At 41.5% G+C, this 288,358-nt stretch overlaps 9 protein-coding genes and 1 long non-coding RNA gene across 15 annotated transcripts in view; 6 read left to right on the plus strand and 4 right to left on the minus strand.

Annotated features, from left to right (window-relative positions):
* Window positions 1-21,655: 21,655 nt before the first annotated feature.
* Window positions 21,656-41,205, minus strand: LOC147199499 (uncharacterized). Its single transcript, XM_086122702.1, has 4 exons — window positions 40,625-41,205; window positions 37,585-38,653; window positions 29,099-29,156; window positions 21,656-24,997 (listed from the first exon to the last, which is right to left on the minus strand). Exons 1-4 carry the CDS (start codon window positions 40,856-40,858, stop codon window positions 24,982-24,984), a joined length of 1,377 nt encoding a protein of 458 aa, XP_085978828.1. The 5' UTR covers window positions 40,859-41,205; the 3' UTR covers window positions 21,656-24,981.
* Window positions 41,206-44,966: 3,761 nt separating this feature from the next.
* On the plus strand, window positions 44,967-47,322 carry LOC147199500 (heme-binding protein 2-like). Its single transcript, XM_086122801.1, has 4 exons — window positions 44,967-45,110; window positions 45,226-45,352; window positions 45,624-45,789; window positions 45,877-47,322. Exons 1-4 carry the CDS (start codon window positions 44,967-44,969, stop codon window positions 46,046-46,048), a joined length of 609 nt encoding a protein of 202 aa, XP_085978927.1. The 3' UTR covers window positions 46,049-47,322.
* Window positions 47,323-63,036: 15,714 nt separating this feature from the next.
* slc24a3 (solute carrier family 24 member 3) lies at window positions 63,037-133,673 on the plus strand. Its single transcript, XM_086122296.1, has 17 exons — window positions 63,037-63,349; window positions 85,080-85,205; window positions 112,698-112,774; window positions 113,837-113,911; window positions 114,018-114,102; window positions 114,476-114,579; window positions 118,358-118,432; window positions 119,143-119,168; window positions 119,368-119,421; window positions 119,502-119,629; window positions 122,359-122,519; window positions 123,448-123,688; window positions 124,309-124,475; window positions 125,195-125,309; window positions 125,700-125,812; window positions 128,314-128,379; window positions 129,893-133,673. The coding sequence occupies exons 1-17, from the start codon at window positions 63,169-63,171 to the stop codon at window positions 130,040-130,042; spliced, it is 1,944 nt and encodes a 647-aa protein (XP_085978422.1). The 5' UTR covers window positions 63,037-63,168; the 3' UTR covers window positions 130,043-133,673.
* A 3,862-nt stretch (window positions 133,674-137,535) lies between these two features.
* On the minus strand, window positions 137,536-180,249 carry rin2a (Ras and Rab interactor 2a). 2 transcript variants are annotated; one of them, XM_086122248.1, is made up of 13 exons: window positions 180,006-180,249; window positions 170,393-170,476; window positions 167,804-167,901; window positions 165,416-165,626; window positions 162,468-162,579; window positions 161,977-162,049; window positions 161,200-161,291; window positions 150,912-152,507; window positions 150,251-150,295; window positions 144,180-144,488; window positions 143,275-143,406; window positions 140,807-140,970; window positions 137,536-139,535 (listed from the first exon to the last, which is right to left on the minus strand). In XM_086122248.1, exons 2-13 carry the CDS (start codon window positions 170,471-170,473, stop codon window positions 139,119-139,121), a joined length of 3,330 nt encoding a protein of 1,109 aa, XP_085978374.1. In that variant the 5' UTR covers window positions 170,474-170,476; window positions 180,006-180,249; the 3' UTR covers window positions 137,536-139,118. The 2 variants fall into 2 exon arrangements, with proteins under 2 accessions (XP_085978374.1, XP_085978377.1); XM_086122251.1 differs by lacking the exon at window positions 150,251-150,295.
* A 1,578-nt stretch (window positions 180,250-181,827) lies between these two features.
* On the minus strand, window positions 181,828-198,633 carry tslig3a (tRNA splicing ligase complex subunit 3A). Of its 3 annotated transcripts, none has more exons than XM_086122255.1 (8): window positions 198,383-198,633; window positions 191,020-191,168; window positions 189,392-189,526; window positions 188,656-188,837; window positions 185,782-185,862; window positions 185,587-185,703; window positions 185,294-185,461; window positions 181,828-182,672 (listed from the first exon to the last, which is right to left on the minus strand). In XM_086122255.1, the coding sequence occupies exons 3-8, from the start codon at window positions 189,492-189,494 to the stop codon at window positions 182,055-182,057; spliced, it is 1,269 nt and encodes a 422-aa protein (XP_085978381.1). In that variant the 5' UTR covers window positions 189,495-189,526; window positions 191,020-191,168; window positions 198,383-198,633; the 3' UTR covers window positions 181,828-182,054. The 3 variants fall into 3 exon arrangements, with proteins under 3 accessions (XP_085978381.1, XP_085978380.1, XP_085978379.1); XM_086122254.1 differs by having other exon boundaries at window positions 198,344-198,633; XM_086122253.1 differs by lacking the exon at window positions 198,383-198,633 and adding an exon at window positions 191,689-191,823.
* Window positions 198,634-198,814: 181 nt separating this feature from the next.
* Window positions 198,815-201,186, plus strand: tmem97 (transmembrane protein 97). The gene is made up of 3 exons (XM_086122256.1): window positions 198,815-199,036; window positions 199,128-199,272; window positions 200,524-201,186. The coding sequence occupies exons 1-3, from the start codon at window positions 198,896-198,898 to the stop codon at window positions 200,796-200,798; spliced, it is 561 nt and encodes a 186-aa protein (XP_085978382.1). The 5' UTR covers window positions 198,815-198,895; the 3' UTR covers window positions 200,799-201,186.
* Window positions 201,187-201,634: 448 nt separating this feature from the next.
* Window positions 201,635-217,910, plus strand: LOC147199505 (uncharacterized). Its single transcript, XM_086122252.1, has 8 exons — window positions 201,635-201,983; window positions 206,897-207,030; window positions 208,763-209,378; window positions 212,351-212,921; window positions 214,814-214,881; window positions 215,906-216,002; window positions 216,112-216,230; window positions 217,129-217,910. The coding sequence occupies exons 1-8, from the start codon at window positions 201,780-201,782 to the stop codon at window positions 217,654-217,656; spliced, it is 2,337 nt and encodes a 778-aa protein (XP_085978378.1). The 5' UTR covers window positions 201,635-201,779; the 3' UTR covers window positions 217,657-217,910.
* A 1,647-nt stretch (window positions 217,911-219,557) lies between these two features.
* On the plus strand, window positions 219,558-224,055 carry LOC147199506 (uncharacterized). Of its 2 annotated transcripts, XR_015102075.1 has the most exons (3): window positions 219,558-222,613; window positions 223,051-223,149; window positions 223,496-224,055. It is a non-coding gene; the product is annotated as an uncharacterized LOC147199506 (long non-coding RNA). The 2 variants fall into 2 exon arrangements; XR_015102074.1 differs by having other exon boundaries at window positions 219,558-223,149.
* Window positions 224,056-243,723: 19,668 nt separating this feature from the next.
* LOC147199507 (cadherin-1-like) lies at window positions 243,724-259,660 on the plus strand. Its single transcript, XM_086121555.1, has 18 exons — window positions 243,724-244,089; window positions 245,038-245,152; window positions 248,902-248,990; window positions 249,218-249,358; window positions 252,086-252,226; window positions 252,329-252,484; window positions 252,592-252,736; window positions 253,706-253,878; window positions 254,240-254,368; window positions 254,533-254,718; window positions 254,857-255,101; window positions 255,231-255,373; window positions 255,592-255,683; window positions 256,445-256,577; window positions 256,773-256,991; window positions 257,116-257,246; window positions 258,502-258,645; window positions 258,825-259,660. The coding sequence occupies exons 1-18, from the start codon at window positions 244,039-244,041 to the stop codon at window positions 259,038-259,040; spliced, it is 2,649 nt and encodes an 882-aa protein (XP_085977681.1). The 5' UTR covers window positions 243,724-244,038; the 3' UTR covers window positions 259,041-259,660.
* Window positions 259,661-260,548: 888 nt separating this feature from the next.
* The window catches only part of rasgrp3 (RAS guanyl releasing protein 3 (calcium and DAG-regulated)), a 30,587-nt gene continuing 2,777 nt past the window's right edge, over window positions 260,549-288,358 (minus strand). For both annotated transcript variants that reach the window (XM_086121556.1, XM_086121557.1), the window contains exons 2-17: window positions 273,193-273,315; window positions 270,990-271,089; window positions 269,882-269,944; window positions 269,024-269,155; window positions 267,855-268,002; window positions 267,075-267,248; window positions 265,259-265,375; window positions 264,873-265,151; window positions 264,650-264,730; window positions 263,897-264,010; window positions 263,687-263,802; window positions 263,464-263,611; window positions 263,195-263,231; window positions 262,384-262,533; window positions 261,915-262,300; window positions 260,549-261,153 (exon numbers count right to left, since the gene is read on the minus strand). In XM_086121556.1, the coding sequence (XP_085977682.1) occupies window positions 261,145-261,153; window positions 261,915-262,300; window positions 262,384-262,533; window positions 263,195-263,231; window positions 263,464-263,611; window positions 263,687-263,802; window positions 263,897-264,010; window positions 264,650-264,730; window positions 264,873-265,151; window positions 265,259-265,375; window positions 267,075-267,248; window positions 267,855-268,002; window positions 269,024-269,155; window positions 269,882-269,944; window positions 270,990-271,089; window positions 273,193-273,262 (2,124 nt within the window). In that variant the 5' untranslated portion in view covers window positions 273,263-273,315 and the 3' untranslated portion in view covers window positions 260,549-261,144. The remainder of the gene's footprint in view (window positions 261,154-261,914; window positions 262,301-262,383; window positions 262,534-263,194; window positions 263,232-263,463; window positions 263,612-263,686; window positions 263,803-263,896; window positions 264,011-264,649; window positions 264,731-264,872; window positions 265,152-265,258; window positions 265,376-267,074; window positions 267,249-267,854; window positions 268,003-269,023; window positions 269,156-269,881; window positions 269,945-270,989; window positions 271,090-273,192; window positions 273,316-288,358) is intronic.

The raw sequence follows: 288,358 nt of genomic DNA on the forward strand, positions 1-288,358 counted from the left end.
TGCTATCTTGTGATTCTATTAGGTGTCATGCTGACATGCATTTTTGAGGTTAAAACAAAAATGCTTCTCTGTCCTGTTTGGGAATGTACAATGTTGCAACACAAAGAAGAATCTGATCTTGGAAAAGGAAGGCAACTTTACTCTTCTCATAAGACTTAACCATGTCAAACTTTGTCCACAGTTGTGTGAAGTGTCGTTGATATTACATACAAGTTAATTCAAATTAAAAAAAGCAAAATTATGCAAGCCTCAGCACTGGGATTTCTATCAAATTCTGGTCAATTGTTTTCATATCTGGGCTTCTAATGTATTCCGCCCGGTTGTCCAGTGGTTAGCATGTCAACTTCACAGTGCAGAGGTCGTGGGTTCGATCCCGGCTCCTGACTTCCTGTGAGGAGTTTGCATGTTCTCCCCGGGCCTGCGTGGGTTTTCTCTGGGTACTCCGGTTTCCTCCCACATTCCAAAAACATGCATGGCAGGCTGATTGAACACTCTAAAATTGTCCCTACGTGTGAGTGTGAGCACAGATGGTTGTTTGTCCCTGTGTGACCTGCGATTGGCTGGCAACCAGTTCAGGGTGTCCCCTGCCTACTGCCCGAAGATGGCTGAGATAGGTTCCAGCATCCCCCCGCGACCCTTGTGAGGATAAAGCGGATTGGAAAATGGATGTGTTAGGATGCATTGTTTGTCCACTGTGTCGCCCCTCCCTTTTTGTTGTTCCATTTTTCAGTGTGGACTGGGCGTCTCGCTGATTGGTGCACCTGGCCTCTCTGACACACCTGCGAGTCTTTTGCTCATCGGCCACTTGCAGCATAAAAGCCAGCCTGAACAGTCACCCGTTTGCCAGGTCGTCAGCGTTCTTTCCTGCCGTACTCGCTCCTGCCAGCATTCCTGTACTCCTCGACTTGGTCCTTTTTGACTCCCTTTCAGTTCCTTCCACCTAGACCTGTCCCACTTCTTGGCAATAAACCATTCAGAGTTCATTGTGTCTGCGTGTGGGTCCTGTGCTCTGTTTCCATGAAGCCTGACAGGATGGCTTCTAATGTTTTGTTAGAAATTCAGCTTCAGACACTTACAGTAAATATTCTCTAATGGTGATGGGTCCATGAGGCCTCATGAGGTGTGTCGACACACTGACACACTGTGTTGATACTGTGCTGATACTGTGTCGCTGACCACTGCCACCTGCTGGACCTTCAAGATCCCTGCAGCCAACCCACTTAACAGACTGAACTGACTGATAAATTTGTTTGTTTATTGAACATATAAAATATACAATTCGGTAATAAATTGGCAAAAAGTGAAGGTAAGATATAAAAAAGGAAAAGAAAATAGTCATCATCACAAATATCGAGTCCTACCCCTTCTTATATATGAATTGATCATTTTCAAAATAGAAAAGAAAGTCTACATATCAACAAATGCTTTTACCCTTATGTATGCTGTACTTATCTATTTTTACAACTTTCGGTTTGTATATACAGTACATACTCATTGGAGCACATTTATATGTCGATTTTCTCATATTCATAATGGATGATACATTTCATTAATATATTAAATAATCTCATCAATGTATTTCTGATGTATTGCTATATTTCATGAGTGTATCAAATTTATCAGCTTAATTCTGATTTGTGTAGTTTTCTTGTACTACTCTCGAATTCATTTTTTAACTCAACAAGAGAGTTACTCATTTTCAGGTCCGTTTCAGAATTATTCCACAGATTTACACCTATTACAGATACACTCCTTTGCTTGATGTTTGTTCGTGTTTTGGATGTTTTGTATAGGTTCTCGAATTTCAAAAAGCTTCTGGATGTTTTGGCAAAGGAGGTTATTGTGTGCTTTGTACATTAATTGGGCGATTTTGAAGTCAACCAGGTCATGAGATTTCATTGTTTAATTTGATAAACAGTGGATTCGTGGGTTCCGTCTATTTGGAGCCAGTGATTGTTCTGATTGCTTTGTGTTGTAGTTTTAAAACAGAGTGTGTTTTACTGGCATTTCCCCACATTTCCACACAATAGGTCAAATATGGAAGTAATAAAAGTAGAATGTGTACAAGGATCTCTTATTCAGCACATCCTTAGTGTTTTGGAGGATGCCTATGGTTTGGGATATTTTTCTTTTAACATTATCTATATGTGGCTTCCAGCATGGTTTTGCATCTATTACTGTTCCAAGAAATTTTCAAAAGGCCATTCATCGATTTGATTTGATGATGAAGTGTATACAATATCATTCACATCCATGCATTCATATTGCAACATTCAATGTGTTCCAATAATGTGAAAATCATTTGAATGAGGATGCTTGTGTGCTTTGACTTCACAAATTTTTATTTAGAAAAATAAGATGCTCCAATGTTTTAAATTTCAGCCTGTTGCGTCTTTTACAAGCAATTTCCCCTGCTGTGGAGAACACACGCTCACAAGGGACGGATGAGGCTGGCGTACAAAGGAACTCCTTTGCGAGGTGGGAGAGGTTTGGGAAAGAAGTGTGTTGGTCCTTCCAGTACAACAGCGGGTCCCGGTCACGTGCAATATTCCCCTGTGCCAGGTATCGCTGGACCTCAGATATTGCATTTGCTGTTGCACCACCTCTTCCCAGTCTCCCCACCTCATCATCCAGATGACTCCACAGGCCACCTAAAAAACAAAACCAAACAAATTGGCATTTAGAACAGTTTCCAATAAACTAATAATGATGAGTAACATGCCTGAAGTAGTTGCAGAGGGCAGCGATGATGGTCCAGGCTGGGCCTCGATTGTGCACCCGATGACACGCATGCACTCAGACCGCAGTCTGGATATGGCCTCCGTGCACCTGGAGGAACTGCGGAATCCAAGTGATTTGAATCTGGGGTCTAGAAGTGTTGCTAAGGTTAACACACTCATAGACTCCAAACTGGAAGCAGTGTCTGTGACTCGACGCTTGAGGTGTTCGTGGAGTTGTATGACTGGCTGTGTGTGCAAGGTTGAAGCGTGGCACTCAAGTGCATTATAAAGCATTTTCATCATCGGGATGACCTTTGAACCTGAAACTTGCCTCTCTTCAGACAACTCCACTGTAGCTTGATGGAATGGAGAAAGCACAAGTAGTGCTTCTCCTATGATGGTGAACTCATCAGCTGTCGGTGGAGCCAAATCTGTCTTTAGGGAGGCCAGAGATACCCACACTGGTTCCCTCTCACCATGCAGCCTTGACAGCATTTCATAGGTACTGTTCCAGCGTGTTGGCACCTCATTGATAAGTTTCAGGGTTGGACGTCCCATCTGTTGCTGCACCTGAGCAAGCTTCTCCTTGGCTGTAGTGCTTGAACGGAAATATGTAACAATGTGCTGTGCTTTGTTCCTAATGTCTGTAAGTGCAGGGACCTGATCGCATGATTTTCTAACTAATAAATTAAGACTATGTGCAATGCAAATTGAGTGGCGTATTTGGAGGTGTCTAGTGGATGCGATCATGTTCGGTGCTGCGTCAGTCACAAGACACTTTACTTTGTTGGTTATGGCCCAGTCCTCCATCATGCCCCTTTTGACCTGGGCCAAATTGTCAGCAGTGTGATTTTGTGGAAAATATTGTACTCCCAACACTGATGAACACAACTGCATATTTGCATTAATGTAGTGACAGGTGAGTGCCAAGTAGGCCTCCATGTTCACAGAGGTCCACATGTCAGTCGTTATACTCACTGCCACAGCTTGCTGTACTTCCATTTTCACTTTTTCCCGTTCCTCCTTATATTTGTCGGCCACCATTTTCTTGATGGTCTGAAAATTAAACCAAAAGCAAACATTATATGGGATTCATCTACTACTTTATGAAACTTTCACACAGACCTTTCTCGTCGGCAAAACATATGAGGGTTCAAGGACCTGAATCAGGTCCTTGAACCCTTCACTCTCCACAATGCTGAGGGGCTGGCAGTCCTTTATAATGAAGTTCAGCAGTGCCTGATCGAGCAGCTGCTTCCTCGAAGCTTGATTGTCAAACATGGAGTGGAGAGTCAACCAATAATAATTACTGATTGCCAATTAATCATCAACATAGTAACCGTGAAAAGATGAGTGAACGTTTGTATACCTGGCGTAATACTGGGTGTATCGCGAACTTCATTCTCATGCTTGGCCCGATAATGCCTCAGCATGGTGGAGGTGCTTCTGTTGGTGTATGACAATTCGACCTGGCAAATTCGACATTTCACCTGCAATGAAATGTGAATAAGAAGTAACTAAGAGTTACCTTGAAATGAATTTGAATTAGAATGGTACAACACATGTCAATAATCTGAGAGGCACTCGCCGAGTAGTACTCGGTCCTTGACACATCAGCCGAGTAGTACTCGGCGAGTGCCTCTCGCTGAGAGGCTCTCGGCGACAGAAGGCGATTTGAATAAATAAATAAATAATACCTTATTCTCCAGGGCATCAAAATGGTCCCACACGGTGGATGATTTGCGTCTCTGCTCCATAATTGGCAAGGAAGGCACGAACACGAAGTCTGCAGTGACACGAAGTCTGTACCACGCACTTCGACAAGCGAGCGTGAGTGAGGTCTGGCTTGTTTCGGCAGGTGGCATTGTGTCGGCAGACGCACGTCCTTATAAACACTGTGCGGCGGGCTTTTGCTGCGTCAACGCCCTCTGCACTGTGTCGACGCCCCCTGGACTAAGTGGCGCAGTCGGGACTGTGCCAAGCAGCCAATGCAGTCTAAACTGCACCGGTGCAGTTCACGTGTCAATTAGCAGCCTGGACTGTGTCAACGCAGCCGATGTGTCAATTAGCAGCCTGGACTGTGTCAACGCAGCCGATGTGTCAATTAGCAGCCTGGACTGGGTCAACGCAGCTGATGTGTCAATTAGCAGCCTGGACTGTGTGGACGTGCAGCCGATGCAGTCTAAACTGCGCCGGTGCAGTTCACGTGTCAATCACGTGACGTAATGAAGCAGCACATGTACCGACACGTGGTTTGCTCTGTGAGCCCGGCGCATGCGTCAACGCATCGGTGTCGCTGGACCCATCACTATTCTCTAGTACGGACTCGTGTTTGCGCTGTCCAATTTGTCCTGATAACAGAAATTCCTCATTTGGGAAATGAGCATGGTACATGTCCTTTATGAACCTGCAAGTATGTTGACAAAATGCACATGTAACAACACAATCAATAAAATACAAAAATATACTGTCCAAAAACTGTTTGTATAACAAAAACTGCAATACAGGTGTATCCCAAAAAAATCACAACAGTAAAATACGTACAGTATTTAAATGTTTATTTTTTTTCTGTCTTGGGAAAAAAATGTCTATTTTGGATTGTTTTGTTGGATGCATTCTTTGGTTTTTGACAATGTTTGCCTGCGTGTCATACAGTTTTCTTGCTAGTTGCAAGTAACTGTCCCATTGATCACCGATGTCTGGTAATTCTTGTGCATACTGAAGGATTTTTGTTGCCATTTGCATTGTTTCCTTGCTGGATGGTGGCTTGTCATCAGGAGTTGAATCGATGCCTTGTTTTTTAAAGTTTCGTAGATTTGCGTCTTTCCGACTCCAAGTGTCTGCTGGATCTTTTTAACTTTGTGTCCAGCCTCGCTCAAACGGATGCATTTCACTCGCTCCGCTCCATTCGTTACATTTCTTCTACGTTTCGATGCGATGATCTACACGACGTAAGTGAATAAAGTTAAAATCTTTCGCTATTACAGTAAAACGCACGCCAATAAAAAGTCGCTTACACGTCTTCGTTTCGAATCTGATGAATGAAAACGGCGAAGCGAACACGTTTCTTCGGTCATGTCGAGTGGGTGCTGCTTTTAAGCTAGTGCCGCGTTCTCCAGGACGTAAGTGAATAAAGTTAAAATCATTCACAATTACAGTCAAATGCATGGCAATAAAAACTCATCGTCGTTTAGAATCTGATGATCGAAAAACGCGAAGTGAAAACTTATTTCAGCGTTGTGTCTTTTCCGTCGCATCGGGTGGGCGTTACGTGTATTTAAGCTCCGGCGGCATTACACCTCCATCCGGGTTACGGGTAGTGGAATTTCCGCTTATGCAAGTTCCGGTAACACGTAATATCATAGTCAAAATGTTAATGCATAGGTTTTTATTCCGGGTGAAGGATATTCCTTTACATAGAATTCTGGGGATGGGAATATTTACTGTATACTCATATTAGTACATTAGGGCATCACACACATCTGAAGCAGAAATGATGTGAACAAACTATTGGGAATGCATGACCCAGTTGGTAATTTATCAATATAATATGACCTTGCCAAATATTTCAATATGACTACCATTGTGTCTTGGTTAACATTGATTGACAGCAGGAAAGGCTCCCAAGGTTGAAATCAATTTCCATTGTACAGTGGAGCCAATACTTTTTTTTTCAGTCAATCAAGCATGCTGTGCTCTTTGTGCTAAAAAGAACCACACCCGTGGTATGTGTACCTGACTATCAGAATCACTGGCATATATGGGGTACATATGTGGTCTTAAGTGACAGAGTACCGTGGTTGAGTAAACAAGCAAAGTGAAGTAATGTCAGTGTTACCTTCATTAAATCACTGATGAGAAAAGTACAACTAAATGGTAGGTACGGTAATGTTTAATAACACTGAATTTGTATTGCAGTATTTATTATCTCTTATGGATGTACAGTACTTCTATGGTGTCACAACCTGGTGTTCACGTTGAAGTTATTCACGTACAATGTGGCCCCCTGCACAGCAACAATAAACAGTTAAAAAAAACATCAGACACAGTATATGTCAGTAAAGGATCACATGTACCGACCCGCAGTGTAAATCCAGCCTGACTCGCAGGTGCACAATTGTGAGGAAGTCCTCGCCTCTCATAAGTCATTCTCACCACCAAGTCAATTCATGAACCCGAATTGAAAAATTAGCAACATTTTCATGTTACAACCGACACAGTATTGAGCATCAGTCCCGTTTTTCTATGCTGAAGCTCAACTTCCTGTCAGGTTCAGCCATCCTACAGGCTTATTTCATTTGACATTAATTCGATTCCAAGATGTTTGAGCTGTGACTAAAAAAAGTCCAGAGTTTCTTCAGATACATAGTTCTGTATCTGGAGAATCAACTTGGCCAAGGTGAGTTGAAAAGTTTCCACAAAAAAAAAAAAAAAAAAATCACTGCAATGCATATGCACCATGACTTCTAATGAGAAGAGAAAGTGCTGAGTCATGCACTCACTCTCCTTAATTCAACTCACATTGAAATTTCCTCCTCTAATCTGTCGCATGAAATGACATTTCCACATTTGCAATTGACTTTTTAACCCTGTGTGACACATACATTGTTAGCGCCCTTCTTTTTCCAGCCATTTGCATTCCTTCATATATTTTCGATACTGCTTGTCCTCATTAGGATCACACGCACATGGAGAACATCCAAAGTGCCACATCGTAGGTCCTGAGCTAAGATTCAAACTCAGAATCTCCTAACCCCAAGCTAACCGCAGTAACACTGCGCTGCCCTTTCTCTTTCATTTTATAACATAAATCATTTCCGACTTACCATGTTCTTCAGGTCCAAAACAATACTATCCGACCTGTCGGCAGACCTCAGCCTTAAAGGGGGTACATGAAATGGATGGGGTTTGGGGTGGGGGAGTTTATTTTTATTACCTTATAGACAGTGCTTAACTTTACTGCATATTTTTGCTCAGACTATACCCTGTGTTCATGTAGCACTGCCGCTTGCAGTCGATAGTCTTGAATGGTGCCCTGTGTGACACTAGAAAGTATGTTATTACCATTGACAACATTTAAAGAATGCCTCCATGGGCATTAACGCCAACTTAAATCAAACAGAATCAGTTACCAGTGCTGTCACAGGACTGCAGCATTACACCAATTGAATGGCAATTCCCTTTGCAAGCCAATTACTTGGAGATGGCATTGCAAAAGTGGCAAGTGGAATGCTGGGAATGTGGACCCACATGTCTTAAACAGGCTGTTTAAATAGCTGGGTGCTCGGGCCCATCCATCACCTTGGAATCTCATTTCCACGTATCCAATGCAAAGGAACAGGACTTGACATCAAATGGCTTTTGTTTTGTCAGTAGTGGCAGTGAGACAAGAACGATGTGAGCTCATCTGTCTTGGAGCTGAATAAACAAAGCACCTGTTCTGAGGGGCTTGATTCATTTATACTTATATATACAGTATATATACACACAGTATAGATAGATAGATAGATAGATAGATACACACACACACACGCACACACAAAAGTGTCCTTCAGCTCATGACCCAGTGACGTTGGTCATGACCCGAGGTACACCTTGAGCTGGTCAAACAAAAATACACATTCTTTCTTACACTTACCTACCTGTGGACAATTCAGACTCTTGAATGAACCTAAAAACAGTGTGAAAGGAAGTCAGAGTACTTGCAGAAACCCTGCACAGGTATGGGGAGAACATGCAGTTTTTTTCGCAGGAGGGCCTGAACAGAGAGCCCCACGGCGATGAAGCAGAGGTTGTGTCCACCACAGTGCTGCCAACAAATTACCAAACTTGTTTGTAAATACTTTTATCAATATAAAAGAATTACACCTGTATATTTACTGTGGCCAGCAGAAACACATTACTCCCATTTGTCAAAGAAATGGGGAAAAAACCCATCAGTCTTATTGGGCTGTTCTTGGCCATAAAGTTCAGAATACACAATACGTTAACATTTTTGTCCTGTCCCCAAGTGTTTGTAATGCCGCTGATTGTTTGACACCTTTCCAGGGGACATCTCGTCAGTTCTGAAACGATCACACGCGCAAGGATAAACTAACAAATGGAATAATATTGCAGTCAAAATCATCATTGCAGTCAATCATCAATCACTGACGAAACGGAACTTAACGAAATCGCATTCATACGGGAAGATTACACTGTTTGAATATTTAAGTAATTCGTTTTTATTGTTTCCACACTTAATCCATCATTCGATGATCATTGCGGGCTGAATAAAGTTTCTAAGCTTTGCAACAAAATGATGCTGCGCCACTCTTCAAAATATGCCCTCATGAGATAACTGCAACTTGACTCAAGGAGGAAGCGATACTGTGGTCACTGGGGATGGCATGAACAAAAATAAAGACTTGAGAGTACAAGTCCAACCCTGACAGTAGATTGGATCATATTGTTCGCAAGGCTGTTGTGCTCGCCCATTGAGCAGGATGACTAACATTATGAGAAGAAAAGTCAGAATGATTTGGACATGTGGAGATTTGATGATGGCTTTCAGTACCGTATTTTCCGCACTAAAAGGCGCCCCAAGAAGCCTTCCATTTCAAAGCTCACAGCGCGCCTTAAAATCCGATGTGCCTTGTGTATGGTCATTACGGTAATATTTCGCCCCCAAAATGACTCCTTGCTCGAGACATGCTGACAACACAGAGTTCAAACTTAAGGCGATCGGTTACGCAGTTGAACACGGAAATAGAGCAGCGGCAAGAGAGTTCAACGTCAATGAGTCTATGTTATAACTTGCTGTCGGTTAAGTGAGCTGTGTCGCTGCTTTATTAAATAAGTTTTACTGACATCTGATTGTTCTGTTGGCGTTTCTTTGAGCGTAGCGCCATCTAGTGGATGCATTGTAGACTGCATCTTATAATGCCGTGCCCCCAATGTATGAAAAAAAATTACAAAATAGGCCATTCATTGAAGGTACGCCTCGTAATCCAGCGCGCCTTTTAGTGTGGAAAATATGGTAGTGGTGGTTTGCAACAAAAGAGTAGAGCGGACTGACTGGATAGCAGTTTCTGCAGTGAGCGGGCACCTGCAGGGACATGTCATTTGATGGCACCTTCTGTGTGATGTCATTTGCTGCCATGTATTATTATTTTTTTGGTGTCATTTTGTTTTGGAACAGAATCCAAAAATAAATGGACCTGCAGCGAACTGTCTGTCTCTGTCAGTGAGGGAGACAGACAGTTACACATACTGTACTTTATGGACATCTTTTAAAACAGTACAAATATTTTGACTTTTGTAATCTAAGAATTTGTTTGTTTTTACACAATCTCTCTTCTCTTTTTCCACCACAACACAAAATTTGCTGGTCAGTTTGCGTCGCTCTGCCGTTGGTGTGTCTCCCCCACACGACGACGTTAACGTCTGGTTACTGTTCAGGAACCGATTCCTTACTGTGATTTTTTTTTCGCCCCTCTCTGTTGTTGGTTCTGTTCAAACACTTGAAAAAAAGAATGTAGAATGCTGTTGAAGGTATTTCCTGTTGACTGTGATAACAATCACCTTTAGTGCCCCTTGACCCCCCCCCCCCCCTCCCTGAAGGCTGTCAAGTTCCCCCGGGGAGGGATTCTTAACTCAAGATCTACGCACAGTCTGGACTTTCCCAACATGCCAAGATAGAATTGCATCGACCTTTCTTTGTTTCTGGGATTTGCGTGGAGGCGTAACTCCCCGCCTCTCATTTTCATATTGTCTCTGTATATTCTCACTCTCAGGAGCCCGAATCGATTCGTAAACTGCAGAAAAGAAAAATAAAACCTTCGAAGGTACTGTTCATTGTCTCCAGCCTTTATTTGGATAACCAACATCCTCATCATCCGAAATTAACGAACACGCGGGGGAAGAGAAAGCTCACTTGCCCAAACATTACCTTCTTTGGGGCACTATGATTAATGAATATATTTAGCTTGAGATTGACATGGCCACTCTGTTCAATACTGCCCTCCAATTATCTTTTAGTATTCAGAATAGTGAGCGGCCCGGTAGTCCAGTGGTTAGCACGTCGGCTTCACAGTGCAGAGGTACCGGGTTCGATTCCAGCTCCGGCCTCCCTGTGTGGAGTTTGCATGTTCTCCCCGGGCCTGCGTGGGTTTTCTCCGGGTGCTCCGGTTTCCCCCCACATTCCAAAAACATGCATGGCAGGCTGATTGGATGCTCTAAATTGTCCCTAGGTGTGAGTGTGGGCGTGGATGGTTGTTCGTCTCTGTGTGCCCTGCGATTGGCTGGCAACTGATTCAGGGTGTCCCCCGCCTACTGCCCGGAGACGGCTGGGATAGGCTCCAGCACCCCCCGCGACCCTAGTGAGGATCAAGCGGTTCGGGAAATGGATGGATGATGGTTATTCAGAATAGTTGACATCTTATCATCACATCAAATCATATTTGTTGCCAACTGTTACGGTTTTGGGAGCGGAGACTGCAGCCTGTCAATGCAAGTTCCTGACCCAGACTGACAAGTAGATATGTCTTCACACATTTAGTTACACTCTCTCTCTCTCTCTCTCTCTCTCTCTCTCTCTCTCTCACACACACACACACACATGAGCGTGCATGTGTAAGTATGCAATTTGCACATTCCCTAAAGCTGTGGCTTGTCATTCTTTGGTTCGAAGATATGACGAGGAGCTTGAACAGACACTGTCCTCTGTGGTATATTCAATGTGGGCTATGATCAGTAAGTTTAAAGAGCTTTTGTTTTGTTTTGTTTTTTTGTTTTTTTAAGCCTCTGAGAATGAACAATGCTTGTTGACAGGACTTGCAGACAAGTGCCTCTCTGATTGAGTCTTCATATACACAAAGGGGTGGAAATAAAAAATATTGGAAAAATATAGACAGTTGTAGACTGCATCTGGCTGGCAACCAGTCCAAAGGGTCTTAACCCTAATGATGATAAGCAGTATTAAAAAAATGGATGGATGTTAAGATAGCAGATGTGTTTTATAATATAGAGGAACAGTGGTCACCAACATGAGGCCCGCGGGCAACAGCTAGCCCACACAAAGTGTGTGTAAGTGATTATTTTTAAATATACAGACTCTACAGCTATTTATAGACATACAAATTTGAATATACTGTATATATATTGTCTGTTTCCTACCTTGTCAAAGCCTTGTTTTTTTTTCAGCCTTGCTCGTGCTCTGTGGATGCTGCTGCATACTTTGTCTTCGCACTTTGATCAAACATTTATTCACAACTGCATAAGGTAAGAGAGTTGATCCCCAGGAACTGCTAAATTAATGATGATGGGAAATGACGATAATATAGATGAAGATAACTATGTTGGAATTTCAGATCTCTTTCCAGATCCAGGAGATTATGATAGCTTTAACTCCACATTATAGACACAAACAAGAAAAAGGAGTTTTTAACTTTTTCCTTCAAGTGTAAAACAATCTGCTAATATAAAAATGATCTTGCAAATGGAAATTATTGAAGATATTGTTTGTGACGAGAGATTTAGTGGAGATAAAGAGGAGGGAAATGTAATAATAATTGTATATATATTTTTTGCTCTCTGCTTTTAGAAGTACAGTATCATGAACATACGAGTGTGACACTGCAAGGACTTAATTTACGTACATAGCATGCAATCAAAATAGTTTATCATTCTGAAGGGACCAGTTTGTTCCCGTTCGCAGCCTTGAAGATACCAGCCTCAGGACAGCATGCATGTGATGCATCCACAGCTGCTATCACAAACTAACCGTCAGTATGACTCCTCCAATTACCTAGGAATACATTTTGTGTTTCCTCACCCCTTTAGAAGTTTGTGTGATAGGACACTCCCTGTGACAACAAAAGGGGTAGACGACCAAAGTGTTTCCAAAGCTGTTTGGAGATTGTAATGGATTATACTCGTTCATGCTCTTTGTGCACAAGTTAAAAGACAACTCCGCTTGACTCCTCGCCTTTCTTGTGTTTTAAAGTTTGTCTTAATGTCCTGATTGCCCGATAGACCTGACAATAATTACTTTTTAATAATTGAGACGATCAATGTCGTCTCATTGCTGAATATCATTAATTAATAATAAAAGTACATAATAAAAGCTCTTTTGAGCAAATTTATTATTTCAGTGTTTATCAAACTGGTAGACCTTTGCATTCTAGCTCTCAAACTGTGTTAAATACCATATTTTTTCCCCCCTAACAAGTTTAGTTTTGCTCTCACTGAATATTATGTTCACAAAATCCACAACAAGTCTACTTGATTACAGGCATCCCTAAATATGATTTGTCTTCTACAATAGAGTGCATCACTTTTTTAACAACATCCTACTAAATTTGAGCAAAGAGGCTACATTGTGATGTTGCCAGCAGTTGATCATGGCTCAGTAGTCTATTGTGTAAGAGCAAGTGCAGTCAGTGAGGCGGAAAAGTGTGTGTGTGTGTGTGTGTGTGTGTGCACGCGCACACACACATACTTGTGTTGTTACGGATGTGTGCTTACATGTAGTATCTGCCTCGCTGCCCATTTGCCACTTCTGACTGACCATTCAGAACAAAGAGAGACGAAAAGAAAACAGGACATGTTGACCATAATTTGGGATTTGGCAAGAAAGAATGGTCGTTTGCAGTCGACAAAATTAATCTAATTAGCTCAACTATGTATGTTGGGAATAACTTTTTTTGTCTTTTGAAATGATCACGTATGTTTCACAGTAAACACCGGTGAGTTGACTTTGTCGTGCCGCCCACATGCATGGAAGGAGTGGTACTCCTTTTCAGCGCTGACGTTTCAGGCCTCACACTGGCCCACTTTAGTTTGAAACGTTGGTATAAAATTCTATCCTAATTAGTGTATCACTCGAAAAAATTGTGGTCGATGACATTTACATTGAATGTGATGAAAAATCAAATTCACAAATGTATGTGCTTACAAGATCACGATCAGCGTCTATTTGAACAAGTTTGAGAACATAAATAGTTAATTGGGCAAAAGAGGAAAGGGGACCAAAAGACAAGTATCCGTAACATCCGATAAGACATTTTCCACTTAACAACGTAGATTTATCAAACGCAGTTCAGATTGCAAGATTACTGCATTTTACACTGCACTTCCTGTTAATGGTCTTATTTTGAAACCAATTCACACAACTTCCAGCGTACTACTTCGCGGCAACAATTACGACGTTACAACAGCAACAGTAATCGGAGGAGGCTTTCCCTTCACGCTTTGCCGCCGTTATAATTCTTGATTTTGCTATTCCTCTTCAGTACGTCGTTTCTACAGAGTGGGATATAGTGACAGTGCTATTGTTTCTAGTAATGGATTAAATGATTGTAACTTGATGACACCGTCAGGAGCACAGGTTGGTAGCCAATACAGTACTACAGTATACACACACACACACACACACACACACAGAGTGAATTTTAAGAAACTGAAAGGTTATAGGAATAGCCCCTCAAACAGCATATACTGTAGCCCGGCCCAGTGGGAATAAAATGATTACTCAATCCAGGCCTACCTCCACACCATATTTTATTTCAACTTAATGCTGATGATCTATTGTCTCTTTGGCTATATTTTATTGAAAAGTCATTTTTTACCTCTGACCATACCGGAGGTCAGAACTCAAATCTTGAGGGCAGGGTTGAATGTGGTTCGACATGATGGATTCATCCTTCTTTGAGGGTTGTTGGCTGTCTAGTTCTGCAATGGGTCTTTGCTAAATGCCAGTAATATAGCTGCTGACTTGAACGATAACATCCATCCATCCATCCATCTTCTACCGCTTATCCGGGGCCGGGTCGCGGGGGCAACAGCTTGAGCAGGGAAGCCCAGACTTCCCTCTCCCTAGCTACTTCTTCCAGCTCTCCCCGGGGGATCCCGAGGCGTTCCCAGGCCAGCTGGGTGACATAGTCACTCCAGCGTGTCCTGGGTCTTCCTCTGGGTCTCCTCCCGGTGGGACATTCCCGGAACACCTCACCAGGGAGGCGCTCAGGAGGCATCCGAATCAGATGCCCAAGCCACCTCATCTGGCTCCTCTCGATGTGGAGGAGAAGCGGCTCGACTCTGAGCCCCTCCCGGATGACCGAGCTTCTCACCTTATCTCTAAGGGAGAGCCCGGACACCCTGCGGAGAAAACTCATTTCGGCCGCTTGTATCCGGGATCTCGTTCTTTCGGTCACGACCCATAGCTCGTGACCATAGATGAGGGTTGGAACGTAGATCGACCGGTAAATTGAGAGCTTCGTCCTTTGGCTCAGCTCCTTCTTCATCATGACAGACCGATACAACGTCCGCATCACAGCAGACGCTGCACCGATCCGCCTGTCGATCTCTCGCTCCCTCCTGCCCTCACTCGTGAACAAGACCCCAAGATACTTAAACTCCTCCACTTGGGGCAAGATCTCTCCCCCGACCCGGAGGGGGCACTCCACCCTTTTCCGACTGAGGACCATGGTTTCAGATTTGGAGGTGCTGATTTTCATCCCAACCGCTTCACACTCGGCTGCGAAACGCTCCAGTGAGAGTTGGAGAGCCCTGTTTGAAGGAGCCAACAGCACCACATCATCTGCAAAAAGCAGGGATGCAATACTGAGGCCACCAAAACGGACCCCCTCAACGCTTCGGCTGCGCCTAGAAATTCTGTCCATAAAGATTATGAACAGAATCGGCGACAAAGGGCAGCCTTGGCGGAGTCCTACCCTCACTGGAAACGATTCCGACTTACTGCCGGCAATGCGAACCAAACTCTGACATCGGTGGTAAAGTGACCGAATAGCCCGTATCAGGGGGTTCGGTACCCCATACCCACGAAGCACCCCCCACAGAACTCCCCAAGGGACACGGTCAAACGCCTTCTCCAAGTCCACAAAACACATGTAGACTGGTTGGGCGAATTCCCACATACCCTCGAGGACCCTGCTAAGGGTGTAGAGCTGGTCCACTGTTCCACGGCCGGGACGAAAACCACACTGCTCCTCCTCAATGTGAGGCTCGACTTCCTGACGGACCCTCCTCTCCAGCACCCCTGAATAGACCTTACCAGGGAGGCTGAGGAGTGTGATCCCTCTGTAGTTGGAACACACCCTCCGGTCCCCCTTTTTAAAAAGAGGGACTACCACCCCGGTCTGCCAATCCAGAGGCACTCTCCCCGTTGACCACGCGATGTTGCAGAGGCGTGTCAACCAGGACAGCCCCACAACATCCAGAGCCTTGAGGAACTCCGGGCGGATCTCATCCACCCCTGGTGCCTTGCCACCGAGGAGCTTTTTAACCACATCGGTTACTTCAACCACAGAGATAGGAGAGCCCACCTCAGGGTCCTCAGACTCTGCTTCCTCCAAGGAAGACGTGTTGGTGGAGTTGAGGAGGTCTTCGAAGTACTCTGCCCACCGGTTCACAACGTCCCGAGTCGAAGTCAGCAGCGCCCCATCCCCACTGTACACAGTGTTAGTGGTGCACGATAACATCATTCTCCATTTTGTGAAATCCTTCAGTTTAAGGCTAAACTGTAATAAATGTGGAACTGAGCTACCTTCTTAAGCCATGGATGTTTTTTGACAAACATTTTCTGGAAAATGTTTTCTTAAATACAAACTGTTTGACCTTAGAGGCATTTAATTCAAAATAGGTATTAAATAAGTAGTTTTACTGTATTCAATCAGATTATGATATAATTTATGAATACAGACGATATGCTTGTAAAGTGGATGGAATTGCTCTTGTTGTGACACATTCACCTGACTTTGATGCAGACAGCGTGATTCCAGTTCCCTTTCTATGACGATGTGAATGTCGAGTGTGAATGTTTGTTCTGTATCTAGATGTGACCTGCGACTGACTGGCGACCAGTCCAGGGTGCAGTTTGGTTTTCACGTGGAGTCATCTGAGGCTCCTGCTCACCTTGTGCCCAAACAGGATAAACAGTGTGGAAAAAGGATGGTTCGATGAATGGATCTGCTGAGATATACGGTAATGTATTCGCCAGGGTCATACATCTTGATCTTGACAACTCGGCGCAGAAACAAAAATTCTCAGGAATTTATGCATCACTTGAGAGGAATTGCTATTTCTGGTTATTCGCCAAAATTACATCAGTTGCATTGACCTGTGAAAAGTAACATTTCAAAACAGCAGTTCAGGTATAATGCTGGTGGTGATTGTTTCACTAAAAGCGGTACTACGAGTCACTTCGTAGGTTATGAAGTTAAAGTGAGGCTCATGAATCACGTTATGTGTAGCAACAGTCAGGTGAAACCCTCACAAATACCACAGGACATAGGTAGCCCTACAGTGAGACAAGATATTCTGTTGTCTGTTGTTGCCATGCTAATTGACATGTGTCGTTATAACGGAGAAGGGTGGTGAATGTGTACGTTGTGTTGAGCTAAGCCAGTGGCTCTCAATTATTTTCTGTCATGCCCCCCAAGGAAGAGGAAAACATCTCGCAACCCCCCCCCCCCCGCCGCACGACTATAAATAGTATCATTTGTCTATAAAACTGTTATAAGTACACCTTTGCATAACACTGAATCCTTATTAACGTATGAGAGAATAAAAAAAAGAAAGAAATATGGACCAACTTTATGGACCAACTTACAACAAAGAATAGCTTTAGTAACTGGACCAGAAAAGATTTAAAGTGCATCTGAAATTTAAAAAAAATAAAATTAAATCGTTAATTTAACAATAAATATTTTTTGACTGGGGTGGCCCGGTAGTCCAGTGGTTAGCACGTCGACCTCACAGTGCAGAGGTACTGTGTTCAATTCCAGCTCTGGCCTCCCTGTGTGGAGTTTGCATGTTCTCCCCGGGCCTGCGTGGGTTTTCTCCGGGTACTCCGTTCCTCCCACATTCCAAAAACATGCATGGCAGGCTGATTGAACACTCTAAATTGTACCTAGGTGTGAGTGAGGGCATGCATGGTTGTTCGTCTCTGTGTGCCCTGCAATTGGCTGGCAACCAATTCGGGGTGTCCCCCGCCTACTGCCCGGAGATAGCTGGGATAGGCTCCAGCACCTCCGCGACCCTCGTGAGGATGAAGCGGTACGGAAGATGAATGAGTGAATTAATATTTTTGACTGACCATGTCAAACCATACGATACTGAAAAATAAAATTACATAAAATCAATAACTAATAATGCATTCAAACTAATCACCAACATTATCTCAGGAGCACAATATTTTAAAAAAAACTTTAACCAGCAAAACAAAAATATATAAAATAATTTGTGCTTTTTTTTTTTTTAAATAATTAAAGATGATGTCTGGATTAAAGGCTACAATGAGTATGTTTTGCAATGCGCAGGACACAGCAACTCTCGGCTCCTGTTCAATGTTTAGCGGGGACCTGTATTTTAGTTTCCTGAAGTAGCAGTCACAAAGCGGCATGATTGTTGGCAATATTCGGCACATTTTCGCTGAAAAAAAACCTCAAGCAGCTTATCAGCGTGATTGGGGTGTAATGTCTTTAAGTGGCGCTTTAATTTATTTGGCTTCATGCTGTCCGCTACCAAAATTTTTAGACACAGTAAGCACATCAATCTTTCCTCGTCTGCCACCGCAGTCACATTGAAGCCAAGCGCTATATACGCCTCGTCATATTTCCTCCCTGAGAATGCTCCCTGCACAAACTCTGCCAATGAGAGCGCCACTGCCCCCTAACGTAGTGGAGGTGCAACTGCACGTTATTTTAGGACATTAAAAAAATTAAAAAGCTTGTACCCCTTGACGGCGCCTCGCGCTCCCCCAGGGGGGCGCGCCCCACTATTTGAGAAACACTGAGCTAAGCACTGCACTTGTTGGTCCATAATATGTTAATATAGCTTTGATTCCCTGTTAGGATGAGTGTATCTGAACTAAATAGTTCAATGCCACACGACAGCCGGTAGTCTTAAAACATGATGTAAGTGCTCGTATTAAAAAAACAAACAAAAAAAAAAACAATATAAAGGCATAAAGAGGAGAGAGAATAATACTACCTTGTGTTATGGTCCTGCTTAACCCTTTCATGCACCCTGTAGCCTGAAAACATGATAAGCTGTCCACTGTAGTAACCGCTGTCCCTGAAAGGGTTATAAAGTCGCTGTGCTTTAAACGGTTTTAATACCAGGAATTGTACTGCAGGGTTTTGGTGCCCGGAACAATCATGTGGCGTGCTGCAAAAAGTATAACAATAACACAAAAGCGTGGCATGAGACCTTTAGTCTAAACAGCACACATTAATAGCAATGTAATTTGAAAAAAAACATTTTAATGAAAATTATTCTGGCAAATTAATTGGGATGAATTGATAAAATCCCAAATGCAAAGTCTTTGCAGTCAGGTTAGAGTGGAGATTTTTACTCAGCACCTTGGACAGCGAGGCCGATGTGCGAGTCACTTGCCACACTATCGTCCTAGCAACTTTGTCAGTGTGCAGAAAATCTTGGATTAAGAATATCCATCCATCCATTTTCTGGTCCGCTTATCCTCCTCACAAGGGTCGCAGGGCTTGCGCCCGTCTATTCCAGCTGTCTTCGGGCAGAAGGCAGGAGACACCCTGAACTGGTTGCCAGCCAATCACAGGGCACACACAGACGAACAAGCATCCGCGTTCACATTCACAGTTAGAGACAGTTTAGAGTGTTCCATTAACCTGCCACGCATGTTTTTGGAATGTGGGAGAAAAGCTGAGTACCCGGAGAAAACCCACGCAGGCACGGGGAGAAGATGCAAATTCCACACAGGAAGGCCGGAGCCGGAATCCAACTCCGCACCTCTGCACCGTGAATCTGACACGCTAACCAGTCGACCACCAGGCCGCCCGTTAATAACATGTCAAAACAATAAAATGTGTACTCACCCATATCGAAGGTGAAGGAAGATGCATTCCTCTGAATGCTCCTGTAAAACACGATGTTCTCCTTGGCACAGTTCAGGCTTATCTCAAATCAATGTCACACATGGACACGAACGTTTGAGGTGAAAGGTGGTGGTGGAAATGTTTCCACTTCACAAATCTTTGATCTCCCTCGCCTCGGCTTGACATCATTCACCCGCAGCAATCTGCTTGCAGTTCCTAATAAGCATGCTTTGTCTCATCAGGTTCTCCTTCCGCCATGCCAAAGACCATGCCTCATGCCTGTGATCACAATGACAGCGGCGGTAAGCGCCCATTTTTAAATGCGTCAAGCTGTTAAAAACTTTTTTTCTAAACCGCATCCATGCAAGGTTTGACAGCTTGCTGCACTAAACTTGACCTTAGCACAGTAAATAAATAAATAAATAAATAAATAAATCAGTAAATTCTTTTTATTTATTTATTGTCATTACTCATTACATTATACTCCTCATGAGTTTTTCTCACATATATTCATTGGATGGACCCTTCGCTTCTGTACCGGTCAGTTCAATTTAAAAGTCATGTTTTTGCTTAACGCACAACTCTCAATGAGACATGGGCAGGACATCTCTCTCTTACTGTTACTTAATGAATAAAATGTATTTTTTAATACATGTAACAATGTAATCAAACCCGCCCTTAGTAGTTCTTTGTATTGAAGTCACAATGTTTTCACCTTGGCAGAGGTTTGCGTCTGTTGACCTTTACCATTGGACTTTTCTAATGGTAGTTATGGAGATTGCACCTGTTCATATACAAAGTAAAACAGTGACGTGGCACATAATATCCTCTGGTCATAATGCTGCAGATAGAAAAGCAAGATATTCCACCCACACACCAGCTGCAGGCAGACATGAATCTCATCCAATATTTCCATCTTGTTGCTGTAGCAACGTTGTTTACTCACACGATCATTTTACCCCTACTTTTCTGTGATCTTTTTCAACTGTTCTATTACATTAACAAGAGCAATTGTAATTTATTTTCTTACTTTCTAAATCAATATATGAGCTGCATAGATTATGCTTGAAAGAAAAAATTTAAACTATAGAAAAATACACACAGGACTGTTAAGTTAAGCTGAAGACAAGCACAGGACTCACAGGCAGACACAATGAGGTCGGTACTGTTTTATTATCAGGGTAGAGGGACGGGTCAAGGAGGCAGGAACCAAAGGCAGTCAGAAAACCCAAACCAAGGCGTATTGAAGGGCTGAGCGCGACCGCTGGGCAGCAGCATGTATGACAGGTAAGGTAGCTGGCGAACTGGCAACGGTGGCGCTTCAGACTGGCCTTTATGCTGCAGAGGCGAGTGTGGCTAACGAGGTGAAGACTGGCAAGTGTGTAGGTGAGACAGGTGCAATGATTAGGTAGACGTCCAGCCCACACTGAATTAAGGGACAGTCAACCAAAAACAGAACAGAGGGAGGGGCCACGCAGTGGAACACATAGGACAGACATGATGGAATCTAAAGCAGGGGCGTCAAACTCATTCCACATTGTGGGTCGGACCATTAAAATTACACCATAATCTGCCATAAATAACCAAAATATCATGTCTTTCCTTTGTTTGGGTATGGTGAAGCACAAGAACATGAAGATAATGTTGAAATTTAATGACATATCTTTTACAAAACATTTCATGTTCCCACTGAATGTACAAAGGCACATAACTTAAACAAGTAATTAGTATTGAAAAATATAGTCATGCATTAAAAGAGATTTATAAAGAAAGGATTTTTTAAAAGCATTTACACATGTGCATATAAAATCGAAATTTAATCCATGCCTACACTTTAAAAACAAAAGAGAAAATGGTGTTTCTCCTAGCGTCTAACCCATGAATTGCATCTTATTAAAATATTCATACAGTGTCTTTTATACATTTTTTCATTTTTAAATTATCCAGCGGGCCTGATTGAACCTCCTCGGGAGCCGGTTCCGGCCCGTGGGCTTTATGTTTGACACCACAGTTGACTTGACTTGACTTGACTTGACCACTGTTCTAAAGAAAGCAACACAAATACACTAAACAGAAACAATGTTTTCTGTAAAGTCAGTTTATTGGTTTCTACATACAATTTAGGATATCATAATTACAGCAATATCATATGGTGAGGAATCAAAAATAATTTATGGTACACTATACTGTATATGTATAAAATTACAGATTTACAGGACTACTGTTGACTACTAATACTATTGCTATCATAACATATTTCTCTTCATTTCATTCTTCAGTCAAACAGAGACATGAGAATAAGTGGTTATATAGGATGTACATATAATCCTAATGTATTTGTTTCTTGCTAATTTTTATATATGTTGACAGGTATGAGAAAAAAAAGTCTTCAGAAAAGCTTTTGCTGAACCTGAGCTTCCCTTCACAAACCACACAGGATACAGAAACATTTTTTGTTACAAAGTTCTTTTTCTGTAGTTGAATTGTCAGATTTTGTTCATCGCAGTTCCAAAGGGCAGCGTGACAGTAAAGTGATCTTCTCTGCTGCCTTACAGAAAAAAAATCTTGATTCTAGCTCTCACTGGTCTTAACCAATCAATGTTGGTGCTCTTTTTGTGGGGAATCAGTTCTTCTCATGCACATGTAGATTTTTTTTCGGTGTGTTTTGGTTCCTTGTACAACTTAAATCACATCATTTTGATTTCCAGTCTGTTACTTTAACGAAAAAATCTGGATTCAGTCCTCGGGTGTCCCGCCGGAAGCACTGTACATGGGGCATGTGACGAATAAAGCATCATTACCGTTCTCATTTTCCACCACGATGTTTGGTTGTGTGTATGTATTTGTATTTTAATCAAAGAGGTGTTTCTGAACACTTTTGGATGTGTAATGCCTGTTTTGTCATTAACTAAAATGATGGCTTTGGATATACAGTACATTGTTGCGATACCACTTTGAGGTTGAATATAAGGATGAATTTCTTTTGCATTGCTTTTACATGATCGCATATATTTTATTAAAATCTAGACATTCATCCTCAAATTACAAAGAATACTTAACTGTCTTTCTGCATCCATATACTCAGTATAAATAATTTTGAAGCCCCTATAAAGGCTAAAATTGGCAGCAAATTTAAAGTTGTGGTGCTTCACCCAAAACATAAATAATTTCATGACCAGGAAAATGGGTGCTACTTTGTCTAGCTTCTCGACATACGGCTCAATTTCAAAATGTAATAGTTCGCGTGGACTATGAATATAATAAGCACACAAGCAAACTTACACTTGCTTTTGGGGACATAATGGTACATTTCAATGTGCCTGTTTGGGAATTTGGTTCATCTCTGCGTTGTGGCACACAGAGGTTGTGGCCCTTTTTGTCATGCGTCCAGCACATCTGAAATTTTGGTCGCAGATATTCATCTGAACTTTACACTTGCTGGAACAACGTTAACATTTGGAACAACAATTTGATCGGCAGACAGATCCTCAGTGCCACTGACGTGTGTGGCGGATGTATTTCGTTCATAAATATGGCAACAGCATGCAGCGCCTTGAATGATTGCAGAATTCAGACAGACACCAACGCTTTGGGAGGAAGGCGGTCCCCAAGTGCTCACTTCATAGATCTGGAATCTTGCTTGCAGTGCCTTTAAAACATACTGTACTTGCGGGCCTTGCCCTACCGCAGGACTAGAGCAAAGCAGTTTCTTCAGCTGTGTCATGGACTATCATGTGATACTCACACGCTGCTTTTAAAGGATAAAAGAGGCGCTGCTTTGATTGATGACAGATGAGGTCAAGCCCACAACGGCGCAAATTTCCCTGTTTAAATCCACGATGAGAAAAACAAAACAAGGTCTACCCTGGATCGATGTACATTAAGACTGCAACTCGTGCGAGACTTGTGCTCAGCACGAAAATAGAGCTCAATGGCACAACCCATCATGGCACACAAATGACAGCAGGATACTAGGATGAGGCCCATTAGGCAGACAGTCGGCACTGCCCCATTCACACAATCGAAACACCTATACGTGACGCCATGTTTTCTCCGGTCAAATTTTACAAAACTATCCGTCTTAAAATGCTCACTGCAGAGACGAGTGTTAGTGTTGAAATACTTGGCTCTTTACAATGTCAATCGGTCTCCTTATTTTTCAGGAATTTAAATAAAGACACCAATCTGTTCTGTAAATCAACGCATCCGGGAAAGACAGATTTTGGGATTTTTGGGACGAGATAGAGATGCATGGTATGTGTCAAAAAGGCAAATATCGGCCCCAATATTAAAAAATGACTTCTATTGGACCGATCCTGCAAAATTAGGCAGATATTTAGGCCGATATTGAAGGCCGCATTAAAATACACTAGCGTAGAACCAGCCAAAGTGCTCTCAACTCTAAAAACAATATTTATTGTAAATATTGAAACTTGATGGAAATATTTTCACGAGCGCATGGTCCCATTCACTTCAATGAGAGTCGCAGCCGGGGCTTCCTTTGGCGTAACCCCTGATGCTTTATGATGACGATCATGATCATTATTATTTGCACTACAAGTGCAGCCAATACTGAACAGATTCGCGGTGGTCGACGCAAGCTACAAAATAAGTCTAAAATTAGTGATGAAAATTTGCGAAAGGGGCATTGACCTAGAATTGAGTCTCGGCCAGCAGAGTACAAGTGAGCTACAACGTGAACCATTTGCCTCATGCTATGTGCACACCAAATCTGTTGTGAGTGCAGTTCAATTAAAGTCAATAAAGTTGGTGCGGTGGGGTGCGGATGCATGAGGGGACGTGGTGGATGACGTGTTTGGAGTGGCTGGGGGCGTGCACGGGCACCAAAAATCCACTCATTTAGTCTATTCGCGCTTTGCCTCGCAACAGCCAGTCAGGCTCGCAACGGATTTAGTGTGTACGTACCATAACAATGACATAATCATGATTGTGTAACTCCTTGTGCTTTAATGCCAGCCGTAACAACAATTGTATCATTAGTTGAATGTCCTACTCTGTGACGTTGTGTTCCCCTAGAAAGTACTTCCACAGCTAATGCTCTATTTTTACACAGATGTAGAACTGTTCTATTATGAGCATTGTCATTGTTTGCAGGTTCTTAACTTTGGCAATTCAAAAGTTGGTGTCTCAAAATATACACAAAACAACTAAATAAAATGTTTTCAGTCATTTGTGGTGGTTAACAGAAATACACAGCAGCAGCCAGTAGGGCAACAGTTGCATCAACCTCCATTGATTGATTCAGAACTTTGTGACCATTTACCCCTTCACTTGTGTATTGATCCATGTGTCCTTCCATCCATAAATGTGCTAAGAACCTCTCTCTCCCCCTCTTTCTCTCTGGAGTGTGCGTTGTCAAGCAGCAACTGATCAAGAGGCATGTGCGGTCAGGAGCCACCAAAGCTGGAAGAGACGAGGGAAACGGCAATTACTGCATATGCATGCATGTAATGTGTAGGTTGTGAGGTTTTCATGTGTGGGGTCAGCAAAATGCCAGGATCCTTACTCCTGTGGTAAAGATGACGGCTGATTTATTTATCCATTAGGAAATGCTTCATCATAAAATATTAACCCCCTACCATCACTCGCCGGCGGTCAGTGCATTAAAACCAGAGTCACACCAGGGTGACCTCTCGTAGTGGCGCACACACATGTGCACACGCACACACACACACACACACATGTGCACACACACACACACATGCACACGCACACACACACACACACACACACACACTATTTTTCCCTATGCCTAAGTGGGACATGGTAAAATACAGTGTTATTTTTATATGCAATGTCCATTGCCAATTGTGTATCGAATATTATGGTTACATAATTGAACTATATATGAAACTCAAAGTTTCCACTTGAATGAGAGCCGCAGCTGAGGCTCTCTCTGCATCACGTGGTCCAACAGCCAACATTAAATCAACATTGGATTACAGTACAAATTGACGAATTCTAGTGTCTTCACTGCATTTTCAACATCCCGTACGAGACCTACGTGGATTGTTGTGATGCCTAGAACACTCTAAATCAGGGGTGGCCAACCAGTCAGAGACTAAGTGCCAATGTTTTTTAACTGTGTTACTGCAAAGAGCCACATCACACACATGAGCACACACAAACATCACCCTCTCCCTTCCTCACACACACACACATACACACACAGACACACACACACACAGACCTCTGCTCAGCCACATTTATTGTAAATATCACACACCAACATCATAATGACAGAAACTGACTCCTCCGGGACTAAGACCACAGGCGAGTCATTTTCAACAATGAATATTGTGTGCACTGTCTCACACACACAAACTGTCAGTTCAACCAAGTCCACAAACAGAAATATAAGAAAGTTTTTCTCTTACTATGCATGTTGCTAAGCACCTTAGTGCAGGGACTTCTGGCATTTCTTCTCTTGAACAATGCTCTTTAAATTTGGCTTGTATTCTTTTGTTGCCACTCGAAGCAGACGCTGTCTGCATGCGAGCTGCAGCAGTTACAAACCTTTTTGACCGAAGATCGACTTTTGAAGCGACCAACCTCCCGTGATAGACCCGATCGTGCATGTGGAAGCATATACACAGACTTGCACACATGCACGCAGGCGCCAACCATGTACTCACGTGCGCACGCCACAATGAGCAACAGCTGGAATGGCCCCTCACATGAACGAAACTGAAACACACAGACACACAAATCTCTCCCCCCCACCATTTACTCCTCCCACCCCTCGCGGTCGACTTGGGACCAGTCCGCTGGTTCCGGGTCGATCGTGATCAACAGAGTGGGGACCCCTGCCTTAAAATCAGAGGTAACTTGCTGACTAGCTTAGTGCTTAGCGCCATTGTTTGCGCATGAACGGTGACATCAAGGTCAAAATTCAGTTGTCATCTGACTGGTTGCCCTGTATGTCAAACAAGTAACAGGGTTGATAATAGGCTGACATCAAGTTCTGCTGTACTTCGCGCCGTTGTTTCAATGGCAGCACCACCACCGAGGCGTTTTCGACGCTGGTAATATGAAATCCCGGGAGCAGCAGTAAACCAGCCAAAGAGCCGCATGTGGCTTGCAAGCCGCGGGTTGGCCACCACTGCTCGAAATTGTCTTTAGGTGGGATTTTGAGTGTGAATGGCCCAGCCTACTGCCCCTAGTCAGCTGGTATAGCCTCCAGCACGCCCACGAGCTGGAGGATGACAGATGGAAAGATGGATGGATGGATGGATGGACAGATGTTTATATTTTGTTCCTCGAAAATGTCTTCAAAAGGGCCAGTCACAATTATTTCTATATCGACTGCTATTGTGAAAATTAATCTAATAATTTTTGGGGGATTTGATAAATGGTCATTCACTTGCATGCTTGTTCACACACATGACTTTTATGTGCACTGCTTCTTCCCTCCCTTTTCTGTCAACTACTTATTTATTCATTCATTCATTCATTTTCTGATCCACTTTATCGTCACGAGGGTCGCGGGGGGTGCTGGAGCCAATCCCAGCTCTCTTTGGGCAGTAGGCGGGGGACACCCTGAACCGGTCGCCAACCAATCGCGGGGCACACAGAGACGAACAGCCATCCGCGCTCACACACAGACCGTGGGGCAATTTAGAGTGTTCAATCAGCCTGCCATTCACGTTTTTGGAATGCGGGAGGAAACCGGAGGACCCGGAGAAAACCCACGCAGGCCCGGGGAGAACATGCAAACTCCACACAGGGAGGCTAGAGTTTGGATTGAACAACCCGGTACCCCTGCACTGTGAGGTCAACGCGCTAGCCACTGGACCAGCGGGCCGCCAACTACTTATTTATTTCTTTAAAATATACTTTGAATTCTGGATATGTACTGTGTATATTGGTGCACTTTGCATTACTGCAAGAACCATTTTGCACAATATAATTACTGTACATATTCTGTCCTTACTTTGGTGAATTGCGCTGAATGGAATCAGACAGGAATAGAGTCTGGACAGGAGTCCCTGATAGTGAACCGTGTGCATACTGCTCAATGAAAAACAGTCATGTGCAAACGATACTTGGACTTATTGCTTTTATCAATGGAATGAAAATGCCACTCTGCATTTCCCTCCTTCGGCCGGTCAGCAAGAGCCCAGGGCATAGGTCAACTTGACGTCCCAGTCGCCACCACTACCACACCAACCGCCATCTGCGACACACCATCGGAAGGCAGTCAGCCTCATGCCGGTGTTGGGTAAATGACTCCTCCATCCAGCTCGGGGGAAACCGCGAGCGGGTGCCCATGGCATCGCCTTGGCCGCCCCGCCACGCAGCCAACCATCCAGAAAAAAAAATATCCTCCTCTCACTCTGTATGGAAATACATAACATACTGTACATCTTCCTCTAATCATTTTACTTCTTTATTAGACACTGAGACACATAGGAGTTTTTGAGATTGCTTATCGCCTCACAGTCTGAAGTGACAAGAGTTCAGAAAAGAACAAACATGACATGAACAAACTTTTAAACTGCACAAACAGATTTATTTTATGATAAAAAATAAAACATATTGGTTGTCTGTTTCATGTGGAGAAGCAGGAAGTTATCGTTCATTATTGGTGGGGGGGGGGGGGGGGGAAGGTTGTGTATTCCTAATAATTGTATACTAGTTGCTTTGATGGATGAACTTCTTTTGAGATTCAACAAGGCACATTTCTTGGACGGTCTCCCCCCACTCCAAAAAAAAATGCTGATCCAAGATGTATTAATTACTGAAAATAAGTTCACTAAACACGCGACTGGTGAGCACGTCCGCCTCACATGTAGAGGTGCAGGGTTCGGTTCCAGGCCCCGGCCTTTCTGTGTGGAGTTCGCATGTTCTCCCCGTGCCAGTGCGGGTTTTCTCCAGGTACCGGTACTTCAGTTTCCCCCAACATTCCAAAAAACTGGAATGGAACACTAAATTAGGGGTGTCAAAACTTGGTCCTCGAAGGCTGATGTCCTGCCTGTTTTCCCTCTCTCCCTCCTGCAACACATCTAATTCAAATAATTCGGAGCTGATCATTTGAATCAGGTGGGTTTCAGCAGGGAGAGATGGAAAACAGGCAGGGCATTGACCCTTATGGACAGTTTGGAAACCCATGTTCTAAATTGTGCCTGGTGTGATTGTGAGCATGAATGTTGAATTGTTTGTCTATGTGTGTCCTGCGATTGGCTGACAACCAGTTCAGGCTGTCCCCCGCCTACTACCCGGAGACAGCTGGGATAGGCTCCACCATGCCTGCGACCCTCTTTGAAGATAAGCGGTTCAGAAAATGGATGAATGGATGGATGGATGGGAGAATGTGACTCAAATGAATGTAAATATTGCTCTCCACAGAATGGACCTGAATGGGTCTTTTTTTTTTCAAAACACCATTCTTTAGGTTCAACATATGTAATACTATGTTTAATGTATATAACTCATCTGTCTTGAAAATCATGCCATTTTTACCTTTTTTTAATTTATTTTTTTAAATATGTGTGAGAGTCTCACCTGTCCCAAAGCTTTACACTCCTGCAGGAGTTGGTGCAGCAGCCAGCGGATATCAGAACTGAAAAAAAAAAATGATTATCAATGACAGTATTGATGACACTATTATTTATGAGTCTATGCAGACTGCAGAAATATTTGTTTAAATGTCAATCATTAGAGTTAGGGCACCAAGAATGGTTACAAATCCAGCCTTGTCAGAGACACGTGCTACACACAGAGTGAAATGTGGCGCTCTAGTTTGTCATATGAAACGGTTTCTTTTTCTGTCAATTCCCCTTGATTCCTGTCACAGTTGGACAGCCACTGGCAGCAATTTTCACTCCTAGTCTTCCTTTCCTGTCTTTTCCTTTGGTGACAGTCCCATAGATGTGTCAGTCTGTGCTGGCTGTAAACATCATATTTGGAAACTAACTCAGATGCATTTCATCTCAAACAATTGCAACTGTGCTGCAAGTTAGCAATGGTGAACAGTTTTTCACCTCCCAACAAATCAATGAAGTGCTGTGGTAGGAGAACAGAACACTGACTGCTTCATTACAAACAGAATGTAATACAGTGATCTGATCCGATATTGTATTATTAAATTACTGTATGCCTTTCCAGAGAGGTATAAATGTTCTGTGTGTTTTTTTTAGTCTGCACTGGTGTTGTCCGTCATGCTGAGAGGGCCTCTCCTAATGTTCAATAGTGTAACAAACTGTAAATAATCACTTCTCAGAATGATGCAGAGTAAGTATTTGGAAATCCAACATCTCCTCGCCGCAAATTGTAAGACTTCAAATGGACGACCTGTATTTCTATTGCTGGTTTCAAAATGTGATGAAAAATTGTGCTATTCTTAGACTGTCTGTTCTTCTCGACGCAGTTGTGAACTCGACCACGTGACAAGCTTCATGGGCACCACAAGCCAGCAATACCAGGCACATTTCCTGTCACAAAACAGGGACATTGCCATATGTGTGTCTGTGCGTGCGTGTGTGTGTGTGTGTGTGTGTGTGTGTGTGTGTATGAGAGAAAGAACAGCATCCATCCTCTGCAATGACATACAGAAACTATGCAGCTTCAAATATCCCTCCTGTCCTCCTCCAAAAGTCAATATTCCCTCATTCACACAGTGACCTGCTTGTACCTCTATAGCAGCATCCCAGTGGCCCAGGCAGCTGAGAGGGCTCTGCACACACACACACACACACACACACACACACACACGAGCACGCTCGAAGACAAGCCTGTGGGCTGATTCACAGCTGTGTCCTCTGGTTCACTTCACTCACTGTGCATGTCAGCGAGAATGATGGACAAGGGTGGATGGATGAAGGAAGAGTATGCAAGTGTACAGCTTGTGTGCCTATTTTTGAGCGTGCTGCATTTTCATTTTTTGGAGAAGAGGACAACGAGCATGGACAGAGAGAGAATCTTGAATTCGAGAAGGTCTATTTTCTATCAAAGAGTGGACACACACACACACACACACACACACAGAAATGCACAAAAACACACACATCACTACCACACACCTAGCTTTGAAACACTCACACCAAAGGGACAGAACAGTGGCTTCACTGAATGCTGTACAATATCCACCATACTGCACACATAAAACCACACACTTTTTTTCATTGGTATACATTATGTATAAAGGGACTTAAAGCATTCACCTGGGCCCTTGAGTTTCTGTGTACACATCCCTTCAATAAGATTTAAAATGTGTGCGTTTTGTCAGGCGACAATGGTCATGGTGTATTAACATATTCAAAGGTGTCCCTTTGTTGAAATGGAAGGACAAAAAGGGGGCATCAAAGCTGACTCGGGATAAATGACCAGGGAAGCAGCTGTTGGCCTATTTAGCAGGGCGATACTTAAAACAGGGCATTTGATTATGCACACAAACGGTCACAGACGCACGCGCACGAAATGACATTGCAAACACAAGCCCACTAGAAACATTGCAAACAAAGCTCAATGTAGCAAGTCCACACAAACTGCCAACTCTGACATTTGGAAACCTCATGGGCAATGTAATAACACCGGATGCTGATGTTACCGAGGCTGCCTTTATTTGTGTACCTTATATAACTGTAAGATATCATCTTATTATCCAGCAACCCCCCTGGCCAATGATGTATGACTCCAGTGCTAAATATTCATAAGCTCCACCAACTTACTGGTCCCGTAAGTTGACCACAAAGAAAAGAGGCCTCACTTGCGAGTCACATGAGCACTTGATTTTGTGTACCGGTAAACTGTTTCAATCCAAAAAAAGAAACAAGTTGCATATGGCCTAATTGAAATGCTGCATTTTGATTATAATTGGCCTAATTAAGGCTGGTGTCAAGTCTGGTTACTGCTGGGAAACATGTTCCAACCAAAGGAGGTGACTGGCAAAGGGCGACGAAAACAAAACAGAACATTTCCAGAAGGAAATTCAATCTTCATATCTTAAGGCCGGTCGTGAGACTTCTCTGGTGAATTTATTCCAATTCCTCCGAGGTTCCAAATACATGCATGAAAGTTTAGGTGAAGACTTTCTAATGTCCATTGGTGTGAATTTGAGGGTGAATGATTGTTTGTTTATATCACAGGTGTCAAAGTCAACGCATGGGGGCCAGATCTGGCCTGCCACATCATTTTTGTGGCCCGCGAAAGCAAATCAAGCATTCCATGATGCTTGCTCAAGTCTGAACCAAAATTTCTAATTGTCATATGTATTCCACAATAACATTTATTATTCTTGACTCCTTATTTTAAAATTAATTATTCATCAACTCGTTGTGCGCTGTGTATGTAATATGTGGAGGTGATTAAACATTTTTATGGTTTCCCAAAATTCATAACGGCCCTCCAAGGCAAACCGTAACTACAATTTGGCCCGCGACAAAAATGAGTTTGACACGCCTGGTCATACATCATATGATTGACAGGTGACCAGTTCAAGTTGTCTGGAGTTTTTTCCCCAATCTTAGCTAAGATTGGCTGCAGCTCACTCACGGCCCTAATGAGAACAAGCAGTATAAAAGATGGATGGATGCTTGTTTTATGTACCCACGCAGCTAAAATTATAGTGTTGCATACTAAGGAGCCTATGTACATAAACAACTGCCCCCAAGAGTTGTGCAGGTCAAGCAATATTGTAGTGTTGAGGAAGTGAAGCACTTCTCTCGGAAACATTTTCCATATTGGCACAGAATTGAATGAGCCGCATGCAAGAGTGTGTGTGTGTGTGTGTGTGTGTGTGTGTGTGTGTGTGTGTGTGTGTGTGTGTGCGTGTGTGTGTGTGTTAAGAGAATGTTTTCCCAAAGCTCCTGAAACAATATTTTTAGCTTCTTTATTTGGTTTACAAACACAGATAGCGAGACTTATTATGGAGGTGATGCTGAAACTATTTGCAAGATGACTTCTTCTTCTTCTGCTGCTGCTGCTGCTGACTGCACTGGGCTTTAACTAAGCCTGCCTGCTACTGCAAAATTTGAGACCTCTCGTCTTTTTATCTGGCCTTGACTCTGCATGTGTCTTTTCTGAATATACACTCATGAAAAATGCTGTCATGACCCCGTTTCTCCACCTGCTTGTTTGTTGTTTGGTCTATCTTTCCTGAAACTCCTTGATATTCTTTGGTGGGCAGAGTTTCTTTTAATGCACCAGCTTTTTGTTACAATCAGCATTGTATCCAAAGCCTGGCACCAATTTCTTGTCTATTGCCTCGCAAGTGACCTGTAGTGTATCTGTTTTCGTGTTTGCATCCGTCTTGCATCGTGTGCTTGTTGTTTGGGAATGGTTACTTGATATTTCTTAACTCGTGGAGGAAATATCCCGGTTGCGATTTGTGTTCTAGGCATCATCCTTTTGCTATGGCTCATCCAGCACTTCAGCTTATATATTAGAATTAATACAGAATTAATTTGTTGAATCCATTGTCCAACTTTTGTTATTGATGTTTTTCGTTTCATTATTCATGACTGTATTTCATATGTTACAGGTTCTCATTGTCTTTTAGTGCTGAATATCGATTTGATTCTCTTTGATTTTCAATTCAGTTAATGGAAGACATTCTCAGAAAAACCTGTGCTGCAAATAGTTGCTGCGGCCTTCCTGTGAGGAGTTTGCATGTTCTTCCCATGCCTCTGTGGGTTTTCTCCGGGTACTCCTGTTTCCTCCCACATTTCAAAAACATGCATGACGGGTTAATGGAACACTCTAAATCAGTGGTTCTTAACCTGGCTTTGATCGAAACCCAGGGGTTCAGTGAATCAGTCTCAGTGGTTCGACAGAGCCTCTGCCAAGGAGGTTAAGACACGCCGACTCAACATGTCAATTAGTTATGACACGCCCAATTGGCCATCACTGCTGGTTCATTTTGTGCACAATTAAAAAAAATTTTACTTACCGTACACTAATTCTGTTTACTTTTTTCTGTTTTTAATAAATGTGTTTTTTTATTATATTCTTTGGTGGTCTGGTTTTGGTTGAATTGCATCACACTGACCCATTTACCATTCAAAATCTGCACCCACAAATCAATTGAAATACAATTCAATACAATACATCGTGACTAAGTGTACTACTGATGTTCAAGGTAAGAGGTGACCAATTGATATAACAAATTAAAGACGTGAAATGTGAAATGCGGCCAGATCAGCAAAAGAAAAGATGACGTTACGGACACACCCTTATTGTCCTAGACCAGGGGTCGGCAACCCAAAATGTTGAAAGAGCCATATAGGACAAAAAAACAAACAAAAAACAAATATGTCTGGAGCCGCAAAAAAATAAAAGCCTTCTATAAAACTTACAATGAATGAAACACATGCTGTATATATGTAGGAGACTGGACTGTCTCAGAATTGTTTATGTTATTCATTCCTTTGTTGTGTGTTCACAATTTATTTTGTAATTTCCTCGCTTGATTTTTTTTTGTTTTGGTGCATCATTTTCGCTTTTCTTAGTGTCGGTGAAGTGATCACTAATTTCCATTTTTCTGAGGCTGTCTTTGAACGCCTCTCGAGTCAAGAGAAGAGAGAAGGCATGGAGTCGGACGCAGACGTGTCTGTGTTTGTCGAGACTGTTATAAGCATAAATAAAGTGTACGTTTTAAAAAAACAACACCACAGCTCTCCTTTTTCGGAGCTGCGACATGTACAGGGATCTATATTTATTTGAGCTATATTAGCCTATGATCAAAATCTTTTCCATTGTCAAACGGAGTTTTTTATATAGAGCCACTAGATGTCGCTAAAGAGCCGCATGCGGCTCTGGAGCCGCGTGTTGCCGATCCCCGTCCGAGTCAAAGGCAACTTCAAAACATGCCCAATGCCGCACACACTGCTCTCACACATGCCACACAACCTCACACAGACTTGCACATCTTTACATACTGTCGGGAAAAGCAGTGATTAATTTCTGAATGTAAGCAAGCCTGGCCCCTTTAAGTGGATGAATGACAAAAAAAGAGGTCTTTCTCATTTCCTAAATTGTCCGTGAAACTGATAATGGTAGGTTTTGTTAGAAGCGCTACGAATCCTCTTATTCGATTTCTGGAATTTTAAAACTGAAATTAAGTACAGTAATGAAGTACAGTTAAAAGATATTCAAACAAAATACATACCCTGTTTCATTAAATGGCTGAAGATGGCAGAAAGTGATTGTAGAGCAACCACAAGGAATGGACTGAAACGGTGGGGGGAAGAAATCTATGTCCATAAAAAATCCCCGGACAACATGACCTTTGAGAAAGTCAAAGTCTCATAGGAAACTATAATTAAATTAAGGTAACATTTCATGGAGAGGTACAAGAAAAAGAGAGATGGAATCAATTAAGAAGTGTGGCTGCCAGACCAAAGTGGATCACAAGCTGTGTGAAGCTGGATGCTGGACTCAAAGTCATCTTCAAAAAGAGAGAATGAGCTGTGATCTGACAACCAGAACAGTCTGACAGAAAAGTAAATGAGAAAAAAAAACCTTGAAGTGGACCTCTGGTCCATGAGACAGTCTGTCAACCCTGTGAATTTATTAGACCAAATAAACTTTACACGTGGATCAGGCCAAGAACAACATCACATAAGCAAGTCACTTAAGGGCAACGGAGACAAGGAAAAACTCCCTGTAAGTAAGAAACCTCCCACAGAAAAATGTGAAAGTGTCCTGGAGTTCTTGATCCTTGGAGCATGTTGACAAAGGCATGTCATTAAGAAACCTGGCAAGTGTATTAATTGGGTAAAAACGCAAATTTCACCTTAAACAGATGAAATGCAAAAGTGTACTTGCAATGCAAGTGTTATTATCTCAACATGAAACCTTCGCTCAATCAAATTGTCAACTCTTTATCAATTATCACAGGCAATTGTTTTCTCTGACTTCTTTCTGTGCGCAGAGTCATCCATCCATTTTGAGAACCACTTATCCTCACCAATAACCTATTTTCTCCCAATCTTAATCAGCATTCATCCACACAGGCAGAAACAACAAGCCAAACATCTCATTAATCGCCACAGCGCTACACACCAACACAATTGATCAACAATGACCTTTGTTTTTAATTGGGTTTATTCCTACCTGGGCATAAGAGCATTTTCAGTTTTTAATGTAAGTTATCGACAAGTTATGAACTCAATTGAGGTGTCCCCAAGGCCCAATTCCAGGTTCATCTCTTTATAATCTCTACATGCTGCCCCCTCGGTGACTTCATCAGGAGACACTGTATAAATTTCCTTATTTACGTGTGGTTCACAGCTTTACCAGAGGTGGGTATCATTCAGTCCGGTGAGTAAGTCAGTGAGCTGCCGTCAGTATTTCAGGCCAGCGCAGTCCGTCTGAGTCGTCTGCGAAAGCCAAACCATCCATCGAGAACCGACTTTGGGGTATTATGTCACACGCAGGTGCCGCACATCTGACATGCAGCTAAATATAAGAAAAAAATAAATAAAAGTGTTGTATTTCATATTATTGTTGTTTTTTTATTTCACCAATAAACGTGCTGTATATGTTTTAATTTCAAAATCGTGCTACGTTCATGTCGTCTGATGTCAGCATAGCAAGCCCCGACATGATCGAGAAGTGCCACATGGAAGACTACACCATGAAAGTAGCGAAAGTAAGTTGCGAATTGCTCGCTACCATAACAACCTGTCTTCAGTCACATTTACAGTTTGTCATTATTCTGCTCTCCTAAACATTTGCTGCCAGTACTAATGTGTGAAAAGATCATGCACCATGCATACGCGAGATACAAGATAAAAGATACAAGAACGTGTAACGCCTAACGGGGAGTGGTCACAGGAGTGGAGCGAGGAGGAAACCGAGTATTTTATTAGTGTGGTGAGTGACATGGTTATGTGTTTTATTGACAGTAGAAATTAAGAAGCGGAATTGAAGTCTATTTGTGTCATGATGTTGTCCGTGCATTGCGGGTTGGATGGAGATATTTCAATCTATCACAATTACAATGTATACGGGAGATTGCATTCATTCATTGTGATTGGAAGACCTGTGAGGTCGAGAAAAGTACAGTAATGACCTTTTTAAGGGGCCATAACTGACAAAAGAAGAAGAAAAAATGCCAATCTGCTGTGGGGCAGAGTTTGCCTGTGTATGGTGGAGCCCAAAATGAAATTTTATCACTTGACCCACAATTAATTTGGGCCACCGATAACAGTGATAAAGCCTAATTTTGGTTACACAGTAGAAACTTGTTTTGGGCTCATTGTCCATTAAATTGAAGTATGTTTTTCATGGCTTAAAAACACAGTACTGTCCAAATTATTGTTAATAAATAGAAAAAGAGCTTGGAACTGATTGAAAAGATATGAAATGTATCCAACCTGACATTGCCGGTACGTGGCGGGTGGATAATGGCAGCTGGACGCTGTGCGACATTAGCTTTTTTCACCTCCATTATGGCTGGAGGTTTAAAAAAAACAAACACTTGGATACTGTACCAAAAATAGCATGTTCAAGCGATGTGTACATAATCTCGCTCCGTTAAACAATAACCATATACTGTATATCAATTGGTAGATATGACACGCTCCTTTTGAGCTGCATGCTTATGGTAATGATAAGCTAATGTGGATGCTTTCCGCTGCCTTCTCTGGGATTGGGGCCTCTCTAAATATGGCCACCGCGTAGGCATGTCTGTTAGCCTGCTCAGTTCTACTGTATATTGGTGACAGCAGCGGTGCAACCTGGAAATACGTGTACCAGTGAGTGGCTGTTGATTGTGTCACAGCACCAGTAAATACTGTACTGCACCAATTCTGGAATGACAAGATTCTGACATCTACTGCACAAAGTGGTGATTTCAGTGGACTGAACACTATTTTTCTGTCCATTAAATCTAGAGTCCATTGGTTCCCGGCCTGTTAAATCGAGTTTCCGCTGTACACAGACCTCGACATAGCAATAAGCAGCCTAATATCTTTTTTTTTTAATGATACATGGTTCAAGAAGACAATATGATTTTAAAGACATAATTAATATTACCCTGTGCCTACCGTTGTACAGACTCTGGTGTTGGGGCGACATCTCCTCTCCAGCAGCCCTCCTGTGAACCGCATCCCGGTTCGGGGAGCCTCCACTATTCCCTCCCATACTGTATTCCAGCCCAGGACTGACTTTAAAGTGATGGAGGTGTCGTATAGACTCTGGACTCCCCACTATCACTCTCCCTTTCCTTTGATGCTCAGGTGTTCCGAGTACTGCTTTCCTTGCCTCGGGGCTCCCACAGCTTGCCCCCATAGTGTTGTCTGTACAGTGTCTTTGACTCAACTCTGGATTGGATTTGGCCATGCTCTTCCCACACCCTGGTGATACTTGCCCTAAAATTAATAACTGCTTCTGGACAAGTAGGTCAGAGCTGCAGGCCTTGCGGTGGAAGTTGCACGTTTGCCTTTTGGGAGACTTGTTTTGTTTTTCTGGGCTCTCTCCTCCAAAGTCTTGAGGGTCCAAGTTGGTGAGGGACCCACCTCGTGGGCGGCATGGCTGGGGGAAGGTGTGGTATTCTGGAGTGGAGCTATGCCTCCTGCCTGTGGAATCGCACAGATCTCCCAGTCTGTTAGGTGGTTCCAGGAGAGAACATCTTGATCTAGGGCTCGCACTGGAACCCAAAGGTGAGAGTTTTTGCTGAGCAATATCAGGGCTCTCTGTGCTTCCTGTACTGGAAGTGCTGCTTCCATCACCAACATCACGCAACAGGCCAGGTACAGGTAGCCCTCCCCCCAGCTGCAACAGATTGCTCTGACTGTCAATGGAAGTCCTACAACCGTTCCCCTCTTGCCTACAGGCACTACTCCCTAAAGCAGTAGCAGCAGCTCTCTCCTCCTCCAGCATGAGGCACACCTCCTTCAGCTCCAAATTATCTCGCATCACATCACTCTGCCGCTGCTCCAACTCCTTTAGCTTCTGCAGGTAGATAGCCACCTCCCTCCTCATCAGACCACTGCTGTAGCGACCAAGGCGCTGCCACTCTCGTGTCACCCGTTTCCCTTTCTGACGGTCATCATCCAGGAAGCAGCACAAGTCCCGAAGCTCCTGGTTATCTTCCTGCAATTTCTGGTTCACATCCTGGTTTTGAGAAACAGATACAAAAAAAGGCAAGGTCACGCACATATCAGAACTGGTGAGGGATGACATGAAGATGTTTGGATAAATATTTGGGGGGATAGTTTGTATTTCAAAACAAGTTTATTTAGTTTTAGCCGGCCCGGTGGTCGACTGGTCAGCGCGCTGGCCTCACAGTGCAGAGGAGCCGGATTCAATCCGGCTCCGGCATGCCTGTGTGGAGTTTGCATGTTCTCCCCGTGCCCGCGTGGATTTTCTCTGGGTACTCCAGTTTCCTCCCACATTCCAAAATCATGTGTGGCAGGTGAATGGAACACGCTAAATTGTCCTTAGGTATGAGTGTGAGTGTGGATGGTTGGTCGTTTGTGTGTGTGTATATATATCCAGGGATCTTAGCAACTTGCGTTACGGCAAGTACAAGTGTGCAGCCGACGTGACAGCTGTACTGCAGGGATGACAAAATCTTATTTTTATTTCGACTGCATGTGCATTTTTGTTTTTCATGTTAATATGCGTTTCTCAATGGAAAAACTGCACACCGGTGTACTGCATAATATGTGGTGGGGTAGGCGTCTATAAGCTCCTGCTTCAGCCTAATCCTTTTGGGCTCTCATTACCATGCACCCAATATTGTAGGTAAATGTCTGGTGTACCATGCCCAAATAAACTGAACTAAACTAAGCTGCACATCATGGAGGAGGATAAGAAAGGGAGGATAGAATTTTCATATGAACACATAAATTTATGGAAAAGAATTGAAGACCAGCAGCTGCCACTTATACTGTATGTGTAAAGATAGACGCTATAATTTTGGCCATGGAGACTGAAAACTATGTGAAACTGCCGGAGAGAAATTGGTGCACTCAAATTATGACTATGACGAGGTTGATGCGATTCCAAGTACTTCCTGTACTACAAAGTCTGATATTCCTGACAGTAAGAGGATGCGCAGAACACAAACCAATGCCCCGTTGGAAGGAAGTAACCCAATAGAGTTTCCATGATCCAATATTTGCATTAGAAAATGGGTAACCCAGGGGTCTTATGTGGGCCTTTAAAATCCGAATAAGAGCGTATTCGGGTTTTTGTGTATGTTAACATGGCCTTTAAAAACATGAATAGTGCCAGTATTTTGGTTTTAAAAAAGGTTATTGATTGCATGCAAATGTAGTCACTTTGGCCTTCCGTTAATAATAACAAAATGTCGTTGCATTAGTCAAAGACAGTCAACCCAATTTATAGCTTTGAGGTGATTTAGCTACTTGTCTTTTTATCGTAGTTTGCAGTTTTCCAAGTAATTTGCTCAGTACTGGGTTTACATTATTTACATACGTATTCTTGTACATTTACACACGCGCGCACACACACATACAGTATCTATCTATCTATATATATAGATATATATATATAGATAGATAGATATCTATGTATATATATATATACAGTATATATATATACAGTATATATACATAGATAGATATCTATGTATATATATATATATAGAGAGAGAGAGAGAGAGAGAGAGAGATCTGTGTGTCTGTGTGTGTGTGTTAAATCTGACCAAAAATGTTGACAAAGCAATTTTTCTGTCTTTACTCGATGTTAATTGTGTGCTCATGCGTTAGCTCACATCCTGTGCATCTTATAGGGGGTTTAGCTAATAATACATTTCTGAAAAGATCGGAACTTCATAATTTCATATAAACAATTACTGTATTATGAGGATGGTTTTAGTCCAGGTAAATACACTGTGTGTAAATAAAAAATGAGCACTATATAAGGATTGATTTTAATTAAAAGTAGTCCATTAAATCAGACCATCCATGGGGTTATTTCTTTTTTTTCCCCCTGACAAATGCCATATTCCAACAAAGTCAATCTCTCCAATACACTGTCACCAATTGGCTTAAATTGTATATACTTGGGCCCTTTCAAGCCCTTGTTGGCAGCTCACTCAGCCGCAACCCATCTCACCTTCAAACTCCGGATCTCATTCAGGTGTTGCTGAAGCCTTCTGTTCACTTCCCGCATCAGGTTCCCGTGCTCCACGATGACGCCTCTCTTCTCTGCCTCGGTCCTCCGCAACCGGCTCACCAGCTCGTCTTTGCTCCACAGGAGCAGCTCCTCGTCGGCTACCTTGGCGATGTCGTCCGCGTGACTGTCTGCCCTTTTGGACGGCTGCGGTTTGTGCGCTGCGCCTTTCTCCATCCTTTACAACTTCATTAAGGGCCAGAAAAGTATTGTCCAAATAATTCCAGAGACTACACTACTCCTACGCTACCGTGATCGGGTTCACCGGCCCCGTCTTTTTTTCTTTTCTTTTTTTTTCCGAAATAGCTGTCATTTAGGTTGCTGCGGCTCCGTTAACCACACCGCACTCTTCTGATAACGGAGTATCACCATAGCTCGGTCTCTGCCTGGCACCTGGAATGGCTTGGCCGTAGGTGCAGGACTCTGTCCAGGTGCTCAAGACCGCCATGCATCCACCAGCCGCCTCTCGGTGCCCACCTCCGTCGCACAGAGAAGAAGAGCACCGGAGGGGCGGCTGCAGGTGCAAAGAGAGCGAGGACGAACCGGTGTGTTCGTGTTGCAAAGTCTCTGCTTGCGCTTCTGTGGCTGCCTCTCCTTGTGCGCCGCCTGGGGTAATTTATAGAGCAGTACAACCAATGTCAATTATTCCCAAACATTAAATTTGAACATCTCTATTCGATTTAATGTCCACTTAATTAAGAGTCCGCTCTTTGTCCTCACGTGTAAGAGAATTTAGCACACTTGGTCGCAGTTCAAGAACAACAGTGTCATGTTCCGTATTTGGCAGCAGGTGGCAGGCGTTCCATTTCGGCCGCCTGCCCACCTGCTGCCTATTTGTCGGTGATTGCACCTGCTTATCTAGGCGCTCCGGCGGTTGACTCATTGACGGAGTATTGCATGCCGTGCCACTGCTATTGCCCATGTATTTTAGAAAACGCTACTCGGATACTATTGCTGTTCTTTACATTCTTCGACGTTCCATTATTAAGATTATCGTTATTACCTCATTGATTCCCTTGCCGTTTTTTGCAAGCGTTTTTCGTTGTTTCGTTATATTAATTCCTGGTTTTCGTTAGTAACCAGCGCTTTCTGTTTTTTCAATTAGACGGTGTAATTTTGGTTTGTAATAAATATTATTTTGTGAGAAAGTCCTTTTTCAGTGTCTGCTATTTCGGAGATCCACTCATTCTCATTTGCTCTGTTACGTTCTTTTTCCTGCTTCGTGCGTAACGTCACAAACAGTGTCTGGCAAATAACGTTGTATTCCACTACTGCATTCCATCACTGACATTTCTGCACACTCATAAGATAACTTTGGTCGACGAGGATAACTACATGTTACGAATGAAGCGAAATTGGGCACGTCTGCGTGTTGCAAGCACTACTAGTGTACTGTCATCGCTGCAGCACTTCCAGTTGGCTAATACAGTGCTGCCGGCCAGTGGTGTTAAATCAAAATGCTTCCTAAATTTCGATACAACATGTAATTGACCCGAGCTTGAAATAATTTAAACTCATCTCAACACAGAAAAAAAAATACTATTGGACATGAGGGACCACAAATACTAAAAACACATTTTAAGCATGATCGCATTCCAATGGCACTCAGTATGATGCACGAATATATACAGTGTGTATATATATATATATATATATATATATATATATATATTGTGTGTGTGAGGCAAATTATTGGCAAAAAGCTTTCCTAGTAAATTTTCTAAAATGGTTTGTGGTTCTAATGAATTTCAGAAAAATGGGGAAAGATTTTTGTTGGAAAAAAAATACTTAAACTGTGTTCCGTTTCTTTCTTGACTTATCCCGGCTTTAGCGAAGACCGGCTCAAATGATTACGGCTGTTGCTGGCATAGAAAACCACGTTGCTGGCATTTAAATTATGCAGATTAGGAAAAATGTTTGGCAACGATTGGCTGACTACCCGTCCAGGGTGTACCCTGCGTCTCGTCCAAAATTAATTGGGATTGGCTCCAGCTCACGCACAAGCCTAATGAAGAATAGCATTAAAGAAAATGGATTGATGAGAAAAATTATGCCTCGACTATCGCACTTTGTGATCTTTGCATTTGCACCTAAAATCGATAAACCGTGAATGTGAATACTTTTTCAAATTAAAATAATGCCTAAGGAAATGATTTGCTAATACGAACTCTGCAGTTCAGAACATTCCGGAAGCTGACGTTGTCCTTTTTTGCAGCAATCGCCGGTTGCTCGTCAGTCCCTGATAACTGTAGTGGATCATATTAAATATGAATGTTTGTTTTATGTGAAAGATAATCTAAAATAAATAGAAGCCTACTTGCTGTGTGCTGTAAATGAGATCTCTCTTGTCACCTTCATAACTCTGGCACAATCATCATCAATTGGGCAACTGTTTCTTGTCCATGCCTTGTTTCCAAAAACAACTGTTTGAAAACCAAGATCTAATGCTGTGACCATGGCTAACACTGATATGTTTACAACATTCTCTATGCAAAAGGTGCTGGAGTTTCAAAAGTAAACTCTTCAGCTTGTGTTGAACCAAAGTGATAAAAGTTAATAGTTTTGATGCAGATGATCCAAGAACATTCATTATTGCTCTTAGAGATCTGTCGATCACGATCGAGTGCTCGCCCTCGGACTGGTCCAAGTCGTTCACAAAGGGTATTGGGGGAGATGGAAAGAAGAAAATAAGATGTGTTTCTGTGTGCGTGTTATATTATATATGTTTGTGTTAGTGTACACCGCACCCTAGGCATCGGTTTCACAAAAAAAAGTTTTAAAATAAAATTTAATTAAAAAACCTACAGTGGCGTGTGACCTGCATCACCAGAAATTGTTAGCAGTCATCAGTCTGCAATTGCCGCTTGCGATCAGATTTGTTGCGATAGATCCTTTTAAAATATATATATTATTTTTCTTATTATTATTATTATTATTATTATTATTATCATTAAATGTTTGTTTCATCTGCAATTCACTGATGACACTGGCAAAAGAATGGGAATCTGCAGTGCCAGGAGAAGCAAAACGGTGCATGTGATAGTTTCTATAGTTACGATAGTGATGTTCATGCAGTGAACATGCTGCTAAAGTGCATCCCATGTCTCCGCGTCAAGTCTTTGCTGAGGTAGGCAGTAATTTCCTTATCACAAATTCTTGTGCCAACTTTATTTTTCTGTTTCGTTCATGTTAGGGGCCGTTAAGGCTGTTGCTCATCATGGCATGCGTCAGTGCATTTGTGCATTCTGATGCGCGTTTGTGCATGGGTGCGGTTGTGTTCATGCGTACTAGCGTGCGCGTGCAGTAATGGGTTGATCGCGGGAGGTTGGTTGCTTGAAAAGTCGATCTTCGATCAAAAAAGTTTGGGCACCCCTGCTCTACATTCTTCCTAGCTGTGATTGTGAGTGCGGGTGGTTGTTTGTCTCCCAGTGCCCTACGATTGGCTGGCGACCAGTTCAAGGTATAACCCGCCCACTGCCCGATGACAGCTTGCCCGTGACCCTTGTACGGATAAGTGGATCAGATAATGGATGGATGGATGTTCTGAGAACTGACAAAGTTGCTCCGACAGGTTCACGTTGCTTGTATAGTCCATGTAGCATGAAATAGACAGAATTCCAAGGGCCTTTCCGTCGCTTGAATTAGCGTGTGGGTTGGCTTGGTGAAATGTTGAAACACAGCAAGCTTCTGTTTTGCACTGACAACTGTTTTAAAGAATGGAATCCACTAGCTGTTGGGTTTTTTGTTTGTTTGTTTGTTTGTTTTGTCTGCAAGTTCTTTGTTTTCTCAACAACAATGAGCTGAAAGGAAAAATACACAACAGGTGTTTGAATGAATTGGCCAGTAATTGACCGTGCTCTACCTGGCCCGGTCTGCTTCTCCATGACAACAGTCACCAATCAGACCCAGAAAACAGGTGAGCCGTAACGGTCGTTACGAGCGCAGCTATATTGTCTTAGGCTTGCGTCAGAGACGCTGCGACTGTTTTGTAAAATGCCTTTCTAAATTCCAATGTCATATCATATTTACTTAAAATTCAACTGAACTTTATTCATATGCATGAGCAAACACAATGAATACAAAATAAAACAAAAAATAATTTAAATCAGAAATAACTAATTCAATGTTAGACTCTAGGTTTAAAAAAAATGGCATAATATCTCCTTTGACATCAAGCATACAGGAGGTGCAGTTTTACTCCCCTGATTTTTGTCAAAGCAATGGTTCACCACGCCCTCTCACCATGCTATAGCAGTCCTGTACAAATACTTGGCATTCAGTTTTGATGGATTCACAAAAGATGGCACAGTTCCTTTTTGCAGTCTTGGTGTTTGTTCTTGGTTTCCTTTGTCAAGCACTGAGCAATGAAGGAATTTGTCACACAAAAAAACCATGCCCTGAATACTTTTTGATTGATACTGCAAACAAGGTAAGTTGTTGATTTTAATCACAGCACTCGCACGCGATACGTTGTTAAGAAGACATAATTCTAGGTGGCGCGGTTGTAAAATGTTTTCTGAATTTGGAGGGGGTTTTGTCAACAGGATTTTGAAACCCGTCTGTATGTTGAGACACTTTGGATTACCACTCCAATAAAAGGCAAACAAGTCTTTGATGTGATGGCTGCACATAACAGATTGAAACATTTCTGTGACAGACAGAAGGCCCAAGGTATGGCTCTGAGAGATTGAATTTCTCTTCCATGTCATCTTATTGTTATTTCTCTCAAGAGGTTTCGATCTCATGAGAATCATGATGCACCGTAAACAAATGCTCACCTTTGATCAGGCCTGAATTTTAACATCTTGATGATTGCCTCTCAGAATAATTGTGTGCAAGAGTATATTTTAAACATGTCAGTCAAAGGTGTGTTTTGTCTTGGTAAAAAGTTTTATTTTTCCGTTTCATGTTCCCCTAATCATACAGCATTGCATTTCTACAGGTTATCCGATGCCTAATGGCTGGCCTGTCCTTATCACGGTCGTTCAAGTTGCAGATACAATGAATGCAAACATGTCCTGGTTTGTTCCAAATAAAACAGAAATGGCTAAAACCAGTGACACGGATGTGTGGTTACAAACCAGACCTCGGGGTTATGTTTATGTCAGGTAAGAGGCAAAGTCGTGCTTCCTTTATAGACAGTCAAATGAATGGTAACTTGATCTAATATGTCTCCTTTTGTACATCCTGTTAAGAGCATTTGGAGGAATGGCAACCTTTGAAGCAAGCAAAGAAAATGTGGAGAAACTGCAAGACCACTTGACTAAAGCTGGGAAGTCCTTTGTTGCTAACCACTTCTCTGGGGCCACTTACAATTCCTCTTGGGCTCTGAACAAGTACAATGAAATCTGGATTGCTGCGCCATAAACATCCTGCTCCTCAAATGTGCATTCTTAACCTGCTGTTGCTCTTCTGAGAATATCCGAAATCAAGCTCATGTTAGCCTACCTGATCAGAGTTTATGTTTTGTCTAATTCTCTGTATAATATCAGACATGCTAAGAACAGTTTCTAATCATCCTTACATTCCTTATGAAACAGTTTGTTGTGTCTGTGGTTTGGACAGATTTTTTTTTCTTCGCACTTATCAACAGATCAAAATATTCACATGAACCAAAGCAACAAGCAATTCCAGTCCTTCAGGGCCGAAATCCTGGCTGGTTTGTATGTCTCCCTGCCCCGACATACCTCATTCAAATGATCACCTCATCAGCAAACTCTACAGGAGCTGGATAACGATCCTGATGAGCAGGGAAACATAAAATAACCAGCAAGGATACCGGATGTCAAGGACCGGAATTGAGCACACCTGAGGGGATATGAATGTTCCTGTAGAAATTTGTGATTGATCTTGTTCTTCTTGCTTAGCCTGTTTTGTTCTAAAGCAGAGCAACATATCACCCATTAGCAAAATTAGAACGCTGTTTACTTTATTTTCTTTGTTAGTTTATTTTATGTTAATTCTACTACAGGTGTTTCACACTAGGTGGTAGTACAGGCTCAGCTATGATGCGGCTTTACCATTTAAAAAAAATTGAATTATTATTCCTTCTGCTGGAAAGAATCCAATTGGAAGAGACTGACTTGGCTATTTGTTTCCCAGTATTTCAGACTAAGCCCTCTGATCGGTGATCGGATTGCTTGTTGGACTGTAGCACGTATGATGTGGAAGTACTGCGGCAAACCACTTTCATATCTTTTGGGTTTATCCCTCCGTGGCTTAATTCTGGAAATGTGTCCATGGCCTCTCGGCAGCAAGTTTAAAATGTGCTTTAACTTAAAAAAAAATGTTGTACCTCAATGATTTAGAACAACTCAAATGCGGAAATTGAGACCACTGTTAATAGTGTCAAATAAAAAAACAAATTCAAGAGGGTAGTACAAAAAAACTACATAAATCAGAATTAAGATGATACATTTAAAACATTTATAACATATAGCAATACATCAGAATTACATTGATAAACATTAAATGTTTTACTGGTAATGAAATGCAGTATCCATTATGAATATGAGAAAATCGACATATAAATGTGCTAGAATGAGTATGTATATACAAACCGAAAGTTGTAAGACTAGATAAGTTCAGCACACAGACAGACTTTTTCCTTTTCTTTTCTGTATATAAAAATTATCAACTTATATACGTTTTTTACTTCTTTCTACTCCTTTGAACATGTAACTGTGATGATGACTGTTTTCTTTTCCTTTCTTACAATTTTACTTACCTTCACTTTTTGTCAATTTATGACTGTATTGTACATTTTATACGTTCAATAAACAATAAACAAAAAACAAACAATAAGGTTCTGACCAGAAAACAGCTGAAAAGACACTTACCTACAATAAGTATATTCATTATATACTACTTACTCTAAGTATACAGGTGCATACAGTGTACGCCACACAATATTTTGTCAACAATTATACTTACAAGAACTCTCTCTCTCTCTCTCTCTCTCTCTCTCTCTATATATATATATATATATATATGTGTGTGTGTGTGTGTGTAAAATAATCATCTGTCTTTTTTTATCCTTTTGTCTCCATACTTTTTGAGTAATTTTGCCCTCTCTCCCTTTTTCCCTGATGCACATCCTCAAATAGGTCTCCTTGAATTGTGTGTGTGTGTGTGTGTGTGTGTGTGTCCCCTCTTGCACAGGAGATTCTGATAGGAGATGTCAGTGTCAGGCCTGGGGAAAGACTCTTGCTAATAGAGTTTGCTCTGTGGAGGAGAATGCACGAAGAATGTAATTTTAAAGTATTCCGTTGTGTGCCTCTGCCTTGTGTTCATGCGCATACATGCACATTTTCTAGCACAGGTTGACATCGTGCATATTGTTAGTGGCGGGCGTTTCAATGAACTTCCATCAGTCGCAATTGGCGAACCCTGAAGGGCATCATAGTCAGTCGTTATTATTTCAGGCTGGCCTGTCACACCATCCATGTTAATTTTGACATGCTTCCTTTATGACTAAATTACATTTCGTCACCGCTTTAGCACCGTCTGCAAAAAACTGTTTACAAGGGGAACAGGAGAAAATGTTATTAATCTACAAACAGTTTGGAGCATTTTACACCCAAAAAATATATTAATTCTAATTACCGGTACTATTTCTGATCCTCCTCCTGCTGCTCATCCCCAAAATGCCCCTCGTTGTTTATGGGGGTTCATGGCGGTCCGCAGGACAGCCAAAAATAGTTTCTGTCAGTCCGCCACCAAAAATGGGAGTCCATCAGTGATGGACTGATGGACCTTAGATCGGTACTGATGCACCGGTGGAAATGCCTTCCCCTGTATATTGTTTCATTAAACAGTTCATTTTATCAATTCATGTCATGGATTGGGCGGTGAAAGTGGGTGCAACCTGATGCTCCAATGCAACTCTGCCTTTACAATGGAAAAATCACATGGTTCGGATGTTTGCACACTATCTATCCCTTTGCATGTCCTATAAAAATAAATGAATTTAAAAAATAAATGAAATGCCAAATTCTTGGATTTTGAGATTATGACTCACCCCTCCGAACTGTTTGGGAAATTTGTCAGGCAACATAAATCTTTAAATATATCATTGACAAAGGACTTTGTGGACTGGTGCCAGCAGAATCTCCTCCAGATCAACCCTAGGAAAACTAAGGAGTTGGTTGTGGATTTCTGCAGGAAACAGTCCTCAGCACCAGAACCGATGAACATCCAGGGTATGGACATAGAGAGGGTGACCTCCTGCAAGTACCTAGGTGTTCTTCTGAACAACAAACTGGACTGGTCTACGAACACGGACACCCTGATTAGGAAAGGACAGACCCGACTCTTCCTGCTCAGGAAACTGAGGTATTTTGGGGTTCAGGGGTCACTCCTTAAGACTTTCTATAACTCGGTGGTGGCCTCGGCCATCCATTATGGCATTGTCTGCTGGTCAGGCAGCATCTCGGCCCGGGACAGAAAGAAACTGGAGCGACTGGTCAGGAAGGCCAGTTCTGTCCTGGGCTGCTCCCTCGACACTCTGGAGGAGGTGGGCAACAGGAGGATGCTAACTAAGCTAAAAGCTATGATGGACAGTCCCTCCCACCCTCTCCAGCCCGCCCTGACAGCACTAGGTAGCTCCTTCAGCCAGAGACTGTTACACCCGCGCTGCAAGAAGGAGAGATACCGCCGCTCGTTCCTACCGACTGCTGTCAGGCTGCTGAATAAAAAATAATAATAATAATTTAATGATGTGAAAAACAATTGTAAATAGCACCGCGACTTATCCATTTTGTATTTATATTGCACTTCATTGAACGGTGTTTGTTTTTTTTCTTCTTCTTTCTTCTTTCTACCCACAATCTTGCTGCTGCAGACTGTAAATTTCCCCAGTGTGGGACAAATAAAGGATATCTTTATCTTTATCTTTGTTGTTGCAAATTTCTCCATTGTGAGACAATAAAGGTTTTCTTATCTTTAAATGGAAGAAGATATAATTGAAAATGGTGGTGTTGTTGTATATATACTGTAGCTGACTTGCAGCTGGCACAGGGCTGATTCACAGTCTTTGCGCCATTTACAATCACCTTGCAATTGATTTGGCGACCATTTCATGGTGTAGTCTGCATCACTCCGTCAACTGGGCCTGGATCCAGTCATCTCTGAAGCCCTGAGCAGGTTGCATGTTATCCAACATGGATGCAGGGGTGGATTATTGTGATCAAGACATAATATGATTGCTGCATTGCCATTAATGTTGTACCAGATCCACTTTTATGCTTGTGAAAACTAGGATTTATACGATCAGGAATTTAGGGGCTGATCACTATTACTAAATAAACCAATCACTGATCTGATCGCAAAATTGAGCAGTATATCTTTTGAAATACTTATTGAATTTATATACAGTGGAACCTTGGGATAAAAGTTAATTTGGGTTATAAACTTTTTTGTGAACGTGGGACTGGTTGCGCAGGCTGTAGCGTACACGAACACAAAATATATAGGACTACCGGTAATAACAATAACATGCGCACAAAAAAACAACAACAGCCCAGACGACTTGGGCGGAGTCCATGGTCTGGCAGTGATCACAATTGACTAATTGGACACTCCTGCTGTTGATGGTATTTTTCGATGATTATCTAATCAGATTTTTTTTTTTATTACTCCGTCAATCATAAATCTACTGTAATTCTTGATTAAATTTGCGGTTGGACGGTTGAGGATGCGGAGACGGACATGCTTTCTACATGTTCAAATGCTTTCCGTGAACAAAACATATATTGCCAATCCAATGTAGCTGATCAGATTGCTGGAAAGTGTAGTGGTAACCATAGGTGGGCGATTTGTCAATACTGACGGAAGGTCCGTAAAGTAAAACAATTCATTTAATGATCCATCGGCAAAGTTGGACACACAAAAATGTATTACTTATGACTCAGGTGTGTTGAACAGTCCTCACGCCTTGCCCGTGCATCCTCGCGCCACTCCGCTGTTGCGTCTTTTTAAGTTTTTCTAGTTGAAGAACAATAGTTATGGGTAATTTTTGGGACAGTTTTTTTCTTCTGTGTGAGAAGATTCTTATAAACAGGCATGCCACTTTCGATTATATTTGAGACAGCATACATTAGCAAATCAGAACACAGAATTTTTATACACCATACGGTGTTAAAAAAAAAAAATAATAATAATGACTGATACCCTGCAATTGGCTGGCAACAAGTTCAGGCTGTACTCTGCCTACTGCCCAATAATTATCCCTCGTGAGGATAAAGGGATTAGAAAATGGATGGATGGATGGATGGATGGATAATACTGACTGAAGCACAGTTAAATTAACATGACAGACTGACCGACCGATGAAAACAGTTTGGTTCACCTGGAAAAAATGACGGACTGACAATGACGGACAGGTGCCCAGGTTGCTGACGAATGACGAACAATGAAGGATAGACTCGCTAAATTTAATAAATGGCCCACTTCTACTGGTAACACTGGTCTGTCTTTTCAATTTTGTTTCAGTCGCTCCAGGGAGTGACTGGTTGTCTTGACGACACAGTGTATAGCTGCTGGTTTTTTTGTTTTTTGTTTGTTAACGTACAATAAGATACGACTATATCAGCAGTCATTGGAGATTTTGGGCAAAAATCAAGCTACCCATCTCAACTTTAGGATCTTAAAATCAAACATTTCACACAGAATTTTAGTTGTTTTCAAAACTAATAACCCAGCGCATCTGCTCACAGTGCATCAGTGCAGGGTTTGATTCCGGCTCCGACCTTCCTGGATGGTGTTTGCATGTTTTCCCTGTGCCTGCGTGGGTTTTCTTCGGGTACTCCGGCTTCCTCCCACATTCCAAAAACATGCGTGGAAGGCTGGTTGAACACTCTAAATTGTCCCTAGGTGTAAGTGTGATCGCAGATGGTTGTCCGTCGATGTGTGCCCTGCCTGCGATTGGCTGGCAACCGGTTCAGGGTGTCCCATGCCGACTGCCGTAAGGCAGCTGGGATAGGCTCCAGCACCCGCCGCGACCCTCGTGAGGATAAAGCGGATCGGAAAATGGATGGATGGATGGATAATATTGTTGAAATATTACTCCCCCTAAAAAAAATAAATGCAAGCAATGTTTTCCAATCTTTTCTTCCCTGTTACGGGCAGTTGCCTTGTGCATGGACATACTGGCAAATGTGTGAAGTTGCTGACCATAATCAGGAAGGGGTTTTTTTTCTAGAAAGAGCTCATTTACCTGTGGATTTTCACAGAATTAGACAAATGCATTATATAAAATACAAATGGCATGCCTTCCTAGTTGAGATGGGACAGTGAAGTATACCATATGCTCTTTTGATGATGTAATCTTGTCACGTCACACTAATTTGTGACCAACATTAAAAAGAAAACATGATTCATGCATCTGTGCACATGAAGATGGATGGAGCAGTACTGTAATGTAAGTGATCCCAAAGAAGTTTATGCTCCTGCCTTTCCATTGCAGGCATACAGTGTCGATGTGGACTTGCATGGATTATATGGCATTAGTTTGCCCACATCAGGCTTGCTGGAGGATTACTCAACTCGCTTTAGCAGAAAAGCAGATTTGTCAGTCATGCTGTAGTTCTCCCTCATTTTCTCTCTGTTTCCCTCACTAGTAGTCATGCGCATACTGTATGCACATAAAACAAAACATAGAATTGAATGCACTTTCCGCCTTCATTCTGAGGTGAAGAAAAATGTGGTGGTCCAACATTATCGGCAGTATTCCTATTCACGTGCTGCATCGATTCATTCAATTCTATGTCATCTCTGTGGCATACTCATGTTCCGCTATTGATAGCAGTCTAACCTTCATAAATAAAGAACTCAAGCAACATATAATCCTGCTGGAAAGAGGTAAACACTGGAACAAACATGAGAATTGTAAATACCAGTGGGGCACTTTTTCAGCATGTGAGCTACGTTTATTTAATGATACTGATATTAATACTTTAATTCCTTATAAGTTCAACATATATTGGTGTGCCTTGGATAACTGCATGAACATATATAAGAAGAGATTAGAAAACCTTTATTTGTCTCACAACAATGGATATAGATATATATATATATATAAAAATAAAAAATAATTTTCCTCGTCTCACCCCTCGGGTGGTGTCCGTCCCTCATTCAGAGGGACACACTGAGCTATCCAGGCGCTGTATTATATATATATACATATATATATATATATATATATATATATATATATATATATATATATATATATATATATAAAAAATAAAATTCCTCGTCTCACCCCCCCCCTCGGGTGGTGTCCGTCCCTCATTCAGCTCGGGTCCTCTACCAGAGGCCAGGAAGCTTGAGGGTTCTGCGCAGTATCCTTGCTGTTCCCAGCACTGCGCATTTCTGGACTGAGATGTCCGATGTTGTTCCCGGGATCTGTTGCAACCACTCATCTAGTTTGGGGGGTCACTGCCCCGAGTGCTCCGACCACCACAGGCACGACTGTCACCTTTACCTTCCAGGCTCTCTCCAGCTCCTCTCTGAGCCCTTGGTATTTCTTGAGTTTCTCGTGTTCTTTCTTTCCGATGCTTCCATCACTTGGGACCGCTACATCCACTACAAGGGCTTTCCTCTGCCCTTTATCTATGATCACGATATCTGGTTGGTTCGCCATTACCATCTTGTCAGTCTGGATCTGGAAGTTCCACAGGATCATCGCTCTGTCATTCTCCACCACCTTCGGAGGTGTTTCCCATTTTGACCTTGGGGTTTCCAGTCCATACTCCGCACAGATGTTTCGGTAGACTATGCCAGCCACCTGGTTATGGCGTTCCACGTAGGCTTTCCCTGCCAGCATCTTACACCCTGCAGTTATGTGTTGGATCGTCTCAGGTGCCTCTTTGCACAACCTACACCTTGGGTCTGGTCTGGTGTGGTATATCTGGGCCTCGATGGCTCTGGTGCTCAGGGCCTGCTCCTGAGCAGCCAGGATGAGTGCCTCTGTGCTGTCCTTCAGGCCAGCCCTCTCTAGCCACTGATAGGACTTCTTGAGATCGGCCACTTCAGTTATGGTCCGGTGGTACATCCCGTGTAGGGGCTTGTCCTCCCATGATGGTCCCTCTTCCAACGCCTCATCTTCTGTTCCCCATTGTCTGAGGCATTCTCTGAGTACGTCATCAGTTGGAGCCTTCTCCTTGATGTATTCATGGAGCTTGGATGTTTCATCCTGGACAGTGGCTCTCACACTCACTAGTCCCCGGCCTCCTTCCTTTCGGCTTGCGTATATATATATATATATATATATATATATATATATATATATATATATATATATATATATATATATATATATATATATATATATATATATATATATATATATATATATATATATATATATACTGTATATATATATACTGTATAAAAAAAAATCCTCATCTCACCCCTCGGGTGGTGTCCGTCCCTCATTCAGGGGGACACACTGAGCTATCCAGGCGCTGTATTATATATATATATAAATAAAATAAAATTCCTCGTCTCACCCCCCCTCGGGTGGTGTCCGTCCCTCATTCAGCTCGGGTCCTCTACCAGAGGCCAGGAAGCTTGAGGATTCTGCGCAGTGTCCGATGTTGTTCCCGGGATCTGTTGCAACCACTCATCTAGTTTGGGGGTCACTGCCCCGAGTGCTCCGACCACCACAGGCACGACTGTCACCTTTACCTTCCAGGCTTCTTGAGATCGGCCACTTCAGTTATGGTCCGGTGGTACATCCCGTGTAGGGGCTTGTCCTCCCATGATGGTCCCTCTTCCAACGCATCATCTTCTGTTCCCCATTGTCTGAGGCATTCTCTGAGTATGTCATCCGTTGGAGCCTTCTCCTTGATGTATTCATGGAGCTTGGATGTTTCATCCTGGACAGTGGCTGTCACACTCACTAGTCCCCAGCCTCCTTCCTTTCGACTTGCGTACAGTCTCAGGGTGCTGGATTTGAGATGGAACCCTCCGTGCATGGTTAGGAGCTTTCGGGTCTTAACGTCCATGGTCTGAATCTCTTCCTTTGGCCACCTTATTATTCCTGCAGGGTATCTGATCACTGGCAGGGCATAGCTGTTTATTGCCCGGGTCTTATTCTTGCCATTGAGCTGGCTTCTTAGGACTTGCCTCACTCGCTGGAGGTATTTGGCCGTAGCCGCTTTCCTTGTTGCCAGTTCGAGGTTGCCATTGGCTTGTGGTATACTGAGGTACTTGTAGCTGTCCTCAATGTCTGCTATTGTTCTTTCAGGGAGTGAGACCCCTTCAGTGCGGACTACCTTTCCTCTCTTAGTCACCATCCGACTACATTTCTCAAGCCCGAATGACATCCCGATGTCGCTGCTGTAGATCCTGGTTGTGTAGATCAGGAAGTCTATGTCCCTTTCACTCTTTATGTCATCCATGTAGAGGAGGTGACTGATTGTAGCTCCATTTCTGAGGCGGTATCCATAGCCTGTCTTGGTGATTACTTGGCTTAGGGGGTTCAGTCCTATGCAGAACAGCAGTGGGGAGAGTGCATCACCTTGGTATATGCCACATTTGATGGACACTTGGGTAAATAAATGAATATGCTGAGCGAGGCTGCAACTGACCTGAAAGCTAAGATCATGGCGAGAATGAAAGCTGGGCAACTTAGAAACCGATTACAACGGCTATGTGAAGTACCACCTGAAAGTCTCATGGAAAGTGTGAATGCAGCACTGAGGGCGATCCCTACCGTAACGATCACGGAAACCAATGAGCTGATATACGCTTCAGCATCAGTGATCCTTGAGATGCTTGGCTATAAGAGCAACCATGGAAGCCATGAGATACGTTACCCACCATGGAAAAGACGGTTGGAGGCTAAGATCAAGGCGGCTCGGAAAGATGTGAGTCAATTGACGGAGGCCCAGAGAGGAGTGATGAAAAGGCCGATATCCGAGAGGTACATCCAGATGACCATACCTGAAGCACTCGAAACTGCCAAACAAAGGCTCCAAGCCTTGTCCAGCCGCCTAAAGTGGTACACGAATGAGAATGAGGCCAGACGAATAAACAGGCTGTTCGCAACACAACCTGCGAAAGTGTACGCTCAGTGGCAGGGTCCTAACAACAGAGCTGACCCACCAAGACTGGAAACTGAAAGGTACTGGAAAGGCATATGGGAGAAGGAGGTTGCACATAACAGCAGTGCACAATGGCTGGTGACCCTGAGAGAGGAGCACAGCAACCTCCCTGAACAGAACCCAGTTACCATAACAGTGGCAGACATACATGAAAGAGTCTCAGATATGAAGAACTGGTCCACACCTACTGGCTAAGGAAACTCACAGCACTCCATGAGCGCCTAGCAGCACAAATGAACCAGCTGCTGAGGGATGGGGCTCACCCAGGATGGCTAACCGAAGGGCGAACGATCCTGATCATGAAGGATCCCTCAAAGGGCGCAGTCCCATCCAACTATCGGCCAATAACCTGTCTCTCCACAACATGGAAGCTCATGTCAGGCATCATTGCGGCTAAGATAAGTTGACACATGGATCAATACATGAGCGAAGCACAGAAGGGCATTGGTAGTGATACCAGAGGAGCCAAACATCAGCTCCTGGTTGACAGAACAGTCGCACAAGACTGCAGGTCCCGACATACCAACCTGTGCACAGCCTGGATTGATTACAAGAAAGCCTATGACTCGATGCCACATACATGGATCACTGAATGCTTGGAGTTGTATAAGGTGAACAGGACCCTAAGAGCCTTCGTTGCGAACTCGATGAGGATGTGGAAAACCATACTTGAAGCCAATGGCAAGCCACTTACCCAAGTGTCCATCAAATGTGGCATATATCAAGGTGATGCACTCTCCCCACTGCTGTTCTGCATAGGACTGAACCCCCTAAGCCATGTAATCACCAAGACAGGCTATGGATACCGCCTCAGAAATGGAGCTACGATCAGTCACCTCCTCTGAATGGATGACATAAAGCTGTATGCTAAGAGCGAAAGGGACATAGACTCCCTGGTCCACACAACCAGGATCTACAGCAGCGACATCGGGATGTCATTCGGGCTTGAGAAATGTAGTCGGATGGTGACTAAGAGAGGAAAGGTAGTCCGCACTGAAGGGGTCTCACTCCCTGAAGGAACAATAGCAGACATTGAGGACAGCTACAAGTACCTCGGTATACCACAAGCCAATGGCAACCTCGAACTGGCAACAAGGAAAGCGGCTACGGCCAAATACCTCCAGCGAGTGAGGCAAGTCCTAAGAAGCCAGCTCAATGGCAAGAATAAGACCCGGGCAATAAACAGCTATGCCTTGCCAGTGGTCAGATACCCTGCAGGAATAATAAGGTGGCCAAAGGAAGAGATTTAGACCACGGACGTTAAGACCCGAAAGCTCCTAACCATGCATGGAGGGTTCCATCCCAAATCCAGCACCCTGAGACTGTACGCAAGCCGAAAGGAAGGAGGCCGGGGACTAGTGAGTGTAAGAGCCACTGTCCAGGATGAAACATCCAAGCTCCATGAATACATCAAGGAGAAGGCTCCAACGGATGACGTACTCAGAGAATGTCTCAGACAATGGGGAACAGAGGATGAGGCGCTGGAAGAGGGACCATCATGGGAGGACAAGCCCCTTCACGGGATGTACCACCGGACCATAACTGAAGGGGCTGATCTCAAGAAGTCCTATCAGTGGCTACAGAGGGCTGGCCTGAAGGACAGCACAGAGGCACTCATCCTGGCTGCTCAGGAGCAGGCCCTGAGCACCAGAGCCATTGAGGCCCAGATATACCACACCAGACAAGACCCAAGGTGTAGGTTGTGCAAAGAGGCACCTGAGACGATCCAACACATAACTGCAGGGTGTAAGATGCTGGCAGGGAAAGCCTACATGGAACGTCATAACCAGGTGACTGGCATAGTCTACCGAAACATCTGTGCGGAGTATGGACTGGAAACCCCAAGGTCAAAATGGGAAACACCTCCGAAGGTGGTGGAGAATGACAGAGCGAAGATCCTGTGGGACTTCCAGATCCAGACTGACAAGATGGTAATGGCCAACCAACCAGATATTGTGATCATAGATAAAGGGCAAAGGAAAGCCGTTGTAGTGGATGTAGCGGTCCCAAGTGATGGAAACATCAGAAAGAAGGAACATGAGAAACTTGAGAAATACCAAGGGCTCAGAGAGGAGCTGGAGAGAGCCTGGAAGGTAAAGGTGACAGTCGTGCCTGTGGTGGTCGGAGCACTCGGGGCAGTGACCCCCAAACTAGATGAGTGGTTGCAACAGATCCCGGGAACAACATCGGACATCTCAGTCCAGAAATGTGCAGTGCTGGTAACAGCAAGGATACTGCGCAGAACCCTCAAGCTTCCTGGCCTCTGGTAGAGGACCCGAGCTGAATGAGGGACGGACACCACCCGAGGGGTGAGACGAGGATTTATATATATAAAAATCCTCGTATATAAAAATATATATATAAAAATCCTCGTCTCACCCCTCGGGTGGTGTCCGTCCCTCTTTCAGCTTTATATATATATATATATCGCTGCCTCTTTCTTGAGTGAATTGTTTTTTAAAACGTTCAAATTTCGTCACAGTATGTCGGAATTAATGTTTTTTGAACTGCAATGTAACAATAAAACATAGTTTTTCTCTGTAAAGTGATGCAGTGTAGTGTACTGCATACGTGAGAAAAAAAGGCTGAAATTGTGAGTTTCCTCATGGTAATAAAACAGTATGATAGAAAATGAAACAATAAAACAAACTCTTGTCTGAGATGTTCATAAGCAAAATGATGACTGACACTCCATTCGCTACATCCCTTCTCCTCCACAGTTTCATCCTCAGTTGCTTCCTCATACCTCCTATTTGTTCTTGACCTGTCTTTCCAAGCAGGTCTCAGCCAAAAATAGAAACGACTAGTTAGCCATGGCTGCACGAGTACATCATCAACTCTGTTCGGAAATTCCACAGGGAAGGTGTGGCTGGAGTGTAGAACTCAGGAGATGTAGAGCAGTGACCTTTTTTTTTTTTTGCTTTCTACTGTCTTCGTTATTATTTTTTTATTGTTGTATGTACGATATTTGCTTCATGTACAGCACTTTGTATACAGCATTGGTGGTTTTAAAGTGCTATAATGCAAGTGCTATAAATACACTTGAGTTGAGTTGAGTGACTGAAGTATTGATCTGACAGGAGAACCAAATTACACCTTGTGTGGACCTACGACAAACACAACATTTCATTCTATGTCCTACTTTAGTCGATTCTCCATTAAAAAGTATATTAAGGTCTGGAAAACAAGCGAATCAGATTTTGGCATCATTGTGACATGGATTCGACATCTATTATTCAAGTAACGATTCCTGCACACTTTGTGGCTGCTCCACGGCCACTTGAAGGAAAGCTCAGGAAAAATGGGTGAACATCTGCACACCTACGAAAATGTTTACATTACCTGCCAACATCGGAATAGTTGAGGAATGAATGGCTTCGAATTATTTTGGAAGAAATCTCTCAGCATTTTGGAACCGAAATTGTTCTGTATTTTGCAGCCACTTGCACCGTGAAGCGGCGCGGCTTCTCTGGCCGAGCTGTGAATATGAATTTTGGTGACTATTGGTCACCATTTTCAGACACTTGGTGACAACAGAGCATTACAAAGCAAGCCAAGAAACAATATTACAATGCTTGACACCTCCTTTCACTGATGTGGTCAGGCTGAGATGGGGTGAAAAAAAAACAGGCTACACCCATAAAAAATAGCTGTCATTAAGATTACAGTATTTGTTTGTTTCTCTCTCTCTCTCTCTCCCTCTCTAACTCTTTTTCTCACTTATCTAACACACACATAATTTGCACACAGTCTTTAGAACAGGGGTCTTAAATCCTGTTCCTCGAGAGCTGCTATCCTGCCCGTTTTCTTTCTCTCCCTGCTGCAACACACCTGATTAAATGATCAGGATCATTTGAATAACGCATGTTACAGCAGTGAGAGATGGAAGACTTGCAGGAAAGCAGCCCTCGAGGAATTGCATTGAAAGCCTTCGTATCAGAAGTAATGCACTCCGAGAAACGCTTTTGCTCCGACAGTGTATCTCTGTGCGTGCACGTGTGTACACATCTGTGGGAATACAAACAAAACCCTGAACAAAACACTCTGTAATCTTCTTACAGAGGGCGGGATTATTCATCCAGAGCAACCCTGATTTCTTTAATATAAACTTTCCTGTCTACACAAATTGCGACTATTGCATCCACTGCTGTGCTATCTGTCATCACCAAAAATTGCCTCTCAAAGTAGGAAAAAAGCACTATAGGGGTAGTGAAAATCCTTCTTTCATTTGCTTCTAACAATCAGTGACTTTTGAAAACTGTGTTTGGATTGTAATTGAAGAAGATGAAGTGAATAGTGATTTGAAATGAGAAAAATAATGTACTTTTAGTTTGATTGAACATTTAAACAAATGATTCATCCAATTGAATTTAAAACAGTTATATTGCACGTGGGTTATTAACTTGCCCTATGATGCTTACCGTGTGCTTCATTGGACCTGGGCAGTTAGATTTGTGTGTTTGCATTTGTGTGCGTGTGTGTGTGTGTCATATGAAAGACAGACAACACAGTGTGGGAAGGTCCTCTCTCTCTGTCTCAGATGAATTTCAAACCCACCGAATCATACTGTTGTGGGGGGGGGGGGGGGGGGGGGGACCTTTTAGCTGCTCCAGTCAAATCATGACGATCAAAAGCGACACATAGCGGCATCAGTCGTCCATAAAGAAATAAACATGAAGTCCTGGTATGATTTACAGGACAATGACTGGAGTAACAACACATCAAAGAGCTGAGTAGCGACACAGTTCAGAGTGTGCACCTGTAAATCCAACTGTGTGTGTTTGCGTGTGGGTGCGTGTGAGTGAGAGCGCGAGAGTCTTCAGCCTTCCTGCCATGCCGGAATTGCACAACTCGGCAAGAACAGGAGAAAACTGGATTAGTGGGAAGGCTTTACACATGCGATGTCATGTCTCAGTGTTGTCACGCGGTGCGCTCCACTGCAGCCGCAGATCGATTGTGACAGCTCAATTTCAATGACCATGACAAGTCCCAAGTGCTTTAAACATCGACCTCTCTCTTTCTTCTTCTGCTGTTTGCCCAGCTACCTTTTCGATTTAGAAATAAAAGGGTTTTTCCGATGTTTCACCACAGAGAGGTCAAGAAAGTGTGCCCTTTGAACCCAGTGAAAGTGCATGTTTCCAGTGTGAATGATCAATATTATTATGCTTCATGATAATGCTGACAAATGACTGCCCACTTCAAATGCTGTTTCGCCTGAGCTATCATGATTTATTTTTTTCCCCACAAGTGCAATTTGTAGTTTCCCATGAGCCTCATTTATTTGCCATGGAGTTCAAAGAAATCACAGGTTCAAGTTTTATATCAGAAGAATGAAAGCAAACAAATAAATCAATTCTCCACACTGGAGGTAATGCACCCGTGGGCTCGACATCAGATCATTTCCTGACCAAGAATCCAAGCCTCCATGGCATGTCAATTATCCATTCATCCATCCATTTTCCGATCCGCTTATCCTCACGAGAGTCGCGGGGGGTGCTGGAGCCTATCGCAGCTGTCTTCGGGCAGTATGTAGGGGGCACCCTGAACCGGTTGCCAGCCAATCGCAGGGCACACAGAGACGAACAACCATCCACGCTCACACTCACACGTAGGTACAATTTAGAGTTCAATCAGCCTGCCATGCATGTTTTTGGAATGTGGGGTGAAACCGGAGTACCCGGAGAAAACCCACGCAGGCCCGGGGAGAACATGCAAACTCCACACAGGGAGGCCGGAGCTGGAATTGAACCCGGTACCTCTGCACTGTGAAGTCGATGTGGTAACCACTGGACTACCGGGCATATAAATGATCAATGTTGAAAAACAATTTTCATCACAAAGTACTTCCTCACTACGATGAGACTGAGAGCAGCATCTGGTCCCACTGCCAACTACTACAAAACTGTACATCTTCGATTGAAGCAATGTGTTGCCTTTTCTAAAAGACTCAATAGGTAATACAGGTTGAATTTCTTAAACACCTCATTGTGTTTTTATTCACTACATGGGTACTTACGTGATCTCCTGAATTCACAATGCCAGTCACACATCAATCACCCAATCATCAAGGTAAGTTCATCAAAAAATTTTCAAGTGTCTCTGTGAATCATACACGAAATACATCCAGCTTCAATTGAATGTGACGTATTGATTTACCAACAAGTCTATGTACAGCTTGAACAATGAATTCAACTCAAGCACTTTCAACTTGGGGGTATGCGAATGGTGGTTATTGTGCCTCCCTCACACTCAAGGATCATAGTTTAAATCTCTTCTTTGGCCTCTTTGTGTGGAGTCTTGAATGTTCTCCCCATGCGTGGGTTGTCCCTGTAGACTCCTGCTTCCATCCACATACAAAAAACATGCAAGTGAGGTTAATTGAAGACTCTAAATTGTTCACAAGTGTAACTGTGAGTGTAAATATGCAGTTGGCTAGTGATTGCTCCAGGATACATCAGGCCTCTGGTCAAAGTCAACAGGCATAGGCTCTAGCTCACCTGCAGCTCTATGATGACATTCTGTGTTGGAAATGGAAGGATGGATGGTTCAAGGAACACATTTCTAATAATTTGCTCTAAGTTGCATAGTTTTGATATATGTCATGGCAGTGTAAAGAAAAAAAACATGCATGGAAAATTGGATCGGGATATAATATGTATTAGATATTTGAATCCTTGGTTAATATCCTCTCTTTTGCTTTTGAATTGTCAAACACTCAAATGCACATCATGACAGGTTGCATATTTTGTGGAAGAGTTTGATGTGCCCTCTCTGATGTCATTTTTGTGATGGATATTTTTTGGGAATGCAGTCAGAGAGAGCAAGTTTTGAGAGGGGACATACAGAAAGAAAATAGAATACAGATCAAAAACAACAGACATCTTTTTCATTAAAAACACGTGACATTTTTGGGGGAGGAGGTGAGAAGGTAACACCATTGCCATTCGTTTCAATGGGGAAAAATGTTTCGCGGTCAAGTAATGAATTCAATTCGTATCCCTATCCAAGGCAATATTGCATATTGAAAAGTAAGAGAGAAATGTCATTCAGTATATGTAATTTGAAATGGCAAGATCAATACAACAACGTTGTCATATTGCTCAACTACAATGAGTGTAGAACAGTATTTTATTCTACGATAATGTACATTCGTAGCTGTCGCGTCATTTGCCTTTTATTCTGAAGGTCAATACCGGATGTAGCAGGGATGTATTAATTTTGTGTAGCGTCAGTGTGCATCGACAAATCGCTCACATCTGCCCGCGCCGAGTAACTCCATCTCACTCACAGCTCATCTCTCGCTGTCTTCCTCCCCGCAATCTCGTACCTTTGCACCTCCCGGGGACCTGCCGGAACGCTCGCCGAAAGAAGAGCGCCATGGCCCGCGTGGTGGGAGAAGGGATGCCTGAGTCAACCGTAGGAGTAGGTGTGATGCTGAACCGGCGGAGGGGTAAAGGCAGGCGGAGAAAGCGAAAGGAGTTGTTCGCTGTACAGATGTGCTTCATGGGGTGTCTGCTGGGACTGGTTGTTGGGCTCAAGAATGTGGCACAGAAGGAAGGTGAGAAACACGTACAACACGAAGTCATGTGGAGTTTGGGGGAAAAGACACAGGATGTTGAAGGCTGCAAATGTCAAGCGTTTCATGAATCATGATTGTATAATATTTGCCCAAAAATCAGATTTGTATTTTATTTTATAACCTCGTATGTTATTATTATTATTATTATTATTGCACACAGGATATCGTTTGGACGTCTGCCTCACAGTCGAGAGGTTCTGCGTTCAAATCTCAAACCATGCATGCTCCCCCCATGCTGGTTTCTCAACCATCCTCCCACATTCCCAAAACAAACATGAAAGGTTAAATAAAAGATTAAATCGTCTATAGGTGGAAATATGATTGTTTGTGAAAATGTGCCTTATGCTTGGCTGGTGACCAGTCCGGGGCATATGTGTCAACTCATGTCAGATGGAATAGGTTACAAATTACTCATGGCCCTTCTGAGGACTTTTGGCATTGAAGAAGCATGTATATTATTGATAATACTAACAATAATCAAGTATCAAGTACAACTTTATTGTCAAATGATAATCATAATAATAATAATAATGATAATACAAACGATTAGCATAGGACGAATGGTGAGGATTGTTATGAGAAGAGGTCAACAACAAGCGAAGACATTTGGATGCGGCAACTGTCAGGACCCAATTTATCAGTGTTTTCCCCCCACATTATTTAGTCGGAAGATCACCCCAAAAAGTTGTTGATGGAAAAAATTACATCTTTGGTGAAATTGGTCTGGATTTAAAATATTAATCCTAACTATTTAGGCAGAGATTAAACATCTGTTTTGATGGTTGGGATGTGAGACTACTCGCTCTCCGAGTGTGCAACCTAAATATTAACACAGGACAACAATCGATTATGTGACTATGTGCAGAGGATATTGGCTACCTCTCTGAATATTGTTGACTTTTCCCAAACACGAGGGTATTTTGTCTGAACGGCATTTCATTTGGAAGCAGGAATCAAAAAGTCTGTCCATTGCTTTGGAAATGAGCAAAAGAGAGATTAAAGGTTCATATTACAATGGCTAATAATAGTACCTCACTTAACCGTTAGCATGCATGTCAGTTCGTCTTTCGGCAGTTTCCGTTTTTGTGATTTATTTTTTTTCTGGATACTTTGTCCTCCTCCCACTACCTCAACATATGCATATTTGGTAAATATTCCAACTTGGCATCGGTGATTGTGAATTCTTGTTTGTCTTGTGCATCAGGCTTCCGCCAAGACGTGTGAGTGATTTACATGCTGTCTTTCAATCTTTTTTTTTAGTCATAGAAAAACAAATAGAAGTGAGAGTTATTCATTAATCAGGCATATCACAGCGGTTCCTATTCGTACTTATGCACCTTTTTGTCACGGCGCTCCCTTTTATTAATGGATTGCAAATTACTTTGTGGCACCCCAGGCGTCTTGGGACACAACAGTGGTTATAAAGTCACTTTAATTGTAGCAACAAATAACAGTCAGCACTAGCTGACATGCTGTTGCTCTACTTTCAGACATGTTGAGCCTCAGTTGTTTGTTGTTGTGCAAGAAGGCATGTTCAGTACTTGTCACACGCAATAGTATCTACATGTTTGTATTGTTAGTATAGTATTACTGTACTTGCTTCATCCAGACAGTGCCAGTTCAAATCCTGGTCAGTGATGAAAAAATGAATGTTGAGTTTAATCAATTACTTTTCAATTTTCCGCATCCAGATAAGTAGACCATGCATCTAATGTAGCTCAATCCAGTTTGTTCCATTGGGTGCAGACACTTGAAAAAATAAAATAGAGTTAATTCAACACACCGTTTTTTTTTAATGCATGTGAGTGACTCGCTGTGGGGACCCCTAATTGGCTAAGCCAAATTCGCAAACCAAGTTTGTCACTCACTATAAGCCACATTGACTGCTGCACTTGCACATTCCACTCTTACTTTATCTAATTATCGATTATTGACATCTATGATCAAATTAATCCAAGACTTGATTATTTCGGAACAGAAGAAGCGGTAAAGAATTTATGGTGGAATGGATCTTTTTTTTTAGATTGTGTAAATTCCGAACTATCATACCTAGGCCTACTGTTTTATAAAGACAGTATTTTCTGGAGATTGATTTGAGGCACTCAAAGACTAACCCCACAGTGACCCCCACAATATCTCGAACTGAATGTGAAACAGAATTTCATAAGTTATTTCTGCATACATGTTTATTACGTGACTAATTCCGACTAGCCGCTCACACTCTGGGTTTGGAGTTCCTTTTCCACATCATGCTTTTTTGTGTTGTGTATGCATATTGTGATAATTCTTGTATAAGCTGTTGTCTCCAACTTCCTAACATATTACAAAAACATACAGTACATGGTGAGTCAGAAAGTATCCCGTCGATGTCAATTTGAGTATGAACGGCTGCGTGTCTATTTGTACCCTGTGACAGATTGGTTGTACCCCCTCTCTCACCCAAAGTCAGTAACCCTTAATTTGAGATGTGGTACAAAAGGGACTAATAGACTAATTGTGATATGGACCTCTAAATGGTTAGGCTGTGATGCTTGTAATCAGTATCGGTATCTGCGCTGGTACTGTATGTCTCTCCTTGTCGTCAGACTTGAACTACATGTGTGGCAAGACTGTTGGAAGACCATGTTACTAATGACTAGTTGTTACTCTAAAATGTGTTATATTTGAGTGAAACCTATGCCATGTGAAAGAAAATGTTCTGTTGTGAGTGTGTGTGTGTGTGTGTTTACATGGAATGTCATTATTATGTAAGGATGTTTACTTAACTCTGCCTGAAAAAATGTACTACAGTAGTGATGTACATAAATCCATTCCTCTGTCGTATTTCCCCCCGCCTGAAATAAAAAGGGAAATTCTATGCACACAAATGACAAAAGCTCAATATGACTGAGGGATTAGCCACATGAGCGGCTATTATCTCCAGGTTTTAATGCCCTCTGAACTTTGCTACTCACGCTTAAGTCTCTTTTTCATCCATCTGTGACAAACGTGAAAGACAAATAAATGGTCATGGTATAGAAATGCCATTAATGGTTGCTTGGTATGAGTATTAGTGTTGCCATTACCTTATTGCGTAACTCAAACCTTTGGCTGTTGGGTCTCCTTCTTTGTGTTTGCTAGCGGGATGGGTTGGGGGAGGGAGGGTGACACAGATGGAGCACTTTGCACTGACAAAGCCTTGGGACTCAGAGCAGAGGAACAGAATTAGACAAAAAGGAAAACAGACAAGAGTGCAGTGAGCGCTGAAGAGAGGAACGGGATCATGTGGGGACAGCGAAGGCGAGGAAATAAGGAACAGTAGGATGAAGGAGATGTAAAAGGAAGAGACAGAAACAGAGTGAGGCGGAATTTGAGAACAATAAATGGGTTCGACAAGGCAGGTGAAGGAGAGGAAAATATGGAGATGACGTGTGTGTGCTATTAAGGTGAAAGGAGGAATATGGCAAATGCTTTGAATTGATTGAATTACAATTGAGAGGGCTACACTTTAATTCGTGAGAGGGCTACACTTTAATTCGATCACCACTTGTCAGTATCTTTTCATCGATGCATTTTTTTTTTCTGACTGTGGGACCGCTACTACGGTATCTTTCACTTCATTAATAAAAGAATTGCACAGACAGTCCCATGCATCCACGGCTCACATCCACTTAACAAAAAACAAGTACAAGCTCAATAATGGGGCAGGCATCCTGGCCATGTGAGGTGTCACCTTCCTCAGAGCCATCGCCACAGGCAGAGCAAACTCATGGAAATGTTATAATTTTTCAAATGCAACTGGTTTGGGTTTTTGCATAGATGCTGTGGGTTGATGAATTAAATATGTATTCTTTGTGTTAGTAAGAGGAGCTACGAAGAGGATTTGTGTGCACTTTTGACTGCTTGTCACATCAGGAGTAAGTGAATTACGTGACGTGTTTATTATGTTACAGTTTTTATTCACCCAAGTTTAATATCCATCCATCCATTAACTGAAGTGCTTTATTCTCAGGAGGGTCACGGGCGTTCTGAAGCCTTTCCCAGCTGACTTTGGGCAGTAAGTGGGGTAACCCTGACTTGCCAGCCAATCAATCGCAGGGCAAAGACAAACAAACATTCAGACTCTCAATCGCACCTACGGACAATTTAGAGTGATCAGTTAACCTACCGTGCATGTTTTTTTTGGAATGTGGGAGGAAACTGGAGGAAACCTATGCAGTCACGGGTAGAACATGCAAACTCCACGCAGGAAGACCAGGGCCTGTAATCGAACACAACACGTTTGGGTAGGTGGCAAAAAAGACTGAGAAAGTTGAGGAATGCTCTTCAAACACACATCTCAATGTGAACAGATCAATTCAGAAGAGGTGGATGCCATGATGGGATATAAAAGGAGCTTCCCTGAATAGCTTAGTCATTCACAAGCAAAGATGGGATGAGGTTTACCTCTTTGTCAACAACTGCATGAGAAGCTAGTCGAACTGCATGTAAGTGGCAAGACCGAAAACCAACATTGAATACCGGTGATCTTTGACTCCTCAGGCAGCACTGCACTGCATCAAAAACCAATATCAGTGTGAAAAAAATATCACCAAATGGACTCGTGGCCACTTCAGAAAACCATTGTCAGTTACATGCTAACTGCAAGTTAAAACTCTGCTATGCAAAGCAAAAGCCATTTGTCAAGACCCAGAAATGTCGCCGGGTTCTCTGGGCCCGAGTTTATCTGAGAGGGACTGATTTAAAGAGGAAGAGGGTTTTGAGGTGTGACGAGTCCACATTCCAAAGTGTTTTTGGAAATTGTGGACGTTGTGTCCTCCAGACCAAGGAGGAAAAGAACGATCCGGACTGTTTTGGACACAAAGTTCAAAAGCCAGCATCTGTGCGCCGTGTTAGTGCCAATGTCCTGGTGGCATCCAAGTATTGTTAATGCCCATGCTGATTTTAGCAAGACAAAGCCAAACCACATTCAGCACGTTACAACAGCGTGGCTTCGTAGTAAAAGAGTGTGGGTACTAGACTGGCCTGCCTGCAGTCCAAATCTGGCCCCATTGAAAATGTGTGGCCCATAATTAATCGTAAAATTCAACAACGGAGACCCCGGACAGTTGAACAGTTGGAGCCATTCATCAAGTAAGAATGTGACATAATTCCATCAACAAAGCTTCAAAAATTAGTTACCTCATTTCCCAAATGTTTATTGAATGTTGTTAAAAGAAAAGGTGATGTAACACAGTGGTCAACGTGACCTGGTTCCAGCTTTTTTGCAATGTGTTGGATCAGTTTGAACATTAAATATCGTGTCTTTGTAGTATATTCAATTAAATATAGATGATTTACAAATCATTATATTCTGTTTCTGTTGATGATTAACACAATGTCCCAATTTTATTGGAATTGGGTTTGTAAGTGAAAGATATTCACTCAGGTGTCTTATGTTGGCACAAAGGCTTGCATGTGGAGTCATAAACTTTTTGGGGAATGGAATGCTCTGGTATTGATAGCCAGGTATCAATAACACATAAACATTGAAGTTAAGAAAGAGTAAGATATAAGTGTAATAATAAGTTAACCAACAGCAGACATGTCAAATTGCTCCCTTTTTAGCCCTGCAATGTTTTCCTGAGTGAGGACAGAGATATGCGCCCAACCTTCGGATGTGACAATAGGTTCCGTTAACAGATAAAGGGTCATCATCATTGTCGAGTTAATCTTGAGATTTGCTGGCATCTCACAAGACCTGTTCGTTTTACTGCAACACTACACAGTGTTGTGTATGTGTTGACCAATTTACACGCTGAAGTTAAATTTGTTCTGTTTCTCATATTGTGTGTGTGTGTGTGTGTGTGTGTGTGTGTGATATAGAGAGAGAGAGAGAAAGAGGAGCTAGCAAGCAAAACAAGTGTGTAGTGTGTGTGTTTCATGATATTGTGGAGATGCAGTAAATGACGAGACAAGGGGATGTAATTCAAGTCAAATCTTTTACTCTCGACAACAAAATTGACACTTTACAGAAAAAGCTACTCACTTTCAACCATTTCATGTAAGGCTTCCCTTTGAACCCAGAAACATGTCCCTCCCTTCTCTTCAAGCTCCCTGGTGAATGTCGCTCCCTTGTGGGTCACCACACAGGACCCACCAGAAATCACCATAACAGATGTTCATAACCAAGCAAGTAATCATAAATATCGTGAAGAAAAGCAGTCAACATGGTGGAGGGTGCCTTAAGCGGCAAAACCGGCTACACTGAGACACTCTTTGGTGGCAGGGCCAATTGCAGCAGGAACCCAATGCCCACTTGAGGATGCTTGGGGCAACCCATCAAGATTTCTAATTTCAAAATCTAAACAGGCTATTAAAATGTTTGTACACACAATTTTTTTAAATTTAGCATTGATATAATTATTGCCAACAGTAGGGTTGGCAACTGGGGTGGCAATGCATTTGACGGATATGGCAGCCGTTACCCCTTGCCAACCTCTAAAACCGCCTACGCATGCAAAAGAAATCAAAGAAGTCAAACAAGCGACGGCTCGTAACTCAGAAATTGGGGCACTCGCACCACTGTAGTTTATTATTTTTTTCAGCCATTCTCCAATAATGATGTTAAACAACAACTGAGTTGATTCATATTTTACATTTCTAGATGTCATCCTACAAAGTTAAATTATAACCTTAGAAATGTTAAAATTGCATCCTTCTCTTTTTCTATCTTCATTGGGCTATCAGTGAACCCTACAGGACCTCATTGCACACAAAACCGTGTGGCGAATTCTGCTGCAACCCTGCCAGCAGAACAGACACAAACAACCTCTCCCTATTTTACCATTCTTCTGTGTAACTTTGCTTTGCTCTCCTCTTCTCTCTCTCTCTCTCTCTCTCTCTTTCTGCTTCTATGCAACAGGCAGGTAAACAAACTACCTGGGAACCTCCAATTATTACTTTGTATTTTACATTCAATAATAGAAATAAGTTACCCCCACTATAGAATGGAGTATGTGAAATGACTTTTAAGCAACTACTCTCCTATTTACTGTATGTTTCTCTCCACTTTTATAAGAATCAGAATCTGCATCATCTTTATTGGCCAAGTATGGAGAACACGCAAGGAATTTTTCTCCGGTAATATAGGCTGCACCAGTATTGCAATAACAAGCAACTACGATAAACAAAGACATAATACAAGTATTGAAAGACTTTCTGTAATGTAAGGGTACCATTGTGCAGTAGTACTACCCAAAGGTTTGCCATGTTCTATGTTCTTCTGTGTCACTTAAATAAACCCAAATCAAGGATATATCCTCGGTATTGATCGCATGTGTTTTGGCATTGACAAAAGTAGTTAACAAAGAACATTGTAGTTGTTCAGACTCCACACCTTTAAAATTGGCTGACATTTTTTTTCTTCCACACTCTAAGAACATGCATGTGCGTTTCAATGAAGACTTCAAATTCTGAGTGTGAATGGGTGTTTGTCGACACGCGCCCTGAGATTGACTGGCAAACAGTCCAGGGTATACACCGACTTCAACCCGACATCAGCTGGGAAAAGGCACCAGCTCGGCCCGGCGACCCAAGTGAAGATAAGCACGATAGTAAATGGATGTTTCAAAAATCATTCAATGCCAACCATTACCTTGGCCTAAATAGCTGCAGGTGTGAGTTCCTGAAACCTTTTTTTTCCATTGTACCACTGTGTGGGTGAGTAGAGAACACTTGAATATCACACTGCATGAGGCACATTCACTTATAGTCCTTTGATTGACATTAATTGGCCTTGACTGGTCTTACTGAAAAGAAATGCGACAGAGGGACGTAACCATTCTGTAGACTGAACATCAGACTCATGGATAACGTTCATTAAAAAAAAAAAAAAAAAGCATACATCAACCAAGTAAAAACACAATGGTAACAGTGAGTAATGTTCTTGCGTTGCTATTCTCCCTATACTCATAAAAATAGCAGAAAAGATAAAAAAGACCAAATTTGAATAATGAAATACAATGATTTTGAGTACAAATACTGATATCATTGAGTAATTATTCCTCAAAATTAAATAATATGAGTAAAATGGTGAATGGGCTTTTACTCACTATCGAAAGCTGTTGAACCGTCTTCTCATTCGCCTGCTAATGACACAGCATCGTGAGAAACTGGGGGATCGGTGTCTTGCTCAAGGGCACAATGACATGGCCATTGGTCAGTGCTGAGCATTAAACATCCAACCTTTGAGTTGGGAGTTGACCACTCTACCATCCGAGCCACGTGGCGCAGAATGGCTGACGCCTTGTGTGATTATATCACAATAAATTTGCAAATGTAACCAGAAATGTGAGGAAAACTTGACTTTCCGTATTTCATAGGTTTTTAATGAGAAAGTAGTCTTTACCATAAGAATATGATTGACATCCATCCATCCATCCATTTTCTGACCCGCTTAGGGTCACGGTCGTTGGGCGTGCTGCAGCCTATCCCAGCTGTCTTGGGGCAGTAGATAGGAGACACATGCAAACTCCACACAGGAAGGCTGGAGCCGAAATCAAACCCTGCACCTCTGCATTGTGAGGCCCATGCGTGAATCAGTTTTGATGACAAACCTGAGAACCTTCCAGTCCTGTGTTGTCCAGATCCCACACCACTGTGACTGTGATGAGGTTGATCGGATGCTCTTCACTGTGCTTCTGTCGAGGTTGCTGAGCGGTTTGAGAGAATTCCAACTTTTCTCAGCTTCCTCAAAAAGTACAGTCTCTGTTGAGCCTTCCTGCTGATGTGTCATGGGTCCATGTGAGGTCATCGCCGATGTGGCGCTCGAGGAGTTTAACCCTTTCATGCACGAATAATTATAACCTGTAACCTGATAACCTGATAAGCTGTCCACTGTAGTAACCGCTGTCCCTGAAAGGGTTAAAGGTTTTCACCGTCTACACCTGAGTCCACAGTCAGTTCAAACTGCTCTTTCTTCCGCTTCAATAACCACCCCTTTCATCTTGACAGCATTTAAAGTCAAATTATTTTCATGGTACCAGGACACCAGCTGAGAAAATTCATTTCCATAGGCTGTCTTTTCTCCACCCATCATCAGGCCAATGACTGTCATGTATGTCATTAGCAAACTTGATGATATTGGTGTCATCCTGAGAGGAGATTCAGTCACGGGTTAAGAGGCTGTACAGGAGAGGGATGAGCACACAACCTTGGGGGGTCCTTGTGCTAAGTCCTCGTGCCTGATGTCCCGATGCCAACTCTGACTTTCTGGGGTCTGTCTGTGAGTACATTCAGCACCCCATTGGAGAGGGCGATGTTAGTCAGAGGATAAGACAACATGCTTGGGATGACTGTGTTAAAGTCAGATCCATCTATCCATCCATTATCCTCAGGAGAGTCGTGGGCATGCTGGAGCCTTCGGGCAGTAGGCAGGGTACACCCTAAACGAGTTGCCAGCCAGTCACAGGGCACACATACACAAACAACCATTCACATTTAGAATCACACCCAAGGACAATATAGAATGTTCAATCAGGTGCTCTTGAGTGGTTTAGGTCCTATTTAGCTGACAGAACCTTTTGTGTCAGCCTTGGCTGCTCTGAGTCACGCACTGCTCCCCTGTCATGTGGTGTTCCACAGGGCTCAATTCTGGGGCCTCTGCTGTTCTCGCTGTATCTGCTCCCATTGGGTTCCATCTTAAGGAAACATGGTATTCCCTTCCACTGCTATGCAGATGACTGCCAGATCTATGTCCCACTGAGCAAAAAAGACGCCTTCTCATTAAGGCCATTCCTATCCTGCCCGGAAGAAATCAAAACCTGGATGGCACAAAATTTCTTGAAATTCAATGAAAAGAAGACAGAGGTGATATTGTTTGGTCCCAGTGGCCCTTGTACATCCCATCCTGTAGACATGGGCCCCTGTCTCCTTATCTTAAGTCAACAGTCTCAAACTTGGGCCTTAAACTGGACAGTGATTTCAAACTTGATCGGCAAATTGGTGCCGTTGTTAAATCCAGCGTCTTTCACTTTAGACAGCTGGCCAAAATAAAACCTCTCCTCTCTCATGAACACTTTGAGACAGTAATTCATGCCTTTGTCACATCCCGGCTCAATTACTGCAATGCCCTTTACTTTGGAGTCAGCCAGTCCTCCATTTAGCGCCTTCAGCTGGTCCAGAATGCCGCTGCTCGCCTCTTGACTGGTACTCGTAAGAGGGAGCACATAATTCCTACTCTGGCATCCCTTCATTGGCTCCCCATACATTTTAGAGTTATTTTCAAGATCCTGTTATTTGTTTTCAAATCTCTGAATAATCTCGCTCCACGAGCTCATCTGCCCCTGCACACCTGCCTGGCGCCTCAGGTCTGTGGACCAGACATTATTAGAAGTACCAAGAACTAAACTGAGGCTCAGAGGGGATCTTGCTGGTCCCTCTCTCTGGAATGACCTCCCACTGAACATTCGGCAAGCCTCCTCGTTGCCCATCTTCAAAACCCTCCTCAAAACTCACTTGTATTCTTTGGCATTCGACTCAGCATGACTTAGATTTGTTCTTGGTTTTACTGTTTGGTGCTTTCTACCGTATTTATTACCGATTTGTCTTACTGTTTATTGTGCATGTTAAATTGCTCCATGTACAGCACTTTGTATGCAGCGATGGCAGTTTGAAAGGGCTCAATAAATACAGTTGACTTGACTTGACTTGACTTCAATCAATTCATCATTCATGCTTTTGGAATATGTTAGGAAACCGAGTACCCGGAAAAAAAACAAGTAGTGCTTGTATATGACACACCCTTTAAAGGATTTTTTTTTGATGGCTGTAAAATTAATTCTATATGTACAGTATATGTATGTAGACCATTTACCTATTTTTGTTCACGCTATTGCGCGTCGTCAGGAATACTCAATCTGCAGGTTTGCCACATAGACACACACTGACAAATAAATACAATCTGTGCGTTGTGATGGATGTGAAGTTGTATCTGTGGGCCATGTTGTGTATTCATTTTCACTGTGCACATTAGTTCTAATTTTCTCCCTCTTCAGTCACTCCTTCTCCCCAAATATGCCTTGGCTAATCCATCATCTAATCCAAACCCTATTTCTGTACCTGCAATGTGTATTCTGGGATCCACAGTGACATAAAATGAGACAAGAGTGGAAGAAAGGACTCTATAACTGCAGAGGATTTTAGAGATTACAGGCTTCTTTTTTCATTTTCCAAAGCACTCATTTTTACTCAGTGTGTAATTTTGGCCTGTTAAATTGAACATCAAGCTGATTTACTCGCAGAAAGCCGTGAATTATGCTGTTTATGAATGGGTTATTTTACCTTATGCCTTCTAATGGAAGAGAATTTCATTGTTCTGCCTGTCACCATATGTCTCTGACACTGATAGATTATCACATGTACTCTACGTGTAATTGTTATATAAACATTTTCAGACAAATTAAGTGAAGTTGCATTCTTGATGATCTCCCACGGCCAGGGTTCGAAATTAACATTTTTGATCAGCAGCCAATGTGAGTGGTTACTCTCTAAAGTTACCAGCCAATCAGATCTTTCGTCAGCCATTTTTATTAACTTTAGCTCAGCTGTTTTTATCTACTTCCCTCACGCTGTCTCTGCTCATTTCTGCACTGGCTGCCTTCTAGACCAGGCGTCTACAACTTTTGATGTGTCATGGACGAGTTGAGAAAAGGACACGCTGTTCACGGACCGACAACCATTATTTTCATTTCTATTATTTTCATTCTTTTTAAATTGTCAGTTTCAAATCACTGGTACTGATAACAAAGGTAAGAGCCACTCAGCCGTTTATGAACATACATTTTTTTTCAGTCAGTGTCAGTTTTATTCAACAGTGACACAAAGAATAGCACAGTGAACTACTCAGAAAAGGACCAATCAGGCATAATAAATAGCATATTTTCTGCACTATAAGGCGGTTCGGATTATAAATCGCACCTTCAATGAATGGCCTATTTTAAAACAGTTTTCATATGTAAGGCGCATAATAGAAGCGACAATAGTGGCTGCGGTTGCCCGATGCATCCACTCGATAGTGGTACACTAAAGGAAATACAATACAATACAATACATCTTAATTTATTTCGAGCCTTCACAACCGATGCAGCTATAACAATGAGAACTGGTCACAAATATGGACATGAAACATATAAATGCAAATGGATGAGCTGGAGCCTAACCAGGCAAAAAGAAAGGTACACCCTGGCCGTGTAACCAGTTAATCACAGAGCTCATATAGATTGAGAGAGTCATAGTCACTCTGATGGACATTTTTTTGGAATATTCAGTGAACCTAGCTGAAAGTTGTCTCCTTAAAAGGGTTCAAGGTATTTCAACTTTCATTTGCCAGGTGAGATGTTTTCATCAATACCCAGTGAACCTACATCAGGAGTACAAGGAGTGGCCTGAAATCCGTTGCATCGATGACAAATATTCATTAGAGTACAAATAAAGGGCTAAATGAAGTGTATGCTTGGTTCAGTGTTTTCTCTCGGAGTTTGAATTTGTGTCAAGAGCCCTCCAGCTGTCAAAAGCGGACGCCAGCAGCTTTGATCACAAGCCTGCGAATCTCTAGTTTGCTCATATGTTGTTATGCAATTCCTCTTGCTCAAATCGCTTATGCTCACAATTCAGTCCTCCCTCATGCTCTTAATCCAAATTCTGCTCTCACAAATCGCTACTTTGGAGAATTTGTGGAAATTTGGGTTGTACTCCTTGAAAAGCAGGGATGACACAGCTGATGTCATCCATAACAAGTAACCGCTAAATATGCTCGTGAATGTAATTACGATACAAATAAGGCGTAATTCTTCGGCGTCACTCTTTCAATTATTATATTTTTTTTATATGGATTTAAGAGCCGTCTTATTTTTATTTGGATTATTTTGATGATACTGCAGTGTTTGTTGGTCTGCCATACTTCTCGTTACTCCACTTGGCATTGCAGACATTTCAAAATATCCATTCTTGTGTTTCTTTTTTAAGGACAGTTACAAGATGCATAAACCTACTGCAGGCTCCAACATCCATCGTTGTCACGCACTGCGTGTTATCTCCATTCTTGCTGGGTGCTGCATAATATTCGTTTGCAACCGACAAAACAAATATTTTTCAGTTCATATTTTGGAGAAAGGGCAAAGGAATCCTTGAATATACCCTTATTTTACCACGCACCTCTCAGGTGTAGTGTAATATTTCATCATCCCAGATCAGCCATGTTAATATGGATGAAACCATTGAATTGCTTTGTTACATTTTTTATTCATCTCCTTTTTTCAATTCCAAATCAGGGGCAAAAACTGATATTAACCAATGCATTTTATCCCTTAATTCCCTCTTAATAAAAATGTTTTCAGGTGCCAGACACTGACACAGAGCTCTCCTACAGCGATTCGTCTGCAGAGCCCTTTTGTACACCTGAACAATGAAAACACAATTCTATTTGCCTGCATTAAGTGCAGTCAGAGAAACCCATCAAGCTTTTAATTACGCCAATCTGATTAATCATACTCCTCGGTGAGTGGGGGTGAATTGAGCCATCTGGTTGTCTCGAATTTCTAATGTGTGAGTATGTACAGTACGTGTGAGACATTAGCAGAGAGGCATAAGATGTGAGTGATTAGTAAAGCCCTTTTTTAGGTAAAAGGTATGGCTACAAAGTCCTTGTGTGTTTTTAATGTACTTGATGAATAAACAAACCGGTAATTCTGATTCTCTTCCATCAATGTAAACAAAATAAGTTTAGTTTGCATGTCCTTTTGTGCACTTGCGTGGGTTTCCTTTGGTTACTGCAGCTTCCTCCCACATTCCAAAAGCATGCATGTGAATTGACGACTCTAAATGGCACATAGGTGTGAATGTGAGTGTGAATGTTGTTGGGGTTTTTTTCCCTCTATTTGTACCCAGCAATTGCAGCAAGATTACCTCAATATTTTCAGCTCCAACATATCCATCTAGCATGGCAAGCAGCAATGTTTAAACAGAAAACATGAATTATAATCTTTGTGCTGGGAGTTCCTTAACCATTAAGACAGACCCTTGTGGCATTGAGATGTGAGAGACATGAGCGAAGAAGATGACATCAACCTTTTACATGCACAGCATGATTTGCTCTTTGCGATGTCAAGTTTTTTTTCTTTTTTTGACCCCGTTCAATATGCCATTAGATACGATTACATATGATTAAATTAGATTTAATTTTAGTGCCATTACATGTCAAAAGCACAAGGTGACAAAAGGCAGAATCCATCTAACCGGAAGTGAATGATGAGCACCGTATTGGCCCGAATATAAGACAGCCCTGATTATAAGTTTGAAAAAAGACCTTTTGAACACCAAAGTAAATAATTACAGTACATCTGAAACGAATGATTATAACAATGCAGTATATTTGAGAGAAAAAGCATGTTATTTTGCCTCATTCAAATCTTAATATCTGAACATTTAAATGTGTAAACTAAAGTGCAATCACATTCGTAAATGAATGGCTTCTGGTTTTTGAAATGTAAATTACATCATAACTTCTCCTCAGCTGCCAGTTCACCTGGCCGATCTTTGACCCACTTTTCTCCAGATTGTCGCTACGTTTCTCCATTTTCTGTTATCTCTTCTGTTATTTTTTTCTCTTTTCTTTCTGACCGCTATTTTTTATTTTTCTTCTCCGTACTACCGCTATTTTAATTTTTATTCTTTGTGACAGGGGTTCACTTTGACCTGGGGAGTCAAGTTCAGCATTCGCTTCAATGATATCTGGCGCCATCTAGCGTCGTGAATGGGTATAATCTATAGACCCTGAATATAAGACGACCCCCACTTTTTCAGTCTTATTTCAATGCAAAAAACACCATCTTATATTCGGGCCAATATGGTAATTGGACTATACAGTACATACAGCCTGTAAGCCATACAATGACAACAGTAATGAGATTTAATTGCCAACATAAGTGCCTATTTCTACAGATATGAAGAACCTATCACTATGATATTGAATTATGCAGTATGATAACTAAAGAGTTAATAATGACTGTATTGTGATGAAGTGAGAATAGTTCTTTTGTGCAGTGTCACTTAAAGTCCTACATGCTCTTGTGTGTTCATGGCAAATTGCATGGCCAAGGCTTAGGATGTTAAAAGGATACAATTGGCCTGAATACTGTGCTATTTGAATTTCTACTGGAAAGGTCAGGAATTTCAAGTCGCTGATGGTGTATAGGTACACACGCCTGACTTGTGTGCGGACAGCATGGGATCGGTTCCCACTCAGTGGCGGTGTGAATGTGGGTGTGTATGATTGTTGGTCTCTGTATGTGCCCTGTGACTGACTGGCGACCAGTTCAGGGGTTCGTCCACTTTTCGTCCGAAGTCAGCTGGGAAAGGCTCCAGCAACTCCTGCGACACTCTTCAGGTTAAGCGGTATTGAAAATGGAGGGATGGACTGATGAAGGACAGGAATAGATTGTGTGAATGAACCTTTGATATTTTTTTGCATTTTAGAATGATACCATTGGCCCTGTTTTCATTCCCATCTTAGGTCTAGCTGATTCACAAGCACGCTGAACTAGACCATTACCCTGGCCCAAAAATTACGATGCACCACCTTTTATGCCGAGTGCAGATTACTTTGTTACCATTTTGTCAGATGAGTCGGGGGCAAGTCAACTCTATGCACCAGAATGCCCAAAGACGTGTAACGCATCTTCAAACACGCGAGACAAACATGTTAGACCAGGGGTGCCCAATACGTCGATCACGATCGACAAGGTAGCTCGCGGATTGGTCCAAAGTCGATCGCGAGGGGTCTAGAGGGGAAAAATAATAATATGTGTCTGTGTGCGTGTAATTAATATGACATATTTCTGTGTTAGTGCACACTGCACCGTTAGGATTCTATCAGTCTCACTTTCACAAAAAGTATTTATAAGAAAAGAAAATAAAGCAGGTCACCTATAACCTACAGTGGCACGCGACCTCCATCACCGGAAGTTGTTAGCGGTCAGCAGTCTGGAATTGCAGCTTGTGATCAGAACTGCTGCAATGTATCTTATATTGTTATTATTATTATCTTTCAGAGTTTGTTTTATGAAATTCACCGAGGGCAATGGCAAAGAATGGGAATCTTGAGTACCGGGAGAAGCATTTTAAAACAGTACACGTGAGCTATGATGACTAACACGCTGCAAAAGTGTGTCCCATGCCTCCATGTCAGGTCTGTACTTAGGTAGGCAGTGATTTGCTTTTCGCAAACTCACAAACTTTTGTGTCTACTTTATTTTTCAGTTTCGTTCATCTTAAGTGCCGTTATGGCAATTGCTCATCAGGGCATGCGTGTGTAAGTGCGTGTCGATCGAGGGAGGTTGGCTGATCACAAAGTCGATCTTTGGTCATAAAAGGTTGGGCTCCCCTGCACTAGATAAACCTCCGCCGGCATGACGTGAAGCCCATTTTTACGCCAAGCGCACCAGCGCCAGTCTACCAAAATAAGGCCTTAAGTATGTATGCATCCTTATTCGTGGAAATATAATTTATTGTCTGTTCAAAGTTACATTGACATGACTAATATCAAGGCTAGCAGGAAATGCTGGAGCTCAATACCTCATCAACCTCATCAGCACAGGTTTTAATCAATTCCAAGAAAACATTCATGACAGTGTGTATGAATTTTACACCACCATAACTATAACAAAACATTAAAAGTAAAACTAACTATATTGCAAATCCTAATATTGCATTGAGATGGGGAACTGCGACCATTGTGAAGATAATGCGGATCAGAAAATTGATGAATGGAATGGATAATATTTTGAGGATAATCTTATAAAGAAACAGTGAGTGCCAAAAACACAAGACAAACTTATGTACATTGTCAGCTGTATCATCATTACTCAGGGTTCTCATATCAGCCAGAGTAGGGGCACTATATTTGTTTTTCTAATGTTTCACTTATAAAACGGAACCAGAACAAAATGTGAATAGAACCAAATAATTAAGGTCAGTTTTCAGATGCTTTATCACAAGGTCCATCTTTTATAGAGTGACAATATTCTACACACCAACTCGGCCTTATTTTTATCCTCTCTTGGGACAAGGACATAGCTAGCTTGAAAGATACTGTTAACAGTCCCAAGGTGTAAATTGATGAAGAATTATGTTGGACACAACCATTCAATAATACACACATCTGCCACACTTGCCAAAGTGCAAGAAATCAAAAGCACCTCTATAAACACATATACCAACTCATATTCTCTCACGCATGAACATATGTCAAAGAGCACTAATGAAGATGAAGTAGCTAATTAAGGATGACTTTGAGGAGCGATGGGCGGCCATGCTATTTGACATTATGGGGTCGACTTGGACCGATACGCAAGGGACTCCTCCCAATATAGGACACTGTGGTGGGGAAATATAACGCTAGGAGGGTAGCAATGTGTTTGTTGGGTATTGATAGAAATATGAGGACTAAAAATACCCTTGATAGTAATAATTTCCCACGAGTTTTTCTACACACTCTCATCTGACGCACATGAACTACATGATTGGCCTAAAACTTGAGGGTGGGAGAGTCATGCAGGTAAAAAAAAAAAAGAAACAAAACAAATCCCTCTATTATACAGTATATATTTTACATCAAAAGGGAGCTCCATCAAATTACACACACAATCCACAGTGATTTTTAGCTCACATTTTAGTCTTCACATTACAGTAGTCTGTGTTTGTATTATTATTAGTAAACTCCAACAATCAAGTCACATGTACTGTTTATGCATTCTCGATTGAGGTCTTGCTTCAGTGCTAATTTATAACAACCAAAAAGTCACAATTGTGCTAAAAGGGTATATTTACCGGGGGGATTGTGATTTGCAATGTTATTGCTTCTTGTGGCTTGGTTCAGACCTCTTCAAATCAATGATGCAGTGCAATTCTTCATGGCTTCAGTTCAAGTGGAGGACGCCTCTTGCTGTTCTGCAATTTTTTTTCTCCAGTTGTCTTTTATTTGAGACTGCAATATTAAATATATCACAACAAGGTCAATGAAATATGTAAAGAACAATTTTCAACCAATTTCATCCAATGATGTGCAATCCCTGGCATAATTGTGTACAGTAATCCCTCGTTTTTTGCTGGGCTTCCATTCCAAAAAGAACCAGTGATAAATGAAATTGAAGTCACCTTTATTTTTTACATCTCTTATGTATACAATAAAATATGGTATAAACTTTTTCAGGGACAAGCATTTTTAAAAAAACAAAACAAAGATATAACGTTTTCTTACAAATAACTGACAGTTTTTAGAAATACTGTACTGAACGTTTCGTGGATATTTTGGGTTTTGTCATGGAGAAATTTTAGCAAGAAAATTTGGGAGACTATAGATATTAGTTTACAGTCCCTTAGCCAATCAGGATGCAGAACACAATGCACTGTAAAAAAATGCACAGAAAAAAATCAGTGAAACAGCAAAGCTGTGAAAGATGAAACGCGTTACAGCGAGGGATTACTGCACTCAAGAATAAAGAGATATTTAAGAATAGTTGTCCATTTAAATGGACAGTGTCGATGACCTTCGCAATGGCACAGTTAATGTGACAATATATTGTCTTTTGACCTTGATCATGTCATATCGTAGTCTTCTGCTTATGTCATAGGGACACTGGGTCAAAGACAAAGAACATACAGTATAATAAGAGGACGTGACGCCTGGGCAGCCAAGCACTGATACAGCTTGGCAGATTTCACCCTCGGGTTCTCTTTGTATAACTGTACATGCAAGAACCACTGTATGCTTGTGACTTGTGATTTTCCTCAGATAATAACAAACACAATCTGCCAGTCTCATACAACACCTGCAAAAACATATAGCGTAAACAGAAGATATGTAGTGCCCCCATCACATTTTACGTTTCTGCTTGCGAGCCTCACAGAAAAAGGATTTGGATCTTTAAAGAACACTATGCTCACTATACCATAAACCAAAAAACAGAATATAACAAATTGCACAGGGCTGCTGTATCTGTTTAGAAAAAAAAGTTGATTCAAGTTAGCCCTTAATCACAACTGTCTCAGTGAGCTTTACACACCCACAGTTCTGGTCTCTTGGCCCCTAAAACTATTGAATTCTATCTGGATGACCAGGGTGCAAAGGATGTTGAGTGGGCAACATTAATCACATGATTTGATACGATACAATCAAAAATGAGTTCAAACAGCATAAGGGTCCGTTAAGAAAATGAAGTGCTGCAAAACATTTCTGGGGAAAACGTTCTCCTCAGGACCTGTCCCCGTTGGTAGATGCGGAATCCTTCACAGTAACAGGCAGACCCGACACGGTCGGTAGAGGTGCAATCCTTCCCAGTAACAGGCTAATTTTGCTAATCACCACCAAGAGGAGGTGGAGAAGGAGGGAGGAGAAGCGGCAGTGAAATAGGCCAAAATACAGATGTCAGGTTGTGAGGTATGGTGAGAGACTGGTTGGATACGAGCTGTGGTTTAAATATTTCAATAATATAAATATCGCAGGGCAGCCCGGTAGTCGAGTGGTTAGCACGTCGGCTTCACAGTGCAGATGTACCGCGTTCAATTCAAGCTCTGGCCTTCCTGTGTGGAGTTTTCATGTTCTCCCCGTGCTTGCGTGGGTTTTCTCCGGGTCCTCCCACATTCCAAAAACATGCATAGCAGGCTGATGGAACACTCTAAATTGTCCCTAGGTGTGAGTGTGAGCGCGAATGGTTGTTTGTTTCTGTGTGCCCTGCGATTGGCTGGCAACCGGTTCAGGGTGTCCTCCGCCGACTGCCCGAAGACGGTTGGGATAGGCTTCAGCACCCCCCGCGACCCTAGTGAGGATAAAGCGGTTCGGAAATGAATGAAATGAATAAATATCGCAATATTCAACACCCATAACCATCTCGCATATGCATGGTTTTCCACTCTCATGCAACCTTATCTCTTCCCACTGTCATACTGCCATCGCTGCCCTTTAAAGCAGTTTTCACTGAAACATCCTGCTCTTGAATGTATTTGCAAAATCTATCATGTTCGGATAAATATAGTGTGGAGTGGTGCTATCTCGGGAATCTCCATGCCTGTGCTTAGGCCTGTTGCATGGTGAGGGAGAGGAGATGGATTGGAAGAGGGCTGCTTGTGAATACAGTGACCTACATGAATGAACTGGAATGATTGGCCTCACAGAGCTCTGCATGCCTCCATATGAGCGCTCCGGCAGGAGTGTGGTGACACTACGTGCATATGTCGTCTCCTTTTGTTCTGTGGGTCACGGGAGGGTTAGGAGTATTCACGGAATGTCAATTAACACCGTGTCCCATGTTCATTGGGATTTATGTGCCTGAGAAGTAATTAAATGGCCTTTATTTTGAGAATAAGCTGCTTTTCTTCAACTGCAAAATGCATTTTTGTTAGGTTGAGTTCTGACATATTTGATTTGTTAATTTTACATGGATTTTTTCCCTGTTCTGCCTAAATTAGATACTAGCTGGTGTTTTCACGTGAAGTGACTTAGAATCACTTCATATGTTTTGATTTTGAGGTTTTGTTTTTTTCTTTGTGATAAATTTTATTTTTGTGTGATTTTTGATTTGCTGTTCAAGTCTTTCGTGTAATATGTTTTGTTTTGTTTTTTTTTGCTTGCAATTGGTTTTCTTTTGTTTGTTTGTTATTCTGTGCGTGATTTTTGATTTGCTGTTGTATTTTGTGTTTTGTTTTTGCTATTACTTTTCTTGTTTGTTTTAACCATTTTGGGTGATTTTTCATCTCCTATTCTTTCATTTTTCCTATTTTTTTTTATTTTTAAATTTGTGTGTGTGATGACCTTTTTTTAGTTTGTTTAGTTATTTGTTTTTGTTATGTTTGATTTGCTGTTGTGTTAAGTCTTTTGGTTTGTTGCAATTTTGTGTGTCTTTGTTTGTTTGTTTGTTTGATTTGCTGTTTTGTTTTTGCATTTTTGATTTGTGTTTGCAATTACCTTTTTTTTTGTTTGCTTTATTATTTGTTTTTGTGATTTCCACCTCAGGGCCAACATAGAATACAGAACCTGACCTCATATTATAACGATAGCCATTATTTCCATATGTCTAAACTTTAAGTGGAGAATGCTGAAATAAACATGCATAACAAAAAATAAAAAACACTGCACAAGTTGTTTGGAAATGCAAGCTGTTTGGTGTTTTTTCCGGCTGCGTGATCAGCGGACGCACAGACCGCAACGGATTCAATCATAAGCACATGCATGCTCTGGAAAGTGATGAGACCTGTCCTTAACAGTTAGTGTATTTAGGACATTGGTCAACTCATTAGTAAATGGCAGATTTAAGTTGTCATTACAATGAATATTATAGATTGTACAAATGCCTGCAGTGTCAATACGTATAATAATAATAAAAAAATTATATTTGCCGTCTTTTTTTTTCAGGCTGATCCGTCATTATTTGAGTGCATGCATAGTCTGAGGCTCTTTTTACAGAATATGCACAAATTAAACCGGATTAAAACGTGCGTACACATGTTTGGCACACAACTTGGTTCGCATACACGGTTAGTGACTGAAGTCCAGTGTCTTTTATCGTCGTCATTCTTTTCGATGCTGTTGATTGTTGAGGCGGCATATTATTCATCAAACAACAAAAGTCTTTTTGTCTCACTGCAATCATCGACACTCATCTCTTCCTCTTTTTCTATCTCATTCTGACTCTCTCAGCAGACCACATTCCAGCCTCCACGCTACTCGATGACCCGAGGTGGGAGAGTCGTCACCTTTTACAAGACTTCTACGACAACCAGTCTAAGCTCTTCTCAGAGCTTGACAAAAACTGTACCGAACCAGGTAAGACTTGTGGGGATACTTGTGGGTACTAAAATGTTACTTTTGGGGTGTTGACACGGCACACATTTGCTCCGGTGCTGCACCGATGTATTTTGTTTCGACATATCTTACATTTTGTGGAGCGTTCACACATACAAATTTTGGAGCAAATTTTGTGGAGCGTTCACACGTACAAAGCCGCTGAGCGTGTTAGCCTCAGTGCAGCCCCGATGCAGCCCCACTTGCGTTCACACGGCAGTTTCTGCAGCGGTGCAAAACGATAGAAAACAAAGAGCTGTCGTGTTGGTTCTTTTTAAAACATACAATACTCAAGCAACTGCTTTACAGGCACGTCCTTCTCCTTCTTGGTCTCCATGCCTTCTGCTCGAGAGGCGTTCAAGGACCGCCCCCGAAAACGTAAATCAACGATGACTTCAATGACACTCAGAAAAGCAAACATATAATGCGCCAAACAGAAAATCAAGAGCGGCAATCACAAAATAAATTCTATGGGGGTGTTGTGAACACACAACAGAGGAACAAATGACGCAAACAACTCCGAGACAGTCCAGTCTCCTACAAAAGGAAAGATGATGTTTGGGGACTATCCCCCCCCCCCCGTTCTAATTGAGATGGTATAACCCAAGAGGCAAGGTGCCGCTTGCTACTGTTATTGCCAGTTGCCATTCTATAATCTACTAGAGCACCAGTCAAACGCCATCATGTCTTGTGTCATTATTAGACAAACAGATGACGGATGTACAACAGAGCACGAACGCAACGCATTCTAGCCGTACGTAATCAACTCTTCTCATAGCGAGGCTACTCCCTCCCGCAAACTAGCATTTGCTACGGAGCAAATTTTTAACTCTGTAGCGTTCACACGTGCCATTTTACATCGGTGCTGCCCCGCAAACGAGCATTTGCTCCGGAACAAATTTTTAAACCACCTCCCTGAGCAGGGTTAAATTTGGTTTAAGCTGTTTTCAGGGGCTACACCGGTGTAACTTTGCATGTGTGAACGCTTTACTGGGTCAGCACCGGCACAGCACCGGAGCAAATGTTGCCGTGTGAACACCCCTTTTGACTGTGCTTCTCAGCTATTGATTTTCTGCTTCACTTCCAAGGCCAAACATTGAAGTTTGAGGTGGAATTTTTGTTTTTGCTATCCAGGGTGATTTTCACCAAAATATCCTTTAATACAGGGGTGTCAAACTCATTTCACATTGTGGGCCACATACGGCCTCAGTAGATGTCAAGTGGGCTGAACAAAGGTTTCAAGCGACAAACGGGGTCACGCAACCAATTAAGGTCGTAAGTTGAGGTACCATTATAAAGTTGTGAACACTATGTTGTGTTTTCTCTGACTGCGCAGCATTGTGTTGTCCCCCTGGCACGTTGAGTGCGAGTGTTTTCCATGTGGGATCCTGGGGCTGAAAAAGGCTGATCTCCTGCCAAGCATTCTCTTGATCTCATTGTAAACACACCACACATGGATTGCACACTCAAGCACACTCCATTTTTCAGTGTCAAGATACAGATACGTTGGCGGATGTAATCTGACTGGATTCAATGCATTATGTTTAGGACATAGTCTATAGACTGTTGCTGTTTAACTAATTCTGGAAACACTAATTAGCGGTACCTTAATGGGGATTATTCTTGATTTGCTGCACTAAAAACAGCTTTTTCAAAGTGCTCCTTTGCCCTCGTCTCTGCCTCTCTCTTTGTGTCTGTTACTCCTTTTAATCCGTTTGCATTATGTTCCTGCAGCACTTAGTTTTTTTAAATTTCTCTTTCTTTCTCTCTTTTTTCTTTCACTCTCGTCATTGCAGAGTGACTCACCGGTTCAATTTGATGTCACAGACTGTATACTACTGTACTGCAGACTTTTAGCCCATACCTGTGTGCAGGCTTTACACAGGGTCACAAGAAGTCACTAGTCTTTACCATAGCATTATTTTCTGCATGATTTAAAACTATTGTGTTCGTATTCCACCATCTTCTAGAAAAATTGAGCATTTGTCCATATGTTCTGACAGTTTTGACAGTGAATTTCTATTTGCTCGGGGAGCTTTCACCAAAATACATCACAGGAAAACAGCTGCATTTTTGGCACCATTTTTTTTGTACCTCTAAATGTAAAACAGTGATGCTCAGGTGCGTGACAGCAATGGCCCCAAAATAGCTCCCTTTGTCAAAATGTTTCTTTCTGTATACTTTGAGGTCAAAAAGCTTGCAACTCTCTGATCCAGCATTCATCCTCACCACATACTGTGACTGTGTGGCAGTGCAGCGGTGAGGGAGGAAATGCTGGGGACTTTTATGGTCTGTGTGAGTCACAGCTGTGGCTGGAGCTTTAATATTTTGTGAGCTGTCTGTCCATGTATCAATCCCGGTGAACAGAATAGTTGGTTTGCTTGGAGGAAATGTCCACTTTGACTTGCGGATGAACAGAGCTTTTATGAGTCAAAAAAAATTAAAAGACAGCTTTGCCATCCCATGTGTTACTAATGTGGTCTTGTAATATTTAGCCATTGCAAGATTAGTGGCAGTTAGGTTTCAACTTTGTGATAGTGTTGGGATTTGAACAAACTTTCTATTTACTTTTTTGTAAACGGGAACACTTTGAACCAATAATTTTTCTCCATGATGTCTTAATTTGTCACAGATGAGGCATACAGATCGTGAAAATCACTGGTCAGATTTGAATTTCTCCATAACCATACAAACATGCTCATGAAGGAATTAAATATGTGAAAAATAATGAGCATTTTCATGAGCAATAATGTGACACGATTTTGAGGTGCTTCAATTTCAAAAACTAGTAGTTGTAAGAAAGCATCCGTCCATTCATCCATTTTCTGATCCGCGTTATCCTCACAAGTGTCGCAGGACGTGTGGGACCTATCCCAGCCGTCTTCGGGCAGTAGGCCGGGGACACCCTGAATTGGTTGCCAGCCAATCGTAGGGCACGCAGAGACGAACAACCATCCACGCTCACACCCACACCTAGGGACAATTTGGAGTGTTCAATCAGCCTGCCATGCATGTTTTTTGAAGGTGGGAGGAAACCGAAGGACCCGGAGAAAACCCACGCAAGCACGGAGAGAACATGCAAACTCCACACAGGGAGGCTGGAGCTGGAGTTGAACCCGGTACCTCTGCCCTGTGAGGTCGACACGATAACCATTGGACCACCGCGCCGCCCTAACTTTATTCCGAATTTTTAATGCTGACCACATCTAAACGCCGATCTTAAGTACTTCAACCCTACATATTAACTGCATGTGTTAGCAATATGTTTTGTTAATTATTATTATCATTATTATTTTGTCATTATGCTTGGTTGTCCCAAAGCCCAAAATTTGGAGGTCTCATTGCTGGAGCTGGTTAACCTTAATAGGGTCGCCGCTAAAGTGCAACCTGTTCCAGCTGACTTTGGACAAAGGGTTACACCAGCCAAAAGCAGGGCATATCCAGACAAAAAAACATTCACTGCCCATTGTTTAAATAATAATAATTTTGAAACAAGCAAAAATTCTTCCAAAAATATTGCAAAACATTCATGTGTTTTACATGTAAAACAGGGGAAATGGGAGTAAAGAAAGGCCCGAAATAACTAGAAAATTCAAAATATGAACAAATTCTGGGGGGAAAAAAATCTGCTAATATACAATTCCACGGGTGCCGAATAGCAATTAATTTCAAATATCACCAATCACCACTAGATGGCAGATATAACTTCGTTGTGCTTACACTGGGTCTTATACAACTCTATCCTACAATGCCTATCAGCCTAATAATTTTTTGCGGGTTCGGAATGTTAACAAAATATATCAGAATGCTATTTGCATTCATTCATGTGATGGTGAACTTATCCACTGTATCACTTTTAGTACAGTAACGCATCAGTACTTTGAATCCAAGGTCACACATTTGATATACTTTCCCACTTTAATGAAAACAAATAAAAGAACTGCATCAAAATTCTTTCTGAATAAATATTAAAGATAATCATGTTGACTTTTATCTGATGTGTAATAACTGAACAGTATGTTAATGATGATGAATGTGGCTAACAGTGGTGTGGAAGTGAAATCAGCATCAGCCTGAGAGTTGTTACTTTTTAAACAATTTTACAATTTTAGACACACCACTGCAACCTAAAACAAAAATGTGGCAGATGAATGCGTATTTGTTGTCAAAATGTCAGTAATAGTTCACATCTTCGATTGACTGATGCAGCAATGATGAATGTCCCGCAGCATTGTAAAGATTTCAGAAATGCAACTGGGGATTGATTTTTTATTTTTTATTTTTTTGCATGCACCAGCAATGCAGAATGCCCGCACAAACCCCAGTTTTTACTCCTCCTTGGAGGAAAATCAATGTCAATTAATTGAAGTTGTGTTTTAAACAGATATATCACTGCATGAAAAAGATAAATGTCTTAGTGTGGGAACCTTTGAGATTTCCTTTCTTCTTTGCAATTGAATTCCTTCTTTGACATGAAAACACAAAACCTACTGAGCGTGTGATATCTGTCGTCAGTGTCGAACCCTCTGAGGAAATTACTGCGGAGGTGAGTGTCCCCCGTGTCTTTGATTTGTTATTATCAGCCAAACACATTTGGCTCTCTAAAGAATAATCTTGTGACCTTTTGTGACACTGTTCATTAGTGTAATGAGGACAAACGGAGCAAGGATTTTAAAGAAAGAATAAGTATCCCAAGGAATACGATTCTGAAATGATAACTGGCAATGAATTCAATTCTTTGATCATTTCTGTGTTTTCCTGAATTCCTAAACTGAAGTGAAAATAATCATGTGTCACCAATACAGCCATTACAGCCGATTCATCTTACAGTTATCATATCCAGCGGGTATTTGTATTTATTTATTTTACCAGGCTTCCTCAAAACAATCCAGTGTGAAAATGCCCGCATACTGCATGGCCACATGCAGTAGTGTACCTTCATATAGTGCTACGTTTACTTGAATGAACTTTGAATATCTTGGAAAATGAGGGGGGAGCAGTGTGGTGGTCTGTGTGCATCCGTGGATGTGAAATGAGAGGAGACACTTTAGAACCATTGTGCTGATCAGGCAAATGCACATTTTTAGCTTTGAGATTGGACCCTCGTCCCCCTGCTGCCATGGAAACCAGTGAACTGCGTCACCTGTGTATGTACTGTGTGTGTGTGTGCTTACTCGCTGTCATGTAGCAGTGTCTGTTTTCCCAAAAAAGTAAGCAGTATTTTAACAAATTACTTTGCCCAGTGCAACATTACACAACATTGTTTATTCCACTTTCTGTCGCTTAAAAATGTCTGCCTTATAACCTGAAGTGCTTTATAATGTTCATTAGTGTAATGAGGACAAACGGAGCAAGGATTTTAAAAGAAAGAATAAGTATCCCAAGGAATACGATTCTGAAATGATAACTGGCAATGAATTCAATTCTTTGATCATTGCTGTGGTTTCCTGAATTCCTAAACTGAAGTGAAAATAATCATGTGTCACCAATACAGCCATGACAGCCCATTCGTTCCTTTTTTACCTCATATTAGAAGCTGGCTGTGTTGTACAAGTCCCGGTGGCCACAGACCATGATGATTATTTTGTCCATGATTTGTCCACTTTTTATATATCTTATGTGTGCCATGGCGAGCACATTCTCAAAGCCGTTTGACTCCAGTGTGTAAACTGTATTGACTTTATATGTAATCGCGTCACGAGAATAGCTCAACTCACGCTCGGTATGACCACAGTTTATCTTGTGTTCTCGTATAGCAAACGTTTTGTCCTCATGAGGATAAGCAGATAAGATAATGGATAGATGGATGTACTACTGTGGTCTCTTCTGTCTGTCTCTCTCCCTCCCACACTCTCCCTCGCTTCATACTGTAGTTACACCACTCGCTCGAAAAACAGAGGCTTGTTATTGCTTGGCTGCATCTTGTGACATTCAAGACTTTTCAACTTCAGCAGGGGATGTTATCATTTCAAAACTGATAAACTTTATCTGACGGACCTCAAACACGCAGTCAGATAGTTATTTCGGGAAAAGGTCAAGGTCCAAGATAACACAGTTTAATTGAAATAAAATCTCTGTTAGTTCGCCACATAGCTCTTATCATTATACCGAATGTGTGAAGTCAGTCACAGATGTCCTAGTAGTCCAGGGTTGTCCAGACTTTTTCGGTTGATGACCTCATAACGAGGAATGGAAGTTATGAAAGGGCCACTTTAAAATTCTTCAAATTTTTGAAACACACTAAAGTCAGTCAAAAAAGCGATTATCTGTTGTTTGTATTGTCTAGGTGTTTGTATTGTCACATGTGTCAAACCCAAGGCCCGGGGGCCAGATCTGGCCCGCCACATCATTTTATGTGGCCCGTGAAAGCAAATCAGACATGTCAACTTCTACCATGATTGCTAAAATCTGGACTCCTCATATGTAATAAATAAGAGAGATATTGGAAGCATGTTCTTGTCAACAAACCCCTCATTACAGTAACTTAAACAATCGTTGAATCAACCATTATTCTTGACTCCTTTAAATGCTTTCACAGTCATAAGGGCCCTCCAAGGAAAACGGTGACTTCAATGTGCCCGTGACAAAAATGAGTTTGATACCCCTGGTCTAGTTAATTTCATCAGCTTTCTGCTTAAGGTGTTAAGGCAAATAGTTTTTTGTGGGGTGGCCAACAGCCATGTATCTCACAGAGAAGATCCAGCTCTGCACTTAACAGCAGCCGAATCCCATCTCTACATTCAGAAGAAAAAATAAATAAAATAAAATAAAAAATAACTAGTATATTGACAATTCAACAGTTACTCGAGGATCATTAATGTGATGTCTTCATAAATCAGCCATACAGCACAAAGTGGAACTAACCATTTTTTGCTTCTAAAATGTAATGATTTGTATTCACGACAGTGTTTTGAAGATAAATTCTATCTTGGAACACAGCGAAACGTTCGACAGTATATAAACAAATGTATTAGTAGTAATGGTACCGTTTTTTTCTGACACTCTCCCCATGTCAAATGTCATTTTTAGTTTTCTTTGTTTGTTTTGGTTGTGGGCCACTGAAAAATGGATGGTGTGCCACAAATGGCCCCTGGGCCGTAGTGTGGACATGTTCGCAGCGGAACCAACACCTTTATCATTTATTTCCCAAAACTGCATGTGGCATTTTTTTTAACACGTCATGTTTTTGAGGATGTCATTAAAACCTTCTCAATGCACAATACAAGAACTATCAAAAAGCTTTGACAAAATATAACTCCTTGAGTGACTCTTATTAAAGCAATGAAAATGCTGTGACCATGTTAGTAATAAAGAATTCTCAATTTTCAATGTAACACACATTAACCTTAGTAACTAGCAACTGGTGAACTTGATATCATGAAAAATAGGTTGGCCCATGAGTGAGGTTACGTCACTTTGCGCTTGTGTGTTATTTAGACTACTGTGCAAGTTAATACTTAACTGTGGAAGTCATTGAAATTGCCATGGGATTAGGTTTATTCTCAGTTAAAACTTGGTTTGTTTGTGTTGAAAATTTAAACTACTTCTCTGAAGACCATGCTTCACGATTGTGTGTATGCCTAAATGCATGGTGTTGATGTTTTATGAGCCTCCATTTAAAATGCTTAGCCACCGACTTGTAGGCAATTACATACCGTTTTGGAAGATGACAATTATTTATGATTTTTTTTTTCAATTCATGGCTGGGATTTTTGGTTGTTCCCCACAAAGAGTGGTGGTTCACTTAATTACAGTCCCAGTTTGTGCTGGAAGAAAAAAAATAAGGATTTGACATTGGAATATTTGCTTTGAGTTAACCTGAGATTTTTAAAATAAACCTGACTACTGATTCTGCACATTACTATTAAGCACAGTTATTACAAAAAAAAAGTCTTGTTGTATCTGTGTGACCGTAACACATTAAAATGTTAATTTGCATTCAGAGTTTGACATTTAACATGGCTTCAAAAAATCCTATGGAAAATTGGGTTTTGAAATGGAATCAAATTATGGTAACCATTGCAATTAAACCTTTCAGTGCCAGAGAAAATGTACAAGCACCTATCTTGGTGTAGTTCTGTTCATAAAATTAAATACAGTGGCACACACTGACAATATATTGTCAGACAAATTTCTTTTGCGAATTTGTGATGACATAGCCCAAAAACACGTCTGAGTTGCATACATACGTTGATGTGTCGTTTACATCATTGCCACACATGATATAAGTTCTGTTTCATAATGAAATCCTTCAGAGTACAGCCCTCTGCTCAACTGTGATATGTCAAATCAACTTGTTTGGCAGCACTCGCCTACTCTTTGGCAGCCAAAAGCACAAGCAGCGGATAAATGAATGAAGAGCCTGCCAAGATTATGAAATAGCTGAAATGGAAGAACCCCAAATGTTCCTTTGCTGCCCTGCTTGGTTTATTAATGGTGTTTACGCTCAGCTGTTTTTCATGCTCTAAATCATCAAGCCGCAATTGGTGACAGGATGTTGTCGTTTTGTTGCCGTGTACCTATGAAATGTTATATTCCAGAAACTAAGGATTAAACTATATGATGATATAACGTGACTCTCCATGCTTCAAACTCAGTCCAGGACACCGGTACATTCACTCATTCGTAACCCCACTGCTCTGTTTGGCTAGGCTTTTGATTGAAACTGAATTAAATGCACAATACACAGCAAAAATGTAGTGTATGCTCAAGAGAGTGATTTCATGTTTTGCTGTATAGCGCGGATAAAAACCAAGATCATATCAGGCCGCGGATAAAAGCAACATTTATTGTAAGTGAGATGCTGTGTGGTGTGTGTGCCGTGATGGGATTAATACAAAAGCCATCTGTTTAGTTATGTTAAATGTAAGATGAAGGCGATGTGTGTGGTGTGGGCTCAGTGCTTACAATTGAGGACTCAGTGAGTCTTGAGTGCGGAAGGTGCAGTGTTAATGAAGTAGCTGATGGTATGAAATGAAAAATGAATTCCAATTTGAGAGGAGTACAAGAGATTCAAGATGTTGTCATATTGACATTAAAAAACAGGAGTAGCACTGAGCAATGCACATAGGCGCAATTTAAAAAAAAAAACAATCACAACTGAAAAAAACCCACGGCACTGGACCATTCAAGTATGGCAGATTGAAGAGGGATTGCGCAGTGTAAACATTCAGGGGAACAGGATTACAAAAGGAAAATATTGCAGTATCCCGCGGTCTAACAATGTGTAGGTTTATTTCATTTTTTTTCGCGGACGAACACAGTTAGAAATGGGCCTTTGCGCCGTTGTGGGAGTGAACACAAGCAATTGGCTTCCAATGGAAGCGGTTTCTCTTCTTCCCTTTAAATTCAGCACAGATGAGACGCGCACCATCTTTGACATTTCAGAAGCAGAAGGAGACTCACTAGAGTCCATGCGGGAGCTTGATGCAAAGTACAGTACATTTCTTAGAAACTGGAAAAAGATCTCCACTTGCAGATTATATGAAGTTGGCCAGGGTGATTATAGATCCTCACTACAAAGTGGGCCCTTGGAGCCTTCAACTCCGATCGTTCATGGCCGTGTGTGATAAGGCATTACCCCAAGCATAGCTGTATTATGGCACAGCTACGCTTTTAAAAATATAGTCAAGAAATACAATTGTAATTTTGACAATGATTCAGGAGATTTGATGCATGCTGTTGTTATATTAATGAATAGGATGACATCCACTTTACATATCAGCGGAGCGCATAATCTCTATCAAATTCACCAAAATCTCATTGCACCACTGGCACCACAACTTAGACCTGCTTTGAGCTGGTGGAATGCCTAGTCTACTTTTAGTCACCAAATTGTCAGGTGCACCGCGTCATGTCGTCGAAAACACCATCTGCTCAGCTCTAAATTCAAAAACGACTGTCTCTGTACTGCATTGCATTGCATTAGCACTTTGAGCACCTAGGCTTTTCAGTCAGTTATTTGTCATGCAAAATGTTGGTGCACCTAACTTTAGTGCTGGTGCAACCAAGAAAAAAAACGGGTTCACCAGTGCGACCAGTGCATAAAGTTACTCTTTGAGCCCTGGTTGACGTCACTGATAAACCTGACGAAAACATTAGCAATTTTTGTCTTAAGGATCTTTACAACTGAGGGCCAAATGAGGGATAACTTTTTGTCACATTGACATTTAGAAAATCTGAACCAAGAGACAAGAAAATATGTTAGACATATATGTGCAGAACATATGTCGTCATCTCAGATGAGACACTGAAGACCGATTATGTTGATTTTGTGTCTCCTGTATAATATGTCCCAGGCCATTACAGGTCACGATCTGATTTCTTGCTGCCTCCCTGATTAAATGCCACTATTACCATGTAACCTTTCGCTCGGAGCTAGCACAAGCACACACAAACACACAACTGACAAATTTCCAGTGTGTAGTTTTCTCCATCGGCATTACAATGCAGTTCCCCCTGTCACTCATATCCCTCAGATGGACACATACAAGCTCACAAAGTAGATTCTCGCCCTTGTCTCTTGTGTTCACACACTGGATTGCTCACTTGTAATAGGCCCTGCTTTCTGTGCAGCAAGATTTATTTCTCCTCTCTCAAGTTTTCTCTCCTGGTGATCCCTCTTCTGCTACTGAGGTTCTGAGCCAGAAATAGATTTGTTCCTTGAATGTGACTTATCCGTGGTAGGGGAAGCTCCTCTGAGACAACAGCTGGATCTGCACCGGAGAAAAAAAGAGAGAGAGAGATACTTAGGTTAATTATACATCCTGTGGCATCAGTGAGCTTGTTGTTGCGTGTAAGAGTAATTGATCGGGAGACAAATTTAGGTGTGCACAGTGTAGCTATGTCATCTCACTGATGAAGTCACAGAGAAGATGTGAAGGGCAGACGCCTAAATGCCGATGTGATGCAACCGGTGTGATGCACTAGGGCCCAGACAGTGTTTTTTAGGGGCCCATGAAGGAAGGGGAAAAATAACAGCCATCCATCCATTATCTGAACCACTTATCCTCAACGAGGGTCGTGAGCGCGCTATCCAGGATTCCCGCACACTTCTGAAATTGTGAATAGAATAGCTCGGGGCGGGTTGGTCACGTTGAGTGGCTGGTATGGGAAGATGAAAATCATCCTTTGTCCACTCACCTGTCAATCACAATGAGTCTCGAGCCTCTTGATGACGTGACATGAAGAGCAGAAATTTAGCAAATTTAGCAAGATAAAATGACACCTTGTTTGTTTGTTTTTTATCAAAGCCAGGAACAGCTAGCGTGCCACAGGAGTCGAGAAATAGCTTGCCTCCTATCTCCATCAGTGAAGAGGCATTGACCCATGTCCCGAGATGTCGAAGGAGACTTCCCCACTATGGAGCCTTGGCTGTGCCTACCTGTGCACCTGTTGCAGAGACTATTCTGTCCACACATCAAGGACTCTACGATTTTACTCTGCCTTCTAATGACATTGCAAAAGCTATTTAATAGCACCGGCTAGTGTACTGTAGGCCTACTCGACCATTCAAGGTCTGTACAATGAACTTCTAATGTGTGAGAATTGTGCCATGTTTTTGTGATCTGAATTGACCCTATCAGGGACAGCTGTTACGACAGTGGAGTTTATCATGTTATCAGGTTACAGGGTGCATGAAATGGTTAAAATAATGCAGTACAGTGTACTGAGCTACAAAACCGAATACAGGTACCGTATTTTCCGCACTATAAGGCGCACCAAAAAGTCTTCCATTTTCTTAAAAGCTCACAGCGCTCCTTAAAATCCGGTGCGCCTTGTGTATGGTCATTACGGTAATATGTGACCCTAAGATGGCTCCTTCCTGGAGACATGCTTCCAATGTTATAACTTGCTGTTGGTTCAGTGAACTGTGTCACTGCTTTATTAACTCATTGAATACCACCCCTTTTCACTGGAGCAACCCCCTCAATCCCTCACATTTTACTGAATTTCGACTGATTTGCAAGGCCCACAGAATTTTCTGTCCTATGGCTATATATATAGACAACCTGTCAAAAGAAAGGTGAGACTCTCTTCTTTCAGCAGAAAAAAAAGTTTGTTTCTAGCTTTCTCCGTTCGTTGGCAATCAGCATTAGAAAACTGCTAAATTTGATGGAAAATGCAGATTTTCTGCAGAAATCCAGAGAAAATGAGCTTTTTGTAAAAGCATGCATTTCAAGCATCATTTCAAGTTTTACACTATTTTTTGCTTTTGTGGCAGCTCAAATACCTCAATAATGTGTTCCTCCTACAAAAGAACATTACAAATAATGTTTTTGTCGCAAAATAATTTATTTGCACACAACAAAACTATTGAACTATGAACAAAAGTGCAGCTGTGGAGAAGATGGTTTTTGGCTTCCATCCAGTTTGTCACCACATCGATTCATCCCACCACGTCCAGATGCACGACCTATAAATTATAGAAACATAAAAAGTTGCAAATATATCTTGCTGCAGAGTGAGGTACAATCATTTTATTTACCTTTCTTTCCACCACCAAACGAGGAGTCGTCATCTTTTGGCTTCTGGTTGGACAATCTGTAATGTATAGAAGTATGTACAATTACCACACTTTTATTTTTCAATTTTTTTTTATTGTTGCTTTCCACTTACATTTCAACATCTCACACACACACACATACATGCTCGCACACTGCTATTTACACCATTCATTCCACGTTGCTCAGCATCCAATTTGAAATGAAATGGAATATGAATTTAACACTAGTAGTTTTAGCAGAGCTGAGCGGACCAAATGTGTCCTGTTTTTTTTTGTTTGTTTGTTTTTTGAAAACCTATGGCGACATGCAAGTCAGCGCATTTACGGCGCATATTTTCATCCACATCTACGAGACGCATCGTTATAATGCGCGTTATAATCCAGTGCATCCAATATATGAAAAAAATACTAAATAGGCCATTCATTGAAAGTGCTCCTCATAATCCAGTGTGCCTTTTAGTGCGGAAAATACGGTACATTCTTTTTTTTTGTCAGCTACTACATGGTGTTGTGCAAGAAAATTGCAAATTCCCCCTTTAAATTAAACCATGCATATTACCATTAAGAGAAGAGCAGATCATAATTCAGCTTTACCAGCCCACCACACAATGCGCGAGTGCCACATGGCTTCTAAATATGGACATCATGCAGTGTTGATGTGTTGCTGTGCATCATGGGAGGAATGAAAGTGAAGAAGACTTTTCATTTCAAAGGACACGCGTAAACAGCAATTGTTGCATTATTCCGAATTAAAATATCGTTTCATGTGGATTGCCAAACGTAGAGTGGAGAATCATCCAAATGTTCTTTTTATTTAAGATTTTTTCACCAAATCTTTCAAATGGGGCCAAATCTATCAGAGGTTTTGCTGTTCGGTGCTTTCTACCGTCTTTGTTACCAATTTGTTGCTTTACTGTTGTATATGTTAGTTGCTGCATATAGAGCACTTTGTATGCAGCGATGGCTGTCTGAAAGTGCTCTATAAATACAGTTGAGTTGAGTTAAATTGAGTTGCGAGAACTTTACATCCTAATTACCTGTGTCAGCTTTCATCACATGGTAACCATCAACCAGTGTAATAACATTAATTTTTCAATGAAATGACAACAACAAAATGCCCATTTTGATGGAACTGGCAAGGAGCTCAAAGACTTCAACAATGCATACATCAGTGTTTACTCAATTACAGCTCCTCTGGAATTTCAAATTTGACTTTTGGTTGGGATAATGAATGAATGATTCAGACTGGACAAAAATGAGCTGCCTGTGCACGCACTAGGCACTCTGACTGCAGACAAGGTGTGCCAGTGTTGGCTGCATTCGGAAATGAATCGCAGCGGAGCGCAATGTGTCTCTCCGAACATGCATCCTCTCAGGATAGTGTACGGGCATCGGAGTGACATTTCCGAACATTTTTCATTCTTCATCACGTCCTCTATCTGCCACACGCTCGACTCGTGAGACCGCCTCGCGAGGGAACAGCATGTGGCTCATACCACTGCACACTGAGTAATGTCGTAGCGCCATAGGACTAGCACAAAGTGCAAGGAATAAATAGAACAAGAGAGGGTCATGTGAAGTCCCGCTACGGCAGAGGCTAAATTTGGGAAGTGCTGGTACTCCGTACTGGTGCGTACCAACCCACTCAAAGCACTGGCGAAGACAACGGAGGGTCTTCTTGTTTTTGCAGAGCAAGTTTTTGGCCAGATTATTACCAGAGAAAACAGTTTTAGATCTTTAGTTCGCTTTGCAATCAGACTGAGCACTGTAAAATAAGCCATGTTAGTTGTCGGTGTGGAGTATAATGGAGGGAGCAGGAAGAGTGAGAATGAGGGGAGGCCAATGCGAGAAGATACAGAGGCGAAAAAGCAAGAGGGTAAGGGGAGGAGGAGGACAAGATGAAGGTGAAGGAGGAAGAAATAGAATCCTCGCGTGGTGGGATGCCTCCAAGTGGCGCGAGGGGGGAACGCCGGGGCTCTTGGGCCCCAGTTGCGGCTAAATGCCCACCAGCCGGCGGGGGAGGAGGTGGGGCCTCACCGGAAGGTGAGGCGCCCAGGGCTCACCCCGCTGGAACGGAGGGAAGTGGGAGTAGCCGCCCCACAACCCTCCTTAAACAAAAATCAGGCGAGGGCCCTTCCGGGGCCCGCACTGAGTGTGAACCTCGCGGGGCACCAGCGAGAGTCGTACCGGGTGTGGGACCCGGGAGGGGGGGCGAGTCCCTGACGGGGGCCGATTGCCCAGGAAGGAAGGAAGGAAGAAATAGAATTACTGATGACATCAGGGCTACAATAGTGGACCATGTAATCAACCATGGAATGACCCAGAGGGATGACACATTGTAGTCTCTCAGTGAAATGTTTGAGAAGGTTTGGTGTGTGTGTGTTTTGACCTGGAAAAACAAAGTTTTGCATTCACTTTACTGTTTACAGTAAATACAGTAAGCACCTTGAATAAAAATACTTCTCCCCTGTGTGTTTACAGGACAATGACAAAATTATGATCATAAAGTGACATAGCCTACCTTGTGTACAGAGAAAGCAAAAGCCAGATGTGGTTTTCTTTCTTGCCATCAGTGTGTCCTTGGTGCATCATGTGCTTATTAATATGTTGGCTCGTGTGAACTGTTTGATACGGAAAGACCATTTTTACAAAGCTTTAAAGAGTTCAGCAAGACTTATTTGCTTTTGCAAGAGATCTATGATGTTTTGCCACTTTTGTGAAAGGCTTTCTTATGTGTGTGAAGCAAAAATAGCCAATTGTTGCAAAAACTGTACATAAGCTATCAGAAAATAATGGCAGTAGAGTCGTAGTCCACTTACAAACTGTATCTGGCTCCAGATAATCTTATTTCATGCAACCATTTGACGAAATGAAATTGAGTAAATCCAACACACCATTTTTTTTTTCCAACTGTGGGAGCTCAGCAATGTTTTGTATTGCTGCTATTGACATATACAGTACATTTACATATATAAAAAAAAAGCGCACATATACTGTAGAATTTTTTAATTCATTGGAAAATACAGCACCACTTAAGTCATGAAGTGATGTTTGGAATTAATTTGTCTTTTTTGAGTCACTTCTACAGCAGGGACCAAGTGAGCAATAGAGACTTGTATTAACCCTGCACCCATTCACTGGGCAGTGTACAGCTAATTGTGCCCTCGGGCTGCAGACACTTAGCGGGACTGTTAATAGCAGAATAGAGTAGAAGCCAACCTGAACTGTTCAGCTTTTCAGATTTTTTTTCTCCCATGTTCTCCTATTACTGTGAACGTGATGTCTTTCTTCTTGTTAAATTAAATCTTTCAAGGGTCATTACAGACTGTCGACATCTTTAGTCGTGTCTTTCAGCATGGCTGTCAAGTGACCTGATTTACAGGGAATCCTCTTAATTTGACAAATCGAGTCAACTCTTTGGTTCTTCCCACCTGTGTTCTTTAATTTCTGCACTTTTTCTTTCCATTCGCGAATGGTTGACATGTTAGGTAATACCACCCACATACCTTTAAGTACTTGTGGCAGAAAATAAATGCGACCACATGCTGCTGCTTATGAGTGTGTGTGTGTGTGTGTGTGTTTGTGTGCGTGTGCGTGTGCGCGCGTGTGTGTGTGCGCATGCGCATTTGCGTGTATGTGTGCGTGCGTATGTTGCACTTGCATGCAATCACATGCTTTTAAACTGGGAAATGCTCACAAAAGGACAGTGTGTAATGTTTGAAACGCGAATCCCATTGTGTGTCTCCCTTAGACCTTGACTCTGTGTGTACAAGCCATGACTTTTGTGTCCTCAGTGTGTCCATCTTAAGCTTTTCGGCTCAGAGAAAAAAAAATAATAAATGATGTAAAGTCCAGTGGTTATCACGTCGACTTCACAGTGCAGAGGTACCGGGTTCAATTCCAGCTCCGGCCTCCCTGTGTGGAGTTTGCATGTTCTCCCCGGGCCTGCGTGGGTTTTCTCCGGGTACTCCGGTTTCCTCCCACGTTCCAAAAACATGCAAGGCAGGCTGATTGAACACGCTAAATTGCCCCTAGGTGTGAGTGTGAGTGCTATCGTCTCTGTGTGCCCTGCGATTGGCTGGCAACCGGTTCAGGGTGTCCCCGCCTACTGCCCGAAGACAGCTGGGATAGGCTCCAGCACCCCCCGCGACCCTAGTGAGGATTAAGCGGTTCGGAAAATGAATGAATGAAAGTTCACTGTACATTAAAGGCTGAACCTCCATGTTATGTACATGGGACTTTGCCAGAGGTTAGATGGATTTATTTACCTCACAGTACATTAAACTGCCGTCATTAGCATTAGAGTGCGTGTGCGCGTGAGTCTGCGTGAATATTTGGTGAAAGCTTTCTACACATACACTGCATAAGGAGAAAAGATGGTATGTCAGCTGTATTCCTGGATTCACCCAGTTGGTAGAATGCATGGTGAGGTTTTGTCGAGACCGGGCATGCTGCTCAATCAAGGCGGGAGAAATCATTCGAAGAAGCGTTGTGTCCGTGGGAAACCAATTGTGTGAAATAGAATCCAACAAGCGAGCGTGAGAAAGTAATAAAAAAACGTAAGCATATTAGGCCGTTATGAGCTTATTCAAGACCATAAAGTTGCAAGATATGATCAAATCAAACGTCAGTCTCGAGGGAGACGACCACTCGCCAGCAATGGCGGCTGGTGTGGAGTGGAGTCAAAATAGAAATTGTATTTTTATTCACATTCTACACAACATCCCAACTTCATTGGGGTTTCGAAAACTGAGCATTATTATTACCTTTTGAATGGTAGAATTTTTCCTACAACACTTATATTACTACATGACATTGGCATGTGTAAGCACGTTTTTCATTCACTAAGTGACTGCATTCGTTGTCACCAAAACTCCTTTTTTTCCTCTTTCTTTCTAATTGGAAATTCTGATCCAAACGAGGACTATTGCTTGCTTGAAGGGCACTGAGTCATCTCTAATATCATACAAATTGATTAATCAGTTGTTCTTTGTATACATTATCTGCAATTGGAGTCTCTAATTAACCCAAGGTGACTTCAAAAAACTATTTGGGGAATCAACTTTATTTCTCAAGAGAAAAGTTTTGCTTCTAAATAATTTAGACTACCTCAACGTTATTTGCTTTCCCATTCATTTTAATGATACTTATTTAATGTTGTACAGTGGAGCCTTAAGCCAATCCGGGATCCTGGTCAATTTCTACTAATATTTCAAACTATTTTTGCCATAGGAACGAATGGAGATGCCGATCATCGCCTTTCGTGTCATACTGCCCCCATTATAAGACATTATTGACTCATCTCTCATCCCAACTTCACAGAGCACTTGAATTAAAGAACATCCACAGTTGTAAAAAGTGCTGTCAATCAAACATAAAACAAAATATAACAAAAATAATACTTTGATGAATACACAAATGAATATTTATTCCTCATACGCAGGGATAGCTCCCTTCATATTGGCAGATCCAGAGTTGTATTCGCTCGTTACACAGGCGACATGTTTTGCGAATTTGTTTGTCAGGAGTGAAAGGAACAGAAGTGAAGTCTCCACGAAGCAGCATGAGATAGCCGGGATGCTGGAATTCTAATTTCGCGATCACAGCGTGAGTGACATCACTCATTTTGGCTGCAAGCTGAAATTTGAAATGTCAACAAACAACTGTAGATCTCGAGTAGCTCTTCGTTCATCTGTTGACGAGTAACTCACGTATATAAAAGGAATAGTTCAAATCTCCTGTCCCATTTAGACCTCTCTCTTGCTTCACTGTACATCACTTTAGCGCTGGCTCTTGTCCCACTCCACACGTCCACCGGTATGCACCTTACTGAGGGGTTGCCTGATGGCTCCATGTTTGGGCAAAACTCCTCGCGGGTGTAGCATCATGGAAAAAAGATATTTCTTCCCCCAAAAATGTCACGGCTAAATGCTGTAATAGTGCAGGCGGGATAGCACAACACAAAACAAATGTTGAATGCTTAAAAAAAAAAGTGGAAATAGAGGAAGGAGAATATTAGCGGATTTGTTGGCCCGCACTTCATGCGCACACAACAACAGGATCAAATACCAACATTCTCCGCGAAAGAATATCACAGCTTAAATGCTTCAAAAAGTTCAAAATGAACCAGAAATTGTAAAAAAGATGAAAAGTATAAATACCGTATTGGCCCGAATATAAGACAGTGTTATTTGCATTGAAATAAGACTGAAAAAGTGGGGGTCGTCTTATATTCGGGGTCTAGAAATTATACCCATTCACGACGCTAGATGGCGCCAGATATCAATGAAGCGAATGCTGAACTTGACTCCCCAGGCCAAAGTGAACCCCTGCCACGAAGAATAAAAATAAAAATAGCGGTAGCACGAAGAAGAAAAATAAAAAAATAGTGGTAAGAAGGAAAGGAAGAAGAAAATACATACAATAAAAGACATAACAGAAAATGGAGAAACATAGTGACAATCTGGAGAAATGTGGGTCGAAGATTGGCCAGGTTAACCGGCAGCTGAGGAGAAGTTATGATGTAATTTACACTTCAAAAACCAGAAGCCATTCATTTAAGAATGTGATTGCACTTTAGATTTGAATAAGGCAAAATAGCATGCTTTTTCTCTCAAATATATCGTTATAATCATTTGTTTCAGATGTACTGTAATTATTTTCTGTATAAAAAATTATTTGGTGTTCAAAAAGTCTTTTTTCAAACTTGAATCTTGAAAAAGAGGGGGTCGTCTTATAATCAGGGCTGTCTTATATTCGGGCCAATACGGTACATGAGAAAGTGAGCAGAGCTCTTGTAACAGGTGGCCGACTCACAGGCACCTTTTGGAATTATATGGGGGCATCAATATAGACCATTAACACTATAAAATGACAACAATTATGTTACATAGGAGTATTTATCTACTGCATCAGGTTTATTCTGTTGACTAGGAAGGCTGTGCTACACCCTGAAAGAAAGGGATGCAATGGTTAGCAAATCAAACAGGACAGGGAAGAACAGGACATTTGGCTTTATGTTCATATGGCACTTTTCAAAGAGAACACTAGCCTCATCTGGATAGTATTTGGCTGTGGCTATTATTTCTTATTCTGCCCTCCCCCTTCCCGTTCTCCATTTTCTGTCTGACACCTCTTTAATATCTTTTTGTTGGACTACATTTCATATAAATATTTATCACAATAAAAATAGCCACTGATCCCCCCCCCCCCCCACCTCCCTCCGGCAACTAGCATTACCTGTGTGTGTGTGTGTGTGTGTGTGTGTGTGTGTGTGTGTGTGTGTGTGTGTGTGTGTGTGTGTGTGTGTGTGTGTGTGTGTGTGTGTGTGTGAGAGAGAGAGAGACTCCAGAGCCAGGCAGTGCAGCCTCCCCTTTGAGTACCCCTCACAACCAATCAGGATCCTGTCCCGAGTCTTCTTTGCGTCGTTCCGAAGCATCTTACCATGGAATGAGCACACACACTAAGCCTAGTGGATGCCAGCTTGGATGACTGCGTCCAGGTCTGCGCATGCCTTGCCTTGATGTAAGTGCGCAGTGACGTTGTCGTTTATGCGCTTGAAAATGGTAGCAACCAGCCAGAGCTTGTCTGTGATGGGAGTACTTTTGAATGAGTGGAACATTGACCAGAAAATCTTTACTTGGAATAATTTCAATTAAAAAATTGCTCATTTGTCCGGCTTTTGAAATCAGTTAGGATTGTCTGACAGTTGTCTGACAGTTGTCGACAGTTGGCCGGCTATTATATTTAATACAAATGATTTTGAATATTGTTTCTCACCAACTGAAAGGTGTGAATTTCCTGAGCTACATCAACTTAACTGCTTCTTGAGGATTCTTATCTCAGAAGTCACTCATCTAAACACTTTAATGAAATGTATAATTTAAGATATTTAACCATTTTCAACTGTTTCCTCTCGAGGTGTGTTCACTTTAGGGCTTATCACATTTGTACTATTGAATTTTTGTCTTATTCCAAGTTAGCTGTTCTGAGCTCATAAACGCACAAGCATGAACCTGTTGTAGTATTATGTTGCACGTTAAAACGTTAGCCGCTCAATTGAAGTTGCACAAAGGCTTCCAAAGCCTTTTTTGTGTCTGCAAAATAATAAAAACCCTTTATACTATTATTTCATGTTTCTGTTGAGTGGAAACCTTTTAGCAAGGAAACGAACACTGGAATTTTTTGATATGACAATCATGGATGAATTCATGGCTAAATTACATTGTAGGTGGACTCCACTATAGATTTTGATTTCCAATTTGAATTTCCAAAAAAACTCAAAAGTTATTTGTTTGAAATATGACAAATGGAGATGTTTTGGGTAAACTTTTTGTGTGCGTGTGCGTGCGTGTGTGTGTCACAACAGTTGGTCCACCGTGCTTATTGTGGATGGAGGAAACACCATCTGTCATCTGTATGAAGTGTGTTTTTCCCCCGCTGCTCTGAAAACACCGGGGTCTCCCATTACGCCTTTAATGATGTATAGTGTTTGTCGGATTCTTCTTTCTCTCGTTCTGTCTGTGTCAGTGCCACACAACACTTATGTAATGCTTGTGGTATTATGCAAGCGGGGGTTGGGCCGACTGTTGTTTCTGCCCCTGAAGTGACAAGCCGTCTGTCTCTGCTTGGGTCAATCCACGTTGATCTCATGAAGCTCGGGGATTTGGCAGCTGAATTCACCCCCTCCCCCCACCACCCCCCAACACATGCTAGATTTCTTTATCGCTTCACACTCGGGATGCAATTTTGACTGTTTTGATCAATGATTGATTCTTGAAATGGTTTATTGACTGTGGAACTCAATGAATTCCTTGACTCCCCCTCTTTTGGGTATCTGGTTTGCTTTTTATTCATTTATTTTTGTTTACATTTAGTCATAGTCATTTGCTAACCACGACTCAAATTTTGCTGCTCATTAAAAGTTAAAGAAAAACATGCAGCATTTGCTCACGAGCAACAGATGGTGCAGTGATACCATAAAACAGCATTGTTAGCAAAAACTAGTGCTGTCAAGAGATTTTTAAAATGAGATTAATTGATTATGATCTGTAATTAATTGATCTAATTAATCTATATTTTAATCGCATCTAAAAATTGCTGATAAAACCCCTATTTTCGTTTGAAATTTGTTACATTATTGTGCATTGAGGCAGGTCAAAAGATTCACATCACAAAAAGTGGTATTATAAAGTATTTTTTATTGTTTTTAAACAGACTTGAAAAGATGCAGTCCAAGCCATTTACTTTCTGCTGTGTTTGAGACGAATCCCAAATCCTACCCGCAACGTTTAGTTTCGACCATCAGGGGGAATATCACCATTTTGTTTTTGTAAATCTCCAAATAATTACGAAATAAAAATAAAAATAGAATATCAGGGCCATAAAATGTGCTAAGGTTAACATATCAAAAACAGTAAGAACACTTCTCTGAGCAATACAAGTACTGAACACGGTACTTGCATCAGATAATAAATAAAATAGACCTTTAAAGCACAGTGCTGTAAGTTAGCACTTAAGAAATAACACTGTTTATCATGACAAAATAAAGTGCTGAAATAAACATCAACCACTTCTAATAGGCTACAGAGGACACAGCAACTATGGTGACTTCATGCCTTGTACGTGTTCTCCTCGAGTTTAGTTTGGCGAAGAGCTTTGCTTTAGCTCGTTTTTTTACTAAAGCTTTTGGTACTAACGTTAGATGTGGCTGCACTCGCGACTGGGTGCTTTGCATTGATGTAGGAGGCTAAACTAGAGCTGCTCAGGTGGTAAGCAAACTCCTTCTTACAAATTAGGCACACTCTACCTTTATCAATAGTACCGTCAGGGCGTTTTTGGAATGTAAATTTTCCATTCATTGTGCTGAGAACTCTCACATTCTCCTTCCTTTCCACCTCTCCTCTCCTCCCTGCTGCTTACTTCGCCCGCCCAACTCCAATGGGAGCCAATCAGCTTATGATAAACAAGCCCAAACATAATGACAGCCAATTAATGTCCGCTTCAGGCTGTGACTGACAGTTGTTTCCCCACCCTCAACAACTCCAACACAGGAAGCCAACTCATAAAAAGGGATATTAGAAAAAGTCAACCCACCTACAGAAAAAATGAAGTTAGAGATTAAAATGTAGATTAACGCGATTAAAAAACATATGGCTGTAATTAATTATTCACTATTAACATGATAATTTGACACGTCTAGCATAAACATCAACTGATGTTTTTGTTTGTTAATGCTGATCTACTTCTTTTATGGTTTTAGAGTGTTTCTTGTCTATACCGAATTGTTGCAAGAAATGAGAGAGCCCACACAAAGATGCTGAAACAGTAGCTCTTAAACTTTTTCACCAGCACACCAAAAAAAAAAGTTGGTCTCGAAGTGTCTCGCCATTATAATAACCGAAGTCAAAAGCCCATAGCATAGGACTGTAGGCCTGCAGTAGGTCGTGTTTGTCCAAACTGAGGCATAGCATTATTCTTGAAAAGAACATTTAATGTTTTGTGACACAGTAACATTAGGCAGTTTGAATATTAACTTGGCAATTAAATGTCGGAGGAAAAACTGTATTTCAATTATGATTCAATCAAAATGTATTGCACAGTGAAAAGTGAAATAAAAATTGTACCAAAGTAAATGTGAAGTCAAAGAGTTCTAAAAAAATAAAAAACAAAGCTCATATACAACTGAATTTACAGTTTAACCCTTTCAGGGAGAGCGGTTACTACAGTGGACAGCTTATCATGTTATCAGGTTACAGGGTGAATGAAAGGGTTAAATACAACTGAACTGAACCGAATAAATTGACATTTTTTGAACGACTAATTGGTATTTTTTATTGGGTTTTTTTTCTTTTTGCTTACTTTTCCACCCATCTGATTGAAGTCTTTGTTACAATATCAATAAAAAAATAATCCCAATGTGTGTTCTTTAAATTTTGGGCTTTTTTTTCTCCTTTTTTCTAAAAACGTTGAAATATGACTGAGGCAATCATGCTATGTGACCAACAATATGTCAAATATTATCCATCCATTATCTGAGCCGCTTATCCTCACGAGGGTCAGATAATGTACAACCTGGACTGGTTGCCAGCCAATCGCGGGGAAGTCAAATATGACATATATTATCTTGTATTCTATCCAACACCTTACCACTCTTTTCATAATGTAGCATTAATATAAATACATAAGTACAACATGGCACAGTGCAGCATATAATTGAAAAATAATTACATTTGATCGCTTGATTGAAAAATGTTTCATTTAATTTCCACTATCAAAGTACACCGTAACTCGGTGCTAAAATCCAGGAACTTGCACCACTTTTGACAAGTCTGCCGTCTTCGAATTATACTGATTTTAGTTTTGAAATGCAATGTTGTCAGATTTTTCCAAAATGTCAACATGAACATTGAGCTCAAAGTCATACGATGGTTGTCAGTATCATCTTAGATATGCATGTCCATGCAGGAACTCAGGCACTATTGCCTCGGAAAACACAATTAACCCTTTTATGCACCAACACTGATAACCTGTAACCTGATAGCATAATAAGCTGTCCACTGTAGTAACCGCCATCCTTGAAAGGGTTAATAGCGCAGACCTATAAGCCGTCTGTGCAGCCGTCAATCAAACATCACTATGGCATCTTCTCAGGGGTGCTTGATTGTAAACATTCAAGGTATATGGTATGAAATCTTTGAGTGGAAAATACCCTACGTGTTTGGTGTCTTGAATGTTTGATGTTTCCAACAAACCAATATGTGTCCAAATCGGAAAAGAATTCCAACAAGTTGTGATTAATTTATTGAAGTCAAACACAGTTACCTCAATACAAGTGAACGGAAGAGTTGGCTGGGTACTTCTGATTCAAGGTGGTGGCCAGGTCTGCACATCGTCAACCAGACAAGGCTCCCAGCTTGTGCTTATTTATTCATGGTGGACAATGTGTGAATGTTTGATTCATGAGTGTTCATTTGGTCACTTGGAGGCATGCTCTGTATACAAACAGATGTCATTCCTACATGTTCACCTGATTTGGATGTAAATACCCTCAAACGTGATCCAAATGTCTGGAGTTTTAAAAAAAAGCACATTTTGTTTGTTTCATTTCATAAATATTGTGATGGTGAGAGGTGGGTCAATGTCCCATATTTATGGAACTGACTGCATGTCCCCTCAAATATTTTGAGCCCAAACAAGGCGAGGGCGCATAAATACGAAAACAATCGATCTAGCAAATTCAGTTTTGAAATGATAAACATTGTGTGTTGTGCAAAATGCTCTTCAATCCACATCTGTGGTGAATTTAGAGCTCAATATCACTATTGTCTAATGCAGGGGTGCCCAAACTTTTTGGACCGAAGATCGACTTTTCGATCAACCAACCTCCCTGGAACGCCCCTTAACGCGCACGCCCACGCACACACGCACGCACGCCATGATGAGAAACAGCCTGACACGGAGGCATGCGATGCACTTTTGCAGCCTGTTAAGTAGCGTAGCTCACACGTACCGTTTTAAAGTGCCTCCCGGGGCCCTCTAGATTCCTATTCTTTGCCCGTGCCCTCGGTGAATTGTACACGAAGCAAATTCTGAATGAGAATAATGACGATAAAAGATATAGCGCAACAGCTCTGATCACAAGCTGCAATTGCAGACTCCTGAGCGCTAACGTCTTCCGGTGATGTAGGTCACACGCCACCGTAGGTTAAAGATTTACCTGATTTATTTTCTTTTATATTTTTAAAAAAAATGTGAAAATGAGACTGATAGGATGATTAGGGTGCAGTGTACATTAACACAAAAAATAAATTACTAACATGAACAAAGACACCCAAATGGCTGTTTGTTTGTTTTCTCCTATACACCCCTCGGATCTACTTGGGACCTGTCCAAGATCTACCGGTCGATCAGGATCGACGTAATGGGCACTCCTGGTCTAATGTATACATATTGATAATATTTTAGGTAAAAATCCACACAAAAAAAGATACCTAACACATCATACTGTACATAACATGCACAAATCATTTGGATCCCGCTGCTGTGTTTTTATGAACTTTGTGCTTTTAATATATCAAAGCTGCTCCATATGATTCAAAAGGCCTTTTTTTTAATCACTCCATTGCCACCCGCGTATCCTGTGGTCTCATCTTTGCCGCTTGCACTTCCTATGGAGAGACAGGCCTGTGCTGCAGCCACACAAGACAGGCTGCAGGTGCCATCGCCTGACTCACGACCTCTCGGCTGTGCTGAGAGAGAGAATGTCACTGCACATTGGGTTGCTATCATGTTACACAGGCACATAAACACACACACACACACACAGACACTAACATACAGCAAGTTAAGTCGACACACAGTGGAGCTAGCCAAGCAAATCCCAAATACACAGAAACACACACACAGGGTGGGGCATGCTGGGCTGGAGCTATTTTTAACCCAACTGCTCGTACGCACGCTTCCATGCGATGGGAAATGTGCATGATGACGACGTGGCTTATTTTGTCCCAATTGGCTGCTGATATCAGAGAATGATTAATTGATCGATTGTCGGTTAGGTCATGATCAGATTGGAATGACATTTCATGCTGAGCACAAACAACTTACAGTATGACCGCCACGTATTTATTTATATGTGCAAATTTGTAGTCCCATAAATTGATAATCAGAAAGGAAAGCAAATGATACGCAGGAGAGAATAATCAGCATTTGTTGACGTATCGATGAACTAACTTTGATTTTCTTGAGTTGGTTGGAAAATCCGGCAATCAGGGTCATCAAAAAGAAGCAATGCAATTTTTATAATTATCAAGCATGGGGCAAAAGGCAGAGCAGCTCTTTGGTCGACTGGTTAGCGTGTCGGCCTCACAGTGCAGCGGTGCAGGGTTCGATCCCGGTTCAGGGTGTCCCCCGCCTACAGCTGGAATAGGCTCCGGCACCCCGGCGAACCTCGTGAGGATAAGCGGATTAGAAAATGATGAATGGATGGATGGGGCAAAAGGCCCCGTGAAGGTTTACATAAAGCATTTAACTACCGGTACTCCTTGGGGAGGTTCAATAAATAATGATAAAGGTGTGAACAGCTGGGGAAGAAGCCAAGCGTAGATGCATTAGCAGCAGCTACTAAACAACTAGTCAAGATTAGCGTTTCAGTAAACTGAAACTGTAAGTAAATGACAACCACATAAAAATATACACAGTAATGCATGCCAAAAGAAAAAAAAAGTCACACATAAGATCCTGACCTCCTTTTATTTTATAGAACTTTGATCAAGTGGTCCAGAATGCCGCTGCTCGCCTCTTGACTGGTACTCGTAAGAGGGAGCATATAACTCCTACTCTGGCATCCCTTCACTGGCTCCCGATACATTTTAGAGTTCTTTTCAAGATCCTATTATTTGTTTTCAAATCTCTAAATGACCTCGCACCTCTCTGAGCTCATCCGCCCCTACACACCTCAGGTCTGCGGACCAGACATGATTAGAAGTACCAAGAACTAAACAGAGGCTCAGAGGGGATCGAGCCTTTTCCGTAGCTGGTCCCACTCTCTGGAATGACCTCCCACTGAACATTCGGCAAGCCCTCTCGCTGCCCATCTTTAAAACCCACCTCAAAACTCACTTGTATTCTCTGGCATTTGACTTAGCATGACTCAGGTTTGATCTTACGTTTTACTGTTTGGTGCTTTCTGCCATCTTTGTTCCTGATTTATTGCTTTATTGTTGTATATATGTTAGTTGCTCCATGTACAGAACTTTGTGTGCAGCGATGGCTGTTTGAAAGTGCTCGATAAATACAGTTGAGTTGAGAAGTGTTGTGAATTCATTCCCACTTAACGATTTAGTGGTTGCTGCTGTTCTATTGAGATGTTTCTGATGACAGTGTGGATATCGTCTCTGACTCGATAATACGTGAGCCCCCCCCCCCCTCCCACCGCCATGTTTCATTGCGTTCTGTTTTGTCTGCAGCCATTCACGAGTTCCCCAGAGACTACTTCACAAACCAGGAACGCATTGATGGAGCCGTGGGATTGCACGTCCTCTGTGTGAGTGTCTATGCAGCATTACACCCTCTGACACACGTTCAAGTTTGAACCTACAGTCAAGTATTTGCTGTTTTGTTGTCCCTGTATACAGGAGTTGTTTTGTTTTTATGTTTCACTTATTTTTTCCAAAATTCAAGGATGAATAACAAAATAGTCCGTTTTTTTTGGAAATCAGTTCCAGCGTTCCTACTTCCAAAGGCTTCATCTTAATTAACACATGTGAGAATGTATTTTAAATAACAGGGAGCGCTCATGTCTCATGAGTGTTGAGTTGCATAATAATGCTATGAATATGCACATACATGATGTGCCCTATAAAAGGGAATATTTAAAGCATGCAGATGTGTTTTGCTTCTTTCGGAGGGAAGAGAATGTTGATGAAATCAAACACAATGAGCACATCGCGCCCAGTGCCGTGTGGTGATGCTTATGCTAGCCTTACACGTACGTATGATGGGACGATGTACTTACGACTATTGAAGACTAAGACAGTACCACGGGGGGGACAAAACGTTGGGCTTAATAATTACGGTATTTCAATAATCGTTCTATACAAAATCATACATTTTTACATGAAATAAATTAAAGTGAAGAAAATATTTAATTAGGAATGATAATTACCTTATTTTCCAGATCATAAATACATAAATACTTTTTTTTTTCATAATGCAGCACCTTCCCTCAATATAAGCATAAGTGTTGGCACAACATCACTGTGTCAAGCGGGCCCGTCATCCAAATAACACAACATTCACTGATTTTGGAACTCGGCGCATACACACGGTGACCCGTATTATTAGGCGCCCCGTCCATTTTGGAGAAAATGTAAGACTTTTACGTCTTATGGTCGTGAAAATACTGTAAAAATGACACTGGGTTTTATTTGAAGGACTACTGGATTATAAACTGATCCTTGAAAACTGATCCAGTTAAAAAGTATCGTGGCAGTTAAACTGTATATTGGCATTCTTGTCTGATACTGCCTAAAATGTGTTTTTTAGGACAAGCTCACATGTGTGTGTGTGTGTGTGTGTGTGTGTGTGTGTGTGTGTGTGTTTGCAGGCAGTCTATATGTTCTATGCCTTGGCTATTGTGTGTGATGATTACTTCGTCCCCTCACTTGACAAGATATGCGAGGTAATTGGCAATCATTTATCATTGTTTTTTTTTTTAATGCTGCTTTCCCAACATCTACCGTCATGATTTATCTTTAAATGTTCATATTATTTTTCTTTTACAACAGCGCCTTCATCTGAGTGAGGATGTTGCAGGGGCAACCTTCATGGCTGCAGGAAGTTCAGCACCTGAATTGTTCACCTCAGTCATAGGTGACAAACACACGCACACATCCTGACAGCAGCTCCCTTAAAGAGTCTTACTGAACCCATAAAACCCACTAAATCTGCCACAGTAGGTTGTAAAAGTAAATATAAATTCATTTTACATGATGGGGTTCCTGGGTCTCTTTCAAGGTCGGAAAGCACTGCTGATGCAATGCAGGTGAACCATTTTGAATTCAGATTTCTGTAACTATGAACAAGAAATTCAAATTGGCAATACCAATGGATTTTCAAAAGGCAGACCCTTCCAGATAATTTGTCTCTTATACACTTTAGGCTGGCTATACATCGACATTGATCTCATGAAGTAAACCAATAACTTTACTGGCCGAAGAATCATTTTTATATATCTGCTTTGCAGGAGTATTCATTACTAAAGGGGACGTCGGGGTCGGCACCATTGTTGGCTCAGCTGTCTTCAATATCCTCTGCATTATCGGAGTATGTGGGATATTTGCGACGCAGGTAAAGTACATTGTTATGACAAGTAAAGTATTTCATTCTCAAGTATTTTTGCTTTATTCATGAACCTGTACTGCTGTGGGCTGAGCACAACTGAGGTTTACATCCTATATTCACCCCTATTGGACTTCAAAAGTGCCAGTGAGTGGTGCTTTTCAATGATGCCCAAGTATAACGATTGGAACAAATAAAATAATTTAGAGCATATATTTTTTCCCCACCATACCTTTGGATCATTTTCACAAGATAAAGTTGCTCTGGCAATGAGTCGCTCACCTCACAAGAAACCTCAGACCCTCGTTACACCTTTTCTATAAAACAGGGGTGTCAAACTCATTTTTGTCGCAAGCCACATTTTAGTTTCCCTTGGTGGGCCGTTATGACTGAAACAATATAAAGAAGTCAATTACCAGTTTATTCAACTACAGTGGTACGTCTACTTCCGAACGTCTCTTCATACGAAATTTTCAAGTTACGAAATGCCTCAACATGAAAATATTGCCTCTAGTTACGAAAGAAATGTCAAGATACGAAAGGTAAAAATATAGTATGGGCTGCTAGTCTCAGCTCCGAGTTTCCTGAACGCAACATACTTATAGCTGCTCTGCCATTGGCTATTACCAAGCATCATCCTGGCATCCCATTGGCTATGAGGTACCTCTACCGTTTATGTCAGGGGTGCCCAAACAAGCTGCAATTGCAGATTGCTGAGCGCTAACAACTTCCGCTGATGTAGGTCACGCGCCACCGTAGGTTAAAGATTTACCTGTTTTATTTTATTTTATTTTTAAAATATTTTCGGGGGGGAAATGACACTGATAGGATAATTAGGGTGCAGTGTACATTAACACAAAAAATATATTACTAACATGTACAAAGACACACAAATGTTGTTTTTTTTCTCCTCTACACCTTTCGGATCTAATTGGGACGAGTCCTAGATCTACCGGTCGATCAGGATCGACGTAATGGGCACGCACCCCTGGTTTATGTCTATCTGTGTAGATAGATCGATGTGTCTGTGCAGCGTCCTCGTCATTCGGCCCTCGGGCCATGAGGTGTTCCGATAGTTTTACGTAAATGTGAATCACCCAGAAAAAGTGTTCACCAGTCAGGCGATCACTCACTATGCTGATGTTTGCCTTGGGCATTTTTGAAGGATTGTAGTCGACAAAAGCAAACGTCCTTGGATCAATTCTTTACAAAACGCTAGGCAAAAAACACTTCTGAGAGAGAACATGAACTAAAGAGGACAAAAACGAGGAGGACGCAGTTAAAAGTTAGAAGACCATCATTTTTATTCTTCATTCTTTGTTTTTTTACATTATACACAACTCTCATTTATTGTGCAATAATCTAATTGTAACATGTATTTGTTACATATTTTGATGTATTTTTATGTTTTATAAAACATTTATGTCTGAATTTTGGGGGGCTTGCAACAAAGTAAGGCATTTACGTGGAAAACACATCTCAATTTACAAAATTTTTAGTTAATAAATTTCTTCCAGAACCAACTGCTCACTGCTGAATAAACATACGTGAAAACCTATAAATATTTTAAATAGCACAGCCACCTTATGCTGTGTTTTCTATGCTATTGCTAATTTATTATATTTATTCTACAAATATATTGCTAATGCTATATTTTATATTGCACTTTTATTGAACTGTGTACTGTGTACATTTATTTTGTGCAATGAAACACTTTGGGGGGTCCCCCCCCCCGACCCCCCACCACCACCACCAATTTTGATGCTGTAGGCTGCAAATTTCCCCAGTGTGGGACAAATAAAGGTTATCTTATCTTAAATAATTTCGTAAGTAGAGGTACCACTGTATTGTTGAAGTTACTGTAATGAGAGTTTTGGTAATAAGACAATGCTTACAATAGCTAGCTCTTATTTATTACATATGATATTTTTTTCTTTTTTTTGGTAGAAATTTTGGCAACCATCATGGAAGCTGACATGTTTGATTTGCTTCTGCGGGCCACAGAAAATGATGTGGCGGGCCAAATCTGGCCCCCGGGCCTTGAGTTTGACACACGTGCTATAAAACATATTTGAATAGGATATTAACCTGGAGAACACTCCAGAGTCAACATTGTCCTCATTTCTCTTCAAACACGCCAACCAACACAAGCTCTAATTGTTTTGCATCAACAGCGAGACTTCACTGTTTATTCATTACTGGGATTCAAGGACAATAAAAATTGTCCATTTGTAGGCAATAATTGACAATAAAATAGTCACACTGAAGATAAGGCTAAAATCTGGGATCACTGGAGACAAAAATAGTCGAGTTGGTTTCCGCTGGATGTCTTTCATTGTGAAGACTCGTTTGTAAGGCAATCAAACCTGCCTTCAGACGTTACATTTATCTCTCTAACATCTGATCGGGGCAATGAAACTTAAAGAAGAGGACAAATCAGAGAATGGAAAGGTCATTCCATTTCCGAAGGACGCAAGAAAAGTCTTTAACATTCACTAGAATGATAATTGAGCTCAATGATGTCAAGGACAAACTGTGTGGTTCGAGAAAACATCTTAGGCTGGTATCCTTTCTTCAAAGAACATAATTTTTTTTTTCATTAGACAGGCAACTTTGAATAGTTTTATTCTTTAATTGGGCGGCCCGGTAGTCGAGTGGTTAGCACGTCCACTTCACAGTGCAGCTTCGATTCCAGCTCCGGCCTCCCTGTGTGGAGTTTGCATGTTCTCCCCGTGCTTGCGTGGGTTTTCTCCGGGTCCTCCGGTTTCCTCCCACATTCCAAAAACATGCATGGCAGGCTGATTGAACACTCCAAATTGTCCCTAGGTGTGGGTGTGAGCGCGAATGGTTATTCGTTTCTGTGTGCACTGCAATTGGCTGGCAACTGGTTCAGGGTGTCCCCCGCCTACTGCCCCGAAGACGGCTGGGATAGGCTCCAGCACCCACCGCGACCCTAGTGAGGATCAAGCGGTTCGGAAAATGGATGGATGGATAAATTCATTCATCCATTTTCCGAACCGCTTTTATCCTCACTAGGGCTGCGGGGGGTGCTGGAGCCTATCCCAGCCATCTCCGGGCAGTAGGCGGGGGACACCCTGAATCAGTTGCCAGCCAATCGCAGGGCACACAGAGACGAACAACCATCCACGCCCACACTCACACCTAGGGACAATTTAGAGCGTCCAATCAGCCTGACATGCACGTTTTTGGAATGTGGGAGGAAACCGGAGCACCCGGAGAAAACCCACGCAGGCCCGGGGAGAACATGCAAACTCCACACAGGGAGGCCGGAGCTGGAATCGAACCCAGTACCTCTGCACTGTGAAGCCGACGCGCTAACCACTGGACTACCGGGCCGCCCTAGTGCAACGTATTTCAAACCTAAATCTGCCTAAAATGATACATTCAACACAAATGACAAGGATGAATTTATTCTTTAATTAATGCACGTCACACTTCGCGAAGAGAGAACATGTTCTCAGCCCCATTCGGTCTTGCAAGTCAGAAAATCCCGCCTGTCCCTCTCTGCCCCTTTAATCCCGCGAGCAACGTCGAAACATACTTGAAAGAATGTTTTCCTATTTAGATTACATATTACGCAAGAGCAACGCGGAGCCGTGTTTATCTTGTTAAAAGTGTCCTGTCAAGAGCGTGTTACTCAACAGGACTGAGCCCTGATTTTAAAATATGTCTTCATTTTATCAGTATTAATAATATTATATAAATAATAGAGTTGTGTGTAAAAGAAAAATGTGCCTGATTTTTTTTATTTTGTCGTTTTCCCCAGACCATCCATTTGTCCTGCTGGCCTCTGCTCAGAGACTCCACCTACTACACTCTTTCTATCTCTGCCCTTATTGTGGTAATTTGCTACTTTCAGTCATTCAACGCACTTTGGATTGTGTTACATGAGAAATTCAAATAAATTATAAACGATAAATTCTTGAAAACGGGCTTTCCAATGAAATTTTTGACTTTCGCAGGACACAACATGAGGTACAAATGCATTTGATTGGGATTCAAGAACAAGGACTGTCAAAAGATTTTTTTTCCCCCTTTTTACGTTACTCTGTCAAATAAGTATGTATTCAAACATTATCTAAATAGAGGGTTTAACATATCTGTCAAAAAGTCTGGTTTCAGTCCCCTATCAGACAATATATGCCAGCCTCCTGGTACATCCCAAAAACATGCATGTTATTTATGTTACTAGCAGCCTGTAAATTGGTAAAACGATTTGCGTGTGAAGCTCCGCTGCAACCCTAATAAGAACAAGATGTAGCAAAAATGTTAAGATGGAGGGATAGATGGATGGAATACGTTATTATTTATTGTTGGACTCACACAGTGGAATAGAGACATCCTTGCTTAGACATTGGCTCATATGACATTTTATGACATATACCATAAATAAATAACTTCGGAATCAGAATGCTATAATTCCGCAACTTAGTCCTCCTGTTGAAACTCTTTCGACAGTGCAAGTGTACCCAATGTTGTGATTAGGAAGTCATTCTCATTTTTATTCAAATGAAACATTTCATTGACCTAACTCTTGTTCCTTTATTGTAGTTCATATATGATGAAAAAGTGGTCTGGTAAGTGTCATTTATGTTATTAGTCATTACAATTCAGTTGCTCGACTTCCCTTAACTCATTCACTCCCAAAGACGTTTTTAAACGTCTTTTCAGACTTGGTCCAGAATTGGCTGGTACTGAATGAGTTAACGGTACCACATTTTTATTTGTTTGTTTGGGTTTTTTTGCACCATGATTTTGAGTTACTGTGCTTTTCAGGTGGGAAGCACTGACGTTGATCCTGATGTATTTCGTCTATATTTTGATCATGAAGTAAGTCAAAATAGTGAAAGTGAGTAATCTTGAAGATTAGTCATGGTCCAAGTCTGAAGTGTTGGATTTGTTTCCTCCAGACTCAACTCCCATGTGGTTCGCTTTCTGGAGAGGAGGAAGAAAAACTCATCCAATTTACGCAATGGAGCCACTAATCACGGCGAGCTCGATGATGGCTCTGATGCAACCGCTGTGCTGTTGAAAAAAGGTATACTTCATGAAAGATGGAGCCCTTAATTTGGAATGTTAGGCGGCATTCCAGAATTTACAGCACATGACAGCAACTCGTCTTTACTGACTGTCTCGATGCTTTGACTGTGCAACACAGACTCCTTATTACGCGTGTCAACATATCCACCTTCCACAAGTGCAGCACTACAAACAAACGTGTGTGTGTGACTCAACACAACCTCAGGTGTCTAACTTAGTGCTGGCAATCACATGAGCCTGACAGCCATAGACAGTGTTCCCTTGGTATCCATTGGCGACAGGAACAATGCCCTACCCTGAATAGTGAAGTAACTGATGCCCAACCAAATGTCTTTATCATCGCCATAGATGACACAAAGCACTACTTTTGGCTAAATCAAGTCACTTCAGCGTAGTTCTTTGGCACCACTACGCTACAAGATGGTGCCAAAGTCACGCTTGCTACGACCTGAGCACAAAAACAGCACAGGAATGGAGGAAAGGTTCTGAAAAATATTTTGTGAATAAGTAACACTGAACGATGAGCCACCCTGATTGTTCTATGCCTTTCATCAATGCTAACCATTAGAGGCTCAGCAGACGGACGGGTTCAGCCAGTGGTGTCCAAACTGCAGTCGGAGGTCCACTTGTAACATGTATTTTTCAAAAAAGGACTTATTGATACTTACTGCAATCCTACTGGGTGTGTTTGTTGAGGAAGGAAGTGTGTCTGGGGGTGCCACACACACGTCAACTACTACTAATAGTAAATTTGACTTGTAGAGCTTTTCTAGATATGCAAAGAAACTATTTAGAACCACAATGGTAACAATATTTCTCTTTATAATGCCTCACGAATTAAGATATTTCAGTTTCAGGATCAAGGACCACTTTCTGCAGTCTGTGTCACGGTCTGAATTGTGAACATGTCACATTAATCAAGTAATCACGGCTTTAAAAATTGTCACGTTTTTTCTGATCACTCCTGCTTTGGTTCTGAGTGTGGACATCTGCCCAGGGCAGGGGCGAATCTATTTAAGTGGGATATGAAGGTGTGTGTTTGGAGTAAATAATTAGGAGAGGTTGCATTTTGTAATTATTGCAGGTTAAAGGCAGTGCGGAACAGGTGTGACTTTAATTTGTTTTTGAAAATAGAGTGGTCAATAGTAGCACGGATGTCTTTCGGGAGTGAATTCCAAAAGGTGGCAGCAGCAAAAGATAATGTTTTGTACCGCCAGCTTTGGTGTCTGCTCTTAGGATTGGTCAGAAGGTGATTGTCAGAGGAACGCAGGGTACAGGAAGCGGTGTAGGGGTGGGGTAAGTCTTTAAGGTAGGTGGGGGCTTGGTATTGAGGGCTTTAACGGTGAGTAGGAGAATTTTGAATTTGATGCGGTGAGGGCTCAGGAAGCCAAAGAAGGTGCTGGAGGACAGGGGTGACGTTTTCATAGGAGCGAGTATTGGTGAGAAGGCAGGCGGCAGAGCTTGGAATGTCTTGAAGTTTGCTGAGAGGATTAGAGGGTGCGCCTTATAGGCTGCTGTTACAATAGTCAATGTGAGATGTTACAAAGGCACGGATAAGCGTGTCAGCTGCAGAGAAAGAGAAAGACGGGCCAAGGAAGGCAATATTCTTCAGGTGATACAGAGCTCGGGGTTGTTGTTTTTTTCTTCTACTTTAATGTGTTGGGAGAAGGTGATATTGTTGTCCATGATGAACTTCAAGATTCCGGCAGTGGGGTGTGGGTAAGAGGGTGGAGTTGTCGAAGGAGAAATTCAAGTCTGATGGCTAAAATGAGGGATTTGGAATTATTATGATAATGTCAGAATTGGTACAGTTAAGTTTGAGAAAGTTTGTTTGCATCCAGAAAGGCAGTTTGAGAGGGTGCAAGGGGCTGATTCGGCAGATGTGGATGTCATCGGCTTAACAGTGAAAGTGGAGCCCATGGCGATGGATAATCCGACCGAGGGGGAGGAGGAAGAGGATGCGGGGAGACGGCCAAATAACGAGCCCTGAGGTACGCCTTGGAGGATGAACCATTACTGAGACAAATGAACTGTTTCTGGTCTGAAAGATGTGATGTCAGCCAGGTGAGGGTGTTGTCAGTAAAGCAGAATGGATTGGTTTATTGTGTCAAAATCCGAAGCGAGGTCTTGGAGCGTGAGGATGGAGAACAGGCCAGAGTCAGAGGAGAGGAGATCATTTGTGACTTTGAGATGGGCAGTTTGAGTGCTATGGTGAGTACAGAAGCCAAATTGAAATTTCTTTGTTGGTGAGATGGTCTTGATTGAGGAGGCAACAACGCATTCGAAGATCTTAGGAGGGAAGGCGTGTTTAATAAATCCGGGCAATGTCAAAGTGCTCCTTGCATCCTTCGATTTTTCCGCATGCAATCCTCTAAGCAAAAAGTTTAAACATCAATGTGTTCAGCGATGTGTCCACTACATGTACTACATGTACATGTCCGATAGGTCCACATACTCATTGACAAGTGTAATTTAATGGCTTAGGGATGAAGTGTTGTCTCCCGGAGAGAAAAAAGATGCCTTTACTGCATTTACTTCCAATTGTTTCTGTTATATTGAATATATGTCTCAATACATTTCTTAGGTCTATTTAGTGTGTCTTATAAGGGATTTCAGAAGTGGTCTAGTTTAACTGATAACAGGATTAGTTATTGAGAAATTATTATTAAGTCCACACCTTTACACAATGTATTTTTTACTCTGTGCGCGTGTTTGTGTGCCATGAAGCAAACCGTCACAGGAAAACATCCGTGTTGATGGTTGATGAGCTGCTTTCAGCGTACCCCCACCAGCTGTCCTTCTCGGAGGCCGGTATGAGAATCATGATCACCAGCCATTTCTCCCCGAGAACCCGCCTCACCATGGCCTCCCGAATGCTCATCACTGAGGTAAAGGCACACGCACACACACACACACACACACACACGCACGCACACACACACACACACACACACACACACGCACACACACACACACACACTACTACTTTCAGTTGTAGAAAGATTGTGGCTAGTTCCAATGACATACCACGTCACACACTGCTCTTGCTAGCTTTCCGATTAGATTTGCCCTCATTAATTGTTCCATGTCCAACCGGTTGTTTTTACACTTCTTAGTGGCAATTGGAGATGAAAAATAGCATCGTGGGGCTCTATTTTCACTCTCACCCGCACGTATCTTACATCCCACATATCCAATTTACAAAGTGTGTCCACATACAAAAGAGGCCTATGTGTGACATTAAAGAAGAGCATTTCATGCATTTGAGGGGAAAAAAATCCAGATTGATTCAAGCTACCCAGCAAGGAAAAGTGCACCTTGAAAGTAAATGGTCACAACGGATGGACTGGGCCCACGTCGGCCGGCCAGAAATAATGACGGAAGTCTGGCGACAGACTAATGTGCCCATCACTGCTTATGTGCCTTATGAAGTTGATATAAAGTACTACAGTCAAACCTTGGTTTTCGTCCATAATCTGTTCCAGAAGGCTGTTCAAAAACTGAAACCACGCTCTTTTTAAAATAAAAATGTTTACTGAACACTTCTGCTCACAATGGAAAGCAACACGAGGAAGCGTCACTTCCTTGTGTAAGGAAGGCGAGAGGAGTCAAATGGTGCATTCAAGTGCGCTCAGTTTGTTCGAGAACGAAATTTGTTCGTCATCCGAAGCATAAAAAACTCAGAATTTTTGGTTGAAAACCGAATTGGACAAGAACCGAGACTTTCGAAAACCGAGGTTTAACTGTACATGCTTTCTACATGAGCTCATACATGTCGTTGTAATATGGAACATGATATTTCTGATGTGTGCACAGAGACAACGGCTGATCAACACACGAATTTTGACCAACGGCGACTCGGATGGGCCAGTGAAAGGAACGAGCAAGCGGGCCATAGAAAACGGGCTGACTGGAGCAGAACGCGGACTCGACATGCAGCGTGAGGATCACGAGGCAGGCAATGAGATGGAGAATGAAGACAATGAGAATAATGAAAATGATGAGGAAGAAGAAGAAGAGGATGCAGACGGCCCTTTTGTGCCCTTCCAGTGTCCAGGTAGCTGAAAGAATTCTTGTTTGTGTTCCTCCAACAACCATCCATCCATCCATTTTCCGATCCGCTGAGCCTCACAAGGGTGTTGGAGCCTATCCCAGTCGTGTTCGGGCAGTAGGCAGGGGACACCCTGAACCGGTTGCCAGCTAATCGCAGGCTCCAACAACCCAAAATCTTTATTTCTGCTAATAGCATTGATATTTATTTACCCAAAAAAAGCTGAAGAACTTGTGCCCTCGATGAATTTAGTGAAATTGGTTGAATCTAGGAAAATGAGTTTTTTCTTGGTTTGCTGCACAAAATAATGTATTCATAGCATTAGATTATGTACTTTTTTCAAGTATAGTATATAGTTCCATTCAAACAAGACAATACCCATCATTGAATCATTCCCAAAAAATGTTGAGCTGCTTCTGGAAATCCATTTTGTGTGAAATCATGTCATAATTGATCAAATGTGGAAGTTACACAATGATTGCAACCCAATAATTCGGATCTGATCAAATCAAATGTGTAAAAGTAAATCCGTTTTTTGTCCAAGTATAATGTAAGTATACTGTCACGTTCTGTCATCATTTTTTTAAAAATTCAGTGTGTGTGTGTGTGTGTGTGTGTGTGTGCAGCCGGTATGTGCAACAAATTGAAGTGGCTGCTCGCCTGGCCCCTGTGCCTACTGCTGTACTTTACTGTGCCCAACTGTTCCACACCTCGCTGGGAGAACTGGTTCATGCTGTCCTTTGTCGCCTCAACCCTGTGGATCGCAGCCTTCTCCTATATCATGGTTTGGATGGTGAGCGTTTTCACAGTCGTACCCAACCAGAGTTCCAAATACATTTGCACAACAGCGCAGAGAGAATCATTAACGTCACACAAATTTTGAACCAAAGTGAATGAAAATATTCATTTTTAAAGGGGAATTAAACCAAAAAAAAAAAAAGAAATCAAGAATACATTGTAGGTGGCAGCACTAGCAAAACCCTGGAACTCTGAATAATGTTGAGTTTGTGGAAGAAGATTTAAACGGAATAATTCCTCAACGTAAGGGCAACGTCGTGTTGGCTGAAAATCGTTTTCACTCCAGACCATAAGTGACGCTGAAGCGCAAAGTTGTGCCTTGCCTGCTAATAGAGCAGCAATTGCGTTGCCTAAGAGATTGTTGAGAGCGATGGATTTAAGAGATATTTTAAATCCCCCCCCCCTTTTTTTTTCCTCCATGTCTAGATCCGTTCAAATTATTCCAACTTCAAGTGTGACATTTCAACAATCAAACTAACCCCATAGCATTTCAACGTCAGCTCGTATACAAACAAATGCAATTTAACCCTTTCAAGGACAACGGTCACTACAGTGGACATCTTGTCATGTTATCAGATTACAGTACAGCATGAAAGGGTTAAATTGAATTCTTTCGTGATCTTGTATTTTTAGAATTCACCATCAAAGATTCACCTAAGATAAACACAGAGGTCTAGCTGTAACAACAGATAAAAAAACATTTTTGTTTCCCAGGTAACAGTGATTGGCTTCACTCTCGGTATCCCCGACGTCATCATGGGCATCACCTTCCTGGCAGCTGGGACCAGCGTCCCTGATTGCATGGCCAGCCTCATTGTGGCAAGACAAGGTAGTCAACACACACACATGCACGCACACAAACACACATTCTGTGCCATTTTGTTCCCGTTACAGCTTAGTGAAAACTGGGTGGTGGTGAAGGGAGACGGCTCAACAGGGATCTTTCAACAATCATTTGATCTGGGCTTTTTTGGGCTCCTGTCATCAAGTATTTAAACAGGTTTCTGGGCTTGTGGAAACAAGCGCCTTTTCCATCACTCTGCTTCACTTTGTGCTCTTGACATGTCAACCTTTCTTTGGGACATCAGTCAGACAGGTGACGTCGCCAGCCTCACTTTTTGAACCCCTTGCCGGGCTGCCCACGCTGTCTCCCTAACCTCCGTTTCCTACCGTGCGTTTTTCTGTCGCCTTATAAATTTCTCCCTTTGCTTCTGTGCAGGAATGGGAGACATGGCGGTGTCCAACTCCATCGGTAGTAATGTGTTTGACATCTTGGTGGGCCTTGGCCTCCCCTGGGCCCTGAAGACACTTGCTATTAACTACGGCTCTGATGTAAGCAGCAAAGATAAAAATGGGTCCACAATACAATAGGAATAAGTGAAACTACAGTTATTTTTGGTTCAACCGCAGTCACGACATGGTTTGGTGTGTTTCGATGCTGGCTTTTTCCTAAACTCACAGGTCCCTTTTCGTTTTTTGATGATTTACATCCAAAGCAAATTTTAACAAATTCACTCCATTGTTGTACTCCAAAAGACATTTATATGTCTTTTCACACTCCACACATTCAACCCCAGATAGTTTTCTTTTTCAATTTTTCCAAGAGTTAGGGTAAAAAAAAAAAAAAGGGGGGTCTAGAATTGGCTGGTATGAGTTAATAGAGTTCTGTGTAATCATTAGCGCTCTATCAGTGTTTATTTCCAGAGTTAGGAGTGTTGGGCTCCAGCTCACCTTCTTGTTTTTCTATCAAATGGTTTCCATCAATTTGAATGTCAACAAGTCTAGACACCAACTGCCGCCCATTCTGAAACTCTTTGGGACCATCGAAATGTTCCAACTGCTGAGCTGAGCGAGAAGCCAGAGAAGCCAGATGCTAATGCTAATGCTAGCCCTCTGCCGGCGGTGACATTTGGTCCCATCTAAAGCAAAGCTAATGCGTGGGCATAGAATATAAGCCATTTTTTAATGTTTTTTTGGGAAAATTTCACATCCATAAAGGTACATTTCTGAATTCCATTCCGTTTATAAATTATTTTTGATTGAGGTAGATAATTATTTTAAGTCTCTTGATCTAAAAACAAATAAATGTAGCTCAATAATTTCTATACATTCAGAAATGTTTAAAAGCTCGTGACCATAGATGAGGGTTGGAACGTAGATCGACCGGTAAATTGAGAGCTTCGCCCTTTGGCTCAGCTCCTTCTTTACCACGACAGACCGATACAACGTCGTTAAAAGCGTCGTGACCGAAAGAACGAGATCCCGGATACAAGCGGCCGAAATGAGTTTTCTCCGCAGGGTGACCGGGCTCTTCCTTAGAGATAAGGTGAGAAGCTCGGTCATCCGGGAGGGGCGCAGAGTCAAGCCGCTTCTCCTCCACTTCGAGAGGAGCCAGATGAGGTGTCTTGGGCTTCTGATTCGGATGCCTCCTGAACGCCTCCCTGGTGAGGTTTTCCGGGCATGTCCCACCGGGAGGAGACCCAGAGGACGACCCAGGACACGCTGGAGAGACTATGTCACCCAGCTGGCCTGGGAACGCCTCAGGATCCCCCGGGGAGAGCTGGAAGAAGTAGCTCGGGAGAGGGAAGTCTGGGCTTCCCTGCTAAAGCTGCTGCCCCCGTAACCCGGCGGTAGAAGATGGATGGATGGATGGATGGATGTTTAAAAGCAGTGGTTCTTAACCTTGTTAGAGGTATCGAACCCAACCAGTGAATATGCACGTTTCACCCAACCCTTCATTAGTGAAAAATAAAAATATGATTTTTTACAAATTCAAGAAAAAAACACATTTATGAGAAACAGAAAAAAGTAAATAAAATTACAGGGTATAAGTATAGTTTTTTTTAAATTGTATGATGTGCAGTCCTAATCACAACAGTCACACAGTGACTACTAAGCGAACTAAATTTCCCGCAGCACTGATTGGACAAGCAATGTAATGTGATCATCTGCAGCCAGCGATGGACACGCGGGCGTGTCATAACTAATTGACATCTTCAGTCTTAACCTCCATGGCAGAGGCTCCGTCGAACCCCAGAGACCGATTCACCGAACGCCTGGGGTTCGATCGAACCCAGGTTAAGAACCACTGGTTTGAAGAGTAACTCACAGATATCCCTGTTTTGAAAGATTATTAAGACTATTCTCCTGCGATTGGCTGGCAACTGATTCAGGGTGTCTCCGCCTACTGCCCGAAGACGGCTGGGATAGGCTCCAGCACCCCCCGCGACCCTAGTGAGGATCAAGCGGTTCGGAAAATGGATGGATGGATGGATGATTTAAAAACATGATACTTATGACATAAAAACGTATCAATAATGGGCAAGAACATGAAAAAGTGTATTTTTACATTGCCCGTTATTTACAAATCTTTACTTGATTGATAAGTATCACATTTCTACATGATAATTTTCACGTTATTTGGTGCTGGGGGGGGCTTCCTGGTATAGCAGCAATATGCTTATGTAATAGCTTGCTCGATTCTCAAAGCCTTTTCATGCTTTTTTTTTTAAATCAAGGCCAAAATTTGTGCTATCATTACAGAGCATACATTTTTGATTTTTATTCTTTTATTTTTGTAACGCCAGTGAACGGAAAATAGTGACACTACACAGGTGTGTCTTGTGATGATCTAGCCATTTTCTCAAATCGTTCAATATTTGTTGATTCATATTAAATTATTGTTGCCGTCTTTTGGGAATGTTTCATTTTCGTTCGGTAATGCAGTCATAAATTATACATGATAGCGTTAGGCACTGCTGATACTTGCCTTACAATTGTGATATTCATGTTCTTTCTGCGAGTAGTAATACAAGCATATTACTTTTTTGCAGATCAAATTATACAGCAAAGGACTGATTTTTTCTGTCGGGCTCCTGTTGGCATCTGTTTTTCTGACGGTGAGTGTATGTCTAAACCTCTCATCACTTCCTCCACCAAAGGCGGCGGTTTTCCTAAGCAAGCAACAACAACACCCAAACATCTTGTGAGACTTTTTAATGGTATTGGCAAATAATGCATTGGTCCCTTAAATGAATGTGCATGTCACAAATTGAAATTGTCATTGCCACCAAGGAGGTAACTTTTGGGGGTAAAATATTTTAGACCTCGGTCTGTCACCACAAGTTTCAAGTGAACTGACACTCAAGTGTTAAGTACTTTTTTTTCCAGTATTGGACTTGGACACAAACGTACAATAAGAAAAATTGAAAAATACCGTATTTTCCACATTATAAGGTGCACCTAAAAGCATTCAACTTTCTCAAAAGCCGACTGCTCCTTATAATCCAGCGCAGCACCTTATATATATGGATCAATATTCTGATTTCTTGGACGTAGTATTTTAAATGTTCTGTAAAGCACTTTGTTATAGCTGCAGCGGTTGTGAAGGCTCTATATAAATAAAGCTGTATTGTATTGTATCCCCTTTAGTGTAGCTCCATCTAGTGGACGCATAATGCAACCCCAGCCATGATTCTATTCTATGTGCCTTATAATGTGATGTGCCCTATAATAGGCTATTCATTGAATGTGCGGCTTCTAATCCGAAGCACCTTATAGTGCAGAAAATACGGTAAATTTTAAGTATATTTCAGTCTAGCTACAATAATAGCTGTGGTTGCACTATGCATCCACTCGATGCTTCTACGTTAAAGGGAATACAATACAATTCAATACAGCTTTATTTATATTGAGCCTTCGCAACCACTGCAACTGTAAGAAAGCCACTAGAACTGCTCACAAACCCGGACATGAAACAAAAGTACACTTAAATAAATGAAAGACAAAAGTTATAAAGACAATGGATTCAACAAATAGGCACACAAACCTCATGGGTTCGCATCCACAAGGGGCTAAATATCCTTAGAAGTCTAGCTTGTGTCCACCCTTCCTTCGTTTATTCAGTAGTTAACTCTGCTTCTGGTGTTATCTTCGTTTCATAATGGCTGCGCAGAGCTCAGAAAGTAGTTGTCTGTTTGAGTGTGTGTTGGTGAATGCACACGTCAATTAGTGTCAGGCAGAACCCTTTTATGTTACAAATGGCTCCTGCTAATAATCACCACTAGATGGCATAGGAACACTAATGGGGAAACAACTCAATGGGGACTATAAAGTTAGTTAAAGTTTCTTTATAGTCGGCGCATTGGATTATTGGGCGCACTGTCAGCTTTTGAGAAATAAAAATGCTTTCAGGTGCACCTTATAGTGCGGAAAATATGGTAACTTGCTGCTTTCTTGGCCAGCTTGCTATTATCAAAGATGTTCTGTTTCAATGAGTCTTATACCTGTTAAAAAAATAAAAAAGGTTGAATCATAATACTGTACTACAAAAAGTGTTTGTCAGGCCACAGTTTTTGGCCCCTTGAGTATTTTGAATGGTTCATTAACCCATGTGCTTGTCTGTGTGTTCAGGTTATTGGAGTTCACCTCAACAAGTGGACACTGGACAAGCGCCTCGGTCTCATGTGTCTCCTCCTCTACTCCGTCTTCCTGTGTTTCTCTTGCCTCATCGAGTACAACATCGTCACCTTTGTCAACCTGCCCACCTGCAGGGATGACTAAGTTGCACCCACACGCGCGCACACACTTTCAAATGACATGTGGCATTTGAATATGAAATACGTGGCAGTGCAACCGGAATGAGAAGCAAAAGTGCAAATTGAATTAACAAGAAGACTTATTTGCAGATAACCTTCGCGATCCTGCATTCTTGAGTGGGGAATCACACCTTTATTTATTTATTTATTTATTGACAAATTGTATTTATGAACCCTTTCAGGGATCGCGGTTACTACAGTGGACAGCTTATGAGGAAATCAGGTTACAGGGTGCATGAAAGAGTTAATATGAAAAGCGGACAGATAGGAATGAGTGACTGGGACGACATCCAAGACGAAAGCGGCCACAACCGCAAAGTTCTGCTCCGGTCGATTTATTTTTTTTTTTCCTTCCTTCAATGACGATATCTCCAAGTCGACAGTAATCATTCCGTAGGCAACATTTGACACGACTGGAAGGTTGCAGTCGAGCATTGTGGCACTGATGTGATTCCAAGTCGATAACGTGCCATCTGCTCGGAAGCGCCACGTTTGTTCGGCAGCCGAGACGATGTCTCAACTGTCGTTATCTGAGCATATCCTGTATTATGTTACATTATTCCAGATCCAGAATTGATAGCGTTGAGCGATGGGACACATTGTTTATGTTGATTTATTCTCTACATGTCCAAAACACACCAGGGCATTAATTATCCAGTCATATTTTTTAAATGAAAGCGTCACAGCTGATGTACGGAGGTTTGTATTTCAAAATACTTTGTTAGCTTTATGGAGAGCTTTTGGTTCCCCCGTTGTAAATAGTTTTCTGTAAATAGCTTCGGATGGCGCACATATTATTTATTGGTGTCATACGCACATTCCTCTTCTGGAGGTCACGGAACCCTCGACAGGTTTATTTATGGTGCCAGGGGCGCTGCAATCCACTCTTAGGAGGTAAACACTTCTTTACAGATGTGTACCGACAAGCACAATTGCTTTTGATTACCTTTTTTTTTTTATGACTCAATTTTAGATGCACCGCGTGTTGATATTAGGAAATAAATGTTTTAAAAAAAATTACCTTGCACTGTAGAGCCTAAACTAGCTTCAGAGGAAGACCTCTTGGTCTCGGTGATTCTTCTGTTGTGCTCCAAAAATGCTCCATTGCTGATTATAGGGATGCGTTTCCTTGTAAGATGAAGCAGTTGTGTCAAGTGTTCCGGGAGAGTACTGCTCGAGTGTTGATCGGGAGTGACGGCGTCGTCGCATTGAAGCAAAGTACGGAAAATCATTGACTGCTGCTTTTCGCTCCTATATGAGGACTTAATTCAAAACACTGATGGCATTATTTGACTAGCCACTCTTTGGTAGATCGATGTCTTGCTTCAAGATGTAATATATCCTCGTTGGGGTACTTTATTTTTGGGGTCGAGAAACTTTGTATTTTCTATCACCTAATGTTTAGATTTGTCCCAATTTGGTAGGTTTGTTGGAAATGAATATTTTTACTAGATTTTAGGACATGTAACATGTACGTTTGTGAATACTCCTGAGGACTGCAACTCCACTCCAGGAGTCCACAAACAGCACAGAATTCACACTTATTCCTTAAAAGACTTTCACAACTGTTAAAACCTGTTGACTCTTGCACAGTACGCTTTAAAATTAGGGGCTTTTTTTCTGCTTCTAAATTTATAAGACAATGTATTTTTCCCCTCATTTATTCAATTTATTTTGATTAATCATGATAAAAAAAGATTTCAATTGTATCAAAATGTTAATTTTTTTCATTTTGTTTCATTTTTGTTTTGTTTTGGTGGGTGACGCTCATTTATTTATTTCTGGCAGATTCATCTGTGTTGTTACAGGAAAACAGGATTTAAATTTGTTGAAGAATACCGGTATAAATAATGCAATAATTATGGTCATACAAACATGATAGTATCCCACTTGAAAGACTTTATGGGTTGTAAAAAGAAAAGTACATGTCTGTGTCTTGTATGTAAGGTATGGCACTTTACCTGCTGATCTTGCATTTAAAATCTGTTAAGACCAGGATGAATACAAAAAGGACTGTGTATATATATACCGGTATATATATATATATATATATATATATTTATATATGTGTGTGTGTATATACACACACACACACACAGGTAATGCTAGTTGCTGGGGGTGCGGGGGGTATATGGATATATATACACACATACACACACACTGTATGAAAGGTCACCTCCACACTTGAAAATAATTCACTGAGGAAAATGCGGACAGGACTAGCTAGCACCAAGCTTCGATGTTTTGTTTTGTGGCAAAATATTGTTATTGACAGTATATTACAGTCTTGAAATATGTTTCAGTTTTTTCCCGGAGACCAACATGTTATGTTTGCATGCCGAGTCATTGATACAAAATGGAATGCAAGGCATTGACGATTCAGGATAATCCAGGCAATTATCCCAAGAATAGCAGTTGATGGATTATTTCATCCATTTATTTCAGGGGTGTCAAACTAAATTTTGGCGCGGGCCAAATTTGAGTTACCATTTCACTTGGCGGGCCGTTATGACTGAAATCACATTAAGAAGTCAAGAATAACTGTTGATTCAACTATTGTTTAAGTTAATATCATGAGGGGGTTTGGTAACAAGAAAATGCTTAGAATATATATCTTATTTATTGCATATGAGAATAAAAATGTGGGTAGACATTTTAGAAAGGATCATGGAAGTTGACTTTCGCGGGCCACATCAAATGATGTGGCGCTCCAGATTTGGCCCCCGGGCCTTGCGTTTGACACCAGTGATTTATTTGATCAAAGAAATGTAGTCCAGTGCACATCCCTTGTTTGGACCTTTCCGCGTTCCAATATTTGTCCGCAGATGCAGCATTTTCCACGTCTGGGATGTGAACTTTTTTTGGAGTATCGTACGGAACAGAACATATTTATTACCACGCACTTTATCCCACAGTACATTGTTACCCTTTTTTTTTTTTTGATGTTTCTCTGCTGCTATTTCCAACAGATATCTAAAACCAAAACAATATACAACACCGCATGATTTTAAACTCACCAAACCGCCCGCCACAACAATATTTGTATTTGGAAACAAAATGTTGTCTTGGAGATTCTCACATGTGTGATGCCCGTATAGAGGATATATCGCAGATGTATAATATGTCTATAATAGTTGTAAATGTATATATATTTTTTGTCTCCATATGTACAGCATATTTGTCGAAACTATTTTCATAGATCGTAGGACGCCTGTGTACTCCTCTTTGTTTTGTTGTGCGTGAGACCTCTGAAGCTATTTGTTTACTCGCATGGAGATTCATGTTCAATAGAGAAACGATTCATAGGACATCTTAATGTATATTTGGATAGAATTCCCAAGCACTGGATTTTTTTTCTAATAATTACCGAGTAGACGTGCATGCTCTTGCTTGGATGCAGTGGGGTTGAAAGGGGGCGGAGAGGAGGGCTAGTTGCAGAATACATCTCTTTATTAGTGCAAAGTGTTACCACTTCTGAAAACAAGGAAAACTTCAACTGGATGGTTTGCTTTGTGTTTAGATGTTTCAAATGTCATTTTAGAGATCATTTTGCTACCAGAGCATTAATAAATATGTATTTGCTAAAGGCAACTAAACCTGTGTAAGCATGATTATTCCTCGTACCAAATGACTAAATCCTAATCAATGAGATGGCCAATTGTGTAAGTTTTCAATCAGTGTTAAAAGTTTTGATATTTAACAAGCAATGCTGAGCTGAACAAAGCAAATTGGATCTGGAATTTGGCCCGGTTGTCTCTATTTTACACAAAAACTTAAGTCACGGTTTGTTTAATACAACAAATAGTGCAACATCCATTTTCCGAACCGCTTGATCCTCACTAGGGTCGCGGGGGGTGCTGGAGCCTATCCCAGCCGTCTTCGGGCAGTAGGCGGGGGACACCCTGAATCAGTTGCCAGCCAATCGCAGGGCACACAGAGACGAACAACCATCCACGCCCACACTCACACCTAGGGACAATTTAGAGCGTCCAATCAGCCTGCCATGCATGTTTTTGGAATGTGGGAGGAAACCGGAGCACCCGGAGAAAACCCATGCAAGCTCGGGGAGAACATGCAAACTCCACACAGGGAGGCTGGAGCTGGAATCGAACCCGGTACCTCTGCACTGTGAAGCCGACGCGCTAACCACTGGACTACCGGGCCGCCCTAGTGCAACGTATTTCAAACCTAAATCTGCCTAAAATGATACATTCAACACAAATGACAAGGATTAACGTCCTTCTAACTCCAGAAATCAAATGCATCGCAGCACACAATGCAATCTGCGGGACGAAAGATATGCAAAATATCAGTTGCATTCAGGCACCTTTCCTAAACAGTCGTAAAATTCAACTCAGCCTATCCTCCGAGTACTTTCGGTTCATCTCGCTTGGGTATGATCGGATAAATTTCCTTGGCCAAAAAATGAGAATTCGAAGAGGCCCCAGGATTCAAAACCGGGTATGGGAATCTTCCTTTGCCAGATTGTTTTTTGATTTTGGACAAACAATCTGCCAGAGATGTGCCTACAAAGGTGTGCGGAGCTGGCTGTGTCGAGGTGCATGGACATGCTTCCTAGAGGAGGACAACCACAGATGACGCATGCACTGGCCAGTAAAATTCACCTGCCACGGAACTAATTACTCAGCTCAGCGGCATCATTGTTTCTAATGATCATCTATTGGGGTGTTCACACGGCACACATTTGCATCGGTGCTGCACCGATGGTTTTTTTTTTTGCAATATATCTTACAAATTTTGTGGAGCATTCATATGTAAAAAGCCCCACTTGCGTTCACACGGCAGTTTCTGCGGCCGTGCAATACGATAATAATACGGAAATCAAACATGCAAATGCGTTAAGTGTACCGGTACTTCCTTTTCCCCGCCTTGTTTGTGACATATGGAAAAACCATGATTTATTACTTCTCCAGACAAATCAACGCTGTGGTCTGTCAGTCACCATAAAAGGTTGAGAGAAGAGAGAAAGGAAAGATGACGGAAGTACAACAGAGCACGAAAGCAACGCATTCAATCCCAGTATGTAATGAACTCTTCTCACGCGTAGCGAATCTAACCCTGTAGCGTTCACACATCCCATTTTATATCGGTGTTGCCCCACAAACTAGCATTTACTCCAGAGTAAATTTTTAAACCATCTCCTGAGCAGGGTTAAATTTGCTCTGGTTTAAGCTGTTTTCAGGGGCTACACCGGTGTAACTTTGGACGTGTGAACGCTCTACGGGGGGCAGCTACACCGGAGTAAAAGTTGCCGTGTGAACACCCCTTAAGAATGGCTGCTACAGCTTCATTGAAATCCACCTGCAGTAAATTCATTTGATTGGACATGATTTGGAAAGGCACACATCTGTCTATATAAAGGTCTCACAGGTGCATGTCAAAGCATATAGCAAGCATAAATCAAAGGAAATGTTTAGATATCTGAGACAGGATTGTCAAGTCAAGAAGCGGTCCTCCGTGGAGAGAGGAGAACCTTCCCTAAAGATAACCATCACTGCAGCAATCCACCGATCAGGCCTGTCTGGTATTATGGCCAGCCAGAAGCCTTTTTCCAAAAGACACCCTGAAGAACTCTCAGAAAGAAAATTCTCTGGTCTAATGAGCCAAAGATTGAACACTTTGGCGTGAATGGCAGGTATCATATTTGGAGAAAACAAGAAACCTGGCCAATACCATCCTGACTGTGAAGCATTGTGGTGGTAGCATGAAGTGGGAATTTTCAGTGATACGATCTGGGAAAGACATGGAAACACGGTAGTCATGTCGAGTCATTCTGGATGAAAACCAACCCCAGACTAGTCAGGACCGCTGACTGGGACAAAGGTTTACATTCCAACAGGACAACAACCCGAAGCACACAGTCAAAGACAACAGAGGGAGTGGTTTCAGGACAACTCTGTCAATGTCCTTGAGTGGCTCAACCGGAGTCCGGACTTGAATCCATTCGAACACCTCTGGAGAGATCTAGAAATGACGACTGCACTGACGCGCCGTATCCAACCTGATGGAGCTTGTGGTGCTGCATAGAGGAATGGACAAAAAAACTGCCCAAAGACACGTGTTTGAGGCAACATGTCCAAGAATACCTCCAAGCTGTAATTGCTGCCAAAGGTGCACCAATAAAGTATTGAGCAATAGCTGTGAACATGTGAAGTCATTTGTAATAAATCGTCAAAATCTTTTTTTTTTTTTAAACGTCATTATGGGGTGGTGTGTGTGTGTGTACTTAATCTGTTTTGGGGTGAGGCTGTCAAATAAAATATGGAAAAAGTGAAAAGCATGTGAATAATTCAGGACTTTGAGTTGCGCTGTGGCTGCAGCGAGCGGCCCGGTGGTCGACTGGTTAGCACGTTGGCCTCACAGTGCAGAGGTGCACTCCACACTTCCTGTGTGGCGTTTGCATGTTCTCCCCGGGCCTGCGTGGGTTTTCTCCGGGTACTCCGGTTTCCTTCCACATTCCAAAAACATGCATGGCAGGCTGATTGAACGCTCTAAATTGTCCCTAGGTGTGAATGTGAGCGTGGATGGTTGTTCGTCTGTGTGTGCCCTGCGATTGGCTGGCAACCGGTTCAGGGTGTCCGCCCCTACTGCCCGAAGACAGCTGGGATAGGCTGCAGCACCACCCACTACCCTTGTGAGGATAAAGCGGATCGGAAAATGGACAGATGGATGTAAGTGCGGCAATGCTACTACTTCACATCTTATAGCCGGCATTAAAGAGATTGCCAGTCATAGCTAGTTTTAAAAAATACATTAGACTATTAAATGGGTTAGGGTTAAAGGGGGGGGGGGGGATATTTCCTGCTTCTGTGTTTAAGCACGTCTAATTTTACAATAGGTGAGGTGCATAAGTGCGCACACACACACAAAACACCTCGGTCGAACCGCCTTTTGGTTTTTAGTGTCCCTCTCGGAAGAAAAAAAGCATTATTTCAAAAATAGGGATGTGATCACTCTGTGTAGCTGCTAGCACATCCTCCAATGTTATAATACTCTAAACATCCATTCTTCCATTTTCTGACCCGCTCATCCTCACAAGGGTTGCAGGCATGCTGGAGCCAATCTCAGCAGTCTTCGGGCAGTTGGCGAGGTATATCCTGAATACGTTGGCAGGCCACTCGCAGGGCACACGACCATTCGTGCTCACACTCACATCTAGGCACAATTTAGGGTGTTCCATTAACCAGCTATGCATGTTTTTGGATTATGGGAGAAAACTGGAGTACCCGGAAAAAAAACCACGCAGGCACGGGGAGAGCATGCAAACTCCACATAGGAAGGCTGGAATCGAACCCAGGACCGCTGCACTGTGATGTCGACGTGCTAACCACTCGACCACCAGGCCGCCATACTGTAAAAATTAAACTTTAAATTAGCAGAGGTATTTACTCATGTGAAAGCAAGTGTTTATATACTGTAACTATTTCCATTCGAAACTATTTGTGCAAAATGATCTTTATTATAGCATTGAATGGCCACAAATGCTTGTCTAGGGTATTACAAACATTAGTATTACAGGAGACAAACAAACCATGAAAAAAAATCCCTGCACAGTTAAATATATTCACTTTGATGGATTATTAGTCAATTAAAAAATACAATCAGGAAAAACAGCAATGCAATTTAAAAATGTCAACACTGGTTCCCGAAGTTATGCATGGTGCGCTACATAAAGTTACAAATATGAAACACGAGCAGTTAGGTTTCTTTCAGCATTTCTGACATATCACCTGCAATTAGCACTCCAACCTACATTTAGTTTCTTTTTTGGGGGCGGGGGTGTAAATTGATCATTTATAGTACTGGGGAAACAGTTACATTACATTTCAAGTAGACACACATTACCACGCACAATACTGAATGCAGTCACGTCCGTTGTCACGTGCCTCTTTTGCTGTTTTCTCCCTACTTGTTTTTGTCTTTCAAAACGATTCCCTCTTCAACATTATTCACGATGGCCTCTCACCAGCTCAAAGCACACATGATTCATTATAAAAACTGGCCTTAAAAAATATTTTACAAATAAGATTTTTCAGTAGCAGAGACTTTTGTAAATCTGCAAGAATGCCTCCATTACAGACACGTTTGATGAAGATAGCAACATGTTTCTAAAAATCGTCAAGAGTAATTACTTACTGTACAAAAAAAAAATTACTGGCAAAATTTCCTGTATTACCATCATGACAATCTAAATGCTGCTCCAATATTTATTAGATGTCTATCATTGATTTTCATACAAAAGTACAATTTCTTAACATTTACTTGTATTAAGCACTCATATTCATACAAATGAGGATGGAAACGACAAGTTTATGCACAGCATATTCATTTCTATTGGGAGTAAATACAGAAATCAAAGTCTTTATACGGGAAGGTTGCTGGGAAAAAAAAAAACGAGTCTTGTCCGCCCCCCTCGATCCAGCAACTTAGCTGTGCAAATATTCCGGACTTGGTAGTGAACCTCAGCCACCACCAGGTGTCTCTAATTCAAAGACAACATACAGGGTCAAAACAGTTGACCTGCAACTGTAAGACAAAATGCAAACACATCGACTGACAAGGTGCTCTATCGTTTCCAGTGAGTAATATAGTTTTGGTGTTGTATTTTATTTTAGATTTCCCTCTATGATCACCAAACGCAGCCGCAATCACGCCAGCGTTGTGGCCGGGTCGATCATAATGCTGACCTGTCTTCTCTTATTTTAAAATTAGAATGACATCACAAAAATACTGATTACATTTCATGAGCCCAAGCAAAAATGTTGCCTGCCGTAGTTGGTTCACAGGAAGCAAGCTAAAAGAAGCAAGGAACAAACTTTCACTTCCGTCACTGCTCCCCTTCCTCCGTCTTGTCTGTCGGATCAAACTTTCTACACAGAGGATGTTCGGCGTGACAGCCGAAAGGAGAAGTTGGCCTGCCACAAGCGCAGCGTTGTGCTATCGGTCCAACTCTGACGGACACGCCAGGTGTCAGTCAGGGACGCTGTCCAGTCGTCTCCCCTCCTGATTGGCAGTCTTCCTTAACGTGACAGTCTGAGGTCTGAATCGGGGGAGGGTGCGGGTGGCTCGGGACTGAGGTCGTTCAGGTTGGCTTGCTGTTCAGAGGTCAAAGTCAGGTTGCTGGGGCTGGGCGAAGAGTCATGAGGGGTCGCCGGCGAGGTGCCGCGATTGGCCAGGCGGCGGTAAACAAAATGGAAGGGGGGCGCTTGCGGGCGGCTGTGGAGCTCCGCCTTGATCTTCTGAGGATGGGTGTCCGGTGCGAGCTGCTGGCTGCTGCCCTCCGTCAGCAGGAATAAGCCATAGCTGTCGGAGTCCGACACTTTGAACTTGAGGGCGCATAGCTGACACACCTCCTCCACGGTGGCGTAGGGTCGGACAGCGAGGGTCTTGGCGGTGCAGCCGCTACCCAAATCCTGCAGCGCCACCCGCAGGTAATTCTAGCAGATAAGAGTGAATAAACAACTTGACATCAATTTTTAAAAAACTGTTGGCTGTCAGCTACAAATACAAACATCCATCCATCCATTTTCTGATCCGCTTTATCCTCACAAGGGGGGTCCTGGGGCCTATCCCAGCTTTCTTCGGGCAGCAGGCGGGGGACACTCTGAACCGGTTGCCAGCCAATCGCAGGGCACACAGCAACCATCCACACTCACAGCTAGGAACAATTTAAGAGTGTCCAACCAGCCTGTTATGCATGTTTTTGGAATGTGGGAGGTATTACCCGGGAGTACCCGGAGAAAACCCACACAGGCATGGAGGAAACGTGCAAACTCCACACAGGGAGGCCCGGAGCTGGAATTGAACCCGGTACCTCTGCACTGTGAGGTCGACGCGCTACCCACTGGACCACCAGGCTGCCCACAAATACAAACAAGTGACAAAAATAACTACTGTAAAATACAATGATCTACTTTGTCAGCCACTTATAGCAGTATTTAGAGTCTTCTAATCAATTATACCAGGACAACGTTCAGTGTGCCTGAATTACGAAGGGGCATCCATCATTCTGAATTTTCAAGAGGTCATGATGGGTCTTTAGTTTGCTAACAAGCAAGCATCTCATGTTCTTTTTTTTTTCATGACGGAGTTTGATCAACTGTATCAAATTCTGAGACCGTAATTGAGTTATTCCTCAGTGGTTTTAAGTGGTGATTCATTTCATGACTTTCAAGAGTTTTACTGTTCGCAAAATCCTTCATTTTAGTTATTAGTTTGGTGTGGAATGTTTAATTTAGTGTGTGTGTGTGGGGGGGGGGGGGGTATTGTGTAGTGAAAACTCAACAAAAAATATTTTAACAACCACCCAGAAACCAAATACAGGTATAAGAGTCTGCAGACATCGAGGTAGAATAAGCGCAGTGTATAATACAACTAGAACCTTAAATAAAACTATGATGGTCTCACTTTTCCATCCCTTGTTTGCCAAGTAGCCAATCCCTACAGTGCATTTGTAGCGTCATTGGAAAATATTCCACAACACAAAGTACTACAAGCCACTTGCTCACTTCGAAAGATTCAAAGTACCGCTATTCTTAATTTCATTCCTTTTCGTTCACTACAATAACCTAAGTGAGAGGGTCTGTCGCCAGGTGTGGGCTTGTGAGTCCGCGTACTTCGTTTGCGAGTTCACAGCTCGGTCAAGCGTCGTTCAGTGTGCAGCAGGCTGCCTGATATGTAGCCATGGGACCGAGATTATTGGGCTTACTTGGAAGTCATCAAAGGATGGAGAAAAATGCAGAGTGGTGCGGCGCTGGTGCCACTGGCGCAGTGTATTCCTGGTCTCGGAGCTCAGCACCCTGGCTGCCTGCTCCTCCTGGAAGTTCCGGATCAGTGACATCGCTCCATATGCACTCGTCAGATAATAGCCACCTGTGACAACAGGACAAAAAAAAAAACAAAAAAACACTGTACAAACAGCCACTATTTTACAGGCTCCCTGAGATGACGAGGCTCTAGACCAGTGTTTTTCAATCTTTTTCGAGCAAGGCACAGTTTTTTCCATTGAAAAAATTCCACAGCACACCACTACCTGAAAATGTGAAAAAAAAAGCTGATTTTAACAATTAAGTGTTATGTTGTTACTATAAGCGTTTTTTTAAACATTGAAAATTAACGCAGTATTATAATATTGAATAGGAATCAAATCAACATCAATCCAATATTTGGTGCACTCGTTTTAATGGCAAGTAAAATATAGTAGTACAGTCATTCACTTGCAGTGCGTTCACTGCGCTGCATAGGTTTTCTTGTGCGCTTAGAGCAGAGGTGGGCAAACTACGGCCCGCGGGCCGAATCCGGCCGGTTGGTCTTTTTAATCCGGCCCGCCGAAGGTCGGTCCACAATTAAGGTTCGATGTGAATGATTGCATTCATTTCAATTGGACTTGTAATGACAGGCATTTCACCGCCAGGTGGCGCATTGACTTGAAGTTGCAGAACACAGGGAGGGGGGGGCGGGATCTTTTCGACCACCTAGGACCTCTGTATTGCTCTACTTCTACTGGTCTGATCACAACCCATCTGCAGAAATGCACAGGCTAAAATAGGTCATCAACAACACTGTCGTCATTTTAAAAAAGTATATTAATACCGTACTTTCATGCTTTTGTTCTGTTGATGTTTGATATGGACTGTCAACAAATGCAGTTTATTTTTTTTAATGTACCATAGCTCGTGCTGACCTGGCCCTGCTGTCAAATTTTAAAAGTCAATGCGGCCCCCGAGCCAAAACGTTTGCCCACCCCTGGCTTAGAGTATGCGACCAATGCGCAGTTGCGAAGCTTAGAGGGAAAATTGGTGCGGCTGCATCTCCGGTAAACGTAAATCTAAATGAAAGATACCTTTCATTGTATTGCCTCGCGTTGGGAACTTCGCTTGTCTCGAAGCATAAGGCAATTACCTAGCTGCTGCTGCTCCCTACCGGTATGGAAGAGTACTACATGATTATTCTTCCAGGCGATTGACCGCACAGGCATATATATATATTGTATAATTTCCCACGGCACACCTGACAATATCTCGCAGCACACTGGTGTGCCACAGCACAGGGTTTGAAAAACACTGCTCTAGACTGTCCCGAAGTGGTTGCATTTTGTCCCTAAAATATGAGACAATGCTCCAAAAAGTTTTAACTCAAGTTGGTTCAATATTTTTTGTGACTCACAAACCTCAGATCAAAAGACTTATTTGGAACAACGCTGGAGGCCGTGGATCGGGGTTAGTCTCACGTTGCGAGCTTCGGCTTGCCCAATCGCTGCTAGATTCATATCTAGCGGCAGTGGGAACATGGAATGGATCAACAAGGGCAGCGAGGCAAAATGACGCCTGTCGCTAGATGATTGTGTTCAATAATGCACATAAACAACTGCATGCTAAAGATGACTTTTTTTCAACTGAGGTGTTTTAGGACAGTGCATAGCAACACCAAGACATGTTTCCTTCGTTAACACTTCACTTGGAAAACGGCCAGTCAGTGAAGCATCGCTCAAGCTCTTCTTTTTTTCAATGCTGGGGACTTCTAACTACGCCACTCACAAAAGGTTAGGGATATTTGGCTTTCAAACCTTGACAGGTGAACTTAATGTTCGAGGAGCTTTACGGCAAAATTCACAACAGGCGATCCTTGAATCGAATAATAAATGTCCTGCTTCAATTGGAGCTGCTTTTTAAACAGTCGTCCTCAACAGGCTTTTTTGAGAGGAGAAACGAAACTGTAAATACCGACTAGTCGACAACTGAATTTAACTAATGCCGCTTTTAGTCGTCGATGTCATCATGATTCTTTGACTAATCCTGGCATCCTGAGTGCAGAGAGTGCCAAATTTGCTGCTAAGGCTTATATTGCCAATCTAAAGAATAAGTTTCCTTTTTTTTTTTGTATTTTTTTGTGTGACTTGGGGTTTATGTTGTTGATACTTGCACAATAAAATGTGAATTGATGTTTCTGCAAGTGTTCATCAGTAATAAAGTGAAAATGGAGGGAAACGTGCATATTTACTTTGCAAGAACAGCTACCATGTCCAGTCCCAAAATATTTTCAAGCAGTCCCAAAATGTTTGTAGCTTTAGACATTTTAGGAAATTTAATTTTAGAGGCTGCTATGCTCCTATTTTTTTTAAAAAATGCTAAGATTTAATAGATTGCTGAGGAGTTTCTTCATTTCGAAAGGACACACCTTCTCCGTGAAGCAGCGAGGGGTCCAGCAGCTCCATCATGTAAAGTATCTCAATGTCCAGCTGTGGCATGTCACATTGGGCCAACACATAGGTCAGCATCGGCAGGAAGTCATCGGCACCATACAGACGGCCTGAGACACACACACACACGCACACACACACACACACACACACAGGTACATTTCAGGTGCATTTACACATAAAATGTAGCAGAGTCAGATAATGCAGCTTCCACTTTCACAGGATTCACATGTTTCCTTTTTGTCACTGTGTTCTCGGGCTGACCAATTTATCAAATTCAAATTGACATCGTAATTAAGCAAAATGCACTTTTCAAATCTCAAAGGCTGCAATTTGAAAACCTCTTCCTTTCAGGCAGTCTGCGGCTTTTTTTTTCTTTTTAACATTTTTCCGAACTGCTTACCTCACTAGGGTCGTGGTTGTTTATTTGTATGTCTACGGTCAGTGCTTAAGAAGTACAGTCAACATTTTTACAGAGTTTCCATGAACATTTGAGGTGATAAAGCCACAGATTTTTTGCATTATTGTTGTAATCTGATTTATGATTTCTTTGCTTGTGTTCACGCCAGGCTTGCTTTCTAGAATTTTGTCAGGCTGTCATATAGTGAACTCTTGCAGGACTGTAAATCAAACTGACTCGATAAACTGTCTTTCATATTAATTCACGGATCATTTCCCTTAATTTCAGCAACAAAAAAAATGGTAAAACTAGGTTCCTTTGGCTCGTCACATTTTTCATGCTGAGGAAGGACCGTGAACATGCAAACAGGTGTCAGACTCATTTTATATTTCCAGTTGTGAGGGTCATTGGGTCAGGTCAGTCTGAGGACCTTTTGTATAATAGGAGAGTCAATGTGTATGACTCCGGTCCAAGTTGCGCTACCTGAATTGTCCTCCATGATGGTGTAGATGAGTTTGCAAACCCTCAGCAGCATGGTGACCTTCTTTTCCGGAGAGTACAGCTTGCACATGGTGTGAAACTTGTACTTGATCTTCTCAATAGCTATCGGATCGGGTGGCACCGTGTCCTCCACACCCATTTCCTGCGGCTGCCGAGCTTTCGCCAAAGACATGTTGTCCCTCAGCTCCTGCCATTCTCCGCTGCGTACCTGGAACTCCTGCAGTGCGGCACTAATCATTGGTTTGAGAGGCTTCAGAACACACTTGTGCATGGCTTTCTCCAAGACGTGGTCTGAAAAGAGAAAGGAAGAAGTGAGATCGGGATACACTGATTTCACAGAACATTATGATTGTCACCTAAAATTAAACTGTTTGCATTTTTTTCTGGGGGACCTACTGAAAATCTCAGATTTGCAAGTTTGTGCTATTTAAGAAATTCCCACAAAACCAAATGAGTTTGGCCTCTGTTGTTTGCGGAAGAAGTTACTAGAATGTCTTCGCCGTGTGTGCTTGTACACATGATTTGGCTGCATTTTTCTTGATCTTCTATCTTACATCAAACCATATATAAGCTATTTTTAATGTAAATGTAAGATGAGTTTGAAATGATAAAAAGTTTTGGGCTCGTAGTTTAGAGTATATGTATATATATTTTCAAATACCAGTAATTAAATAAAACAAAATACAGGCAATTCTAACATTTTCAGGGTGGCGTAAATTACTTGTGATTTTGCGCTATTCGTAGCGAAAACAGAGGAATTATACTTTGCATGAATGAGAGAGCTTGTCAAGGCAATGTTTGTGGCAAAAATACATAACTTGTCAACTTATTTCTTTAGTCGAAAAATGATTTCAGGACCAGCAATCCTGTGGCCTTGGGAAGTTTATGCTGATTTAGCGACACAAAGAAGCTGAAATCTATTTGGACTTCTTTTTTTTTAATGATAATCCGTAAATGACTGCAAGATGTGCAGTGAAGACATACGGTATTAAATGAAGACAAAAGACTGTTGGAAATCAATGTATACTGTACAGTATTTCACAAATCTATACAAAGTTTTAAATGGTTAAATGGTCAAAGCAAAAAGGAGTTTGAAGTAAACCATAAAAAACGGTCGTATTTGTTTTTTGACTTGCGTTAAATAAACGCACAATTGAAGATCATATACAGTAATGGCTCTTTTCCCGTTTTTCAATTGCAAGGAGGAATGGGAGCTCCCTCGTTCCGGTTCAATGGAGACAGCAACACTGCCTCCCCGCGGACGGAGGCGGGATGGCCTTTCAACACGTGAATATCTGACGTATGTGGATCGCTTTTTTTTGTGTCAAAAATAAACGCGCATTTGACAATTCACACGTAAAATTGAGTATTTACCAATGATAAGTCACGACAAATGCACACACAGCAGTAAAAACCGCGAACATCGCGCATACATTTGTAGATCCTACTCCCTTGAACATAACTGTGTTGAATGATGAGTGATTTCTCTTTCCTGTTTACTATTTTACTTACCTTACTTTCTGTCAAATTATCACTGTATATGTTTTATGTTCAATAAACAAACTAAACGAAACGAAATCTAAAAAACACATGAAAATCGCGAATGGATTTGTGTGAAAATTTTGCCAAAACTCCCCATGCCTACACCGCATATGTCTAATAACTTGGAACACGGTGTACAATGTACACTGTACACAGGTCAGTCTATTGAAGCACTTCAACATTGACATCACTCTCCTTATCAGTCTTGTGCACACAATGAGCCACAATAGCAAAAGTCAAGGACAGGTCGGGTCTCTCCAGGATGTCTTTGCTGCTTATGTCGTCGTGTCAACTTGAAGTTAAGACAACACTGACTGCCTGGTCGCTGGAGTAAGAATTTCTGGCGAAGCGAAGAGTGCACACGAGAAGCGGAAACGTGCCAACATCACTTTTTTGCATCTCATCTCGTGCAGTCTGACGAACACATGCCATGATATCATCCAGACAGGATGCAACACAAACCGCAACACTGCTGAATAAGAAGGAACGAGTGTGCCTGTGTGCATGCATTTTGCTGACTCTACTCACCAGAATAGGGTCAAGTCAGTTGTTTTATTTTCTAACTCGGCATGCGCAAAGGCTAATTCTTACTCAGCAGGATTCATCATCCAAACACATCAATCCAACCTATCCATTCTTGTCACTATGAATGATTCACTTCCACCTTGATCATCTTACATTTTTTATTCCTTCTGTTGCTGGCTCAGCTCAAATGGAACTTCGTAGTTGGAGATAGATGTGCCCTCGTGACAGACTGACACAAAAACTTCACAGCTGGAGATAGATATTCACTTGTGAAAGACTGACACAAACAACACATTCTCACTTTCCCATTTAACTAGAAACTGAATAACAGCTACCAGCAGGATGTTTGTGTATTTAACAGTGTCAGCACACGTTTTTTTTTTTCAAATTACTATCATACTGAACATCATTCTCATCCGCATAAAAAACAAGTATGTTTTCTATTAGAGACAAAGAAACCACACAGTCAGCCGTAAATCCATTTCTCAGTCGAAAACAAGCCCACACTGGCACATAAAATGTTCTCTTCCCACTTGATTTCAACATCTCTATTCTCTCTTAGGCCCTTAAACTAAACAGCTGTAATGGGGCAGTTGAACTTTTATTTAAATACAGGTAGTGGTAATTTTCTGGTTTATTATGAGCAAAATAATGTTGGATTGGATTGGATAAACTTTATTGTCAAATGTACTGTATGTAAAACATACAGCACAGATGAAATTTCTTTCCTCTCAACACAATGTAGTATGTAGTCTAAAGTATGTGTGCTATGAGGAGTTGATATTTGTTTATGATACATATGTAGCATGGATGGGGATCAATTTATTTACGTACTCTATCTCACTCTTTGGCAAACAAGGCATTAAAAGCCCCACCCCCTTTTTTTTATACGAGAGCTGTCAGAATGTTTCATTTGCAAAACCTGGAAGATGATGTGACAAGCCAAACTATTCCGAAGTAAGCGGACTTTCCAGCTGGGAACAAACCTCTCGTTCATTGAAATCACCACCAAAGTGGAATGAAAAAAACAAACAAAAAAAGACTTGTTGTTCATTGTTTTCTTTCAGAGCTTCATTTTAGAGCAATGTAATGCAATGAAGGGGTGCTGGAGCCCATCCCAGCTGTCTTCGGGCAGTAGGTGGGGGGCACCCTGAACCGGTTGCCAGTCAATCACAGGGCACACACAGACGAACAACCATCCGCGCTCACACTCACACCTGGGGACAATTTAGAGCGTTCAATCAGCCTGCCATGCATGTTTTTGGAATGTGGGAGGAAACCAGAGTACCCGGAGAAAACCCACGCAGGCCTGGGGAGAACATGCAAACTCCCGACAGGCAGGCCGGAGCTGGAATTGAACCCAGTACCGCTGCACTGTGAGGTTGACGGGCTAACCACTGGCTCACAAAAAATTATACCGAACAATTAAACCCCCCTAGCATTATAATGATGATGTGTGGGGGATTGTGTTAGCGCCATTGCTACACTAATACAGCGTCAGAGACAGTAACACAAAAACTCCCTTTTCTATCATGTCATCCTCGTCCCTCACGTTGCAGGAGTAACAAATTGATCACTAATTCATGCTTAATCCAACTGTTATATTGGTCACGTCTGGAAAACGGGCTAAATTTTTTTTTGTCAAACGTGGAAAATGTTTTATGGCTGTATAATCACGCGTACTCACAATTCTCTTTTTTTTGTCACATGTAGAACACGCTTTTTGGGGGTTAAAAAAATGGCACGGACGGTCCATATCCCCGCAAGTAGTGAGGGTCCACTGTAATTTGGAGTTCAGTCAAAATATTTGGTCAAATGATGCCTCAAATGTCAAATGAAAAATGTTCAACATTTATTTCTCCACAAGTTCTACCTCATCCTGAAAGCACGGAGGCTGATGACTTGCAATAAAATGACCGGAGAAGCTTGGAAACAAATGCCACATTTTACAAGAACAACGCAGCGCATACATTTATTTAACAGTCCATATCAACGAAGTAACCACAGAGTTCAGGATGTATTAATTTACTGCTTGCCACTCTCTGGTGGTGACAGCCTGAGCCTGGAATCAATTATTTCAATGTATTACAGAAAATACACAGATTGATGTTTAAACACATTGGGAGTCAACACGCATTGCAGAGTGACTCTGAAAGTTGCACTGTTGACAAGCTGTCCGTGTTTTGGACTTAAAAATAGCCTCTTGTAATCAGGAGAGGCGTGACTGGAATCTGTCACAACTCTCCTGATACAGAGATGGCTTACTTCCTGCTGAGGTAACAACCTCCATAGAGTTTTTCTACCTGCCCTTGGGTCGAACAAAACATTTCAGGTTGAAAGGAACAGCCCATCTGTCTTCCTTGAGTAGATTAATAAACAAATATGTATGCAAAGATGTTTCAGTCTCAGCCACATTTTAATGATTAGACTACAGACCAAGACCAAAGACCAACGCAGGCAACTTTTTAGCAAATGCTACACTGACCACTAAAAATAAAAAAATTAAAAAAAAACACTTTTTGAGGCATTTTGTGGGCACACAGAGCCACATGTGGGTAATAAAGATGTTATTTGGAGGGTTAGCATCTGGGCACTGATGACAACAATATTCAGTGTGTCTATTAACTACTATGTAGAATTCTCATGGCTTGCAATGATGCATAGAGTTTGGCAATGTTCCTGTGGCAATGTTCTACTCTCACAGCATCAGAGAGCTAAACTGGAAGAATCCGTAATTCTTCTTTATTGTCTGATAAAGGTACAAACGTATTCATATTTCGACTTTTAACTGCAGACCATTTTTGGTATTTACAGAACCGAGTTTCCACACGGAAAATATTCAGTCATGAGACGGGAAATGGAACAGCCTCATGTTCTAATGACATGCACAGTATATACAAATAAAATAAGGTCCAGCTCTCAGACTGTGTCTAGTTGGATGTCGTAGGTAGCGTTATACTTTTGGAAATAGTTGGAAATAACTGCACATTTGGATTGGCGTTTTTCCCATGGAAGTATAAATTGATCCAACTGTTGTTGTACAATGTGTTCAATTATTTTTTCATTTTTTTAAATTAATTTTAACAAATTATGAGCAGTTTAAAAGCGCACCACAAATGTGGTTTCAGAGTAAACTCATCGGTCTGTGAGCGGAAGAGTATAAAAACAATGAGGTCCTTTCTAACCAGAGCACTTCCACACCCTCCCTCCCTCAGACTTTAGCACACTACTCATCCTCATCCCAAAAAGATCCATGGAATTCAAGCAAACCAGAAACAACCAAACGTCTTCAATGTCTAACAGTGCAACTGTCTTCCACGCCAAAGTGTGAGCTTAAGCTCAGGTTTTATTCCTTTGCATGGATGATGATGCTGCAATAATGTTACACATTTAAGTTCAATTGAAAAATGTAACAAAAAAAGGGGGGAATCGCATTTACTGCATAAATTCTGTGATAAATATGTATGGCAAGTAAATCTAGCACAGCATCTGGAATCCCAGTTAGGAAAAGAAAGAGTCACTAACAAAAAATGCCAAGTGAGAGTCGGAGAACTGCAGACTGCAAAAGAGACAAGGAGGGGCCTGGCATGAAATGCGCTCTCTGATTGGAGCGTGTGTATGAAAGGACAGGAGTTGGAGTACAATTACATGCCTTGGTAGACCGCATCTTGGATTCATCTGGGCCAGCTGGGCTTTGAGTGACGCCTGGTCACAACAAAATATTGGGCAACAATTCCACGAACTAAAACAGCCCTGCTTCCAAGTGTGTCATGCACATGTAAATAAGCAAATAAATCAGAGGGTCACGCATTGCATATAAAAATATGTCTATAGTAGCTTTCATTCAAGATTCAGAGTCGAAGTGAAAAACAAAACATTTGAATCAATTTCATGATGGGTTGTTTTTTTCATCGTGTCAAGCGTATTTTGTTTTTTTAAACTACTCAACAACATGCTTACACATTACTGGATATAACAAGACACACCTGGACTTCTTCCTGCTTCATAATGAGGTGTTTGCATTAGGAACGCTACATTGAGAAGAAAAAAAAAAGGTGTCAGAAATTTACTCAATTTTATTTTGCTAAGTGGCCACACACAAGAGAATCATCATCACTTAAAAAAATTGTATCCGGATCCAGAAATGTTTATTTCATGCAACCACTTGACGAAATAAAATTGACTCAGTTAGGGTTACACGCTATTTTCTTCAGTGTATGACTGCAAGCGTACCTGAAGAAAAATGCAAAGCACAAGGAGAACAATTTTCAGTCAGCAATTGTTAGATCCGTAAGCGTTTGATCATGAAGGCTAGCTAGGGATAGGAATAATAATCGATGAATCAATTTAGTGGATTTTGTTGTTGAATAATCATCTTTTTAACTCTGAGACAAAATAGAGTATTACTTGGCTGCAACCAGTAGGTTCACAATATCCTGTCTGAAGCCAATAACCTGAGGCTTGTTTGATGAAGTTGAGCACATCCATGCACATGCCAATGGCAAAACTTCAACAAAGCATTATTCTGCTGGACCAGGCACTGGATAACATTCAGAGACCTTCTCCCATCCCATACAAATTTTATAATTGGCAATTCCAGGTGAAAAGAATCATTTTGGGAGAATTCAGACCTATTCCCAAACTTACCTATTTGGTCTTCGGGTATGAGGCTCTCAATGGGCAAACCCAGTTCCGAGCTTTGCCGCAGGTAACTCTTCATCTGTGTGATAAACTGACGCAGAGTCTGAAGAAGTTCCAGTCCGGAAGCAAAGCTTTGCCAAGTTGGGGTACCCGCCCCTTCGCCCATGTAGCCCAGGAAGTCCTGTACCAGGGAACCGAAGTAGGAGCCCTTATCTCTGGACAGCTCAACCAGCCTGCGAATGGCTCTCTTTTCAGGTGTCAACAGGGAGTTAAAAACTCCACTCATCTTGCGCAGATGACCTCGCAGTGCTTTCTGGAGGACCAAAGCACTGGCACTTGGCTGGCGTCTTATCCTGTGCCCAGGCGGTATCATTGTTAAGTCCTGGTCTTGGTCCTGGTCGCTCTCCAGGCCGACACCATAGTCAGGCTCCTCTTCATCTTCATCCTCCTCATCGTCATCGTCTTCCTCCATGCTGTAGTAAAGGAGATGGGAAGAGGGCAGTGAAAGAGGGAGGTGGGTGTTAAAATCAGCCACTGTTGGTGGACTTGGGTCATGTAGCGGAGGAAGGAAGAAAGCTGAGGACTGAGAGAAATCTAGGGAGTCTGAAGAATCTGTCGAAAGGCTCATGTCGCTCAGACGTTGGCTTGCCTCTTTGATTTCCTCTCCTGCTTCTCTATCACCTCCTTCTCGGACCACTGCTTGTTTGCTTATAGTCATCGGGGAAGAATCTGGAAGACTGCTGCAGGGCTGGGGACAAGCTTTGCTGCTGTTCTGCTGAGATAGTTTGGCCTTCAGAAGGGCCTTTTCGATCGTCTGGTCTTCTAGTGCCAAGTGACATTGGGCATCCTCCTGGGACGAAGATGGCGAGGATTTGGACCTTCTCGGCGAAACAGATAAAGATGATAAAGAGATGGGGAGAGAGGGCCTGGGGATGGATATAGGGGAGCTAATGCTGAATCTCTTCGGGGGGGATGACGAAGGGCTGATGCTAAGGGAAGAACCAAGACGGGAGAAGAGGCTACTGCTCCGCTCCTTTTCTTCCACTTTCTCCTTGGGGACATTGATCCAGGAAATTTTCTCTGGCATACTGTACTGCCGGACAGGATGGGCCAACTGCTGTGTTGGAAAGCGAGGTGGGGGTGGACGATTGGGTGGAGATCGTGACGTAATGTCCTCACCACTTTGCTTCTTTTGAGCTTGTAGTTCTGTGTTGTTGGCCAGACAATGGGATTTGTTTTCATTTGACTGTCCGCCGGCGGTGAGATTACAGTTGCAATGCGCAGGCCTGTCACAGCTCAAGTGTAGTGTGCTTTTTTCTGGGCTGTGATTTCGACTCGGACGAGAAGAATTTAATTCGGGACTCGGTGTGCTTTCTGGTTGATGAACCTTAATGAAAAGAGGATTGATGAAGCAGAGTGCCCCATTTGACTGGCAACACTCAAGCTCTGACGGGGTGCGGGTTTGAAGCCAAGCGCAGCCTGGGGTGGGTGCAACTGAGAGTGGTCGTTGGCCACGTGGAGGTGGTCTGTCAGAAGCTGTGGTTCCAAATAAAAAGGAGAAGGAACCCTTCCTCTTCTGGCACAATTCAGTGTCCCAGAAACCTGCATAATAACAAATGACATGAATTTAGTCTAGCAGGTGACAGTGACAGAAGTGATGATGATTTGCATCCTGATCAAAATATTTAAATGTTTTCATCATCAAAAACTGAACACTACGTAAGAATTAACACACCATTTGGTGAGGTCAAGATCAACATGTTAAAAAATAATTACATGAACGATTGAACACCATTGAAAAGATATACCGTATGACCTTGTTATCGCATGCATCAAACGGAAACAAATGGTTCCACTCTAAAATATATCGAGAAACGCATCGAATCAGCTTTTATTGGAGATATATCTTCAATAGGAGAGGCCACATTTACAGGACTGACAAGTTCGTTCATATGTACTCTATGTAAAATGACAACAATAAATTCACTGCATCACACCCTCTTGAAGTGAGCAAATCGAACTGTGATTCCATTGAATCGAGCAAATTGTTTCGCAACCCGTGTATCGAGAAAAGTATGAAATAATCTTTTATTGGGGAGATACACAGCCCGCCCTGATAGCACTAGGTAGCTCCTTCTGCCAGAGACTGTTACACCCGCGCTGCAAGAAGAAGAGATACCGCCGCTCGTTCCTACCGACTGCTGTCAGGCTGCTGAATAAAAAATTAAATGATGTGAAAAACAATTGTAAATAGCACGGCCACCTTATCTATATCATATTGCACTTAATTGAACGGTGTACATTGAAACTGTTAACCATTTATTTTGTGAATACAAACACTTTGTTTTTCTTCTCTCTTCTTTCTGCCCACAATCTTGCTGCTGTAGACTGTAAATTTCCCCGGTGTGGGACAAATAAAGGATATCTTATCTTATTTTATCTTATTTATTATGCTTGCTAAGAGTGCTAATTTAAGGGACAAGACTTCAGCTCAGCTTCTGTCTTGCACTTATTCAATTTAGTGGATTTTGTTGTTGATTTTTATATTTTAAAAAGGATGACAATTTTGTGCATGTATCGCTGACTCGTATTCGGCGATCTTAATCAGGAATCCCATTTATATAGTAAAGTGGTAAGTATAAAAGATATAGTATAAATAAGTATAATAGTTATACTATATATATTTATAATATATATAAATATATAATATTTATATATATTATATAATAATTATAATATATATAAATATATATAAGTATAAAGGTTTCTTAATAAGATTATTTTGAGTGATGGACAAATATACATTGATTATTATACACCCAATATGTACAGTATGTAAAACTGTAGATTTTTCATACAGTAATATCAGGCCGAATCTTCTTGGGCCGCTTTACTCCACCGTGCAGGAAATATGACGGTTGCTCACACTGGTGTCATTGTTGCCAGTCTTGTTTTTGGAAAAATAGTTGCCAGAGGGGTCAGAAAAGTTGCTAAATATGGCAAATACGTTTGCAACACTGCAGACACACGTTGTAGCTCTTGCTCGCTAATTTGCTTGGACTGGCGTCCACATGTATGCACATTAAATTCAAGCTACATCTTTCAAAACTAAAGCACTGCATATTTTAGCTTTGACTTCAGGGTCTCTGTGTGGGCTGGTCAGAGACTTTAGGCAGGCCGGATGTGATTAAATTATTTTTCCCCCCTAAATGAATGATCACCCTGATTTACTGGTTTAGTCTTTAAGAGGGAAAACTGGTAATCATTGATCTCCAAAGTAAAAGCAAACGATTGCAAATATCTTATTTTGATTCATCACAAAAGTCTGCTTTCAACTACAGAAATCAAGGTATTTTACTTTTGACAGGTGGAATCAGAAGATTTGCAAAATGAAGAACAACGGCTCTGAATGATGAATCGATTATCAAAATAGTTGTCAATTAGTTTGATGAGTGACAAATTAATTTTGACATGTCTATATTGGACCAAGGACAATTTCATGATGAGACATTAACAGCGGTAGTATACCTTCAGTTTAACAAATCGTAATCAAGGACAAAGGCTCTTTTGTGTCTATAATCCAATTTTATGTGACATCGCTTTAAAGAGGTTTGCTAACAAAGCTTTGTGTGTAAAGTTACGAATACATGAAAGGCAACAAAGATAGTCAATTATTTGTTGATCCACATATTCCTACAGCTTTCAACAGTCGTGCAATTAGCAGAATTCTGAAAACAAGAAAACCTCTGGAGTCAGATGCCATGAAAGTAATGCAATTTGGAATTCAATCATTCATAAAATACTTAACTCTCCCGAAATGTAGGACCTTGAAATCTCCATGATGCATGACTAATACCTCAGTTCAGTGTGCCTAAAAAGGTTTACCTCCTCTGTGTTTTCAAATGAAAGATTCTGGGACAAATTGGGGGGTGGCAAGTCAAAGCGGAGTCACTTCGGCTCTCGGCTTGAAGATTCAGATATAGAAATGAAGAATACAAAGAACATTACACCTGCAGTGAAACAGGGCGGAGGCTCGGTTTTGCGGCAAGGGACGATGAACTCGCAAGATTATTGGGCTATTATTTTGTAAAATCATTCTTTTGGGACAAAAGAAAAAAAGACAATGGCTGACTTTAATTAGAAAATGCTCAGGACATTATTTCTTGTCAGTTTCAGGTATTTCAATGACCATTGTGGGGTCAGTGGCATTCAGAAAAGTTGTGTGAAATGCCCGTGAACAGCATTACACACAAATCAGCAGAACACGACTTAATACTCCCCATAAACTAAAACATGCTCTACTTAATGGTCCCACAAACTTGTATATGAGTTGATAACCTCATCGTAAATAAACTCAAATGATCATTTAGAGCTTCTCCACATGCAGACACAAGTCAGATGAAGCAATTAAAGCGTGCCTCTGGAATGCATATAAAAGCCTCAGGGGCATCAGTTTTCTGCTGACTAATTTAAAATTCAGGTTCAAATGTTGCAATATTGTTCCTATCCATGGAGAAACTAGAAAGCTTTTTTTTTTTTTTAAAGATGAGAAAAACATTTATCTGCATTCAACAACATATTTTCCTCCCTCAAAGTTTGCATCTTTTACGCTTTATAAAACAAAAACCTTTGGTGGCCTAGATGCGCATTTTAGCTCCGCTTTCATCTCACTGTTTCCACCAAACCCAGAATATCATCATGAGGATTGACAATATTCTTTCACTAAGTTTCAGTGAGCCAGCACAAAGCACTTCAGCCAATCTTAACCTCCCCTTTAAACCCAGCCTGAACCACAGCTGCTCCTTTTTAGAAGCATACAGGCATAACCTGAAAAGGAATCACACACTGATAAACCTACAGTCCTGCCTGTGCCAGGGAGTAATATGCGAAACATAAAGACTGATGTAAACAATAAAGTAGAAGTACCATCCACAGAGCAACTCCAAAATGGATGACAGCAATACTCACTGTGATGCCAAAGCTAGATGACAAACAGATGAGAAGTTTATGTGAGACTGTGTCCAAAATCTCAGGGGCTTTTGACTGGTTAGTGTGGTAACGTCACCATTATGCCTCCGCAGGCTGAAACTCCACTGCCTTCAACTACACCGCCACTCAATATTTGTTATGACTCCCTCATGGAAATGTGTGTGTGGGAGGGCTGTTCGCAAGTAGCTCCGCCTCTCTCCCTCCCTTTCAACAGTCATTCCCAGTAGTTCATTCGGCGACAGATGCCCAACCCCCGTTTGCTCTCCCACTCTACACTTGTTTACAATCCAGTCTTCTTTCTTCTTTGTCCTGCTTTGGTTTTACTTGTTTATGTTTCATTTTTCTTTTTTTTCTTCCCAGTCCCCCACCCAAATCAGAGCTAGTTTGAAAAAAATGTCTTAAAGAAGCTTCTCACTGCAGAACATATACAACGTATAAAATGGCCTATAGGCCATCCATTTCCCGCTTGTATAGGTACATCTCTTTAGTTTATTTGTACTGAGAATATTTTTTAGTTTATTTTTCATTTTTGTATTTTGTTCACTCTGTTTTGTTCACTGTCATTTCTTACTATGTAAATGGGAACTTTTCGCAACAGTCTGGGACTCAGACATGTAATTGTCAATTTTCATTAGACATGGTTATGTCTGCGGTTTTTGTGTCTTTTATCAAAATATTTACTGCATGGCTAAAGTGAGCATCTTATTCAGAGTACATATAGTTTGGAATAATACAGTATGTATTTCTATTACGTTTTAAGGGCAGTTTAGTCTTTGCAAGTTAGATCAATATCGACATAACCAATGAAAGAAAATGTTTTAGGTTTTTGCCATGGTCCGCTTCATTCAGGCAAAGAGTGATCCAACAAAAATTTGCTTTTGTACAACCATTTATAAAACTACAAAAGAACAGAAAATGGATGGATGGAGAAACATATGCTCCATCACGTCATAAATAACCTCTTTCAAAAACCTAACAAAATAGCGGAACCAAAGATACAACAGAAGCTCTAGGAATGTGCAGCCTTTCCTTTCAACTCCCAGTATATGAAAGGTTAGGTATTGCTGCCCTTAGATGAAACTTGATTCCACTGTCCCACTGTTCTGGTGTTTACCGTTTACACAGGTGTTGGTACAGCTTTGATCGTTCCTCCAAAAGGTGCACTATTGTTAGAATGATTTGGTCTCATTCAATGGCGGTTAAATTGAACAGGCTATCTAAAAGGGGATATTTTTTCGATCAAAGGAGTCAGATGGGGCTTTGGTAGTCTTGGTGGAAGTGTGCGCTCTACGTTTGGTTATACAATTGCATGAAAGGCGAATTGTACACTTCAAAGCTCCAGAATACCACAGGTACTGTATATGTACTGGTCGCTTGTTAAATACACAGCACAGGTTTCAGAACAGCCTGGCCCTGTTCTGCCCCAGCCTCACTTGGCCTAACCTGGCCTCCGTTGCTTCTCTATTACAACAGGCATCAATCACTTGGGCAGGAATTTAGGCGGGAATCAAATTAACTGTGTGGGCTTCCACTTCACACTTGCAGTGTGCCGGGTTATGCCAACAAGAATTCACGACTGGCCGAATCTTGGCCACTGGTTTTGTGGCAATTCAAAATATGAATTGCAGTTTCATGATGTGGCGATGTCCGATGAAATGCAGAAGCTTGCGGTGAATTTTTCTTGCAAGCGGTGCGCCCGAAGCCGGGTCCATTCAAATGAATGAGAGCGAGTTCTGTATTTCGATACATCCCCATTTTTGTCTTAACTGTAGACCATGTCCTATCTTGAAAGCAACCTGTGTTTTCCTTGACTGCCAACGTGTCGTGTGCGGTGGCCCTAAAGAGGTGTTTATTGAATGGCAATGCTTATTGTCATTCACGTGAACGGAACCGGCAAAGTGTCCCTATTTTTGGCAACTGCTCTATAGAGGTCTCTATCCATTAGCTAAGTGTAAATCAATGTTTTGAATTATATTCAAGAAGACTACGACGAAAGTTTTGCAGCCACTGTTTGTACAGACTGGTCAGCAAAGATGTTTTAGACATGATGTCAACTACAATAGACACAGGCCATATTATCAAAGTGGAACAACAGTGGGGAACTATTCCATTGCACACAAAGATGGTTGTGGGGTTTTTTTTCCGCTGGCTGAAAATACTATCACGTCACATCGAGTGAGCCCATGTTGATGCTCTTGTGTTCTACTGTCCACGTTTGTATGTTCCATAAATTTAGTATGAGATGTGCATTTTTTTATTTAGCTTACTGCACAGAAGTCCATCCTCCTGGTTGTAAATTATAGCATTGTACTAAAGATAAATCTATGAGGTCAATGGAGACTCGTTGACCTAGCCTCGACAGTGTCGATCGACCCAATTTTAGAAATGTTTGTTGTACATATTCGGTTTTGCATAAAAAAAAACTGCAGCACTCTACTTTAACAGGTGACAGGAAATTGCGACAAACAAATTGTTATTTAAAAAACAAATCAGGTGTAGGTATTGGTCTCTGGCAAAATAGCTTGGGAATGTGAGATAAGGGAATAAAGAAGAGTCATGTTTTAACTTCATCAGATTGTTCTGATATCCTTTTTTACTCAGCAGTGGTAACTTAATGATGAGAAATGCGAAAACGTGTACGTCACTGCTTTTAGATTCACTGATACAAAACTCACCATTGTCTCACCTGACCTAAAGACACTGTGTTATTAACAGGGGAGCGATGGGGAGAGAAAAAAAATCCGCCTTTTCTATTCGTAGAAATCACATTGAATAAGGGTGGGATGACGTGTGTCAAACGGGACACCTTAACAAGCTGCCAGCAAGAGGAAGTCTGGCAGATTTAATTCTGAGTTGAGTCATGAGAGCTTGAGAGCTTGAATAGACAGAAAGGTCACTCTTGTGGTGTTACGTTCCATGCAGCACTTTCTGCGTCACAGGGTGGCTTTTGTCAGTGGCAGCGCACAAACTACAATAACATATCTGACCATTTCAGACGTGCACAATGTTTCTTTGTGGTGTCCTAAGAAATACATTTGAAGAAAATAAGCCGGATAATTATTGGCAGAGAACCATTTTATAGATCCATGCATCCATTTTCAACATCGCTTTTCCTGATGAGGGTAATTTTATTGATGTTATGTACAATGTATATGTTATGTATAATGTAAATTAAACGTTCAAAGTATAAAATGACTTTCTGAAGCAGAGATGGAAAGATTCACAACAGCCCAGTTCTGACTTGATAGACGGTTCGACCTTTGTGCTAAAAATAGTAACATATCCCACAATCCCATGTGGTCGACCAGAGTGAGAGGCAACTCTGTGTTTTCATTGCAAACGCCAGTCACGCTGCGATGTGTAAATATTGACAACTAGAAGAATAGTTGACACGAATAGTTGACACGACTAGAAGTTTTTAGTGGACTCTGACAATCTATAACAATGGAAAGGTTACATGGAGACTTCAGATAGGCAGGCGAGTGCCCAATATGACAGGAATCCACCCCCCCCCCCCCCCCGGACCTCTTTCTGATCCGCTTATCCTCACAAGGGATGCTGGAGGCCTATCCCAGCTGTCTTTGGGCAGGAGGCAGGGTACACACTCAAGTGTTTGCCAGCCAATCACAGGGCACACAAAGACAACCAACCATCCACACTCACGCTCACACCGAGGGACAATTTAGGGTCCTCCATTAACCTGCCACGCATGTTTTTGGAATGTGGGAGAAAACCCACGCAGGCACGGGGAGAACGTACAAACTCCACACTGAAAGGCCGGAGCTAACTCATCGACCACTGGGCCGCCCACACACACAAAGAGACGCACACACACACACAAAGAGACACACACACACACACACAGTTTTACAGTGCTGCGCCATAAGAGAAGGAGGCAAATGGACTCATCAATATACTGTACATTCAAGAGTAGTATCTGCTGCAGTAAGAAATTTCACAAACCACATCTATGATTACGAGGCATAATGTTTTGACCTAAAATTGTTTATTTGTTGCTCCAACTTATTGTTCCATGCAAAGCTGGCATGTAAAATAACTGATTACAAAAATATTGCCGACAAACACATCCGGGCCAACCACATCACCAACATGGATGAGGTGCCCTGCACTTTCGGCATGCCGATGAACCACACTGGAGAGAAGAAGGGGACCAGCACGGCAGACGTGTGAAGTCGGCTTTGACTGTTGTGCTTGGTTGCCATGGTAGTGGACAGAAACAGCTAACGAGAAGTTGCAATCGGCGTGAATGTGATGCCGAAACACAGCTTTACTAAGACTGGGAGGCCCAAGGTGCCCCCTCCCCACCCCTGGCATTGCACAGCGCTCTTCAAAGCCCGACTATCTGAGAACGACTGAACTAAGCATTATATTTTTGTGGCCAACAAAAATCTAATGCAAAGTGCATTGGTATTTTCAACACACTGTTAGAAATGGCCGTTTGCGCCACTGTGGCCGTGAACCAACTTGCTTCCCGGCCAATGGAAGTGGCTCATCTCATATCCTTTAAATTCCACAAAGGAGATGCACAAGGTCTACATAGCTGGAGCCCATACAGGAGACAGACGCATGCTAAGTACATTTACAAGAAATTGCAATATCTCCACTGGCAGATGATGTAAAGTTACACCACCCCTCACCCCACACAGACACACACGCACGCACGCACGCACAACATGTGCAGAATCTATCTGTATGCACCTTGATCAAATTCAGCAATCGTGTTACACTGCCTGCGCCACAACTTGGAACTGGAATTCAATTTTGTCTACTTTTAGCCACCAAAATTGTCAGGCATGTGAAAGAAAATGCCCTTAGTCCGCCAGAACACCGATCATGGCACATTGCAGTCTGCGAAATTCCAAACACGCTAAAGCAGGGGTCTCAAACTCAGTTCCTGGAGGTCCACTGTCCTGCATGTTTTCCAAGTCTCCCTGTTGCAACACACCTGATTCAAATGAACAGGTTCAATGTCAGGCTTCCACAGAGTTTGCTGATGATCTGATCATTTGAATCAGCTGTGTTGCAACAGGGAGACTTGGAAAACATGCAGGACAGTGGCCCTCCAGGAACTGAGTTTGAGACCCCTGCACTAAAGGAAATCAAGGTGCGCCCGTTTTTAATGCAGGGAGCAAGTTTGATGTCAATGAAAATAGAGCCCTAAGGGTTAGACAAAAAGAGAATCATGCTGGTTGCTGAACAAAATAAAACTTTATATTTAATATCATCATGGTTTGCACCACTTGCTCTATTCTTGATATATTGTATGAAATAAAAGCAAACAAACCTGCACCAAGTTTAGCAACTTCAGCAAGCTCAGCACAAGTTTTGGCTGTAGCGATGGCTTCTGGAAGCTTCAAGGTGAAGGGAAGCACATCTCTGAGAAAAAGCAACAAAACCAGAAAGAAATGGAGCAAAACTACAAGACAGATAAGAATAATCAAGTTGGAGAAAGAAAATTGGATGAGTCACTCTTCTTCAGATGGCTTGACTTTGGCAGACCAATCTATTCAACCGCATACCCAGGGGGGAAAATGTCCAAGCTCTCGCAAACACTGCAATTTTTGTTTTCTAAACACATTTTCAAACCCACAGGAATGAAAGCTATAAATTGTTTGCACTGAATCCCAGAAAGTATCACAATGTGTTTTGACTTGACTATCTTAATAATAAAGTAATTAATTCATTTTCCAAACCTCTTATCACTAGGATCGCGGGCGTGCTAGAGCCCATCCCAGCTGTCTGAATGAAACAAACTAAATAATAAATAATAGCACAAATAATGGTGTTATCCAAGTAGGGATTCACAATGCTCGAAAATAAAAATTCTAATTCCTCATATTTTCTGTTGACATCAGACATGAATAAGTTACTACAAGCAAAGATAAGGTTTCTGATGTTTTAGGAGGGGAGCATACAATGTTCCAATGCCAGTGTTGCCAATTTTTTTTTACACATTCTTAGTCTGTGTAACAAGAAAAAGTGTTAAATGAAATCAAATGAAATATTTTTTTTTAAAAAGCCCAGCAAGACCAACATGAATGATTGTCAAGAATTGACACACCTGCTGATGCAGCAGAAAGCCACAAGACGAAACAGGTCTGCAAAGCTCAGGCCGGATCCTTCCAATGTGAAAGCTGGAGGACACAAATAGCACAGCTTGATCAAAAAAAAATGAAATTAATTATAAGGCACGGTGAAATGTAATCAAGCTTTCATGTTTTAATACGATCCAAAAAAAGTTTCTCAGCAATTTATGACATGCAAGAAATATGTGCCAGAACAAGTAAGGCATTTCCATAAAATGATGATCATACTGAGGTTTTTGTTTAAATGATTGCATATAGTCAACTAGTCTAAATGCAAAACCTGGACTTGACTGCACTGTGGTTTATTTAAGTTCAATGATGCTTTCAGCACCGTTGCGAGGAAAACGGGAAGGCACTCAAAAATCAGTCAAGACTGTGTAGATGTAGACTGACATACAACATGTATCATTCTGCTGATCTCACATTTAAAAGGAGAAAGTCCTGCTTCAAAAGTGTCTAAACTTACTGTACTGGCTTTCCATGACGACAAAGTCTTTCACAGTAACTGGGGAATCCTTGTCCATACGTAAAGATATGACCTTTTTCTGCAGGCTTGAAGACTTCCGCACGACAAATGTCTACAGGCCAAGGGAAGAAATATCCAATCAGAAGACAATGAAATAAAGGTGTGAGGCTGTGTTTTTATAACGCATTTCAAATTCGGACTTCAGAAAGATGATAATACTCAGTTTTGATTGAAGCTGCCAGGGAAATATTCTTTATTCAATGTTTATTATTGTGCTATATTTGTACTTAAAGTCGAGTCAAAAATAGTTCTTACAAGAATGTGTTCTATGTGCCTGCACTAGTCTAAACATGGTATTCTGATTAATACTGCATCTGTGGATTATTAATTTATCAGAAAAATCCACCCGACTGCCATTTTTCCTTGTACTGGCACTTGCTGTCGATTTAAAACGTCATCACAGTCCCAAAGGGTTCAGGTAAGGATTGTCACAGCTCACCTGTTTTCTGGCTTTGGTCATGTGACATTCGTAAGCTGAGCCCTTATACTACGTTCAGAATGTGAAATCTCACTACACGCCGCTTGTCTCGCGCGCATTCATTCACCGAGGTGACGAAACACTCCGGGTTGCTTCAAGTGGAAAAGAGGAGGGGGCACTCCTCCAGCGGGGAAAAAAAAAGTTTACACATCACAGTAGTTGTGTTGGTTGCTAAATTTTTATCTTGGTTGACAGTTCAAGAGCTCTAAACAATTCAGTCCATTCACAAGTCACAACAACTTCCCAGCACCCAATTCTAATTCCTCTTTATGTTTCGGTCCCTGCCGATAAAGGAAACTGGCTGTGTTGCATGCCTCTCGGTCTCAAAGACTGCTATGGTATCGTTGTCCCACATTGTATTTATTTCACCAGATGCATTGTGTGTGTTTTTAACTGTATATGGCTGTGTGTCATGCACCTTCGCGTGACGTTGGTCTCGAAGCCAATTGGCTGTCGCCGATGCTACGCGGACAAAAGTTCACTTCATCCTACGCGGGTGGAATGGGCAAACTGCATTGACTATACATGGAAACACGTCGCTGGGAGCGCTGAGCACACCTTGGGTCTGCATGTGGCCTATGGCACTGTGATATCATTTTCAGTCAACAGCAAGTGTCAGTACAAGGCAGAATGGCATGGCGTTGGGATGGATTTTTCTGTTTTATAAATATTCCACAAACAGATTATTAATCAAATACTGTGTTTAGGCCAGCGGGGGCATAAAGAACATCCATCCATCCATTTTCCGAACCGCTTGATCCTCACTAGGGTCGCGGTGGGTGCTGGAGCCTATCCCAGCCGTCTTCGGGCAGTAGGCGGGGGACACCCTGAATCAGTTGCCAGCCAATCGCAGGGCACACAGAGACGAACAACCATCCACGCCCACACTCACACCTAGGGACAATTTAGAGCGTCCAATCAACCTGCCATGCATGTTTTTGGAATGTGGGAGGAAACCGGAGCACCCGGAGAAAACCCACGCAGGCCCGGGGAGAACATGCAAACTCCACACAGGGAGGCCAGAGCTGGAATCGAACCCGGTACCTCTGCACTGTGAAGCCGACGTGCTAACCACCGGACTACCGGGCCGCCGCATAAAGAACATATTATTGGAAATATTTTTTTTACTTGACTTACCCTACAAAGAAATTATGCCGTGACTGTGTCACTTGAACCATGTATTGTAAATCCAGCCTTGGACTGGACTAGCCTGGAAATCAAGACTCAACCCTTTACCAGCAACTGAGTCTGGTGGGAAGTCAAATAAAGTGCATTTCTGAGGCGGACCAAACTTGAGCAAAGAGACAGTTTGGAACCAAAAGTATAGGACAGTTTGGAACTCACAAAGGATACATTACAGCAAGTAAACAAATTTGATTGGACGGTTCGTTTTGAACCGAGGACCAGCCGTAGTGAAGGGTGTGGTCAGACCCACTTTCTTGGTGAGTGTGGCTTGCCAGGCTAGGATTGGACTATTATTAGAAATGATCTTGCTAACTCTCAATAAAAGATCAATCTTTTTTTGTAGCAACGTAGCATTAAAGGGGAAGTCAAGTAAAAAAAAAATTCTAGTCTAAACACGGCTATCTGATTAATATTCCGTTTATGAACTATGACTTAACCCTGGAGAACCCACGGGGTCAAATTTGACCCCTATAAATTCTGCTACTCAAATGCTACCCTTAAATCCGAAAGGGTCAAATTTGGCCCTAATCCAAAATTTGGATTAAAGCATTGAATATTTGAAAAAACATATTTTAGTGTTCAGTGAACATACAGTATATCAGTCATTTAATGTAAAATTCATAATTTTCCAAAGAAGAGAAGGGTTCTTGGGTTAAGCCGCAAAATACACCTGTTTTTATCCATCTGGGGGGGGGGGGGGGGGCATTTTGCCACTAACTGTGCTTGCGATGATTGGTCATTAGCTCAGCCCTGAGCAACTGTGTTGTCATTTTCAGTCGAGAGCAGGTGCCAAAATGGCCACCCCCTGAGACGGTCTTTTAAAAAAATTTATTTTACCACTTATTCATATTCCACAAATACAATTTTTATCAGAATGCCGTGTTTAGACAAATGGGGCTGCATAAAGTATATTATTGTAAAGAACATTTTTGACTCAACTCCACCCAAAAGTTGTTATGATCTGATTGTTTGTTCATTTTTGGATTTACATATGAGTAGTTTGCTTAATCTTCTCAAATTATGACAAAATATTTGGGTTTGTGTGCATTTTGGAAGTTTTTGTTCGACACTCTTGTGTTTAATTTAAATTATTTAATTGACTATTGGCGTAATTTCAAAACAAAATTAACATCAGCAACATACAACACAGCGGTGGTTGTTTGAAAGTGCTTTATAAATACTATTGAGTTGAGTTGAGATATATTAGAATCAACTGTTTTCTTACTCCAGGTGCTTGGTTCTGTAGTATTTGTATGGCATTCTGAAGGCTAAACTCAAGCTGGAGCCACACAGAATGTGTATTGATTAATCTGTCCAAAACACTGAGTCTCAGAGAGAGAGAGTCATAGCCGGAATCTCTGACTCCAGCCAGTCCAGTCCCCATGTCAGCACAGGGAGATGCTCGTAGGAAGAGGCCCCCCACTTCTTCACTCAGCCTGAAAAACAGACCCAAAAAATTTTGAGATACATAAGGGTGTAAGTATAACATCCAGGAAGCACATAAGGGGTGTGCAGGTACGCATGCATGGTAAAATAAATGGGGCACAAGATTAAAATGAATAGTGGGACGACAGGGCTGGGCAATAATAAGATAAGATAAGAAAACCTTTATTAGTCTCGCAATGGAGAAATTCCCAATTCACAGCAGCAAAGTCATGAAAGGAAGAAGTAGAACAACAAAATATAGGAGCTGCTGGAAAGGCAGCCACTCTCGCGGCGCCATTTTGAAGTCAAAATAACAAAAATAACACAACACAACACATAGGACACAGACAGTCGTGCAATCTTCACCACTTTTCTGCATACTAATGCTATCATCTAAGGCAGGGGTCCCCTACCGCCGGTCCGCGGACCGCATTTGGTACCGGGCCACACAGAAAGAATTTGCCTTAATTTCGTTTTATTTATTTCGGAATACGAAAGATGTTTTATTTTGAAAAATTACCAGATTCTCCGTTACATCCGTCTGTGTCACGCTTGACTCACGTCAAGCCACGCTTCTCCGTCACGTGACCGATTACGCTAAAAACAAAACGCTGGAGCTCGCAAAATGAGTAAAAAAACTGCTGGAGATCGCAAATGACGGCGGCCTTTAAAGTACGTTCGAGACAACTGGATTAAAGTTATGGCTGAATACTCTGAGATCGCCACAACAGCACTGTTGCTATTTCCGACATCCTACCTATGTGGGGGGTGGGGGGGGGGGGGGGGGTCTGCAGCAACGGCGACTAAAACAAAATTACAAAGTAGACTGGACATAAACCACACACTTGAGGTGTCATTGTCTCCTATTTCATTGTCTCCTATTACCCCGAGATGGGACTGTCTGGTTGCAGAAAATCAAGCTTGGGGCTGTGGTGAGTCGTCATTTTCATGCACTTTGAATTTGCGTTGTATCGTATTTTGAAGGCATTGAACATTACCATAGCGATCAGAGTGTTGCGGCCAGATTAGACGCTCCTTGTGTTTATTATTATATTTCGAAAACACCACAGTTTTCATGCAGCTCATACCATATTATTTTGTTGTATTAATCCACAACACCTTAAATGCCGGTCCCTGAAAATATTGTCTGACATAAACCGGTCCGTGGGGGCAAAAAAGGTTGGGGACCCCTGATCTAAGGGGTGCACTCGACCCACAAGTAAATGAAGTACTTGGGAATAAAAGATGATCTCAACATCTCATATTAATCTTTTGATCTTAATCCCAAATGTCGACAGCAAAAAATAAAGGATTGGGCCTCATTGTGCCAACAGTTTTGGAGTGCAGTATAAATTATTACCGACCAAAAGGGAGGGGCTAATCCCCAAAAAACAAAATATGCTTTGGGAAAATTTAGGGGCCAATTTCCTGGGAATTTTTTTTATTTTAGCCAGAGCTGGAAATACAGGCACGGGGATTTTTGTTATGACAAAGGTGAACGGTTAAACACATCGTTGCCACCTCAAAAATACAAGAACAGGCACAAGCAGGTTTGAAGAGGAATAACTATCTGCTAATCTGATTTATGATTATAATTGCAATACGGGATCACATGTAAGATAAATTCTTCATACCCTTCATACTCTTCATACCCAAGAAAAACCAACAACGGTCACTACAACAACTTGGCAAGGACAAGAGTAATAGGAAATAAACATTTACAAAGAATTAACTATTAAAAAAACAGGCTCGACATTTTGTGGTCCAGCCTGGTAGTTAAAACAAAAAACAAAAAAAAAAATTATTATGTAACTAGCCATGACAAAAACATTCATTATTTGCTAATACAAAAAGTTTCAGTTTAATAATAAAAATAATAAAAATAAATATCTGGTCTTTGTAGTGTATTCAATCAGTTCTTGAAAATGAAAAATGTTCAATGAATCTTTCTTTCGCTTTTGAACCACCCATTTTCAAAAATTTAAAACAATCCAATCAGATTACCTTTGAACTGGCACCACCACCACCTAGTGATCATTTGCTTATTCATTCTCATTAAAACAAAACAAAAAAAAATCTCTCAATTGTGCTCTCTGCTGTCTGTATTGTGCTAGTGCACTGTATCAGATCAACTGGCTTTAATACACAGCAACAGACAGCCTCAGACAGTATACAAAGCAGAGCTCACCCATGCATTGAATCCGTCTTGTGATCTTCTGTTGGCTCAGGCCTTTTCCCCATCTCCTTTTTCAAAGTGCCAATTTCCAATGCAAAGGACTCAATCAACTACCGAGAAACCAAAAGAACACCACATTCAAGGCAGGAAGTGCAAAGACGAGGACAATTGCTAAACAAATGAACAGAGGCATGGAACGCATGGATGTGGAAACAGTTGATCAAATAGAAGATGGAATAGGATGCAATGACGAAAAGCATCAAGGCTAAGCGCATTGGTCTCCCTTACGATTTCTTTGGTGAAGTCAAATTGTAACACGAAATTAAGAAATAATGTTGAACGTATAATGGAAAATATGAAGTCCATAGTTCAATATTTGCTTACGGCACACCATTGCAATGTGGACTGTTCTGAGGGTGGACAATCATGACGGAAGTAGCAAGTGTGAGCAGATTTGCAATTGAGAAATTCGGGCCAACTTCTGAATGACCGGTCAATTCCAGAACAACCTGGTCCAGCAGTGGTTTGTTTATTTTGCTTAAAATTGTTTAAAAAAAAAAAATTCCCATGTAAAGGGTATATTCAAATGGTGTACTGCGCATTGTCACATGACCATTTTTTTCCTCATTTACAGTACTTCACTGTCATCGACTGTATTTACAATAGCTCTGAGACCTTGTTGTGATCACGTGACCATGGTGAGCCAATCATACAGTTTGTTTATGGGAAGATATTTACAGGCTATGACGCAGATGGCTTCCTCTAGTCTAGAGTTTCAAAAGCTGACTCAGGAAAAAAACAATTAAAGGGTGGAAGGACCAGTACATTCTTCCCAAAAGAAGCTGAAAACGGTTGTCGCATGTTACGAAACTATGGTTTTAACATTAGGTAGCACGTCCAAATGACAGCTAAGACCAACGACACATCCGATGAACCAGGTGGCCAGAACCTTGAAAGAAAAGCGAACTACTAGCCCAATTTAGCAGACCTACACAAATCAAGAGCAAATGAATGTTCACTCAGATTGATGGTTTCTCGAGGCGATGTAAACAAACATTCAGTGTCATTTGGGTCATAAAGGAGTGAGTCAATACAGCTGCTGAGGCATGACTTAAAGGAAACGAGATCACATGTTTCCTTAAAAATATGGAAAATTACTTGTTAGTATTTTGAAACTAAAATTGGGCTTAACGTGGCTGTTCAACGTTACTTGAAATTAGGCCTGAGATCCTGGCAACAAAACACAATTTATTCTGAAACGTAGGCCTTACGTGCTTGTGCCCGCTGAGGGTATATTTCAAGTACAGTATTGGTGTTCTTTGTATTTAAATGTGAGGTGTTAAGGTTTTAGATGCATTTAAAAAAAAATCACTTTATATTTATGTGATTTAGGAATACATTTAGTTGTGTTGCTGATAAGGTACACAGCTTATGTATGTTTATTTTATTTATTTATTTATTTTAAGGTTTTGTAACAAAAACATCCCACAGAAGCCTATCACAGGAAAAATGAAAATGTGACAACCAACATCTGGAGCGGATGTGACGCAGAGAACACGGTGCAGATTTAAAATCATCGTGCCAACCTTTTTATCTTTCGTTTCAGGGAAATCCTGCATTTCCTTATGTTTAGACTGACAAAGAACATTTTCTGTGTGATACCTGATGTCATTTGTTTCATTTCCTCGTTATCCTTGCAGCTTTGAAATCATTCTGTTGGGCTACTGATCATCAGCATGAATAACAAAACAATCAAGTCAGCAGTGGGAAATCCGAAATTTAAGTCATCACACTGACGGTCATAACCACAAAAAGTTAACAGTGTAAAATCTGATATGTTTCTGAATTTCTCAGTTGTGCAATGAAAACATTATTCCTGTGTTGACACGACCTTTTTTTTTTGTTTATGATAAGCATTGGATCTCAGATACATTTAAAGCTTCCATAAATACATCACATCATTTCGCAAAATTCACTTTGTTTTTACACAGTCGTGGAACACCAGCCATGACATTACAATCAAGCTGAACTGGAAAGAATCTTAAAGAATGGAGCTGTATCATTCAGACATGGTGGAACACAATCAGGTTACTGACATACAGGCAGTTGGATTCTCCTTTTTCTGTACTTTCTTGTGAAGGCCCAGTTTAAATGCACTAAGTGTGATTTGAGCATATCTCTGATCACTTAAAACATATGCATGTAAGAGGACTGTGGTTGAAATTCTTGGGTTCTCCAGGGTTAAACAAAAGAGAGTGGGGGGCTTTACATGCAATTGAAAAGTGTTGTTTAAATTGATTTAATGTTATAGTTTGTTTAGTTTTCTGGTATATGTAAACAAAGTGAAGGTAATAATTTAGAATGGAGTAACACCTATAAAGTTCAAACGGTTTAATACTACTTGGTTTTAACCTACCGTAACTGAGAGACCATTTCACGATTTGCTGGGGGGAAAAAAAATTATCCGGGAAAACATTTGAGTGGATCAACCCACTTAAGCAAATATGCGGCCCACAGGAAAAACAGGCAAGAAACAGACCACTAATTTAGGCTCCAACTCACTTCCCTTTTGAAAAATATTTGTAATGCCGTGAAGTGTACCTTGAAAAAACTGCTTTTCCTCTCCTGTTTGTGGGATTGGTGGATGTTTTGGGTGGACATCTCGTCGGACCTCCTGGACATCTCCTTGGGAGCAAAAATTAAAATTAAAGCACAGCAACTCCTGGTCGGCACGTCAGTAAATTTTACCGGTTTGTCACTCGCCAGCGGCCATGCCACCCATCCATCATCGTCAGTCCGTCATTATTTCAAGCCGACCAAATCAATCATCGTCAGTCGGTCGCCCCATTGTCATTATTTTAACTTTGCTTCAGTCACTAAATTACAGTTCATCACCACTAAATTGGGACGGTCAGATTTTCTTCTTCTTTAGCAGAGTCAAGAACATATGACTTACTACATCACGCGCATTCACACCACAAGCTAATTATATACAGTACTCCAACCATGCCTTGTATTGATGCCCTGTACACTCGTTTCATGGCTCGTCTATTATGGAACAAAAAAAAAAACTAAAACAAAGACATTCCATGTCATTTATGAATCCGTACAATCAACATTCTAGCTGAAATCAGGAAAAATGGGAGTATGAAAGGTTACATACCAACCACACACGACCTCATTTTCCCAACCTATGGTTTTGTTGGTTTTGAGCCAAATTCTCTGATGTCAAAATTTGGGAAATTTCACAAAATCTGGTCTGTCCATACATTTCTGTGCCATTTTTACAAATGCCTTGCCATCTGTGACAATGCGATGTTAAAGGTTGAATACAAGACAATACATCATGATTTATATTCCGCTTTCACAACAGTTGGAGCTGTAACAAAGCACTTTTAACATAAAGTAAATAATAAACAACACATAACATAAAAACACGGACAGACGTGCAATCTTAACCATTTTCCCCCTCATACGCTTTGTTGTTTGAATTAGTTTTAGATGAAAAAGGAGAGAATAAGTGTCCTTTCACCAGTGGATCAGAGACGTCATGCTCAAAATGTGCACGTCAGCTTTTTTTGTGTGCTTTAATAAATAAACTGGCAGAAAGTGTATTTTTTTATTTCCTTTGGTTGTCTCTGTGTGATATTACAATTTGTTTGATGAACCGAAACTTTTGTGCATGATAAATCTGCAAATGACACAGAAATCAGGAAGGACAAATACTATTTCATGGCTCTGTAGCGTTTAATGCAGTTCAGTGTTTTTAATTCAGTTGTGTGGCATTTCCTGGGGTTCAGAATTTACCCGTGGCTATGTCACCGCCAGGCAGGATGGTAACCTAGTGGTTAGCATGTCTGCCACACAGTTCTGAGTTGCAGTGGTTGAATCTGGGTCATGGCCCTACCATGTGAAGCTGTGGCTTTTGGGTTTTCTATAGATACTCTGTCTTTCTACAGACAGGCATTCCAAAAACACATGAGAGTTTAATTGAAGACTAAAGATTTATCAGGTGTGAATGTGACTCTAAAGATTTGTCTCTATGTGCCCTGCGATTGGCTGGTGGCCAGTTGAATCCATAGAGTACCAAAAGCATTCCACTACTACACTTTCAAAGACTGTGTGGTGCCACTGTCTTGAAGAGCAAAATATTAATTGGCAGAAAACCACCTCAAAGCGGCAAATCACACTCAAGCACAAATCACACTTTACTGACAACAGAGCAAAATTCCCACTCCCACTCTATTTATACACACACTCATCACAAAGTCCTGTGGTAACTATCAAAGCATTCAGACTGCACATTACACCTCCAGCCGCACCCTGTACTCTTTCACAAAAGCCCCAAATTGCTGACGTCCCTGCGGTCCTGGATATCGCCCCTCCATGGAAACGGACTCACAGATAAAACTCAAATACTACCATTGCAGTTACTTGACGTCAGATTCTTCATGACCCTCCCAAGCTCCCTCCCCCACCCGTGCAGTGCGCATATTGGGCTTTTGGTATTGGTTTGTTTATTGAACATAAAACATATACAGTAATAATTTGACAGAAAATAAGGTAGATAAAATAGTAAAAACAAAGAAATCAGTCTTCATTCAACACAGTTATTATGTTCAAGGGAGTAGGAAGAAGTAAAAAACGTATCTAGTCCTACCCAGTTATGTGTTTATATCTAATATATCATTTTTATATCAATCAGAAAAGAAAAAAGTAACAAGAAAGAAGTCTCCATTAAGGCTCATACTTTACCCTTAACCGTGATATTTTTACAACATTTGGTTTGTATCGGGATTTATATACATCCACACCCTGGCACTCTTGTGTCAATTTTCTCTTGTATTCATAATGGATATTTCAATACCTTTCTCTATTTATCAACTTAGTTCTGATTTATCATTATATTGAATGTTTAGAATTTATCATTTTAACTCTGATTGATGTAGGTTGTTTGTACTATTTTTTGGGATTTGTTTTTGAACTCGGCAAGCGATTTACTCATTTTCAGGCCCGTTTCGAAAATATTCCACAGATTAACACCTTTGATAGATACACTTCTTTGCTCGATGTTTGTTCTTGTTTTGAGTTTTTTGAATAAGTTGGTACCTCTTAAATCATAGCTGCTTTCTCGAATTTCGAAAAACTTCAGAATGTTTTGGCAGAGCAGGTTATTGTGTGCTTTGTACATTAATTGGGTGATTTTTAAAGTCAACCAGGTCATAAAATTTCATCGTATTTGATAAATAGTGGATTTGTGGGTTCCGTATATTTTGATCTATTAATAATTCGAATAGCTTTTTTTTGTAGTTTTAGAATAGGGAGTGTTTGTTTTGCAGGCATTTCCCCATATTTCCACACAGTAGGTCATATATGGTAATAATAATGAAGTGTATAATGTGTACAAAGATCTCTTATTTAGCACTTCCTTGGTTTTGTAGAGGATCCCTACGGTTTTGGCTATTTTTCTTTTTACGTTATTGATATGTGGCTTCCAACATAGTTTTGAGTCTATTACTAATCCGAGAAACTTGGTTTCGTACGCTCTTTCTATCTCAATTGAGTTTACCATAATTTTAGCTTGATGTTTCATTGGTCTTGTGCCAAAAACAATTAACTTCGATTTTTTCAGGTTAAGTGACAATTTATTTCTGTCGAACCAGTTTTTTAATTTGTTTAATTCATTTTCTACGGTTGTCAGGAGCTGTTTCAGATTTATTCCAGAAGAGTAGAAAGTTGTATCATCAGCAAATAGGACACATTTAAGTTGTGCTGAGACCTTGCAGATATCATTTATATATAAGATGAATAGTTTTGGACCAAGCACTGACCCCTGAGGAACTCCATGAGTGATTTTCAGTTGATTCGTTTTTTTATTGTTGAGCTGCACGTACTGATATCTGTTTTCTAAATAACTTTTTATCCATTTATAAGCTACACCTCTAATGCCATATCTTTCTAGTTTTTTCAATAATATACTGTGATCTATTGTGTCAAAAGCTTTTTTTAGATCTAGGAAAACCCCAACAGTAAATTCTTTGTCGTCTATATTAGTGGCTATTGCTTCCACAAACTCCATAACTGCCATTGAGGTGGTCCGTTTTTCCCTGAAGCCATATTGATTCTCACTTAACAGCGCATGCTTTTGTATAAAGCTATCAAGTCTGCGATAAAATAGTTTTTCTAATATTTTTGAAAATTGTGGTAGTAGTGATATTGGTCTATAATTTGTAAACAGATGTCTTTCTCCACTTTTATAGATTGGAATAACTTTAGCAATTTTCATTTTTGATGGAAAGATATCAGCTTTGAATGACAGGTTGCATATGTGTGTGAAAGGTCGCACTACATATTCTATAATCTGCTTTATTATTGTCATATCAATATTAAAGCAATCAGTTGACTTTTTATTTTTAAAAGTTTTTATAATATTTGATACTTCTTGTTTTACAGCAGTAAGGAACATCGTGGAGGAGTTTTTTTCTACATATCTATCTATTTCAAACAAGTTTGTTGGATCAGGAATTTGTTTTGCTAGGTTACTGCCGATGTTGACAAAATACTCATTAAATTCAGTTGCTATTTCTGCAGTTTTTTCCAGAATAGTATTTTTGCCTTTGGTAAAATACTCTGGATAATCCATTTTTTAGGACTATTTCTGATTACTTGGTTTAGTATTTTCCATATTTCTTGTGTGTTACTTTTATTCTGCTCTAATAGTGCATGATAATGATCTCTTTTACTGGTTCTTATAATATTTACTAGTTTATTTTTATAGGTTTTATTTTTTTTCTGCTTCTTCAGTTCTCGATTTTAAAAACAATTTATATAAATTGTTTTTCTTTTTACATGTGTTTTCTATGCCTTTCGTTATCCATGGCTTACTTGGGTCTTTATACTTTTTGGAGACTTTAGTTAATGGAAAATGTTTATCATATAAGGAGATTATGGTAGACTGAAATACTTCAAACGCTGTATTTGGGTCTTCGTTTGAGTAGTTTTGTTTTTCTAGGTCTTGCTTAAAAGCATCGATGGAGCGTTGGGTTCTTAGTCTTATTTCTGTTATGTGAGTTGTTGACTTAGCTTTTCTATCAAAATAATTATGAAAAATTGCAAAGACCGGTAGGTGGTCATTTATGTCATTAATGAGAAGTCCACTTTCCATTTTATGATCAATCTTATTTATAAATATGTTATCTATTAATGTGGCCGTGTCAACTGTTATTCTGCTAGATTTCAGGATTACTGGGAAAAGGCTGTTGCTGTACCTAGTATTTATGAAGTCCGTTGTTTTTTTGTGTCCATTTGGGTTTAATAAGTCAATATTAATTTAAAGTCACCACATATTATTCGTGTTTTCTTATCGTTGTAGTCACTGAGCATATCTGTTAGTTTTTTACTGAATGTGTCAATACATACAATCTCTCGATTTTACTGCATTTAAATGCTTTGTCTACATATATTGCAAGCCCCCCTCCTTTTTTGTTTCCCCTATTAGTTGCAAACATTTCATAACCTATTTCCATTTCACTTGTTTTATCTTCATCAAGCCAAGTTTCTGATATGGCAATTATTTTAAATTTATTGAATTTAGTCAGGTATTCTTTGATTTTTGTTTTTATAGAGACTTCTACTGTTTAAGTGTATTACTGAAAGTGCATTTTCCAACTTTATATTAGTGTTGAATTGTTCATCCAGTTAATAGTCAGAGTTTGTTACCCTTTGTTTGTTCTTGAAGAAGTTATTGTCCGAGTCCAAATTGTTCTCGGGATCGAATGGCTTATAGTCAATATCTTCAAAGGGTTGGTCAGATTCTTCATGACCCTCCCAAGCTCCCTCCCCCACCCGTGCAGTGCGCATATTGGGCTTTTGATGACGTATAGGTCAGATAAATGCAATCCAACCATCCAGACAGTTGTATGAAAGGGACTCAGGTCTGACTGATCCCCCCCCCCCCCAAATGGCGCCCGGATAGGCAGCCATCGGCAAGTGCTCTTCAAGAGCCTTGCATTTTTTGTTGTTTTTGTCTTGTTTGTCACATGGTGTTGTTGTTACGTCGTGTGGACCTGATGTGGACTGTTTTCAGCATTTTTGGCCATGGCATTCGTCAAAGAAGAAGAATCTGTGCTTGGTGGTTGCGCCTTCTCGGCAGCACACGCATGCCAGCACTGATTTCTTGATTGGGAGAAATGTCGGCGCCATTTGACTGTCGTTGCTGGACATCCCCGGGGCGCTTGTGTCTTGCACCTAAAGTAGGCAGCATTTTCACAGCCCCGCTTTGTTCAGCGAAAAGGTCGGTGCTGGTGGACAGTCTGCGGCTGGATGGATGCATGGATTGAGGAGCCGACGATGAGAAGAAAGGAGCGTCAGCGCAGAGCGCCGATGCGTATGTGGAACTGGGAGTCGCGGCTTGGAATTGAAGCGGACTTACATGGGACAAGAGAAGAGAGCCAATCTCTCTTTTTCGTTAATGGATGCTACAGCTTCTTGTTGCTTTCAAGCTTAGCTTGTAGCAGACGTGTGCACATTGCAGCATGACGTCTTTGATCCACAGGTGAAAAGGACACTTTGATTTGCTCCTCTTTCATCTATAACTGCTTCAGACAACAACGTGTATGCAGGAAAGTGGTTAAGAGTGTCGAGCACGATTGTCTGTGTCTCATGTGTTGTTTTTTATTATTTTATCATTTTTTTGTTAACTTTTCTTTTGATGGCGGCGCGGACACCCGCAGCGGCTCCTCGTTTTATGTTGAGAGGGAAGAAATTTCATCTGTGCTGTATGTTACACATACAGTACATTTGACAATAAAGTTTATCCAATCCAATCCAATTGGGGGGGTGGGGCCATTCAGACTATGATTTAAAAATATGTATACCTGTATATATGATTCGGGTCACATGTGGGCAAATAAAATGATTCGGGTCACATTTGCCTGTAGTCTGAACATATCCTCGGTGTAATTGCTGATATACTGTATTTTTTTTCTTAATTGTAGTTTCACAAGATGATATTTAAATGTAATTTGCTTGCATCAGTAGTTTGAGCTTCACCGCTGATACATAATAAAAGGATATTATTCTTTTATTTGGTTTTAACAACTGCTGCACAGGATTATATCTATATAAGAAGGTATCATGTTGGGCTAACCTTAAACTGAATAAACAAAAACTACGAATATTGACCAATTATGATACGTACTTGTTTTTCTTTATGTATTGCTCAAGTATTGGACCTGGACACGGTATCTGCCAAACCACAAAATCAAGTGTTTCAGATTTAGTTGCAAAAAACATGAGTGGGACATGCCTAATTTCGACAGTTAAAAATGCTAAAGCACATCTCCCACTTTCAATAAAGCTGAACTACTGGTGAGAGGAGACTTTGATTCTCTCCTCTTTTATCTATAACCGCTTCAAACAACAAGGTGTACATAGGAATAGTTGTTACAATTATATTAGTGTTAATGTTTTATGTTGTGTGTTCTGTTGTATTATTGTTATTTTATAAGTGTTCGGTAAAACACTTTGTTACAGCTAGCTGTTGTGGAAGCACGATCAAAATAAAGATGTATTGTCTTGTATAAGCTGGTACATCCCAAGTACTGTAGTGGCAATCTCCCTGCATCACTCTGTCTTTTTGTTCACATCACGTTCATTCATCCATCCATCCATTTTCCGATCCGCTTATCCTCACAAAGTGCGGGTGCTGGAGCTTATCCCAGCCGTCTTCGGGCAGTAGGCAGGGGACACCCTGAACCGGTTGCCAGCCAATCGCAGGGCACACAGAGACAATACAATACAATACATGCTGATTTATATAGCGCTTTCACAACAGTGGCAGCTGTAACAAAGCGCTTAACAAAACAGTTAACATAAAGTCAAATAAATAAACACAACGCATAACATAAAACACGGACAGTCGTGCAGTCCTAACCACTTTTCCGTGACACGCTTTGTTGTTTGAAGCAGTTTGAGATGAAAGAGGAGAGAATCAAAGTGTCCTTTAACCAGTGGATCAGAGACGTCATGCTCAAAATGTGCACACGTCGGCTACAAGCTAAGTTTCAAAGTCAACAAGAAGCTGTAGCATCCATTGACGAAAAAAGAGATTGGTTCACTTCTCCTGTCCCATGGAAATCCATTTCAATTCAATTCCAAGCGGCGACTCTCAGTTCCAAATACGCATCGACGCTCTGCGCCAACGCTCCTCTCTCCTCATCCTCAACTTCAGCAGCCATCCATCCAGCCGCACCAACGCCGACTGTCCAACAGCGCCGACATCTCCACTGAACAAAACGGGGTTGTGAAAAATGCTGCCCATTACAGGCGCAAAAAACACAAGCGCCCCAGGTCTGTCCAGCACCGACAGTCAATGGCGCCGACATTCCTCCCAATCAAAATCTGTGCTGGTACGGGCGAGCTGCCGAGAAGGCGCAACCACCAAGCACAGATACTTCTCCTTTGACGAATGTCATGGCCAAAAAACGCTGAAAACAGTCCATATCAGGTCCACACGATGGAACAACAAACATGTGACAAAACAAAAGACAAAAACAACAAAAAAAGAACAAAAAAGCAAGGCTCTTGAAGAGCACTTGCCGAAGGCTGCCTACTCAGGCGCCATCTTGGGAAAAAAAAAAAAAACGAACAACCATCCACCCTCACACCTAGGGACAATTTAGAGTGTTCCATCAACCTGCCATGCATGTTTTTGGAATGTGGGAGGAAACGGAGTACGCGGAGAAAACCCACGCAGGCCTGGGGAAAACATGCAAACTCCACACAGGGAGGCTTGGAATTGAACTCTGCGCTGTGAGGTTGAAGTGCACACCACTGGACCACCGGGCCGCCGTTCACATCACGTTAAGACTCGGAAATCTTAAGCCACAAATTTTTCTTCCGTCCACAGCAGCAGATCAGTGAGGTTGGTCGACAACAGTCTGTGCAGTGCTAAGGGCAATGTAAAATTGACTTACCGGTAAGTGTGACCTCTATCTAACCTGTACAACCCATTCAAAAGGAAAAGCAGAAATTGATTGGAAAGCAAAGTAAAAATAAACAGCTGAGCTAATGTCGTTTCAAAAGTGTATGGATACAGATACAAAGGTTTCCTGACTGAATAGTCAGGATGGTTCCTTTTTCAAATGAACCTAGGCAGTAACCAGGAAGCTTGGTACCATCTTTCCAACTACAATTCAGCATTGGCACAACTGCCCCCAAACAAATGTCTGAATAATCGTAAAAGGTTGTTGTACTGTATTGCACTATATTATTTTTAAATACATGACCGAGCTGTGACTTATGTTTGAGTTAGCATAGATCAAGAGGGTGCTCCCCTTGGTCCTCAACAGTTATGAAGCATATTGGCAGATTTGAGTCTTTTTTAGAAGATTAAAAATGTGTTTGAGAAAAACCTGTGCCTGTGGACGGAAGAAAGAAAATTATCTTACGATCACAAATTACACTTAAACAGCAGTGTAATTATCGAATTATCTTGCAAACAATACACTGATTAACACTGCTCTGTGAGTTGGAAACAGTGAAAAGCCAATACTGTACAGCACTTAAAAACAATACCCCGCAGAATGTGTTTGTTTTGTTTTGTTTTGTTTTGTTTTTGCTTAGATGAAATATCACACAGTATTATTCACTTGGGGGAAGCCTGAGTCTCTTGGGGGGTATCTGCAACAGGCTTCAGTTACGTCCACAACGTGAGTGATCATATTAATCAATAACAACGAACGAATTTAAACAATAGAACATAAAAATTAAAATGAATGAAAACATGAACGTCGATTGTTGGTACAATACAAATGACCGAATTTACGATGGAACATCGCTATCGGTGTCACGTACGTTTCATTAAACAGGTCGTGTGTATGGTTGGGATGCCCAACATTGGGAGGTTTCTCCCGTCTTTCTCAGATATTTTAAATCACGGGTTAAGATGTAAAAATGAATACATAAATAAAAGCTTTAATGCGTAAAAGCGTATGAATGACCATTTGTTCCATGTCGTCGTTTATCAATAGTGTTGAAACAGGTGGCTGCAAGTTGAACAGCAAGTCCCACAGGATTCCTTGACTGTAATGCGATAAAGGCGCCACAACAGCTACTACTGCTCCCTCAAAAAACACCGGATGGGCAAAACCACGGAATGACCGGTTACGAATATCCACGCACAAAGAACTTGCAAACTTAAAACGATACTTACCCCGAGATAGGTAAATTTGTCAGAAGCCCCACTGCTACAAGTAGCCGAAAAGATCCTTAAGGGTCCATAACACAGTCGCTTTACTCAACCTGGTTAGCTACTCAATTCTCAAATCGTATTCTCGAGGCGAAGGAAGTAAACAACATCACAGCAGACAACCGGCTACTTCTTTCCATTATACGGTGCCGTGCTCGGTTCCTCTCCCGAGCTTGTCTGCGTTTTCCTCATTGTGGAACTTTTGGGTGCCAGAGACGAGACCCGAAGTTAGACTTCCTCTTCTACCCTTTCGCAATAATATAGAGTCGCCTGTAGGTAGAGTTTAAAATTGGGTAGAGATAAAAATGTGTTAGTTTATCATTACTATTCTTTAAAAGTGATTTATCTGAAGAAATTATTCTAATGAAAATTGTTATTTTCATTCAGCAAAAATTATTTCTTGGGAAGAACATTAATAATAATGATAATAATAATAATACATCTATTTAATAATAATAAAGTAACACTCATAATAATACACAAAGGAATATTCAATTGTTTGTTTGAAACTCATGAACAAGTGTGGCACTTTCTTAATTCTTGACTCAGTTGAATATCAAAAGATGTATAAATTATGTTGACCTGGAGTTTCCTTTTTGGGGGGGGGGGGGGTAATTTGAAACAAATGAAAAGACCTCGGAGAAAAATATCACAGCCATCAGGCAGAAAACGCCTCTGTCACAATTTGGTGAATTTTATGTTTTCACAAACCTCTTCCATTGGTCAATCCACATATCTGGGTGTTAGTTTTAAAAATTGTAGACCAATCTTAAGTGTCAAAATGGTTTGTTCTCTTTGTTGATGCAATATTAATGGTTGAACAAACATAACTGTTTTTGAGGTGTCCTGTAAAACGATGATTTTGGAGGTAAGAGGGTTCCGCCTGACACCAGTGATATATGAAATGACTAACCCTGTGTTGCATGCCATGCATACCAGGTCGGTGATGTGTAAAAGGGCGCCACATTAACACTTTAAAATCTCGGCATTTCACAAACAATAAGTTCAATGAAAACACTCTAAAATCCTTCATCCTGAGAAAAGTAGATTTATTGTGTAAGCTTCCTGAATGCAATGAATGCCACTGCCCACCTATTTTATTTCAATTGCTTCAATTTCTGTGCTGCCTGTCTAGATTAGTGTCACCGGTGAGCTAGAGCCGAACCCACCTGACTTTCTGTGAGGGGTGGAGTACACCCCAGACTGGCAGCCCGTAAAATGCAGGACACCTACAGGCAATTTAAAGTCCCTGATTGATTTTGGAATGGGAGAAGAAAACATACATTGGCACAGGGACATGCAAACGTCACACTGAATAGCAAGTGTCGAGATTCAAACCCACAACTCTCAACGGTGAGGCAGACAGGCTAGCCACTACTACAGTGAGTTACTCATATTTTAATTTATTGGAGTATAATTTGTTCATAAGGCATTCTGACAAACAGGGGGAAAGAAAATGTTTGTTTTGATGATTTTATTGCTCAGTCACTCTCTCATGCAATCCACTGAGTCCAATATCTACATTTGTAGGCTCACAATCTAAGGGCAACAACACATTTTGACCTGTTTTTAATCAATTATATTTGCTGTTATCAAGTAACAAAATACACCCTGGCCATAAAAATAAGAGTCCAAATAAGCATGTGTAACAAAAAAAAAATGCAGAACCCTTTGTGTAATACCACAGACTTGCAGATAACCCTCTTCTTGTTCCTGATGGACAGCAGTGAAGTGTTATAAATGAAAAGAAAAAAAACCCAAACAACTAAATTGATTTCAAGTTAAATAAGTTTAACTGACACCGTTTATTTTAATTGACATGGTGGAGGGAGACAAAAAAAATGTCATCTTCATGTAAACATTTACACGTACATTTATGTACTTGAGTATACACATTGCATTTACTGATGACCAGTCTGATGAAACATGCTGAAAATGTGAGCTTGATAAGGCCTTGTCAACCTGTTATTTCAGCGATTGCGGACTGGGCTCTAATGTCCCACACTGCTACCTTCAACTAGTGTAGTGGCGGCTTTGATTAAAGCCAGCTTGGTTGTAGTTCTGGCCACCATGTTGAAAAAACTGTTCAAACTGTCCTCCTTGATTGAAATTTTGGCCTCCTCTCCCTCCCCAGCCTCCTCGGCCTCCTCTTCCCCTGCCTCCTCTACCGCCACCTCTCTCTTGATGCCAGTTTCCATTTTGGTGGTAATTGTCATTATAGCCTGAATGGTGGCTGGACTCCTGGGGGCCTCCTTGGTTGCTTCCGCCTCCTCGGTAAGCACCTCTCGTTCCGCCTCCCCCCTGATGACCGCCCAAATCTTGATACTGGCCTTTGTTGTAACCACCTCTCCCTCCTCCGCCCCCCTCTCCCCAGCCTCCTTGCACCCTTCCACCTCTGCCGCCGCCGCCTCCTCCCCTGCCTCCTCTTTCTCCTCCACCTCTCTCATAGCCTCCTCGGCTGCCTTGATAGTAATGATCATTACCCCCCCTGCTCCCGCCATGCCCACCTCCGCCATAGTGACCACTACCTTGGGGGGCATCCTGTCGCTTTTGCCATGAAGGCATTTCTGGAGGGGGAGGCTCAATCTCACAGGGACGGCCTCCTCTGTCTGGCACGCGACCCATTAAAACCTGGTAGGAAGAAAAGAAAAATATGAAACAGCACATTCAATACTGACCCCAAAGTTTTTCTCCCATTATGACAGAACAAACAAACACAAATTGGAGACATTTCTTTTCTCTAAGCCTGGTCACATTTCTCCTTCGACCAGCGAGAGGAAAGGGTTTTGGGAATGCCCACATAAGGCTGAACAAGTTTGAAAAATAATCAATTGCTATTTTTCTCCCTCAATACAGTGATTTAATTTGTGATCATTCCTACAAGGTTTTCCCCCCCCCATATAGTTTTTTTTTAAACCAAAAAGCAAGAAATTAATCTTGTTTTACGCAAACATAAAGGCAAATTACCGGTAAGCAAACATTACATCTTTATTTATACAGCGCTTTCACAACAGTTGCAGCCAGGAATCAACATGAAAGACAGCTAATCTATTTCAATTAGAGTTGTTAGCTTACTCAACAATTTAACTTGGAGTATTCAACTTATTATAAGTTATATAAGTATTCACGAAAATCTGCCGAACAAGTGTGGCGTAAACATAAATCAGTAAATCATAAATCTGATTACGGTACAATAGGAACACGAACAAATATGTGGCTTTGTCACTTTAACTTTTCATGTTTCATGAAACAATTATACGTATTTGGGCTCCTTTGTATGCAGTTAACTTCTCCAGACACGAAATAAAAAAATCTATCCATATACCAAAAAAATTGAATGACAAGGGGAAAGTCCATTTATTTCAATAACTTGTTTCAATCAGTGAAACTTGTATGTTCACCATTCTCAAAGTGAAATATTTCAAGCCTTTGTTTCAATTTTGATTATTGTAAAAACACATAATAGAAAATGCAGTGTTTTACTAAATTGGATTATCATGACAAAGCTGAACACTGGACACTCCCTATGTCCAGATCGTGTCAGCTAGTTCATGGAAAAAGCTGCAGAGGTTTTCCTCAGCCTTAAAATTGTGTCAGTCTAGTTTTGTGGGTTTCAGAATCTTGAGAAAGACTGCTGACTTGACGGTTGTGAAAAAAAAAATGAAAGAACATAAAATAATTGAAACACTCCCTCGTCTCAAACGTCTCAAAAAGAAATTGCAAACGAAGGGGGAAAACAATTTGGTGAAATAGCCCAGTGAAAATGTATGGGCTATTGTCAAGAAGAAGATGAGGAAACAGAAAGGTCCACTCGTGACAGGGATGGAGAGGATTTCAAGCTACAGTGATTCAAAAATCTAGTGAAGCTTCATATGGAGTGGGCTACGGTTGGTGTCGGTACATCAAGAACCGCCATGTATAGACGTGTGCATGACATGGGCTGTAGCTGTAGAATTAATTGCATGACTCAAGTCACTCCGAAACCAACAACAATGCTATAAGCACCTTTGCTAGGCTAAGGAGATAAAGTATTGGTCTGTTACCCAGTGGTCCCAATTCCTCTATTCAGATGAAAGGCTGAAAGAAATGTTTGCATTTTATTTGGAAAGTAAGGTCCCAGGGACTGAAGAAGCACAAATGCCAAACTGCTGAAAGTCCACTGCCACGTTTCCATAGCCAGTAATGGTTTGAGGAAACATTTGTTGGTATGGATCGATTGTCTTTTATCAAGTCCACAGTCAACGCAGCAGTCTATCTGTAAATTTTAGAGCACCTAATCCTTCCCGCTGCCTATTGGTTTTTTGGAAACAATTATTTTATTTTCCAGCAGAATGTGACACCTGCCCACAAAGCCAAATTTACCAATCCCTGTTTTAGCAGCTATGGAATAACAGTAACTTGATTGGCCAGAAAACTCACTAAACATGGACCCCAGTGAAAATGTATGGGCTATTGTCAAGAAGATGAGGAAACAGAAACCCTGGAATGCAGGTGACATAAAGCCCAATATCAAAGCATCTTGGGCTACGCAAACACCAAAAGCTGATCGCCTCCATGCCAGGCCATCATGATCCTATCATTAAAGCAAAAGGAGGCCCAGCAAAGTAATCAGAGCTTATTACTGATACACACTTTTCAGAACGCCAATATTTCTGTGTTTAAGATCCTTGTTGGTCACATGAAATATTGTAATTTGTGAAACACTGCATTTTTTACTTTTGTGACTTTCTGCCAATTGGAAAGAACATTGGCTACATGCACTACCGTATTTTCATATCCATGGATGTCAGAGGAGACATGCATCTAAGTCCTTCTGGAGGAGGTTTCATATAGACAATGTCAGTTTGTGAAATGCAGTTTTGCCATCGCCGTAAATTATATTCTATTACATGGTATATACAATAAGAACTTTTCAAAACTGGACAAGACCGAACCGCATTTTATCAGTGCAAGAGATTATATGCAATGAGCTCATTGCACCATCGTATTACCACCACTTAGTCCTCAACAACAATTGAATGTGTCGTCATACAACAGCAGATGGTGCTGTTGCGTCATTGGGTGCCAAAAGAAAAATATGCACTTTGTGTTGACTTATTTAGATTCCGGAAGCTAAATGCGCATGGTGAATTAAAACTATACAGTCTATTATGATGTACCTCGCATGGATTGAATTGCTTCTTTGTCTGGTGTAATTCAACCCTAAATCGAGGTTTTTATATTTTCTTCTTTTTTTAAACTGATTGACTCACCTTATTAATGGCACAAGCAGTCTTCTCTCTCGACCTTCCACTGCTTGTGCGAAGAATTTTTGAGAAATCTTGTCGTGCTGCAAGAAGGTGCGCTACAGAGATTTTGCTTTTGGTACCCAGGGCAGAACGTAGCGGCTGATAAACTTGAGCCAAATTCCCAGCCTGCGTCTATAGTGAAGAAACAAAAAATATATATTATATATATACTGTATATATATATTGCATTCCCAAGAGGGAAAATTAGAGAAAACAGCACATTTTTCATCTTTCTTCTGAAACAAGATGCTGCATACCTTTGCTCTTTCTGACCAACCAAAAGACTGCACTGTCACATCTAGACGTTTTAACAGCATCTTTCTTCTCACTTCATACTCATTTACAAGTGCTTGATTAATGGCTTCAATTTTTTCCTGTCAAAGGATGAAAAGAAGTCAATAGTTGAATTACAGTGTTGTGTTTTCTCCAAACAATATTCCTTCCCAGTTTACCATGTGCACAGGTCCAAAGGCTTTCTTCAACAAAGGGTCTCCAATATGATTTGGTGGTACTCGACTTGTGGCTTCTTTGAGCTACCAAACACGACGACAGACAAAAACAAGCAGCGTCAGAAAATACAACAGACATTTTAAAATATGACACTACTGCAAGACCAGGCATTTCTACATCATTGAGATTAATATGACTAAAAGAGAGATAAGATGCAAAGTTGGTATTTTTGATCAAGGTAAATACAAATAGGCATTTCAAAGTTATCATTATTCAAGGGTATATCAACTTGTGAGTTTACAACAGTTCACTGACTAACTTTTTGAAAAGACAATTGCGTAAAGCAGTGGTTCCTAACCATTTTGTCATAGTATGAGTACCCCCTCACTCATACACTTTGGATTCTCCAAAAATAGGACATAACAAAAGTGATTCTTAAATGGAATCATTTTAACTCATAAACTTAATTTCAACATTTAATTAATGTCTGCTTTAAAAAAAAAAAGTAATATTTTTCCACCATTGATGTGACCTACAGTATATGCCCTGTACAACTCAAGTGAAAATCTTTTAGAGAGGGAGAGCAAAAATAAACAAGTGAGATAACATGGTTTCAAAAGTTTGCATAGGCTCTTATGACTGGGGATGTGACTATGTTCAGAATTTACCAACCAAAATCAAAAGACTTCGCACACAGTTTTGGCTTCACTGTTCGCATACTTTTGGAGGAGTGAGAGTAGTATTTGCACTGTTCTCTCACAAATAATGGGTTCTGGTTCCAATCAGGTCAACAGCAGCCATTACGCACAGTTTTTGAATGTTTTCCTTGTGCTTGCAAAGATTTTCACAGCATGTTGAGTTAATATACCGGAAGACTAACACTGCCCATAGTAGGGCTGTGCGATATGGTAAAAATGTAATTTCCCCAATATTTTTCCTTGCATACCTAGACAAAGATACAACATGTGCATGCAATACTTCGTTTTTCTTTCTACCCCCAACCCCTTCAATTCTGCTGCTGAAGATTGCAAATTTCCCCAGTGTGGGACAAATAAATATTTCTTATCTTAACAGCGATATTACTATGGGCTCAGTGAAAAGTAAACATTTTGTTAGAATAGAAAAAGACAATGTTGTCATGTTTTAAAGTTTCATCGTTACATGCTTGATTGACCTCGAAATGCTTGTGTTCAGAGCATCTTGCACACAATGAAAGCATCAAGAGATCAAGGGACCCAAGCAGATGGTACCTGACTACATCATTAGTAGACACACTGGTGCCTGTTATCTGACCAACTTGGAAAGGAAGATTTAACCTTGGATGGAAGGGAGTACTCGAACACTCCATCATGAAAAAGGGTCACGAGCCAGAATTACAGACATATCAATTCAAGGAGACACTGCTCGTTAAAATGTACACGTGCCTGTTAGTTTTTGGATGTTCGTGCTGGTACCAAGAGAATGCTTTGTCTGAGGGGCAACCCAATGGGGCCGTCCAGAGGTGTGTCATGGGAGTGTTTTTCTGATGTTTCTTGTAATTTGCATGTACAATCAATAAAAAGGCCGGCAGAGGTTGCAGAGGTCGGGTGTCAGTTGGGAAGCTCACACTGAGTGGCTTCGTTGAAAACGGTGCCTCCTGCCGGCAGAGAAAGACAATCTGTTCCTGTGTTCGAGCCTTTGTCGACCGTCCAAGCGAACATCTCTGACAAATTTTTAAAGGAAAAAATATCAGTCCAAAAGGACGTGGAAAATGTTTTTTTTTAACTTACTGACATCCATTAACATTAAAGTCTGCAATAAATTAAAAATAATTCAATTCACATTGTAATGCAACTGTGGTTTAATAATAAATAATTTTATGCTACGGTAAAATTGTTTGTTGTGTTTGCATGCGTGTGCATGTTATCTGCATCCAAGAGCGTGATGTTCTATACCAACTTGTCCATGTACAACCGTAGTACAGATAAGAGTTTCAGAATGTGGATGGATGGGTTGTGTGGCTTGAGGGGGAGAATAGAGAAAAAAAGTGAACCATTCACCCCCACACATGACGATGGTTGTGTACATATTGGTCAATGCAATGTGCGGACTCCAAGCGCTAAGAACTATGCCAGCCTGGATTGCGTTTTGAGGCTCTCCATATAATGTCGCATTTTATGGATCTATAAAAAGATGGTGGCACTCAATGTAAACGTGCGTTGCGACAGAAATAGGACCGAACCCACGCCTCGCCGGTCCATTCGGCCTCCACAAGATTATTGTCATCGGCTGAATTGACCGGCGAGGCACGGGCTGCTGTACAATTTTAAAACATAATGTCTGCTATTTTATCCACGTTATTTTGAAATGATTTATCATCACATAATGTTTGAAAACAACATGTACTCTCCGTATATACTTGAATATGGAAGTGGATTTTGTGCGTGTGGTGTCTAGGCTGCAGCAGTTGCGCGTCACTCATTCGGTCTGTGTTTGTGGGTGGGGGGGGGGTGTCTCCCTCCTCCCTCTTGCCCTCCACAAGATGATGGTCATATGCTGGTTTTCACTGTCGATTAACGCCAAACTTGAAAGGAGAAATATGGTTGGTTGAACTGAGATTTACACGTGTGGCAAGGCCATGTGACTGACATTGTCCTCATTTTGATATTATCTTGAATGTTCATATCTCGATACGATAAAGACAGATCAACCAGCACTCAACCATAAATACGAAAATTAAGCATATTGATATGAAAAATTAGTGTGTTTTTTCCTCAACTTTGCTTTGTTCAGCTGGTCAATAATGCATGTTTCTTATCCATTTGGTTTATCTTAATTAATCCTTAATGTTACTTTAACAGTACAATTGTGTCCATACTCTGCTTTAACAAACTGACCTTCTTTTCAATACCACTAAAGAACTGGAACATGGCAATGTTCGCTGGAGGTTTGGACATGCCCAGTGCCATGCAGATGCCTTTTAGTTCCTGGAAGGCAGGGCTACCAGACTCCTGGGCCTTCTTCTGGGGTGTGTTTACCACGATCATCCTCGAAGCCTCGAGCTCAGATACCAGAAAGGCTGAAATGAAAAATGACACACACTCATTATTTCAGCCATATTCGATTTGGTATACCTTGTTTGCTAAAATAGTGCCCTTGGCTCTATAGAATCAACTTGTCACGTTTTGAATAAAAGCTGGATGCCCAAAGAGAATGCAACGACGATATATGCTTTTTCTGTAGTTTATATCTTCTTAAGACAGCTGATGTTTTTTATTCGTTTGTTTTACTGATTCGATGAGGGTTTGTACACTTCACTGAGCATGTATTTAAATCTCAAAACCAATCTGTCTGTTGAGGCTGCAGTTGCACTGGAAGATATCCAGTAGATCAGATTTCAGTGATTAGAAAAAAACAGATTTTCATTTGATGATACTCAATTGCAGAAGGTTTTGTTTTTGTTTTTAATCTCTTCACTCTGCCATGACGCACATCAGAATTGTGCCACTTAGCAGCAATCAATCTATCAATAAAAAAAACATGTCACTTGAACCATGCAGTTTAAATCCAGTTAAAGAGACTTCTACATGCTGTGTGATACAAAAAGAAAAGTTGACAATACTGAAACCATACAGAGCAGCAGCAAACAGTCATTCTTGTTGAGAAGCCTTTGGGTGACAGCTCCACTTGTGAGGACAGAGTAAGGACAAGCAACTTCTGTCAACAGACCACTCATCTCCAGCTGGAAGCCCTCTGCCTCACTAGGACCTGCAATAGGTAAAAGAACAACTACCTTGTATTCTGGTCCTTGTAAAATTTAAAACATATACGGTATTCGGTATATCATAAACTTCAAACACTAGTCACCAAAATGTACGTGGACATCTCTACTTCTGCCCACATCAACCTGTAAAAATATCACACTGATGGCCCCAAAATTTTATTCATTTTATGGATGAAGAGTTTCCTCATAATGCGTATTTCAACATAAGCTTCTGTGTGAGCTCCTCGTGGCAGAGGAAAACGTTATACCCATGAAATCTGTAATATTATAGCTATCGTTTTAGTATTTTCAGATGTTGATGTGCGCACAAATAAGAGATGGCAACATAAATTTAACATGGTTAATTGCTGTTTTTATACATTACAGATGTTTAAATCTCATACATCGCGCATTTGGATGGTCCCTGGAACAATCACAGTACAGCAAGTGAGGCAGGACATATTAGACTGGGGGACAACAACTAATGAGCCATTTGAACCTATTCAAAAAATGAAATCATGAGAACCAAAAACTTTTTGGGACATCTAAAATGAATATAGATTTTTTTTTTCTGCTGCAGACACCTGTTGCACCCGGTGGCCTTTGCAAAGCAATGTCATTGTATACGCCACATTGGATGGGGCCGTAGTAGCCATAAAACACACTAATGCAATAACTTCTGGCTCGATGAAAGATCCCTCTTCACAAATCACTTCACTTTACCAGAGCCATTACGGAGTCACGCGTCGACTGGGGCTGGGTTTACGTAATAATAATAATAATAATTTTTAAAGGTGATTAATTGAATTGTCCTTTTCATAGCCTGAATACATCTTTTTGCCATAAATTCATATGACATCTCGGAAGCACTGAAATCAGCGTCATACTCAAGATGGTGTCTATGTAAAAGCTGTCTCTGGTAATATCTGCCAATGTTTGTTGCAAAGGGCATGAAGACTGTTGACTGGAAGTGGCAGTGCTGCACAAATAGAGTACGGTAGCATCAAATATATGGAGCAAAGTAAGTGCTGTCTGTCGGGTATTCATAATAATTGACCCCACACCATGCGTATCATGTGCACTTCCTTTAAGTTTGAGATCCGGAAACAGGTCTGGACGCCAGCTAATCGTATGGCACACAGGACAACGAATCACTCTTACATTCACACCGATGGACAATTTTGAATATTAAATTATCCTAACATGCATGTTGTTTGAATGTGGGAGGAAGCTGGAGTATCCAAAGAAAACCCATACAAGCGCAGGGTGAACATGCAAAAAAAAAAAGTCCACAGAGAAAAGCTGCAATGGAAACCCCCCTGAACTTCAGAACTGAGAGACAAATATGTCACTACATCATTTGGCTGCCCTCATACAACACAAAATGACAATGCATTTCAATTTGAAGCAAGTGTCACGGGGTTTTGCGGGAATTGTGATGGACTAAAAAAAAAAGCAGCAGTTATTAAGTGTTGCAATTTAAGATTCAAAAGCTTACAGTTCGTGGCATGGACATTCTCCTCCAGTTTACTGTAAAGTCTGAGCTCTGACACAATCCAAGCACAGAGTTTTGTAAACTCCGGGGACACAGCTCCACCATTCACAGCTGACTCCAGGGCTCCGTCCTCCAACAGTGGGCCTTGATACCTTCAATGACAAACCACACATTAAAATGTCTTGACGCAACTCCCATATTTTTCCTCATCAACTCAAGGTGCCCATTTTATTAATTAGATCATCTGTAGCTAAATTGAGAGCGCCTGAACCAAGACCCATTTGTAAATTTGACCAAAATTTAAGAATGCACGCATACATCGTGACGAAACTGAAACAAATGACGACTTTCCAGCGAGGGTGGACTTTAAAAGGAACTGCACTTGATCGCAGCAACAATTACAATTACAGTACAGCACAGCAGTTTCGTTTCAAGAGCGATAGGTGCTGTTGAGAAGACCCCCCTCCCCCAAAAGCCTCCGTTGTAACAGTTGTTGCGACGTTATAATGACCATCTTTAGCGCTGATTAAAATGACTGTCTGACTAATGTTATCTAAAAAAATGGGTTTAGCTAAAGCAGACCACGTCACATTGTTACACAGACTGAGGCATGGTTAGCCAACTGGACATTGTTTCATACTATAATTGAGATTCCCTACGCCCTTCACTTACCCCAAGTCCTCAAGAGAAACTATAATATCATTCTCCATGTTAATAATTATTGCGTCCGGTCAAAAATCACAAAATGTCAAATATACGAATGGGCCAGTTGGACTCAGTTGGACTCAATTGGACTGACGTCGCCTGCCTTCTTCGCTGAATTTATTTCTACTCAGCAACTTGTGGTACGGGTGCAATATCGCCAACTACTGTGAGGAGCCTGTCAAATCAAAGCAGCAAAAAAAAAAAAAAAAAAATAAGACTGCACATTACTTGTTTGTTGTTGTTGTTGTTTTCAAATGTAAAATTTGAAGTACGGTGTTATTCATCTCGGGCTTCCTTCTTGAGGACAAAGTTAAATGTGTGTTAAGTTTGTTTGTTGTATACTGTATATATTTTTAACAAACATAGTCCAGTGGTTAGCACGTCGACTTCACAGTGCAGAGGTACCGGGTTCAATTCCAGCTCCGGCCTCCCTGTGTGGAGTTTGCATGTTCTCCCCGGGCCTGCGTGGGTTTTCTCCGGGTACTCCGGTTTCCTCCCACATTCCAAAAACATGTGCGGCAGGCTGATTGAACACTCTAAAATTGTCCCTAGGTGTGAATGTGAGTGTGGATGGTTGTTTGTCTCTGTGTGCCCTGCGATTGGCTGGCAACCGATTCAGGGTTGCCAGCCTACTGCCCGAAGACAGCTGGGATAGGCTCCAGCACCCCCCGCGACCCTAGTGAGGATCAAGCGGTTCGGAAAATGGATGGATGGATGGATGGATAATTTACTGGTAAATTTATTACAGTGGCCGACGGAGTCCAATGCACTGCCAACGGCCGAACGCTGCAAACAACCAGATCAACCCAATTTGTTCCAATTGTTCCAAATCCAATAATTATGGGGTGAGAAGTTGCAGTGTGTAGACTAAATTGCTCACTCATTCATTATTACGCATTAATTGCCCCCCTCCGCTCCCGCCGCCCCAAAGAAATCCAGAACAAGCCACTTTGACAAAGCTGTGTTAGTGAACTAGCCGCATAAAGTCCAATTTTTCTTGAAAAATAAAGACAAAAGACTATTGGAAATAAATTATTTCCACTTCATTTAAATTGTAAATTTCGGTCCGTGTTTCTGATACTGTTTAAACCTGCCGAGGCCTTGAAGGCCCTGACGGAAAGCCACTGATATGTGCATTTTACTGCATTCCAGGGAAAGTGTAAAGTGTAAATTATCCTGCCACTTCCAAGCGATAAGCATTTTAGGCAAATGTTGATAACAAAGATGGCTGAAGTGATTCTGATCATTTGTGTTTGTCCTTGTCACGTTCCGTATTTGACAGCAGGGGGCAGGCGTTCTTGTTTGCCGCCTGCACACCTGCCACCCATTAGTTGACGATTGCACCTGCTATATCTAGGCACTCCGACAGTCAACTCACTGCCGGAGTATTCCATGCCGTGCCATTTGCTATCGTCTATTCCTTCTCGGTTAAAACTCTGACTTACTTGACTATATTGCGTGCCTTAATATTCCTCTCGTGTTTGATTGGTATTTCCGTCAAGAGCAACAGATGAGTCAGCAGGGCCAAGCCATTACGGAACTCCGCGGCGCGGTCTCCACGCTGGCTCATAGGTTCGATCATTTCGAACCCCGTATTGTACAATTGGAGGAACGGAGAGCACCTCCCCCGGTGGTTCGTCATCCCACCACTGAGGCACCCGTCTCCTTCCCCACAATGAGTAGGGAACCGTCGCTTCCACACCCCCCACGTTACGGGGGTGAGCACGGTCGGTGTGGGCACTTTCTCCACCAGTGCTCGCTCATCTTCGACCAGCAACCTTCCGTCTATGCTACTGATGACGCGAAGGTTGCATATGTAATGAGCTTATTGACAGGTCAGGCGGCGTCATGGGCTATGGCGATGAGCGACGCAAAGCCGAACCTCCGATCTTCTTTCCCCGGCTTCGTGGCAGCGTTTCGCCGGGTGTTCCACCATCCCATCCGGGGCAGAGAGGCTGAGGGTCGGCTACTCGAACTCCACCAGGGGAGGCGATCCGTTGCGGGCTACTCTATTGAGTTCCGGATTTTGGCCGCCCAGAGTGGCTACGAGGACAGGGCGCTGCGTGGATTGTTTCGTCGCGGATTGAACACCCAGCTCAAGGATGAACTAGCGACCCGCGACAATAGTTCCGACCTAGAGGAGTTAATAGATCTCTCCCTACTGTTGGACAACCGCATGAGAGAGAGAAGCCGGGAGCGTGGAGGTGGTTGGTTCCCGTTCCGGCATGCGACGTACCGCGGGGGATCCCGCGAGACGCCTCGGGCAGCTGGGTCCGGAGACCACCCCCGATCCTGGAATGCTGTCACCAGGGAGGAGCCGATGCAGCTGGGTGGCGGAAGTTCCAGATCGGAGGAGAGACAGCGCCGGTTCAACGATCGGGCTTGGTCTGACAGCGGCCCACAAGGACCTCACGCCGCTCCCGGTCCTCCGGAACCTCAGCCAACTACCTTCACCGAGTACTGTGAGTCACGACCCCGCGCAGAGCCTCCCGAGCCTCGGCGAGCCGACTCCTGGCCGGGGCACCCCAAGAGACTGGAACTCGAAGGGGAGATCTATGGGGCGTCCCGGGCGCGGCGGATCAGGGCTCTGATAGACTCAGGGGCTGATGATTGTTTTATCGACACCGACCTCGCCTCAGAGTTAGGCTGTTTTATCGAAGAGTTGGCCGAGAAGAAGCGCGTTCATGATCTCGATGGGCGCCTCCTGGCGGTTGTAACACAAAGAACCGAACCACTAAAGCTCCAAGTATCCGGAAACCATGTCGAACGCAGACGGTTTTATTTAATGCGGTCTCGAGCCGTTCCGGTTATTCTCGGCTTGCCCTGGCTCAAGACTCACAACCCCGTTATTTCCTGGGAGCGCCCGGCAATAGAGATTTGGAGCCCGTACTGTTATGAGCGTTGTTTACGATCAGCCGTAGGGGGATGCGAACGTGCCGGCGACGACTCCCCTGAAATCATCTGCCTTGACGGAGTGCCAAACTGCTATTATGATTTACGACAGGTATTCAGTAAGGATCGCGCTAGCTCTTTGCCCCCACACCGTCCATACGACTGCGCCATAGACCTGCAAGTGGGCGCTCCGCTGCCGAGTTCACGGCTTTATCAGGTGTCTCAACCGGAACAAGAGGCATTAACTGAGTATATAAACAGCTCGCTCGCTGCAGGTCTAATCAGACCATCGCGATCACCGTTAGGTGCGGGATTCTTCTTTGTAGAAAAGAAGGACAAGTCGTTACGACCGTGTGTGGACTATCGTGGGCTCAATGACATCACTATCAAAAATAAGTATCCGCTGCCTTTGTTAGACTCCGCCTTCGCTCCTTTGCAATCGGCCACCATTTTTACAAAATTAGATTTACGTAGTGCTTACCATTTGGTCGGCATCCGGGAAGGAGATGAGTGGAAGACAGCTTTTAAGACCCCACTGGGTCATTTCGAATATTTAGTCATGCCTTTCGGGCTGACTAATGCTCCCGCGGTTTTCCAAAGCCTGATCAACGACGTGTTAAGGGACGTGCTGAATATTTTCTGTTTCGTCTATCTTGATGATATCTTAATTTTCTCCCGGTCGTTGCAGGAGCATAAACAACACGTCAGACTTGTTCTACAGCGGTTATTGGAAAATAGGCTCTTTGTCAAGGCAGAGAAATGTGAGTTTCATGTACCAGCCATCTCTTTTCTGGGGTTTATTATTGAGCGGGGCAAGCTGAGAGCCGACCCCATCAAAACGAAGGCGGTGGTGGATTGGCCGACACCGGCTAGCCGCAAGGAGCTACAGCGTTTTTTGGGGTTTGCTAACTTTTATCGACGGTTCATTCGCAATTACAGCCAAAAGGCACTCCCGTTGACCCGACTAACGTCCATTAAAGTCCCGTTCCAATGGGACTCGGATGCGGACTCGGCTTTCGCAAATTTGAAAACAGCATTCACTAATCCCCCCGTGCTGCAACATCCTAACCCTGACCACCCTTTCATTGTAGAAGTGGACGCATCGGATTCGGGAGTGGGGGCGGTCTTGTCCCAGCGTTCCCCGGTCGACCAGAAGTCGCACCCCTGCGCCTTTTTCTCTCGTCGTCTCAGTGTCGCCGAGTCAAACTACGACGTGGGCAATCGAGAACTGCTGGCTGTGGTTGCGGCCTTACAAGAATGGCGACACTGGCTCGAGGGGGCTAAGGAGCCATTCACTGTATACACGGACCACAAGAATTTGGAATATATCCGCTCCGCCAAGAGACTGAACTCCCGTCAGGCCCGATGGGCCCTACTATTAACCCGGTTTAATTTCACCCTCACATACTGTCCGGGATCCAAGAACACCAAACCTGATGCCCTCTTCCGTCTCCACGACCCCGCGGAAAGGGACCGAACGCCGGAGGCCATTCTCCCGGCTCATTGCATCCTGGGGGCGTTGAGGTGGGAGATTGAGCGGAAGATACAGGAAGCTCAAGATGGGGTCCAGGTCCCGGCTGACTGTCCCGCGGGGAAGCTGTTTGTGCCCCCACCGCTGCGTTCGGAAGTATTGCAGTGGGGGCACAGGTCCAAGGTGGCTTGCCATCCTGGGGTGAACCGGACTGTGCATCTCATCGCCCAGCGGTTCTGGTGGCCGGAGCTTCGGAAGGATGTGGTGGAATACATCAATGCCTGCTCCTCCTGCGCCTGCGGCAAGGCCTCGCATCGGCCTCCGGCGGGGTTGCTCCAGCCATTACCCATTCCTCCTCGACCTTGGTCCCACATCGCCCTGGACTTTGTCACGGGCCTTCCTCCATCCCGTGGGCGTTCCATCGTTCTCACTATCGTGGACCGATTCTCAAAAGCTGCCCACTTTATTCCCCTGTCCAAGTTGCCGTCGGCGTTGGAGACCGCCGACCTCCTCATCAAGCACGTTTTCCGTCTCCATGGCATCCCTTTGGACATAGTGTCGGACCGGGGGCCCCAGTCCGTGTCCCGAGTGTGGAAGCGGTTCTGCCGGTCCCTCGGGGCCACGGCCAGTCTGACCTCGGGGTATCACCCACAGTCCAATGGACAAGCGGAGCGCGCCAACCAGGATCTGGGTGCAGCCCTCCGCTGTGTGTGTCTCCACCGTCCCTCTTCCTGGGCCGACCACTTACCTTGGGTGGAGTATGCGCACAACACCCTCGTCTCTTCAGCCACTGGAAGGTCCCCCTTCATGACGGCCTACGGGTATCAGCCACCGCTGTTCCCGTCCCAGGAGGGACAAATAGAGGTCCCTTCTGTGCAGTGCCACCTCAAGCGGGCCCATCACGTGTGGAGGGAGGCCAGAGCCGCACTGTCCCGCACGGCGACCCGGAACCGGCAGGTTGCGGACCGTCGTCGGCGCCCAGCACCAACCTACGAAGTGGGGCAGGAGGTGTGGCTGGCGACGAGGGACCTGCGCCTGGCCGGCACGTCCGCGAAATTGGGGCCCCGATTCACCGGGCCGTTCGTGGTGGAGTCCGTCGTCAGCCCCGTCGCGGTCAAGCTCCGGCTGCCGGCCACCATGAAGGTTCACCCCGTGTTCCACGTCTCTCTGCTCAAACCGGTGGCGACCAGTCCCTTGGCTCCTTCTCCCACTCCGCCCCCTCCTCCGCGGGTCGTCGATGGTGACCCGGTGTACACGGTACGGGCCATCCTGGACTCTCGGCGCAGGGGAAAAGGTTTCCAGTATCTGGTCGACTGGGAGGGCTACGGGCCGGAGGATCGGCAATGGGTCCCCCGCTCCTGGATCCTTGATCCGTCCCTTCTTCGTGACTTCCACGCATCTCACCCGTCCAAGCCGGGTGGGCCGCCGGGAGGCGTCCGTTGAGGGGGGGGTACTGTCACGTTCCGTATTTGACAGCAGGGGGCAGGCGTTCTTGCTTGCCGCCTGCACACCTGCCACCCATTAGTTGACGATTGCACCTGCTATATCTAGGCACTCCGACAGTCAACTCACTGCCGGAGTATTCCATGCCGTGCCATTTGCTATCGTCTATTCCTTCTCGGTTAAAACTCTGACTTACTTGACTATATTGCGTGCCTTAATATTCCTCTCGTGTTTGATTGGTATTTTACTTAAGAGCTTTCTCCTTGCTGTTTTTGTTTCGCAAGCGTTTTCTGTTATTTTCCTGGTCCTCTCTTTTGACCAGCGTTTTCTGTTGCTTCGTTATTATTTCCTGGCCCTCTTTTGACCAGCGTTTTCTGTTGTCCGTTTAGACGGGGATTTTGTGTTATATTAAATCTCATTTTTTTGTGACAAAATACTTTTCTGTGTCTGCTATTTCGGGGATCCACTTATCTCTAGTAGTTGCGCACGAAGCGATTATTCTGTCGCTTCGGGCCCAACGTGACAGTCCTGGTTTATCACACCATATTTTGACCTCCAGCAAACCTTCATAATTTCGTTAATTTATATTGTCTTCAAAACATTTCATTCAGTTTGCCAAAAACTTCATTCAAGAAGATAACGACATATCCTCGTGAAGTCAGTATAAATCACATTGTGTTACCTGAAGTTATTTACAATGTAAGCTTTTGTAAAATTGTTAATTATCATTTTATATTTAAGCATTATATTCTTTTATGTTAGTTACCTTAATTATACTCTGTTTAATACGTCCTGAAATATTCTTATGTTGCTTACATGTGATTGGGGAAGAAAAGCAGGAAGGTGGGTCGTTACCGGAAGGGGGAGTGTTCGTTGGAGAGTGAGGAGGCAGCCGTTAAAAAAGGGAAAAATAAAAAAAAAGAGAGCTGTGTTCAAACGAAGTCGTCCTCTCCTTTTTGCCCATTCTAAACATAGAGCAATCCATCTAAAACCTACGAACCCCTCAACTTACAAGAATAACTAAATAAATGTAATATTTTTTAAAGCATAATATTTCTTTAGACTCTCTCAAATTATGTTTTGCCGTTCACGGTCTGTGTCTGATGGGGTCGCCATTGTCGAATGACTTCGTATGAACTCGTTCGCTGAACTCAGGTCCAGAATCGATCCGGAATCTATGGATGTCTATGTTGTGGACACAGTCACCGCGGCATCTATACCGGTCGTGGACACAGTCACCGCGGCATCTATACCGGTCTATGTTTGAACTGAGTTGCACAATTTGAGTTCCCTTTCGCTTGGAGAGGCGCTACATTGATTTGTCTGGAAGGGCTTTCCGTGTCCTCTAATAAATCTGTTTTTTGTTTTATGTTTGTTCATTGCTTAGCGAGGATGAACGGGATTCGTTTATTAGAAAAAATATTTGCTTTATATTTTATATCTCACATTCCTATCACGTTATTTATTGACTTGCAAACTGTTCTACCGGGATATTTTTATCCCGAAGCTGTAAGTGCTGCACAATAGATGAGGTTTAAGTACCCTTTCAGTGGCCTTGACACATTCGTCCGTATATCTGTCCGTAATGTCTTTGCTCTAGCTGAGAGACCTACTCCAGTGGTATTCAAAGGAATACAAAGATCCAATGCTCCTGCACCCCCCAGAGTGGTTCAAATCTTTCATCGTCTGTGAAGGTCTGCTACAATTGCCTTTCTTCCCGATTGCAGCATATGCTTTCCTTAAAGGTAAGCTTACCAAATCGTCCACTTTTACTCGAACGTTCTTGAAACGTATTACCGTAATTACGTAATAATATAACGCTAATCACCAATGCGTTGCAACAAGTAATTTTATTAACTCATCTTTGATACTCTGATAAAATGTTTGTATGTGTGTGAAATGGCAACGACATGCCATATTAATTAATTTTTACAGTCATTTAGTTTTACTGGTGAGTATAAAAATATTGCCAGTTATCATTTACGATAATAATTGGTACTAAGAAAAATGTATCTGAAATTAATATTTTCTCAACTCAACTCAACTGTATTTATAGAGCACTTTCAAACAGCCATCGCTGCACACAAAGTGCTGTACATGGAGCAGCCAACGTACTGTATACAACAGTAAAGCAACAACTCAGTAACAAAGACGGTAGAGAGCACCAAAAAGTATAACTAAGATCATAATTTGGGTCATGCTTAGTCAAATGCCAAAGAATAAAAGTGCGTTTTGAGGCGGATTTTAAAGATGGGCAGCGAGGGGGCTTGCCGAATGAATATTTTCAAACTTTTAATGTCAAAATATCGTTACCGTTATATGTCCTAAATTAAACTTCATGATTTTTGACATGTGTTTATGAAAAGGTTAATTAGATTGTTTGAGGATATACAGTGGACCCATAACCTTGCCTACAAGCTATATGTCAGTTCACAAAACATCATGAATCTGTCTTGTCCCAAGACCCCTGATTTCTGATTTCTACGGAGCCTAACCAGTCACAGAGCGACAATGTGTTTGGAGGCGGGATATACGGCTGTACAAAAACTTTTCTCGGTTGAGAATCAGCTTGATTAAAAAAATCAACTTTGTGTTATTTAAGCACCTTTTAGGATTTTCATTTCATACTTTTTTGATAGTTCGTAAAAACTAATTCAACAGAAATTTTAAAAAATCCAAACCTACTCTTTGAGGCCATTTTCCTCAAGCATACTGTACTGTCACAAATAAAAACTAAAATTCGACTGACAAACAGTTATGTAACTGATTGCTCAGTATCACATATCAATGGCCAATGACCTTGAACAAACATGCAGCTCCTGACCAAGAGATTTTTACTGTTTCATCTGGGGCTGTAGATTTTCAGTCAGTGAAACATGACAAATACATTAATACTGTACAAATACACAAATACTGCAGCTCTGTCCCATAGAAATATGGTTCATGTCAAGATAAAATTGTTAACCTTTTGATCAAAAGTGTTTCCTCTCTTTCAGGGAGCTGTCACTGGATCAGGACTCCGGCCATTATTTATTCCACGCATGTTGCTACCACATTGATCCCGATTCTGTCCCACATCCTTTTTCATAACTCCACTATTGAAAGCCGGTGGTCTCCACAGACATGGCAGGAACGTTGGATGCTTGCTGCCATATATGCTCCATACTTATTTGTCCCCGTACTACTACTCTTCACCATGCTGCTGTCATCCACATACAATCCTGCTAAATTTGGAAATACATTTCTAAACAAAACAAAGAAGAAGTATTAAAATGTTGCCAAAGTTTCATGATTTTTTTTCAAGATCACTTATTCGTCAGGTTTTTATTTTTATTTTTTAACTTTTTTTTTCCCCCGACTTAACTTTATTAATTATGCCATTCCGCAATAAATCTGGATAAAATAAGTGGATCACTTAATTGTGGAATTCAAGTGGAAAGACACTTCCTTCCTTCCTTTTTGTCACTGGGGTTTGTTTCTGTCAACTGTAGTACCATTTAAAGATGTGCCTTGCCTGATCACATCCAGTCAATTGGATGATCAGTTTGCAACCGCTTTCTGTTCATGTCTGGTTTTCCTGGCTTTGTTGTTGCCAATGATTTATGTTTATACTTTGTTGATACTTCATTTTTCTAAAAATAAATGATTTTTTGAACTCAGTTTATCTTAGTCTGCATTTTTGGGATCCACGCACCACCTGGTTCGTGTTTGGACCGTGTTTAAAATAAATAATTTGTTCATTACCTCTTTATGACCCACAAATAATAAAAATAAGTACATACACGGAATTTGGTGTTTTAGATGACCTCTACCCTCGCAAATTTAGGGGTATACGTGTATTTATTGTTATTTTGTTTATGTACAGTATTTTTTTCTTTTTTCCCCATTTTATTTAAGTTTTTATTTTGGTTTTTTTTTTTTGTTCTTTCTGATTTGTTTGTGTGATGTTTGTGGCTTTAAATATTGAGTTCTCATGTTGTATTCAATGTGCCAAATTATGCGTACATTTTGGGAATTAATAAAAACCACAAATGTAATACAGTTACGCTCCTATTCGTTAGGGGGCGGTGATCTTGTTTACGATCATGCTCGAAGAAGAGTCTGTTTTCGTCCGGGGCATTTTCGACCTGCTGTATTTTCGTCCGGGACATCTATCCATTTGCAGCAACGCAATTGACTGGGTCGCAAACTATTCATTTTCTTAATTTGAGCGTATCCTCTTTGTCTTTATTGCTTAATCAAAATACGGATAATGAACCGGCCTGGTCAACGTCAGTGTGGCCCGCCACCTCCATCTTTTGGCGTTCCACCATATCGCGGCCCTCCTTACAATGTCGATGCTTCGTGTGAGCCTTCTGCACGAAATTTACCTCCTGGACGGTCCGGACCATTTTCGTCTTCGGCGCCCCTGGGAAACCCATTTCTACAAAGACCTCCAGGACCTAATTATATGAATGTACGTACGCAACATGCTCATGCACCGAGGGGGGAGTCCGGGGACTGGGGGTTAAAATAATTGATAAGGGACCAAGGAGAAACAGTACCACATACTGTACACTCGAAACAGAATGTCAATGGTTGATACGTGTAAAAATCATGTACAGTGGTGAATCAAGATATCGACCTGTCTGTATTACTGCGGTCAAGCCAGCCTCCACTCGAAGTGGAGTCAAATCGAAAATCGAAGTCAAGTGAGCCGTCACTGCGATTGTCAATACTGTGCATTACGGTAATCTGTCGCCTGCGAGCGGCGTTGGCCACCTTCAAAATAAAAGAGACACCACTCATGCATAAACGTCATTTGTTCGGGTTAAAAGAAATTAATAAACGTATAAAATAAGTAATTTCTTGGGTGTCAGCACAAAAAAAGCATTCTCAAGTGGAGATAGAAAATAAAGTCAATGGTAATTCCACATCAATTCCATCTGATATGTTGACATTTTCGACCGTTTTGAAAACAATCCTAAAAATCAAAAGTTTGTTATCCCGTGAGGGCTGTAGGTCCGGGGATAACTACAGCTCTTCGGCTTTCCAACGTGATACCTCCCGTCCAAATCTGATTATGCATTTTGGAATAAGAGGCCTCTGAAATGTGGCAAGATGATCTGCGTCCCAACAAGTTGATGTGAACATGTTGACATTTTCGACCGTTTTGAAAAAATTCCTAAAACTTGAAAGTTTGTTATCCCGTGAGGGCTGTAGGTCCAGGGATAACTACAGCTCTTCGGCTTTCCAACGTGACACCTCCCGTCCAAATCTGATTATGCATTTTGGAATAAGAGGCCTCTGAAATGTGGCAAGATGATCTGCGTCCCGACAAGTTGATGTGAACATGTTGACATTTTCGACCGTTTTGGAAAAAATTCCTAAAACTTGAAAGTTTGTTATCCCGTGAGGGTTGTAGGTCCAGGGATAACTACAGCTCTTCGGCTTTCCAACGTGACACCTCCCGTCCAAATCTGATTATGCATTTGGTTCTCATTCCCAAATGCATAATCAGATTCGGACGGGACGAATATATTCTAGATTACCACAAGCATTTATTGCACTTTATAACCAATGTGTCATCACCTCCTACCATGTCTAAGACAGTTTTGCAAGAAAGAGAATTAAAAATGTATTTGGTTCTCATTCCCAAATGCATAATCAGATTCGGACGGGAGGTGTCACGTTGGAAAGCCGAAGAGCTGTAGTTATCCCCAGACCTACAGCCCTCACGGGATAACAAACTTTCAAGTTTTAGGATTTTTTTCAAAACGGTCGAAAATGTCAACATATCAGATGAAATTGATGTGGAATTACCATTGACTTTATTTTCTATCTCCACTTGAGAATGCTTTTTTTGTGCTGACAGCCAAGAAATTACTTATTTTATACGTTTATTAATTTCTTTTAACCCGAACAAATGACGTTTATGCATGAGTGGTGGCTCTTTTATTTTGAAGGTGGCCAACGCCGCTCGCTGGCGGCACACTACCGTAATGCAGAGCACTGGCAATCGCAGTGGCGGCTCACTTGACTTCAATTTTGCGAGTGGAGGCTGGCTTGACCGCAGTTCTGTATTTATCCCTGCGTTTACGGCACATTTATCTTGTTTCTTCCAGTTTAACAAGCTGGTTGGGTTTTATACATGCACGTTTAAATTAAGCACTTAAGTAGGAAGTATCTCAAAATATCCTGGTACAACAGTGCAACATTGTGAGAGAAATATACATTTTTAATTCTCTTTCTTGCAAAACTGTCTTAGACATGGTAGGAGGTGATGACGCATTGGTTATAAAGTGCAATAAATGCTTGTGGTAATCTAGAATATATTAAGACTTGAATTTAGAAGGATGTTAAAATATGAGAAGTGGTTGCTACTCGTATTTCTACGACTTCGCTGTCAAAAGAAAGCATACAACTTTAATGGTATTCTCTCAGACTGTTGTGTCAAGAAGTTCAAAAAGCAGTTGGACTTTTTCCACTTCCACTTCTTTTTCCACTTCTTACTTCGTACCAACATGGCCTGGCATTGAGCCTTTTCCAGTGGCAAAACCAGGTACTGCCAGGTTGAGTACTCCGGGACTGTAGTTTTACTACCTCATCAGCAGACGTTCCAAAGATGTGAAAGTATACTGCTGTATATGAGTTTTTAAACCGCAGCCGATCTTTAATAGGTGAAGCAGAATGTTCAGCTAAAAATGAAAATGATAAACACATTAATGACAATGATAAACACGTTTTATTTAACAGTCTCCACTTAGTTGGAGGGGTCAGTTTTCTTTCTGCGCTCACTTTCTTCTCCAGTGAAATTATTTTGATGGATTCATTATTATCAAAATTTTGCAGTTTTTCAGTAAAGGTATTGTCTATGTAAGTCATCATTAGTGTCTGTTAAATACAACTAAATTCTGAGCAGGCACAACTTGAGTGTCAAAAGAAAGTACAGTCCCCTCCAAAAGTACTGGAACAGCAAGGTAAATTCCTTTGTTTTTATTGCACACTGAAGACATTTGGGTTTCAGATCCAAAGATGAATATGAAACATAACACAGGAATACCTTTTATTTCATGGTATTGACATTGATGTGTTAAACAGCTCAGGAGAGGGCACCTTTTGTTTGAATTTATTGGAAGATATGACTTATGCGTGTTTCTAGTTGCTCACATGTTGCCTTTTAGATTTATTGCTTGAACATTAGATATTGAAATATTATCTGTATTTGCTGTGAAGCAAACATGAAGACGAGAGAGCCGTCCGTCCATTGGAGAAAAGCAAACCATTTTGAGAGGGAAAATCGATCAGAGCTGTTATACACGAATATTACGCTTAGCCAGTCCAACAATTTTGAATGTCCTGAAAAAGAAAGAAACAACTGGTGTACTGAGTAACAGACATTGGAAAGGTCGGCCAAAGGTATCAACAACTGTTGCTGACATTATGAGAGCTGTGAAGAAACAGCCAAAGATAACCGCAACACCAATGCAAACCTCCACAGGGTAGGGGCGAAGGCATCAGAAAGACTTTTGAGAAAAGAAATATACAAGATATACTACAAGATCCAAAGCATTCATCAGCAAAAAGAATTGGAAGGCCAGATTGGATGGTTTGTTGGAGGGAGGGAGACATCTAATAAATGGTGACCCCCCTCCTGAAGGGAGAAACCCCCAGAAGCAAACAGGAACTGAAAGAGGCTTTCAAGTCCCGGAAAATCATTTCAAATGAAGAATACAACAGGGACGTCAGTGAGTCGTATCGCAGGCTTAATGCAGTTAAGGCTTATGCCACCAAATTTGAAAAGTTCACTGAATGTTAATTCAATAATGGCTGTTCCAATACATTTGCTCACTTGAAAGGTGGGTGGCTTCAAACAAAAGGTGCTCTGCCCTGAGTTGTTTAACACATCTTTATGTACAACAACAACAAAATAATTGACATTGCCATTGCAATACCTTTGGAGAGTACTGTCAGTGCTGTCTCATCTTAAATGACAAATACATTAATACAAAGTTATACAGTGGATGTAAAATGTTTTATCCTTGTTGAAATGACATGTTTTTTTTTGTGATACAGAAAATGAGAGCAAGATAAATAATTTCTCAACATTTTCTGTGAAAAATAACAACTGAGAATAACGCCTTCCGCTGGGGATGACACTCTGCTGAGAATTATCCAATCTTATACGATAGAAGTCCGTGCACATCTACCACCGTTTTAACTGTCTCTCATTAACCCCCCCCCCCCCCCCCCGAAAAAAAAAGTTCAGGTGTTGTAGTTGGCTTTTCCTGACAGAAGGATGCAAAAGAATTTCCATGGCATTAATATACCATGGAACACAATGAAGATAGTCATCATCAAATGGATTAGGTATGGCACAACAGTGACCTTGACAAGAACCGGCCGCCCCTCCTAAAAAGAAAACTGGCCAGAGAGGCTGCCAAGCAGCAAACAGCAACACTGAAGGAGCTGCAGAGATTTTTGGACAAACACAGCACCTCCTATCACCAAAAGAACAGCATACCTTCAGTGAAGCGTCATGCTTTGGGCTGTTTTCTTCAGTTGAAACTGGGGTCTTGGTGAAGGTGGAGACAATTATCAACAGTTCCATCAAACATCTATGGAGTGATCTGGTGAGGGCTGTGCCCAGAAGATACCCTTGCGAACAGTGATCTGGAGCATATTTGCAAAGAAGAGTGAGCAAATAGTGCCATATCAAAATGTGCCGCACTTACAGACTCTTACCCAAAAAGATTTTCAGGCAAATTTCCAATAAGGTATCAATTTGAGGGTGTGCATATTTATGGGACCAATTTACTGTACTTTGAAGAAAAAAAAAACCCAATAATAATGTTCTTCCCCTTAACAGTTTTTTTTTTAATTTTAATGAGTCAGGTTATAGGTCACATTACTGGCGGAAAAAAAAGTTTTAAAATGTTTTATCTTAGCATAATTTGTTGAAATCATTAACCCTGCATTTGAACAGGGGTGCTTAGACCTTTTTATATCCACTGTATACTTTTCTTGTCAATTAGAAAATGTGAAGTGGTACTTTAACTAACAAGTTGAATTTGTTTCATCACCATGGTCAAAACTGACACCAGATGCAGTTCAACTTTTTCCATTGAAATGAATGGAAATAGCATGAATTTAAATACATATTTTTTTCAGAGGGGCTGCAAATTTCTAACAACACAAGGCAAAAAAAAAAAGAAAGACCATTGATCTCGAAAAAAACAAGGGGGACCCATAGTCAAGGTGCCACTGTATAAAAAAAATTTAAAAGCAAAAATGACATTTTCATTTGCAGCTGAAGTAATATAAACATGCTATCAATGTCATATTTCTGTCATGAAAAGTACTATTAACATAAATTCTGAATACTCTCAGCCCCACTGTAGCTCATTCTCCATAGACCGTAGTACTCTTGGAGGCAGCCAGCAGCTTGCCTCTCGGCCACCACCATCTCATCTTCCAGGCTCCCAATGGAATCCAACACCTGTCAATCACACACCAGACAACAGGTATGTAGTTGTATATGTTAGGCTGGACGATTATGTAAAAAAATTCGAATCACCATTATTTTGATTGTTATTGAAATCACGAGTATTGAACGTCTTTTCATTGATTTCAAAAGTTAGTATTTATTAAGATAAGAAAACTTGTATTTGTCCCACACTGGGTAAATTTGCAATCTACAGCAGCAGAATTGAAGGGGGGGGGGGGGGGGGTAGAAAAGAAAAACAAAGTATTGCATGCACAAAATAAATGTTTCAGAAAAAAGAACTGTACACAGTACAGAATGCAATATAATATACAAATATAAGATAAGATAAGATATCATTTATTTTTCCCACACTGGGGAAATTTACAAAAAGATTAAAGCAAATAAAGGAGATGAGCAGAAATGAAGCTGCCCCTCTCCCCCCGTAGGTTTGGGGTACAAAACCACGCAAAACAAAATGGGAAGAAGAAATAAATAAAGTAAAAGGACGAAAAGAAACTCAAACAGGGTTATGCGCTGCTGGAGAGGCAGCCACTCAGGGGGCGCCATCATAAAAATAAAAAACATATATAAGCATATATGCAACTGCATGTATGTGTAAGGTGGCTGTGCTATTTACAATGTATGGCTGGGGTGAGTCCAGGTTTTCACATGTGTTTATTTAGCAGCCTGATAGCAGTCAGTAGGAATTACACGACTAAAACGCTATGACTCACAATTATCATCACCCCCCTGCTTTTTCTTCCCTTCATTGAACACTTTCTTCTTGAGAATTTTTGTCAAGTGCAAAAATATCAAGTCTCACGTGCAATTCAAGCCTTTTGGATTTTCATTCTGCTGCAGCCACAGCTTTGAATGCACTCATCCAGTGTCTGAATAAGCGTCTGCCCTTGTCTCGTTAACGTATTTATTCCATCTTGTTTTTATTTCACAAGTCAAGACCTCCCAGGCTAAACTGGGGTCTTGGCTTTCATATTTGAATCTTTGAAAACTCAACTTTAAATATAAATCAAAAGAAAAACATGAAAATAAAGTTATATTATACTGTATAATGAGAGCAATTTTTTTAAAAATTGAATAAAACTGAATACTGTAAGTTTCTGCTGTGCACATGGTGGCCTCTAATGGCAGGAGGGCACTACATTGTGATAAGAGAAGAAGAAATAGGTTGCACGTAAGCTTTATTAATAAAATGTGTCTTTCACAGATGAGGCAAAATCAATGCCTTTTAGTATTGCCTTTCTGTATGTTGGTAATTTGAAGCGACATCATTCCTGGGAGACGACACTTACCTTAAAAGTGATTTTTTTTTCACATTTACATTGACTTTTTCCTTAGCAGTAGCGATCGTTCTCAAACAATGCAAATATTTAAATATACAATGTGTGTAATTAGTGTTTATTGTGTGTTTAGTTTAACAGTAATCTCCAACTGAGGTGACATTTCCTTGTGTGTTCTACATACTTGGCCAATAAAGATGATTCTGATTCTGATTTACCATTGTATAAGGCAAACTTGATCAGGGCAGAATCACACCATGTCATACATTCTCTGCAAGAGCAACATGGTGCATTCACAACATAGGAACTTAACGAGCTCTTCAGCACATGAATGTTTTTGTGATTTTTAACAGCCAAAATTGAAATCAGAGTTACACTTCCATGAATTGCCCAGCCGATGAAGATGTAAATGAAAGTTAAAGCTTGAACATTTTCAATTCTTGATCCAAGATTTTGATTACATTTTTTCAGTGACAGTGCTGGAGAAGAGTTCCTGAGATGTATAGCTGCAAATAAACCTTTCCCAGACTATCTCAGAGGCAACATGGCATACAATCTGGCTGATGCATTAAAGTCAACCACAATCCTGAAAGAGGCTGTCGAGTCAGACCTTGTTTTCCAGAAGCGTTTGATCAGGAGCAAAAGTCGGAGCAGGAGTCCGAACCACAGCCGTGGAAGATCTCGAGCTAAAAGCCGTGGGCGAAGCCGTGGCCGTAGCTGTGCACGAAGCAGAAGTAGAAGTAGAAGTAGAAGTAGAAGTAGAGGAAGGAGTAAAAGTCACGTTCGTGGAAAAAGTCGGGCAAGAAGCAAAAGCAGAGCTCGCAGTCGAAGCCAAACCAGGGAAAGTCGTGCACGTAGCAAAAGCAGACCGAGGCTGTCTTCGTCACGAAGTAGCAGCCTGGACAAGAGCCATGATAAAAGCAAAAAGCAGCCAAGGACCCACAGCTACATCAGTGACAACACTGGTCCCAGTTCTAGTACTGGGCTCAGCGGCAGTAGTTTGTTGGAGGGACTTAAGATGGTCATCAACAACAAAGAAATGGCAAACCAGCTGCCCTCTCTCAAAGAGGCAATCCGAACTATTCAGGTAAATCATCTCACTCATAAATTTGCTTGTATGTTCTGTTAAATGTGTGTGTGGGTGTGTGCACCCCGCAAGTTCTCCCACTTGGAAGTTATGTAGGGGTCGGAATTTTCCTCAAAGGTGCATGTCCACTGTGCGATCAGGAAATCACATTCTCAGATTTTCTTTTAATTAATTGATTTGTCTATTAATACTGCAAGTACCATAAGTATTTGAACATGTGAGACAATCAATGTTAATATTTGGTATGAAACGCCTTTTTTTTTGTAATTACAAAGGTCCAGTGTTTCCTTGTAGCTTTTTACTAGGTTTGCACACACTGCAGCTGGGAATTTGGCATCCTCCTCCACACAGATCTTCTCTAGATCTGTCAGGTTTAGGTGCCATTGCTAACCAACTCTGAATTTCAGGTCCCTACAAAGATTTTCTATTGGATTTAGGTCTGGAGTTGACTGACATTGTCACACCAGAACATTGATGGGTTTCTTACGGAGCCATTCCTTGGTTATCCTTGCTCTATACTTCCGGTCATTGTCATCTTGGAAGAGTCAACCATGACCCATCTTCAATGCGCTGACTGAGGGAAGGAGATTGTTGGCAAAATGTTGCTATACATGGCCCCGTTCATTCTATCTTTATTAAAGTACAATCGTCCTGTCCCCTATACATACTTCACAGTCGGGATGATGTTCTTGGGATGGTACTCATCCTCCTTCTTCCACCAAAGACAGCGAGTGGAGTTAAGACCAAAAAATGTTACAGTATTTTATTTTCATCTGCTCATGACTTTCTCCAATAACTCCTCTGGATCGTCTGGATGGCCAAACCTCAGAAAGGCCTGAGCATGTCCTGACTTTAATCGGGAAACCTTCTGTGCAATGCTGATTTTGAACCATCATGTCTTAGTGTTTTACCAATTGTAGCTCTTGAAACAATGGTCACAGCTCTCTTTGGGTCATTGAGCAGCTACTCTTGTCTGCGTCTGGGCTGATTTCTCACCTTTTATTAGCTTCATTGATACCTACCCTACAAAGCACCAGTCCAAGTGAGGTTGATAGTCATTATTTGCCTCTTTTCATATAATTGCTCTTTTTTTTTCACTAAGCAACATGGCAATTATCCCATAGCCTATTCCAGTCTTGTGGAGGTCTACACTTTTGTCCCGGATAGCTCTTTGGTCTTTCCCATTGTAGTACCACAATATCCGGACGACCAGGGGACCTGATTAAAAGCCGCAACAGCAACAAGTTTAGCCATAAAACTAATTTGTTCAGACAGTATGTTGGCCCCTTTTGCTTTATTATTATTTGGACATTATAGCATGGGATATTTGGAAAGAAGAGGTCACTCAGATGAATTTAAAAATTTTTTTAATTACCTTCAACTTCAGTAGATGCTTTTGTTCCCAAACATTGTCGAACACAGCTCGTTACTTGTACGCCATATCCTTCCAGAAACTCTGTCTCTCTTGTTATCACACGAGGCAAGTTGCTTGTCTAAAAGCTTGTGCAGTCTTCTTCATCACACAACATTGCATACTGTGGAAACCATATGTTCCGCTTTGCTGCTCTGGTCTCCTGATTGTGGATGAGCGATGCAGGGGAGTCGTCACTCCACACACACGTCTCACATCGAGCTCTCAATCAAGACCCAAGCAACACTTTCATAATTGTGGATCCGCTGGCAAACCTCTGCAATAGTTGCTCTTGTAATCTTTATTCTATGCTTCATGCTACGCATGTGGCCAACTTTAGTCAAATATTTTATCATCCAAGCATTCCACTGGAATATGGTATTCAATATGACGATAGACTCGGACAATTTCATTGGTCCACTGTGACGTGTTCAGTAAATTCGTTGGTCAGACGTGGGTAAATCTATTTGCGGCTTGAAACGCATTGGATAAAATACACAAGTAAACTGCATCACATTAAAAAGTACTAGGTTAAAAGCGTCTTATAGTCTGGAATTTACGTTAATCGGAGGTTGATTGTGTGCTGCATATGCATTTTCTATGCAGCTGACAACATCACCCAGGTTCTACAAATTTAGACGAATAAATGGATTGAAGGTGGACTTCACAGTCACAGTAATGAGCCTTTGAGGGCCATAATTCTCGCTGATTGGCACCTGTTCAAATACTTAATTTTCCACACAAACATACACATAAATTCTGGGAAAAAAATCATACACTGTGCTTTCCAGATTCTATTTATTTATTTGTAGATTGTGTCTTTCATGGTGGACATGCACCTATGAGGAAAATTATCGTAGAACTTGCAAAATCACAGGGTGGTTAAATACATACTAACCCTACTGTTTAATTTTATATTATGTCATGTTTTTTATATTCAGCGTGTATAATAAATACAGTATGTCTATATCCATCCATGGAACAAAAGAAGCATCAATGTCACTGCAATTGAAAACTTAAACAACTTGCATTTGAACACATGCAGACAGTATATAACAAAAACAAAATACAAGCGTGTACAGTACTGTATTATAGTTTCGCTGTGAAAAATGACCAATATTACTTATAAGTATAGTGAACTTATAGTGCCCCTGGTGGCCAAACATTGGCACAATGTCCATTGAATTGTAGCATGAAATCATGATGCAAAAATTCTTAATATCCTATAAAACAGATACTTATTGTGTGTCTAAAAGGCTCGAAGACATATTTTGCTTTTTAAAAAGTACAATATGGTTGAGTCTTTTTCAGGTCAAAAAAAGCAAAAACAAACCCGTTTTTGGGTGTGTCTATTGGGGGGCTCGAACGGGATGTTGACATAATGACATTGATAATGAATTTCCATTAAATTCAAAGTTAAAATGGGGAAAGTTGATTTGTGATGTGAGGTATTTGAGTTTCGAGCATTGTAACATGTTCTAATAATCAAGTGATTTCTCTGACCAAGTACATGGAACTGAAATGTACATTTTTTTGTTAAGAAACAATACTCTCCCGACAGGCCTCAGATAAAAGCAAAAAACCGCGGCGTGGCTCTCACGAGCAACAACATGGAACACCAGCGGCTTCAACATCACTGGAAAATGAGAGCATGCTCCTGCCTCATGACAGAGTTGGCAGTGACTTCTCTTGGCTTCAGCCCCAAAGTCACACGGCTTCCAAAGCTGAGCCGTTTGAAGATGAAGAGTGGTTCTTATATGGTGATGAAAAAGCCAAAAAAGAACATCTATACTCTCAAACATCTATGGCACGCACGACTGGAGAGTTGGTCAAACCACAGTGGGATGAAATGAAGACTTGGGATCTGGGCAGTAAACAGCATAACCACGATCAGTCATATTCCCGTCTTTTGGATGGCTTCTTATCGTCAAGACAAGTCTTTGCTAATCTGGACAACAATGAGTGTGAGAAGATCAAAATGATATTGAACAATTTGACCAAAACAAACTGTAATGAGATCGGCAAACGGTTACTTCCAGAGCCGCCTCTTAGTTCGACAGCGGCTTCTTTGGGATTGTCTCAAGGCCCTAATATGCGGAGCGCTTTGGAGTCCTTACAGTCACTCATCAAAGGTGAGAGGATATTCCATCAAGTATTAAGATTATTCAAATCATTTAGTGATTTTAGAATTTATGACCAGCCTCATGTGCTTATACATACTGTATACAATACAATATACAAGAACGGCATGACATTAGAAAGTCAAAAGGTCAAGCTTACAAGGATGGTTACTTTTAACCTTTGTGGATGTCAACATAACTCTGTTCAAAATGCCAGGCTTGGGTGAGGACAGAAATGAGACCAAGATAAATCACGTCAAAGTTTTCTTGCGTTTAACGAACAGAATAGAATGTTTTTTATTGTCATTGTACATCAGGTATACAACGAAATTGGGGACACATTTTGGAGGAATAAAAGTGATGGCTAATAACCAAGGAGAGAGAACCGCCAGTGAACTTCTGGGCGGTGTTGATCAGTCTTTGAAGCCCTCTCTTGTTGCCTGCAGCGCACCCAGCAGATCACCCTGTGATGCAGCACACAAGGATGCCCTCAATGGGGGCTTGGTAGAAGGTCACAAGCAGCTTCTCCTCCATGTGTTTTTTTTCCTGAGTACTTCCAGGAACTGGAGGTCTGAACTCAAGTGGGCCTTCCAAAACCTCAATCTTCTGCTCATGCCGTTCTTTTGTTGAATTGGGTGTTTGCTTTGGGTTAATCCATTCCCTCTGGTTGTTTGGAAGCTCTTCGCGGACTGCAGAGGGGATCCGGCCATTTGCCGATCCTTTGCACACAGGTTCTTTTTCTTTCTCTAAAATGTGGAATAAAAAGCCAACCCCACGACATCTTTTCTTCACTTTATCACAACACAATATGAATTGATTCGGGCCTCTGTGTCCTTTTGACGTCGTGAGAGCGCACAGACAAATACAGGTACAAATATATTTAAAGACAATATGTTAATCAGAGGCGGTCAGTCACACCCTCATGCAAAAACAGTAACAAAAAAAGCAAAATGCAATCAGATCCAGTGTGGCTGCAAAAGTTGGGAGTGGTGAGGTGAGACCAGACCAGTACCTCCTACTGTCTTCAACCTGACATTTGATGTGGTGCCAGCAACATACCGATAGATATTCGAGATAACAGTTCCCTTTTGATGTTAACCATGTTCTCTGGGAAGTCCTTATAAAAGTGGGTGTGATGAGAAACAAAGTGAATCACAGTTAAGTAGGTGAATAGCGTCAAACAGTATACTACATTCTTTCTTTCAAGAGTCTTTCAGAGCCAACAACAAAAGAGGTAGTAAGTCATAGTAAAGGAAAAATTTCTCTACAGGACCATTGCTTGTATTGTAAGATGTGACTACAAAGATGTCAGGAAACCCATAATAACAGCTGCCTTCTATTTGGGGTTTATCAGAGGTACTTGAAATGGTGGCAGGTGCGTGCTGACTTTGCTTTAATATGAGTTTGAATGTGAGCGGTTCATTCTGAACATAGCCACATCCTCAATATGAAGAGCGTGCGCATCGTTTTCGGTGGTTCATTTTACTTTGCCTTCTCTAAAAGAGTTTATTTACTCTTAAAATTGAGTTGTGCGGCGTACATTGTTCGTGAAAGTAGTTTTCGACTGAATTATCTTGGTCTCCTTTTTTTGTAACACAGAAAAATTGTATTTGAACAGGAGTGTGTCGACTGGATATTCAGTGTGCATTCTCGACATAGAATTTAATCTGTAATTTACACATTATACTTACTGTATTTATTCAGTTCAAATTTGTTGCAACATTTTTATTGTTGTCTTGGATCTTTTTTTCCTCCCCTGTTATCAAGGATAAGGTTTGGTGTCTTCTGGACATGACAGTGGATCTATTGAAAACTGCTGTCTGAAATACTTACCATCTTCTGTTTTTCTTTATCAATTCTTGATTTATGCAGACTCTTAACATTTTGGTTTGGCTTTTTTTAAGCAACCAAGGATAGTCGTGAAAAAGGTGAGACAGCTGAGACATCTCTGTCATCCTACGAAAAGCACAAGGTAAATAATTACTTTGCTAATTCTGACGGTTATGGATTGCCCGTGTTTTGTAACAGATGTCACTGAATGCCCCCTCGTAATGTTACGGGTATTAAAAAAAAAAATCATGGGTCACATTGCTCAAACAGGTTGAAAACGAGTAAAAATATGTGGTAGATAATTGCGACCTATATTTTGCAACACACTGCTAATGTGGCTTTGTCATCACTCACTCTTGGGGACTACTGTCTTCGTGGGGGAGAAAAAAAAGGTGTTCACTGAGTGTGAATGTGTAGAATGTGCAGTGTTGGAATGTCCCTCCTAAGTCAACGTTTGATTAATCTTGTGATTGATTTATTCTTTGAGGCATTCCTATTAACTTGTGCAATTACAATAGCTTAATTTTAGGATAGTATACAGGATACAGTCATAGCCAGGGGTGCACACAACCAGTGTGGCGGTGCTCTTGAGCACTAGAAATGAAATATTGCGCTCCAGTTTAAATCAGCCACTGCACTTTTGCGCACTGAAAATATCAAGTCAGCACCAATTCAAATTCAAGTCAGCCGCCACAAGGATTGATTCCGAGGTCCAACTTCAAAATAAAATCTAGTTTTTTTTTGTTGTTGTTTTGAAGTTGACCGTCGCGTTGCATAATGGCCTATACACAATGGAGCTAAATATGAATTTAATGTAATTTTATAAAACAGTCAATTGTATTGTCTTAATAAGCCCAAATTGCTGTTATATTGTTGTAATTAAAAAAATAAAAACTGACCAAAAGGGAAAAAACATGAAAGAAAGTTTCTTCAGTTTATATTAAAATGACATATCTACATATTAAGAATAAATCTTGCTCGGTGTGCTGTTTTAATTCATCAGCAAGGTCAGTGGATGGGGGGGGGGGGGGGCAACGACTGATTTCAGTCTACTAACGTTTGACACATGTGAGACCATCCTTGGAAGAATACTGAAATACAATAATCCGAATTAGTTTGATCTTTTTTGTGATTTGATGGTTTGAGTTGTCATTTCTATATTTTAGCCAGGTGATGAAAGTGAAAGGGACCAAGTCAAACGAACAAAAATAACTCAAACTGAAAATTTGATGAAAGAAATGGGGGAAATGCTCAAAGAGGACGGTAAAGTAGCCTTCCTTTGTACACTCTTTATTATATAAATTGCACAATTATTAAATACATTAAGACACTCACTGTTTCGTGTTTTAGTTTGTTTTTTGTTTTTTTACAGGATTACATTTTATTATACCAGTGATTGGATTTTACTGCCAGATATGTGAGGAATTCATTGGAGATTTAAGTAAAGCTGAAACCCATGCAGCCGTCCACGCTCATCGTAAGATTGGCCGTGTGAGTATTCCCTTTTTGATAGTCACATTGCATTCCAAATTATTGTGCACATGATGTTTTTCTCAGATTTTTATAGTCAGTGCAAATGGTACTGAATAATAAGAATAATGTCTTTATGAGGTTATGAGGTTGTACAGGTCAAGTTGCATTTGAACGTAGGACCTCTAATTTCACAGCAGTTTTGCAAACCTTGTATCCATTGAACTTGAGTTTTAACAGTTTCTCTGCTTGAATTTATTTTTCACAGATTAGGCAATTGTGCATTTGGAAGCTGTAACTAAACAGACCTGGTGCACTTTACCTGAAACAACAGACAAACACCCGTTCTATTGAAGCAAACAAATTATTCCCTTGCAGTATGCTTTTATGCTAAGATTTTCAATTGAACCCACAGGGTAGCGCCATTGAAGTGTACATTCCTTTAAAATAGTAAACATTTGATCACACTTGTTTCCTTTTCCTTGTATCATCCAATGTATGCTGTGGACCCAGATAGCTGACTCGGTCTCCTTTTATAAAACACACAAAGATAAAAAAATAATATTAATTGTTTTATTTTAGGCAATCTTTAGTATTTTTGTTATTATTCAATCTTATACTGTATGTCCAGGTAATTGAGAATGGATTCTCATTTGCAATATCAACCTGGCTACAGACAGCAAGATTTAGTTGCTTCCACACACTATTTAGGGTCTGGGTACGAATAATGGCTTGGACCATGACTTGACTTTTGTTTTGCTGTTGTTTTTCATTACCTTGGACTTTCAACCTTTAACCCACCCCCCCAAACCCCCCTGTGAGTGCCTCAATGTTTTGGATCTCTTCACCAAATGTAATATTTTATTGGAGACATATTTAAATGTAACTACACCCTGATTTTTGTTGTCTTGTTTGGCAGAAAACACTTATGAGTAAACATACAGAAGAGACCAAAGGACACTCCAGCTGCAGCAGCAGCAGCAGCACCAAACACCATCCCACATTGTCAGAGCAGAGAAGCAGTTATACAGAGAGAGGAGACAGTGGGAAACCGGGAAATCATTACGATAGGAGCCACGAGAGGGATCACACAAGCAAACAGGAGGATGGTTGTTATCGTAGTCACCAGCCCGGGCAGGAAAGTAATTTGTTCAAGAAGATGAGGGAGGAGAAGATGCTCATAACTGTTTGTGTTGAATCACCAAATGTTAAGGAGGAGCTGAATAAGGATCAGGACATAAAAATCCATGCCCAAGTTAAGGAGGTATCAGCATCCAATGGCAAGTCGAATGACGTTTGCAAAAAAGACGCAAAGGAAGAAGACAAAAGCAATGACAGCACCGATGACCAAGAAAAGGAATCAAAAGTAAAGTCACACAAAAAGAAAAAGAAAAAGGAGAAGAAAAAGAAGAAAAACAAGAAGAAAAAGAAGCGGGATTTGTCTTAGCGATACACTGTGCTTGCTTGTTAAAAGTTCAAACCTCAACAAAAGTCACATCACAACATCTTTGCGAAACAAAGTTTTGATTTGTCAGGTGTCAAATAGAAGTCCATTTTTTATTTTATGTGGCCTGTTAAAATTGGACTGTGGTTTGTGATAAAATCTGTACCGGAATTGAAAATTGTCACGTTTGAAGTTATTGCAAGCATTTTTTTTTGATTCTTTTGGAAATACTGTTCAATAAAAGAAGAAAAAACTAATTTTATTGACTTCTGATTTCAAAAGTAGTTATCCATCAATTTGCTGCGTATCTGTAGTAATAATGTGAGCCGATTATATATTTTTATCCCGTGTCATACCTGAACAAGTTCAATGATTGAAAGTTTATGAAGTTGTTCACATTTTTGTGCAAACATGAGCTAAGCACACAAATTTCCGTATTTATCACAGGCAGGTCATCCCTCACGTGTGTACATCCCAACCACAAGTAGCCGATGAATATTCAGTATGAGGGCGGACACGGACATTTTCGTTGGTCCACTGTTACGTAATCGATAATTTCATCGGTCAGATATGATGAGACTATGGGTAAGTCTGTTGACAGCTTGAAACTTGTCAGTAAATAATACGAAATCAGCCGCATCACATTATAAGGCACAGCATTAAAATCAGGTGGAAAAGTAGTGGTGTATAGTCTGGAAAAATACGGTAACTAAAAACAGAAGACAATGATTTAGTATTTCATTATTTTCACCCTATATTCGATTGAATAGTGACAAGATATCATTTTAGCTGAAGCCTAACCTGACAAATGGCAATCACAGTATTGGGAGGAAGGAGAAGGGGCAATGGTGAAATAAGATGTCATTTTGGGAACATTGATTTAGCAGATATTCAATCAAAATCAAAATGCAGCCCTATTGTGTAAACAAACTAAATTATTATTAAGTATTATAAATATTTAACATGCTATATATTAATATCCTTTTAGTCTGAATCTCTTGGATGACACACGACAATTCATTTTCAGTTTTCGGAATGTATTGTGTGAGGCTGTGTACCTGTATTTCAATTTTTTTAATTTTATTTTTTTCTCAAGGCACTTTTTGATTCGCTGTTCATGGTTGGTTACTCTCTGCCTTAACAAACGTGGTTCTAGAGCGACTTGAGTGAAAACTGTACTAAAACAATCATTTATTCTGTTTTGTGACTACATTTAATAATAGTTTAGAGCTGCTTTAGCATGGTTTATCATTAGCATGTCTTACCCTGTACATTACTATACTAAGAAAATAGTATAGTAATGTCAAATTTTTCACAACAGGGGGGGTTTCACTGTAGCAAATTTGATTTCAGATGTAAGCACACACACACACACAAACAAACGTATGTGTACACACACACACACAAATGTATGTGTAGAGATAGAGAGATATCCCTTTATTTGTCCCGCAATGGGGAAATTACAGTCAGAATTCAGAAAGGAAAACGCTGGGTAGGGAGAGGGAAAAAAAAAACACGCTCGAACTATCCTCTTCTGAGGATAATTTAAGTCCAGGATAAAAAAGACCCTAGCACATAAATAAGCATATGACTTACAACATGTCACAAGACATAACATGTAATAAGGGGGAGGATGAATGGGAACGGGGGGGGGGGGGGGGGCGTCCTGACCAGCTGCATGGACACACGGGCGCTCTGCAGATCGAACCACGTCACGGGGGAAAAAGAATCGGAGCGATGAAGACGGTGATAATAAGGATGTGTATGCGCGTGTGGTTGTCCAGTTGTGTATGTGTATGCGTGTACAGGTCATAGCTGCTTCGTCGAGGTCTGCTCATGAGGACAGTCCCGGCTTATCAGTCCATGGCCGAGAAGGAGGGGGGTGATGGTGGGGGGCCCTGGATTCCATGCGTACTTCCATCCAGGGGAAAGGGCCAGATAGCGTTGTTTGTTTTGGGGGGACGGCCGCCAACAATTTCAGACAGCCTTGAGTCCGTGGCCTGTATCTCTTCAATGGCGCCGATCAGCCAAATCCGCAATCTCTTTCCGCAGCGCGGATTCCAACTTCTCCATGTTGTTGTCGATCGTACGGAGTCGCTCCAAAACCGCATCAAATTGCGGTTGAGCTCAGTCACCGCTTGAGTCTGAGTGTTGGACACTCGCGCCAAACCATCCAGAATGACCGGCAGCTTCTTCCCTTCCAATAAAGCCGCTCCCGTCGGTTGAATTTTGCGATCGAACAGAAAGCTGCCAACACCAAACAGCAGCATACCTGTTATCAAAAGGCCGATAATGTAGATGTCTTCCACATCCTCAACGGACAGTATTGACGGGCACGCCATTCTCCACTTTCTCCATGGATCAAGGGCGTATCCGGCAGCAAATGTCCCCGGGGGGCAAGCAGGCTCCCCACTGCCTGCTCTTTTCGTCGAAAAGATTTTGTCGATTGCATCGAGAGACCAGCCAACTAATTCCATGGTTAGTTCTTCGGATGAAAATACGGTAGGAGGCTAGGAAAAAGTTAGACAAAGACTAAGTGGCGAGCAAGGAGAGGGTGGAGGTGAGGGCAGGAGCTGAGCAAAAAGCATCCGCCTTCGTCGAGAGCCAAGCAGAAAAGATTGGTACTCTATTCCCCAGTGTGGGACTAATAAAGGATATCTTATCTTATTTTTATTCCAATAGTGCATAAGTATGAGCACACACTTATTTGGCACTTCATATTGTCAGTGTAGAAAGAAAAAAAGGGAAAGAGATTGCGAAATTTACGATCAGCATTCACTTTCACTTACATCAATTTCTTGCATAATGTATTTTATTTTGCTTGCTCCGTCTTTCATTTTGATCACTTTTATCCTCTCTTCCAGCATCAGAGCTCTTCTTGTCTTAGCTGCTTAACATCCAAAGGTCCGTTTTAGCAATGCAACGTCCATACTCGTCTGAATCTAACAATAACAAATACTTCCTGGACCCGGTGGCTTTTCTTTCCACCATCTCACTGTCTCTAACTCGACCTCCCCTCGATTGCTACCCAAGACAGTGTTGCTCAGCTGATGTCATGCAATGAACTTTTATGCCAGCCACGGGACGCTTCGTAGTCCTCGATGGTCATAGTTAGCTCTCGAAGGCTAACTGGAGCGTTTCTCTCTCATTAGCGCTCCAGTTAGCGTAAGGTTTTTAGCATGATAACAAGTAAAGCATTTTCGAGGAAAATGCTTGACTTGTAATACGAGGAAATGTTCATTTATTTGAATGTCCGTCGAACCATAAGCAATTTACTCTGAGCAGCTAATCGGATGCATCCACTCTATCTTCTACGGATCTAGGTTCAGTATCTACACACATAGACGGTGAGGTCCCTCTTGGCCAATTGGAGGCCAGGATGATGCTCGGTAAGCCAATGGCAGAGCAGCTGTTAGTATGTTGCGTTCAGGAAACTCGCAGCTGTGACCGAAATAAACATCATTCACGATATAAACCAGTGTGGTGGTTGCTGTTGCAGTTTCCGAACGAAGCAGTAGAGGTCGCTGTTGGATTAGACTTCGTTGTAGTGAATGTCTTCGCGTGGCTGGAGCAGAGAAAATGATTTCGTATAACGCAACAGGGGTTTTTTTTTTCGTCATAATGGGGGGCAGGAGAATGGGAATGGTGTTAATGCATGAAGATTTTTTCGCATTAGGGGGTATTTTCGCCCATGTAGGTTTCGTTCTAGAGGAGTTTCACTGTACAACTTTATTATCAAATGTGCTGTATGTGCGCAGATTGGTTGGTTTGGTTGGTGTGTTGGTTTCTTGAACATAAAACATATACAGTAATAATTTGATGGAAAATAAGGTAGATAAAATAGTAAAAAGAAAGAAATCAGTCTTCATTCAACAAAATTTCTTCCCTCTCACAACATACAACAAGAGGAGCCGCTGCGGATGCCCGCGCCGCCATCAAAAGAAAAGTTAAAATAAAATGACAAAATAATACAAGACAACACATTAGACACAGACAGTCGTGCAATCTTAACCACTTTTCTGCATACACTTTGTTGTCTGAAGCACTTGAGGTATTGATTACATGTAAATACCACTAGGCTCCTCAAATATACATCACAATACATAGACATGATCTTCCACACCTGATGGGTATTTTCTGGAACTGGACCGCTTTGAATTTTAGGTGAATCAGTACGAACGCTATGTTGTTCCTCAGCATTTCCCCCATACTGCCACAGGGGGAGCCCAAGGATCACTCCGAATTCACTCATAAATGTTGTTTTGTTTTGTTTTTGTGAGACGCTGTCAACACCATTGGTTGGCAACAAACAGAAGGTTGCATGCAATTTATATAAATGTCCTTGTCCTAACAAAGCTAGCAAAATTGTTGGCCTATATAAGCTTAACTGAATTTGAGTCATATTGGGGTAGTTAGTGTCAACAGCTGCTGATTTCTCACCACAGACAAAATAGATGCCGTTTACACTCATGGGTCAAATGTGACTATAATTAATTTGAATAATTGTTTTTAAAGCATGTATTCCTTTCCTGACATCAACCGGGCATGAGGCAAGCAGTGAGTCTCATCATTTCGTCAGCAGCTGCCCAAGGTAAGCAAATGTTTTTAAAAAAATGTCCTTATTGGTTCTTTCCGTTAATATGGATGCTTTTCGTTGGCCGCTGTTATAGCTAGTCCTACGAACAGTTGATGGAATCTTTTGTGGGTCCAATTATAGTCCTAATGTGACGAAAGACGAAAATAGCTGGATTGGGTGCTCTTGATTGTTTTTCACTTCGACAGAATGTGGAGAGGTGGGATGTACAAAAGGGGTGTCAAGATTGATTACTTAGGAGACTAACGTTGCAACACTGTTGCAGCTGTCCAATTTGTTCCTGCCCATTGCCAGATTGCTCACCAACAAGGCCGAGGTCACCAGGTCTCCAATCGTCAAGTCAAAGCAAATGATCACGGTTACATAGTAAGTTTTCTCCTCGATATTTTTTTCTTATTTTGCATTTTCATTCCAACTTTCAGAAACATGCATGTTTGGTTCTCTAGCCTCTCTAAATTGTGAATCTGAAAGTAAATGGTTGTCCACACTGTATACACCCTTAATTTGGCTGATTACCAGTCTTGCCTAAAGTAATCTGGCTTAGGGTTGTAGGTAAGCTAAAACCTAACAAGAACAAGACAAGTAATTCAGAAAGTAAATGGATGTACACCATACAGCAAAAAAGTGTAAGTTACTTGAACCCCTTTAGCGCCATTTTCGCAAATCAAATCTCCTCTGCTCCAAATGTAGCCAAAAAATAGTGATGTCGTTTTCCTGTGCTCTGTATTCCTCCACTGCCGGTCAATTTATTACAAACACATACCTCGGAACCATTTGCAAGCATTAGTTTTTCTTGTTTCCAGTTGAAGGGGACTCTACATTCTTTTTTTTGACTGCTAAGTTGGACAGGTGCTGCGCCACCATTTTTGGACTCCAAATTTGGATAATCTGTCCCTCTTGAGGTAAGCTGTGCTAAGAAAAATATATACCTGTCTTGTTGTGTACTTTAATCACTAAAATGAGGAGGTAGAATGCCGATGACAAGTATTTTTAAAAATGTTTGACAAATTCTGTTTGATGCTAATTCGCTACAGTCTGCCACAATGTTTTTTTAGGGGGGTGGGTCCCCCCTGTATATGGCTCGGTGACAATGGCTTTTTTTCCTGCCGCAAACACGATACTGTATTTAGACGGCGTTCAACACTCACTCATTTTCTTTCAAAGTGGCCATTCCAGTTAGTATCTGTTAGCATTACAAAATAGCGTGTTGAGTTATAATTGTAATTTCTGTTGATTCTTTTTCTGTAGAGCTAAAAATGATTGCAGCTTCCATCTATTCAAAGCGAGTAGGAGGACCTCGGACCAGGCTTCCTCCTGTAGACAATGACGGCAGCTGTCTCAGTGACAGTGGGGACAGCGATGAGAAATTCACCCCTAAATCAGTTAAAAGTAAATTTGTAAAGTTTCAGCTTGTTCAGCTTGATACTTGTTTGTGACACTTACCGATATAAGTATGTGTACACATGAAATGGAAAAAAAAGTTAGCTTTTTTTGAAAAGTGATTTCTTCTGTATTAATTGTAAAGGCCAGATTGTGTACAAAAGTGCAAAGTGTAACGTTCATCTGTGCCTCAACAAAAACTACTTTCTGAATTCCTCAAGTGAGCTGAAGGGACAGGCTCACTCTCCATGCTGAAAGGTCGGTCAAACTGAGTGGGAGGTAAGTAAACTTGTTTAACATAAATAAATATGTATTGAATTTTTAAATTTTGTTTTTATAATTTATAATTGTGTTTTATAATAGCATAGCGGTTATAATCGGTGTAACTCCTGAAAATGTTACATCAATAAAAGAATCTCCATACCTGAGATGGGAACACATGCTTTTTTTTTTATACCGGTAGTTGCTTGTTTGCATCACACCGAAATGCGTATTTGTGTGTGTGTGTGTGTGTGTGTGTGTATGTGTGTGTATATATATATATATATATATATATTAGATGATGTTCTATACTCAAATTAACATTTTTAACTTAATTTAACATCTACTTGAAACCAAAAACAAAGCCCAATATTGTTTTTTAAATTATTGGAACTAAATTCAGGCTTCAAGTGGTTAAGTCAAGGCAAGTCAGCTTTATTTACGTATATCGCACAGGATCCATGAATTTATACACAAGGCAACACAAAATGCTTCACATAATTAAAAGTACAACATTTAATTAAAAGCATTTACAAACAAGAGGTAAATGTTGAAAAGTAAAGAAATAAGAAGTAATGTATTTTCATGACCATAAGACGCACACAAAAGTTTTATTTTCTCCAAAATGGAGGGGGCGGCTAATAATTTGGGGTCGCCTTGTGTATGCACCAAGTTCCAAAATCTGTTGCTATCTATGCACATACGCGCACCCACGTGCATGTCAGTTAGCTAGACAATAGAGGCGCTCTAGGCTTTATTATTTTATATTCAATTTGTTTTAATATATATTATATTTTATTTGATATTTAATTTAAAAAAACATACCCTTTGCATTAACTTCCTTCTTTCTTTCTAATCAAACATTACAGCAGCATGTCAACTGTCTGACCACCAGTAATGTTTCCTCGCTTGAAAAAAAAACTTCAGCTAACTCTTACCTAGTAACTTCATTCAAAGGGTAAATGCCCCCACCCCACCTCAAAAAAAAACAAAATGACAAAAATGTGTTTGTACTGAGTAGAAGAAATGTCACATCCAGGTTAAAGCAAGGACGCACTCACATGCACTCTTGACGGGAGGGGTACAGTTTGCTGCACTCGCACTCAAAGGAAGAATAGGAGTGATAGCTACGGCCCTGGAGTGAGCCAGCTAACGTCGGCCTCCTCGCGGCTCTTGCATTGATGACGCCAGGCAGAGCGGAAGCAGCAAGAACACAGTGAATGGACACGGCTTACATACGTCGTGGTAATATGCTTCAATTGTGCAGAAATATTCTCACTAAGCATCTAGGTTAATTTCCCTGGTCGGCTTGGAGGTGATTGGTGAGATGACGAGTGGACACCCTGAAACCTCAACAACGCCGCGTCTCCAATTCACGTGTTGTAAAACACATTGCAACTACTTTTGTTCATTTTCAATGTGTTTGAGCAATTTCACCAGATTTTTGTGTGTTTGTTTTAAATCGTGAGCAATGTTCGAATAGGCTGCACCGCTCATCCTGTTGTTGTTTTAATCCTGAGCAACGTTAGTATATAGTGTACTGTACCTCTCAGCCAAAGTCAGCAGGGGTTGGCCCCAGCTCGCTTGCGACTTCAAAATGAATCAAATTCAAATATCAGTTAGTCAGATTCAGTTTCTGGTGGCACGTATTCAGGTCATGGTCCAATCCAACCCGTGGCGATAGAAAACTCATCCAGCAATTTTGCAACGAAAATAAATTGTTAATTCTGACCACTGGAGGGCGCACTGATGACCAGCTATTCCGAATTCGACACCTTATTGTTGATGCACTTGTGAAAGCTAAAAGATGCCAAGTTTCAAAGCGAGCCGACATCATGTTGTCAGTGCTGTGCCTCCTTTGCACTCTTTGGAGAATACAGTTGTCTTACTGTGAACACTAACTGTTGAGCAAAATGTCAGTCAACTGCTCAAGTTAAAGAGTGGTTGGTTTGGTGGAACCCTTATGTTTTTTTTTCCCATGTACTGTACTTTCATCCCTTTTTTATACGTGTACAAAGTAGGCGGGCAACTGCACGCTCTTTGTGAAGAGTTGCCCCTTCAGTTATTATGGTTTGCTGAGTCAGTTGAAGTTGCCAAGATTTCCAAATGTATTGTGAAAATGTATTTACATTTCTAATGATTTCTAGATCTTAAGTTGTTTTATTAAAGACACATACATAGATTCACTTCAATTTGTAAGTTGCACCTGTAATTGAAAAAAAGTGATTTGTTTGCAATGTTTTTGTTCTGAAATTTTGGATTGCTCACACGATTTGCAACAAGATAGTTAACATTTTCTGAGTGTGCAAATACACTGGACCAGCCCACTTGAGATCAAATTGGGGTGAACGTAGCCATTGAACTAAAATGAGTGTGACACTCCTGGTCTACATCAATTAGTTGCATGAGAAAGTCGCAGGTATTGGGAACCACATAGGCTCGGTTGTACAGTTCTTTTCCACTGCAAACTACAACCACAATAATCAACATTTTCTAGAACTAATCCCTCCAACAGGGTCAGTCACAAAATCTGTGATTTTGCAAAGGGAGAATATTTGTTACATATTGGTTATATTTAAAATGGGCAAGTGATAAGAATGTTGTTGCAGGTTAGTGTATGATCCAAGATCAACTCGATGTTACTCAAGAACGAGTGATCTGTGACTCAAAAAACATTTGACGTCTGTTGCAAATGATTCAGCATGAGAAACCGTCACAATATTTCGATATCGATTTCCACATGGGGCAAAGAACGAATACAAAATACTATTTTCCTGATGTTTGGAAATTATGTCGCCGAGTACAATAATGAACTTTAATACCGACCATGAAGAGTGATTCGTTCCCTGATTCAATGTTTACCAGCAGGTGGAGACACTGTCATATTTTCAGTTTGCACACTGACTGACAACAGTTGATACAGTACTTTTTTCTTCTATTTTTTTTTTTTTTTTAACAATAACTCGCTAAACAGCATGAAAAAAATGATTCAGACAGAATAGAACCTTTTTTGTCTGGGAAAAGGTTGTGTGACGTGAAGCGTGAAATCACTGCAATGCTGTTGGGCAATCATGGACAGTTTCATGAGTCAGGCTCTGTTAACATTCCAGTCAGATCGCTACAAGTCACAACCTGCCCAAGAGTAGGACAGAGTGTTGTTGTAGAGTCGAATCCACGCTCACTTAACAATAGCCCGAAAACAAACGATAGCTCTCTAGTTCTTCTGAGGGAGTTTTTTAAAGAGCAGTAAATAGCAAAGATTAGAACATTTGTAAAACCTTCTCTTGCATTTTGCTAATTTGAATCTTGAAAATATTTATTTATATATTTTAATGTTTTAAAGACTGTTTGTATTTTATTTGCAACAAGCACATGCAATACACTGTGTGTAGATTCCAATACAAAGTACTAAGGGCAGGCACATTTTCATAGGTTAAAAAATGAATCAGCTACTAAATTAAGAACTAAGGTAGGTGCAAACGTGAGAACGAAATACTTAATAATGATAAGTCATAATGGTGCAGGACTGCAAAGTTGGGTGATGATTTTGTGATCTCGGATCAGTAGGACTCTTTCACTACACATGCATCATTTAAGTACTGCCCCGGGGGCGCCGTTCGGCCCACTCATAGTCTCTGATCGGCCCACATAGTGGCCATGAGGTCAAAACAAGGTATTCTATTCTATTTCCGAATGGCTAGTATGTGAGGAGGAAATAATAATTTGTCCAATCATCTGTCAGGCACAATATGTCTTGATGACAAGACGTACACCAAAAAACAAAGGACGAAAATTAGCAAGATGTGGTTCACGCGAAAATTACTCATACTTTTTTTTTTTTTTGCTTTAATTTTTAATCAAAGCCAGGCAAAAGTGAGTCGAGGGGCAGCTGATCATCTCGCTCCATCAGTGAAGCGGCATTGACCATACTGCCCCGTCCTGCTTCACTGGGCAGCCAAAGGTGACTTAGCCCTCCACTGTAGCCTCAGAGTGAATGTGCATGCGCTTGTGTTGAGGCAGGGGTTTGGGCGGGGAAAAAAAATGGCACCAGAGCTTATCACCAGGATGTTACGCCTCTGATTACCGGTACATATAAATATTTTCAAGTATATTCATTAATTAATACCTAAATAATGTAGGTAGACGTTTTGACTCTGTCATTTAAAAGTAGTTCACATGCTGAAAAAGTGTGGGCACCCAGTTTTAGAATGTGGGAGGAAGTCAGAGAGCTGAGACGGATGTGCTAACCACTAAACCACCATGTCTCAAATAACAATTGTTATTTGAGAAAATCTAAAAGCTACATACTGTACATCTCTGTAAAGTAAAGCATGAGTCATGTCAGCGTGTCACTTACGTGTTCATGTCTAAAATACGTGATAAAAAAAAAAATCCTGGCATTGTGGGTGTTTTGTCTTTTTGCTTTGGAAAAGAGGATGTCAGGATGCCCTGAGCTGAACTACAAGTTGTAGCGAATTACCAGAGCCTGAAGAAAAGCCGCAGGGGAAAAATAATGCGTTAGAGTGCTCCCTCACCTTCCGTGGGTGATACCTTCCATGAGCCTCCACGATTAGTGAATTTGTGCTAAATAGCGGTTGACTTTTTCTTTCTTCTTTCTTTTTTTTAATTTCCCAATTGAGTCAGAATGCATCATAACATGTCGTCAGAGAGAAATGTTTGGATGGCACATCTCATCTCCCTATGCCTGCCGTATCTATGTGGGGAGTGCACAGGCATCAAATCTATGTATGCGCTATTTTCAAGCGGATGCCCAGAAGTAGTTAGGGGAATATCTAGTGGGCTAACGCCTCGTCTGTTGGTCGGCTAACGCCGTGCTAGCAGCAAGGGGAGTTTTCCAACTTGGATGGGGGAAATGAGGCAAGTAATGACTGTAGATGGATTTAAAGTGGGACAAAACAGAAAAAAAACATCCTTTGTTCTGCCACGGGTCAGGATACGGCGCAGGATCCTAGAGGTTAAAGGAAGTTATTTTAAACTCAAAAGGTTAACCTTTCCATGTGTTGATATGCTGCATCTAAGTGCCCCAATACATTTGAATGAGAAACAGCACCCTTCATAATTATTGGCAATTTTTATTGCAGGTGCATATTCTCATACTGAAAATTTATAATTTAAGTTTACAAAAAAATACAGTACTTTTACTTTTAAAATGCAAAATGAAGAATAAAACCCAGGAAATAGCAAGGTCAACTCGTAATAGATGAAGGTATTGTCACAAATGAAAACTCCACGATAAACTGAAGCCACAATAACTGAACTGCAAATTAATGAGGGAACACCATATACCATACATGACCGGTGGAGGAGAACATGGATCAAATTCACCATGATTGTTTTCAAAGTTTCCTTAAATTAGTATTTTCACATGAAACTGCTTGATTATTCTGTCCTCTGTTTTTGTTCCGGGTCCATCCTGAATTTACTCCTGAATGACTGCCATTCTCAAGCGGAACCACACCCCACAAGCATAGCCAAAAACAAAGGAACAGGATTTAAACACAAACAACGAAGACAAAGCTGGGTTAAGGTGCAGGGTGTGGCCTGCATATTTCGCAGTCTGACAGACCTCACCCTCGGGCCGTTGTCACCTTTCCAAAGATGAGGAATCTGTTGGATTAAGACTGTGGGGGGTTCCTCAGGTTTCCCCAAGTCTCTTGAAGGAAATGTTACTTTGGAAGATTCCTTTAAAAATACTACAAATGTAAACATGATGCACACATCTCGGTTTAAATGAAAAGTATGATCCAAAATGACAAGACTAGTTTAGATTCAAGTCCTTTTAACTCTGGCTAGCTTTTATTATTATTATTATTATTATTTTTGTCTTTTCTTACTGTTATTATGATATTTTTACTTTTAAGATGGCCGGATGGATTGATACAATACATCAAGGGTGGGCAAAGTATGGCCATGGGGGGGACACATCCAATTACTTTAATCCAGCCCATTAAGTATTTACATTATCAAGAGTCTTGTATTTTACTTCCACGATGATATGTACTGGACTATCTTAGTGTAAGTTGGTGTTATACACAATACAACGTAATTGAAAATTCGATAAATTGACTGAGTCGCAAGAGTGAGCTAAGGCGCTCTCCTTCTCTTATCTCTGCAGCTATATCACTTTGCTATTTTTAGCTAAGCAAAGATGTACCAACATGATAGTATTGACCTACCTTTTAGTACTCCTTCATTAGTCCAGTCTCTCATCTGTTGCATACCCCTGGCTGTATAAGAAAGGGGAAGTCCAGTCCAAATAAATAGCCAATATTTTAGCGTTAGCAACACAATGAGCTATCGCAACAATTACTTTAGCATCATTTCATATCCAGTAAGTTGTGACTGAAACAGAATCTATAAACTGCTTCCAAAAATATTTAAACAAAACACAGACTGCAGAAAGTAATTCAGCAACTGGAAATTAAAAGAGAAATACAGTATAATGTTCTTATACTATTAAAGAGTGATAATTAATTTACAGTAAGTGGCTTGATCTCGTTCTCTTTGAGCATCCTTTGCTCTCTCTCTAGAGATGATGTTTATACCTGGGGAAAGAATCTTTGTTTTAGACCGAAATGGAATTGACGCTGCATACCTAGATGTTGAAAATAATGCTTTCCAGTTGCACAACTGTTCCGGCCCCTGCTACAACAGTATTAAGAAGTGCAAACTACAAAACTTCACTCCAAAAAAATCAAAACTATGTTAAATCGCCACAAAACAGCTACACTGACAATACAGATTTGTTTTTGAGGAAAGGATGGAATAAGTAGCGAGCTGAAAACAAACGTGCACTGATCGGATCATAGCCAAATGTTCCGGTGACCTTGCTGATTACAAGCACAAGACACATTGTCAAGGTTACACCTTTAAAAAAAGAATGGCTGGACAAGAAACATGCACATATTCGTGGCATCTGACTAAAGCTACCAGGTTTTGTACTATTGATTATGTTTCCTTGGCTGTGGCAATCAGGATCACATTAAATGGAATCTGCCTTATTCCTACGGCTCATGAGCTAATTTATCTATCTTCTTCATGAGCTAATTTATCTAATCTAATTTTTTTTAAACATCATTTTGGACATGGCCCTGAAGTAAAACACAACCAAATTAAGCAGGCATGTTTCCCTCCGACCAACATGGATTTGATCTCCAACCACTTGGATTAAAAACCACTTGGATTAAAATGCTACTACTCTTGAGTATAGCAGACAAAAACTTTTATGCACGATAAGTGAATGTTAAAGTTGTCCGAAGATGGGAAGCTCTCATCATAGACTGAAAGGCTTTGCTGCCATAAAGATTGTAAGGGAACTAAAAGCTCATGAGCAGCCTGATAATGGGCTTTTAGCAGGAAGTCCACTGTTATTGGTTGCGCTCTAATGCTTGAAGTCAGCTGTAGTCGTTTTCTCTTCTTCTAATTGACTTCTTTCCCATGTCAGAATCACCAAGCCACCACTGAAGGACAATGTGCTATTGCTTTGAAGAGAATAAGTAATAAACTCAAACTGGAGTGTTTGAAGGCTGTTTTTCCCCATGTTGGCCAAAATAATCGGCCAAATGTCTAATATTTGTTGATTATTTTTACCTTCAGGTTCTCTAACCATTTATATCCTTTGTACACAAATAACATTGGTCTCACTATTTATTACACATAAAGCTTTTCCATAAGCTTATATCTTAAATGTATAGCATATACTGATCAACATCCACCCGTCCATTTTCAATATCACTTATCCTGAATAGGGTCGAAGGGAGTTGCTGGAGCCTATCCCAGCCCACCCTGAAATGGTCACCAGTCAATCGGGCCATCGCTCACTATACTGATGTTTGCCTTGGACATTTTGGAAGGATTTTTTTAAAAGCCGGCAAAAGCAAACATCCTGGGATCAGTTCTTTACAAAACGCCAGGCAAAAACCACTTCTGAGAGAGAACATGAACTAAAGAGGGGAAAAAACGATGAGGCCGGAGACAGTTAAGTTAAATGACCATCAGTTTTATTCTTGTTCTTTATTTTTTACATTATGCACAACTCTCATTTATTGTGCAATAATCTAATTGTAACAAATATTTGTTACATATTTTGATGCATTTTTATGCTTGTTAAAACATTTATGTCTGAATTTTGGGGGGCTTGGAACAAATTAGGGCATTTATATGGAAAACGCGTCCCTACTTACAAAATGTTCTAGTTAAGAAATGTCTTCCAGAAACAAATTAATTTCGTGAGTAGAGGTACCACTATATATATTAATAAAGCTATCATACTGTTGAACCAAATGACCTCATTGCCCCGTTTCAGTTTCTTTACCAACGAGCACATACAAAAAAACAAATATTAACTTGGCAGTTAATGATTGACCAGATGTCCCAATGAGAGCCAGAAACTGTCTCTCACACTGGGACAGCCTGGCGAATGAAACATAATGAAGAGCTCTGGTTTTGTTTTGTGTTTATCCGTTTTATTTGTTTGTTTTCAGTGATTATTACATTGTGAACAGCTTCTAAAAAAATGGTTTTGATCAACTGAATAAATGAACCAAAACACATGACAGTAATATCTGTGCAGGTCTGTAATAACAAATTTGACTCGTTTGATAGTTGGAAGGTACAAAGACCTTGAGTGTAGGACCTTTCTATCATTGAAGTGAAAGAAAAGTAAACCAGTGAAATAGTTTGGCACTATCTCAACCAGAATAAGGATGTATGTCATGAAATCACACTGACAACGAGTCGGACTTCTGTACAGCATTTTTATTAGGACAGCTAAAATCATGACAGAGATGGAGGTAAAGTGTGATGACAACTGCAATTCGCTTGGTTCAAGGAGCTTTGCAATTTCCTTTGATAGGTCTATACTAGGCAATCTAGTTTGATAGATTGTTCTAATTAAAATAAATAATATATCAGGGCAACATGGAGAACTCCTGGTTAGCGGAGTACACTATATGTTTATATATGTACTGTATATGCTAAGGCCGCAGTACACTCATAATTACTTTAGATATTAATTTGAAAAAAATGCTTCTCCTCACGGGGGTCGTGGGCGTACTGGAGCCTCTCCCAGCCGCCTTCGGGCAGGAGGCGGGGGACACTCTGAACTGGTTGCCGGCCAATCGCACAGCACACAGAAACGAACAACCATTCACATTCACACTTCCACCTATGGACAATTTCGAGTGTTCCATTCACCTGCCATGCATGTTTTTGGAATGTGTGAGGAAACCGGAGGACCAAGAGAAAACTCACTCAGGCACGGGAGAACATACAAACTCCACACAGGAAGGCCGGGGCTGGAATTGAACCCGGCACCTCTGCACTGCAAGGCGGCCGTGCTAACCAGTTGACCACCGGGTCGCCCTTGATAGATTCCTAGTGGATTCAAAAAAATGGACACATCAACATTTCGGGTTCAGGATTAATTTTCTGTTCAAGCCCTCTTAATTCTCTTTTCAGAAAAGAAAAACCTACCATTGTCAAATCTGTTGTTGTTAAAGACACTTTTTTTGTGATTGGTGATGGCATTAAAACTGTCTACACGAGTATGCAACTTTCTGTCAATTCAATATAATGTGAAGATGCATATTTCTCACATCTGGAAGGAAGCCCTTTGTTTTTCTTTGCCTTTTTCCTTAAAAAATATGTTTTACTCCTTTTTTATAGGTTCTTAGTATTTGATTGTTTCTTTTTTTTTTAAGTATTGATATTTTCTCAACATTGTTCTTATGTTTTCTTCATGATTAATAAACGTGTACCGTTTGTCTGTTTACTTTTGTGTGGGAACATTTCTCCCTATCTACTTGCGTTCTGTACTAATTAACACGGTTCAGCTGCACTCTGGGAGACTGTTATACATTCCAGCATGATAAGTGGAAGGACACAGTGCTTGTTTGATGGTGAGAGTCAGTGACATGGAGAGAATATTTTTACTGAGCCAAATTCCACTGAGGACAAGAAATACGCTTGAATAAACTGCCCCTGAACTGACATTCAGCTCTTTCTCAGAACAAACCAGGATTTCAACTCTAAGTTTATCTTTTGATCCATTTTAAAATCTTTGTTGAATCTTACACTAAGATTGGTCAAGACGTGTTAAGTATGCTTCAAGGTGATTCTGAGTATGGGGATTTGGGACGCAACTAGGCCCAAGCAAAACAATCTTTGTCTTATTCTTGTTTAAACCGAGAGAGTTTAGATCCAGCGGCTCGGTGAACGACTGGTTAGCGCGTCAACCTTACAGTGCAGAGGTACCAGGTTCAATTCCAGTTTTGGCCTTCCTGTGTGGAGTTTGCATGTTCTCCCCGTACTTGCGTGGGTTTTCTCTGGGTAATCCGGTTTCCACCCATATTCCAAAAACATGCATGGCAGGTTAATGGAACACTTTAAATTCTCCCAAGGTGTGAGTGTTAGCGCAGATGGTTGTTCGTCTCTGTGTGCCCTGCGATTTCCTGGCAACCGGTTCAGGGTGTCCCCCGCCTGCTGCCCAAAAACAGCTAGGATAGGCTCCAGCATGCCCCGCGACGCTTGTGGGGATAAAAGCAGTTCAGAAAATGGATGGATGGATGGAGTTTAGAGCCATCAGAATTTTATCGGCTAAGCAGTCGAACAAGCACTGAACATAGTCGGAGTGGTAATGTTCTCAATGGAAGATAGATTTTTGAGACAACTGCGTAAAGATGGAATTGGATGCCATCGTTTTTATTCACACCGGCGCCCAGGGTAAGTGCAAAGAAAAGAAAATAGGCTCCAGAATGGAACCTTGGGTGATGCCAGGTATCAGAGGTACAGATGATGAACTAAATTACTAGAAAAACGTCTTTCAGGCAGATAACATCGGAATCACTCAAGGATCAAACCAGTGATGCCCATGTAATGCGGGAAGTGAGAGATGAGGGCAGCAGTTTTAAACATAGCTGAAAGATCAATTCCATGTCTATGGCTAAAAACAGATTATTTAAAAAAAAGCAAGAGAAGATTCAGTGCTGTTGAGATTTTTAAGTATTCTATTCACATTTTTAAAAGCCCCAAAACATTTGCTCACACAATTACAGCAACAGCTGTGTTGGGTTTGGGATTTACAGCATAAGTGGATAGATAAGATAGCAAGAAATACAGAAGCGCTAGTCACTGTAGCGCTAACTGTTGGCAGTCGGTACCATGGATGTACAGTAACTCCTATGTTTGGCTTTGCATACAAATGTTCTTTGTTTTACATCCAACTGTACCGCTACAGTAATTTCTCTTCATCATAATCATTGGAATTATCGATGTACTGCATGTACAGGTACTGTACATTACGTATGTGCGTGCGTAAATCTAAGCTATCAGATGTATATGTACATTTTGTACATCTGTACTTTGCTGTAAGTTGTTTGATGAACTATATTTTTAAAAGTACAACAATGTTTGAAGATGTTTGGAAGGATTTGAAATGCTCTGAATGTTTTTGGAATCAAAGTTGGTGGTATGTTGATGGTAAAGGTTTAAGCAACCTTAAATACTCAAAGAGCCCCCATCTTCGACAGGGGTACATTTAAAAAAAGACATAAAATGACTTTTAACATTTATGAAATCAGTTGCAGAGAACACAAAATTTTACTTCTACATTTAACAACAACTTTCAAAATAAAATAGTCAATGTCTATTTGAGTGCTCCTTGTATTATGGAATCAAAGCTAAGTTATCGAGGAAGGTGTCATTTGTGAGGCTTATGCAATGTTTGTTTTTAATATAGGTCATGCGGTGCAAAATTCAATTTTCTTTATCCATGATTTATCTACCAGGAGGTGAATAGCTGAATAAATATTCATAAATCAGCGGTTGTGATGCATATTTTGAGTGACTTTTTTAAACAGGATTCCAAGTGTCTTACAATTTAAATTCACAATTGAAAAATGATGCAAACTAAAATAAAAGCAAACTGAAATAAAAATAAATTGAATACCGGTATTCAGTATTTATTTTGCAAAAACAGAGAGCCGCAGCAAAAGGATGAAAGGGCCGTTCTGACAGCTCGGGTGGTCTCACTCAGCCAGTTTGGACTTTATCTTACTAGAGACAGGTTTCTTGTAGCCCACAAGATCAAGACTGCTTTCACAGGTGGAGCGGAATAAAAAGACCAATCCCTTTGCGGGAAATCTGTAAGAAGTTGGAACCATAGCCATTCCCTATATAAATTATGTTCTGTCTGTAGACCAAAATGCCGGATAGACTCAACACTGTTGCAATAATTTTAATCAATGTAACCTGCATAAGACCTTTTGTGTGGAGAAGAAAAGTCTTAGATCAGCACAAATGAATCAATGTCTGTAACTGTAATTGGGAAACCAGGAGAAGAAGTTACAGTTCCCTTTGGTGGTAATGACTGCCGCCCTCTGCTCTCCCTTCATTTGTTGAGCAATAGAGACTTCCTTTGATGGTGTTGTCACGGTAAAAAAGAATAATGACTGCTGCTATATGTCTATATATGATATATATTCATCAACAGATAACTTTGTATGCATTTAAAACCTTTTAAAAGTAAAGTACCGGTAATAAAAAATAATAAATAAATTTAAACATTTATGACAAGACCGTAATCAAAGGTAAAGGACAAAAAGCGAAGTTTTTAAACCTAGGTTTAAAAGCATTCACACTTGGGACTGACTTCACATCCGTTGGCAGCTCATTCATTCTGCATGCCGCATAACAACTAAATGCGGCGTCACCATGTTAATTTGAACTCTTGGCTCCACTAATTGACCCAAGTCTGCAGCTCTCAGAGCCCTACTGGCATTACATTAACTAAGGATTTATTTCATGTTTTCAGGACCCAAAACATTCAGTGATTTGTAGACAAGTAGCAGAATTTTAAAATCTATTCTCCAGCTGACTGGGAGCCAGTGTAAAGACTTTTGAACTGGAGTCATATGTGCTGACCGCTATTTTTCTTCTGGTCAGAACACAAGCTGCAGCGTTCTGATTGAGTGAAGCTGTTTGATGCTGTCTTGAGGAGTCCAGTTAGACAACCATTACAATAATCAAGTCTACTAGAGATAAAATCATGGATATTTTCTCTTGATCTGCTCGGAGGATGCAATCCTTCAGTATGGATATATTTTTTAGCTGGTAAAAGGCTGTTTTAGTGATTGATTTAATATGATCGCTGAAGGTCAGTTCTGATTCTCTCACAGCACCCGAACATTTCGGACTCCAGCTGTTATGTTTCGATCTGGTTACGTTTGGTTTTGATTCCTCATGTGCCCTTTTTTCGCCACCTGTTCTCGTTATCAGTGTTCCTAGTGTGTAACAAATTAGCTCCCTCAACCCTTTGTGTGTTGTCCAGGTGTTTCTCGTTGTCTCGTCACTTGGCTTGTATTTAGTTCCCTGAGTTTCTGCCAGTCTTGGTTGGGTCATTGTGAGCTGTGAGTATGTGAGCATACATGTGCTCCTGTCATGTTTTGTTTCCTGCTGTAATTTGGTTTGATACTTGTGATTTCCAGGCATTTTTGAGTACTTCGACTTCGTGTTTTTTCCATTGTACTCCTGTGTGTATTTTTTGTTAAATACATTTTGGTCAATCCACCCTGCTCCTCCCTGCCTCCCTGCTTTTTGGGGTCCTACAACTACCATCACACTAGTGATGGGTCCATGAGGCCTCATGAGGCGTGTCGACACAATGACACACTGTGTTGATACTGTGCTGATACTGTGTCGCTGACCACTGCCACCTGCTCGACCTTCAAAATTCCTGCAGCCAACCCACTTGACAGGCTGAACTAACTGATTTGATGATGAAGTGTATACAATGCACTACCTCACTCTACCCACAATAGCCACAAGCGCCATTGTTTATGTTGTTGTTTATGCTGTTTATATTGTTTATATTGTCTATACTGTTCAGATTACATGTCTTTTTTATACAGTGTAGCTGCTATCCTTTCTTAGCTGTGTGTTTAATGCACAGCATGTTTGCATGCATATATGCACTGAGGATTGAGAGGAAGAAATTTCATCTATGCTGCATGTCATACATAAAGCATATTTGACAATAAAGATGACATTGACCCTTGACAATATCATTCACATCCATGCATTCATATTATATCATTCAATGTGTTTCAATAATGTGAAAATCATGTGAATGAGGATGCTTGTGGGCTTTGTCTTCACAAATTTTGATTTAGAAAAATAAGATGCTCCAGTGTTTTAAATTTCAGTCTGTTGCGTTTAATGCATGCTATTTCCCCTGTTGTGGAGAACACACAACAACACAATGGAATAAAACATGTCAAAAATCCGAGAGGCACTTGGTGAGACAAGGAGATTTTAATAAATACCTTATTCTCCAAAAGGAGATCAAAATGGCTCTACACGGCGGACAATTTGTGTTTGTCCGGAAGCTGCTCCATAATATGCACGTACTGTAGCAACGTCACTCGAGTGAAGCTCGTCTCAGCAGTCGATAGTCTGCTGCTCTCAGCTGTGCGCGGGTGAGCGCGAGCACGTATTCGCGGCGCCGACCCAAAACACGCCACATATTAAGCTTTGAACTACGACAACAGCTAAGCTAGCCTAGCCGATGTAATGATGGTCAGCAGACAAGGTTTACGTTTTATATGACTTTTAATAACGTGGCAGAGTCATCAAGCATGTGGTGTGCTCACTCGCAGTCACTTTCTGGAACTCCCCCTTATAGGCGGGACCTCTCAATCAACTAGAGTATGACGTACAGTACAAATGTTCATAAAGCACTTCTCATATAATAATAGCCTATTATATGACAGCCGACATGCCGCTCGAAGTCAGACGGACAATTTTTTTCTGATAATCAGTGTGTTTTCCGTATTGCCCAAACATATATTTTTATTCGAGCGAGGGTGAGGTCTGGCTTGTTTCAGCAGTCGGCATCGTGTCGCCAAACGCACTTCCTATTTAGAGACACTTTTGCTGCGTCAACACCCCCTGCACTGAGTCGACGCCGCCTGGACTAAGTGGCACAAACTGGACTGTGCCAAGCAGCCGATGCAGTCTAAACTGCGCCAGTGCAGTTCACGTGTCAATTAGCAGCCTGGACTGTGTCGACGCAGCCGATGCAGTCTAAACTGCGCCGGTGCGGTGCACATGTCAATCACGTGACGTAATGAAGCAGCACATGCACCGACACGTGGTTTGCTCTGTGAGCCCGGCGCATGCGTTAACGCATCGGTGTCGCTGGACCCATCACTACATCACGCAGAACGTGACAGAATGACCCAACCTACTGGACCCCGCAGGACTAGAGGCCTGGTCCCACTGCCTCCCTTTTCTGTTTCCGGCAAGGCCAAGGTTGCCGTCGCCCTCCGTCCCGATTCCCAACGAGGCAAGGGTTGCCGCCACCCGTCCCTGTTCCTGGCGAGGCAAAACTTGCCATCGTCCTCCGTCCCTGTTCCCGGCGAGGCAACGATTGCCGTCGCCCTCCATCCCTGCTCCCGGCGAGGCAAGAGTTGCCGTCGTCCTCCGTCCCTATTCCCGGCGAGGCAAGGGTTGCCGTCGCCCGTCCCTGTTCCCGGCGAGGCAAAGGTTGCCGTCGCCCTCCGTCCCTATTCCCGGCGAGGCAAGGGTTGCTGTCGCTCCGTCCCTATTCCCGGCGAGGCAAGGGTTGCCGCCACCCGTCCCTGTTCCTGGCGAGGCAAAACTTGCCATCGTCCTCCGTCCCTGTTCCCGGCGAGGCAACGATTGCCGTCGCCCTCCGTCCCTGCTCCCGGCGAGGCAAGAGTTGCCGTTGTCCTCCGTCCCTATTCCCGGCGAGGCAAGGGTTGCCGTCGCCCGTCCCTGTTCCCGGCGAGGCAAAGGTTGCCGTCGCCCTCCGTCCCTATTCCCGGCGAGGCAAGGGTTGCTGTCGCTCCGTCCCTATTCCCGGCGAGGCAAGGGTTGCTGTCGCTCCGTCCCTATTCCCGGCGAGGCAAGGGTTGCCGTCGCCCGTCCCTGTTCCCGGCGAGGCAAAGGTTGCTGTCGCCCTCTGTTCCCGTCCCCGGTGACGCAAGTGTTGCGTCCCGCCCTCCCGCCCTGTTTCCACCGAGTCCGGCCACTGGGTGACTTTGGGACGTCTGGGATCCGTCCCTTGAGGGGGGGGGGGGGGGTACTGTTATGTTTCGATCTGGTTACGTTTGGTTTTGATTCCTCATGTGCCCTTTTTTCGCCACCTGTTCTCGTTATCAGTGTTCCTTGTGTGTAACCAATTAGCTCCCTCAACCCTTTGTGTGTTGTCCAGGTGTTTCTCGTTGTCTCGTCACTTAGCTTGTATTTAGTTCCCTGAGTTTCTGCCAGTCTTAGTTGGGTCACTGTGAGCTGAGAGTATGTGAGCATACATGTGCTTCTGTCATGTTTTGTTTCCTGCTGTAATTTGGTTTGATACTTGTGATTTCCAGGCATTTTTGAGTACTTCGACTTCGTGTTTTTTCCATTGTACTCCTGTGTGTATTTTTTGGTCAATCCACCCTGCTCCTCCCTGCCTCCCTGCTTTTTGGGGTCCTACAACTAACATCTCGCAAAACGTGACACCAGCTTTTTTCTAACTGCAATCTCTTTTTTCTTTATTGCCAAAAACAATTACCTTTGTTTTGGTTTAGCGGAATGGCATTTTGGTTCATCAAGTTGTTAATTTGCACTAAAAAGTGACACAATACATACAATGAACTGACATCATTTGGGCCCCAAACTTCAGGGACATTGAAAAATATAGCTGCGTGTCATCTGCACAGTCACGAAGGCCAACATTGACGTTTTGAAGCATTTGACCCAAAGTTAACAGATACAGAATGAACAAAAGGGATCCAAGGAATGACCTTTGAGCTACCCCACATGTCATGGCCGTTCGATCAGATTCTAAACTTCCACTTGTATTGACTTTAGTAAAACCATCTGTACAATGCACTGTAGAGGTAATTCAACAATCCGTTCATCTATTTTCTATACCGCATTTGGGTTGTAGATAATTGAAGCCTGTCCCAAGTGAGAGGCAGTCCACACCCTGGATGGATTGCCAGTCAATCTCATGCTAATCCCTATTAAAAAGTAAAACATACTGCCCAATTCAATGATTAGAAATTGAATTGTATTTTTTATTCAAATCTTGGTCACTTGGATGTGAAGAAGTCTTCAAGGCCTGCAAAACTAGTTTACTATTGTAATCCGACTCGGTCTTCCTGCCACTTAACTTTGCTCCACCCCTCCTTTTATAACTCTTATCTTTCATCAAGGCCTCCCTCATAGCTATCCCACATCTTTCACTTGTTAAGTGGTGGCAAATGTAAATGGACCAGTCTTTCTTTCTCTGTTCTTCTGTGGAAGAGTGGTTGATAATGGAAAGAAAGAGCAAATGATCGCATCACTCAAATGAATTTTCATCATCCATACAGTGTGTCAACATTATCAGAAAGCCATGGACTGAGACATTGTTCCTTTTTTTTTCTGAGAAACCAGTTTGCTTTTGGTTCCTTATTTACTATTCGTACTGTAACAATGACGTAAATTACATTGCATGCCAACCCATGAGGATAGTCCACATTTTGTCCAACATTATTGACCTTAAGGGAGCAAAAGGTTCTAATGCATCCCTAGCATACCTTAATAAAAGTGAATCAAGTTGTAGTCAGTGAACCTTTTACAAAGGGGACTTTTACACATGGCTGTTTTTTTTTTTTTTTACAAATCAAGAACTGCCTTTTGTTCATGCAAAAACCGTTTCAAGGAGAGTAAAAATTTGCATATGGATCTCAAATTCAAGGTTTTTGAAAACACTTGTTGAAAATTACGCTGTTCTTGCAGCTGTGTCATCTGTATGAGATTTATTATTTCAAAAATGAAAAGAAACAAATAAATTCTGAATGAAAAAATAATAAACTGACCAATTTGATGCGTAGGTTTCGGCCCGGCGCTTGCGATATCTAATTTTAAATAACCTATCCATTAATAGACAGAAACGTTTTAATTTAATACTGATTTACACATTTTTCATGATTTAAAAAGAAGTTGTTAATCATAAATAATGTGATGTAACTGGATACCAGCATGTAATATTGAGACATATCACAATCATATCATTTGGGCAAGAGTTATTATGTAGTGATTTGTCCATATGAGAAGATGCAAATTACATCTATTTCTAGCCGAAAATTTAGGGGAATAATTAGTTTTATCTCACTGTCAATACATGAGCATGCACAAACTTTTGAAATTTCTGCAATTACGACAACTATGCGTCCTCAGACACATAGCGAGGTTACATTTATATGTTTTCTTATATGAAGAAAAAACATCTAAGTTAAAGACAATACCTTATTGCATTTATACCAGTGGACTTCCCTCTATCCATTTTCTGAGCCTTATATCCTTGCTTGGATTACAGGGGAGGTGGAGCCATTCCCAGCTGAATTAGAGCAAACAGCAAGATACACCCTAAACTGAGTACCAGCCAAGCGCAAGGCACATATGGACAAACAACCATTCACACTCACAATGTGGACTGCTTGTTTTTGGAATGTAATGAGGCTGTGCATAGGGTACCGGGAGAAAACCCATGCAAGCGTGGGGTGAACATGCAAACTCCAGACAACCCATGAGCCCAACTTGTGAACTGTGAGGTGGAGGTGCTAACCACTCTTTCACTGGACTACAACGACTGGACTTGTAGATAAATAAATACTGTATGATTTCACGTATTTAGTCAAATAAACATATTTTATACAACATTCCCAATACTGTAAATGACTACACAGAATATTGTCCATTTACGACTGCCTTTGCAGTTTTGAGTCTGTGTGTGTCAGTCAGCAGCCACCTGTGCTGCAAATACAGTCAGTGTTGTTACTGTCCACCTACACACAATGAGTCATCTTACATCCGGGTAGTGGCAAGAAAATGACTTGATGACCTGGGAAAGCTCTCATCTCCAGAATGAATTATGAATAGTTCGTGTGTGTGTGTGTGTTTAAGTTATTTGAAAAGACTATGCATTCATTGCACTTTATTTTAACATGAAAGTCTGTGTACTTGTGTGGAGTTGGTATGGTGTAAATACTGCACAACTTAAAATTGCAATGAAATAAGTGTCAGAGTCAAAGTATACAATCTGTCCTTTTCATCTCTCACTGAATTGCAATCGATTCACAAACTTTATACTTCTGGTGTTTTAGAGCAGTGATTGCCAAACAGGGTGCTTCGGCACACTCGTGTGCTGTGAGATATGTTAAGGGTGCCGTGGGTACGTATCTAATTTCACATAATTTTTCGTCCAAAATTATTATTTATAAATTACAAATAATGTATGTCTTTGTTCGTCCGTCTAATGGCCTCTATGCCAGCGAGGTATAGGTTACTGACAAGCGGAACAATAAAATGTTATTCCATTCGATGGGAGAAAAAAAATCTGTACATCCACCTGTTGCTATTCATACAGAAGTCCTGGTTTCCAGCTATATCAGTTCTGTGTTCACTGCAGACAGATTCGACATCGTAAATTTGCGAGTAAACTAATTAGCTTAATATAGGTATTCATTCTTTCTGTGACGTTTTTTTTTGTTTGTGATGCTCTGTGATCTTTTTTAAATGTAAAATGTGTGTTTTGGCTCAATAACGGTTACGTTTTACAGTATTAGGGTAGATAATAAACATTGCCTCACTTGAAAGAGACTAACAGACATTTAGATCGACAGCGTATAAAGTGTAAACAATACGTATTTCCTCATTTGCGTAAGAGCGAGAGAGAGAGAGAGAGAGAGACAGAGAGAGGTGGGGGGGAATTGTGGCTTGGATTTGGACAGCTCAAAGAGGAACAGAAAGTTGTAGTTGCGCAGCTTCATACATCGATACAGCTCTGATTTCAGTACGGAGGCTGTCTCTAGTCCATTTTGTGACTAAGCCACTACAGAAACTGTCGGTATCTGTCCAGACAGGCGTGTCTGTCTCTTTGCCCTTATGTGGAAGGCGGAAGCGGAGCACCTGTGAGCTGACGTCACACATTGAAAATACCTGCTGCGACTGGTCCGCTCAACTAGTATACTGCAGTTCGACTCAACTCAACTGCGGCGCAAACACCTGCTCGGAATATACGACTTAAAATTGATTTGTCAGCATTTCAAACAGAGTTTTTGGAGACTTCCAGGCAGATGAGGATCGCCACGTTCGCGGTGTGGGGAACTTTGTTCGTCGTTCTTCAGGTGAGGTCGAGTTCCGTGTTTTTCCATAACGTAACAGAATTCCTTTCTTTTCTGGTTGCAATCTTCTTTTCTCTCGGTATATTCCCTTTATATTAACGCTTCCCTTTGGGTAAACGATTGACTTTTACTTTGTCCCCGTAAATTGGCCTAATAATTTCACCTTTAGAACGAGTCGACGAAATAAACCGCTTGAGGTAATTTCGGTTGCGCCAGGCCGCTCATTTGGTAACATTTTTGATATAATTTTATTGTTGTTTGACAGAGTGTGTGTTCTAATTGAATATATTTCAAATTATCATTCAGACAACAAAACTGGCAACCGCAATCAACCTTGATGTTTTTAAAAGACACCTTTGAAGTTGCTCGAGTACGTTCGCGAAAGGGCCTCGCCCTGCCTTGAAGTCGTTAACGTTCGACAGGGTAGCGTTGTCCGCCTCAACTGATTGTAGCAACACAGATACCAGGAAGAAATAAAAAATGGTCACGTTATGTTCTTGTCTTTACAACAAGAACATACAACTTACAACTTTTCGGATAAAAGCACTCTAGTAGTGGCTTGCTAATTGCAAAGATAAATGATTCAAACCATGGAAGGATAAATGGGCCAAGCATCTGTTTGTGCACTGTTGATCAGATAATTGACAAACGTAGTGATAGAATAATTCCCCATTTAAAATTGTTGCCATTTCTAATTGGAAAACTAGCTGCTACATATTTTTTTGGGTTTTCATATTTTCACTTAAGCATTACAGTTGTCAGCAACCTGAAGTTCTGAAATTTAATTGAGCATGTTCACTGACTAGCTGTTGAAACAAAGTGTGGGTGGATCAATAATGATTCCAACTAGCATTGAAGTTGAGAAGAAGAATATTCAAGTCTTAAAAGCAACCTTTTGTTTTCTTATGTGCTCACATGAATAGATCTCAGACTGGTTGTATCTTCTTGTAGGCTTTGGCTGTTGTTTCCACTGAAGAGCAATCATGTGTACCTGGGTTTCAGTCGGACATGAAAGTTTTCACGATGAGCAGAAAGCACCTACCAAGGGGCACACTGTTGGGCAAAGGTAAGAGCGTTGTTAAACCATGGATTCTAATTTCAGTATGTCATTGTTTCTTCTACTTGTGACTTTTGGGTATGTTTTGTAAGTAAGTCTGGTAACTGGTGGAAAACCAGCATCCATTCATGCAACTGAAAGGTCAGAAGAAGTTTGGCGAAAGGGCACAAAACGTTTCTTCAAGGTCCTTGCTTATCATTAGTGATACTGGGTGCCAAGCAAGCTCAAGTCTCAGCTTGCTGCGCCTCATCTAATGATCTTTCCTGCACTCACCAATGTCCCCAAGCCTGTTTTGCAAAGCCATTCTTTACAAAGCATGTCAACAGCTGCAAGGCTAGAGCACCTTTTCTTTTTTTTTCTTTTTTAACTCAACACAGCCTGGGTAGTCTTGGGCATGTGAAGGGCCCAAGAAATTCCAGTGAAGGACAAGTTGTTTGAACATATATTTAACTCTCTTAACATTAAGTTATCACTGAACTGATCGAACAGTTTAGTTGCAACATGCAAGCCTGAATAAAAGTTTTTTTAAAAAGTTCCGCGTTAGGTTAGTGGGTATTCCAACGTATTTGCAAAGTATATTCGAACCCTTTCACAAAATGATGGCAGAATGTTAAAAACATTGCATATGTTCCGCATAATGTCACGAGGTGTTATGGTAAAAATGCCGGACGGAAATCATGCACCGCAAACTAGGGGTGGGCGCTGAAGCGAAATCTAATCATGATTTTGATTTAGGCTTCTCATCTTTAAAACGTTACACTCGATTAATGTGCAGGCTAGCATGGTGCGTTCACAAGTTCTCAACATTATGAAAGTACCCTGAATGCACAATGTGGCTCGTGCAGCAAGTGTGTAGCAAATGTGATTCTGCCGCCCTTGAGCAAGCTTGAAGCTGCTTAATGACACCCAGTTGACTTTACTGTAAAACTAAATGCACGACAAAAATAATTACGCACATGGTATATTTTAAAAACAAAACATGTCTTGTTTTTAAAACTTTAATGCTTAAGTCATAGGTGTCAAACTCAGGTCCTGGAGGGCCACTGTCCTGCATGTTTTCCAAGTCTCCCTGTTGCAACACACCTGATTCAAATGATCAGATCATCAGCAAGCTCTGTGCAAGCCTGACATTGAACCTGATCATTTGAATCAGGTGTGTTGCAACAGGGAGACTTGGAAAACATGCAGGACAGCGGCCCTCCAGGAACCGAGTTTGACACCTATGGCTTAAGTCAACGGAGGATCCTATTCAAATGCTCATGTGAAATTAGTATTGTCTCAAAATATCCAACACATTACAAAATATCTTTATATAGCACTTTCACAACCGCTGTAGCTGTAACAAAGTGCTTGACTGAACATTGAAGATAAAATAAAAATAATACAACAGAACACATAACACAACATGGACAATAATATGCTGTTTTCAAGCTTAGCTTGTAGCAGACGTGTGCACATTACAACATGACGTCTTTGATCCACTGGTGAAAAGGACACTTTGAATCGGTCCTCTTTCATCTATAACTGCTTCAGATAACAGTGTATGCAGGAAAGTGGTTAAGAGTGCACGATTGTCTGTGTCTGTGTTGTATTATTTTGTCATTTTATGTTAACTTTTCTTATGATGGCGGCGGGGGCACCCGCAGCGGCTCCTCTTGTTGTATGTTGTGAGAGGGAAGAAATTTCATCTGTGCTGTATGCACATACAGCACATTTGACAAAGTTGTACTTGATGACTTGAACTCAAACACAACTATTCCGATATTCGCCTTGTTGTTTGAAGTGGTTATAGATGAAAGATGAAAAAAAAATCAAATTCTCCCTTTATCGGTTCATCAGAAACGTCATGATCACAGCGTGTATGACGTCACACGTATGCTACAAGCTACGTTTGAAAGTAAACAAGCAACTGTATCATCCGTTGACAAATACAGAGATTGGTTCTATTCCCGTCCCATTTAGATCTGCTTCATTTCCAAGCGCCAAATTTCATTTCCAAATACACACCTGTGCTCTGCGCCGACACTGCTCTCTCTCCTCATCCTCAGCTCCACGAGCCACCCATCAATCCAGCCGCACAAACACAAACTGTATTCTTATTTTATTTTCTAATTTGTTTTCTTGTTGTATTTGCAAGTTATTTTTAAAGTTAGTTTCCAAGGATTCAAAGAATTTTAATTTCCTGAAAATTCGAGTTTGCAAACATCCAAGGACTTTATATCAATACATATTTGCATATAACATAGCATGAAAAACAATCCCTGAGATCTCAGGTTAGCTCAGTAAGTCCACAATTTCTGTGAATTTCTCCATTGTGAGACAAATAAAGGTTTTCGTTTCTTAAAATCACTTCCCAAAATGACACAAGATCAAATTAATACAATGGAGAGATACTGGTAATGCTTATTCATTGCTTAAATATGTGCAAAGATGCAAGGCATTAAAGCTGAGGATGCAGCACAATGAAAATGCAACAGGCCTGAATTTCTTCATATATACATTTTTTCTATTCAACAAAACAAATGATGTGCAGCGATGAATTGGCATGATGCTTTGATGATAGTTCGGTGCAGTTGAACTTGAGTAGTTGAAAAAATACCAACTTTTGAAAAATGAGGAATAATCTTTTTATTCCACGGGATTTCTGTGTCAATCAAAATAGGAGTGATTATTTTTCCGTAATCGTCCAGGCCGACTGAAGTGAAGTCATGAAAAAAAGTTTCCTCCTTTCTCAGCCACCCCTCCAATGCCAGTCATGCCCATCCTCCACGCCTCCCTTTGCCCTGGGAGATAAGAAATCCTGGCAGCTTGCCTCACTCGCACCTGAGGCCTGTGACTTGAGACATTCGTATATTATTTTGATGCAGCATTCTACCGTGCTGTTTTCCAAGTCCACCCATGCAGCTGTTGCAGTGTTCGTCCTAAAAAGAATAAACACAACAATTTTTTAAAAACAATCTTTATTTTGGAGTACAGTGTTTTTATATATACTGTTTATGCAGGGGTTTTTTTTCTCTCCATTGCTGGCTTAGGTTAACTGTCCTACCATGACAGTTGAAGGGCAGGGGTGCTGAACCCAGTCCTTGAGGGACTATCCAGCATGTTTTAGATGTCTTGCTCCTCCACTACACCTGATACAAATGGTCGGGATCGTTATCAGGCTTCTCAGAGCACCACAAAGTAGCCGCTCAAGTGCTACAATGCATCTGCCATAAATTACAACACGTGCCTTCCTTAGTATTGCTGATCCAGGTGAATTAGTCCTGCCACTGTGGATCAAAAAGAACATTGGCTTATTAACAAAGCAAAATATTAACTTTATGCAATGTACTTTAAAAAAAAAAAAAAATTCTGCTTGTCTACAAAACAAAAGAAAATTCACATAATAGTCCATCAGATTTGCTGTGATGCAATGTTCATACAATCGAATTTAGTAAAGGAAAAATCGTACCACCACCACTTTTAATGCGTGAGTGCAACTCATAGATAAGTGAAGTTTACAAATCTGAATGAATGTGCGTCCCATTGTGGTGCAGGTGAATAGAAAGTGTCAAATGCTTTCCAGGTTATTTTTGTTGTCTTGTATTTTAAACTGGTCATTAAGGTAAGTGTTTTGAGAATCATATGGATGTATTTTTTTAGTTTATTTTTGGACTTGCCTTGCGTTGGCATTCCAAGCAAGTGGCCTTTTGTTTATGAAACAGCATAAGACAAATCTTGAATTTTGATTTTATTCTCACTTCTTTTTTCTGCTGTAGTGGACTTCACAGACTGCTCAGATCGCACGAGATTTCGTTTTAGAAGTGAAGATTCACGTTTCACGGTACAAACTGATGGTGTCTTGAAGGTGAGATATTTCATTTAGTTTTATTCACAGTGTTGTATTTTTTTCACAATAATTGCACACCTTTATGAATGAAACACTGGAAAATGTCGAAAGGACGTATACCATAGAGTGCTTGCTTGGTGCCCTCCCGGCTTGACCTTTATTTATGATATGACCATTTGGCAAACGAATAACTAAACTGTGTTAACTGTGGCCTTTGATGTTTTTGTCTTTTGTCCTTCAATCAGGTAAACAGACCGGTTTCTCTTCATCAAGCCCAACTTGACTTTTTGATTCACACCTGGGACTCTCAAGGGCACATGATGACCATTCCTGTCAGAGTATTCCTTGATGGCAGCCAACGCCAAAATGCTCAGCGTATTCCAGAGGTAGGATAGGGCTCACCCAAAACTAAGTGCACTATGTAATAACACCATATTTGAGATCATACAGTTGTCGTTCTTTTAAAATTACTTGATCAATGCACAACAGTACAATGGTACTTCTACTTACAAAATTAATTGGTTCTCGAAGAAATTTCTTAACTAGAAAGTTTTGGAAGTAGAGACGAGTTTTACATGTAAATGCCCTAATTTGTTCCAAGCCCTCCCAATATTGAGACACAAATGTTTCCTTAAGCATAAAAAATGCATCAAAATATGTAACGAATACATGTTATAATTAGATTATTGCACAATAAATGAGAGTTGTGCATCAAGTAAAAAAAAAAGGAATATAAATGATCGTCATTTAACATTTAACTGCGTCCTCATCGTTTTTTGCCCTCTTTCGTTCATGTTCTCTCTCAGAAGTTGTTTGCCTGGCGTTTTGTAAAGAACTGATCCGAGGGCATTTGCTTTTGTCCGCTTTTAACAATCCTTCAAAAATGTCTCAGGCAAACATCAGCATAGTGAACGATCGCCCGACTGGTGAAATTTTTTTCTGGGTGATTTACATTTACGTAAAACGATCAAAACACCTCATGGCCCAAGGGGCGAATCATGAGGACGCTGCATAGACACATATCTATCTATCTACACAAATAGAAACGTACGGTAGAGGTCCCTCTTAGCCAATGGGATGCCAGGAGGATGCGCTGTAATAGCCAATTGCAGAGCAGCAATAAGTACGTTGCGTTCAGTAAACTCGGAGCTGGGAATAATTAAGATTAAGATATCCTTTATTTGTCCCGCAATGGGGAAATTTACAGTCACAGTTCAGAAAGGAAACCACAAGGTATGGAGAGGGGGGGAAAAAACACGCTCGAACTATCCTCTTCTGAGGAATAGCAGCCAATACTGTATTTTTACCTTTTGTATCTAGAAATTTCTTTCCTAACAAGAGGCCATATTTTCCTGTTGAGATGTTTTGTAATTTGAAAATTTCGTATGAAGAGACGTTCGTAAGTAGAGGTACCACTGTACCTGGTGTTTTCCCATGTAGCTTTCCCCTACCCTTCTTTTGGCACTCATTGGCCCCCAACTTCATTTGCTTTGTGTCCAAAATGCTGTTAACGTAGTCCAAAGTTTTATTGCATTAATTGACCTTTCATGGCAGAGAAGCCCAAAAGGTCAGGTGTTCATGTCACCCCTGAAAATGTCTACTAACAAGTGGCTGAATTGAGTATTTGTGCCCTCTTGTGGCAGGATTAAATTGTGCAAAATATGTCTGCACTTGTTTTAATACCTTATTTTCTGAGTCCCATCATTGTTAAATATGTGCCTGTTATCTAAAGAATTAGAAATGTAATTTGGGGTGTCCTGCATTCATTAATTGTAGTTTCCTCTGATAGATCATTTTTATGTATTGAGAACTCCTTATTGCAATGCTGTGTGTGTTGGCGTGGGTCTCGACTAACCTTTTGGACTGGTACACCCATTTTTTTCCGTTCATCCACCAGCACAAAAGTTGGTTGCACCTAAATGTTCCACCTCATCGCATTCAACACCACAGTTTTATAGGTTCGCCCCCCCACCCCCAACAAAATTGCTACCTCTTTTTTTACGCAATATAACTGGTAAATGATTAACTAACAATCTGGTCGTCATAAAGTTAGTTATTTGAAACACAATTTTGCTTGACATAGAAAATGGATGGAGGTAGCTTAAAAGTGTTGATGCTTGAAGTGCCGTCCGTGTTGGTTGTGGCTTTTGTATCTGGCTTTAATATAACATTTTTTTCTGTTTCTAAAGCATCTTAAATCGTGTATCCCTTAAAAGACCACATTCCCCACTTTTCTTTTTATAATCAAGAATATTAACCATTGGCATTGAAATGTGGAACAATAAATGAAATGATAAATTGAAATGTCAAAAATCATCAGGATCATCTCCAAAACCAAGCATGTCCTGAGTAAGAAATCATGATACACATTATAGTGTTCAGTAAAATGACCATACCTCATCGATTGTGCTATATGAGGAAACGGAAAAAAATATTCAGCCCGTCTTTTAACTACAATAACAGCAATAACAATTATTAATCAATTAAATTTAACAGAACCAACACATTTACTATAAATGAACAAAAACACTGTGCAACCTAGTTCAGGTCAAACTCACACAAAATGAACAAAGTTCACAATAACCTACCCAGCCACAATACTCAGAAGCTGTTAAAAATTGGGGGAAATTACTGTGATTTAGGCGATACAAGAGTGCAAAAACTTGACATCATGAACACATTTTAAGCAAAGAGGTGTTAATGTGTGGAACAATTTTGGAACTGACCTGAAAAGGTGTGAATCACAACAAGAGGTCGAAAGCAAAGTCCCCCCAAATTCAATGAATCAGGTTTGTCTGTGACTGTATTTTCTTTTAAATCCCTTTTACTTTCTACTACAATACTTGTTGTACGTTAAAGAAAATATGTTAAAAAAAACACATACAGATCAAATAAAAATATATGAGTAAGACAGACTCGAGCTCTGTTCACAAAAAATGGTCTTAAGCAACTATTGAACATTCTTGTAGGGCGTACCATTGGGAAATGAGTGTGCCTGGGCGCTCAGACTTGCCTCAGTCTAGAGCTCAAGGTGCTGCTCAAAGCTGTAACCCAAACAACAATTGCGTAATTGTTAACTGCCTGCTCCTTTTTTCCTCTCTCTCTCTCTTTAGAGCATAGACGATGCAGAGGTGCCAGTTCTGCATTTCGCAAAGTCAAACGGAGGATTAAGGAGGCGGAAGAGAGACTGGGTTATTCCCGACATTAATGTTGCGGAGAATGACAGAGGTCCTTATCCCCTCAAAGTATCTCAAGTACGTAAGCCCCCTCCGAGTATTTGATTCTGCAAAAAGATTTACAGTGAATCATGTTTTTCTTGAAGTAAAACAACCTCCCTTCTCCCCCATTATGTATAGATTAGGTCAAATGAGGACAAAGTAAAGAAGATATTTTACAGCATCACTGGTCCAGGAGCTGATCAGCCTCCTGTTGGCCTTTTCACCATGGACAGAGACACTGGCAATCTTTATCTCACACAACCACTGGACAGGGAGAAGCAGCCCAAATATTTCGTGAGATTGTCATCCTTTTTTGGATCAAATACACACCCACTATCAAATGTGTATTGCTACACACAAATAATGTGCAACTTATTCAACCATTTTCTTTCCGTGTGCAGTTTAAAGCGTATGCGGTGGCAGATGGTTCTGGAAATGCTGAGGAGCCCATGGAAATTATTGTCAATGTAATTGACCAGAATGACAACAAACCTGTTTTTGAAAAGGATACCTTCTTGGGAGAAGTGGCTGAGGCATCACCAAAAGGTACAGCCTAAAGGATTGCTTTGATGATGTCTTTTTGGGGTGAAGAACACATTTGCCATAGCTTGTTTCCTCATGTCATTCCAAATACAGTGCTTCCTTGAATTTGGTCCATACTCATAACGCATCGCTCGTACCACAAATCAACTTTTCCCATTGAAAGAAATGGAAATGTCATTAATTAAAGGCAGCCGTGCCAAAACCACTCCCAACATTTTATAATGCATTTTTATAAGATAAATAGCGCTACAAAGCATTGTACTGCGTAAGAACATACATGATGATATAGAATATTAAATTTGGCAAGGTACTTGCACAAAAAACACAACAGTAGCTACACTGCATAATTCAATTGTGTACAGTATTGAACAGCTTTCTCTTGATTGGTATAGTTTTTAGTTATTCTGTATCTGTATATAGTAGAGTTGTCTATCGGATCATGTAATCAGAAACTGGGGCTGATCACGTTCCCCCCCCCAGCTGATCAGTATCGGCTGAAAAATATTTTAGAATTTTAATTTCTAAAATCAAGAATACATTTATTTCTTCATTTATTTTTGTTTGCGTGAGTTGAACCACTTCTGATTTAAAGTCACACAGGTATATGAAGTTAACATGTTGGGATACCTTTATTAAAAAAATAAAACAAATTCTATTGTTTTGCCAAGGTATCTGATCAATACTCTATATCGGCAGATGTTTAAAAACAAATGAGTTGAACTTGGGTGGAAAAAAAAAGATACTTTGATGAAGTTCATTAATTACCCAGCCCTAGCTACAACAAAGCTAGGGAGTGGGATAAGATGTGTTTAAAATGGTGGTTAAAGATCCCTTTAGGGCAACTCCAGCAGCTGACTATAAACCACGGGCGGTGATCCACTGAAACTGTGATTAATTTCGGATTCATACCACGTGCTGGTCTCTTTGTCATCATACTGTACAGCATGACCTTTGTCTTGTCTTTCTTGCCAGGATTTGAGATCATAAAGGTGAATGCCACAGATGCGGATCAGGAAAACCATGACAACTCTGATCTCCGTTACAGTATTGTCAGCCAAGATCCAGAGTCACCTGCACCAAACCTTTTTCTCATCAATCCTGTGACTGGAGTCATCAGAATCAATGCTGGTGGCTTAGACAGAGAGGTGTGGCCTTCATCACCATTTTTAAATTCTTTGCTCCTGATGTCTATTAAACTGCATCCTAATTATTTGTAGGAATGCATCACAAAACAATTCTAATTGGCCGTGAAGTCTTATGTGGCTTATGGGGTAATGTCTTATCTTCATTGTCTGTAATCAATGCGCCATGCAGCCACGGGAAGGAAGAAATAATGCAGCACAATACTGCATGTGAATTTCATCATAATTTCAGTCCTTGCACAGATTTAATGTCTTTGCTTCATGACTTTTGTTTTTGGTAACTTAAAAAAAAAAACCAACTATCGTTAACTACCATCAGTTTTAGTTTTCTGTTAAGTCATACTTTTTTTTTCCCCCCCAACAGAAAAATCCCAGATACACTCTAAGAGTGCAAGCAGCTGACATGTTGGGGAATGGGTTGATTGGAGAGGCAAAAGTTATTCTCACTGTGACGGACAGCAATGACAATGCTCCAGTATTCACCCAAAACTCGGTGAGTAGCTGTTTAGTTTACCCGGAGATTCCATTTGGTTAAAGTATTTGTAATGGCATCAGACTGTTTTCCTTTATCTTCCTCTTGTAGTGTTTTATTTATTTTTTTCAAAACAATGCAGTATATGCCACAGTACTTTGTTTGACATCTTTTAATTTTCACAGTATGATGCAAGCATTGAAGAAAATAGAGTGGACGTTATAGTCATGAAAATGACAGTAACAGATGGTGATGAGCCTCATTCTCCAGCCTGGAACGCAAAGTTCAAGATTCTTGGTGGTGATCCCTCAAACATGTTCTCTGTGGAAACCGGAAGCAACAAGAATGAGGGAATCATCACTACTGTCAAGGTATCAAATGAAGTCCCTGCCCCTTGTTTTAGCATGCTTCACCATGAATGTAAATAAAATTAAAGACACTTTTGCAGTTTTTACCTGGACAATGTAGATGAATTGACTTTTGTTAATTTGAACATTTTATGAATGCAGGGTCTGGACTTTGAGAAGAATAGCAAGCACACGCTGTTGATAGCAGTGGAGAATGAAGTTCCTTTTGCTACCCCAATGCCCACCTCCACAGCCACGGTGATTGTCAATGTGGTCGATGTTAACGAGGCCCCGGTCTTTGATCCTGTGGAGAAACTTGTGTCCAAACGGGAAGACCTTCCTATCGACGCTGATGTGGTGCAGTACATTGCTTCAGACCCAGACATTGCACGCAAACAGAAAGTCATGTAAGACAACTGTCCTCCGTTTATTATATTAAAGGAGCATTTAACCGAGTATGCATCTCGACCGATATGGGATTGATACTGGTATAGATTCACTGTTAGGTGTTTATTTATTTTTCTTTATATTTCCAGGTATAAAATAGTTAGCGACCCAGCCGGCTGGTTGAATGTGGCCAAAGATACAGGCCTGGTCACAGTGAAGAATGCCATGGACAGAGAGTCTATCTTTGTCAAGGACAACAAATACACAGCACTCATTGGTGCATATGACAATGGTAAGTGAAGGTCACAATCTTGCATAATACCAGATGGTGTTAGAGGGATGTAACCTTCAAACTAGTCCCGGGGTGGTCTTCATGGTCTCAATTAAAGCAATAGTTAAAGCACAGATGTGCTCAGTGTTCATATTCAGACATTCCCAAGAGTAAAACTGACGTTGATATTTCCTGGCACTTTCAGAGATTCATTCAACTTTGCTTTTTCCGTTCATCAGATGAAGTTCCAGCCACAGGAACAGGTACACTGATGATCCTCCTTGAAGATGTTAATGACAACGCACCCACAATTGAGGAACGTGCATTTACGGTAAAAGTCCTTTTCCCACATCTGCAATTTTTTTAGCACAGCAGTTCTGTTTTTGGATGGTTGTATGCAGTTAAAATCAGGGTTTCGCAAATGTTCTACACACAATGCCATATCCAACAATTGTAACCTCTCCGTAAAGGTTGAAGTATTAAGAAAAAAATGATTCAGAGGTTGACTGTTAAATTATTCTCTCTCTCTCTCTGTGTTTGATCACTATCACTGTGCTAAAATACAGTAACATGGAGAAAAAAAATCAATTATTGAATTAATATACATGTATTACACATGAAAGTGAAATAAAAATTGTGTGCAATGTTTTACTTTTTTTTTTAAACAAATCTTCAAATATGTTTAATCTAAAAGTGAACTGCAACTTGGTTGTGCTTTAAAAAGTACTGAAGTGTGATGGTTTTGGATGGAAAATCAAAAAGTAATTGAAGGCCCCTCAAAATGGTTTGTTTTTGCCTATGATTCTCCAAACTAGTGGTAAAATGTTACAGAAGTCTATATGCAACTCCGCAATTCACTTTAACATACTTTTTTGACACCAAGATGCCACCTGATCCCATGACCACAAAATAGGGCAATAGTTGAGTTTCTCAGCAAATTTGTAAATGCTGAACACAGAATATGCAGGAGTTCACCATAGTCACTTCCAATTCTTGTCACACTCACAGCCTGCCACTGAGTTGAACCGTTTTGAATCCTACGCATTTTTGATGTCTATTCTGCAACTCTAAATGCAATATTGTGTTCCACAGGTGTGCAACAAAAAACCTGTTCCTCAGTTGCTGTCAGTAACTGATAAAGATGGGCCTGGCTTTGCTGCTCCTTATCGAGTCGCATTAGAAGGCATGTCAAAGAACAACTGGACTGCTCGAATGAACGCCTCCAGTAAGTTCAATCACAACAAAATTTCTATGTGAATCAGATAACGTTTATTTCCTTTTGCATCCATGAAACCGAGAACATAACATAACGTGCAGAGTTTTGGGAGTACTGGGCTCAGCCTCACACATTCACACATTTTGAAGCCCGCCTCACTTGAAAATGCAGAGTAATTAAAAGAATGATCATCTGTTGTTCCAGAAACTGGTATTATCTTGAACTTGGCCACGGAGCTGCCAAGTGGAGAATACACTGTGGTTCTTCGAGTGGCGGACAACCAGGGTTTGGAGCAGGACAGCACAGTTCAGGCCAAAGTGTGTGACTGCACTGGGGAAGAAGTGGTGTGCAAAGGACGAGTGGCGGGCGGCACAGACCTGCCTGTTATCCTCGGAATTCTGGGAGGAATCCTTTTGCTTCTCTGTGAGTCTGACATTGGGTTTTGTTTTCATCACAATGCCGCTGACTCGATTTGCTCTAATCCTCAGCTGTGCAGCTCAATCGCCGATGTAGTTGTTTATTATTTTTGTTTTGCTTCCGTGTCCAGTGTTGCTGCTACTCCTGCTGCTGTTTGCAAGACGGCGAAGGGGAGAATCAAAGGAGCCTTTACTGCAGGAAGATGATATCCGGGACAACATCTACTACTATGACGAAGAGGGAGGTGGAGAGGATGATCAGGTACGTGAGCATGTTGGGAAACGCAATGCGGTCGCGTCAGTGTCTGCATTGTGTAAGTTTTGCATCAAGTACCAAACACTGACCGATGCAATTGGTCATTCAGCAAAGAGTGCCATCAGGAGTGCTTTGGGCAACTGTCCAATTTGCCTTAATTTGTCCAAAAATTATTCTTGACAAATATATCTTTGTTAATCAATCTATGCCAGCAGCATATAGTCTCTGCGGGGTCTAAGTCTCATTGTTTAGGGAAGTTGATACTTCAAAAACAAGAGCAGTGCTCGGACTGGCACCCAAAATCCCTGAATCGTGCTGACGGCAGCAAACGAGCTCCGGTTGGATTTGAACTTTGAAACTGTGGAAAAGGTTTTCATTTAAGATGGCTTGGTTATTGCGCCTTGTGCCGCTCTAAATAGTCAATTCTTCTTGTGGGTGAATGTCGCAAGCTTGAATTCCGAGCGAGCTGAATGTGTCGCATATTTGTTTCCATGACTACTACTACAACTACTTCCATTTCTTTTTGTTGTTCTTCCACTTTCTTTTGACAGTTGGCAAATACTTTTGTTGCTTTACAGCCACCTTCACCTTAAGATAAGTTATTTTTGATTTAATCTGAATTTATTTGCTGCTGTCAGCATGATTAGTGCTCCAGTCCAAGCTCTCATTTTAATACAAATTCCACCTGAGCCTAGGTTTGAAGGACCAGCCAAACTGGCGGGGAGAAAAAAATTACGTATAAACTGAAATATACAGTAAAAGCTCTTCTTACAACAAACCAGTCTATCCACCTGGTGCAATTCATACGACAGAACAAGTCATGCCTTCTTGCAAGTACGGTATGGCAGCTTTGTACTCAAATAAACAGGCTCACATTTCATACTCAGTAAATACATTTGTGAGAAATTTGAGAGGAGTATTTGTAAATATTCTTTGGTGGTATTTTTATGGTAAAATTGGTGCCTGGGCTCAGTGAAGTTTGGGAAACAGTGGCGGATATACTTTTCATCCTGTGAGGTGTGTGTGTGTGTGTGTATGTACCGCGTTTTTCCTGGCTCAAATTGAGACAAAGGTGGCACCATTCGGATATATGACATATTTAAACGCATGTGTAAAATGTTGATTATCTAAAAATGAAAACCAGTTGGCAGTTTATTATTACGTGGAAAAATTGTTTCTTTCCACAACCCAAAAATCTATTATACACATGGAGTTTTTCATCAGTGTGATTGTATGTCTTAATGTGTAATCTGTTTTCCAGGACTATGATCTTGGTGTTCTCCACCAAGGTTTGGACAACCGCCCTGAGGTGTTCAGGAACGATGTGAAGCCCATCTTCCTGACAGCTCCGCAGTACAGGCCTCGTCCCGCCAACCCGGAGGAAATTGGCAACTTCATTGACGATGTGAGTCGAAGTGCTTAGAATGTAGCGTTCTGAATGACCCACATTTGCTCACTCAGCTTGATGCATTCCGATACACGTTTGTAGAGAAACAGCATGTCCTCATTGATAGGTAGCCAACATTGTTTTTAACTCTAATTGAAAAGCTTTCCGAAACAACCCTTGCGTGCGCTTCCTTGCAGAACCTGAAGGCTGCCGACAATGACCCTACAGCGCCCCCCTATGACTCCCTGCTGGTGTTTGACTTTGAGGGAGGTGGCTCTGATGCAGGAAGCCTGTCCTCTCTGAACTCGTCCAGCAGCGGCGACCAGGACTATGACCACCTCGGGGACTGGGGGCCTCGCTTCAAAAAGCTCTCTGACATGTTCGGGGGAGGCGAAGATGACGACATGCTGTAAATGGACCAAAGAGCAGAATGGATAGAGAACGCACGAGAGAATGAATGGATTGTGCCTGAATTTGAGTTTCATGTAAGCATGGACTGTTTATTAGAAACATTCAGACTGTTAACAGCACATTCCTGTTGCCAGTAACAGACACTGTACGTAAGCCAAAGGAGGCTTGCTTAGTTTTGTCTTGTAGTAATGCCCTGTTTTGGAAAAGCTACACCTAATTTCAATTCCATTTCGACATCCAGGTTTGATACGAAAGGCTTGTTTTTGTTTGTTCAGTGTGTTTAAAGAGCCATATCTTGAATATTGTTGAACGGGTATTGTTGCAGTCGATAGGGTGACCCTAGAAACTTGCAGATGCACTGGTAAAATCCAAAGTTTATTGCAGCAATGACTTATTTCTTCACGGTGCCTCCCTCTGGTTTTGTAGTAATGCTTCAATTGAATTTTATTGTTCTCTGATTCTCGGTTTGGATAACGATTATGAATGGCCCACATGGAATTTTTTTTTGTTTTTTCCTTTTTTACTTTGTAATGTGGTAACACATCTTCGCTGTCACTTCCAAATGAGCTTATGTAAACATTTTGTTAAATTTGAATTTTTATAAAGTTATCTTAAAACCGTTTCTGGGTTGTGGCTGGCCTCTCATTGAACAATCTGGACTAATAGTATAGAATCACATTGCTGCCGCTTTGCATTTGAAGACGTATTCATCTCAACCCTTGCAATGGTCACAAATTATAGCATCCATTCCTTCTCCCTTGACTTCAACAGTATAGCTTCAGCTAATAACAATCTTGTTACAAATGTAATGTATCTGACTATTCTTCCATCCATCTGGATCAGCTGTATTCTCAGGGCATTAAATCACTCACAACTGGCCTGTTTAGGTTGTCTCAGACAAGACATTTTGCTTCATCAGTTCAAGCAAAGGCTTGTGGGACAGTTGCAACTAGGATCGTTCTCTACAAAAGCCACTGTCCGGTAGGGGAAAAAAAAAGGCACAGATGGGATATAACAGGCTGAACAATTTTAACAATGTTTTATCACAGCAGCAGAAAAATTAATATCCAGGAGGTGGTTTGCACAGAAAAGCGACACTGGACTTAATTCGGTACCCTTGAAGCAAGCCCAAAAAATTTCCCTCAGTACATTTTGGTATTCGTTGAAGTTTGAAACTTGTTTGTTCTGCTTTGAAAAAAGTTTACCGGTAAATTGTGCTTTATAAATCTTTATTGTTGCCCCACTTGTATTCCTGTATTATTTATGGGAGTGAGTGGGAGTAAGCTGAGTTGCCCCTTTGGAAGATCGCCTATCTTTCTTTACGTATTGCCAGGTCTGATCACGTTACTTTGGTTAATTGTGTGGTGACATCACCAAAAATGTTATACCTCCTGCTTCCCAAAGCATTGACCCATGACACTCTAAAATAACGATTACAAAAACTGTTCACTTAAAAAATATGCAATGAGTTTAAACTTGAGTTACCATATGGATGTACTTCACACTTAAATAATGAAAGTAACACAATTTTATTGTTTGATTTCATTGTACAGCAGAATCTTCCCTGCTAAAATTGTCATTGAGCCCCTTTTATCTTGACATTCCCTTTATTTGTAACGTCATAATCCACATGCAAGTAAGGTGTTGTTTCTTTCTAAATTGTCAACCAAAATTCACACCCGTTTCTGAGCTAGAATTAAGATTGCCATGATAAAGGAAATGGCTACTATTAGCCACACACTGTCTCGTAAAAACGTTTTGCTTTATGCTGGCATTGCATATTCTGGAGCAAACTCGGAATAAAGTCCATCATCACCTCGTCCTGAGGCTGGAAGTGCAGTTTTCTGGGTAACGCATAGAGGGACCACTTCCCTAACCACTGTGCTTTGAGATTTGTTCCACATTACGTTGCCCTGTTGTTGAGCAAAGGCATGAGCATGTTTCGCTGTCTTTGCCGGAGCCCAAAGAGGGACATGATGACACCCACTCAGTGAAATATTGACATCAAAGAGCCATGCACCTTCCCAGACAGAAGAACTTCTTGGTACCAGTCACGAGGGGTTTTCTGGACCCCCGAGACTGGCGGTTTCTACATTTTTTACCAAGTCAGCTGTCCTGAAAGGAGATAGAAGCAATATTGTATTTGGATCAACTTTGGCATTTTCACTACAGTAATCCCTCGTTTATCGCGGTTAATGGAGACCAAAACCACCTGCGATAAACGAAAATCCGCGACGTAGCGACCAATTAACATATACAGGTTAAAAAAATATATATATATATATATATATTTATTTATTTTTTAAGGTCCGCAAACAGTCCGGGAGAAGCTGCAAAACAACAGCAAGTCACATAGAGCAACATATACAGTACTGTACTCCATGTATATGGAATTTTTATATATGTATTTTTTATGAATATGTTTGAAAAAAAATCCACGATGCACCGAATCCGTGATAAACGAACCGCGAAATAGCGAGGGATCACTGTACATGCATATTTGTCAACTCGCAGACAAATCTTTTGGGAATTAGGCATACTCTGCCACCAATCAGAATGTTATTGTACTCTACAAATAGCAAATTAATAAAAAAAAAACAACAACAATCCTGTACTATACTTACAATGCAAAATGGGTTGCTTATGAAAACAAGACCGACCCTAATTCCGATAAATTTGAGACAAGTAAAACATCAATGAAAACAGAATCCAATGATTTTCAATCTGTTTCAACATAAATTGAATACACTTTCAACTCAGCTTTGATATCATTTCAACAAGAACCCAACTTTACACAATAAATACATGTACACAGTATATTGTTTCAAAATGATGTTTCCCGTTCGCTGAAATACTTCCACCACCGCTTGTCTTACCTTGCCTCTGCGTGTGATCCTGCGATCTGTGATCTCCACAAGCTCTCCAAGGACAGCCGTCTTCTCCAGACTGGGACCGCTGCATTGTACCAAACCCGTCTGCCGTGGCCCCTTGTCCTCGTTTTCCCATGATGTGAAAGCTTTATTTTTACAAGTCTCTCTTTGAGTGCGGTACTTGGTTTTGGGGAAGGTGTGGGATCCGCTGTTTGCGGTCCCCCAACTGTGTTCTGGCCACAGAGGTTCAGTCTGAGTGGCTTGGCTGATAGTGGCCCTTTGCAGGCGGACCGAGATCCTCTGGGCTGAGCCAGTCATGAGGGTGATGCTTTTTGTATCCCGAATAGGGCGTGCTGCTGTCACACTGGGGAACTCAAACACCTCGTCCTTGTCTGAAGGAAAAGTAACGGATGACCAGCGATGCAAAAGAAAATAGTATTTTGTATTTGGGCTCAACACAGAAAATATAACTGACCAGTACAGGTGTTTAGTGTTGGGCTGCTGGGCAACGAGCTGTGTGTCAGCCTGTCAGGGGTCATGCACCCAAGGGAACCAGAGCGCAGCAGCTTTCTGCAAGCTAAAACCAGGAGCTCCCGACATTGTTTATGGCAGTTGACACCGCAGTCTGTGAAGTCAAAATTCAAATTCACGTCGAAGTCGATGAGCCACCACAGTTCTTTGACAAAAGTGGGTCTTTGTTAAAGGCAGTTGAAAACATACAGTATCATCATTGAAGAGATCACAACCAAGACAAGAACATTTTGTTCTAACTTTTATCCATCCATCCATGTCTGATCCGCTTATCCACACGAGGTTCGCGGGCATGCTGGAGCCTATCCCAGCCGTCTTCGGGCATTAATCACAATATTCTCAGGGAGGTATCCCACAACTCCATCTATCAATGCCTTCATTAGCTTCTCCACCCCAATCCAACTACCTTCCACTATTATGGCGCACCTGCAGAATGTTATGTGGTGGCACCTTTCTGGCCGCAAAGCCTGCCCTCTGTTTCTCAGGACAAACTTACTCTCTTATCGTGCTGGAGGATTCGCCGGTTTCGGGATAGATTCATTGATGAACTGTCTGCCAGAGTGGTAAGAGTGTTGGAACATACTCAACACTGACTAGAAATACCCATGACTTGGCAGCTACCGCTTCATATGACTATGATTATTTTCATTGGCCAGCAGTCCACTGCGTATCCCACGTTTCTTCCCAAGTCCATTGGGATAGGATCCAATTTATCAATGAACCCCAACAAGACAACTTCTACAATAATGTCGTACCTTTACACTTGTAGCCCTGTTTGATGATCCCCCAGAGCTGCAAGGAGATGAGGAAAATAATAACCACGTAAGATTCATGGCGAATGGAGTGCACACATACAAACAACAGTTTGTCCTTCATGACTTGGCTTTCAAGCACAGAATCTCAACCAATGACATTGAGGAAACATCCAAACTGTTCAGCGCTGGAATTTTGCACGAACATTGCTCAGTACTAAAACCAAGGAGATGCATGCAGACTGTAGAGATGACACTGAAGAGATACATACAAAGCCAGCACAGTGTTCGCAGAAGGTGGGTTTCAGATATGTCATTTCCTGAAAGTTATGCAGGAATCCTGGACCCATTTTACACTGGAGCAGCGGGTTTGCTCGAAGGAAGTACGCTATCATCTCATCTTTACTGATCAGGCCATCTCTGTGACAGAAAAAAATGCAGATTCTCTCACAATACAGATACTTTTGTGGTCACTTTTAGGATCGCACTACTCACTGATCTTTGTCCAAAACGCAGAAGGAGTCCAGGAAGGGAAAGTTAGCAGCAATATTTTCAAAGTCTTCTTGAGAAATATAGCCATCATGGTCAGGGTCGTAGTTCCTGAACACTGACTGCCGGAAGCCAATAATGAAAGAACGTAATGCCACTAATATTCCACGCTTGCCTTTATCTGTGAAAGTAAGAATAAAGATATTGAGTACTCACCTCAACCACTTTCCTGATATGTTTATTGACCACAGTGGGGTCTGGTTTGGTCATGACACCTGAAGCCCAGTCCAGCGGTACAAGCGGCTTGTTGGGAGTCGTGGGAGAGGTAGGCTGCAAGACGACATGAAGAACATTGATTCACAGCATATTTGGCTCTCATTAGAATACATGGAACCATTTTAGCCTGCAACCCACTGAGTGGTGAAAGTTGCGAGGGTAGCTCATGTTGATTTTTCATCTGGGTTTGTTCAAGGTTGCAAACGGTTGCAGAGATGTTCACCAACAGTTTTAATGGTCGCAGGCAATTTTTCTTGTCACAAAGACGAGGCAAATTTCTCACAAACCTTCGCCGCTTTGTTTGAAGAAGTTGCTCAGGTTAAAAAACATATATATATATATACTGTATATATATATATATATATATTTGATGAAGTCTTTTGTCCCCCCTCTCATAGAAGAGAAAATATTTCGCGCCCCCTCATCTCTCTGCCCAACTATAAATAGTATATTTTGTCTATGAAATTTTTGTAGGCTCTACTCTGGAGAGGAGCTAATACTTTTTCTGCACTCTGAAAAATAAGAGTGTCGCTGCCACCTACTGTAGTGGATGTGCAATTCAACTTTATTCTAATACAGAAAAAAAAAACCACCCAAAAAAACGTGAGTTCACACACGCCCACATGACATTGCACCGCACCCTATTTGAGAAATGGCTGCTTTAGACAAATGATGCTTTAGAAGCAAACTTACCAGTGATTTAGGATTTCGCGGCTCCCGTAGCAATGATAATTCATAAATCTCATCTTCAGTGTAGTAAAGATCTAAAGAAAGCTGAAAATGTTTTGTATGATTAGCATTTTTAAAACCCAGAGCCACAGTAGATTTTTCCCTCCTAAAGTATTCAATATTAGTGATGAGATGATTTTGCTAACATACAGTACACATTTCCAACTCTTCTGTGTTGTTGCCTTACCGTGAGCAAGTAGATCAGGTCCATGTTGGGCTCCACTTGAGCTGCTGTGCTCTGCAATGACACCAGCTCGTTGAAAGTCATGTAGAGCTGCTGCATCTTCACTAGGTTCACCTTATTGCTGTCTTCCACCCAGTCAGGAAAGACCACGTGCATGGCTATGAGATCCTTCAAGTGCACACCCAGGATGGGGATTTTAAAGCCTTGACAGTCACTGAAGGCCTTGCGGTAGTAGGAGTAGTTATTGTTGGAAGAGACCAGTTCGGTCATTTCACGCCACATCTGGGATTGGGTTCAGACAGTTGGCACAATTTTTTTCCACTTTTTAGTTGTCTTCCAAAAGACATAGAAGGATACAAATACACACTGTCAGGTTTGAATTGACTTACCTTAACTACCTCCGCAGAGAGATAAGATTGCGTCTCCTTCAGACGAGAAATGGAGCTGTGGCTCAGACCTCCCACCACCGCCATTAAAGTATTGAAGTTTTGCAGCTGCAGAAGTTTCTGATGGAACACCGTGATTTGTCAAAATTAGCATGTGCATATTCACAATTCAAACCAAGACTTTGTTGAACAAATGACATTTACAATCCAAGGAATGATGTAATTTTAGTGTCACACCAACACGCGTTTCCGCGTAATATGGCACAAAATACGACACCCAAGTGAAAATAAAAACAGAGCACAAATCAACATTGTAAAAGACAATGGACTTTGTCTACAAATAACAAGCATCTTTGGTGAGATGTCTTCCAGAAGCCCTACTTCGGAAATACACGGGGAGAACATGCAAACTCCACACAGGCAGGTTGGAGCCGGGATCGAACCCACAACCTCTGCACTGTGAGATCCTAACCCTAACCACTGGACCACTGGACTGCTTGGACAGTTTCCACAAGAACAAAAATGATGTGATCACGTGAAGATATACCTCAAAATATTGACCAAATGGCAAATACCGCTCACAATACGTATCAGTGTATTGTTATGATATTCTGTCATGGATTAACCACCAGAAGCCTAGCATGTACAGTATGAATGCCAGAATTCCAGTGCGTACCACTTGTCCTGAATACGCTTTCAGGTGGTCTGATGCCTAATCCTGCTGACTTCGTAGAGGTAGGGTATTGTTGCATTTTTTTTCTTTGTAAATTTATCAGTCATCAATTTTGAACCACTGGAAAGCCTCATTAACTGTCATCTAAACAGTATGTTCTGAATCTGTCACTTTCTCAGCTTCTGCTCCTAAAATGTAGCCATCATTAGATTGACATTTCTCAATTATTGATAGCTACTGCATGTGTGGGGCTGGACCTGCTTCCTAACGGAAAGTACCTCGCATTAAAATTTGTTGTGAATTTGCAGCACGGCTTACAAATGAATTTCATAAAACTGAGCGTAAACCAACTGTCATTCTTCTATTTTTGTTTAGATTAGATTTGGTTTTGTTTCATACAGTAGCTTACTGTTCTGGTTCTGTTCCGTTTGTGACCAACAGATGGCACTGGACCACTAATGTTGCCGCACACAACGATCCAACTCCGAGTGGTTGGCGTGGTATTCCTTTTAACTAAAAAAGAACTTCTGACGTGAAGGCCAACAGCATGCGAGGCTGGAGCAGAAGCCCTCCAATGCCACCTGTTGGTCTCAAATGAGCAGAACCATAACAGTCATCGATGAAACAAAACCAAATCTAACCCAAACAAAAACAGAATCATGACACAAACAGGAGCAAAGAATCTACGCTTTGCACCCATTTGAATTTTAAACATTTGGGACTTTCGCGAAAATCCAGTGAAAAGTGCGGTCTAATTGCGCACATCGTGGAATTTTCTTACTTTCTTTTGGTATTTTGCCAGATTTTCTGCTGGTATAATTGGGCCAGAAGAATGCCCCGGAATGCCTAATGATCTGCAGCGCCATCTATGAAATTCCCAAACACGTGAAACTAGACTTGCCCCGGCACGAAAATTAAGATGCGGCCATTTTTACATCAAGTGCAGTCTACTTTCAGTGACTAAATTATCAGGTGCGTCGGGGGCGAGGCAGGTCCTTGCGCTGGAATGCCCAGAGAGACACAAGACGGCCCCAAAGACGGTAGACTAGACTTGCGCCGGGACCAAATGAAATCATGCCCGTTTTTACACCGAGTGCATGGGTGCCTATCAACCAAATTAGAAAAGAAACATTTGCGGTACCTTACCTGAGCCACATGGATGTATTTGGTGATAACCTCTGCCCTGGTTGGAGGCGTCAGCTTGCTTAACACCATAAGTTGGACCCACTGTGAAACTCCATTGAACAAAGCAATGGAGCGTTCCAGTGTTGGATTGTCCACCAAGCAGCCATTGATCACATAGCTCTTGTAATCAGGGAACTGGAGACAGAATAAAAGTCCAGGGAATGAAATAAAAGGTCATTTAAAATGTTCCCCCATCAAATAGGAATGGTGGTCAACGTCATGCTGCTTTTAGAGGACGGTACGGTGGAACTTCCAAAGTCAAAAGCCCCGAATGTCATGCAAAGGGGAGTCGCACCAAAACTGTTTGCTACCAACTGGCTAGCGTGATGTCATGCGGGACTTCAGCAGACCTCGTCGGACCTTTAGCTCATTAAGCATCTATTTAAAACCATTAATAACATAAGTGTTGATTGCCTTCAGATATTGTTGGGTGTTTTTTTTCTCCCACAACGTCCTCATGATTGTAAACGGCCAAGATTCAGTGTGTAGTGTGAGTCCTCCCATCCTCAAGAAGCCTGGTCTCCACCCAGAAACCCTCCACACCAACCCACTTACAGGTACAGTATTTCCACCCTTTCTTTCCTCAGCAAGAACACTTGCCGACCATCTTCGGAGACCTCCAGTATTTCTGAGGCTGAGGTCGCTTATCTTTTGTTCCTTTTCATCTCATGGCACCATAAGACAGATCGTGGGGGAAACAGAAGAGCAAACGAGAGAAGAAGAAAAAAACATTGCACTGACCGATATCCTCCTGATGGATTTAAATTCCAAAAAGGTCAGATGTTCCGCCAGCTCCATGGGTTCAAGGTGGTCAAACAACAGCGAAGCTTTGCCTTTCTTCGCCTGCTTTTTACGCTGCGTCAACTTACGCATCCAGTCATACGAAGGACTGCAAGAACCATTTACGACACAGTCTTAGAAACTGGTAGTGTTGTTTGTGTGTGTGTGCGTGTGTGTGTGAGCATGTGAGAGAGACAGTAAATTGTAAAGACTCAAAGATTCACATGTCAATCATGCTTATTTTTGTGAATGTACACCACTGAAAATACAACCACCATTAAAAAGAGTCAACAATATATACATATGTAAGCAGTGATAACATTTTGGATGCTCTTTTTGGATTTATCGTTGACCTACAATTGCATTCTCAATTAAATGTGGATTATTCTTCCAGAAATGTGACGCCAAAGAAGTTTGTGAAGATTGTGTATGTTACATTCATGGCCAGACGTATTTGGACAATGGCACTTGAGTTGTTTTATGATTATGGTTGAGAGTGTTACTGCTTTAACTTGTGTCCTCAGTCGTTGAAAGGCATGCTGAACGGCATTGGTGTCAAGCCACTGAGTACTTTTCCAAGTTATTTGTGTTCGAAAAAGTTTCATTTAGTCGCTTCGGTAGAATGTTTATGCTGTCCGAACGGTCTGCACTGTCAGTTTTACAGCATATGTCTTGATGTAAGCATGAAATGTAGGTCCTTGCGCTTCAAAATCCATCCGGGCTCCCCTTGCCGTAGCCACACCGTCATCTCCAGCAAGCCCATTCATTTATTTACAAGCCAAGTCATCACATCATTTTGCCATCATGGATGACGTAGGATCCATGACCAGCCACTTCAGTGACTCAAGATTATTTGAAGACAAATACCAAGAGGAGGAAGATTATTCTTCAATAGCTAAACCTGACCTCAAAACAATGGAGCATGTTTTTCAGTTAGTGAAGACAAGCAGCAGCTTAAGACGATTGGAGTGAAGAGATGAATCCACCCAGGGGGAAGCTCGTTCCCTTATTGATTGATGGTTTGATGGATTGATTGAGTCGATTTATTTGATCAGCTTCAGTCAAAGAAAAACGGTCAATAGAGAATTTTATAGGAAAACAAAGCAGGCTGAAAAGGTGTCATTTCTTACATAGTGGAGATGTCAATCAGTTTGAAATGCTCCTCGCAGCTGAGCCTTTCAGCGACTTCTCTGAACTCCTCTGTTATTTGAATCAGACCCAAGTCCAGGTTGAACTCGGCAGGGAATGTTCCTATCCAGTACCTGGACACAAAATTAAGCACTTAACATTTGCGTAGCAACAGGCAACAACTATGATGTAATATGAGTGTTAGGTTGATTGTTTTTAGTTCTCACACATTTGCATATTATTAAAAATAAATTGATTATGCTTGCAATAAAAATATAATGCTTTTAATGAAGACATGCTCACATTTATAAGATAACAATGCTTAGTGCACCGGGTGGCAGTTGAGGTACGCGACCACCTTTCCGAGAAAGTGGTTGGAAGGAGATAAGTATTAAGACAAAACAAGAGCAAGGTCGGACGTGGACGGAGCTGTCAACACCAGCTGCAACTTGGTGTTTTTGTAATGACTGCACACATGTACGTAATTTTCACTCACATACACACACACATAGTCAAACAAGTTCAGTGTGTCTTCAACAGCCCTCGCCCTTTAGGTTGGACACACCCATGTATTCGATTACCAAAAAATGAGAGGGCGAGCGGGGAGATCCTTGGGTGATGTGCAGAGAACTGAAAGCTAACGCTTCTCCTCGTTCCCCCCTGGTAACAGAATTGAGTCTACTGTATCCTCCTTCTTCATTTCTCAATGTCTAATTGATAAACCTGACAATGAGACATCTGTACATCTGTGACCTCCTTGTGATGATTCATGAAATGGAAGAGAATGACCAGAAATGCACTGGATTGAAGGTTTAAGAGAAAAAGTGAAGCGACGTGTGATGGGCGTGTTCTGGCCTTACCTCATTAAGTAACAAATCTTCAGTCTTGTTTTATGGCAGTCATCATTGTTGCAATCACGGTACGTAGAATTTAGTTAAGGACTATATTGGATTGAAAAATAAATAAACAGTACCAAACAGCGAAAAGGTGAAAACATTCATGTCATAGTGTTTGTTTGTGTTTTGTTTTCAGCTCCAGCTGGAGTGGAGGGCGTTCCCCCCAGCGGCGCACCTGTCAAACATTGTAATCATTATCTGTGGGCTTCTTCAGGACTACCATGCCGGCAACCCAATGTCGAATTATTCGCTTTCCTCACGACTCTCGCACCAAATGAAATTCTCGAGACGCTCATGATTTCGTTTCTCCGTTCTTGTTCTTGTCATAGTTTGTTCTTGTTGTCAGTAATATTTCGTATTTTATTCAAAGTATTATTTTGTGTTTCCTTGCGATTGGATTTTCTGATCATTTTGACAAGCGATTTACGTTGTTTCGTTATTCCTTGCCGTTTGCAAGCGCTTTTTGTTATTTACGGTTATCAAGGCTCCAACTACCAGCGATCTCAATTGTACTTTGTTGGTCATGCGCCTATTTGTAAATAAACCTTTTGATCAAAGAATCTTATCCTTGTCTACGTTTTTGGGATCCACTCCTATCCAGATTGTTGTGGATCATGGATCATAATAAATCATGACTAAGTTTCATCTTTTTTTTTTCAAATCTATTAGAGACCAATAACATGAACAATGCAACTCAAGAAATGTAGCTGTATTTTTGTTACTCTTATTTCAGATCAATACATGAAATGGGCATCAAATACCCCAAATACAATCAAAAATGTCATTTGAAACAGGCATTCAAGATAGCACAAAGCCACTGGGACAAAGGAGACAAAACTGGAACTCTTTTGGCAAATCATATCAGTCCTATGTCAGTTATTGCTTTACTGTTAGTAGGGCTACATTCAGCACAGGATGTCTTGAATCAGAAACATTTTCCCCACATCCGACAGCTTCGGTCCTCAAACAGGCTTACGATCCACAACACAGCGCCCAAAACACGGTCATTAATTTTCACCAGCAAGTATAAGATATCGGCGATTATATATTTTACATAAATTATGAAGGATATATCATCAGCAGTTTTCCAGCCAGTTCGGAAGATGAAACATACCAGCGATGCATCAGCAGGAGCATGCGAGGTAAGTTGGTCTGCAGCACTCCGTTGTCATCTGTCAACAAAAGTGACCAATAGAAACGATGAGTGGGTGGATTGCTTCAAGATGCTTGCATTGCCCATGAAAAATTGTCTCAGCCGACAAACCGCAATCAGGGGACATGAATATTTGCATGTATTCTTCTCACAGGTGAAACTTCATCTTGTACAGGTTTAACCTGTGCGTTCTTAACATTAGCGAATACAATGTTGGGCTAGTGGTTGTGTTTTGTTTCTTCTGCTTGCGATTAAGCAGTGCTTCTTAATTCTTTTCTGTTACGCCCCTGCCAGCGAGAAGAAAACAATATCCCCCCCGACGTTGTTATAAGTAGTGTACTTATTAAGTACACCTCTGCATTACATTGTATCCTTATTAACATTAACTCTTTCACTCCACAAGATGTACTTGTATGTCTTTTTAACATTAGGCCCCGCCTACCAAGGTCGTACTTGTACGTCTAAGTCTTTTTTTTTGCGTTATAGAGAGGAGGAGGGTCTGATGCAATCTGTGAATGAGAATAATCCGTTTGCATTGTAAATCATGTAAAAAAAAGGGTGCCTCACGTGCTTGAAATGCATGCTTTTACAAAAAGCTCTTTTTCTCAATTTTTTTGCACAGGAATCACCATTTTCATGAAACTGAGCCATTTTATAATGCTGATTCCTGAAGAATGGAAAATGATCAAGATTTTTTTTTTCTTCTGAAAGAAGAGAGTCCAAAATTTGATAGGCTCCATGTTTATATAGCATTAGAACCAAATATTCTATGGGCCTTGCAAGATCAGTCAAAAGCCAGTAAAACGCTGAGATTGAGGGGGTTGTTACTCCAGTGAAAATGGCTGGGATTGAATGAGTTAAGAAAAGAAAAAAGAAAAATATAGTTCAACTTAGATCAAAGAAGAATTTTATCAACACTGTTTTTTAGTCTGTAACAGAAAATATTTTAAGTGCATCAAATCCTTGCTTAAACCGTAAACATTTTGGACCAACTTATTGCACCATTTCATTCTGAAAACTAAAATGAAATAAAATCAATAAATAACAAAAAAAAAATATCTAATTCAGTTCAGCAACATGAACTCGGGAGCACAATCTAGTAAACACTTTAGTCTACAAAACAAAAATGAATAAAACAATTTGTGCTGATTTTTTTTTTTAAACATCAAAATGAGGAAGTCAGGATTGCTACAATCAGCGTGTTTTGCTGTGCACAGCTTCTTCAGCGGCTTATCACCATGATTGAGATGTAATGTCTTTAAGTGGCACTTCGATTTATTTGGCTTTGTGCTGTCCGCAGTCACTCAACACACCTCGTCCGTCTTCCACTGCAGGCACAGTGAAGGCAAGCACTACATACACTTCATTATATTTTCTTGTCTTAGCTTTCAGGTGATTTTCTTTTGTCTCATTCACTTCGTCTCTCTCTGCCTTTCTTTTCATCCCGTTGAAAAAAAAATGTACATGTGGTCTCCTGAGGGTTTGTTGACTGCACCATCGAGCTAATACTCCCTGTGCACTCTCTGACAATACGGGGCTCCACTGCCAACTACTGTAGTGAATGTGCAATTACACTTTATTCCCGTACAGCAAAAAAAAAAAAACGTGTTCCCCAGAGTCACACACATCCTCCCTGGCATCGAAACCACGCCCCCCTGGGGGATCGCGCCCCATTATTTGAGAAGGACTGCAGAATGCTTGCTCCCATATTCACTGTTCTGTTGACACAAAATACATAGTGGAACTGTGGGAACTTCGTCCAATGCATCCAGTACAGTATATAGTTTATGACAAGCCAGTTGAATACTCACATTCATACCTAAGACCCTTTAATTAGCCTCCCAAAATACCACTACAGTATGTGCTAGCTAGACTAACATGTTTTTTAAATTTTATTTTGCATTTAATTCATCCAATTATGTTTTTTCCTTTGCTGACTTGATTTTGAATACCGTAATGAATGAGATTCCAACATTGACATCCCTTTAATACACAAAAAATTACTTGACTATTATGAATAGCAATAGTGTAAAAATGTTTTTTCAGTTGGTCTGAAACGGATATTTGCTTGTGTCTTTTAATATATTTTTCAGCTTTGAGTATAATTGTGCGCAACACTCACCAAATGCATGGATACATTCCTTGATGAGAGCATCAAGAGTAGCTGCCTTTCCCAGTGTTGATGATCCCATGTTGATGAGTCGGAGGAAGATGCCTTCACTTTTCTGCACCAGTCAAAGTATTCCTGAGAGCAGGACAAAGACACACTGTTAACAGAAACAGAAGATATGCTTCTCTCATTATTGTTATCAACAACAGCAGTAATTTTCCATCCATCCATTTTCCGATCCATTTCTCCTCACAAGGGTCGCGGCGGAGGCTGGAGCCTATACCAGCCGTCTTCGGCTAGTAGGCGAGTGTACACCCTGAACCGGTTGCCAGCCAATCGCAGGGCACACACAGACGAACAACCATCCACGCTCACACTCAGACAGAGGTACAATTTAGAGCAGGGAAAACAAATTTTTGTCGTGGGCCACATTGTAATTCTGGTTTTCCTTGGAGGGCCGTAAAATGTTTAATCACCTCCACATATTACATACACAGTGCACATCAAATTGATTAATAACTAGTTTTAAAAACAGAAATCAAAAATAATGACTGTCATTGTGGATTACATATGACAATTTGACATTTTGGTTCAGACTTTAGCAAGCATCATGGAACTTGACATGCTTGATTTGCTTTCGCGGGCCACATAAAATGATGTGGCGAGCCAGATCTGGACCCCGGGCCTTGACCTTGAAACCTGTGATTTAGAGTGATCAATCAGCCTGCCATGCATGTTTTTGGAATGTGGGAGGAAACCGGAGTACCAGAGAAAACCCGTGCAGGACTGGGGCGAACATGCCAGAGCTGGAATTGTGAACCCCTCTGCACTGTGGGGTCGACGCGCTAACCATCGGACCACTGGGCCGCCCAGCAGTAATTTTGTTTGCACAAATTCATAAAAAGCTGAGCATTAGATTTGTGACCGATATTTATTTGAATAGAGAGATGCTCTAACGTCAGTTCAATAGTTTAGTGTTCATTTGTAGCAGCTGCAAATGAAAGCGAAGCACGTTTCTCCTCAAAATGGCAGCTCTGTCCAGTGACAGACACTTGCGTTGGAAGAGGCAACAACCATACAGTTAAGATCATCTTAACTGTATGGTTAAGATCTTAATAAGATGTATATGTTTTCACGAGCAATAACATATTGTCAATATAACAATTAAATCTAGGCACCAAGTGTGATATATAGTGATGCCTCGCTATTTCGCGGTTCGTTTATCGCGGCTTCAGTGCATCGCGGATTTTTTACCTGTATATGTTAATTGGTCGCTACTTCGCGGATTTTTTGTTTATCGCGGGTGTTTTTGGTCCCCATTAACCGCGATAAATGAGGGATTACTGTGCAGTATATTTGAGGCACTCCTCTGAAAACAACTCATACCTCCACAGAGCAAAGAAAGTCAACCAAAACAACAACGGTGGAGACGGACAGATAAACAGTAATCTGTAACAATACACATTTACATATTTATGCATAGGGTAAATTGACACTTTTAAATCTAAAAATGTATCCATAGTGGCATGGTAGCTGATTGGTTAGCATCTAAACATCACATGTATTAGGTTGAACATTCAACTCTAGGCTACAGCCTGCCCAGTGGAAGTGCCTACCCCCCCCCCCCCCCTGCGATTGTGTGGGTTTTCTCCAGGTATTCACGCTTCCTCACACATTCCAACAAGCATGTTAGGATTATTGAAGACTCTCAGTTGACCATTGTGAGAATGTGCGTGTAAATATTTGTGTATATGTGTTCTGCGATTGCGGGAGATCAGCCTATGGTGCACCCCGCCTCTCACCTGACCTGGGGTCAGCCGGGATATGCTGTAGTTTACCTGCGACCTGAGTGAGGACAAGTGGTGACGATAATAGAAGGATGGAAATTGATTTGTGTCAGGCAGCAGCAGCAGCGTTGAACAAAATGTCTCAGTTGCGATAGGTTTGCTTGAACAAAGCTCTTTTCATTCCACTCCACTTTATAGTGATTGTGTTGTCTCTGCATTCACAAGTCAGGGGGGAAAAAAAGTTAATATGCAGTCAACAGAATTTAGTGGAAGGTCTGATCATAATAGTCACATCAGCCATGGTTATTGTGACATCGATGGCAATATCAAATGACTACGTTTGAAATCGGATGAATTCAAATGAACGTACACTGAAGGTCACAACTTTTTTTTTTAAACTTTGACTGAAAGATGAACATCATTCTTCTCGCTGCTTTTATGGCTTGACTCTGCACGTCACAGTCAGCTGTGCCCTTGAGCATGACTTGTTATTTGCTGCTTTACAATGGGTCACTGTGTCCCTGCCTCTGGTTAGCAGATGCATCATTGCGTATGCTTTTGCGTTGCTCAGCTTCTAAGTACTGTACACTCTCACAGATGCACATTCAGGCAGTATTGAAGGCACTGTAAAGGGACACGGAGCAGTTTGAGCCATGACACAAATAGACATCTATTTAAAGCAACAATATTGATTCGTTTCTATTTAAAATAACTGCTTCGACTTCACCGCGATGGTACCCTGGCTCGCAATGAAAATGAGAAGAGTGGCTTTGTGATTGCCATGGTAACCCTGGTTTGGGGATTTTAATCGTCCATAAAATATCTCACACTCAGTTTACACACGTTTCTCTTTTGTGTACAGCGCTTATACAAACTTTTACACATACTGTACTTCGATGTTTTTCCAACAGTTACAAGGACTGAAAACGATCATTAAATGACTTTTGCTTCAAACCATGTGTCTGTCGACCGCTGAGCATGATGCACCTTTACGATTGTCAAATTGTACAGCAGTCAACACAGTGCCTTGAAATGAGTTTTAATAATAATAATAATAATACATTTTATTTGAAAGCGCTTTTCATCACACTCAAAGACACTTTGCAAGAGCTTAAAACACAGGATAAAAATGTGCACTTAAAACAAGCATATATAATTTACAAAAGCACATTTAAATGAACAAAAAGCAAAATGGGTAAAAGAGATTCACTTTACAAACACAACCCAATGGCAACCTCAGAGTAATATATCTCTACCGCTATATTAGATAACTTAATAAACATGAACAGCTCTATGTGATCAGCGATGAGTTTTGGAAACAGGAAACGAGTTCACAATCCCGCAAACTTGACCCAAACTACAAACTTTAGAAACAAATTCGAGCATATAATAGATCTTACCCACTGAAAAGCAGAGTGAGAGAAAACCATCCGGACCACTGAAACAACTGATGTTAGATAAAAGCTAGAGAAGAGCCGATTAGAGAAGCGCACGCTACGATACAACCTCCTCCTCCTTCTCTTTCCTCCTCTTGTTCGTAAACACAGCGAACCTAAACAAGAGGACCTCTGCCATGTGACCACATGCACACACGAAACACACGCGCCCTTAAATGATGCAGCCCCCCAGCACTCCAAAAATGTGTTGTCATATTTGGTAAAACTGCCAGCATGATTTGACAGTGGTAGACGAGTAAAATAATGTGTGAAAAACAAACAAAAAAATCAGCCCCGGTCTTGTGCCTCTTATTTTATTTGCAAGAAACCACTGTGCTAAAAAAAAAAAAAAAGTCACAGACAGAAGGTTATGTCAATCATTTGCAAGGTGTGACCACCCAAAGTGGTCACTCACACCTTCACGGCCACATGGTAACAACCTTGGGCTCCAAGGGTTTTGCTGAAACTACAGTGAAATATCAACTTCCGGGGGTCGGGGGGGGGGGGGGGGCATGTCTAACCGAGCCATCACACCAGCAAACCTGGCAAATATGTTTGCAAAAGTTTGCCCACCCCTGAGTTAGCCTCTACCTCTAATGCAATCGCTGCTATTAAAAAAAGCAGAAAGTTCTATCACCAAAATATAATAATTTACTGTTGGCTTTATTGATGTGGTTCATTATTTCCAGTGAGCTACTCAACCGTCACTGATGTTGCATCAGTGATGCCTCAAAGTGGCACAAATAGATCCCTCCTTTCATCTGTCCATCAGAAAGATGATATCAGTCTATGATTGTGGCAAGTTAAGCTACTGCACATCCACGCCAATGGCACAAAGTCAGCAAAAGCCCCATTATCGGATGTGAGACTGTGGTGTGGGGTGTGTAAGAGCTGCTCTTTTTTCATCTGTGTATTTTCCAGCAGTCTGGTTGCTTTGTGCCACCTTGCTACCGCGCAGGTCAGTCTTAGGACTCGGGCAAGTTTGGGAGAGGATAGCTGAGATTGTAAATTGAAAGTATTGTTTTGTGTGTGGTGTGTGCAAACTGTCTTGAGTAAACTGAAGATGGTGGCCAATGTGTCCTTTATGAATAAGAAGACATGTCTCATATGCCGATGTTTCCTTGCAACATTGTATTGCCGATTTTACAATTAGGCAGGGCTGTGGTCAAGCGCAAATCAAGGGTTTGTTGTCCCCGATTCCTCACAATTAACCAATCAGATGGCGATTTTGATAATCTGATAAACTTTATTTCAAGCTTCTTTTGAAGGCGTCTTGATTGATTCGGTAATAATATTTTGAGAGTCCGTCCGAGACACTTCAGAGTCAAATGCCAAGGAGTCTGAGTCAAGTCAGGGACAAAAACAAAAAAAAACAAAAAACAGTTTTCCAATGCACTTATCTTCACAAGGGTTGTGGGGGGTGCTGGAGCCTATCCCAGTCGTCTTCGGGCAGTAGGCGAGGGACACCCTGAACTGGTTGACAGCCAATCGCAGGGCACACATAGACGAACAACCATTCACACTCACACTCACACCTAGGAACAATTTTGAGGGTTCAATCAGCCTGCCATGCATGTTTTTGGAATGTGGGAGGAAACCGGAGGAGCCGGAGAAAACTCACTCAGGCACGGGGCGAACAGGCAAACCCTACACTGGAAGGCAGGAGCCTGGATTAGAACCCTCGACCATACATACATACATACATGTGTATGTATATATATATATATATATATATATATGAGTAGAAATCGATTTACCGTATTTTCCGGACGATAAGTCGCAGTTTTTTTCATAGTTTGGCTGGGGTGCGACTTATACGCTGGAACGATTTATGGGTGAAATTATTAACACGTTATTATATCATTTCACATGTTATTTTCACATTATATATATATATATATATATATATATATATATATATATATATATATATATATAGCGGCTGGATGGCTCAGTTGGTAAGGCATCGGTTTGGCATACGGGAGACGGTGGTTCGAATCCCGCTTGGGGCAAAAAATGAGCACATAACACCATCCAGTGTGGGTCCTTGGGCAAGATCCTTCACGCTAATGCCTACCTCATACAATGATGAGAGACAATAAAATGAATGACATGCCGGCTCAGACGTCGCGCCCGGCCAAACAAGGTCTGCGTCAGGTGCTGGGGAACCAGAGCACCTTGATGAAAAATGGGCTACTGGAACAAAGCGGAGATGGGCGAGATGCGATAACATGGCTCTGTTGGACTGCTACTACTCAAGCAACCCTAGTCAGAGGGGTTACATGCAGAGAATGTGGGCTAAATGGTTACTTCGAAACCCACAGTCACGGTTGACCACGAAACAACTAGTAGCTCAGTGTTCCAACATCCACAAACGGCAGCTGCTGTCACAACTTGAGATTGATGAGGTACAACGCAGGTTTCATGGTGAAGGGCCCCAGGCTGCCAAATCAGAGGAGGAGGTCATACCAGAGATTGGGAGGCAAGCCCCAATTAATGCAGATGATGAGATTGGGAGGCCAGCCCCAATGAATGAAATGCTGAGCGAGTCAGCAACTGATCTGAAAGCTAAGATCATGGCGAGAATGAAAGCTGGGCAACCTAGAAACCGATTACAACGGCTATGTGAAGTACCACCTGAAAGTCTCATGGAAAGTGTGAATGCAGCACTGAGGGCGATCCCTACCATAACGATCACGGAAACCAATGAGCTGATATACGCTTCAGCATCAGTGATCCTTGAGATGCTTGGCTATAAGAGCAACCATGGAAGCCATGAGATGCCACCATGGAAAAGACGGTTGGAGGCTAAGATCAAGGCGGTTCGGAAAGATGTGAGTCAAGTGACGGAGGCCCAGAGAGGTGTGATGAAAAGGCCGATACCCGAGAGGTACATCCAGATGATGACCATACCTGAAGCACTCGAAACTGCCAAACAAAGGCTCCAAGCCTTGTCCAGCCGCCTAAAGCGGTACACGAAAGAGAATGAGGCCAGACGAATAAACAGGCTGTTCGCAACACAACCTGCGAAAGTGGCAGGGTCCTAACAACAGAGCTGACCCACCAAGACTGGAAACTGAAAGGTACTGGAAAGGCATATGGGAGAAGGAGGTTGCACATAACAGCAGTGCACAATGGCTGGTGACCCTGAGAGAGGAGCACAACAACCTCCCTGAACAGAACCCAGTTACCATAACAGTGGCAGACATACAGGAAAAGTCTCAGATATGAAGAAGTGGACAGCACCAGGCCCGGACATGGTCCACACCTCCTGGCTAAAGAAACTCACAGCACTCCATGAGCGCCTAGCAGCACAAATGAACCAGCTGCTGAGGGATGGGACTCACCCAGGATGGCTAACCAAAGGGCGAACGATCCTGATCATGAATGATCCCTCAAAGGGTGCAGTCCCATCCAACTATCGGCCAATAACCTGTCTCTCCACAAAATGGAAGCTCATGTCAGGCATCATTGCGGCTAAGATAAGTGGACACATGGATGAGCGAAGCACAGAAGGGCATTGGTAGAGATACCAGAGGAGCCAAACATCAGCTCCTGGTTGACAGAACAGTCGCACAAGATTGCAGGTCCCGACGTACCAACCTGTGCACAGCCTGGATTGATTACAAGAAAGCCTATGACTCTGTGCCACATACATGGATCACTGAATGCTTGGAGTTGTATAAGGTGAACAGGACCCTATTGCGAATGTGGAAAACCACCAGGATGTGGAAAACCACACTTGAAGCCAATGGCATGCCACTTACCCAAGTGTCCATCAAATGTGGCATATACCAAGGTGATGCACTCTCCCCACTGCCGTTCTGCATAGGACTGAACCCCCGAAGCCAAGTAATCACCAAGACAGGCTATGGATACCCCCTCAGAAATGGAGCTACAATCAGTCACCTCCTCTACATGGATGACATAAAGCTGTATGCTAAGAGCGAAAGGGACATAGACTCCCTGATCCACACAACCAGGATCTACAGCAGCGACATCGGGATGTCATTCGGGCTTGAGAAATGTAGTCGGATGGTGACTAAGAGAGGAAAGGTAGTCCGCACTGAAGGGGTCTCACTCCCTGAAGGAACAATAGCAGACATTGAGGACAGCTACAAGTACCTCGGTATACCACAAGCCAATGGCAACCTCGAACTGGCAACAAGGAAAGCGGCTACGGCCAAATACCTCCAGCGAGTGAGGCAAGTCCTAAGAAGCCAGCTCAATGGCAAGAATAAGACCCGGGCAATAAACAGCAGCTTTATGTCATCCATGTAGAGGAGGTGACTGATCGTAGCTCCATTTCTGAGGCGGTATCCATAGCCTGTCTTGGTGATTACTTGGCTTAGGGGGTTCAGTCCTATGCAGAACAGCAGTGGGGAGAGTGTGTCACCTTGGTATATGCCACATTTGATGGACACTTGGGTAAGTGGCTTGCCATTGGCTTCAAGTGTGGTTTTCCACATCCTCATCGAGTTCGCAACGAAGGCTCTTAGGGTCCTGTTCACCTTATACAACTCCAAGCATTCAGTGATCCATGTATGTGGCATTGAGAGGAAAGGTAGTCCGCACTGAAGGGGTCTCACTCCCTGAAGGAACAATAGCAGACATTGAGGACAGCTACAAGTACCTCGGTATACCACAAGCCAATGGCAACCTCGAACTGGCAACAAGGAAAGCGGCTATGGCCAAATACCTCCAGCGAGTGAGGGAAGTCCTAAAAAGCCAGCTCAATGGCAAGAACAAGACCCGGGCAATAAACAGCTATGCCCTGCCAGTGATCAGATACCCTGCAGGAATAATAAGGTGGCCAAAGGAAGAGATTCAGACCACGGACGTTAAGACCCGAAAGCTCCTAATCATGCATGGAGGGTTCCATCCCAAATCCAGCACCCTGAGACTGTACGCAAGCCGAAAGGAAGGAGGCCGGGGACTAGTGAGTGTGAGAGCCACTGTCCAGGATGAAACATCCAAGCTCCATGAATACATCAAGGAGAAGGCTCCAACGGATAACGTACTCAGAGAATGTCTCAGACAATGGGAAACAGAAGATGAGGGACCATCATGGGAGGACAAGCCCCTACACGGGATGTACCACCGGACCATAACTGAAGTGGCCGATCTCAAGAAGTCCTATCAGTGGCTAGAGAGGGCTGGTCTGAAGGACAGCACAGAGGCACTCATCCTAGCTGCTCAGGAGCAGGCCCCGAGCACCAGAGCCATTGAGGCCCAGATATACCACACCAGACAAGACCCAAGGTGTAGGTTGTGCAAAGAGGCACCTGAGACGATCCAACACATAACTGCAGGGTGTAAGATGCTGGCAGGGAAAGCCTACATGGAACGCCATAACCAGGTGGCTGGCATAGTCTACCGAAACATCTGTGCAGAGTATGGACTGGAAACCCCAAGGTCAAAATGGGAAACACCTCCGAAGGTGGTGGAGAATGACAGAGCGAAGATCCTGTGGGACTTCCAGATCCAGACTGACAAAATGGTAATGGCAAACCAACCAGATATCGTGATCATAGATAAAGGGCAGAGGAAAGCCGTTGTAGTGGATGTAGCGGTCCCAAGTGATGGAAACATCAGAAAGAAGGAACACGAGAAACTCGAGAAATACCAAGGGCTCAGAGAGGAGCTGGAGAGAGCCTGGAAGGTAAAGGTGACAGTCGTGCCTGTGGTGGTCGAAGCACTCGGGGCAGTGATCCCCAAACTAGATGAGTGGTTGCAACAAATCCCGGGAACAACATCGGACATCTCAGTCCAGAAATGTGCAGTGCTGGGAACAGCAAGGATACTGCGCAGAACCCTCAAGCTTCCTGGCCTCTGGTAGAGGACCCGAGCTGAATGAGGGACGGACACCACCCGAGGGGTGAGACGAGGATTTTTATATATATATATATATATATATATATATATATATACATATACATATATATATATATGTATGTATGTATGTATGTATATATAAGGGCGGCCCGGTAGTCCAGTGGTTAGCACGTCGGCTTCACAGTGCGGAGGTACCGGCCTCAATTCCAGCTCCGGCCTCCCTGTGTGGAGTTTGCATTTTCTCCCCGGGCCTGTGTGGGTTTTCTCCGGGTGCTCCAGTTTCCTCCCACATTCCAAAAACATGCATGGCAGGCTGATTGGACGCTCTAAATTGTCCCTCGGTGTGAGTGTGGGCGTGGATGGTTGTTCGTCTCTGTGTGCCCTGCGATTGGCTGGCAACTGATTCAGGGTGTCCCCCGCCTACTGCCCGAAGACGGCTGGGATAGGCTCCAGCACCCCCAGCGACCCTAGTGAGGATCAAGCGGTTCGGAAAATGGATGGATGGATATATACACAGTATATACTGTATATATATGAGATGTCAAACGATTAAAATATTTAATCTAATTAAAAATGCAACTGTCATAATTAACTCAAATTCACTAAAAAATTATCATGATTCCTTACGCATTTTTTATCGTTTCTGAATTTCCTTTTATATATTTTTGTCTTATTTTTCCCCATTTTAATGCTCTCATCAACATGGAATCATGAATCAGTTTTCTATGTGCAAAATGCAAATATTTACTAAAATAACAATTTCGATTTTCGATTTTTCATGAACATTTTTCACTTGGAGCAGTTATTCACACATAATCTCTCACACAATATTACTGTACATCAACAACAGTGAAAAAAATATTTTGTCACACAACTGCTGCTTTAACAGCTCTTTTTATGGAATCAAAACAGAGCAATATAACATTATAAAGTGCACATCTAAGGTAAACTAGTACTCAGCCTATAGTGGATTTAAGCCATGTTTGCATACTTCATTTTTCTCAAGTTTGCTTTGAACACAGCAGTCAGGCTATGTTGATTCTGTTGGTCCTTCTTGCGCGGAAGTCTCTCTACGGTTTTGTGTAGACATCATTTCGGATGACTACACTTGGTTCGATGACAAAACTGAAGACGTTTTATTTTCGCTCGGTCGCTACCACTGCACCGCTGAACTTCACCGTCACTGTTTACTATTTGTATGGACACGGAACACTGTAACCTTCCACACAAAATAGTTCCAAACAAGCAACAATCGTGTCAGTGGCATACATCTTTATACCTGTATGATACAGGTAACTTTGGTCTTGTCAGTGGAACAATCTGGCAACTTTTTAAAAGTAAACTTTCCATTCATAAACTCTTTAAGTATCAGTTTTCGGTGTCTCGCGCTGCCGTGGCTGGCAAAACAAACGTGCGTGGACCTATGCAGCGCGCTTGTTGTTTTGTTTCTGGTTTATTTATAGAGCAACGTAACATCCGCTGTGACGTGTGCTGCGTTAATGTCACGAGAAAAAAATTAATCCCGTTAAAATTCATTTAAATTAATGCCAACAAAAACGCGCTAAACTGACAGCTCTAATATATATATGTGTGTGTGTGTGTGTGTGTGTCTGTGTGTGTATATGTATACACCTTTGAAACCAGTGATGGTCAGTGATTGGGGGAAGTTCTGTAAGATGATTCAAAAGTACTATATTTGTATAGAAGTTACAGCAGAATTATGACTTTGGTCTGAAAATTTCATTGAAACATCATGAAATGTCATGTTTATTGTTGTTTCATTGATTTTTGTTTTGTAATACAGATGTGGGCACGCTGTTTTCAAAGCTTATAATCATCAAACTATTTCATGTTGTCTCAAAAGGAGGTTTGTTTGTACAAATGCAGTCAGTTGACTTTGATGTTGACTGTAGCCAATTCATAACGTCGTACATGTTAAATTACACTTCACAACTGTCACGGCATCAAAAGCAAAAAAGAACAGGCTTTTTCTCATGATACTTTATTTAATAGTCTACAATTTCCCAATGTCCTTTGTATTGGTCTCAAAGAACACTGATCGACATGAATTTAGGTGTTATTGAGCTCATTGGGGATTTCCACATGACAAGTCTTTTCAGACAGACGGTCCGTTTGAACAAACCCAAAACACACACACAACAGTTACAAGTCCTAATCGAGGCCTGTTCAGGGAGTGCTTCCGTTTGTGGCTAGAATAGTGATGGCACCGACTGCCTCTTTACCATCAGGCACTTGTTTGAATACACCACAAAACAAAATTTGACAACAATAACAATAATCAGATTTTATATTTGAAATCGGACATTATTCCATCTCATACGTTATTCCATTCCAACCTCAAAGCATTTGAGGGGAATGTAAACAACAAAGATGGCTGATTCGGATCAATTGTTTGTTTTCTGGTTCAGCACCGACACCTCTGTCATGTCTTTTATGTCTTTTCACTCTTCTTGCTTGGCTCTCGACGAAGGCGGACGCTTTTGCTTTCTGCTCTTGTCCCCCCACCCCCACCCCCACCCTTCCCTGCTCGCCACTCAGTCCATGTGCTGTCTTTGTCTGACTTTTCCTAGCCTCCTGTCGTATTTTCATCCTAAAAACAAACATGGAATTGGTTGGCTGGTCTCTCGATGCCATCGACAAAATTTTCTCGATGAGAAGAGCAGGCAGTGGGGAGCCTACTTGCCCCTCGGGGACTTTGGCTGCTGGGTACACCCTAGATCCTTGGAGAAAGCGGAGAATGGTGTGCCTGTCAACACTGTCCGTTGAGGATGTGGATGACATCTACATTTTCGGCCTTCCAATAACAGGTATGCTGCTGTTTGGTGTTAGCAGTTTCCTGATCTATCGCAAAATTCAACCGACGGGAGCGGCTCTATTGGAAGTGAAGAGGCTGCCGGTCTAAGGATGGCATAGCGCGGATGTCCAACACTCAGACTCAGACTGTGCTCAACCGCAAACTGTTGCGGTTTGGAGCGTCTCTGCAAGATGGTCAAGAACTTGGAGAAACTGGAATCCGTGCTCAAATATTGACAGAAATCACGGATTTGGCTGATCGACGCCACGAAAGAGACATAAGCCACGGACTCAAGGCTGTCTTAAATTCTTGGGCAGCCTGCTACCAAAACAACATCTGCTATCTCGACCTTCCCCTGCTGAAAGTATGCACGGAAGCTAGTCCCCCACCATCACCCCCTCCTTCATACATTCCCTCGTTTCACCGTCTTCATTGTTTATGTCTTGTGACCTGTTGTAACTGTCATATGCTTGTGCAGGAGTTTTTTGCCTCACTCAAACTATCCTCAAAATGAGGGTAGTTCGAGCGTGGTTTTTTTTCTCCCCCTCTCCCTCCCTTGTGGTTTCTTTCTGACTTCCGGGTTGAGTGAACGCTGGCGCGTTTTGGCTGCCGCTGCTCAACCCGTGTTGTTTGGTGTTTTTTGTTATTGTAAAGTGTCCTTGGGTGTCTTGAAAGGCGCTTATAAATAAAATGTATTATTATTATTTATCAATAACGGGATATGCTACCTTCAAAGCATTTCACTCATTTCAACAAATAACTTTACGCAGTGAGATAACAGCATATCTTCACACAGTCAGTATAACTCACGTTGTGTTACGTATTTCCAATGACTAAATTAATGTAATGTAATGATAAATAAAGATAAATAACTATATGTTTGTAATCATTGTCAAGTGATGTCACATTGAAGCCGGTCAGTGATGTCAGGGTCCTTATTTTTTCCGACAATGCAACTGGGACCGTCCAGATTCAAGGGGGCATTCGAGTGCACTTTTACTGCGCGGAGGTTGGAAAAGCTCAACCTCCCACACTCCTCGAATGCAGCATTCGTTCTCTGGAGCCTCATTTATGATAGAAGTGTGCGTAAAGGATTTTAACATTCCCACGCAAAATATAAGCCTTTGTCCGAATATATACACGAAATGTCGTTTGCGCGTGAAGTTGCTTCCGCTTTGTATTTTTATTTATTTATTTATTTGTTTGTTTATTGCTCACTATCTTGGGTGGAAAGCATTTAATTGCATAACACACTTTTTGGTTGCTCTTAAAATGGTGCAGTCTTGCTGCATCGCTAGGTGTGACAATAATGCCAAGAGAGGAAAAAGATCAATGTCACTTTTGGATCCCGAAGGTACCGTATTTTTCCGGAGTATAAGTCACAGTTTTTTTCATAGTTTGGCCGGGGGTGGGACTTATACTCTGGAGCGATTTATGTGTGAAATGGTTAACAGATTGTACACGTCACATGTTATTTTCACATTAAACCACAAGAGGGTGCTCTCGGCCTGTGTTGACACTTTCCACGTTGGCGGTAACTGAGAAAAACAACTGACGATGACTCTGACGTAAGCGACGTAGAAGAGGAAGCGCTGCATCTTCTACCTCCGGAGTTGACGGAGTTGTTTAAAAGTGACCCAGAGCATGAAGATTTCATTGGATTTCGTGATTTGGAGTGACGCTGATGGTTTGGTAAATTTGTTAGCATGTACTTTGTGCTATAATTGTCTAAATAACTCTTAATATGTTATGTGAACATACCAGGCACATTCACAGTTCGTTGTTTAAGCGTCATGTAACCTTAGCATATCGTACACTTATTCAGCCTGTTGTTCTGTAGTTTTCAAGATGACAGGTATGTTTTTGGTGTTGGATTTTATCAAATAAATTTCCCCCAAAAATGCGACTTATACTCCAGTGCGACTTATATATGTTTTTTCCTTCTTAATTATGCATTTTTTGGGCTGGTTTATAATCCGGAGCGATGTATCATCCGAAAAATGCGGTAATCATGCACCAGGGCCCGGAGACAGAAGAAATTTCACAAACAGGCTAACTAGCGACTACAAGCTAGCGATAGCGGACGACTTCAACTTGTGAGCTGTATTGCTCACGAGCTGCCTGTATGAATTGAGTTAATATTTAGGGCACACTGCATTATAAGGCGCATTGAATATAATGCAATAGTGGCTGCAGTTGTGCTATGAATCCACTAGATGGTGGTACACTTAAGGGAATACAATACAATACAATACTGCTTTATTGAAACAGAACCTTCACAACCGCAGCAGCTGTAACAATTGAGAACTGGCCACAAACACGGACAGGAAACATAGAAGTACAAATGGCATTACAAAACAATAAATGAAAGACAAAAGCTATGAAGACAACTGATTCAACAAAAGGGCTCACATCCACAAGGGGCTAAATATCCTTCGAAGTCTTGCTTGTCTCCTTCTTCCTTTGTTTAGTCAGTAGTTAACTAAGCTTTTGGCATTATCTTCGTATCATAATGGCAGCACAGAGCTGAGAAAGTAGTTGTCTGTTTGAGTGTGTGTGTTGGGTAGAACCCTTTTAGGTTACAATTGCTGATAATCACCAATAGATGGCATAGGAACATTAACAGGTAAAACTCAATGGGGAATGTAGAGACTGGAACACCATATATAAGGCGCATCGGATTATAGGGCACGCTGTCGGCTTTTGGGAAAATTGAATGCTTTTAGAGGCGTCTTAAAGTGCAGAAAATACGGTTTTAGTATTCGAAAGTGCACTGTGGTCCTTTTTTAAAAATTTTTATGTTTTTGAAAATAAATGCTTTTGAGAGCCTTTCTGCCTTGCTTCCCTACATGTGGGTCCTCCCACGCACAAACCATGAAAGCTAACAAATATTACTGTTCCTAAAAAGGGACAAAGCCGAAAGTCAGACAACAACAGCTTACACCTTTGCCTGTGGCAAGTTGGCAACACTTGAGCCTGGAGTTAAAAAAAAAAAAAAATGCATTCTTTTCGCAGAGAAAAAAAATGCTTCCAAATCTGAACTGAACTAAGATTGAACATCAAACTTGGAACAGATTGTGTTTATCCTTGGAAAAAAATTGTAAAAATCTGTTCATGTTCTCTTTGGAACAGAATCTGAGACAGAAAAAAATGAACTTACGATGCCAACTAATCATTTTGTGCTCTCAATAAGAATGACTCATTTCCTAAATTCTTTGCCCCCACACCTCAAAAAATAGCAATAACTCAAATGTAACAAGGAAGGGAAATGATTTAATTAATTTACAAATTTTGATGAAAACATG

Source organism: Hippocampus guttulatus, chromosome 10 (assembly GCF_054856545.1).
Source record: "Hippocampus guttulatus isolate MCC_2025c chromosome 10, RoL_Hgut_1.0, whole genome shotgun sequence".
Taxonomy (NCBI): Eukaryota; Metazoa; Chordata; class Actinopteri; order Syngnathiformes; family Syngnathidae; genus Hippocampus; species Hippocampus guttulatus.

Excerpts from the sequence above, each read along its gene's own strand:
- LOC147199499 (XM_086122702.1), bottom strand. The coding sequence starts at position 40,858 with ATGGAGAAAGGCGCAGCGCACAAACCGCAGCCGTCCAAAAGGGCAGAC. Across the intron at positions 38,654-40,624 it reads ATGAGATCCGGAGTTTGAAG|GATGTGAACCAGAAATTGCA; the intron begins GTGAGATGGGTT and ends TCTCAAAACCAG. Across the intron at positions 29,157-37,584 it reads ACACCAGAGTCTGTACAACG|TTCTGATATCCGCTGGCTGC; the intron begins GTAGGCACAGGG and ends TTTTTTTTTCAG.
- LOC147199500 (XM_086122801.1), top strand. The coding sequence starts at position 44,967 with ATGGATTCACAAAAGATGGCACAGTTCCTTTTTGCAGTCTTGGTGTTT. Across the intron at positions 45,111-45,225 it reads TGATTGATACTGCAAACAAG|GATTTTGAAACCCGTCTGTA; the intron begins GTAAGTTGTTGA and ends TTTTGTCAACAG. Across the intron at positions 45,790-45,876 it reads CGGGGTTATGTTTATGTCAG|AGCATTTGGAGGAATGGCAA; the intron begins GTAAGAGGCAAA and ends CATCCTGTTAAG.
- slc24a3 (XM_086122296.1), top strand. The coding sequence starts at position 63,169 with ATGGCCCGCGTGGTGGGAGAAGGGATGCCTGAGTCAACCGTAGGAGTA. Across the intron at positions 125,310-125,699 it reads CCTCATTGTGGCAAGACAAG|GAATGGGAGACATGGCGGTG; the intron begins GTAGTCAACACA and ends GCTTCTGTGCAG. Across the intron at positions 128,380-129,892 it reads TGGCATCTGTTTTTCTGACG|GTTATTGGAGTTCACCTCAA; the intron begins GTGAGTGTATGT and ends CTGTGTGTTCAG.
- rin2a (XM_086122248.1), bottom strand. The coding sequence starts at position 170,473 with ATGTCCAGGAGGTCCGACGAGATGTCCACCCAAAACATCCACCAATCC. Across the intron at positions 167,902-170,392 it reads GGAAAAGCAGTTTTTTCAAG|TTGATTGAGTCCTTTGCATT; the intron begins GTACACTTCACG and ends GTTTCTCGGTAG. Across the intron at positions 144,489-150,250 it reads TGAAGCAGGAAGAAGTCCAG|ACCACGTCTTGGAGAAAGCC; the intron begins GTGTGTCTTGTT and ends TTCTCTTTTCAG.
- tslig3a (XM_086122253.1), bottom strand. The coding sequence starts at position 191,726 with ATGGAGAATGATATTATAGTTTCTCTTGAGGACTTGGG. Across the intron at positions 191,169-191,688 it reads GTTTCTCTTGAGGACTTGGG|GTATCAAGGCCCACTGTTGG; the intron begins GTAAGTGAAGGG and ends TTGTCATTGAAG. Across the intron at positions 185,704-185,781 it reads CCTTTGGACCTGTGCACATG|GAAAAAATTGAAGCCATTAA; the intron begins GTAAACTGGGAA and ends ATCCTTTGACAG.
- tmem97 (XM_086122256.1), top strand. The coding sequence starts at position 198,896 with ATGTTTGTTCATTGCTTAGCGAGGATGAACGGGATTCGTTTATTAGAA. Across the intron at positions 199,037-199,127 it reads GATATTTTTATCCCGAAGCT|CTGAGAGACCTACTCCAGTG; the intron begins GTAAGTGCTGCA and ends TCTTTGCTCTAG. Across the intron at positions 199,273-200,523 it reads AGCATATGCTTTCCTTAAAG|GGAGCTGTCACTGGATCAGG; the intron begins GTAAGCTTACCA and ends CCTCTCTTTCAG.
- LOC147199505 (XM_086122252.1), top strand. The coding sequence starts at position 201,780 with ATGAACCGGCCTGGTCAACGTCAGTGTGGCCCGCCACCTCCATCTTTT. Across the intron at positions 201,984-206,896 it reads CAGGACCTAATTATATGAAT|CCCCACTGTAGCTCATTCTC; the intron begins GTACGTACGCAA and ends GAATACTCTCAG. Across the intron at positions 207,031-208,762 it reads AATCACACACCAGACAACAG|TGACAGTGCTGGAGAAGAGT; the intron begins GTATGTAGTTGT and ends ACATTTTTTCAG.
- LOC147199507 (XM_086121555.1), top strand. The coding sequence starts at position 244,039 with ATGAGGATCGCCACGTTCGCGGTGTGGGGAACTTTGTTCGTCGTTCTT. Across the intron at positions 255,684-256,444 it reads TTGAGGAACGTGCATTTACG|GTGTGCAACAAAAAACCTGT; the intron begins GTAAAAGTCCTT and ends TGTGTTCCACAG. Across the intron at positions 256,578-256,772 it reads TGCTCGAATGAACGCCTCCA|AAACTGGTATTATCTTGAAC; the intron begins GTAAGTTCAATC and ends CTGTTGTTCCAG.